Source organism: Lithobates pipiens, unplaced genomic scaffold (assembly GCF_037356315.1).
Source record: "Lithobates pipiens isolate NorthernLeopardFrog02 unplaced genomic scaffold, aLitPip1_a1.2 Scaffold_1, whole genome shotgun sequence".
In the NCBI taxonomy this organism is placed as follows: domain Eukaryota; kingdom Metazoa; phylum Chordata; class Amphibia; order Anura; family Ranidae; genus Lithobates; species Lithobates pipiens.
In genome coordinates this window covers 176800781-177089138 of record NW_027507685.1, presented here as the reverse complement: position 1 = coordinate 177089138, position 288358 = coordinate 176800781, and the positions used below count along the sequence as shown (strand labels likewise).

The 288358-nt window shown below is 42.6% G+C and overlaps 1 protein-coding gene across 1 annotated transcript; it reads left to right on the top strand.

The window, feature by feature from the left end:
* Positions 1-131463: 131463 nt before the first annotated feature.
* Positions 131464-275983, top strand: LOC143987581 (uncharacterized). The gene is made up of 25 exons (XM_077486425.1): positions 131464-133323; positions 133378-133747; positions 133814-134728; positions 135044-135691; positions 136452-137137; positions 137924-138434; positions 138577-139059; positions 139210-139281; positions 139365-139491; positions 139657-139819; positions 139867-140170; positions 140266-140511; positions 144062-144397; positions 147120-147187; positions 169663-170192; positions 170654-170727; positions 184578-185291; positions 192801-193049; positions 196907-196968; positions 228586-228633; positions 247057-247177; positions 261121-269379; positions 271722-271790; positions 274692-274768; positions 275121-275983. Exons 1-25 carry the CDS (start codon positions 131494-131496, stop codon positions 275322-275324), a joined length of 17166 nt encoding a protein of 5721 aa, XP_077342551.1. The 5' UTR covers positions 131464-131493; the 3' UTR covers positions 275325-275983.
* Positions 275984-288358: the final 12375 nt, after the last annotated feature.

The following is a 288358-nucleotide window of genomic DNA, read 5'->3' as shown; positions in this document are numbered from 1 at the left end:
TGTGGAACAAGTAGGTTGTGACTGATTAGCAGACTGTACGTCCGTCCCTATACCGATGAAGGACTGCTGCAGTATAGGGCAGCGGTCAGCAGTAGTGCACCTCAACCCTATGTATTGTGGACCTATACCAGTCCTTATAGAATGGCAGACTGTACCTCACTCAACCCTATGTACTGTAGAACCCTAGACAGACAAAGTTACCAGTCCTTATAAGGACCTTTGTGGAACAAGTAGGTTGTGACTGATTAGCAGACTGTACGTCAGTCCCTATACTGATGAAGGACTGCTGCAGTATAGGGCAGCGGTCAGCAGTTGTGCACCTCAACCCTATGTATTGTGGACCTATACCAGTCCTTACAGAATAGCAGACTGTACCTCACTCAACCCTATGTACTGTAGCACCCTAGACAGACCAAGTTACCAGTCCTTATAAGGACCTTTGTGGAACAAGTAGGTTGTGACTGATTAGCAGACTGTACGTCAGTCCCTATACCGATGAAGGACTGCTGCAGTATAGGGCAGCGGTCAGCAGTAGTGCACCTCAACCCTATGTATTGTGGACCTATACCAGTCCATATAGAATGGCAGACTGTACCTCACTCAACCCTATATACTGTAGTACCCTATACCTTACCAGTCCTTATAAGGACCTTTGTGGAACAAGTAGGTTGTGACTGATTAGCAGACTGTACGTCAGTCCCTATACCGATGAAGGACTGCTGCAGTATAGGGCAGCGGTCAGCAGTAGTGCACCTCAATCCTATGTATTGTGGACCTATACCAGTCCTTATAGAATGGCAGACTGTACCTCACTCAACCCTATGTACTGTAGCACCCTAGACAGATCAAGTTACCAGTCCTTATAAGGACCTTTGTGGAACAAGTAGGTTGTGACTGATTAGCAGACTGTACGTCAGTCCCTATACCGATGAAGGACTGCTGCAGTATAGGGCAGCGGTCAGCAGTAGTGCACCTCAACCCTATGTATTGTGGACCTATACCAGTCCTTATAGAATGGCAGACTGTACCTCACTCAACCCTATATACTGTAGTACCCTATACCTTACCAGTCCTTATAAGGACCTTTGTGGAACAAGTAGGTTGTGACTGATTAGCAGACTGTACGTCAGTCCCTATACCGATGAAGGACTGCTGCAGTATAGGGCAGCGGTGAGCAGTAGTGCACCTCAACCCTATGTATTGTGGACCTATACCAGTCCATATAGAATGGCAGACTGTACCTCACTCAACCCTATGTACTGTAGTACCCTATACCTTACCAGTCCTTATAAGGACCTTTGTGGAACAAGTAGGTTGTGACTGATTAGCAGACTGTACGTCAGTCCCTATACCGATGAAGGACTGCTGCAGTATAGGTCAGCGGTCAGCAGTAGTGCACCTCAACCCTATGTATTGTGGACCTATACCAGTCCTTATAGAATAGCAGACTGTACCTCACTCAACCCTATGTACTATAGCACCCTACACCAGGTTATTACCAGTCCTTATAAAGGACCTTTGTGGAACAAGTAGGTTGTGAATGATTAACAGACTGCAGCAGAAAGGCAGAAGTCAAGTATAATATTCTTTCTATATTTGGAAGAAAGAATATTATACGTGTACAAGCCTATTACCATACCACTGATACCAGTCCTGAAAAGAACCTTTGTGGACCTAATATAGTAACAGCTACTGATTAAACTTACCCTCACTTTTCTACGCTTTATAATCACATTGTTGTTATTTTATGCCTTCACCTGCCTTTTACTTCTAGGACACACCACGGGTCCCAGTATCTTCCTGGTTGGTATGGTTATATCCGTTTTTTGTATGTATATTATGGGTATCTTAAGCTTTCACTGTTTTCTACACGATGGCTTTGAGGGTACTGACTTATAATGTTAAGGGCCTGAACTCAATCCATAAGCGCTGGTTGGCTTTGAAGGAGTTCAAGTCCTCAAACGCAGATGTGGTCCTAGTCCAGGAGACCCACTTTCGCCCAGGGGGATCTCTTAAATTTGCGGCCAAACATTTTCCGGTCTCTTTTATGGCCTCTGACCCCTCTGGTAAAGCAGGGGTGGCAGTACTGATTAAAAAGACATGCCCGCTACGGGTTAAGTCCTCATTTATTGATCCACAGGGCAGATACATCCTCCTGGACTGTGACTACCTCTCTCGCTCTCTTACTGTTATTAATGTATATGTTCCCAACTCGGGCCAGATTCACTTCCTTACTGAGGTCTTGGACAAACTGGGCACCTATGCTCAGCCATTCATGATCCTTGGCGGGGACTTCAATATGGCCATGTCTGCTAGGAAGGATAGGCAGACCCTGTTTTCAGACAATCCCTCCTTAAAAACGGAACGTCAATCTACTGCGTTTCGCAAGCTCATTAGATCCCATAACTTTTTAGACATCTGGAGGATTAAACACCCTACGCATCGGCAATTTTCCTTCTACTCTCCCCCACACAGGATGTACTCCAGATTGGACTACATCTTTGTTACGGCGCCTCTTCTAACGTCGGCAGTGGCCTCGGAGTTGAATCCCATAACGTGGTCTGATCATGCATCGGTCCAGCTTGACCTCGCCCTCACCCTCTCTACACCTAAGACCTGCCACTGGAGATTCAACGAGTTTCTCCTCCGTGATCCAGCTACAGAAGCCCATTTATCCCACGGTCTAGCCGAATTTTTTCAACTTAACGAGGGGTCGGTGCGGGACGTGTCCACCCTTTGGGAGGCCCACAAGGCCGTTTTTAGAGGATTGTGTATCTCGGCTGGCTCCCGCCTCAAGCGAGACTCGGCTGCGCAGAGACTAGATCTCCTTTCGCAACTCCAAAAAGCTGAAGCTCTGCTTTTGTCCTCCCCATCGGTGCCACGTCTTCGCACAGTGACCTCTATCCGCGAACGGTTAAAATCCTTAGATATGCACAAGTGCTCTAAAGCTCTGCTTTGGGCTAAACAGAGGTTCTATGAATTTGCCAACAAGCCTCATAGGATGTTGGTGAACAAGCTAAAGCCCCGTCCATTTCACTCCTATCCTGATCTCCTGCTACAGTCGGACGGCACTCCGACTTACTGCCCCTTGACGATGTCTAAAGTATTTGGTGCCTTTTACAAAAAATTATATAACTGCCTAGCTTCAGACCCTAACCATGTGTTTTCCCAAGATAGCTTTGATGATTTCTGCGCTTCCTTGAAATTACCAGTGCTGTCTTCCCCACAAGTAGATACCCTGAATACCCCTGTTACGCCAGAGGAATTGGCTGCGGTTGTAAAAGACCTCCCGTCCCATAAGTCCCCGGGCCCCGACGGGCTTCCTTATGTTTATTATAAGACTTTTCTCCCGACGCTGAGCCCTCACCTGCTTAATCTCTTTACCTCCCTACAGAAGGGCATTATACCGCATTCTCAGTTTCTACATGCACACATCACAGTTATCCCGAAACCGGGTAAATCCCCTACCCTACCAGATAATTACAGACCCATAGCCTTACTTAACTCCGACTATAAAATTTTCACCAAAATCTTGGCCAATAGGCTTTCCCTATTGATCCCTGCTCTGGTTCACAACGACCAGGTGGGATTTGTACTGGGCAGACGGGCTGGGGATAACACCAGGCGTACCATCGACCTCATAGATTTACTCGATAAAACGACTCGCCCAGCTATCGTTTTGAGTTTAGACGCACAAAAAGCCTTTGACAGGCTGGGATGACCATACATGTTTGCTACACTACAGCGTTTTGGCCTTTCTGGTTCTTTCCTGTCAGCCCTGCAAGCCTTATACTCATTCCCTACATCCCAAGTCCAATTGGCGTCTTACAGATCCCCGCTCTTCACACATAGTAATGGTACCAGACAGGGATGCCCCCTATCCCCCTTGTTGTTTATACTATGTCTAGAACCCTTGGCTGCAGCTATACGGGAGGATTCAGACATAAGTGGAATTTCCCTCAGACTGAAAGAATACAAGCTGTCTCTTTTTGCAGACGACATACTCCTCACCCTGACGAAGCCTCTAACCTCTCTTCCCAAACTTCACGCTCTTTTAGATTCATTTGGTAGACTCTCGGGTTATAGGGTTAATACGACTAAAACCGAAGCGCTCCCTATTCATATCCCCCCCACACTTCAAGCTTCCTTGGAATCCACATACCCCTATCGTTGGTGCCCCATTTCCCTCAAATACCTCGGCATTAACCTGACCGCCAAGTACAGCTCCCTTTATGAAGCTAACTATATATCTTTAATAGCGGAAACGCACGGACTGCTCAGAAGTTGGTCGTCGTGTCCCCTATCTCTTCTGGGCAGGATTAACGTATTGAAAATGGCCATACTCCCTAAGTTTTTATATCTTTTTGAAACATTACCAGTTGCTATCTCTATGCCTCAGCTTAGGAATATTCAGAGAGCCTTTGCTAAATTTATATGGGGGAACAAATTGCATAGGATAGCCCAAACAGTGGTTTTTGCCCCACGGTCCCATGGAGGACTGGGAGCCCCCGATATAGTGAAGTACTACTATGCAGCACACCTTCAGGCGGCTGTCTCCTGGTCATCGTATTTTGCTACCAGTAGATGGTCAGAGATAGAAATGGATGTGGTCACTCCTGTCCATCCCTGCTCCATGCTGTGGTCTGATCTGACCTCCTCTATGGCTCAGATTAGGCGCATATGCCTTGGACCGATGCTTTTTACTCTCTCCATATGGAAACAATGTCACAAGCGGTTCTCTCTCTCTTCTCCATGCTCACCCCTGCTGAATGTCATTTTTAATCCAGATATGCCTGACAGCCTCTCGGTGAAGAATATGTTTCCTTGGTATAGGTCTGGCGTTTTCCAACTTCGCCACCTGGTACATCCGGTATCTCATAAACTCCTATCCTTTCCTGAGCTTCAGGATAAATATGACATTCCAGAGCGACTCTTTTTTTCATACATTCAATTTAAACATTATTTTCACTCCAGATCTCCTGCCCTGACTTTGGCTAATCCTAACACCTTTGAAACTTTGTGCTCCCAAGGTCCTTGCCAGAAAGGACTTATATCCTCTATATATAGTATCCTCCACAATTCAACCTCACCCACCACGGAAACACATCTCTACATGAGGAGATGGGCTACAATTTTACCGTCCCCCCTAACCATTTCTCAATGGCAGGACATTTGGACTTCTACTTCCAAAGTCTCCAGATGTGTGGAGCAGAGAGAGACGGCCTATAAGATACTAATGTTTTGGTATAAGACCCCTGAAATGTTGCATAAATATGATCATTCCATATCTAAACTGTGTTGGAGATGCCTCAGAGATGAGGGCACCCATTACCATATTTTTTGGAGCTGCCCTTTGATTATACCTTTTTGGTCTATGGTCCAAACTCTACTACAATCTGTTTTAGAGGTAGATATCCCGTTAGACCCTAAACACTATTTGTTAGGCCTACCTATCGCGGAGCTCTCCAAGCCCGCCAAGAAGCTGACAGCCTATATTCTCCTAGCTGCCAAGAGAGTGATCCCGGCTCTTTGGCTGTCCCCCTCCCCTCTGTCTCAGCCGCAGCTAATTGCTGCCATTGCGTACATACGCAGGATGGAACGTATGACTGCACTGGTACAAGACTCTCTACCTAAGTTTTCTAAAATATGGGACAGGTGGGACAATTCCACGTTCAACCCTGAGACGACACCTTAATTTATGGCCTTTTATTCTCAGAAATGTTTTTCTCGGGTTTGAACTGGGGATTCATACTCCACGTCCCCCCCGCAAATATCAATACATCTTTTGGTCTATTTACATATCCTACTTGGCAGATTCGTGGTGTGTCCTTTCCCCCTTACCCTTTTGACATGCTGTATTAAACTGTTAACGTTTTATACCCCGCCTGCGGCGGTTTTCTTTGTTACTGTTACATTGTCAATTTTGATTATTTGTATCGAAATGTACAAATCTGTCTGTTGTACAAAAACCTTTTTCTCAATAAATATATATTTAAAAAAAAAAAAAAAAAAAAAAAAAAAAAAACTTACCCTCACTGCCTCACACACTGCTTCCTGCCTGTCCCTATATAAACTGACAAAACAGAGGCTACTGGAACAATAACTGGAATAGCACTTTTGTGGACCTGATAGTAACAGCTAATGACTAAACTGACTGTCCCTACAGCAGACACACCGTTCTGTCCCTTTCTCTAAACTGACAAAAGACGCTCAGGCTGCTGCAACAATCAGTAGCACAGAAAACCTATATACACCTAACACCTATACCAGTCCTGAAAAGAACTTTTGTGTACCAAATAGCTAGCGATTTGGGTCACTGCAATCTCTCCCTGCTCCACACAGCAACCTCTCCCTATAGTGACAGAAGAAAGAATGTAAAATGTCTGCCGGATCGTGTGTATTTATAAGTTAGGGGGAATGTCCAAGTGTCCATGTGCTGTAATGTCTCAATTGGCTGTCCTATACCCCATGATGGATGTGTCATCATAGGTCAAAGTTCTTTTACACAGTAAACACGGAAGTCCGCCGGGCGAACGGCGGCAGTAGTCCGCCGATCGGGTGAATCGCGAACAGCCGAAATTCGCGGCCCAAAACGACCGCCGGGCGAATCGTTCGGCCATCACTATTGTCAATACACTCTAAATGAGTGGTTTCTGCTCACCCTTTAAAGGGGTTATCTGCTCTGGCAATGAGAAGCTGTCTAGCCATACCAGGTGAAACAGCCCATTTTCTGAATTTCCGGATGGACATGATTGCATAAAAACTGCTTTGTTCAAGCAACCAAGGATAAAGATGACGACACCTAACAGATTGTCACATTCATTGAGCCTGTGGTCAATACACTCTAAAGGAGTGTTTCCACTCACCCTGTAAAAGGTTTACTGAGCAGTCTCCAAGCCTTCCCAGGCAAACAAGCTGCTTCAGATTCTTCCAAAGAGAAGACAGATGAACATGACTGCAAGAATGTTGCCTTGTTCAAACAACCAAGGATAAAGATGACAAAGACACCTAACTGGTTGTCAAATTCAATAAGCATATGGTCAATACACTCTAAAGGAGTCGTTTCCACTCACTCTGTGAAGGGGTCATATATGGTGCCAATGAGTAGTCTCAGGACATCCTCAGGCAAATTAACCCTTGTCAGCTTCTTCCCAAGTAGAGGTGAATGAACATGTGATTCCTACTTTATTTAGGCAGGCTGTGATTAAGATGATGGTTACCAAGTTGTCACAATTAAGCATATAGTCAAGACACTCTAAATGAATTGCTGAAAACATCTTCTGCAAGGGCCATCTATTCTGGCAATGTACAATCTTCTATTCAGGGCCTTCTTAAGCCTATCAATCCTCCTCAGTCTTTTTTGAACAGGAAGATGAGGATGACCTTTGTCCAGATTGGTAAGGTTGATGAAATGCCTTTAAATAGAAGTGAAGCTTTGGAAGTTTTTTTTAAGTACCTCCAGAGGACAGCTTGACAATTCCCTTATGTTGGATGAATCAAGTGCTTATTCTACAAGATTGGTGTATGTTGTCACAGCAGGATGGCAAAGTTATGCCCTTTTGAACTGAAATATGTCCAGGGGTTGGGATCATAACCCTGGACAGTGTTTGTCCCTTGTGGGATTGGCCATATACATGACCTTACCATCAGAAGATGTTGGGGCCTTCAAGGACAAACAATATCACTACATTTTTTCTTGATCATAGAAGGTCAAGCCTAAATTTAATAGTGGTCAGTTTGGCTTCCTACCTCAAGATGAATGTCTGCTGAGTTAAAGGAGACCAAAAAACTCAAGAGTCAGTTTCCATGCTCACTCTCACTCCAGAGAGGTTAACTTCTGCATATCTGGCTGGAAGTCCAGGGAAAACTGGGAGGCCAATGCATAAATAAAGAAGACAGTAAAGAGTTCCATGTCAGGATGTTTTCTGTTATTTTGGGATCGTGCCTCCAATACATGCATTAGATGCCTTAGGGGAACTATGTGGCTCCTCTGTGAACATAGGTATGGCTTTGATGATTGATACGTGGTCCCTTAAGGCAAGCATTTTAGGCCATATTTGGAGATCTTTCATCCTTCATGTTTCAGATTGAGCCATAGAAATCACCTTCCTCCAGCAGCTCAGGTAGGGTCAGTTTAACTCTCAATCCCATTCAAATCGGGCTTCTGGACCAGTGGTCTAAACTTATGGTTGAAGAAACGAAATTGTCTGCAATGCCATTCCCTTCTGATGACCTAGTGGCTGGTGGTACAGTCAAAGTACTAGGGGAGCCCTACTTCAAGAGCAATGGGTTCAGGGCCAATGGTCTTTTTCAAGGGTCCAAGATGGTGTCCAACCTCCTGGAATTGAGAGCAGCATTTCAGGCTCTTAGCTTTCAGTCACCTCATCCGGGTTAAGCCTGTCCTGGTAAAGTTGGACAGCACAACAACTGTTGCCTACATCTGGAAAAAAGGCTCAGTCTCTCCCTTTTGAAGGTGGCTTCTCTAATTATTTAATCTCAAGAGATGCATAAAGAGAAGTAAGGTAACTGAGGCCGATTTATTAAAGGAGTTGAGAATCTTCACACAAATTTTTTTGTGAATTATTCATTTATTTATCCAATCACGTGAAAACCAGTTCTGTTTACTTCTGCATTTGCATACAACTTGGTAGCTGAAGTGAATATCCTTTCAATTTATTGTGTGAAGATCTTCAATCTTCAAAAATGACATGGACCATAAGGTGAGTACATGGATTGAAAACTGGCTACAAGGGCGAGTTTAGAGGGTGGTGATACATGGGGAGTCCTTTGAATAGTCAGGGGGGGGTAGTGGGGTCCTCCAGGGTTCTGTGCTGGGACCAATCCTATTTAATTTGTTCATAAACGACCTGGAGGATGGAGTAAACAGTTCAATCTCTGTATTTGCGGGCAATACTAAGCTAAGCAGGGCAATAACTTCTCCGCAGGATGTGGAAACCTTGCAAAAAGATCAGAAAAAATTAATGGGGTGGGCAACTACATGGCAAATGAGGTTCAATGTAGAAAAATTTAAAATAATGCATTTGGGTGGCAAAAATAGGAATGCAATCTATACACTGGGGGGAGAACTTCTTGGGGAATCTAAGATGGAAAAGGACCTGGGGGTCCTAGTAGATGATAGGCTCAGCAATGGCATGAAATGCCAAGCTGCTGCTAACAAAGCAAACTAATATTGGCATGCATTAAAAAGGGATCAACTTCAGAGATAAAGCAATAATTTTCCCGCTCTACAAGACTCTGGTCTGGCCGCACCTGGAATATGCTGTCCAGTTCTGGGCACCAGTACTCAGGAAAGATGTACTGGAAATGAAGCGAGTACAAAGAAGGGCAACAAAGCTGATAAAGGATCTGTAGGATATTTGTTATGAGGAAAGGTTGCGAGCACTGAACTTATTCTTTCTGGAGAAGAGACACTTGAGAGGGGATATGATTTCAATATACAAATACCATACTGGTGACTCCACAATAGGGATAAAACTTTTTCGCAAAAGGGAGTTTAACAAGAATTGTGGCCACTCATTAAAACGAAGAAAAGAGGTTTAACCTTAAACTACGTAGAGGGTTCTTTACTGTAAGAGCGGCAAGGATGTGGAATTCCCTTCCACAGGCGGTGGTCTCAGCGAGGAGCATTGATAGCTTCTTGAAACTATTAGATAAGCACCTGAACAACCACAACATACAGGGATATACAATGTAATACTGACATATAATCACACACATAAGTTGGACTTGATGGACTTGTGTCTTTTTTCAACCTCACCTACTATGTAATTCCTTTCATAAACCAGCTACAATTTTATTATCACCTATATGGCATTTTTCTTTCCAAAGGTTTTAAGAGAAACATTTAATTGTCCATAGAAAATTCCATAACAGAATCAGAAGGAGGATCTAATACAAGGGCCACAATGAGCAGAGCAGGCGTTTGAAAGGTCCATGTCTACTCTACATATGCCCATAAATACAGTGTGATTTTAGTAATAAACTTACCTTTAATAACAGTCTTTCATTCAGGTATTGCAGGCTGTTGCTGTCCCAGGCAGATGCATTTGGCCACTCCATCACTCATCATTCCACCTGTGACAGGAAGCAACGTTTTATGCGGCTCTGCTCTGCAGACGCTTGCTTCCTCTACCGCCAGCTTCATTCAAAACACTGGTGCTCTGGGATGGCAGGTCGGCAACCCGCCATCCCAGAACATGAGGCTCTGCGGGCCATATCTGGCTCCTGGGCCACTGGTTGGGCACCCCTGATCTAATGCATAGTCTAAACCCGAAATGAAACAGCCACATCTAAGGACTGGTAAGCAGAAATATATTAAATTTTTATAGATACACTTCTATGCCCAGCCAAAAGCATTAATAGAAAAAATTAAAAAAGCATATACAGAATAGCTATGCAATACATGCATGTTACTCCATGTTTTAGCCCTTTAACCACTTAACAACCGGCCCATAGCCGATTAACAGCTTCAGGGAGGTTGTTTAACTCTGAGAGGCCCTTAATTAATGGCCTCCCAGAATTCTGCTCTCGCGCGCCCCCTGGGGCGCGCACTCGAGAGCATCCGTGACCGCTGGGTCCACAGGACCTGGCGCATCACGGATCACGGTGAAGGAGATGAAATGACGGAGAGATCACTTGTAAACAAGATCGGTACAGCGGAGGGGGAAGAGATCGGTGTCAGCAGCACTGTGGGCTGCATCTGCAGTGCCCACATCGCTGCTCACTGAATTTAACCCCTCAATTCCCTGCCAGTACTCTGCAATACCCTGCCAATACACTGCAATACCCAATACCCTGCCAATACTCTGCAATACCCTGCCAATACTCTGCAATTCCCTGCCAATACTCTGCAATACCCTGTCAATACCATGCCAATACTCTGCAATTCCCTGCCAATACTCTGCAATACCCTGCCAATACTCTGCAATACCCTGCCAATACTCTGCAATAAGCAATACCCTACAAATACTCTGCAATACCCTGAAAAATACTCTGCAGTACGCAATACCCTAAAAATACTCTGCAATACCCTGCCAATACTCTGCAATACCCTGCCAATACTGTGCAATACCCTGCCAATACTCTGCAATACCCTGCCAATACTCTGCAATACCCGCAATACCCTGCCAATAATCTGAAATACTCTGCCATACCCTGTCAATACCCTGCCAAAACCCTGAAATACCCAATACCCTGCCAATACTCTTCCAATACTCTGCCAATACTCTGCAATACCCTGCAATACCCAATACCCTGCCAATACTCTGCCAATACTCTGCCAATACCCTGCCAATACTCTGCAATACCCTGCCATTTAAAAAAAAAACATTTTTATTTCAGGCTTCCCAGCCTAGTGGTGAGATGTGGGGTCTTATTGACCCCATATCTCACTGTAAAGAGGACCTGTCATGCCATATTCCTATTACAAGGGATGTTTACATTCCTTGTAATAGGAATAAAAGTGATCAAAAAATGTATTTTTGGGGAAAAAAATGTCAAACTAAAATAAATAAAGTAAAATGAACAATAAAAAAGAAAAACATTTTTTAAAGCGCCCCTGTCCCCATGAGCTCGGATGCAAAAGCGAACGCATACGTAAGTCCCGCCCACATATGAAAACTGTGTTTAAACCACACATATGAGGTATCGCTGCGAACATTAGAGTGACAGCAATCATTTTGGCCGTAGAACTCCTCTGTAACTCAAAACATGTAACCAGTAAAAAAATGTAAAGCGTCGCCTATGGGGATTTTTAAGTAGCGACGTTTTGGCGCCATTCCACGAGCGTGTGCAATTTTGAAGGGTGACATGTTAGGTATCTATTTACTCGGCGTAACTTCATTTTTCACATTATACAAAAACATTGGGCTACCTTTACTGTTTTGTTTTTTTTAAAGCACAAAACTGTTTTTTTTTTTAAACGTTTTCGAAAAATTGCTGCGCAAATAACGTGCGTGATAAAAAGTTGCAATGACCACCATTGTATTCTCTAGGGTCTTTGCTAAAAAAACATATATAATGTTTTGGGGTTCTATGTAATTTTATAGCAAATAAATGAGGATTTTTACATGTAGGGGAGAAATGTCAGAATTGGCCTGGGTGCTCCAGAATGCCTGATGGTGCTCCCTGCATGTTGGGCCTCTGTATGTGGCCACGCTGTGTAAAAGTCTCACACATGTGGTATCGCCGTACTCAGAAGTAATAGTAGAATGTGTTTTTGGGTGTAATTTGTGGTATGCATATGCTGTGTGTGAGAAATAACCTGATAATATGACAATTTTGTGAAAAAAAAAAGGAAAACAAATCTTGATTTTGCAAAGAATTGTAGGAAAAAATGACAACTTCAAAAACCTCACCATGCCTCTTACTAAATACCTTGGAATGTCTTCTTTCCAAAAGGGGTAATTTGGGGGCTATTTGTACTTTTCTGGCATGTTAGGGTCTCAAGAAATGAGATAGGCCGTCAGTACTTCGGGTGTGATCAATTTTCAGATATTGGCACCATAGCTTGTGGACTCTATAACTTTAACAAAAAACAAATAATATCCATCAATTTGTACTTATTTTTACCAAAGATATGTAGTAGTATAAATTTTTGACAAAATTTATGAAGAAAAATTACTAATCTGCTAAATTTTATAACAGAAACGAAGAAAAATTCATTTTTTTTACAGAATTTTTGGCCTTTTTTCTTTTATAGCAAAAAAAAAAAAAAACCCAGCGGTGATTAAATACCACCAAAAGAAAGCTCTATTTGTGTGAAAAAAAGAACAAAAATGTCATATGGGTACAGTGTTGCATGACTGAGTAATTGTCATTCAAAATGTGAGAGCACCGAAAGCTGAAAATAGGTGTGGTTATTAAGGGCGTTTTAAGTGCCCAGTGGTCAAGTGGTTAAACACCCTACAAGTAGAAAAATATACCAGCTGACCTGCCAAAAATAATCTCAACTTGTAATTTCCTGTTGCTAAATTCCACAGGAATGATGACAAACTATGGTACTGAAAAATCGGGGGGGCGTGTCCAGCCGCGGACGAGTGCGGACGTACAGAGGCAGAGCTCCGGGAAGACGATTGCTATCCGCCGCCATCCGGAGCCCGTACAACGCGGACAAACGTCCATCCCGCACGGGGCTACTGCAGTGGCCATCGTACGACACCTCGCTGGGTCATTTGGCAGCCGGGAACGGTCTCGGGGCTGCAGGACGCCGCGAGGCTTAGAGACGGACGGGCGCCATCTTAGGGCCTATGGGCAGGCCGCATCACGCCACACGCCACCAACGACTACCGGGGCTTCCGTAGTCCATCCCCGCAGGTCCGCGATCCGCCAGCTAAAGGGGGATACAGATCAGACGTGGATTGTTGCCGACGGGCCCCTCTCTACACCCGGGGCGGCGTGGATGAAGTAGGCCACAGAGCGGCAGTGGACTCCCATCTTGGGGCCTATGAACCGGCCGTTCCGTGCTGCCCTCCACCGCCGGGCACCAGATCTACAGGCATCTCCTCACACAAGCAGACCCTGAGCACCCGACGACCGCTGTTGAGGAGTCCCAGGATGCAGCCAGGACCCGCGGAAATGCCAGCCACGACTTGGGCCTTCAACCTGGGCACACAGTGAGTACTACAGAGCCCATCTCACCCCCCCCCACCCTCACAGCCAACGTTGCCCAGCACCCGGTTCCCCCTGTCATCCCTTCCTGCAAGCCCTGGGTCACTTGGGGAACAGGAGCCGCCAGTGGGACAACAAGAGCCAGCAGGCCTATTGACAGAATACCAGCGGCCATATTGCTACACCCTGACTGCTTTTTCCACTTCTAAACCTACCTGCAATAGACTGACCTGGCTGTCCGGGACACAAAAGTACACCTGTAAGGATTGTACATAGGATACACCCCCCTCAATCGCTAGTCTGCCACATATTTTCGGAGCTAGCAATAGGGGCAGCGGCCTGGTGTATAGCCTATATGCTATTGATGTGAAACAACCCTGGTGACCTGGGGACCTGAGAAGTGAAAACGGATCATCTTGACTATGTCAACGCACTCACGGAGAAGTACACATACCCATACCCTGCGCTCTCTGGGGACCCCACAGAGCAAATCATCATCCGCAAACCTAAGCAAATTTAAATACTCGGGCAGCGGTAAACATACCAAAAAGACGCCCCCACAGGACAACGGTATCATAGAAGACATGGAGGACGACGAGGTCTCTCTACCTGCCTCTGAAGACTCTACTGCTGGTGCCAATAAGACTGACCACCTGCTCACCTATGCGGCCATGACTGACATTGCGGCCAACATTAAAAGCTCCTTCACAGCTGCAATAACGGACATTAAAACCGAAATTCTGCGCCTAACGGAACAACTGGCAATAACCGATCGTGCAGGGAAGAGAAGAGACAGAGCCCTGATAAGATTGGATGACATCGCAGCCACACATTCCCAACACCTGATTGACATGAATCGACAAATTGAAGATTTAAACAATCGAGGACGCAGAAACAACATCAGAATTAGAGGAGTACCTGAGACTGTCCCCCAAGAACAAATTAAGCCGACTCTCACAGCCATATTCAATACCCTCATGGAAAGGCCGGAACAATCCCCTATTGATTTTGACAGGGCGCATAGGGCCCTCAGGCCTAGGGCACAAGATGGAAACCCCCCGAGGGACATCATCTGCTGTTTACCCAACTACTGCCTGAAGGAAGACATTCTTCAAAAGGCCAGGGCCAGAGATCGGATTGTACATGAAGACGCTGTGATCCAACTCTTCCAGGATCTGTCGCCAATTACGCTCAAAAACAGGAGAGCCCTGAAGCCACTCCTGGAAGTACTACGACACAAAGGAATTAGTTATAGATGGAAGTTCCCGTTCGCGCTTCAAGCAAACTTCCTGGGGAAACAACACTTACTCAAAGTACCAGGGGATCTCAACAAATTTTGTGATGAGCTTCAGATTGACACCGTAGAGCTCCCAGAGTGGTATGCCGAGTTCCGCCCACCCCCAGAAGTGAACAATCCGCAATTCTCGCCGGGACCGTCACATACGCAGTCGCCCTACCAACCTGGTAGACACCGCAGGAACCCGGACAGGAACAGTTTCGAGCCTCCGTACCCCTCCAGAAATGCCAGAAGCCCAAGAGGGAGAGACGCAAGGGACTACTGACCTGATGGGGCTGCTCATAAGTTCTGTCCCTGCTACCTGTGTTCTGTTGCCACCCATTGAACATTGGGGCCGCCCGATTGCCTACGGACGACGTGCACAATATTAACGTGAACGCTACACTCATGTGTAAATTACACACAGTATACCACTGGTCAGAGTGACTTACGACCGCACCTGGTCTTCTGCTTCCAACTGAACTGTAAGTACTAAATGCCACACCCGCTGCTGCCTCTCCGGTACAGTCTGGTAAGGTACGCACTTGACCCGGACAACCGGGTTCCTCTTACAGCTTCCTGAATTTTGTGCGGGACACTCTGACCCTGCCATAGCGGAGACTTAAGATGCATACACGGGACTGTAGCTGAACCGTACTAAGTATATATCTCGGGCCTATACTCCTTGTCAATAGGTTCAATGGGTTCGTTGGTTTGTTAAAGGGTTAAACTATTTACTGTTTGTTGTTACATACCGGGTTGCAGAATGTTATGATACCATTTTAGGCTGGCAGATGAGCATGTTTCAACCACCTTTGACCTGAATTGCTCTTGCCTGAGCTTGTTATTTTTTGCCTTTTTTTTTTTTTTTAAGGTCCATTACCTTAGACGATTTTGTACGTTCTTCATGGTTATGCACTGTTGATAGAGGGTTTTTTCTTAACATTAACGGTTAAATTGGGCAATGTCCATATGCAGTGTCATTACCCCAAGCGATACCCCCTGCGGCTAATACTTCTCACCAAATTAGCCTTACATCTGATCCCAGACATCCTAATCTCAAGGGGGGAACCCCCCCCAGCCTGAACTTTTAGGTCCTCAGGTCCCACCGGACCTTCTCATAGGGTTAACTATTTCTAGTACCACACTGCGCTGCTACACAGCGCAACTTATACCACTACCTGCTATTACACCTCCCGCTACCCCCAGCAGGGGAAGTACCACCGTACTTTGGAACGAGCCAGACATCGGTCTGACCCATTCCACAGGGTGGGCAGATTGATCTGCCCCACCAAACCACCCTACCCGTTCCATCCCCCCCCCCTACTTACCCTTACTCCCTATTTACATAGCCACCCCCTCGCTCCTACACTACCCATACCCGCTTACACCTCACGATAACAGTGGGTCCGGATCATATTGACTGACTACTTTGTCTCCTCAAAACATATCACTCTAGAATTTAGAAAAAGAAGCTGACTCAGTGGAGGACTATGTACATGCAAGACTCTTTTGTCTGTGCTACCAGACTCGTTAGCCCTATGGGAATATAAAGCCCATTCCTACTCTGTATGAAAGTGGCTAGGAGGATATCTTCCCTGTCCATCCTGGATACCGTGATCTATTCATGGCAGCTCCTGATCCCTAAATATGGGTTCAGGCTTTCTAATGTGGATCCTATCAGTATACATGTAAACTGCTATTTGAAGCACCTCCCTGCAAGCATCTACAGCCTGGATGTCTCCCTTCCTATTTTCCATTGAGGCTCTTCACACTTTTTTGCAATACGTGATCATTTTGATTTAGTTGTGTGAATACACAGTAGTATTACACTTGTCAATGATACTCAAAGCTCCTGAAGAAACTCGTCTATGAGTGAAACATGTCGAGCATCTTACTACATTGACTGAGTTCACTATAGATTCTTCCTGATCTTAATGTATTGTATGGATATATATATGTATTTATTGTGCTGTTTTAGCAAAAATTTGATATTTTTTGTATAATAATTTTTTTTTTGAAAAAATCATTTTTCTTTTAAAAAAAAAATCCTTTTGAGTGATTGCTATTTGACCTTTGTCAATATATGTAATGTTTGATACCGTTAAAAGTCCCGTTGAGGTTAGTTACCTCCCCCCTTGCTTCTTTTTCTAAATTCAATTTTTGGGATGTGGTATCATTTTGTTTGGTTGGCTTCTCTTCATTTTCTAATTTTATATCACTCTAGAAGTCGTGCCTTCACCATGGCATACGCTTTCCTGGGGAAAGCTCCTACCATTCTCTCCCATAATGTGAACGGTCTAAACGTGCCCGAAAAGAGGTCTAAACTATTGAGGGAACTTAAAAAAGCCCGACCTTCAGTTGTCTTCCTACAAGAAACTCATTTTAAAAGCAGTAATATTCCTAGGCTCACTGACAACGCCTTTACCACAGTATATCACACCACCAACTCCCTGGCCAAAACTAAAGGAGTATCCATACTCTTCCACAAAGATGCTCCCTTTGTGCTGAAGCAACAATTGGCAGACCCCGAGGGGCGATTCCTATTCCTCAAAGGCTCATGGGAAGGGTCCCCTATAACCTTTGCTAATGTTTACTTCCCAAATACCTCCCATATATCTTTCTGCAACAAAATCGTAGAGGAACTCAAATGGTTTGCAGAAGGATGTATCCTTCTTGGAGGAGATTTTAATGTCCCCCTAGCACCCCTAAAAGATACTTCCACTGGACACACGCAAGTGCCGTATAGAACACTCAAAAGAATAAAAGCCCTCCTGCAATCACCAACACTAGTGGATACATGGAGATCCATGCACCCCACAGGCAGGGACTATTCCTTTTTCTCCGCACCACACAAAAAATACTCGAGAATAGATATGATATTCATTTCAGAAAGGGACCTTGGTAACCTGCTCTCAGCGGAAATAGGCATTATAGCCCTCTCCGACCATGCACCTACGGCGGTTACACTGCAGCTAAAAGCGCCACGCAAGGGGGCGTGGCCGGCGCGTGACTGAGATGGCTGCGTGAGGAGATTGCTCTCCGTCTGAACGGCTTCTGAAGCGGCATTTCAGCGACCCCAATCCGTTCTTTTTGCTTCTGACAACTTGGGGGAACGTCCGCTCTACCTCCCGGAGATGTCGCTCAAACGAAAGGACAGTCGGCTTCCCCGAAAACTGACGGCGTATATGTATCAGCCGTCCGCGCGGAAGAACCAAGATGGCGCCGAACCGAATCTACAATCTCCACAGGCTGAGGCCGCATCCCGTTCGAATGAAGGAGGCGCTTATCACATCGCTTCGGAACCGATGGTAAGCAAACCGGGACACTCTCTTTCTCCCCCGGGAACTCCCACAGCCCACAGCCCAGCTAAGGCCAAAATGCGCCTGGATGACACGGAACAGGCCCAGGGCAGGGTTCAGATCAGTGGGATGCCTCAGGCCTACCCTCAGCTGCACCACCAGCCTGACGCCATAGCAGCATTTCCTACTACTGGACAGGCTGTAATAGACTCTACCTTAAAAGACATGCTCATGTCTCTGAGGAGCTCTTTGCAATCTGACATGCTCTCCCTCATGCATAGTTTTGGCCATAAGTTAGGAGCAATGGATGACAGAATCACACACGTGGAGGCTACTGTAAGTGACATTACGGGCACAGTGAACGATGTTATTGACACTCAGGAAGCACAATCTCAGGAAATTGTTTGGATAAAAGACAAAATGGCGGATTTAGAGGACAGAGCCAGACGTAATAACTTTAAAATTAGAGGGATCCCAGAATCTGTCCAAAATACTGAGCTACCTGCCTTTGCTAAAGGTCTTATCAAAACGGTGCTTCCTGAGGCAAAAAATATTGAGCTGGTCATAGATCGCATTCACAGACTACCTAAACCTGCGTTCTTACCAGATGCAATACCTAGAGATGTCATATTGAGGGTGCACTTCTATCACATCAAGGAACAGTTTATGCACAAAATGAGGGGAATGGAATCATTACCAGACCCGTACTCCCGTCTCCAAATTTATGCTGACCTTTCACAGCACACCCTAAGCAGACGGAGACAATTAAACACAATAACTAAAGCTCTCCGTAATCATCAGCTTCAATACCAATGGATAGCACCTGCTAAACTATCCATTCATCGTGAAGGGAGAAAACACGTAGTAACGTCTCTGCAACAAGGTTTGCACCTACTACAAAGATGGGACATCATCCCTGCTGCCCCAGATGCAGCACCCATGGACCAAAGTAACACAGGCTCTCTTTCAACCCAACCTCTGCCCCCAAGGAGCCAGAAAAATGCCTCCCACTAGTTATGTGGTTTGGGGCCAGGATTCACAATTGCCGTTTGGCGTTGCCATCTATTCACACCCGGTCTTAAGACTCGTTACCCCTATTTAGTGTTTCTACGCGCGGAGGCGCTGAGGTAACTCCTCACTAGAAACACTTGTTACAGTTTACGGTCATCTACCAAGCAGCATTCCGAATCATATTATTCCACTGCTATTGTTATTTTTTGGACCGCTGAGTTTCGTTTGTACCTTTTTGTACTTTTTCATTTTTGGTTTTTGTTCTTTCCCTACGCTCTTACCCTCCCCCTCTTTCCTACTTCCCCTCCTGCATCTCTGCCTCACACAGCGCTTTGAGAGCCTCGACCTACTTGCCTAACAACTGAACCATATCTCATTGCTCACTGAAGTCCCAGTCGCCTCTAGCCCTACGCTCTCTCAAGTAATACCTTTCTCCTCTTTTTGACGTACCTGCTCTACATATGCCTATTACCATTGTCACAATTAATGCGAAGGGACTAAATCACCCTGCGAAGAGAAGATCCTTGTGGGCACTAGCCAAGCATACCAAATGTGAAATTCTATGTGCACAGGAAACACATTTCCAACAGAGTAATCCCCCTACATGCACCAACAGAGACTTCAACACTATTTTCACAGCCAATGCAATTAAAAAACAGAAAGGGGTGCTTATTGCTTTTAAAAATTCTTTAGCGTTTCAACTGGTTCAATGCACCAAGGACCCTGAAGGCCGGTATATTATTCTATCCTGTATCATCAATGGGGCTCCTTATACTTTTGTCAATGTCTACGCGCCCAATACTCATCAATCTCGTTTCTTACGAAAACTACATAAAAAAGTAGAAGCAGAAAAACAAGGCACTACAATATGGTGTGGAGACTTTAACAGCACCCCTGATCCTGATCTAGATTCATCCTTCCAGCCCAGGAGAAGCAGGCTGGCACTGAATCCTCTACTGAATAAGCTACGTCTTCTGGACGTTTGGAGATGTCAACATGCAGACGAAAGGGACTATACGTACTTCTCCCCAGGTCATAACTCTTATTCCCGCATCGACCTCTTTTTGACAGATTCCAGGACCCTTCAAACCGTATCCTCCTCCAACATACACCTGATCACATGGTCCGATCATTCCCCTGTCAGCATTACCGTGGAAGACCATATCAAGCATTCTGCAGCGTACCTCTGGAGAATGAATACAAGAATTCTACAATCTGAACCCTATGCGCAAACACTGAAAAACGAATTAGAAGCATTCTTTGTCCACAACAAAGACTCTGTTGCAGATCCCCATATTCTATGGGCCTCGCATAAAGCATACAGTGGTGTGAAAAAGTGTTTGCCCCCTTCCTCATTTCCTGTTCCTTTGCATGTTTGTCACACTTAAGTGTTTCGGAACATCAAACCAATTTAAACAATAGTCAAGGACAACACAAGTAAACACAAAATGCAATTTGTAAATGAAGGTGTTTATTATTAAAGGTGAAAAAAAATCCAAACCATCATGGCCCTGTGTGAAAAAGTGATTGCCCCCTAAACCTAATAACTGGTTGGGCCACCCTTAGCAGCAACAACTGCAACCAAGCATTTGCGATAACGTGCAATGAGGCTTTTACAGCGTCCTGGAGGAATTTTGGCCCACTCATCTTTGCAGAATTGTCCTAATTCAGTTACATTAGAGGGTTTTCGAGCATGAACGGCCTTTTTAAGGTCATACCACAACATCTCAATTGGATTCAGGTCAGGACTTTGGCTAGGCCACTCCAAAGTCTTCATTTTGTTTTTCTTCAGCCATTCGGTGGTGGACTTGCTGGTGTGTTTAGGATCATTGTCCTGCTGCAGAACCCAAGTTCGTTTCAGCTTGAGTACACGAACAGATGGTCGGACATTCTCCTTCAGGATCTCTTGGTAGACAGCAGAATTCATAGTTCTTTTTATCACGGCAAGTCTTCCAGGTCCTGAAGCAGCAAAACAGCCCCAGACCATCACACTACCACCACCATATTTTACTGTTGGTATAATGTTCTTTTTATGAAATGCAGTGTTCCTTCTACGCCAGATATACTTGGACACACACCTTCCAAAGAGTTCCACTTTTGTCTCATCGGTCCACAGAATGTTGTCCCAAAAGTCTTGGGGATCATCAAGATGTGTTGTGGAGAAATTGAGACGAGCTTTGATGTTCTTTTTGCTCAGCAGAGTTTTTCTCCTTGGAACTCTGCCATGCAGGCCATTTTTGCCCAGTCTTTTCCTGATGTTGGAGGCATGAACGCTGACCTTAACTGAGGCAAGTGAGGCCTGCAGTTCCTTGGACGTTGTTGTGGGGTCTTTTGTGACCTCTTGGATGAGTCGTCGCTGCGCTCTTGGGGTAATTTTGGGCGGCCGGCCACTCCTGGGAAGGTTCACCACTGTTCCATGTCTTCGCCATTTGTGGATAATGGCTCTCACTGTGGTTCGCAGGATTCCCAAAGCTTTGGAAATGGCTTTATAACCCTTTCCAGACTGATAGATCTCAATTACTTTCTTTCTCAATTGTTCCTGAATTTCTTTGGGTCTCGGCATGATGTGTAGCTTTTAAGGATCTTCTGGTGGACCTTACTGTGTCAAGCAGCTCCTATTTAAGTGATGCCTTGATTGTGAACAGGTGTGGCAATAATCAGGCCTGGGTGTGGCTAGAGAAATTGAACTCAGGTGTGGACAACCACAGTTATAGTATGTTTTAACAAGGGGGGCAATCACTTTTTCACACAGGGCCATGATGGTTTGGATTTTTTTTCACCTTTAATAATAAACACCTTCATTTACAAATTGCATTTTGTGTTTACTTGTGTTGTCCTTGACTATTGTTTAAATTGGTTTGATGTTCCGAAACACTTAAGTGTGACAAACATGCAAAGGAACAGGAAATGAGGAAGGGGGCAAACACTTTTTCACACCACTGTATATGCGGGGACTCTTTATACAACTTGGAGCTAGAGATAACAGGCGAAGGAGGCAGCAGATGGACGCACTTCTCATGCGCATTCAAAATACTGATTTGCTCAATAAATCCCATCCCACCCAAGTACTCAAATCAGAATTAATTTCATTACGATTAGAACTTAGGGCTCTTCTTTTAGAAAAACATGACCATATTCAGCGAAGACACAAAATGAATTTTTACGCTGCAGGTAATAAATCTGGCAAATTACTCTCCCACCAGATTAAGGGACCTCTCACTAGACGTCCCATTCCTTATATCCATCATCCTGACTCTAACTCTAAATTACAAAACCCACAAGATATCGCTAATGCCTTTAGCGCTTATTATGGCAAACTATATAATTTTAAGAACGCTCCTGATCTAGCCCAACCCACCCCCGCACAGATACAAACATTCTTAGATTCTGTGAAACTCCCTAGCCTAACTTCACAACAACTGGAGGAATTAAACATCCCTTTCACACAAAAAGAAATTCAATCTGCCATATTAACGTTACCCAATGGTAAAACGCCCGGCCCTGACGGTTTTGTGGGAGAATATTATAAGCAATTCAGCTCCATTCTCACTGAGCACATGACACCGCTGTTCAACTCTGCTGCCTCCTCTGCCTCCTTTCCTCAAGAGATGCTTAGAGCATTAATAGTGACTATACCGAAGCCAGGGAAGGAACCAAACTTAACTCAAAACTTCCGCCCTATTTCATTATTGAATCACGATGTGAAACTTTATGCTAAAGTTATAGCTAAACGATTGATCGACGTCTTGCCAATGTTGATTCATCCTGACCAGTCTGGATTTATTAAAGGGCGCCAAACCTCAGATGCTACACGACGGATGATCAATCTTATCCATCACGTGGTGGCCCATCGAACGCCTTCTCTGCTTCTGTCATTGGATGCGGAGAAGGCGTTCGATAGGGTCCACTGGCATTACTTAAAATTGACCCTAGAGAAATTTGGATTTCAGTACCATATTCTCTCAGCCATCCTAGCCCTTTATTCTACTCCCTCGGCCCAAGTTTACTGCTCGTCCATGTTATCGATGCCATTTCAAATTTTCAACGGCACTCGCCAAGGCTGCCCCTTGTCGCCCCTGATCTTTGACCTACTGATCGAACCCCTGGCTGCTAAAATTAGGTCCCACCCCACCATTTTTGGTATCAACATTGGCAACACAGATCACAAAATCAGCCTCTTTGCTGATGATGTTATTTTCTCTTTGACACATCCTACGGTTTCCCTGGCCTCGGTACAACAAACACTTGATGAATTCAGTCTTGTTTCTTATTACAAAGTGAATATTTCTAAATCCTATGTCCTCCCCCTGTTCATACCGGAATGCCAATCTCTGTTCCTGAAGAACCAGTATCAATATACGTGGTCTACAGACTCTCTGAGTTACTTAGGTATCACTCTTACTTCTCACCCTAAAAATCTATTCAAAACCAACTTCGTCCCTTTTCTTAATAAACTATCACTAGAACTAGATAAAATGTCTAGATTGATGCTCACAAGTTCGGGTAGATTAGCAGCGTTTAAAATGATTCATCTTCCTCAACTCTTGTATTTATTTAGAGCACTCCCGATCCCCATACCTTCATCCTTCCACACGCAAATTCAATCACTCCTCAGAAGATTTGTGTGGCAAGGAAAAAGGGTTAGAATAGCACACCACTCCCTAATAAAACACAAACAGGTAGGAGGCATGGGATATATTAATATTAGAGACTATTACAATGCAGCTATACTGGCCCAAATTAGAGCCTGGTTCAATCCTGATCCTTCCAATCAGTGGAGTTCCATAGAATCCTGCCAAATACCTGGTAGCAATCTGGGATTGTGGCTCCTCTCAGCGCCTAAATTGAAGGCAACTTGTACTCACCTTTCCCCATCTATAGTAGCATCAGTGTTAGCATTCAAATACTTGATTACCCACACAAAATCAAACATCACCAACTGTAAAATTCCCCTTCCAATAGATATTATTGGACTACTGATCTCCGATCTGCGTCTCCATTCTTGGAAAACCAATGGGATTACACATGTAGCAGACCTTTATGATTCTGGACTCCTCAAACCCTTTACGTCTCTCCAACAGGAATTTAATCTTTCCCCTCGCGATTACTTTAAATACTTTCAAATCACTCACTGCCTATTACAAAATCCCCATCTACATGTGAGTATTCCAAAAACAACTTGGCAATACATATCGGGTAAGGTTGTTACAGCTAAGGGTATCTCTTTGTTCTATACCACACTTAATGATAAAATGATCTTCGCTAAACTACCCCCTCTGGTGAAATGGGAACTTGAAACTGGAATTTCTTACTCACCACAACAATGGTCGCTCGCCATAAAAGCTGTCTATTCTGCGACCAAGTCGGCCAATCTTTGGGAACTCACTTATAAAATTAATCTCAGATGGTACCTTACCCCAAACCTTCTACATAAATATTTTGAGAACGCAAATTCTGCCTGCTGGAGGTGCTGTGGCCTCCCAGGAACCCTCTATCATACCTTCTGGTCCTGCCCTAAACTGGTTCCCTTTTGGGCAGCCATTTTCAATCTTATATCGGCAGTCACCCACATTGTTACCCCACTTGATCCAGCTCTAGCTTTATTCAACATTGGCATCGAACAATTCCCACATGATCTTAGATGCATAGTAACACACATCTGCTTAGCAGCAAAATTGACTTTGACCCGAAATTGGAAATCCCTTGATGCACCTTCCTGTGCTGAAGTTGTGAGAACAACACATCTACACGGAATGTATGAACGCATGTACGCCACTGCTGAGGGCCACCTGCCCAAAACCATAAAACTGTGGGAAGCTTGGTTACAATGGTTTGACAAATCCCATCCCCTACTCATCTAATACTCCTACTCCAGTATGGGCTCACTAAATTGCTCTCTTACTACTTCATCTTTCACCTCCCCAAACCCTTCCTCCTTTCCATCCACCCTCTCCCCCCCTCTCCCCCCCCAAATTGTTTTTGTTTTTGTTTATGCTTTAGGACTTCTCACCTGCTACCATACTCATACTCTAATACGCCCACCACTTACCCGGTTCCAGGTATTCATATGATAACTATTGTTTGCTCTTGCATTTGCTGCATCCCAACTAAGTTGAGCATTATACATGTTTTTGTTTTTGTTTGTCTTTTTCTTTAAAGTTGGTCACATTTGACCCATAATGCTTGTCTGCATTCTCGGGGAAAACCTTCATATTGAGTTTTCATTATTATGATGCTCTGAAGCTGATCCTTGCTCCGGTACACAGCAAGATCCCATTTGGGGTGTCTGGTGGGATGATATTCCCTGAGTATTGATATTCATTCTCCTTTTTGTCATAATTGTACATTACAAACAACCCTGTATTATTTTGTACAGTTTCTGGACACACGGTGTATTACTTTACTACTGACTGTACTATTGTTATCTCGCTTATCTTTTCTTTTGTTCCTTTGTTTCTTGTACTACTACAACTTTTAATAAAAACTATTGAACGTAAAAGCGCCACGCAAGTCTGTATTTAACTGGAGACTGAACTCCAACCTCCTCACTGATCCAATTATAAAAGAGGACATCCTACACGCCATCAACACCTATTTTGTTCACAACATTGACACTGACACAACCCCTCTGAATAATTGGGAGGCACACAAATCTGTAATTAGAGGCAAACTTATTAAATGGGGTGCCAGGAAAAAGAGGGAAAGGGAAAATGAAATTAATAATCTCTCCCAGCAAATAGCAAACCTTGAATTGCAACACAAACAATCCCAATCACTCAAAGTAGAAAATCAATTAACTCAACACAGGACCGCCCTAAGACTCCTGTTAGACATGAAACTTAAACGCTCCCTGTTTTTTAAGAAAAGCATTTTTTACGAACACGGTGACAAGAGTGGTAAACAATTAGCCAAAGCTCTAAAAGACGCCACGCTGGCGAACCATATCCACGCGTTGAAAGATAGGAAAGGCACTTTGAAACACAACCCGGAGGAAATAGCACGTATATTCCATACCTATTATTCTGAACTGTATAAACTTCCAGCCCAACACAAATCACCTCACCTTACACACACGAAACGGGATAACATACATGATTTTCTACGGAATAGCGGACTTCCATCACTGACAGTAGAGGATACAAACGCACTTGAGGACCCCATAACTGCCACTGAAATCTCAAACGCGATTGCAGACCTGAAAGCAGGGAAGAGCCCCGGATCCGACGGCTTCACATCACAATATTATAAAACTTACACCACTGCCCTAATAAAGCCCCTCCGTTCAGCCTTTAATTTCTTAGCAAAAAACCAACACGACTCCCAATCCTTCCTCATGGCGCATATAGCTGTGATTCCCAAGCCCAACAGAGAACACACAGACTGCGCAAACTTTCGACCCATCTCACTCCTTAACATAGACCTAAAACTCCTAGCCAAAATCCTAGCCAATAGACTAAAACCCCTTTTAGCGAACATAATCGGCCCTGAACAAGTGGGGTTCATGCCGGGGAGGGAGGCCCGTGACAACACCATTAAGGCCTTGAACTTGATACATTTTGCGCGCAAATCCGGCACCAAGGGCATGCTGCTCTCTACCGATGCCGAGAAGGCCTTTGATAGGGTCTCCTGGGAGTACATGATGGCTACATGCTCGCACATTGGCCTTGGGGGAAACATGTTGTCATGGATCTCAGCTCTCTATCGGAACCCCCAAGCCAAAATCAAAATTAGCAATATTTTCTCAGAACCTATATCCATCCATAACGGTACACGCCAAGGCTGCCCCTTGTCACCCCTTCTCTTTATTCTGACCCTGGAGCCTTTAATTAGAACTATTAACCTAAACACGGACATACAGGGATTTACATTAAAGGATAGAGAATATAAAATTGCTGCTTATGCTGATGACCTCCTATTCTTTCTCACCAACCCCCATATCTCGATACCCAACCTACACAAAGTATTTCAAACCTTTGGGTACATATCCAACTTTAAAATAAACCAGTCTAAATCGGAAGCCCTAAATCTCACCCTACCACAGAACCTCCTCGAAAATCTACAAACCAATCACCCCTATAAATGGGAACGGGGCGCCCTTAAGTATTTGGGTATAAATTTATCCAGCGACATTGAAAAATTATATGATGCAAACTATAAACCCCTACTTGCCACGATTAAAAGAGACCTCCTTAAGTGGAATGCAAAAATGTTTTCCTGGTTTGGGAGGGCCGCCATATTAAAGATGGCGGTACTCCCTAAACTTCTGTATGTATTTAACGCCCTACCAATTAAAATCCCAGAACTCTTCTTTAAAACATTAAACCAAATTCAGAGGCGATTTTTGTGGGCTGATAAGAAACCTAGAATCCAATTCCTACATTTAACACTGGCTAAAAGAGATGGGGGTATAGGAGTGCCCGACTTCAAAAAGTACCACCAGGCTACCCATGTCACAAGAGTAATAGACTGGCATTGCCATGGCCTGAATAAGGATTGGGTTCAAATAGAAAACAATTTGGCAAAACGTGGCACCCTCTACCTCCCATGGTCGCTTTATTCCAGACAGCCCAAACTTATAGATCACCCACTAATTGAAACAACAATAAAGATCTGGCAAACACTGGTAAAGTCACAAAAGATCGCAACAAACCCAGGTCCCCTGACGCCACTCGCGAATAACCCCAAATTCATCCCTGGCCTGCACCACAACCTACCACAAGACTTTCTAGTGCACACTTGTATATCAGGTACACAAGTTAAGTCATTCGAAACTTTGACCGAGGAGGTGGGGGAGCTGTTTCCTGGAAGTTGGTTCTACATCCAATTAAAGGATTTCCTGGTAAATAACAAATACAAAAATCAATTTCGCCTCCCATTGACTCAGATTGAGAATATATGTCTACAGAGATCACCAATAACGAACACCACGTCCCTTGCATACTCATTGCTAATTCAAGCGTCACAAGCTGACAAAAACAAATTCAAAACAAAGTGGGAACGTGATCTCCAGACAAACATATCTGAGGAGCAATGGAATAAGGCATGCGTGCTGGCACACAAGTGCTCCTTAAGCTCCAAATACCAGGAAATATCCTACAAAATTTTAGCTCAATGGTATATTACGCCACAACAAACCAGGAGATGGTCTCCCTCCACCTCAGACATGTGCTGGAGATGTAAAACTCACAAGGGTACCTTCTTGCACATATGGTGGGAGTGCCCGCTAATACAAACCTATTGGGATGCAATCAAATCCTGGATAAAACACATAACAGAAACTCGCCTAGAATTGAACGCGGCCATATGCTTGATCAATCTGGTCCCCACCAATTTAAGCCACTACAAAAAATCATTGTCCAGACACTTACTCACGGCCGCTAAAACACTGATACCAATCCCTTGGAAAACAACCAAAACACTGAGCATTACAGACTGGTTAGACAGAGTGCAATATATCTACAAGATGGAGGAGATCGTGGCTACCAAACATGAAAATAGCACGAACTTTATCAAAACATGGCAACCATGGCTGATCTTCACACTCTCCCCTGAATTCCACACGCTTAGAGATTAAACTCTTCAGCATCTTTTGACCCTCATCATGGGAGCAAAGCTTAAGCCGACATAGAACCTTTCTAATTAACGGAGTTATGAATGATAGCAATGGGCTGATCACACCCCACACCCCCTCTCCTTGCCCCCTACCTCCCCCCCCCCCACACCCTCCACACCGTTCTCACCTGTCCCCAAACATCATACGCTACTTTGCGTCTTCAATTGTGTTCTTACTCCAACTTAGCCGCTAACCGACTCTAAACACAGTGGAGATGTACTTATATGTTATATTGTTTACAGATTGATTGCAATGATATTTGTATTCAGACTTTGACTGTAAACCTGATCTTATTTTCAATAAAATCTTTGATTGTGAAAAAAAAAAAAAAAAAAAATCTCCATAGGCAACACTTTAAAATGTTTTAAAGGTTTCTGATTTAGAGTTACAGAGGAGTTCTAGTGCTAGAATTATTGCTCTCGCTCTATAAAGTTGGAGACAATACCTAATGTGTGGTTTGTACACCGTTTACATATGCGGGGGTCAATTACGCCTGTGTGCAAGGGATGGGGTGCTTTAAAAAAAAAATTCTCATTTAGTTTACTTTTTATATTTACACTGTTCCACTGTTTAAGTCTAAGAGGCGGAAGTGATGTCAGGTCCTCCAGCTTCTACATTAGCTAAAACAGTTGCAGAAGGCAATCTCTAAGCAACCAAAGTTAGAAAATGTTGATGAGGTAGGTCTTAAATGGATTTTCCTGGTACCTTCATGGCAGCATACACATGGTTGGTTACCCTGCCCCCAACCAACCCACATGACTAATTTAACTCTATAAATAAAGAGTCAGGCCCCCCCATGCGCCATTCTTTCTTCTGTCCTCAAACCTACAGGATTGTGGATCAAGTATACAGCCCTTACCATACCACTATGTTGGTACACAATTGCAGGTTCATACTCCCCTGTATATGGAGTTTCAATACTTATGCTGCTAAAGGTGCCAATAAGTTTGGGAACCCATTTTTCTGTGGATCTTTTTGGGGGTTTAGGAACCCAGGCATTCCCTCTGGGAGTCTGCACATATTCTGCTCCTGGTTTGAGACAGCCCCTTCTTGTCTGGGCTTTCCTCAGTTTCATGCTTCCCTAGCTGGTTCTGCCTAGCAGTCACTCACTCTGTGTATGTCTCGGCACGTCGCGCACCTCTTCTGTGTTTGTTTTAATTCCTGCAGAGGCGGAGCCGCATCACAGGGGGTGTGACATCACAGGCACAGTAGCCCCGTGAAGCCATCGGTGGCCATCTTGGTACACCCTGGCCATAAGCTGGCTATATAAGGGAGCTATGTGCCTTCATTATGGCAGAGGGTCTCAGTGGGAAGACATCTCCTGGCAGTTTCGTGCTATGACAGGATGGAGCCAGCCCAAGGTATTTAATTAAACTATGAAATGTTTATTTCCAATTATATATATTATATGTATATATATATATATATATATATATATATATATATTATATGTATATATATATATATATATATATATATATATATATATATATATATATATATATATATACAGTGGTGTGAAAAAGTGTTTGCCCCCTTCCTCATTTCCTGTTTATTTGCATGTTTGTCACACTTAAGTGTTTCGGAACATCAAACCAATTTAAACAATAGTCAAGGACAACACAAGTAAACACAAAATGCAATTTGTAAATGAAGGTGTTTATTATTAAAGGTGAAAAAAAATCCAAACCATCATGGCCCTGTGTGAAAAAGTGATTGCCCCCCTTGTTAAAACATACTATAACTGTGGTTGTCCACACCTGAGTTCAATTTCTCTAGCCACACCCAGGCCTGATTATTGCCACACCTGTTCACAATCAAGGCATCACTTAAATAGGAGCTGCTTGACACAGTAAGGTCCACCAGAAGATCCTTAAAAGCTACACATCATGCCGAGACCCAAAGAAATTCACGAACAATTGAGAAAGAAAGTAATTGAGATCTATCAGTCTGGAAAGGGTTATAAAGCCATTTCCAAAGCTTTGGGAATCCAGCGAACCACAGTGAGAGCCATTATCCACAAATGGCGAAGACATGGAACAGTGGTGAACCTTCCCAGGAGTGGCCGGCCGCCCAAAATTCCCCCAAGAGCGCAGCGACGACTCATCCAAGAGGTCACAAAAGACCCCACAACAACGTCCAAGGAACTGCAGGCCTCACTTGCCTCAGTTAAGGTCAGCGTTCATGCCTCCACCATCAGGAAAAGACTGGGCAAAAATGGCCTGCATGGCAGAGTTCCAAGGAGAAAACCACTGCTGAGCAAAAAGAACATCAAAGCTCGTCTCAATTTATCCACAACACATCTTGATGATCCCCAAGACTTTTGGGACAACATTCTGTGGACCGATGAGACAAAAGTGGAACTCTTTGGAAGGTGTGTGTCCAAGTATATCTGGCGTAGAAGGAACACTGCATTTCATAAAAAGAACATTATACCAACAGTAAAATATGGTGGTGGTAGTGTGATGGTCTGGGGCTGTTTTGCTGCTTCAGGACCTGGAAGACTTGCCGTGATAAAAGGAACTATGAATTCTGCTGTCTACCAAGAGATCCTGAAGGAGAATGTCCGACCATCTGTTCGTGTACTCAAGCTGAAACGAACTTGGGTTCTGCAGCAGGACAATGATCCTAAACACACCAGCAAGTCCACCACCGAATGGCTGAAGAAAAACAAAATGAAGACTTTGGAGTGGCCTAGCCAAAGTCCTGACCTGAATCCTATTGAGATGTTGTGGTATGACCTTAAAAAGGCCGTTCATGCTCCAAAACCCTCTAATGTAACTGAATTAGGACAATTCTGCAAAGATGAGTGGGCCAAAATTCCTCCAGGACGCTGTAAAAGCCTCATTGCACGTTATCGCAAACGCTTGGTTGCAGTTGTTGCTGCTAAGGGTGGCCCAACCAGTTATTAGGTTTAGGGGGCAGTCACTTTTTCACACAGGGCCTTGATGGTTTGGATTTTTTTTCACCTTTAATAATAAACACCTTCATTTACAAATTGCATTTTGTGTTTACTTGTGTTGTCCTTGACTATTGTTTAAATTGGTTTGATGTTCCGAAACACTTAAGTGTGACAAACATGCAATGGAACAGGAAATGAGGAAGGGGGCAAACACTTTTTCACACCACTGTATATATATATATATAAAAAATATTAAAATACACACAGATATATATATATATATATATATATATATATATATATATATATATATATATATATATATATATATATATATATATATATATATATATATATATATATATATATATATATATAAAATAATAAATGAATTAATATAAAAAGTATATTTTTAAAAAAAATATATGTTTTTTTCCTTTTTTGGTTTCTCTTTGACAGCCACCTCTCGCAGTTCAGTATCACAAAAAGATCCTCAACACACCACTAGGTAAGGTACTGCAACTCCAGGCAAGAGCATTCAGGCATCTTTTTCAGGAAAAATAATGGTTTCCTGTCTTTTTTCTTCTTACATCCCGCAACGTCAGTCATCCCACAGAAATTTGCTGGATAGGAGGTCCAAGGGTCACAGTACCTTTAGAAGGGAGCATTCTTCTTCAACCCATGGATCTCATAGCCACAGATCTACTAGAGGAACTGCCTCTCTTCACCACTCCACCCACCCCAGAGACAAGACCTGCTGGGTTTGCACTAGAGAAGCACTCCCAGAGAGATTGGTCTGTAAGGCATGTTTTCTGGAAGCAGCAGGAGCCAAAAAAAGGAAAAACAAGAGTCCTTGATGTTATGAAAAAAATAATAAAGGTCTCGATCCAAGAATTGGCTTCATCCCAGGATTTGGCAACTCTATCAACAAGTGAGTTTTCTGCAGAAGCCCTGGTTCAGCAAACAAACGCTGGTGTCAGTTCGGATGAAGAAAAAGACGCAATAGACGAGCATTGTTCCTCGTTTGACTTTGGTTTAATTGAGCCGTTCGTAGTCGCAGTAAAGGATGCAATCCAATGGGTGGAAGCCCCAGAAACTCCTGCCAAATCTAGGAAGTACTTTCCTCATTTAAAGAAAAAGGCACCAACCTTCCCACTTATGGAAGAGATAAGGGAAGTAGTTATAGAGGAATGGCAGAAGATTGAAAAAAGGCCAGTTGCCTTTAACCACTTTCATAAGTTATACCCCCTTTTGGACTCAGATACTTAGCTATTTGATTATTTACCTTCAGTAGACACCTTTATTATAAGATTGGCAAGAAATATCACTCTGCCCTTAGAGGATGCAGTTTTCTTTAAGGACGTACTCGATCGCAAGATTGACGCAGACCTCAAGAAAGCTTATCAGGCGGCTGGTGGGGCCTGTAAGCCAGCGGTGACCCTAACTTCGGTTTCCAGAGCGACAAAGGCTTGCAGTACAGCCAGAGGATTGGATGGTCTCTATTGACCTCAGAGACGCACACCTTCATATTCCAATTCATCATGATTTTCAGCCCTCCTTACGGTTAAAAGTCTGGCAGCTCAGCTATACACCCCTTCAATCACCTGGTATACCACAATAATGTACACCCCTTGCATGTATTCCGATATATGCAGGTGTCTCATGCATTTAAAGCCCAAATATTACTCGACACGCAAATAGTGCAATTCGATCTGGAGAGGGTCACAAGGTATGAATGCACCAGGAAGCCGACTTCGGTTCTCTATATGCACCTCCTTAGGGTCTCCTCTCCAGATCTGTCAAAGCTCCGTCAAAGATGGACACATGACACCCCGGGTCTGGACTCTGAGGACTAGGAGGACATGTGGGACTTCCCCTTCAAAATCCCGGTCTCACGTCTCATACAATACAAAATACTACACTGGGCATATATTACCCTGTATAAATTGCATAAAATGAGAACCTCCCTGTCCTCGGAATGTTGGAGGTGTACTGGGGACCCGGGCAACTTCATACACATCTTCTGGTCCTGCCCAACAATTAAAAACTACTGGTCACAGGTTCTATCTGTAATATAAGAAGTGGTGGGAATAGACATAGCCCCAACCCCGCGGATATGCCTTCTAGGCTTAGTAGAAGAATTAGCCCCCAGGATAGCGGAGGGAACTCTGATAGTACTCCTGATTTTCTATGCCAGGAAAATGATCACTCACTGCTGGAAAAAGCATGCCCCGCCATCAATATTGTTATGGAAAGCACATGTCAAAGTACTACCACTCTATAAGGAAACCTACCAAAATAGAGGATGCCCCAAAAAATACGAGAGAGTGTGGGCCAAATGGCTGGCAGAGGCCTCCACGGCATCCACAAACTGAGCATGTAAATAATACCACTCTACGGGTGGATGCGATTTTGCTGCATTGGGTGATTGGTTTTTTTTTTTTTTATTCTTCCTTTTTTTTTGTATTGTAGCCTCTGATATGGGTTTATTTGATTTTTTTTTTTTTTTTTTTTTGATTTCTATTATAGTCCCTTGAGACTCAACTGAATGATTTGGTCCTCAGATATCTCAATTGAGCGGGAGCCAATCCAGCACTAAGTTGTTTGTTTGTTCGTTCTTGTGGACGTGCTACAGCTGTATATCAATAATAATGGAAGCAGCCCAATTGCCGGCTGGCACTGACCCCTGCGTGGGTCTAGTCCCAATGCTGTGGCATGTTTACTGTTAACTGTTAATTGTCTGTTTGTATGTCTTATACTCAATAAAAAGATTTTCAAAAAAATAATAAAAAATTACTCCTGTGGGTTGGTTGGGGGCGGGGTAACCAACCATGTGTATGCTGCCATGTATAGGCACCAGGAAAGGAAAATTACGATAAGGTAAGTATTCAATTTTCCATTATTTCCACCCTGGGACATGCATTTAGCTATAACACTTATTTGACACTTATGCTGGCAATGCACTATACCAAAAATCAGGCGAACCCAATTATGAAAAACGAACCATCGGCCTTGAGCGCAAACGATGGTGCCATCATGTAATGACCGATAAATCATTCAGTGGACATAAATAAATACATTTTATGTTCTTTTTTTACATATACCTAGTATAGACAGGTTGGACGGGAAACACATTAACCTTTCAATTATTGATTTTGTGCCCATTAACTGTCTGAAAAAAAGGAACAAACAGTCTAATGACCGAATTTCGGCCGATTTTTCGTATAGTGTATGGCGAGCATTAGGCCTTTTTGCAAATGCATGTCTTAAAGCATGACCTTGGCACCAAGTCAAACTTTTCAGATCCTTTCTACCAAATCTGCCTGAGCAAAGCAAGTAGAAGAAGATGTCCCAGGTGATCTTCAAGTGTTTGGTTGATCCCCACAAATGAAACATAAATGGTGGCTCTCCAGCAGACCACGTGGCCTAATTGATAAGGCGTCTGACTTCAGATCAGAAGATCAAGGGTGCAAGTCCCATTGTGGTTGTTTTCTATGCTGCTTTCCAGCTCCTGTGACCTTTAATTGCAAATTCTTGCTCTTTTTAACTTAAAGCGCAACTTTACCCATAACAACTTGCTTCTCGCTGGAGGCTGCCATTTTGCTGAAGCCCAGAGCCCCCAAACAGCAGCAAATCATAAAGTGGAGCTAAACCAATTGTTTTAACAGTTTCAACAGTCCTTGATTAATAACTGTCACATTTGCTTGTGTTCTCAACCAAACTGTCAAACCATCAAATGGCTGGTATCATAACTGATCACATGTGCAGCACCATGGTCGTTGCAGTTTAAACAGAAGCAGCTTCATTGGATGTAAAGGATATGAGGATTTATTTGCGCTTTAAGGCTGTCAGTAGATCAGCCTCTCCAAACTTCCCAAATATGCCTAAAATGGGAGAGCAACTGGGTATGTGCAGAGCAGGGAATTACTAGATTTTAAAGTGTATGGACACTTATTTTTTATGTTTTACATAACTATACAGGCAAAACAGGCTAACCTGAAGTGATCTAGCAGGACTTAATTTTCTGACTAAAGTTGCACTTGAAATGACAGATTTAACAGCATGGCTTAGCAGAGTTTTCAGAACAATTCAATCTTTTTGTAGGATCTGCAACGTTTTGGATTTTTTTTTGTCAGTGACACGGTAGCAAGAAAACACAGTGGAAGTGGTCATTCTAGTTCAAGCTATATATGTAAATCTTTGGTCAAAAGTGGGGTTTGAACCCACAGATCCATCTGAAGACCAAAACACCCTCACCATGTGAAAAAACAGCTCTTGAAAACTGGTGTCTTAGATCACTCAGCCATCCCGACTAGAGATGAGCCAAGAACCCCCTCCCCCGGTTTGGTTCATACCAGAATTTGCGAACAGACCGATAGTTCGCGCAAACTTTTGAACCCCGTTAAAGCCTATGGGACTCGAATATGAGAAATCAAAAGTGCAGATTTTAAAGGCCAAGTTATTGTCCTAAAAAGGATTTGGGGACCATGGTCCTGCCCCAGGGTACATGTATTAATGCACAAAAAAAGTTTTAAAAACGGCTCCTGAAAGCAGCTCCGTTTCTTTGAGGAGCAGTGATTTTAATTATGCTTAACGGCTTCCCGACTGGCGCACGACAATGTACGTCGGCAGAATGGCATGGGCAGGCACATGGGCATACAGGTAAGTCCCGTTAAATGTGCCGCCGTGCCATCACCCCGTGAGTCTGATTGCAGGTCCCGCGGGGATACCCGCGATCGTCTCACAGGGAAGAAAAACGGGGAGAGGCTAAAGTAAACAAGCATCTCCCCAGTCTGCCTAGCAACAGTGACACCTTCCTGTGATTGGAGCAGAGATCAGTGATGTGTAAAACACAGCCAGGTCCCCCACAGTTAGCAACACGCCCCTAGGACACACTTAACCCCTACACTGCCACCTCCTGGTTAACCCCTTCACTGCCAGCATCATTTACACAGGAATCAGTGCATTTGTATAGCACTGATTGCTGTATAAATGACAATGGTTCCAAACATGTGTTAAAAATGTCTGATGTGTCTGCCATAATGTCTGCCATAATGTCGCAGTCATAATAAAAATCGCTGATCGCCCCCATTACTGGTAAAAAAAAAAATATTAATAAAAATGCCATAAAACGATCCCCTATTTTTTAAACGCTATAACGTTTGCGCAAAACATTCAATAATTTACCAAAAATATGTAGAAGAATACACATCAGCCTAAACTGAGGAAAAAAATAGTTTTTTTATACATTTTTGAGGGATATTTATTATAGCAAAAAGTAAAAAATAACTAGAGTATCTGTGAGGGGTTGCAGTGTTGTTGATGTATAGAATACCTTTGCGCCAACCAACCAAACAAAGAAACAGGAAACTGCTGCGTACACTAGAAAAGAGCTTTGCCTACTCTTTAAGTTTTGTCAATTATAAGTAATAGTGTCGCGCAGTATAAGTCAAGATAGAAATAGAAAGGGAGAAAAGGGGAAGAGAAAGGAAGGGACAGGATGGGGGGGGGGGGGGGGGGGAAGTAAACCAGGAGGTAGGTAACAGAACTATAGATAAAAGGTGATGGAAGAGAACTATATAAATGGATATGGATTTAATATAAAAGTACCTTTTAACTTATACGTTGCATAATGAGCTAGGTAAATAAATAGTAATAGCAATCATAGGCCAATATCTGGACAACAGAAATCTATATATGTTCACTCTAGTGATAGTAAACACAACTGTGCAAAAAATGCAATATAGCATACCAAGTGAATAAATAAATAAATAGCAATCATAGGTCAATATCTAGACAACAGGAATCAATATGCGTTCACTCTGGTGATAGTAAACGCAACTGTGCAAAAATGAAATATAGCATGCCAAGTGAGTGTGCAAAATGAAAAACAAATCTGAATGAATCAGATAAATGAACTAAAGAGAAAAAAAAAGTTATATATATATATAAAGCATGGACTACTAGTTCATACAGTGCATAACCTTGTGCAAAAACTGCTAGCAGCAAAAAAATAGTGCATAACTCTGTGTAAACATTGCAAGTGGCAAAAAAAGGGGGGGGGGGGAGTAAAGTGCTAATAATGCAAATTAATAAGTCCTGGAATATTGAAAAAATAGACGTGCAAAAATCTGCAAAATAAGAGTTCTTTGTTTCAAACTCAAGTGTTGGTGTTATCATGCAAACACATAAGTGCAGTGGTTGTTTCTTTCTTTTATCCAATAGGTGAGAGGATGTGCCCTTACCTCACGGCTGTGAGGTTACAGCCTTATTATAGTATAGGTGTATATATCCTATCGCTCCAGTTCTGAGACCTTAGAATGGGTATACCTCACAAAATATAGAGATGATAATCCATAGTGTAGTATTTCAGCAAAACCTATTTTTATTAAGGTATAACATCAGGGTACTCACATTATGATGTGAAGTGTTGTGGCACCAGCACCAGTGCCTAAGGCTTAATTTTTCAGCCCCTGTTTAACAGGGACATGTAATTACAATTTGTGATGTCACAACACTGTAAGGCCTCACAATTACTCTTGGTGGGCGCAGGAACGGGCCCTGCTGTGAAATATTAGATCAAGAATTGTAATTACATGCCCTTATTAAACAGGGGCCGGAAAATTGAGTCTTAGGCACTGGTGCTGGTGCCACAACACTGCAACCCCTCACAGATACTCTAGTTGGAGTGCAGGAATGAGCCCTGCTGCAAAGTATTGCATCAACAATTTTAATTACACATCCCTGTTAAACAGGGGCTGAAAAATTGGGCCTTAGCCACTGGTGCTGGTGCAACAACACTGCAACCCCTCACAGATACTCTAGTTGGAGCGCAGGAATGAGCCCTGCTGCAAAGTATTGCATCAAAAATTGTAATTACATGCCCTTGTAAACAGGGGCAGAAAAATTGTGCCTTAGCCACTGGTGGCGGTGCCCAGAACCAAAAATGTTCTTACAAGCTATCAGCATGAAAATTGAGGAGGAAGAGGATAGACACTCAGCATAACAGGATAGTCACTCAGCACCAGCATAGGCAGTCTCGAAGGGGTCTCGCATTAAAAAAAAAATATTCAGTTACATCAGCATCAGGTGTTTGGAAGACTGATTCATTTTTATGAAGGTCAGGTGAGCGACCGATTCGGTGGACAGGCGCACCCTCTGATCGGTTACAAAGCCTCCAGCAGCACTGAATGTGCATTCCGAAAGAACCCTGGATGCAGGACAGGCCAGTAGCTCAATTGCATACTGTCAGAAACCATGAATCAGACTGAGACAGAAGTACAATTAAATCACACTTGTTTATTAATAAAAATAAAAAGGCAAATAGAAAAAGCGTAGTCAAGCATAGCCAGAGTCCAGTAACCAGATCGGGTAGTCAGCCAGGCCAGAAGTCAGGGATCCAAGTAGAGCAACAGCAAGCAGGATAAGTGTCATGGTTATGCAGTGAACTTCCTGTGTTTGCTTATCTTCCCTCATGTCTTCAGACTAAGAGGTCAGCCACTTCCACCTGGTGGTTTTTATAACCTCTCCTCTAAGCATGGCTCCACCCCAGGGCCCTATCAGGGAGCCCTATATTAACCTGTGCACTGCAGGCCATCAGTGCTGATAAACCATTGTGTATTCCTTTGTGTGTTAGCTTCCTGTTTCCTGCCGTGTGCTCTGCTTCTGTTTCCCGTTACCGACTTTGGCGTGTCTTGACTATCCCTGTTTGCCTGTGATCCTGACCTTTTGGCGTGTACCCGACTATTCTTGTCTGCTTGTGGCCCCGACCTTGGCTTTGTCCCTCACCATCCCTATCCTCCTGTTGCCTACTGTGGGTGTGAGATGGGGGACGCTGGGGGTCGCGACCTGGAGCCAGTTGCAGCCAAGTCTATCCTTACCACTAGAGGCGCTGGTGAACACCTGCTGGCTCTTAGACTCCGCGCCCCAGGGAATCTTACGCTCTAACCCCAGTGGGATCTGTCCCCCGTCTTCAGCAGTCAGCCGTAGGGTCCACAACCTTGCGGTGCACTCCTGATCCCTACGGTGTGCACCTGTCACCTCGCCTCAAGGTGACCTGACAATAAGGAGCCAAAAGGTGATGTCAGCAAGCCAGTCTTTAACCACTTGCCGACCGCCGCACGCCGATGTACGTCTTATTTTTGAAGAGGGATATCTCGGTAACGGCAGCAGCTGCTGCCACAACTGAGATATCCATCTCTTCAGGCGGCGGTCGGCTGTACGATAACGGTGGTCTCCGCGGCGGATTCACTGCGAGATCACCGCTATTGGCGGCGGGAGAGGATTCACCCCCCCTCCCGCCGCCCTCCCGCACCTTCCGCCGCTTACCGGAGCCGTCGGTAGCGGCGGAGGCGATCGGGTCCTCTTCCTAGCTGGGTATAGAGACAAGTGAGGCTAAGATGACCCCCACTCGTATCTATACCATAGGAGGGTGGAAGCGACGTCAAAACGTCACTTCCGCCCATACCTCTTAAAGGTATATTTTTTTTAAATGTCATTTTTTCTTTTTTTTTTTTTTGTTGCATTTTAGCCCAAATATGAGATCTGAGGACTTTTTGACCCCAGATCTCATATTTAAGAGGACCTGTCATGCTTTTTTCTATTACAAGGGATGTTTACATTCCTTGTAATAGGAATAAAACTGATCCATTTTTTTTTTTTTTTTTAAACAGTGTAAAAATAAATAAAATCAATTAAAATAAATAATAAAAAAAAAGTTTTTTAAAAACACCCCGTCACGACGAGCTTGCGCACAGAAGCGAGCGCATACGTGAGTAGCACCCGCATATGAAAACGGTGGTCAAACCACACATGTGAAGTATCGCCGCGATCGGTAGAGCGAGAGCAATAATTCTAGCCCTAGACCTCCTCTGTAACCTGTAGAATTTTTAAAATGTCGCTTATGGAGATTTTTGAGGCTAAAAGTTTGACCCCATTCCACAAGCGGGCGCAATTTTGAAGCGTGACATGTTGGGTTTCAGTTTACTCGGCGTACCATTATCTTTCACAATATAAAAAAAATTGGGCTCATTTTACTGTTGTCTTATTTTTTTATTCAAAAACGTGAATTTTTTCCAAAAAAAGTGCGCTTGTAAGACCGCTGCGCAAATACGGTGTGAAAAAAAGTATTTCAATGACTGCCATTTTATTCTCTAGGGTGTTAGAAAAAAACAATATAAAATGTTTGGGGGTTCTAAGTAATTTTCTAGCAAAAAAAACTGTTTTAAACATGTAAACACCAAGTCTGAAAAAGAGGCCTTGTCCTTAAGTGGTTAAACAAACCGCAGGAGATGGTTTCTAGTGATGTGACCAAGGCGAAGGCAGAGGTGAAGTGAGCTGGAAGGCTTTAAGTAGGCAGGTCAGATGAGCATCATCAGGAACAGCTGGTAACTGTGGAGAGAGAAGAGAGCTGGCAATTAGCCGACAGCTGAGCGGCCAGCCCAGAAAAGGAAGGGCTAAGCTAGCCCTGACACATACTGTGCAAGCTCTTTCCAATGATCCATCCTCAAGATCCAGTAACCCAGAGGATTTTTGGTGGGAAAAGTGTCCAAGTTTGATCTTGCCCCTAGGTATTCCTGCACCATGTAAATCAGACGATGGCAATGGTTGCTGGAACCGATCATACCTTGGGGCTGCAGACTAAAAAATTGTCTAAACGCATTGGTCAGACAGCCACCTTCTCCACCGCTCCTTCTCTGACTGACCGAAGCCTCAGCAACACGTTGTCCAGGACCAGGAATTTGTAACCTCCCAGGCTCTGGAAACGCATTGCACAAACCTTTCTGCAAGGCCTCCCGAAGATTTTTCATCCTCTGCTCTCTCTGCGATGGCAAGATAAGGTCCGCAACCTTACCCTTGTAATGTGGATCAAGGAGGGTTGCCAGCCAGTAATGATCCCTCTCCTTGACACCAAGGAATACGAAGAACCTTCCGCGGGCTTTACGGAAGGATCCTCTGGGTAACTAAGGACAACATGATCCGCAGCCACCTCCTCCCAGCCACGTACAAGTCCATGGGTTTCTTGGGACTGTAAATTATCTCTTCAAGACTGCTGCTGATGCTGAGTGCTAGGCTCCACCTCCATGCTGACACAATCCTCCTCCTCCTCCTCGTCCTCTTCCTGTGTGATCGGCGGGCCATTCATGAACACTGTCTGGATAAAGGGGGCCTTTGGTGTGGGTCTTTTATGTTTGCTTGCCAACGGACTGCATGGCAGGTCGACATATGTCTGGTCAAGCATGTGGTGCCCAAGCGGCTGCTGTTTTGGCCACGCAAGATACACTTCCGACATATGTTGCAAATAGCAATGGTGCAATCTGCTGCACACATCTCAAAAAAAGAAACTTATTGGAATAACGCGCAGAGACAGCAGCGCCCTGCACATGCAGAGTTCTGCAGTTTGATGCAGTCGATTGGCTGCCCTTAAGCTGGCCCCTGGAGGGCATCCTGCCTCGTTGGAGATGTGCCTCCTCCTCTCTCCTATCAGGCACCCATGTAGAGTCCATGACCTCACCATCCCCTCCCTCCTCATCACTGGAGCAAACCTGGCAGTATGCTGCAGCTGGGGGAACATGACTGCCGATTTACTGTCCTTCTTGGGCACCCCCTCTCTCTGGGCTCATGTAACTGCCTTCCTCAAGCTGGGTACCATCATCAGAGCCCTCAACTCCTGCAGCATGTACCCAACACTGTGGTCAAACAGTTCAGGGAACTCCTCAGGACATGGTGGGGCTAGGGAAGGAGTGACTGATGCCATTGAGCCGAGGGAAGAGGCCGCTTTGGCAGCTGCTTTGGCAGACAAAGTACCCTGAGCCTGGGTGTGAGAGGATGAGGAGTTTGAGGACAGCTTGGTCATCCACTCTTCTGCATGTTGTGGCTCAACATGGCCAGCTCCCGAAAAAAAGGACAAGCGCGCCCCACAGCCATGTGCTGAGGATGCACCATGTCCATGACCAGCACTGTTTTGCCTGCTTGCCCTCTTTTAGTGGCCTGTGAGCGTCTGCCTCTCCTTGGTGGCCTTCCAGACATTCTGTACAATTAGATTAGCAAAACAACGTCTGAAGTTTACTAAAAACAGTACACCAGGAAGTAAGGTGTAGGCTTGGCAGCTCAGTGAGTCACCTGCCTGGCTGAAAGTGTCTTTGAACACGCACTCAGGCAATGGCCTAGTCAGGTATAAGCTTGGCTAGACTATATATATATATATATATATATATATATATATATATATATATATATATATATATATATATATATATATATATATATATACAAGTCTCCTGCCTGGCTGAAAGTTTCTTTGAACACGCACTCAGGAATTTTTTGCTTTATATGCACTGGAGTTATACTTTAATAATTCTGTTGCCAGAGATGCTGTGAGTGCAGGGCTCACTTAGAGAGCAACTCCTAAAGTTACCACCTCATCCCTTTAAAACCAAAAACATACTTGTATTAATTACACAGGTTCTGTGGCTGAATAAGGTGGTATTTCAACTCACTTCAGGGTTGATTTACTAAAGGAAAATAGGCTGTGCACTTTGCAAATTGCAGTTGCATGCTGCACGTGAAAAAACAACACACATACAATCCAGTACTTGCGCTAGAGTCCATAGTAAGCTATAGACAGAAGTTCCAAATGTCCAAATAATTAGCCCATCATGGTAGGGGTTAAGTCTCTATGGTTTGCACAACTGTGCTGCTCTCTCATCAGCGGGACACTGGGGGCTGTAAAAACACAAAAGAGAAAGAGAGCGCACAGGCTCTTGTGCAAAACCTTTTCTTGTAATTAAAAAAATATATATTAAAATCAATACACCCACAGAGCAAAGGCTGTGCTGTACAGAAGAGCTGTTTACATTTCACAACAGAATGGACATAAGCTCATATCCTTTGGCAGGGCCATGGAAACTGTTTTGAGGTCACTGTTTTGAGAACCTGAAGAAGGAGACCACGCTCTCTGAAACACGTTGTCCTGGCAATCCCTTTTTGTATCTCATCAGCTGCTGGCCCATAAAGTCATGTGGTGGTGAGGGCAGTTCAGAGAGTTCAACTTGTTGGTGGCTGCAAGCTGATCCATACACCCGACTCCCTGCTCTGTGTTTGCTGACAACCTGGCACAGAATGCTCTCTGCTGAGGGAAACTTGTCAAAGGATTATAATGCTTGCATCTGCTCATCCTTGTGAGTGTATTGATTTTACTATTTTTATTTAAATACAATACAAGGTTTTGCACTTTTTCACTTTTGTGTTTTTACAGCATGCTGCAAGCACAGTTGCTCCAGAGCTTAATAAATGAGCAGAAGCTCTGCTGACTTCCATCATCCAATCATGTGCAAGCAAAAATGCTGTTTTTGAAATTTTCCTTGCATGGGATTTGGTACTCTTTGCAAAGTGAAGCTTTACCTCATTTACTAAGCTCGGGAGAAACTGCACTTTCCAATCTGCAGTCTATTTGCTTTTAGTAAATCAACCCCTTAGTGCCTTATAAGCCTTAAATTAGCTCCAGAACCTGTGTAATAGATATGTGTTCCCAGCGGCGGAACTATAGGGGTCGCTGCAGTCGCACTTGCGACTGGGCCCTGCCGTTCTGCCGCTGTGGGGGGGCCCAAGACCTGGCATCTCCCCTGCACCTCTGGCTGGCACTTTAGAAAGCACTGGGGGAGGTGGAAAGCGGCGATCGGCAGCTCTATGGTGCCTGTGAGCGGCAGGATCTGCCTGGGGCTTGTAGTTCCCTCTTCCCGATTGTCAGTGTATACAGTGGAGAGGAAAGGGGAGGGGCCTCTGACCGGGGCAGGTATCAGTTTCACTTTCATTGAGTCGCTCTGCTTGTACATTGTTTCTGATACATGCCCTGGTCAGAGGCTCCTCTTTTCTCCACTGTATACACTCAGTAGAGAAGAACTACAAGCCCCAGGGAGATCCCCCTGCCTGTGGACACCATAGAGTTGCCGATCGCCGCCTCCCACCTCCACCAGCCAGGTACAGGGAAACCTCTAAAAGGGGGGGGGGGGTCAGCTGTCTGGGTACCCTGAGAGCCCCCGTTACATCAGGGTCCCCAGAGAGCCTGTAAGGAAGGGGCCCTCTGGGGAGACTAATGTAAGAGGGGTTGCTCTCTGGGGACCCATATGTAAGGAAGGGGCTCTCTGGGCACCCTTATGTAAGGAGGGAGCTCTCTGGGGACCCTTATGTAAGGAGGGGGCTCTCTGGGGACCCTTATGTAAGGAGGGGGCTCTCTGGGGACCCTGATGTAAGGAGGGGGCTCTCTGGAGACTCTTATGGAAGGGGAGGCTCTCTGGGGACCCTGATGTAGGGGGAGGCTCTCTGGGGACCCTGATGTAGGGGGGAGGCTCTCTGGGGACCCTGATGTAACGGGGGCTCTCTGGGGACCCTGATGTAAGGGGAGGCTCTCTGGGGACCCTGATGTAAGGGGAGGCTCTCTGGGGACCCTGATGTAAGGAGGGGGCTCTCTGGGGACCCTGATGTAGGGGGAGGCTCTCTGGGGACCCTGATGTAGGGAGAGGCACTCTGGGGACCCTGATGTAGGGGGAGGCTCACTGGGGACCCTGATGTAGGGGGGGCTCTCTGGAGACCCTGATGTAAGGGGAGGCTCTCTGGGGACCCCTTATGGAAGGGGAGGCTCTCTGGGGACCCCTTATGGAAGGGAAGGCTCTTTTGGGACCCTAATGTAGGGGGAGGCTCTCTGGGGACCTCGATGTAGGGGGAGATTCTCTGGGGACCCTGATGTAAGGGGAGGCTCTCTGGGGACCCTGATGTAAGGGGAGGCTTTCTGGGGACCCTAATGTTGGGGGAGGCTCTCTGGGGAACCTAATGTAGAGGGAGGCTCTCTGGGGAACCTAATGTAGGGGGAGGCTCTCTGGGGAACCTAATGTAGAGGGAGGCTCTCTGGGGAACCTAATGTAGGGGGAGGCTCTCTGGGGACCCTGATGTAAGGAGGGGCTCTCTGGGGACACTGATGTAAGGGGGGCTCTCTGGGGATCCTGAAGTAAGGGGAGGCTCTCTGGGGATCCTGATGTAAGGAGGGGGTCTATGGGGACTCTGATGTAAGGGGAGGCTCTCTGGGGACCCTGATGTAAGGAGGGGCTCTCTGGGGACACTGATGTAAGGGGAGGCTCTCTGGGGACCCTAATGTAAGTAGGGAGGTTCTCTGGGGTCCCTGATGTAAGTAGGAAAGTTCTCTGGGGTACCTGATGTAAGTGGAGGATCTCTGGGGACCCTGATGTAAGTGGGGGACCCGTACTCAGATATGTAATGACATAGATATATATATAATTGTGTATGACTTTCTTTTCTTCACTGCTATGGGCTCTAGCCCGAGATCTTTTGTAGACCTAGCAACAACCTGGGTGGGGGCCCTTCATGGTTTCTTGCACCGGGGCCCTGAAGATGCTAGTTACGCCTCTGTGTGTTCCGTTTTAAAGGGATGAGGTGGCAATCATAGCAGGTCCATGATACCCTGCTCTCACCGTATGTTCTCAGTTTTTTGGGTTGAATGGTGTTTGACATCACTAAACTCTAAAGATGGGGACATCTAGTGGTGAAATGTAATTAATGCAGGGCATAGCACTGCAGAGGAGGTAATGACTGCAGCCAGAGCTACTTTTTTGTTTGTTTGTTTTGCACTGCTGAGGGACTATTACAAATGCCCAGAGTTAGGTTGGCCATATGTTAAAGCAGTATTAAACTTAAAACCAAAAATGCATTATATTGCAGCTTACAAACCATTAGATGTGGTGGCTGCACCAGTTATCATTTCTTTGTTTTTCCCTCTATTTTCAGTTTTCACCTGGTGATCTGTCCAGTAACATACCTCCTGTATTAAAATGCCTCCACTCTGGATGAATGAGAACAAGGGGTACAGCAGACAACAGCATTGTTAGTCTGGAAGGGAGGGGGGTGTCAAATGTATTAGCAGATATAAATACACTGACAAACTCCAGCTCACACTTAACAATCAGCAACAAGAAACATTTTTTTTCTCTTTTGGGATAAATATTTTACAAAAAATAAATAAAAGATGATCATTTTAAGCACCCCTGCCAGTGTTAAATGGTTTGTCTTATCCAGTTAAACTGATACATTCTGCTGGAGAGCTTTTGTTTTTGAAAAACAACAAGCTTGCTGCATGGATCACCAGATAAAAATAATATAGTCCTAAAAAGAAAACTAATGGAGCCATCACATCTAAGAATTGGTAAAGCTACAATATAATACATGTTGAACAAAATAAAATTGCTATATTCCCCCATCCACATACTCAATGTGGATGGGAAAATCCTTCCCACTGAGCTATTGGGTTCTGAAGCTATAGCCAGTGGCACTGATCGTTTGGGGAAAAACCTGACAGGCTAGTTGTACGGAAGTGGATTGGTAAATTGACTTCTGTAGAATCAGGCTGCCCATACATTGATTTAAATTTGACCTGTCCCTGATAAACCGGCCAAATGTTGATCCCTGTATGGCCTTAAGCCCCATACACACTATCAGATTTTCTGCTGATTTTTCCCTTCAGCTTTACCAAAACCATATAATATGAGGTCAAACCTTAGGAGTTTCAATTTGTATGCAATCAGGCAGGCCCTTGCACTACATGGTTTTGGTAAATCTGAAGACAAAAATCAGCAGAAAATCTGATAGTGTGTATGGGGCTTTAGGCTTTAAAGTACACCTGTCATATGTGAAATATGCCACCTCTGCCCTTTCCTTCTGAAATTTCTATTTTCCTGGTTGTCATTCTAAAATTTTGGCTTCAAAAATTTCTGGGTCACTGGCCTGGAACAAGTGTAAAGATAAATAATTCAGACATTGTTTAAACTGTCTTGCCAAAATGTCACAATTGTTGGTGTGGAAGGGGTTGTTACTGTCACTGACAATTGTCACTTTTTGTCAGCAGCCACAAAATTACTAGTGGGACATGTACATTTCTGGTGGGTGGGGGCAGGTGGTAGGTGAGAGCTGGCAGTTGAAAGGAAGTAGCAAGGGGCTGGTCTGTGTGAGAAATGTGGACAGGCATAGAATATAGCATAGCATAGAAAGACTCCTGCATAAGCAAAAGTATTTACACAAACTGCCAACTATTCCTGATTTCGAGCAATGTCCCTCTGTCCCTCTTTCCTCCTCATTTGTCCCTCATTTTGGCATGATCCATATAGTTGTGTATAAAATTTACTTTTTATGTTTAACCACTTGCTTACTGAGCACTTAAACCCCCTTCCTGTCCAGACCAATTTTCAGCTTTGTACCCAAATGACATTTTTATAATTTTTTGCCCACAAATAGAGCTTTCTTTTGATGGTATTTGACCACCTCTGCGGTTTTTATTTTTTGTTAAAAAAATTGAAAAGACCGAATTTAAAATAGGTAATTTTTCTCCTTTATTGATGTAAGCTGATCAGGCAGCAGTGATGGGCACCAATAGGTGCCAGTGATGGGCACTGATGGGTGGCAGTGATGGGCACTGATGGGTGGCAATAATGGGCACTCATTGCTTACACTGATAGGTGGCACTGATTGGCACTACTGGTGAGCATTGGTAGGTGGCACTTGTGAGCATTGATAGGTGGCACTTATGGGCATTGATAGGTGGCACTTTTGGGCACTGGCAGGTGGCAATAACAGGTGGCACTGGCAGGGGGTACTGATTGACACAGATGAGGTGCCTGAGTTCCTTCCTCTTCGGGACCGATGTCCCTTTAACATAAGCCGGTGATCAGCTTTTTTTTCTCCTCATGCTGACAGCTGATCACATGGTAAGGGACGGGACCGACTCGAATCGGTGATCACCCGAGTCTCAGGGACTCTGTGATCACAGCGTGCTCCCCACGCACCCCGCAGGGCACGCACACGGAGTGTGCACAGGGGAGGATGTCCTATGACGGCCTCCCGCAAACTGTAGCCATCATTTGGCTATGGCCCAGACCTCAAGTGGTTAAAAAAGTGTTTCCCACCAAATTCTAAATTGCTGCAATTGTAAATTTTAAAAGCTAATATAAAGGAATAGTAGTGATAAAAAAAAGCACTTGTGGATTTAATTAACTTTTTTTGGGTTAATTATCCTTTAAGGGTGTGTGGCAGGGGGTGTGTCTTATGCCTACATACATTTGATAGTAGGTGTCCCTCATTCCCATCTCAAAATGTTGGGAGGTATGTTTACATGATTTCATCTTTTGAAACTATCTCATAGATAGTTATATTGGATGATACCCGAATAAAGAGCTCTGAATAAACTGAGCTCTGTGAGCGGTGATACATTCTTGCAATTATTACAGTACACATTACTTTTACAAGTCCTTTTCAAATTATACCTTTTGCTAGGTTTACTTAAATATCCTAATATTGGCATAATTACTGTGGCTCATTCGCAAATAAAATATGAGGAAGCTTTATTCATGATTATCTAAGAATTGCTTCCCTAAATTTCCTCTAATTAAAGGTTGTTTTGAGGTTAGCTATTTACTTTATTAAACTGTGCTTGTAAAATTTGGTGACTAATGTTAATGTTCAGCCATTATTATTTGAGGCAAAAAACTTTGCAATAAGATTACTGAACAAGCCTAACTATTTAATTACAGTTGTGTGTTGTCTAGGCATGCAAGATGATCTTAAAATGTGTCTCATCTAGATACAGTCTACAAGACAAATTTGGAAAAAAATGCTAAGGCAAGAAAAGAAAAACTGCTAGACAACTTTAGGGAATATTCTGAACCTCTGATCTCGGTATTACTGCAATTACCGCAAGGAAAAAACGCACATGCATAGCTGTATATTCCTTTTTTCCAAGGATCTGCTGGCTGGTCTAACATCATTAATTCTTCCTCTTGCTGAAAGTGGCAGTGGGTGCTCTTTACTGCTTACTAACGAGCATGAAAAATCTAAAATGCTAATTTTAAAGGCTTATATGCAAGTTATTGTCATAAAAAGTGTTTGGGGACCTGGGCCCTTCCCCATTGTATCAGTGCAAAAAACAAGTTTTAAAAACTGCAGCTTTTTCAGGAGCAGTGATTTTAATAATGCTTAAAGTGAAATAATGAAAATGAAATATTCCTTTAAATATTGTGCCTGGGGGGTGACTTTAGTCTGCCTGTAAAGTAGCTAATCTTTCCTGTGTTTAGAACAGTACCGCAGCAAAATGACATTTCTAAAGAAAAAAATGTCATTTAAAACTGCTTGCGGCTGTAATGTATTGTTGGGTCCTGCCAATATACATAAAAAATCATTTTTCAGTCCATTACCAGGCCCTTTCAGTCCATTACCAGGCTAAAAAATTGCATGGGGTCCCCCCAAAATCCATACCAGGCCCTTCAGGTCTGGTATGAATATTAAGGGGAACGCTGCACCAAAATGTAAAAAAAATGCCATGGGGCCCCTAAAATCCATACCAAGCAATTCAGGCCTGGTATGGATTTTAAGGGGAACCCCAAGCCAATATTTTTTTTTTAAATGGCGTGGGGGTCCCCCCCAGAATCTATACCAGACCCTTATCTAAGCACGCAACCTGGCAGGCCGCAGGAAAAGGGGGGGGATGAGAGAGCACACCCCTACTGAACCATATCAGACCACATGCCCTCAACATGTTGATAGGGATAAGGGTCTCTTCCCCACAATCCTTGCCTGGTGGTTGTGTGGGTCTGTGGGCAGGTGGGTTATCTGATTCTGGAAGCTCCCTTTAACAAGCGAACCCCCAGATCCTGGCCCCCCATGTGAATGGGTATCAGGTACATTGTACCCATACATATTCACCAAAAAAAGTGTCAAAAAAGTAAAAATTACAGAAAACAGTTAGGGACAATTCCTTTATTAAAAAAAAATAAAAAATGTCCTGCAATGATTACAGTTCAGACAACCCGAGAGAAAAAAAAATGGAAAAACTCCAGCCGAGTGCAGCCTTTTTGCTTTGACAGCTGTTATATAGCTCAGGGCAGGGCCACTCGGTGATGTAAGTGGGTCATCCCACCCCCTTCTGATGTCACCTGACATCACATAACATCAGAGGGGGCGGTGTCACCCGTTTATGTCATGATTTTTTCAATTTTTTTCTCGATCCATCAGCGATGTGATTGAAGATGGGTGGACATTGTTTTTTTTTTTTTTTTTTTTTAATACAAACGTTTTTATTTTGTTGGTCATAAAGTAGCAGACAATATCACAAAACAGATACAATGCCGTAGTATAGGTTAACATTCTGGTACATTCCATTGCTATACAAAATAGAGAAAACAAAAGAAATTATACAGCATCGTGAGGAATAAAAGACCAAAGAAAGAACAAAAGGATAACCCGTAAGAGATCCTTCTTGACTAGCCCTAACTAGTCGTATTACCGGATAGCAGACATAAACAGCCGGGTCATCCGCATCAAATTAACTTGACTTAAAACAAATGCCAAACTATATTGCTGACTATACATATAGGAACCTGTTCAAATCGTTTTCCTGCACTGCCATAGCTCGTCTGAATACCGCTCAGTGTGTAACGGTGGTCCTCTCCAACTGGTAGCGTATATCCAGGGATCAAAGCGGTGGGAAAAGAAGACCAAGCTCAACACTGTTGGAGGCCAACTCCATCTAGACCTTAAATAACCTCTGGAGGGGGACCGTGTAGAGGCCCCACTCCAGCAGGTTCATTGTTGGTGGGCCACTTGGCCCATTTAGCAGTATCCCTGTGCATAGTATCCATAATAGTATGATGGATGCGCTCCATAAGGCGGATAGAATCCATCCTATGAAGAACCTGTGCCCAGGGAAGCAAGTGTGTACGCCAGTGTAGGGCTATCGTCCAATGAATGGCACAGAATAGAGTATGGAGTAATCTCTGGTCTGTTAGCGAAACCCCCAGGATCGGTGCAAATAACAAGCAGTGAGCGGCCGTGAGATCCATCCTATGTCCTAGGATGGCGGTCACCATGGTAGCGACCTGGTCCCAAATGGGTTGCAGTAGGGGGCAGCTCCAAAAGATATGCAGCAATGTGCCTGCTGTCGGGCAACCTCTGAAACAGAGGTCGGGGACCGAAGGTGGGGGTTAGGTACCAGCGTGTATGTAGTTTCACAACAGTGTCTTTTATGGCCATCGATTTGGAGCATCTATGCATATTCTGAAACATAGCTCGCCAGTCCTCATCCGAGAACTCCGTGGCCAGATCCGTTTCCCACAAGATCATGGCCCTGAACTTCCCCGGTTGCTGTGTTTCAATTAGGTATTTGTACAGAGTAGAGATGATACCTCTATCCCGTGAGTGGCGATAACATATAGATTCAAACTGTGCACAGACTGGAACCTGGGGGGTCCTATAGTGTGTGTGAAAAAAATGGCGAATTTGAAGAAACTTATAAAACTCCCCATGAGGTATCTCATATCGTGCACGAAGCTGCGAGAAAGAGATGAAATTGACAGTGTTATCATGCAAATCCCGCAAGGTGACCAATGAGTTCTGGACCCACCATCTGAAGGTGCCAGGAGATTCAAAAGCCAGAGGGAATCTCCTATCGCCTAGAAACGATGCCATCCGTGGCCTAGCAGGGCTTAATTTAAATTTAAGTATATAAAGAGACCATAGGTAATATGAACGGCTGACAATGGCATTAAGAGGAGCCAGATCTCCCGGCTTCAGACCCTCCTGCCACAAGAGGCCTGGGAGAAAGTACGGGCGTATGGATTGAGTTTCAAATTTGAGCCAGGGTATCCCTCCAGTGGGAGCATGCCATTGCGCCGTCTGAGCCAATCTAGCCGCCAGATAGTATAACCACATATCGGGCAATCCCAGGCCCCCCTGTGGCATAGGGCGATGCAGCATGAGTTTCCCAAACCTTGGTCTTTTGTTTTGCCAAATAAAAATGTTAATGTCCCTCTGAAGTGCAGTGAGGGATTGGCGGGGGACATAGAGGGGGAGGGCTCTGAAAAAATATAATAATTTTGGCAAAATAGACATCTTGATGGCTACCACTCTACCCATCAAAGGTATCTGAAACGTTGACCATAGTTTCAGCCATCTTCTGACCGCAATAAAGGTGGGGGGGTAATTAGCCCTATATATATCTTCCAGGGAAGGGGCCAACTGAATGCCGAGGTATTGTAATGTGCGATTAGACATGGTAATTCTGAATGAGTTTTGTAGGTTGTCTATTTCAAGAGGGGTGAAATTAATTGGTAGGGCAGAACATTTGGTTAGGTTGACACCCAACCCAGAGAACCCCTGAAAAGAGCGAAGGATCCCTAGAAGGTTAGGTATCGACATCACCGGGTTGGGCAGAAACATGAGGACATCATCCGCATAGAGGCTTATCTTATACTCCCCCTCCCCTTTTATATACCCCCCGACATCCGGACTCGCCACGACCGCCCTAGCCAAGGGCTCCAAGGCCAGGGCGAATATCAGGGGGGACAGTGGACACCCCTGACGGGTACCCCTGCCCACCGGAAAATAATCCGAAGAGTAGCCAGGCAGCCTAATCCTAGTCTGGGGGCCATGATACAGTGCCTTAAACCCATTCACAAATTCACCCGAGAAACCAAACTTAGTCAGAACCAAATCTAAATATGGCCAGAGAATACTATCAAATGCTTTGTGAATATCTAACCCCAAGATCAGGACTTTGCGAGAGAAAAGTTTTGCATCTTGGATTATATTTGTGGCCAATCTAATATTATCTGTAATTTGCCTATCAGGGATAAAACCCGTTTGTTCTGGGCCTATGAGGGAACCAATGACGGGGGCTAATCTGTTCGCTAATATTTTCCCTAAAATTTTTATGTCGTTGTTCAAAACCGAAATAGGTCTATAGTTTTGGGGTAGGGCGTGGTCCTTGTTTGGTTTGGGAATCAATGTCATATTAGCGCATAACATTTCGCCTGGTAGTTTATGTCCTTGTAACGTTTGGTTAATAAGTTTTGTCAGTCTGGGGACTAGTATCTGGGAGAACTTTTTATAATACATAGATGTATAGCCATCAGGGCTGGGTGCGGTTGAAGATTTAAGTGACTTAATGGTGGCCATAACCTCTAGGTCAGTACAGGGGGCATTTAGGGTTGCCAGCTGAGCATCTGAAAGGGAAGGGAGGGACAATGAGGACAACCATTGACCAGCAGAACGAGGGATAGGCTGCAGGGGGGGGGATAATAATTGTTGATAAAAGGATTTAAAAATGTCCAGAACCTCGCCAGGATGGGTAACCAGGTGGCCGGAATTGTTTCTCAATTTATAGACGTGTGTAGGTTGTAATGATTGGTGAAGTTTGCGGGAGAACATGCCCGAGGCTGTATTACTATGCAGGAGGAACTTGGCTTTGGACCAACGCAATGATTTTTCAGTATGTTCTGAGAGTATAGTGTCTAATTCAGCATTCTTTTGGTTGATCAATAGTAGTTTATCTGCCGAGTGTGTACTAGCATGGGCCTGATATAGTGTGCGTAAGTCCCTGGTAAGTGTTCGAATCCTTTGGAGTTTCTGTTTTTTTTTTAGTGACTGCTATTTCAATTAGATGGCCACGGATTACCGCCTTATGTGCGGTCCAGAGAACTTGGGGGGAGATGTCATCCATATCGTTAATATTAAAATAATCATCTAGATGACTTGCTATGCGGGTGTATGTTTCAGGGTCTGTTAATAAAGAGTCGTTCAACCTCCATGAGGCGACTGCGGGAGAAAGGCCGACATGGGAGGTATGAAAGGCCACCATTTGGTGATCCGACCATGGGCACGGGTGGATGGCTGCCAGTGCTGAGTTGGCTAATAGAATAGGCGAGGCAAAAACGTAATCAAGTCTAGCGTAGCTATCATGCGGATGGGAGTAATGGGTATATTCCTTTGCGCCAATGTTCAATGCCCTCCAGGTGTCAATAAGTTGCAATTTATCAAAAGATTTAGTAAGAAATTTGGGGAACGCTTTAGCATAGTGTGACGGTTTGCTCCTGTCCAGGGAAGGGCTAGCCACTAGATTAAAATCTCCACCCACGATCAAATGGGGGGAGATGTATCTATCTAGCGTGCGTAAAAATGCACTATAGAAAGCCCCTTGCGCTGTATTGGGCGCGTACAAATTAGCAATAGTTACCGCTTTGCCCTGTAGCAGTCCCTGCACAATAATAAATCTACTACCGGGATCCTTATAGACATGGGAAGGTTCAAACTGGACAGTGTTACGGATAAACACCGCAACTCCCCTGGCCCTGGACTCAAACGTGGTGCAATAGTGTAGTCTATAAGATTTATCCAAAAATTTTGGGCAGGCCCCTGAAGAGAAATGGGTCTCCTGTAATAGAATAATATCAGCCCCCATACGTTTATAACAACGAAAGGCCTTTCTGCGCTTTTGGGGGGAATTTAGACCCCTCACATTATGGGTGATAACCTGCAAACCCATAATGTCTATTTAGTACACAAGCGCAGCTGAATGTTATCTGAAAGGAGTTCGGAAGCGCACACCAGAGTCCAACGCCAGAGGAGCCACCAGCACCCCCAGCCGTGAGTGGTCCATCTGGACACCGATCCCGGCCAAAGCGCCTACAATAATTAGGGTTAATAATAGGCAGCATATTCAAATTATTAAAACTTCTAGCAGTAAAGTCAGCATGTGAACAAAAATAACAAAAAAACCATAAGGTAACAAAACTTATAACTCTCTGGGGTCGAGATAAAAAGTCCATCCCGACAAAAAAGGTGTAATCAACTAGGCCGTCCGGCCTGTACTTCCACTTGCTCCACTCACACCCCACCACCGATGTGGTTGGTGAAAAAGGTCCAAGAGGGTATAACCCTCCGCCAAATAGTGCCAGTAAAAAACAAAAATGAGAAAAACAAAAGTAAAAGAGCCCCAGTCCTATGGGGGAGCTAGAGTTGAAAATCTAGGGGATAAGGTGGAGAGTGGTGGGCAAGTTTGGAGGGGGGAAGTGAGGCGAGTCCAAAAAAAGGAATAGAAAAAGAGTACCAAAAGATAAAAAAGGGAGAGGGAGAGAGAAAAAAAAATAAAGAACATGAAATCCTCCCGGGGGACTAGGAGAATCAGGGTAGTGAATATAGCCATATCCATTCAGTGTAGTAGAAAAGGGGGCTCCCACCAGTCTGAAAACGGGGAAATGTCTCCGGTTCTAGACTTAAGGGTAAACACTAGTAACCTGCAGTCATTGCTCTGACATTGAGATGAGCCCCGTATATATTGGTGGATGGTCAAATTTCAGGCAGCGGTTGCAGTCTACGGGAACGTCTATCTCTCTGAGGCAATGGGGTGGCCCAAATGGGAGACGGGCGAGGGGTTGGAGGATGTCTCAGCATTTGTTGTCGCACGGCCCCCCCCACCCCAAAGCACCTTGTCCCCATGTTGATGAGGACAAGGGCCTCTTCCCGACAACCCTGGCCGTTGGTTGTTGGGGTCTGCGGGCGGGGGGCTTATCGGAATCCGGGAGCCCCCTTTAATAAGGGCCCCCGGATACCGGCCCCCACCCTATGTGAATGAGTATGGGGTGCAATGTACCCCTACCTATTCACCTGTAAAAAAAAGTAAAAAAAAAAACACAACACAACAGGAGTCCGGCGAGAAGACCCCCGAAGACGGAAGACCCCCGGAGCTGTGCAATAAACTATTTTAACCCTTGTGTGTTGTGTGTTGTGTTTTATTTTTACTTTTTTCCACAGGTGAATGGGTAGGGGTACATTGTACCCCATACTCATTCACATAGGGTGGGGGGCCGGTATCCGGGCCCCCTTATTAAAGGGGGCTCCCGGATTCCGATAAGCCCCCGCCCGCAGACCCCGCTTGCTCTTCCCCCCCTTTCCTGGCCGGTCGGGTAGCATGCTCGGACAAGGGTCTGATGTGGACCTAAGGGGGGACCCCCACGCTGATTTTTTCGGCGTTGGGGTTCCCCTTTAAGTCCATACCAGGTGGCGGGGCCAGCGACGTCTCCTTCGCGGGCCCCGCCTACCTGGAGACGCGCTCAAAATGAGCGGACTTTCCTCCGCGTGTGTGGGCGAGTCTGTTCATTTCAAAAGTACAGCGGATAGTCTGGCGGACTTAGTACGCCGTATTAGTCTGCTGAAAAAGTGCTGTGTATGGGCAAGTAGCCCGCTCGGAAAGTCCGCGGACAGTCCGGCGGGAAGTCCGCCGGACTAAGTCCGCCGGATAGTCTGCTACGTGTGTACACGGCATAAGTGTAAATGCTTTTATTGGAACTCAAATATCATTATTTATTGATGTTTAAATAAATGATGACCTTTAATGAATTCAGTATCATTTGATGTAAAGCACCTAAAAAATGACAAAAAACTTTTTTCCAATCTGTCTAAAATTGTGCAGTAATTCATTGGCCATTTACCCACACTTATTTCTCTTCTACTAAGGAGAATGTTTCAAGGGATGTTTCCGAAAAAAAAAATTGAGTACTGCAGCACAAGCTTTTTTTCAATTATTATTTTTACTTTTTTTTCTGGACAGTTAAAGTTTATATATGGGCAACAGTTTTTTGTTTTGTTTTATGCAAAGTAGGTAAAGGTTAAAGCCCTTGTCACATTTCCTATTGAAGAATTTCTCTTTACTTCCCCAGACATAGCAGGAAGTTAGAGGAAATCACCCAAAGTTAGGGTAATTTCCTTCTTATAAAGTTGTTCTCAGAACAGGTGTCATTTTAGGAAGATTTCACCTCTTGTTTTTAGGATATCTGTTACATTTTTGACTTTCTTATCACTTTCTTTCTCTGTGAATCTTTCCAATGAGGACACAGCCAGGAACCAAAACTTCATAAATGGTCTAAACCTTCCACACTCTTTGCAAAAGTAAAAATAAATATTGACCATATTTTTTTTTAGCAGGCGTTCTTCTTGAAAGCCCATGGAAATAAAAAAAATCCACCCTTACAGTGAGGTCCCCTGGCACTGCAGGGGTAAATGCTCTTTATGTCTAGGTGATTATAGAACAGGCTTTATCACTCCAGTTGGATCCAGTGCTCTCCTTCTTCAATTTTGGTCTATAGGTGAAGTCATCATGTACAATACAGGGACATACATTTTATAATGTAAGTTTAGGAGGCTGTAGTGCAACGGTGGCTGGTTACAGCTGCCAGAGCAGGCTGTAGGGGGCTCCTGCTGGAGCAAGGAGTAGGGTAAATACTTTCACCCTAATCCTTTGTCCCTAGTATGAATGATCGATTAGTCCATGCAGTGAGAAGGAGGGTCCCAGTGCAAGGATGGGTTTTTTCACTTTCATTGAATTTTTTTGTTTTGTTTTTTTTGCACTACTATATTACAATACTGCACACTATGGTTTAGAATTATACAAAAGATTTACAATATCAATCCTCAACTAAAACAATATCAGTTTCTCAAAACATCTATGTAATCAAGTTCTAGGAAACCTGGTAGCTAAAAGGGTGTGTTTCTCTGTACTCTTAAATGTTTTGGGAGTCAGATGTTCTGAATGTTGTTCAGATCATGCAGAACATCTGAAATGTATGCAAATAAGTTGCTCCATTAGAACCTAGCTTTGGAAATGCATGGAAAGTTGTCTCTGAAGTTATAGATTAGAGATTCCTGGAATGAATATTGTTAAAGAAACAAAGAAATCCTACTTATTCTTTTTTTTTTTTCTGAGCTACTTCAGCGAATTTATCTGCGAGGCGCCAATCAACTTAGCGTTCATTTTAGTTTTCCTCGTCTTAACATCACATCATTGTAGCTCGTCTTTTTAGTAAACCTTATCATTCAAAGATTTTATTCGTTTATACATTAAAAAAAAAAAAAATGCCGCCAAGTTATCCTGTGCTATCCCTTTAGATTTATCCCTTATCATCCTTCGCCCTATTTCTTCACTTTATTTTCCCCTCTCCCCCCAATCCCTCTCTTTTTCAAATTCATTATGGGTAAAAGAGAAGGAGGAAGCAACCCATATCCTACAGCAATACATCAAATGTCTGCTCTCGTTCGGGCTTCCTCTTCTCTTTGTCCCTTTATACTCTCATCTATCCCCACCCTCCCCCCTCTCTGTTCCTGGTTACTTTCCCTCAGGGTTCTGCTTTAGACCTCACTTCCACCTTTCCTTTCCCATTGTTATTCCTGCGTTATTTCCTCCACGTATCGCCATGATTTTTTAAATTTTTCCCAGAGATCCCATTTCCTGTCCCTCTCCTCTTTTATGGCTGGTTCCTCGTCTCCGCCCTCCCCACTTTCCATATGTTGTATTTCGGTTACCCGACGAATCCAATCCTGGATTTTGGGACTTTCTTTCTCTCGCCATTTTCTCGGGATAAGATTTTTTGCAGTATCAAGTAATATAGGGACTAATGATGCTTTGTATTGGTTTATTGTCTCCTCTGTCCCATGGAATAACACCATCCATGGGTCCTCTCTGACCACTTTTCCCGTTACCACCTTTATTAATTCAATTATCTTCTTCCAGTATTCTTTGATTTTGAAACAATCCCACCATATATGGCCCATACTCCCGATAGACTTACATCCTCGCCAGCACTCCGGCGATTGGTCATTTCTGAACCTAATTAATTTGTCAGGGGTGGTATACCATCTTGCTATACATTTGTAATTTGTTTCTATCAGTTTACTCCCTCCCCCCGCATAGTGAATTAATGTTAGTATTTTCTTTCTGTTTTGAGTGTTACATTGTACCCCCAATTCTTTTTCCCACTTTTTAAAGAATGCCGGTTCATCCAGTTCATCCCCCTCTGAGATTATTTTATAAATCAAACCAATATTTTTTCTTTTTTTTGTTAGTTTATCCTTCTGACATAATTGTTCAAAAGGTCTTAGTTCTTCTTTACTCCGTAAGGGATGGGGTAGCTTTAAGACAAATGTTCGTAACTGGAGGTACCGCCATTCATCAATCCTCAGTAACTCTGTGTCTTCTCTTAGTGCTTGAAAAGTGCTTAAATTATCTGCTACTAAAATGTCTTTTAGTTGTGCATTATCTTTTAGTATCCAGTTTCCCCCTATTTCTCGTTGTCCTGGTGGAAAATAATCGTTATCTTTCAAAAAAATCAACGGTGAATTATATCCCCATTTTTTTTGCGTGTGTATTTGGTCCCATAGTTTAAAAACTTGTCGTGTAATCTTGTGAGTATTTAAACCCAGTGTCCTATATTGTGGCGGATTCCAAATTATTCTTCCTAAATGTGTTTGTGAGAGCGTGTTTTCTATGCCTACCCATCTTTTATCATTTACCTCTTTCGCCCACTCTACCACCCGTGACAAAACTACTGCGTTATAGTATCTTTTTATATCCGGGGCTGCCACTCCCCCTTGTTCTTTCCCTCTCCTTAGTACCGCGTACGAGATTCTCGGTTTTTTATTTTGCCATATAAACTTCGAAATTATCTTCCTTAAATCTACAAAATAAGTCGCAGGAAGTGCGATGGGCATCATTTGAAATTTATATATTATCTTCGGGACTAAAATCATTTTTACCACATTTATCCGACCTAACCACGAAAGAGGGCTAGATGAAATTTTATTTATTTCGCTCTTAATTTCCTCTAGTAAAGGGATATAGTTTTTCAGGTATATTTTTCTTAAGGTGTTCGACAGGAGGACCCCCAAATATTTAATTTCTTTACGCCAGGGGAAGAAGAATTGTGCACGTAATCTCTCCTCTTCTTGTTTACAGATATTTATGTTTAAAACTTCTGATTTTCCAAGGTTAATTTTTAGATTAGAAATTTGTCCAAAATCTTCCAGTGTCTTTAGCAGGTTCGGGATCGTTATCCTGGGGTTTGTAATAAAGAAGAGCACATCGTCCGCATAAGCGGCTAATTTGTGCTCCTCTTCCCCTATTCTAATCCCCGTGATGTCTGGGTTATTACGGATTGCAGCCAGCAAAGGTTCAAGGGAAATCGCAAACAGCAGGGGCGACAATGGACACCCCTGTCTGGTCCCATTACCCATTTGCAGCAGGGTGGAAGATTCTCCATTGACCTTAACCGTCGCTTGTGGGTTCTTATATAATGCCTTGATCCAGTGTAACATCCTCGGGCCCACCCTCATCTCTTCTAATGTTTCTAGCATGAGTCCCCAGTCTACCCTGTCAAAGGCTTTTTCAGCGTCAATTGACAGGAATAGACCTGGGGACCCACTGTCTTTTAAAGCTTGGATGAGGAGCAATGCCCTTATTCCATTGTCCCTGACCTCTCTCTCCGGGATAAACCCGACTTGATCCGGATGTATCAGTTTTGTCATATTTCTTTTTAATCTTGCTGCTATTACTTTAGCATATAATTTTACATCTGTATTTAGCAGGGCGATCGGCCTATAATTACCACATAGTGTTTGGTCTTTCTCCTCTTTCGGGATCAAAGTGATCGCGGCCCGCAATGTTTCTCTCCCCATGTCATATTCAGTGCCTATTCCGTTGATGTATTTGCATAAATGGGGGACTAAGGATTCCTTAAATTTTTTATAATACGAGATTACGAACCCGTCTGGGCCCGGGCTTTTCCCTGAAGCTGTCTCTTTTAAGGCCTTATAGATTTCATCTTCAGTGATGGGACTCTCCATATCCTCCCTCTCCCCGTCTATCAGACGGGGTACTTTGGCTTTACGCATAAATTCTTTCATTTTCTCCTTTTGCCCTTTTCCCTGTTCCCCTTTCTTTTCCACATTATACAAGGCTTCATAGTAATGTTTGAATACTTCTGCTATTTCCCTAGAGGTGTATGCCATTTTACCATTCTTATCCTTTATTTTGTCGATAAAATGAACCCCTCTTTTACTTTTCACTTGTCTCGCTAGGTTTTTTCCTATTTTATTTTCCCCGTAATACCTTTCTCTGACTCTGCCTAAAGATGCCCTTCTAGTTTCTTCCTCATAAATATCTTTAAGTTCCTCTCTCTTATTGATCAGTCGATGAAAGATCTCTTGTTGTTGGCCCCCTTGCTTTTTATGCTCCTGTTCCAGACTGTGGACCTCTCTCATTAACTTCTCCTTTTCTTCTTTTCTTTCCTTTTTTTCCTGGTCCCTATAGAGATGAGGACACCCCTGACATAAGCCTTATGGCCCTCCCAGAGGGCGGCACCCGACACCTCCTCTATACCATTTGTCCTAAAATAAAATTCTATCTCTTTCTGTATTATTTCCGCCGTTTTCTTATCCCAAAGGAGCTCCTCGTTTAACCTCCAAGTAAAGGGGCGTCTCTGTATCCCGGGTATCCTCAACTTCATTACTACTGGAGAATGGTCTGAAAAAGTTGCTATTTCTATTTTTGTTTCCGTGACTGACTCCAATAACCTATGTTCGACCAGAATGTAGTCCAGCCTGGTATACGTCCCGTGCACTGGGGAAAAAAACATGTAGTCTTTTATTTTTTCATGCTGTATCCTCCATACATCTATCAATTGGCTTCGCCTCAACTGAAGCTTTACTTTTTTTATATTTCTCACACTCTTCCCCTTTGCACCGGACGTACTATCAGATGCTGGATCCAAACAGAAATTAAGGTCCCCTGCCACTATTACATCTCCTTTCTTGAACTCCGCTAGTCTCCCCATTATTTGTATCATATATCTCTCTGGATTTTTATTTGGGCAGTATATATTAGCTAGGGTGATCTTTCTATCTCCTATTTTCCCGTTCAAAAATAGATATCGCCCCTCTGGGTCGGTCAGCCTATCGAACACCTCATATTTAATACCCTTCTCAAACCCAATAGCCACTCCCTTAGCCCTCCTAATTGGTGAGTCTCCATAAATCCAGATTGGATAATTTTCGGAGTACAGTTTCACGTTTGTGTCTTGTGTTAAGTGCGTCTCTTGTAGAAAAATTATTTCTGCTTTATATTGTTGTAGTTCTTTTAAAAGCTTAAATCTCTTATCTGGCGAATTCAGACCCTTAACATTGTATGACACGAATTTTATCTCAGCCATCCAATCCTTCTCTGGGAGCATTTACTCTGCACCTTATGGCATACCTTAGGACCCCCCCAGGAACATTTCCCCCCCCTTACCCCCCCCCCCTCCCCCCCCATCCCTTCCTACCCTCCCCCCGCCTCCCGCCCTCCCGGCCCATTCCGGGCCTCTGCTTTGCATAGTGAGTATTACTCCTTCTGCAAGCCCAATCTCCTAGGGTATGACCTTGACTGCGTCCCCTCTCCTCCCACCTCCCCATAGGCCCCAATCCCCCTCTTTTGCCCCCAACCGCTCCTCCCCCCCCCCCGCCCCAAGATCAAAAGAACATCGGGAAAAACAGGAAAAGACAGTTATACCTCTGCTAAGTTACATACAGTTCCCCCTTCCTGTACCTCTCAGTCCCTACACCTCCCAAGGGTCTAACGGGATCAGGGGGATTGGAATTCCTATTTTGTTACAGAAGTCCTCTATTTCTTCTAGGGTTTTAAGCTTAAGCGTCCTCCCCTCCTTCTGCACTAAAAGCGCTGCCGAAAAACCCCAGCTATATTTTACGTTTGCACTTCTCAATTGGTCCAATAAAGGCTTTAGTCTTCTTCTACGTGCCAGGGTTCCCAGTGCCAGGTCCTGAAAGACCTGTAACGTTGATCCTTCATATTGAATTGGGGCTAGACCTCTGAGCTTACTCCAAATCTTAGCCTTTTATTCGTATAGCTGGAACTTTATTATTACATCCCTCGGGACCTCTTCCCTCAACCCTTGAGGTTTCCTTATTCTGAGCGCACGTTCTAGCTTTAACTCTGTCCCTTCTTCTTTTCCCAGTAAGGGATTAAATATCTTTCCAATTTTTGTACCCAGTTCTTCTCCCTGTTGCTCTGGTAATGATCTAATTCTCAGGTTTTGTCTTCGATTTTGATTTTCCTGTTCCTCCATCTTATATCGGATCTCTCTATACGCTTCCTGTGAATTCTTTACTTGTGTTTTTAAGTCCAGTATTTCCCTGGCCTGTCTTCCTGTTTGTTCCTCCATTTCCTCCACTCGCTTCAATAAGTGCCCCATGTCCTTCCTTACAGTTAAGATCTCCGCTTTAATTATGTTTTCTAATTTCAGGAACATTTCCTGCATTTCCCCCTTTGTGGGTATCTGAGAGGAGCTCCCTTCTTGCCTTCTTCCACTCTCCTGATCTACCTCTTCTCCAGAGGAGTCTCCCCTTGCCCCCTCCGGTTTTCCAACCTCCTTCCTCCGCTCTCTCACCCCTCTTTGATTTCCCTCGAGACCCGGGTTTTTTTGACTTGTTTCTTTTAAATATTTTTGAATTGAACTAGAGTTCAAACTCTCCCTTGAGTTTTTGGGCTCGTTCGTTCTAGGGTTTTTTCCCTTCATGTTCTCCTTTATCTTTCTTTTCCCCAGGATTTCCCAGGGTCCTCCTTCCAAGAGATTCTCTTATTGGGGGTTTCTCTTGTACTGTTACCACGCTACCTCTAATTTTTAAACTTCAAAGATCGTAATTAAGGTAGCTTACATAAATACAGGCACTGTCCTTTTAATTACTTTTGTTCCACCTTTGCGGTATGATTAGACCACCATGTCGGGGAGAAGGATTACAAAGACCTCAGCCCAGTGTACTTTAAGCCCGGGTTCCTGAGTCCCAACTTTAGTTTGCAAACAAATACCTCCTTCTCTCTTCCGGTTCTCTGTGTTTTTTCTTGTTTTGGCAGTTCCTGCCCTGGAATTTTCTCTTATACTATCACTACCACACTTCAGGTTTGCAGGCTTTATCTACCATATTTTCTATAGCTCCCATATGGAAATGAACTGTGAAATATGGTACCGTCCCTTTAATTCACTTCTGCAAACCGTAGGAAAGAGAGAGAGAGGAGGGAAGATACTGAAGCAACCAGACACAGTTGGGACAAAAACAAAACACAATTTCAGACAAATGCAAAGATCCAAACCCTCGTGTGTTTACACCTCTGTCTCCTGGGAACGGGATCTGTATTACCAGGGTTGCCACTTCTTCCCTTACAGGCTTCAGCAATATCACTTCTCTTGTCTCATAACACTGTCCGTCTGATACTGCATTTATCTGCCAGCACGTTCAGTCACATCTACAACATAAGCCAAGAGGAAAGATCTGACCTTGTATCCCCTCCTCTGTGTCCTCACAGGAGACCGGGGATCGTTGAGGGTTCACGGGGGTTCCGGGGGAGGCACCGCTACCTCCAGGAGAAAATCCTACCTCCCGTCTGCCTTGATCCTGTTCCCCGATCTTGCCGCTCGTGCCGCTACTCACTTTAAACACTCCCGCCCTGCTCACACCAAAGCGGGAGGTTGTTCGGGCAGGACAGCCACTGATCTATTGCTCGCCGTAAACGGGGCTCGAGGGGGGGGGCGGGGCTGAAGGTCAGCGCGGCTGCTCGTTCCTCACGCCGGAGCAGAGCACCCTCTCACTGTGCTCACCTCCGGCTTACTCCTCGAGACCTCCACCATCTCCCACGAGGACGCCGCAGTCAGGCCCCTCCCCTCACCTCTCTCACATCCACATCCTCTGATTGCGGAATGTACTTATTCTTTTTTAAACGTAGACTTGCAGAGTATTGCCAGCAATGGTCTCCATAGCTAACAGCAAAGATCCAGACCCAAATTATTTAGTAAGGGGTCACCTCCACCAAAAAACTTCATATTTCTCTTTCTGTGGGGTGATTAGTTATCCCCACAGGAATTCCTAGCCCTGAAAGCTACAGAGCCTGGCAATCTTCTTTCTAAAACACTATCAGAGGCTTAGACCTCTAAGCCTCTGATTGCATGCATCAAAACATACTAGGGAGAATACAACTGGGGGAATCCATAGTGGAGAAGCATCTGGAGGAATTGGTAGATCATAAGCTGAATAATAGCGTACAATGCAAAGCTGCGATTTCCAAAGCAAGCAAAGTCCTTTCTTGTATTAAGAGCGGCATGGACTCCAGAGAGAGAGAGAGAAATATAATTTGCCTCTGTACAAATCATTAGTAAGACCTCATCTGGGATATGCAGTACAGTTTTGGGCACCAGTTCACAAAAAGGATATCAGGAAACTGGAGAAAATGCAGAGAAGGGCAACCAAAATGATAAAAGGCATGGAGGAGCTCAGCTATGAGGAAAGATTAGAGCAACTGAATTTATTCTCTCTGGAGAAGAGGAGATTAAAGGGGTTATGATTAACATGTTCAAATACACAAGGAGTCCATAAATTGAACGTGGTGTTGAGTTATTAATTTTAAGGTATTTACAGAGGGCGCGCTTTACGTCTACAGGAAAACAGATTTCATCCCCAAATACAGAAAGGTTTCTTCACAGTAAGAGCTGTGAAAATGTGGAATAGACTCCCTCCAGATGTGGATAAAAAGAATTCCTGGATGGCCGCACATCAAAAAAGGCATCTTTATTGGCAAACAATTAAAATTCAAGTACAGTCACCTCATACAAATAGGGAAAACAGGACAAATACTAACGCGTTTCATGCCCCATCATGGTGCTTATTCATAGCTAAAGAAAAGAAGCGTGTTCATGGGTATATATAGAAGCATTTAGACAACCCTATAGGCTAAACGACCAATCAAAAAGAGCAGTCTCAATCCCATGAAAATAGTACCCTCAGCAAAATGGAACACACCTGAGCAACAAAAAGATGGCTAACACTTGTACTTGTCAGCCATGCTCAGTGTGTGAATCCGTAATCCCACAGGTAGAAAAACAATATAAACACTCAAACAATCCTGGATCTAGTACAAAATGACCGCTTCAATATCAAAAGTATCTTATCGGACATTATCTGCTGAAAAAATTGCCACAACTATGCATACTTCACTATCGTTATTGGAACTATATAAAAATGAACAAATAATAGCATAATCCATGCATATTGTCATGACACCTGTAAATTTGAACAGATCCAAAAAATGTGCTAATGAACAGAGATGAGCTTTACGTTCAAGTCGAACTCATGTTCGACTCGAACATTGACTGTTTGCCAGTTCGCCATAAAGCGAACAATTTTGGGTGTTCGCGGTAAATTCTAAAGCCGCGGAACACCCTTTGAAAGTCTATGGGAGAAATCAAAAGTTCTTATTTTAAAGGGTTATATGTAGAGATGGCCTTGCGGTTCGCCCCTCAGTCAGTTTGCTGCGAACTTTGCACTTTCGCTATTCACCGAATCGGCGAACATATGGTGCTATTTGCGGCCACCATATTCTTTTACATTGTAAAGAACTTTGACCCATGACACATTCATCATGTGGTACAGGACAACCAATTGAGACATTTCAGCACATGGACATTTCCCCTACCTTATAAATAGACCTGATCTGGCTGCCATTTCACATTCTGTCTTTTGTCAGTGTAGGGAGAGGTTGCTGTGTGGAGCAGGAACAGACTGTAGTGACACAAATCACTAGCTATTAGGTCCCCAAAAGTCCTTTTAAGGACTGGTATAGACGTACTATTGTTTGGTGTGCAGTATATATACACTTCTAATATAGAAAGTATATTATAGTGCATTTGTATTGTGCAGCATTGTGACTGTTGAATGGTACTGCAGCGATACTACAACTACAAAGAGTGACAAACGCAATTAGAAAAGTATTACAACTGGTGTAATAGACCAGTGGCCCCCTAAAAGGACAGATTGAGGCTGGGTGTTATATACCTTCTTTCACATATACTGCGCTTCTCTAGAGACTTTTGTCACAGGGTCATTTAAAAAATGACAGGCAGAGGAAGAGGCAGGCCCTTCCACAGGGATGGTAGGGGTAGGGCAGGAGCACCAGGCCGGAGTCAAAGTGGGAAGTTGCAGAAGGTGCATTCGATTACATCAAAGGACGCACCAGACTTGGTTGAGTGGCTCACTCAGCCTTACTCTTCTGCACCTTCCTTAGCCTCTCTATCTGCACCCTCTTCACTCTCTGCTGTGTGCACCCCCAAAGACACTACCACCAACACCACCACCACCATATACCCTCCGCTTGAGTCACAGGAATTATTTTCCGATCCATCACAAGACATTTCCGATGCGCAGCCATTCTTGGCATTGGATCAGGAAGAGGAGGTAGCAACAACCGGCACTCAGCAGACTGATGACAGTACCCAGATCAGCCCAAGGAGGTTGGTCCCAGCTATTGCTGACTTCGATGATGACGTGTCTATGGATGTCACGTGGGTGCCCACAAGAGAGGAAGAGGAGGGGAGTTCAGAGGGAGAGATGGACCAGCAGAAAGGGAGGAGATGCAGGCCGAACTTACATTGCACAGGAGGGACAAGCCAGACTGCTAATGTATCAGGAGCGAGCCATCAACCATGTACGGTCACATTTGGTGCTCCCAGGATGCCGGCACATGGCTTTGCAGTGTGGGCTTTTGTTAACGTGTCCGCTGCTGACAATAGTGTTGCCATTTGCAGTCTTTGCAGTCAACACATAAGTCGCGGTAAGCCCAACACTCACCTAGGGACGACCACCTTAAGAAGGCACATGAACTCCTATCACGAGCCCAGTGGGAGCAACGCCTTTAGAACCCACAAAGCCACACTCCAGGCTCTAACTGTCCAGCCTCTTCTACTTCTCCTTCTCCTCTCTCCTCACAATTGTCCTCCACTCCACCTTCCATCATGCCGTCCTGCCATTTTTCTGGAAAAAGGCAGGCTTCCGTGGGCCAAATGTTCGCGCGTAAAAAAATGATGACGCTGGATAACCCTCTTGCCCAACGGTTGACCGCTGGCTTGTCGGAACTGATAGCCCACCAACTACTGCCATATAAACTGGTGGACTCAGAGGCCTTTTGAAAATGTGTGGCCATTGGAACACCACAATAGAACGTCCCAGGAAGGAAATATTTCTTGCAAAAGCTATATGGCCATGTTCACACAGTGTCGGTGCCAAGATACATCTGACCACAGACACGTGGACTAGCAAACACGGGCAGAGAAGGTATAAAACTTTCACTGCCCACTGGCTGAACCTTCTGATGGCCGTCAAGCATGTAATCCGTGGCACCCGTGTAGATTTGGTTTTACCACCACTAATTGCATGCAGGCCTGCCTCTTCTTCCTCTCCTCCTCGGCTGACTCCTCCTTTTCCGCTGCTACCGTCTCTTCCGCTGCACCCCCCAAGATCCCCAGAACCTATTCGACATGCCAGGTGAGACGTTGCCAATCTGTGCTGCGTCTGTTGTGCCTGGAAGCCAAGAGCCACACTGGCCCTGTACTCCTTTCAGCTTTGGCTTCACAGGCAGATCAGTGGCTAACACCGCTCATTTTGACAGTTGGTAAAGTGGTGTGCGACAGCGGTGCCAATCTGGTGAGCGTGTTGAAACAGGGCAAAATTAGACACGTGACATGCACGGTACACGTCTTGAACTTGGTCGTGCAGCGATTCGTTGTGAAATACCCTGGGGTCCAGGACGTTTTGCGGCAGGCAAGGAATATCTCGGCCCATTTCAGAAAATATTACACAGCCATGGCTTGCCTTGCTGACATTCATCAGAGACACAATCCGCCCATCAGACATCTTATTTGTGACTGCCCCACGCGATGGAACTCAACCTGGTATATGCTTGATAGGCTGCTCCAGCAGAAACGTGCAGTTAACGACTACCTGTACGAACTCTGCGGCAGGACAGGTTCTGGGGAGCTTGTTTTTTTTTCACCACGCCAGTGGCTGCTCATGTGTGATGCATGCAGACTTCTGCGGCCATTTGACCATCAATGACATTGTACCTTACGCCTTCTTTATGGAGCATGCGTGTCATTGAAGTCGCAATGCTGGATGAATTCCCAGGGGGGGCTAATCCATCTGAGACAAGTCAACAACAGGAGTCTGAAGAGGAATCAGAGGAGGATGGTGCCGGGGCGGATGAGAAGGAGCAAGAAGAGCATGCTTTAACCTTTCTGGGATCCCTGTTGTTGTCCGTGGATGGGGGGAGGAGAACAAGGACGACATTATCCTGGATGATGAGCAGGAGCCAGGCTATGACACCGCTTCCAGTTTAGTGCAAATGGGGGCCTTCATGCTCCAGTGTTTTAAGAGAGACCCCCGTATAAAAAGCATAAATGGCAAGGACCAGTACTGGGTGGCAATGTACTTAGACCCCCTGTACAAACAAAAAATGACAGAAATGTTACCAGCATCACAGGGGGCTGTTAGAATGGAGCACTTCCAGGCCTTGCTTAGAGAAATGCTGCATTCTGCTTTTGCGTGCGCTGGAAGAGGAATTTCCACTCCCAGTTGGGGGTACCAATCCAACAGCACCTGCAAGAAGAGGGCAGTTTGAAGATGTGTTGGTCACTTCTGATATGAGATCATTCTTTCAGCTGACCCATCGACAGCTGTCATCTGGATCCAGCATCAGTGAACGCCTAGACCGATAGGTGTCTGACTACATCGGGTTAACGGCCGATGTGGACACTCTGAGAAGTGGTGATACCCTGGACTACTGGGTGGGCAGGCTTGCCCCTCATCCAGTGTCCTGTCCGAAAGGATGTTCAGCGCAGCAAGGGGGATCGTGACTGATCGCGCACTCTCCTAGCTCATGACAGTGTTGACTACCTCACATTTCTAAAAATTAATGAGGCATGGATCTTGGAGGAATTCAACACATGTGACCAGTAGACCATGTTTGAGTCAAATTCCTCATGACAAGCCACAAATATCCACCACCACCCACAACAATTTATGATCCCTGTCTTAGGTAAATACAGCGGCATTAAAGGCCTTTTATGTCTGTTGAATGCCTAATTTTTGGGGCCTGTAATGGCCGAAATGTATTTATCCTGTGAATGCCTAATGTACCTCCAGCCACAGAATACAAAGTTCTTTCATGTCAGATGAACGCCTGTTGGCTAATTTTTGGGCCCCATACTGGCTGACACTTACTTCTTTATCCAGGCTGTGAATGCCTAATTTTTCAGATTGGAATTGAAAATCAATGGGTCTTTAAACGTTTCGCTAAATTGTGGAGCAGATGCGGACCCATTTTACAGACGTGTGAATGGACCCTATGTGTATTTGACATGTATTTACCGGCTGCTCTAAGCTCTGGATGGGGATCCGCCTCATGAACCGTACCAGGCCACATGCCCTCAACATTGGGAGGGTGCTTTCAGGTAACCCCTCAAAGCACCTTGTCCCCATGTTGATGGGGAGAAGGGCCTCATCCCCACAACCCTTGCCCGGTGGTTGTGAGGGTCTGCAGGTGGGGGCTTATCGGAAACTGGAATCCCCACGTTTAACAAGGGAACCCCCAGATCCCGGCCCCCTCTGTGTGAATTGGTAATGGGGTACAAATGTACCCCTACTATTTCACAAAAAAAGTGACAAAAAGGTTAAAAAAGACAAGAGATGGTTTTTGACAAGTCCATGTTCTTGTTCCTCCAGCTTCTTCTTCTCCATCTTCTTCTTCATCTTCTTCATCCTCTTCCTCCACTCTTCTCATCCTTCTTCCTCCGCTCTTCTCATCCCGCATCTTGCTCCAGCTTTTTCTCCACGCTGTCCGCATGATTCGCCTCTGGGGGAGTCTTCAGCCCTGTGATGCTTTGATTCTTCTAAAAATTCTTAAATAATGGAGGGTGGGACCTGCCAGTACTTCCCTATGGCTTTCCCCATGTTGTCAGAGGGGGCGGGTGGATTTTTGGGGGGGACCCCACGCAATTTTTAAAAAAAATGTTGGTGTGGGATTCCCCTTAAAATCCATACCAGATCTGAAGGGTCTGGTATGGATTTTGAGTTGGACCTTCACGCCATTTAAAAAAAAAAATTGGCACAGGGTTCCCCTTAATATCCATACAAGACCTGAAGGATGCATTTTTAATTTTGGTTCGGGGTTCCCCTGTGGGGAAATCCCCATGCCGTTTTTATCAATGAACTTTTATGTGTATTGCGGACAGACAATTCATTGTAGCCGTGAGTAGTTTTAAATTACTTTTTTTCCTTTAGAAATGTAATTTTGCTGTCAGACTGTTCTAAACACAGGAAATCACTGCTCCCAAAAAAAACTTCTGTTTTTAAAACTTTTTTTTGCATTGATACATGTCCCCTGGGGCAGAACCCATGTCCACAAACACTTTTCATGACAATACCATGCATATAAGCCTTTAAAATTATCACTTTTGATTATTCATGTTCATGTCCCATAGACTTTAACGGTGTTCGAACAAATTTTTTGCCTGTTCGCATGTTCTGGTGCGAACCGAACGGGGGGGGGGGGGGGGTGTTTGGGTCATCCCTACTGATGAAATCCATATAATAAATTGAATTAAACATATGTAAATATATATATCATAATTTCATAATTGAATATGATATAAATACAAGCACCCAAAAGGAAAAGCTAGTGCTCTCCCCACTAGGCATATTACACATACCAAAAATTCCATATAACAAATGGAAAACAAAAAGGTTTTTACGTAGAACCATAAAAACATAAAGAAGGACTCTGAGGAAATCAAGTAATACAGTTATGCCATGTTTTGCATACACAATGATAGCACAATAAGTGGAGAACTACAAACTATAAATAAAACCTTCTGAGAAATCTGAAGAGGAATTTTGATAATAATGATAAGAGTAGTAATCATAATTAAAGTAATCAAAGTGTTTGGCAATTTATTATATGGATTTCATTAGCACATTTTTTGGAACTGTTCAAATTTACAGGTTTCATGACAATATGCATGGATGCTATATATATGTTATTATTTGTTCATTTTTATATGGTTCCTATAACGATAGTGAAGTATGCATAGTTGTGGCAATTTTTTCAGCAAATAATGTCCGATAAGATACTTTTGATATTGAAGCTGTAATTTTGTACTAGATCCAGGATTGTTTTAGTATTTATCATATTTTTCTATCTGTGGGATTGTGGATTCACACACTGAGCATGACGGACAAGTACAAGTTTTAGCTACCCTTTTGTTGCTCAGGTGTGTTCCATTTTTCTAAGGGTGCTATTTTGAAGCGTGCTCATGGGATTGAGACTGCTCTTTTTGATTGGTCATTTAGCCTATAGGGTTGTCTAAATGCTTCTATATATACCCATGAACATGCTTATTTTCTTTAGCTATGAATAAGCGCCATAATAGGGTGTGAAACGCATTAACTATTTGTCCTGTTTTCCCTATTTTTATGAGGTGACTGTACTTGGATTTTAATTGTTTGCCAATAAAGATGCCTTTTTTGATGTGCGGCCATCCAGGAATTATTTTTCTCCTGAATCTTGAGAAGAGCCACCTGTGAGTTCCATTAGGGTGAGCACTTTATTGTGGATCTGGGAGGTTGGAGCGGTAATCTCTGTGTCTATTATCCCTCCAGATGTGGTTCTGGCCAGCTCAGTAGATTGCTTTAAAAAAGGCCTGGATTCTTTCCTAAATTACATAATATAACTGGGTACTAACATTTATAGGTAAAGTTGATCCAGGGAAAATCTGATTGCCTCTTGGGAGATCGAGTAGGAATGTTTTGCACTGCTGTATCAAACTGGATCATGCTTTGCTGGGCGTTTTCGCCTTCTACTGGATCAACTGTGGGTATAGGGTTGTGTATATGGGATTGTATGATTTTTTTATTTTTTATTGGTTGAACTAGATGGACTTGTGTCTTTTTTCAGCCTGACTAACTATGTAACTATGTAGACTTGTCAGGCAGTGAAGAGTTAGACCTCCTGATCAAATGGTTTGGAAACGAGTCAGCCGAACATCCCAGGCAAATCAGGGCCATAAGTATAAACTACTCAGACACTGGCCTTAAAATGACCTAGGATTGACTTGACAAATATTATGACTCAGCAGAAGCAATGGAAAATGCACTATTCAAAGGACTTGATAACTTTGCTATGATTCCTAACCAGGCTAATCGGAAACTCAGGCAACTAAGTGACTTACCGTATATACTCGAGTATAGGTCGATCCGAATATAAGCCGAGGCCCCTAATTTACCACAAAAAACTGGGAGAACTTATTGACTCGAGTATAAGCCGGGGGTGGGAAATGCAGCAGCTACTGTAAGTGGCAAAGAGGGTCAACAATGCCCATCTGCAGCTGCATGTCTCACTGTGTCTATTGCATGCCTCCCTGTGTCCTGTGCAGATCTGCCTACCTCACTGTGTCCTGTGTATACCTCCCTGTGTCCTGTGCAGATCTGCCTACCTCACTGTGTCCTGCGTATACCTCCCTGTGTCCTGTGCAGATCTGCCTACCTCACTGTGTCCTGTGTATGCCTCCCTGTGTCCTGTGCAGATCTGCCTACCTCACTGTGTCCTGCATATACCTCCCTGTGTCCTGTGAAGATCTGCCTACCTCACTGTGTCCTGTGTATACCTCCCTGTGTCCATTGCAGCCTTCCTGTGCTAATCTTCATCCTTTGTGTCCTGTGCATGCCTCCGTGTGCCCATCTGCAGCCACCAATCAGCGTGTCATAAAAACATACGGCGGCCATTCCAGTATTCAAAAGCCGCGCCTCCTCTTCGTCTGTGATAGGCAGAACACTCAATTTCCCTGCAGTCAGTTTTCAGCCTATCACGGACATCTCCTCATCCTCGTCTGAGGTATGAGGATGAGGGGATGTCCGTGATAGGCTGAAAACTGACTGCTGGGAAATTGAGTGTTCTGCCTATCAGAGGAGGAGGAGGCGTGGCTTTTAAATACTGGAATGGCTGCTGTATGTTTTTATGACACGCTGGCCACCGTCTGTCTACATGACATGCCTGATCAGGTAGGCAGACGGCGGTGACTCGAGTATAAGCCGAGGGGGGCACTTTCAGCCTAAAAAAAAGGGCTGAAAATCTCGGCTTATACTCGAGTATATACGGTACTAATGGAACTTCAGGTAGCCAAAGCTGAAGAGAACTTCCCTTTCTTGTCAACCCCAATTTACAAAAGTAGTGGATTACACATGGCTCCAAATATTAAAAGGCAGGACAATGTTCCATTCCATCCTTTCTCTGTTTTTGTGGCCTTTGGAAGCCAGCAAGCTAGAAAAATGAACGATCCTAGTTTTGACTTCACATGTCATGTGCTGCTGAAAAACGATTGTGACTCCTCCAGATTCCTTTCACAGGTCTGCCAGCTCCTCTAATTTAGAGATGGAGGTAAACATTGCAATTAGTGTCCTTTGTACAGGAAGTCACATTCTTTTCTAAAGTGCGGAGCATTCAGAGAGAAGTCTACAGAGGATCGCAAAGCCTGCCTGAAGGAGAACAACATCTGCTAGTGTTGCCAAGGATTGTAAGGTCAGCGTAAAATTCACAGAATATCACAGCTCAGATCATAACACAGCTTTACACCCAGAGCCAGCCTGGCAGAAGAACTGGCAATTCTGCCCATATTCATTCACGCCTATGGAGAACCTCTGTATGCATCGTGAATCGGCGTTCGCATCGTGAACCGGCGAACAGGCATACACACATATGAATGGCATTACAAATGCTGGTGCCAACTGGCCTATTTAAACCTGCTCCTGAGAGCATGATGTTGCTGAATTATCGTCAGCTCTCTTGTGTTCTCTGTGCCTCTGTATCCCTGATTCTTGGACTTTCTGTTACTGACCCGGCTTACCTTTACCCTGCTTCCTGATATCCTGGTTTGACCTCTAGCTTGTACTTTTGACTCTGCTCCTGCTTGCTTTCCAGTGTTTGACCCCGACTCCGCCTCTCTTATCTCCCGTGTATGACCCCGGCCTTTTCTAGTTCCCGCTGCTTGACTAATCCACCATATATAACCTTTGGCCTTGCTACAGATTTCCTCTCTATCAAGCACCTCAGCACACCTGCTCTTCAAGCGCTTCCAGTCTGCTACAGCCATCTCCTGGTGATCAGCTCTTTGACTACAGCAGCATCTGGCAAACCGTGCTTCTTTGGGCACCTCACTCCCTTTATCATCTCTAGGGGTGACACAGCCCCATGGACTTTACAATGTACCAACAGCACTAGTGAGCATGGCAGGGAGGAGGAACACAAAGCTACAACTACACCAGAGATCACCCCACAATGCACAGAGGTCTGCAAAGGAATCATAGGTAGCAGGTTCTTCTTCAAAATCTGTCTAGTCAGAGTTTACTCAACAGGCCAAAAGAAAGAAGCCATTAAGCTCTATGCAATTTTTGATGATCAAAGTAACAAGTCTTTAGCCAGCTCAGCCTTCTTTGACATATTCATTATTAAAGGTTCCAACATTTCCTACTCCTTAAGAACGTGTGACAGAATAGTTGAGATGGCGGGGAGGAAGGCATCCGGCTACCTAGTTGAGTCTAATGATGGACAAAAATTCCTGTCCTTACCAACTCTTATTGAATGCAGTCAGATCCTTAATCGCAGATTTAAAATTCACACACCATATGCAGCAGCTCATCACCCACATTTAAAATGCATAGCACACTTGATACCAGAACTTGATCCTTAGGCTCAGATAGTCCTACTCCTACTCCTTGGGAGAGATATCTTGCAAGTCCATAAAGTGAGAGCTCAAATGAATGGTCCCCACAATGCTCCCTATGTCCAGAACTTAGACCTAGGATGGGTCATTATAGGAGATGTTTGACTGGGAAACATGAATAAATATCTCTGTTAACAGTATGCTTACAAGTACATTAGAGAACAGACGTCCCTCCCTTTTCCAGCCATGCCACAACCACTTCCTCATAAAGGAATTGCCATACATTACTCACTTGCCTTGTCCCTTCATAGTCCCCTATAGTGACCAAGACTGTTTAGGGTGCAGTGTATTACAAAGAACAAAAGAGGACAATGTCTATTGAGGACAAACTCCTCACCGATTGGTGACGTCACATGGGGTAGTACAGGCAGACAGCAGTTAGCCTTCATCGCAACTGAAATTTAAAAAAAATATTTTTTCGGTTCCAGCGTTGGCGGCGGGCATTGTGATTGATGATGCATTTATATCAGGGGACTTTTTTATTTTATTTTTAATAAAGGAATTGTCAAAAACTGTATGTTTTTATTTATTTTTTACACTTTTTTGGTGAATAGGTAGGGGTACAATTTACCTCATTTTCCTTTAGTACCATGTACTCCATACTCATTCAAATAGGGGCAGGGGGTGAGATCTGGGGGCCCCCTTGTTAAAGACCCCCACAATCACAGCCCAGGGTTGTCAGGAAGAGGCCCTTATTATCATCAACATGGACACAAGGTGCTTTGGGGTGGGAGGGCAGAAACCCTCCTACCCCAAGGAACCCCCATGTTGAGGGCATTGCTCATCCTTTCATAACCTGCCAGGCTGCATACCCATATAAGGATCTGGTATGGATTTTGTGGACCCCACACCCTTTTTTATTTTTTTAAATTTTGGTTCCCCTTGGTTCCCTTTGGTTCCCCTTAACATCTATTCCAGACCCAAAGGGCCTAGTATGGATTGGGGGGACCCCCACACCATTTTTCTTAACATTTTTGTATTGCCAGCAATGGTATCGTATTGCTGGGAATTTTAATTTCTTTTTTTTCTTTATATATGTCCATTTTGCTGCAGCGGGTTCTCTACATGGTACAGATGGGCCACTTTACAGGTAGACTAAGGGGACTCCACCAGGCACTATATTTAAAGGATTTTTTTTTATTTGTTTCCATTTTAAGCATCATTAAAATCACTGCTCCTGTAAAATTAATATTTAAAAAAAATGCATTGATACATGACGCCCAGTGCAGTACCCCCATACCCTTTGTATGGCCAATAACTTGCATATAAGCCTTCCGAATGGGGACTTTTGCTTTTTCAAGTTCTGGTCCCATAGCCTTTAATAGATTTTGCGTCTTGGGTCCGAATTTTTGACATGTTCAGGAGCTCTGGTGCGAACTGAACAGTGGGGTGTTCGGCCCAAATCTAATGATTTGTACAAGGGCAAAATAATCTCTCTCTCTCTCCCACTGGAATCTATACAAGAAAGTAGTAGTTTAAAAACTGCAGCTTGCCATTGCATGCTATTATTTTTTTTTTGTCAATAAATTTTTATTGTTTTATAAAGGATATACAAAGGCAAGTGGTACAGGACATGTTGACTTTTACAGTTGTAATTAACAGTCGATGCAATAGAGGGAGGGAAGAGGGGAGAGGGAAAGAAAGGGTAGGGAAGAAAAAAAAAGAAACAAAGAGAAACAAGAAAAAAAACGAGAAAGAAATGGATAAGTAGGTGGTTACACAAACAGTAATGCAAATACTGGTTACTACACAGAATATATCTTATCAGGATTAAGATCTAGTTCACAGAATTCTTATACTTGTTGGTCCAAATTTTCCATTGCACACAGGGAAAATAAAGATATACAAGGGATTAAAATTAGAGATAAGGAGTATAAATTGGCAGTATACGCTGATGATTTATTACTTTATATAACAAATCCTATTATAACAATCCCTAATATAATAAAAGAACTTGATAAATTTGGGGAATTAAGTAACTTCAAGGTAAATTACGAAAAATCTGAAATGATGAATATTACTTTAGAAGATAAAATGCAATCACTTTTACAAAAAGATTTTCCGTTTAAATGGCAGAAAGAGATGATTAAATATTTGGGCATCATGATTCCGAAGGATCTGAAGCAGATACAAGAACTCAATCATAATGTGATTATACGCAAAGTAATAAAACAATTGCAAAAATATGAAAGAATAACACAATCATGGTTAGGGAGAATAAATATAGTAAAAATGGAATTATTACCAAAGGTCTTATATGTATTCCAAACGCTACCCATTGCTTTATCTAAGAGGATAATGATGGATTTAAGGAAGGCTATAAATAGTTTTATATGGACAAAAAAAACCTCCCGAATAAAAAGAGAAACATTAACTAGAACAAAAGAAAATGGAGGTTTGGCTTTACCTGATTTTTTAAAATATATGCAAGCGGCATCATTGATTAGAATTATAAATTGGCAACATGACAGTAAAAATAAACAATGGGTAATGCTGGAAGAGGATATTGCAGGTATACAGTTAAAATTCCTGCCATGGATAAGACCTGAACTAAGGGAGAAAAAAAAGGAACTACCAATTTTTGTGAGAGCTACTTTAAAAATATGGGATGCGGTGCTCAAAAAAGGAAAGCTATCCTCCAGGACTGGACCCTTGTCCCCATTGATATCTAACCCAGAATTTAAGCCAGCAATGGAAAGTGTTAGCTATTTGAAATGGAATAAGATGGAGAATATAAGACTGATCCAGATCCTGGTGGATGGTAATATGCCTAGTTTAAGCGATCTTGGATTAGAAATAAAAAAACACTGGTTGCAATATCACCAACTAGAAACATTTATTGAAACCAATATAAACTTAATAAATAGACCATTAACTAAATTTGAGCAGATAATATTAAAGGAGCAGAACCATAAAAATAAACTATCTAAAATATACGAATCACTGTTACCCACAGGAGATATTAGAGACTTAATAGGAATAAAAAAGTGGGAAGAAGAGTTAGGAGAGATAATTGTAGAAGAAGAATGGAAAAAAATATTAGGAATAATACACAAAACCACAACGGCATTAAAACATCAAGAACGAAACTATAAAGTAACAATGAGATGGTATTGGAGTCCAGTGGCACTAAAAATAATTAATAAAGGCAACACAGATAAATGCTGGAGATGTGGGATAGAAAAAGGGACAATGGAGCATATTTGGTATAGTTGTAAGAAAGTAAAAAATTTCTGGTTAAGGATTTTTGAGATATATCAAAAAGTGACTGGAAAAAGACTGACTCCAGACGTGAAGATAGCATTATTTTCTCTTACGTCAGATACAGTACACAATATGAAACAGGGGATAATACAACATATGACAACAGCAGCTAGAACAATAATAGCACGTAAATGGAAAGAAACTATGAGTCCAACAATAGGAGAATGGATATGTGAAATGAACGAAATATGCTTTATGGAAAAACAAATAAGAGTAGAAGGATATATAAATAATCAACTACCAATTGTATGGAAACAATGGGAAGAGTTTAGGTCCTCTAGTGGAATGAGGGAATACTTATAATGTGGGGTGGGGGAGGGGGAGGGGAGAGAGAGGATAGGAGGGGGGAAATGGGATATTAGAGGGAGGGGGGATAGATAGGGAGGGGGGGAAGGAGGGAAAGATGTTAAGAAGAGAGGGGGGGGGGTTTCCTTTTTTTTTTTTTTTTTTCTTTTTTATTATTATTTTTGAGTGTATGGGGATATGTTAGGAAATGTATTATATATTGAGAGAGTTTTTTATGTATGATGTAGTAAATGTACCAGAATGTATTATGGATAATTTTGAAAAAGAATAATAAAGAGAAAATTTGAAACACAAATTTTCCATTGCTTATCAAATAGATCGCACTTCAATGTATTTATAGCAAGAGCACGCTCTATAGTGTGGTGTTGGTTCACTCTTCTAATTAGGTCAGAGATGTTTACCGTCATGGCAGTTTTCCAATGTTGTAATATCATGGATCTAGCAGAAAGAAGGATGTTGGAAATAACAATCCGCATATCATGTGGAAATTGTTCAATACCCATATGTAAAATCCCTAGGGATGGATTGGGGCGAGTGACAATACCCGTGAGCGATGTTATTAGTTGGAACACTTGGTTCCAGTAACTAACCAAATTGGGGCACTCCCAAAACATGGGTAGTAGATGTCCTAGCTGTCCACAATTTCTCCAACATGTACTTTGGGCAGATGGAGAAAATGTTGCCAGTCTACACGGTGTGTATTGCCACCTGTTAATAATTCTAATGGTCATTGCCCAATGATTAATAGAACGGGAGGCTTTTTGGATTTCCCGAAATGTAGTTGTCCACTGATCATCTGTAAATGTTTTCCCTAAATCCGCCTCCCCTTTATCAATCGATTTTGTTTTCACAAAGGATTGTTTATCATGTAGAAGGGAGTAGAAAAGCGAAATGCCTTTCCTGGTGGGGCGTTCGCGAGTTAAGAAGTTCCATGCACTGGATGGCATTGTTATAGTAGGGGGAGGGTTACGTTTTAGAAAATGTGCCACTTGGATACATGTAAACTGGTATTTGTTGGGGAGATCGTATTGAGCCATAATCTGTGTGCTGGAAAGAGCTGTACCATTAGACAATAGGTCTTGGATGGTATGGATACCGTGGTTGGGGAACTGTTTTAGGGACAGCATAGGGATTTTATGCTTGAGCAGGCTAAGCGGAAATTTGTAATCCACAGCATTTTGAGATTTATGGGTATGATGTAGGAAGAACCTCCATGCCTGTAGGGAGGCTATGAGGGTGGGAGCCATGGAATGGAGAGCCCAGGGTTTCCAGACATCACTCACGAGTAGTGCCACTAGATCTGGCATTGGGGCCATATGCCTTTCCAGCTCAACCCAAGGTGGTGAATCTATAGTTTTGAACCAGTGTTGGAGTTGGTCCAGTCTAGATGCCCACAAATAATCATAAACGTCAATTAGTCCTACTCCACCTACACGGTTATTCGGGATCAGGTTACTAGGAGAGCAACAAGCTTTTTTACCATTCCATATGAATTTCCACAGAGTAGTAGACAAGGTCTTAAGGAAATGGGTTGGGATAGGTATAGGTATGGATCTGAACATATACAATATGAGAGGAAGAACTAACATCTTACACGCTGCCAGTCTACCCATCCAGGAAAGTTCAGTCTTGGCTATGCATTTAAGCGTTTCATCTATCTTTAGAAGCAGTGGCTTTATGTTGACAGAGACTAGGGTTTTCGTGGAATTGGTGATTTTTATACCTAAGTAGGGTATGCTATCCTCTTTCCATACATACGGAAGGGTGGTTTGAAGTTGAAGTTTGATACGTTTGTCAATTCCTAAATCTAGAATCAATGATTTAGCGAAATTAACTTTATAGTACGAAATCTCACCAAAGTTTTTCAAAGTTTCATGGACTAAGGGGAGAGATCTGGATGGGTTTGTCAGCATCAGGACAACGTAATCAGCAAACAAATTAATAACGTGGTTACGAGATCCTAACACGTGTCCAGTAATATCGGCCTGGGATCTAATGGCCTCCGCCAGAGGTTCTATCATAAGGTTAAAAATGGTTGGGGATAGTGGACACCCCTGACGGGTGCCATTAGAAATAGGGAACGGTGTGGAAAGCATTCCAGCTGTTAAGACTTGGGCGGATGGGTTGGAATATAAAGCCAACATTGCGTTGGAGATGAGACCGTGAAAGCCACATTTTTTGAGAACTTCTTTCATATAACACCACTCCACCCTATCAAACGCCTTCTCTGCGTCTATGGAGAGCAGCAGAGAAGGAGTTTTAGTTAAATTAGCATAATGAACAATGTTAATAATACGTCTCGTAGCATCAGAAGTTTGTCTCCCCCTGATAAAGCCCATCTGGTCGCTTTTAATTAAGGAAGGCATAAACTCTGACAGTCTAAGGGCGATAATTTTGGCGTAGATCTTTATATCCGTGTTTAGGAGAGAAATAGGTCTAAAATTACTAGGGGTAGTGGGATCTTTGCCAGGTTTGGGTATGGGGGTCACGTATGCTTTTAACATTTCATTTGGAAAGGATGCCGAGTGTGCTGCCCGTGTGAACATCTTTTGGAGATATGGGGAAAGAATAGTGGAAAAGGTTTTAAAATATTCATTATTTAGTCCATCAGGACTGGGGGATTTCCCATGAGGGAGTGAAGTAATGACTGATGTTATTTCATGGCTTGTGAACGGTGAATTCAGCAATTCAAGCTGTGGTTCGGAGAGTTTAGGGAGATCTAAATCTTTGAGGAAATGCTGTATTTTGGGAACAGTGGGTTGAGGAGTGTGGGGGTCGGTGCTAAGGTTGTAAAGCTCACTGTAATATTGTGCAAAGTGGTTTGCGATTTCCTGAGGATTGATGATTTTATGAAGGGATGTAGGGTGTATCAGGTGGGAAATCCTAGTTTTGGTGCGTATTGCTCTAATCCTATTGGCAAGATATTTGCCTGCTCTATTTGCACAGGCATAGGTACGTAACTTCAAGCGTCTAAGGTAGAAATCATAGTTTTGGGCCAAGTGATCTCTCAATTTTTCTCTAAGTGAGGTTATTTGAGTAGTCCGCTGGTGAGAGGGAGATGCTTTATTGAGGGTTTCTAAATTGTGGATATCGGAAGTAATGGAGTCTATAGTTGCAGTATACTTCTTTTTAGCTCTAGCTCCTAGCTGGATAAGGATGCCTCTAATAAACGCTTTGTGGGCGTTCCAGAGTGTGAAGGGACTCTCTACTGAATGTTCATTTTGTTGGAAATATGTTTTAAGGTTTTGAGAAATCAGTTCCCTGGTACCAGGGTCCTGTAGTAATCTAACACTGCAGCGCCAGATGGGTGACGAGGAGGAGACACCCTTCTCATGAATAGAAAGCGATATGGCAGAATGGTCAGACCACGTAATATCATATATCTCAGAGGATGAAACATTTTGTAAGGTCCATTGATCTGATAAAAAGAAGTCTATTCTGGAATAAGACCCATGTACATGGGAGAAGAAGGTAAAGTCTTTCTCGTTGCCATGTGTGCATCTCCATACGTCGTTCAGTTTTTCAGAATGTAGGACCTTATTTAGGCAGGTGTTGTTGTTACGTTTGACATTAGAAGTGTCAAGTTGTGGGTCGACAATGAGGTTAAAATCGCCACCAATAATGAGACTACCGTATTGGATAGGTTGTATTTTACGGATTAGTCTATTCAAAAACCTAATCTGTCGGGTGTTTGGGGCGTATAAGGATACAATGGTGTACGGTTTAGAGTTAATATCACCCTGGAGAATAATATAGCGACCATTGTCGGCTGTGATGGATTTCTTGAGATGGAAGGAGACCGTGTCACGGATGGCAAGAAGGACACCTCCGCTTTTTTTATTCGGGTTATTTGCCAGGAATATATGTGGGTAGTTTTTGTGTGTACATTTGGGATGGTTGTCCTGTTGAAAATGAGTTTCCTGTACACATAAAATATCCGCCTTTAGTTTCTGAGCTTCGGTCCACAGCGAGTAGCATTTCACGGGGTGGTTGAGGCCTCTGGCATTAATGGAAACAAAAGTAATGGTCATATTTCAGGTGGGAAAAAATGTGCAGGTGTACTCACAGTGTCCTTCGAGAATTATTAGAGTCATCTGATCTCCATGAGATTGACAAAAGAGATGCTGCCATGGTATTTAGAAATGTAGCAGGACAGGAGATGAAGGGTCCATCATGTGTAGGTCCAGTGCTAATGGAACAAAGGGTGTAACCACAAAAATAAACAATAACATATAGAATAATAAAAATAGAATCATATAAGCGATCCATATGCAAACAAAGTTGCAAAAATGACAAATGTCAGGGGTAAGAACAAGGAGAGATGAAGAACTCCTTGTGCCCAGGGAGAGAACATATTTGTCAACGGTGTGTGATTATTTACTGCCATCAGTGACATTTTTGGGGGCTCGTCTGTGCGAAACTACTTGCCACTCATCCGGAATAGGGCGTAGTTGTGTTGCAGGTGATTCCAGAGGGCTTTGTTGTGGAAGTATGCCCCATTGACGCAAGAGTGCGATACCTTCAGCTAAAGTGGTAACTGTGTGCGTGGTACCATCATATGAGATGGACAATTTTGCTGGGTAACGCCATTTGTGTGGTATATTGTGGTTGCGCAGGGCCTTAGTGATGGTCGCTAAGTTTCGGCGCAATTGCAGAGTATGCCTTGATAGGTCAGGGAGGAGGATCAATTCAGCATATTGAGATAGGTTGTTGCCCCGAGTACGAAACGCAGTCATAATTTGTTCCTTGATATGATAGTAATGCATCTTGAGCAAAACATCCCGAGGGGTACCTTCAGGGAGAAATGCTGGCTTGGGGATTCTGTGAATCCTGTCAATGGTCAGTTCTTGAGGAGATAATGTAGGGATAATGGTGGAGAATAGCGTGTGTACATACTGCAGTAATTGGTTTGGAGGTATGGCTTCAGGAACACCTCTGATTTTAATATTGCACCTCCTAGAGCGGTCCTCGAGGTCTGCAACTTTACTCTTTAGCCATGCTATCTCTTCATCATGGGACTTGTGGGCCTCTACTAAAGTATTGAAGGAAGTTGTGCATTCCCCCATGTTGCGCTCCACTTGATCCACTCTATTACCTAGGGCCAATACTTCCCTATGGCAGTTAGTGATTTCTACAGTGAGGTCAGCTTGTATGGAGGCTTTGAGTGACATCAGCATCTCCTTAAGGACTGTATCTGAGACCGGTCGATCGGATGTGGGGTAGGCCGCAATCAGGTCGGATGCCGGTGGATGTATAGCATGGCCTACAGGAGCAGATCCGCTTACCTCCATGTCACGGTCCGCTCGGTTTACGTCTGGAGAAGATATCCGTTGCCTTTGTTTGGCTGGGCTTCTAGTCGTTGGGCTATTCGTCCCCGAGGAGGAATCGCTGAGGGAAGTCGTTCGGAGGTGAGGTTGTTGCGAGGCCTGTTCCTGAGTTTCAGTCACGCACGATCCGGCGCCATTTTGGGTGATTCCGCGCGCTTTGAAAAGGTTCGGAAGTTTCCGCGGCGGTTGTTGATTCTTTCTATTTTTTGGCATCTTCGGTAGAAGCGAAGGTGTCTACACTGCGTTGTAGATAGGTTTATGTGGAAATATGTCACCAATGGAGTTGCTATAGGGTTGTTCTCTCCGGTGGTCGAACTGAGCTCTCAGCTCAAGCGTCCATCTTAGCGCTCGGTCGCCACGCCCCCCCCCATCGCATGCTATTATTAAAGAGGAAGTAAACTTCCATCTTTAAATTTTACCTATAGGTAGTGTAAATATCTCCTAAACGTGCACTGTTTAGTAGATATATACTGTACATGCAGCCACTGAAATCACTAGCGCATGCACTCTGCAGCGGTTACCACGTGCATGGGAGTGACGTCATCGCGGCTATAGCCAGTCACAGAGCCGGAGTCCGCGAATCCCAAAAGCAAGATGGGTGAAGATGGAAGCTGTCTCCAGCGATGACGTTGTATCGCTGGAAGGCTTCATTTTGGGGTAAGTGTCACATAATGTGCTAGTATGTGATGCATACTAGCCAAAATGCCTTTGCCTTGCAGGTAAGAAAAAAAAAAACCTGCAGCGATTTACAACCACTTTAAGTCTATGATCTACCAGAACACCTAGATACTTTTCCACAACTGACTTCCGTACTCGTTCTCCCCCTAGTGTGTATGATACATGTATGTTTTCTAGCCCCCAAGTGCACAACTTTACATTTATCAACTACTTGCTGACCAGCCACTCTCAATTTTACTGTGGCAGTTCGGCTTGTTCCCACAAATCGCCATGGCTGTATGTCTGTCCATTCTACACCTATAGCAGGCACACATGTGCGCCCACTGCATGACGGGGGAGCTGATGCATGTGGCCGGTGGCTGCGATGTCCGCCGGCCACCCGCTATTGCTCCACAGAGAGCCAGAACAGGGATCTGTCAATGTAAACAAACAGATCTCCATTCTGACATGCGAGTAGAGAGAGATTGTCTGTTCCTAGAGATCAGGAACAGTGGCCTCTCTCCTCCTCCAGTCAGTCCCCTCCCCACACAGTTAGAAACACCTCTCAGGGAACACATTTAACCCCTTGATCACCACTAATGTTAACCCCTTCCCTGCCAGTGTCATTTATACAGTAGTCGGTGCAGCTTTATAGCACTGATCACTGTATAAATATCACTGGTCCCAAAAAAGTGTCAAAAGTGTCCAATGTGTCCACCGCAATGTTGCAGTCCTGCTAAAAATCGTGATCACAGCCATTACTAGTAAAAAAAAAATTATAATAAAAATGCAATAAATCTATTCCCAATTTTGTAGACTCTATAACTTTTGCTCAAACCAATCAATATATGCTTAGTGCGTTTTTTTGTTTTTTTACCAAAAATATGTAGAAGAATACATATTGGCCTAAACTGATGAAGAAATTTTTTTGGGATATTTATTATAGCAAAAAGTAAAAAATATTGTTAGTAAAAAAGTAAAAAAAAAATGCTGGCCTTTTTTTGTTTATAGTGCAAAAAAAAAACAAAAAAACGCAGAGGTGATTAAATACCATTAAAATAAAGCTCTATTTGTGGGAAAAAAAGGACATCAAATTTGTTTGGCTAAAGAGTCGCACGACCACGCAATTGTCAGTTAAAAATACGCAGTGCCATATCGCAAAAAATGGCCTGGTCTTTAGGCCAGGTTCACACCGTAGTGATGCGGGAACGCCGCAAATCCACGGCTTTTTCCCCCAACGCATGCCTCCCGACGGCAGTTCACACTGCCCTATGCACTGCTGGGAGTGTCAATGAAATCTTAATGACACCCCCAGATCAGTATGCATATCACAGTGCGATCTGCAAACTCGGACAGGAATCGGATCGCATGGTGTGAACACCCATGCTATCCGATTCTGCTGCGGACCAAAAAAAGGGTCCTGTGCGAGTTTGCGGCGGGTGCGATGCGAATTCAGCCATACTATCTGTATGGCTGAACTCGCATCACACAGAGATCGGATGTGATTTGCACTGCAGTGCGGTGTGAATCACATCCAGGTCTCCCACCCGCAGCGGTGTGAACCCAGCCTAAAGGGGGAAAATCTTCCGGTCCTTAAGTAGTTAAACATCATTTGCCACACTGCTGCTACCTTTATTGAGGTCGGCCTGTAAGTTGGAGACATTTTGTAAGGATATAATTTATTACACAGCTTGGTGTCATCCGAAAAGACTGAAATGGTACTTTTAACCTATATCATTTGTAAATATGCCTGTCAGCTCGTTTTCTATTCATTTACAAACTGAATATTCTAATCCTGCAGACTTTAATTTACTTTAATTTATTAGCCACCCACAGGTGAAGAACTTTGTCAAACACTTGGGAAAAAATCCAAGTATACTATACTGCCAGCCCTACCTTTGTCTAAGTTTATGCTTACTTCCTCAAAAAAAAAAAAAAAAAACTGTGTCTGACAGCTTCTGTCTTTCATAAATCCATGCTGTCGATTGCTTAAAATATTATTTTCTAGCAAAAACATCTCTATCTTGCTGACTACAAAAGTTAAACTAATTGGTCTGTAGTTACTTAGTGAAGACTTTGATTCCTATGTAAATATGGGCACTACATTGGTCATATGTCAATCCAGTGGTACCATGTCAGTCATTAAAGAGTCTATGAAAAATAATAGAAACAATGGGTTAGATATTAGACATGTGCATGGCGATAAAATTTGTTTCATTTCGTTTTGTTTCAAATCGTTAATCTAGTTATTTTGTTTAGTTATTTTGTTTAGTTAAATTCAGTTGATTCGTTCAATTCATATTCGTTAATTGGAATTCAAATTTTCTTTGCGTTTTTTGCTTTTTTTTTTTTCAAATCGATAAATTTTGAGTTGGTCTAATCGAAAACTTTAGATTTTTTTTTTTTTTGATTAGATTGTGAACAAACAAAAGAAAAATCTTCATCAAATGATTACAATAACTCTTTAAATCACCATTGGCTTAACTAAAACAGCATTTTTTCAAAATGGTACTCTAACACACACAGTCTTTGATTTCAGCAATATGTGTACAGTTAGAATTAGACGGGAGTTCAATGTAAAATTAGTCTGAATTTAGTTTTGTTATTGTAATTGGTATTCAGATATATCCAAATCTCTGAATAATGAAAAATTGGTCAGAATATATATATTCAGAATGAAACAAACCGCACATGTCTACAAGACGTTTTTCACACTGCAGTGCAGCTAAAGCGCCAATAGTTTCTGCAGTGCTTTAGCAGCATTTTAGCGGCAGTGGATGCTAGTGGGGTGGACTTTTTAAGGTTACGTGACATGACCTTAAAAGAAAGGAAAAAAATAGTTGTGGAGCATTTTTAATATTCTTTGGAAGCGTTGCCCATTCATTTTAATGAGCAGGGGTGTTTTGGGAGTGCACCCAAGCCTCTCCAAAGATGCTGCTTGCAGGGCTTTTCCTAATATCCCGCAAGCGCACCGCCCGAGTGTGAAAGATGCTTTTTAGAGGCTATTTCTAGCGCTAAAATGCCTGAAAGCTGCCTCGGTGTGGAGGGGGTCTTAAATATAACAAAGTTCTGGTTTTTCAGGACTCTTGGATGTAAATCATCTGGTTCAGGTGCTTTATCCACCTTTATTTGGTCTACATTATGATCATTGTTCTGCTGTGTGAATATTATGCCCATTAAGGACTTGAGCCTTGTCATTTTCCTTTGTATACATAAAGCTGAAGAAGATATTTAATAAATTTGCCGTCTCTATGTCCCCAGCAACAACAATAAATTATCTAGTAAGAAGAAAAATTGCAGCTCAAAAGCTCCAGGCCTGTTGAAGACATCCGCCCTATACAATCTTGTAGGTGCTGGCTCTGCTCAAATTAGGAAGGAATGAAAAATCCTGGACGGCCGCACACTGCTGAAGGCATCTTTATTGAAAGATTAAAATCAAAATCAAAATTAAAAGTCATATCTTATGCTTAAAAAACAGGGGAGAACAGCTAACACGTTTTACATGACAACTTCAAAAACTCAACATGCCTCTTACCAAATACGTTTGACTGTCTACTTCCCAAAAAGGGGTCATTTGGGGTATTTGTACTGCCCTGACAAGTTAGGGCCTTATTACATGAGATAGGCGATCAGTACATAAAGAGTGATTACTTTTCAAATATACAGTGCCTTGAAAAATTATTCATACCTCTTGACATTTTCCACATTATGTCATGTTACAACCAAAAACATAAATGTATTTTATTGGGATTTTATGTGATAGACCAACACAAAGTGGCACATAATTGTGAACTGGAAAGAAAATGATAAATGGTTTTCAAGCTTTTTTACAAATCAATATTTAAAAAGTGTGGCTTGCATTTGTATTGAGCCCCCTTTACTATGATACCCTTAACTAAAATGTAGGGGAACCAATTGCCTTCAGAAGTCACCTAATTAGTAAATAGAGTCCACCTGTGTGTAATTTAATCTCAATATAAATATGGCTATTCTGTGAAGCACAATTTATTAGAGAACCTTAGTGAACAAACAGCATCATGAAGGCCAAGGAACACACTAGGCAGGTCAGGAATAAAGTTGTGGAGTTGTATAAAACAGGATTCGGTTATAAAAAAATAATCGAAAGCTTTGAACATACTGTGGACCACTTGATTAATGGAAAGAGTATGGCACAACTGCAAACCTACTAAGACTTGGGCACCCACCTTAACTGACAGACCAGGCAAGGAGAGCATTCATCAGAGAGGCAGTCAAGAGGCCCATGGTAACTCTGGAGGAGCTGCAGAGATCTGCAGTTCAGCTGGGGGAATCTGTCCATAGGACAACTATTAGTCATGCACAAATCTGGCCTTTATGGAAGAGTGGCAAGAAAAAAGCCATTGTTGAAAGAAAGCCATAAAAAGTCTTGTTTGCAGTTTGCGAAAAGCCATGTGGGGGGGGGGGGCACAGCAAACGTGTGGAAGTGGGTGTTCTGTCAGATGAGACCACAATTTAACTTTTTGGCCTAAAAGCAAAACACTACTAATTCCGCGTACACACTACCAGACTTTCCGGCAGACTAGGTCCGATGGGATCAGTCCGTTGGACAATCCGATTGCGTGTGGGATAGTCTGATCGTTTTTCGTTATAAAAATCCGACAGACCTAGAAATAAAACATGTTTCAAATCTGTCCGATGGACTCAATCCCTATTGGGAAAACCGTTTGTCTGTATGCTGGTCCGATACACCAAATACGATGCAAGGGAAGCTACTGGCTATTGAACTTCCTTTTTTAGTCCTGTTTACGTCATCGAGTTCAAAACGAACAGAGTTTCAAACGGACTTAGTCCGTTTGTGTGTGGCCAAGTCCGTTGGTTCGGAAGTCCGTCAGAACTCCACTAAAAAGTCAGTCGGGAAGACCGTCGGACCTAGTCTGCCGTAAAGTCCGGTCGTATGTGTACGCGGCATAACACTGCACATCACTCTGAACACACCATCTTCACCATGAAACATGGTGGTGGCAACATCATGTGGGGATGCTTTTCTTCAGCAGGGAAAGGGAAGCTGGTTAGAGTTGATGGGGAGATACTGAAAAATACTGAAAGGTGACTGTCACTTACCTAGGTATGCACAGTGGCAGAGCTGATAATTTTTATTTTTTTTATTTTTTTATTTTTTTTATATTTTTTATTGTTTTTTTTCTCTGCTCTCTCCCTGGTAGGGGGGGGGGGGGGTCTGGACGGCTGGACGGCAGGGTTTGGGGGAATATATTTAACATGATGGAGTATATTATGAGATAGATCCATGTTTGTGTTGAATGTTTTGTGTATTATGAATGTGCATGTATATGCCTATGTATATTTTTATATGGTCTTAAAACGGAATGTTTTTGTTTTTATGTGTATAAAAACTTAATAAAAATAATTAAAACAAAAAAATTTTTATTTAATAGTTTACATCTGTGTACTGTGTTTTGTAACAGTTAAGAAAGATAGCCGTTTAAGAGGGTTAAAAAAAGTATTCCCTATAGATTTATAGATTAGAAAAAAATTAATTAATTACTTCATGTGCCCTTATATAAGTAAAATATCATAAACCCAATATTCGTGAAAATTTGTGAATCAAAAAAAGAATATATTCAAAAAGAAATTAAAAAAAAAAATATATATATATATATATATATATAAATACAGTGCCTTGCGAAAGTATTCTGCCCCCTTGAACTTTTCAACCTTTTGCCACATTTCAGGCTTCTAACATAAAGATATAAAATTTAAATTTTTTGTGAAGAATCACCAACAAGTGGGACACAATTGTGAAGTGGAACAAAATCTATTGGATATTTTAAACTTTTTTAGCAAATAAAAAACTGCGTGCAAAATTATTCGGCCCCTTTACTTTCAGTGCAGCAAACTCACTCTAGAAGTTCAGCGAGGATCTCTGAATGATCCAATGTTGTCCTAAATGACTGATGGTGATAAATAGAATCCACCTGTGTGTAATCAAGTCTCTGTATAAATGCACCTTCTCTGTGATAGTCTCAGGGTTCCGTTGAAAGCGCAGAGAGCATCATGAAGACCAAGGAACACACCAGGCAGGTCCGTAATACTGTTGTGGAGAAGTTTAAAGCTGGATTTGGATACAAAAAGATTTCCCAAGCTTTAAACATCCCAAGGAGCACTGTGCAAGCGATCATTTTGAAATGGAAGGAGTATCAGACCACTGCAAATCTACCAAGACCTGGCCGTCCCTCTAAACTTTCAGCTCAGACAAGGAGAAGACTGATCAGAGATGCAGCCAAGAGGCCCATGAGCACTCTGAATGAACTGCAGAGAACTACAGCTGAGGTGGGAGAGTCTGTCCATAGGACAACAATCAGTCGTACACTGCACAAATCTGGCCTTTATGGAAGAGTGGCAAGAAGAAAGCCATTTCTCAAAGATATCCATAAAAAGTCTTGTCTAAAGTTTGCCACAAGCCACCTGGGAGACACACCAAACATGTGGAAGAAGATGTTCTGGTCAGATGAAACTAAAATCGAACTTTTTGCCCACAATGCAAAACGATATGTTTGGCGTAAAAGCAACACAGCTCATCACCCTCAACACACCATACCCACTGTCAAACATGGTGGTGGCAGCATCATGGTTTGGGCCTGCTTTTCTTCAGCAGGGACAGGGAAGATGGTTAAAATTGAGGGGAAGATGGATGCAGCCAAATACAGGACCATTCTGGATTAAAACCTGTTGGAGTCTGCAAAAGACCTGAAACTGGGATGGAGATTTATCTTCCAACAAGACAATGATCCCAAACATACAGCAAAATCTACAAAGGAATGGTTCACAAATAAACGTATCCAGGTGTTAGAATGGCCAGGTCAAAGTCCAGACCTGAATCCAATCGAGAATCTGTGGAAAGAGCTGAAAACTGCTGTACACAAACACTCTCCATCCAACCTCACTGAGCTCGAGCTGTTTTGCAAGGAAGAATGGGCAAGAATTTCAGTCTCTCGATGTGCAAAACTGATAGAGACATACCCCAAGCGACTTGCAGCTGTAATTGCAGCAAAAGGTGGCTCTACAAAGTATTAACGCAAGGGGGCCAAATAATTTTGCACACCCCACTTTTCATTTTTTTATTAGTTAAAAAAGTTTCAAAAATCCAATAGATTTCGTTCCACTTCACAATTGTGTCCCACTTGTTGGTGATTCTTCACAAAAAATAAAAATGTTATATCTTTATGTTTGAAGCCTGAAATGTGGCAAAAGGTTGAAAAGTTCAAGGGGGCCGAATACTTTCGCAAGGCACGGTATATATATATATATATATATATATATATATATATATATATATATATATATATATATATATATATATATATATATATATATATAAAATAAAATAAAAATATATATTTTGTGTGAAATTGTGAAATTAAATACAATTCCTTCAATACAGTCCAAAACTGAGTGAAGAGTTTTTTCCGTGAGTAATCCACAGCTCCTATTTGCTCCTGTGTGATTCTTACGTCAACAACAAAATTCACCCTTTGTGCCACCACCACCTGGCGAAATGGCCACTCCCCAGATACTGATAAATGCTCGCCTTTGGTTCATTAAACGGATAACCACTCCTTACAAACGATCAGTCTCCAAATGATAAACCACTAGATATTCAAGCTCATAAGAAAACATGTAGAACCATCATAGTGTAGTATTTCTCAACTCATTTATTAAACAAATAATTAAAAGCAGATTGCACTCACATACTGCGGTGTCAAATGAGCCAGCCATGTGTGCAGGGTTTGCTTAGACCAACATATATTTCCCTGTGGGTTTCCTCTGTGTTACATGTACTCCAGGTCTCAGTCCCTCGCCGCAGGCATCCAAGTTGTACAAAGTCCCAGCAGCCTCAACGTGTTTCACAATTCCTCTTGTGTAGTCAGGGAGCTGCTGGGTCCCTGCCCCCCCCCCCCCGTTATATTTATACCCCTGCCGTACCTATTGTGTGTGCAGTGCAGCCTTTTCTCACTTTTTTTAATTAAATATATTATGAGATATTCAGGTTTTCATTTTTATTTTTATTTGAATAAATATATCATGTGATATTTATGCAATGATGTGAAAGTTTATCCAGCTATGTGCACGGGTAAACTGAACCACTGGAAATAGCTATAGTGAACAATACATATGGATTGCAACCTCCTTGTATTATAAATATTAAAGTAAGGAAGTTAGTCCTTGGGTGGGGATAAGGTATAATATGAAGTGGGCTAATTATATATATATATATATATATATATATATATATATATATATATATATATATATATATATTTTAAGCACAGGGGTGGGTATGATTTCTATTGGCAAAGAGACCTGTTTATTGTGACTGGCTAGTAGTTTGAATGGTGGACCTGCAGCTTCCAGAATTTAGATGGCGGATATGCCATTTCGGGTGGCTTCCTGATGACGCAAGAGGAATTGTGAAACGCGTAGAGGCTGCTGGGACTTTGTGCAACTTGGATGTCTGCGGTGAGGGACTTAGACCTGGAGCACATGTAACCCACAAGGAAATATATTTTGGTCTCAGCAAACCCTGCACACATGGCACCGCAGTATGTGAGTGCAATCTGTTTTTAATTATTTTTTTAATAAATGAGTTGAGAAATACTAAACTATGATGGTTCTACATGTTTTCTTATGTTTTCTTATGAGCTTGAATATCCAGTGGTTTATCATTTGGAGATTGATCATTTGTAAGGAGTGGTTATCCGTTTAATGAACCAAAGGCGAGCATTGATCAGTATCTGGTGAGTGGCCATTTCACAAGGTGGTGGTGGCACAAAGGGTGAACTTTGTTGTGGACGTAAGAATCACACAGGAGCAAATAGGAGCTGTGGATTACTCATGGAAAAAACTCTTCACTCAGTTTTGGACTATTTAATTTCACAATTTCACACAAAATATATTTTTATATATTTTTTTATTTATATATATATATATATATATATATATATATATATATATATTGTAGCAGAGCATCCCAGAGAGAGCCAGGAAAAGTCCTGTTCGGGGTTTATACGTCTCCCAGACTCTTCTCGTACACATTCAGAAATCTGTGATCCATGATCCAGTTCGGGTCTTAGTCCTCTTCCCCAGGCTAATTTAAGCTCACCTGAGCAGACAGCCTTGTCTCTCTGCCTGGGACATACACACAAAGTTGGTCTGTGAAGAGAGTAAGGTTGGTAAAAGCTGTTAAACAGTTTTTGTAGAGACTGACAAGCATTAGGCTTGTTCAGCCTGGTAGTGAGGGCCTGCAGGTTGTATAGTTAGAGCCGAGACACGGCTAGGATTTGTGTTTTGCTATTTTGTTCTTTATTTTGTTTTCTGGAACACTGTACAGCACCTGTATTTGGACTTGTATATAACACAAATAAACACAGCACTGTTTGTCACTTCATCTCTGGATTTGGTATCTGTGCCTGAGAAACTGCTCATCCCAGGGAGCTTTATACCTGCTACCTGTCCCCCAGGTTATTTGCTTTTTCATTCACAAATTGTCATAAATATTGGGTTTATGATTTTTTTACTTAGAGTATAAGGGCACGTGAAGTAATTAATAGATTTTTTTTGGTAAGTATTATATTTTTTTCTGGTAAATAATAAATCAGCACTGGTGGTATTATCATATTTTATAATTTCATATTTTTGTATACCTATAATGTGTTGGAGCACAGTGGGAAGGAAGTATAGCCATTTAATTATTTAAATATGTATTGGTAGTTAGCGCAGTCCACATTTTGTTGTAAAATCTTTACCCAAACTAAGTTTTTTTTGACTGCAGCACACCCATATATAATACATATCTGTGTCCTGGTACCTTTATTTTTTCTCTATGGGAATGTTTGACCATTTTTCCAGAAGCGAATTTGTGAGGTCAGGCACGATGTGGACAAGAAGGTCTGGCTCGCAGTCCCTGCTCTAATTCATCCTAAAGGTTTTCTGCCGGGTTGAGGTCAGGACTTTGTCCAAGTTCCTACACCCGAAACACACTCATTCATGTCTTTATGGCCCTTGCTGTGCACCATCCCAAAACTGTTCCCACAAAGTTGGAAGCATGACATTTTCCAAAATGTCTTGGCGTGCTGACACCTAAGAGCTCCCCTCACTGGAAGTAAGGGGCCAAGCCCAACCCCTGAAAAAATAACCCCACACCATAATCCCCCCCTCCATCAAATTATTTTGGACCATTGCACAAAGCAAAGTCCATAAAGACAAGGATGAGTGTGTTTGAGGAAATCACTGCCCTGACCTCAACCCAATAGAACACCATTGGGATGAATTAGAGCAGAGACTGCGAGCCAGGTCTTCTCGTCCACATCAGTGCCTGACCTCACAAATGTGCTTCTAGAAGAACGGTCAAACATTCCCATAGAAACACTCCTAAACCTTGTGAACAGCCTTCCCAGAAGAGTTGAAGCTGTTATAGCTGCAAAGGGTGGGCCAACTCAATATTGAACCATACAGGCTAAGACTGGGATGCCATTAAAGTTCATGTGCTTGTAAAGTCCCAATACTTTTGGTCATATAGTGTATTTTCCTGCTCACCTAGAATCCAGCTTTAATTAAATTGATTATTTTGATAATGTAGATGCTTGTATGAACCACAACACATCTTATTAAGTTTTAGAATTAAACTGTAATATCTACATACTAAACACAGTTATGCTAACAACATAGAAGTTAGAATGTTAAGCTGTCATGTAATTGCAGCATGTGAACTTTGGTGAACAGACTTTAGCAATGTATAACTCTAATTAGTCATCTAATTCTGCCTAGGGAGGAAGCATGCATGAATGGATTATCAAAAATTAATAAAGAAATTAATAATCATTAAAAATATTTCCGAAAGGTAATTTTAGTAAATGTATTGCCAACTGTTTTGCTTGTTGTTTATAAAACCCCATTTCTAGTTTAAGCCACGGACCTCCCCTGCGTCGGGACAATCTATCTAACATCGTAATGTACAGTTATCTTAAAGAGATACTGTAACATTAAAAAAACTATAAATCAAAGCATATGCTTGTAGAAAAGACTGTAAATACTTACCTTTCCTGCTGCCTGGACCACTCAGTGGAGCTCTGTTGCATACATTAGGTTATCCAAGGGCAATTATTCAGATCTTAGGATATCAGGACTAGACATGTGCAGAGTAAAATATTTTGTTTTAGTCCGAATTAAATTTGTTTTTATTTATTTTGTTTTTCGTTCAAAAATTGCATTCGTCCGAAAATCCACATGAATTACGGTCGAATCTGTCTTTGAAGGCTTATGGTGTCTGTCGAATGTATAAAGAAGATTCGACAGAGCTAGTATATAGCATACTTCGTGTGAACTTTAGAACCCTATTAAAGTCTATGGGACTCCAACGTTTAAAATCTAAAGTGCTAAGTTTAAAGGCTAATATGCAAGTTACTGTCCTAAAAAGTGTTTGGGGACCCCGGTCCTGCCCCAGGGGACATGTATCAATGCAAAAAAAAGTTTTAAAAACGGCCGTTTTTTCGGGAGCTGTGATTTTAATAATGATTAAAGTGAAACAATAAAAGTGTAATATTCCTTTAAATTTCATGGGGGGGGGGGTGTCTATAGTATGCCTGTGAAGGGGCGCATGTTTCTGGTGCTTAGAACTGTCCCTGCACAAAGTGTCATTTATGCAGGAAAAAAAGTCTTTTAAAATCACTCGCAGCTATTATGAATTGTCGACTCTGTAATGCAGAGAACACTCATTGAAAGTCATTGATAAAAATAAATAAATAAAAAAAGCATGGGGGCCCCCCAAATTCAATTACCAGGCCCTTCAGGTCTGGTATGGATCTTAAGGGGAACCCCGTGTCAAATTTGAAAAAAAATTGACGTGAGGTCCCCCTAAAAATCCATACCAGACCCTTTATCCGAGCACGCAACCTGGCAGGCCGCAGGAAAAGAGGGGGGACGAGAGAGCGCCCCCCCCTCCCTCCTGAACCATACCAGGCCACATGCCCTCAACATTGGGAGGATGCTTTGGGGGTCTGCGACCCCTCAAAGCACCTTGTCCCCATGTTAATGTGGAGAAGGGCCTCATCCCCACAACCCTGGCCGGTGGTTGTGGGGGTCTGTGGGTGGGGGGTTTATCAGAATCTGGAAGCCCCTTTAACAAGGGGACCCCCATATCCCGGCCCCCCCTGTTTGAAATGGTAATAGGGTACAAAAGTACCCCTACCATTTCACAAAGAAAGTGTAAAAAATAGTTAAATAAGACAAACACACTTTTGAAAAATTCCTTTATTAAAAATAAAAAAGAATAAAAAAAAAGATTCCAGCGGTAATAATCCACTCTTGCTATCCAGCGACGGACGATCATCTCTCCGGGGTCTGATCCAGCGCAGCGAATCCATCCATCTTCTGTCTCCAGGAGGAGACACTGCGGGATCCCGGTGGCCTGACGTTTGTTATATGCGGAGGGCGGGGCCACCCGTCACCTGACCCCGTCCCCTCTGATGCAAGGGGAAACTGGGGGCTTCCCCGTGACGTATGGGTGACCCCGCCCTCCTCTGATGTAACGGAAACCTGCCTGTGTTACCTCAGAGGGGGGCGGGGTCACCCATACGTCACGGGGAAGCCCGGGTTTCCCCTTTGCGTCAGAGGGGGCGGGGTCTGGTGACGGGTGGCCCCGCCCTCCGCATATAACAAAAGCCAGGCCGCCGGGATCCCACAGTGTCTCCTCCGTGGAGACAGAAGATGGAGGGATTCGCTGAGCTGATTCAGATCAGCCATCACTGGACCCCGGAGAGATGATCATCCGTCGCTGGATAGCAAGAGTGGATTACCACCGCTGGAATCTTTTTTTTTTATTTTTTTTATTTTTAATAAAGGAATTTTTCAAAAGTGTTTGTCTTATTTAACTATTTTTTACACTTTCTTTGTGAAATGGTAGGGGTACTTTTGTACCCCCTTACCATTTCAAACAGGGGGGGGCGGGATCTGGGGGTCCCCATGTTAAAGGGGCTTCCAGATTCTAATAAGCCCCCTGCCCGCAGACCCCCACAACCACCGGCCAGGGTTGTGGGGATGAAGCCCTTCTCCACATCAACATGGGGACAAGGTGCTTTGAGGGGTCACAGCCCCCCAAAGCATCCTCCCAATGTTGAGGGCATGTGGCCTGGTATGGTTCAGGAGGGAGGGGGGGCCGCTCTCTCCCCCCCTCTTTTCCTGCGGCCTGCCAGGTTGTGTGCTCGGATAAAGGGTCTGGTATGGATTTTTAGGGGGACCCCTACGTAAAAAAAAAATCTTAATTTGACGCAGGGTTCCCCCTAATATCCATACCAGACCTGAAGGGCCTGGTAATTGAATTTGGGGGACCCCCACGCTTTTTTATTTATTTATTTTTTCATCAATGACTTTCAATGAGTGTTCTCTGTATTACGGAGCCGACAATTCATTATAGCTGCGAGTGATTTTAAAGGACTTTTTTTCCTGCATAAATGACACTTTGTGCAGGGACAGTTCTAAGCACCAGAAACATGCGCCCCTTCACAGGCATACTATAGACGGGGTGTCTATAGTATGCCCCCCCCCCCACGAAATTTAAAGGAATATTACACTTTTATTGTTTCACTTTAATCATTATTAAAATCACTGCTCCCAAAAAAACGTTAGTTTTTAAAACTTTTTTTTGCATTGATACATGTCCCCTGGGGCAGGACCCGGGTCCCCAAACACTTTTTAGGACAGTAACTTGCAGAATCTTTTCTCTCTGTCAAATCTTCTTTTTTCTCTGTCGAATATTTTTTCTATATAATCTTGGACTAATAGAGGTAAGGTTAGGCACATTCGACCACAGGTTCTATAGACACAGATTGTTATTGTCAGAGTCATGTCGAATCTCCTATTCTATACTGTTGTAACAACGAAAACTAAAATAAAGCATTTATTTATGTCGGATCTTTTGTTTTTCGGATTCTGTGCTTTCGTTATCGTTTGTCAAAACGAAAACGAAAATAGCTGAAATTCGGACAAAAATGCATTCGGACGAAAACGAATGCACATGTCTAATCAGGACCACCTAAATAAATGTAGGACCATTCCAGATCTATCTGACTGCCTCCTCCACACTCTCTATTCTACCAATTGTACATATTTTAAAACTCCTAAATGACATTACTTTCCTCCATGATTTTCTTTTTTTTTTATGTTTGGCTTAAAACCTCTTTTAATGGTAATTGTTCTGGCTTTGTTCCACTGAGGAGAAATTTGTCAAGTTCTTATTCCCACAGCACCCTTTAATTATTACATCTCCTTTCATAGCTAACTATTAAGGAGACCTCAGAACATTACTGTAATCCTCAAGTAGTAAAGCAAGATCTATGTTTTTTCTCATAAATCTTCAGTTTATGATAATTACCGGGAACCTGGTTATAAACGTCTGTCTCATTGGTATAAAGTTCCTGCTGGCTTCTGCAAATTCCTTGCTAATACACCAGTTACACTGGGCATATGGAATAGTAGAAGATGGAACAATTTTGTGCATTTTCTGATTTCGTTTTATAATTCAGAGCATTATATCATATTGTATAATATACAGAATTATTAAAAAGGGACACATCACTGTTTTCACCTAATTGTTACTACGCTATCCCCCCTCAATCAGAGCTATATGTTAGTAATTAATAAATGGTGTTGCGCTCCAGCTAAATAAATCTAATTAAACTAAAATAAACTAACATGTACTCAAGTACCAACCAAACAAAAATAAAATAAAGTAAAATGTGGAACTGTATATTTAAATAAGCTCAGACAATGTGCATAAATTCCAAAGTGCAATACCACAGATCAGATTGTGCACTTAACATAAAAAACTTGACATAGAAAACTTGGTAAAAAAAACTTGGTATAAAATATCTTCTATTGATGATAGTGAGATAGTGTTGAGTGCACACATATATAAATGATATGGTACGGAAAAAAAAAAAAAAAAAAAAAAAAAAAATGTGTCGTTATACAAGTGTAATACAAATCAAAAATTGCACAAAATGCTAATAGTCCATGTGCAGTGTACCATGTGTATGAACAAAATACTAATAGTCCATAAACAGTGAAATGTGTTTTTGAACAAAAGCTCCAAAAAAATATATAAGGTGAACTACAATTATACAGAGAGCATGTCCATTTGGTGGTAAAATATGTCCATTTAGTGATAAACAAAGCAGTATCCTGCGTGCTCCAAAAACAAGAATTGAATCCCACCAGTGCTCCTATGCGTATTGTATCCTCACACTAGGTGCAGTAATTACCTTACCTTACTGCTGTAAGGTAAACAGCATTTCCAAAGTAACGCTTGTTGTCCAGTAATGCAGGTACAATAGGTGATGTAATCCTAGACTCTCATTCACCGTGGGCACGTTGTAGCATGCAGGAAAAACAAGGGGAACACTCCAATGGTGAAGTACGTCTTCACAATTTATTGGGTATAAAACAAAGATATAGGTACTCACATTTAAAACAATAATAAAAAGCACAGCTAAACGAACGCGTGTCACGCTCGTGCTTCCGGACGTCACTTCCGGTGTCCTTACTGGCCAATTGTGTTCCTACGCGTATCGTCAAATGACTTCATCAGAGCTATATGTTACCATGATTTGCAAAACTACCCCCATACGGGATGTGGTTAGGTTAAACTAGATGTAAACCTCAACTGAATTACATTTTTTTTTGTCAATTTTCCATGATGTCTAAAACATTTTTTTTTGTCCTTTGTTGTATCTCTGGACAGGGTACAACAATGACAACAGTGGACTATATCTGCATAACGTTTGTAGAAATGGCCACTTGCAGTCTCCATCAGAAGCTAATGTGACAGGAAGACAACACTCAAGAGAGCAATGGGAAGAGAGGTACAGAGCATTGTCACCCCATATCTGATAGGGTCTGAACAAGGACCTTCAAGGTAAGTTCTCAAGGTATAATTTTAACCACTTCAATACAGTGCAGTTACACCCCCTTCCTGACCAGACCAATTTTCAGCTTTCAGCGCTCTCACACTTTGAATGACAATTACTCAGTCATCCAACACTGTATCCATATGAAACTTGCGTCCTTTTTTTCACACAAATAGAGCTTTCTTTTAGTGGTATTTAATCACTAGTGGGTTTTTTTATTTTTTGTGCTATAAATAAAATAAAACATAAATTTTGTGAAAAAAATGCCTTTTTCTTCGTTTCTGTCATAAATTTTTGCTAATTAGCAATTTTTCTTCATAAATTTTGGCCAAAATTTATACTGCTACATATCTTTGGTAAAAATAACCCACATTAGTATATATTATTTGGTCTTTGTGAAAGTTATAGAGTCTACAATCTATGGTGCCAATCACTGAAAATTGATCACTTCTGATCAGGCCTTCAGTACATCAGGTGTACCTAATTTCTTGAGACTCTAACTAGTCAGGAAAGTAAAAATACCCCCCAAATGACCCCTTTTTACAAAGTAGACATCCCAAGGTATTAAGTAAGTAGCATGGTGAGTTTTTTTAAGTTGTAATTTTTTCCCACAATTCTTTGCAAAATGAAGATTTTTTATTACTTTTTATATTTTTTTTACTAAATTGTCATATTATTAGGTTATTTCTCACACACAGCATATGCATACAACAAATTACACCCCAAAATACATTCTGCTACTCTTCCCGAGTACGGTGATACCACATGTGTGAGACTTTTACACAGCCTGGCCACATACAGAGCACCAATATTGATGTAGTACCTTCAGACGTTCTACGAGCAAAAATGACGCATCTCATTTCTCAACCACCTATTACACTTTTGAAGTCCCTGGAGTACCAGGACAATGGAATTTCCCATAAAATGACCCCATTTTGGAAAGCAAACACCCCAACGTATAATCTGTGAGGCATAATGAGTCTTTTAAATGGTTAATTTTTTTCCAGAAGTTTTTGGAATATGTGGAAAAAAATTAAAACGCATTTTTTTTTTTACACAAAATTGTCAATTTATAAGATATTTCTAACACATAACATGTATATAGCAAAAATTACACCCCAAAATACATTCTGCTACTCCTCCCGAGTATGGTGATACCACATGTGTAGGACTTTTACACAGCCTGGCCACATAGAGAGGCCGAACATTGAAGTAGTACGTTCAGGCGTTCTAGGAGCATAAATCACACATCTCATTTCATTCCTACCCATCACACTTTTGAAGGTCCTGGAGCACCAGGACAGTGAAATTACCCACAAAATAACCCCATTTTGGAAAGTAAACACCCCAACGTATATTCTATGAGACATGGGCTGCAAATAGGTACTCGGGTACTCTGATGGGCTAGAGATAGGTACTCGGGTACTCTGATGGCCTGGTGACAGGTACTCGGGTACTCTGATGGCCTGGTGACAGGTACTCGGGTACTCTGATGGCCTGGTGACAGGTACTCGGGTACTCTGATGGCCTGGTGACAGGTACTCGGGTACTCTGATGGCATGGTGACAGGTACTCGGGTACTCTGATGGCCTGGTGACAGATACTCGGGTACTCTGATGGCCTGGTGACAGGTACTCGGGTACTCTGATGGCCTGGTGACAAGTACTCGGGTACTCTGATGGCCTGGTGACAAGTACTCAGGTACTCTGATGGCCTGGTGACAAGTACTCAGGTACTCTGATGGCCTGGTGACAAGTACTCAGGTACTCTGATGGCCTGGTGACAGGTACTCTGATGGTTTGGTGACTGGTATTTGGGTACTCTGAAGGGCGGTGACAGGTACTCATATGGACTGTGACAGGTACTCGGGTACTCATATGGACTGTGACAGGTACTCGGTACTCTAATGGACTGTGACAGGTACTCGGTACTCTAATGGACTGTGACAGGTACTCGGGTACTCTGATGGCCTGGTGACAGGTACTCGGGTACTCTGATGGCCTGGTGACAGGTACTCGGGTACTCTGATGGCCTGGTGACAGGTACTCGGGTACTCTGATGGCCTGGTGACAGGTACTCGGGTACTCTGATGGCCTGGTGACAGGTACTCGGGTACTCTGATGGCCTGGTGACAAGTACTCGGGTACTCTGATGGCCTGGTGACAGGTACTCGGGTACTCTGATGGCCTGGTGACAGGTACTCGGGTACTCTGATGGCCTGGTGACAAGTACTCAGATACTCTGATGTCCTGGTGACAAGTACTCAGGTACTCTGATGGCCTGGTGACAAGTACTCAGGTACTCTGATGGCCTGGTGACAAGTACTCAGGTACTCTGATGGCCTGGTGACAGGTACTCTGATGGTTTGGTGACTGGTATTTGGGTACTCTGAAAGGCGGTGACAGGTACTCATATGGACTGTGACAGGTACTCGGGTACTCTGATGGCCTGGTGACAGGTACTCGGGTACTCTGATGGCCTGGTGACAGGTACTTGGGTACTCTGATGGCCTGGTGACAGGTACTCGGGTACTCTGATGGCCTGGTGACAAGTACTCGGGTACTCTGATGGCCTGGTGACAGGTACTCGGGTACTCTGATGGCCTGGTGACAGGTACTCGGGTACTCTGATGGCCTGGGGACAAGTACTCAGGTACTCTGATGGCCTGGTGACAAGTACTCAGGTACTCTGATGGCCTGGTGACAGGTACTCTGATGGTTTGGTGACTGGTATTTGGGTACTCTGAAAGGCGGTGACAGGTACTCATATGGACTGTGACAGGTACTCGGGTACTCTGATGGCCTGGTGACAGGTACTCGGGTACTCTGATGGCCTGGTGACAGGTACTCGGGTACTCTGATGGCCTGGTGACAGGTACTCGGGTACTCTGATGGCCTGGTGACAGGTACTCGGGTACTCTGATGGCCTGGTGACAGGTACTCGGGTACTCTGATGGCCTGGTGACAAGTACTCGGGTACTCTGATAACCTGGTGACAGGTACTCGGGTACTCTGATGGCCTGGTGACAGGTACTCGGGTACTCTGATGGCCTGGTGACAAGTACTCAGGTACTCTGATGGCCTGGTGACAAGTACTCAGGTACTCTGATGGCCTGGTGACAAGTACTCAGGTACTCTGATGGCCTGGTGACAAGTACTCAGGTACTCTGATGGCCTGGTGACAGGTACTCTGATGGTTTGGTGACTGGTATTTGGGTACTCTGAAAGGCGGTGACAGGTACTCATATGGACTGTGACAGGTACTCGGGTACTCTGATGGCCTGGTGACAGGTACTCGGGTACTCTGATGGCCTGGTGACAGGTACTTGGGTACTCTGATGGCCTGGTGACAGGTACTCGGGTACTCTGATGGCCTGGTGACAAGTACTCGGGTACTCTGATGGCCTGGTGACAGGTACTCGGGTACTCTGATGGCCTGGTGACAGGTACTCGGGTACTCTGATGGCCTGGTGACAAGTACTCAGGTACTCTGATGGCCTGGTGACAAGTACTCAGGTACTCTGATGGCCTGGTGACAGGTACTCTGATGGTTTGGTGACTGGTATTTGGGTACTCTGAAAGGCGGTGACAGGTACTCATATGGACTGTGACAGGTACTCGGGTACTCTGATGGCCTGGTGACAGGTACTCGGGTACTCTGATGGCCTGGTGACAGGTACTCGGGTACTCTGATGGCCTGGTGACAGGTACTCGGGTACTCTGATGGCCTGGTGACAGGTACTCGGGTACTCTGATGGAAAATTGCGTACATATGATCACACCAAAGTCCGATCGTCAAGAACGCGGTGACGTACAACACGTACGACGGGACTAGAAAAAGGAAGTTCTATAGCCAGTAACCAATAGCTTCCGTCTCGTACTTGCTTCAGAGCATGGACCGTTTTTGATCTGTCACACCAAAAGTCCGATCGTCAAGAACGCGGTGACCTACAACACGTACGACGGGACTAGAAAAAGGAAGTTCTATAGCCAGTAACCAATAGCTTCCGTCTCGTACTTGCTTCAGAGCATGGACCGTTTTTGGTCTGTCACACCAAAGTCCGATCGTCAAGAACGCGGTGACCTACAACACGTACGACGGGACTAGAAAAAGGAAGTTCTATAGCCAGTAACCGTCTCGTACTTGCTTCAGACCATGCACCGTTTTTGGTCTGTCGGAATAGCATACAGACGAGCGGTTTTTCTGATAGGAATGGGTTCCATCGGAAATATTTAAAACATGTTCTATTTCTAGGTCCATCAGAATTAAAAAAAAAAAAAAAGTCAGATGGGGCCCACACACGATCGGAATATACGATGAAAAGATTCCATCTGACTTTTTCTGTTGGACATTCCACTCGTGTGTACACGGCATAACTGTCAAAATGGCTGTCCAAATGACAGAAAATTCCTTTTTCAGAAACTTTTATATTCCTAGCTGTTCTTCTTATATCTGCAGCTTAAAAATAAAATTGATTCTGACAACACTTTGGCTTTTCAATAATTGTTTTTGGAATAAATGATTTGTCATTTTAGAGCATGCTTGCAAAAATAAAGGTGCTAAATAAATATAAAAACCTGAGTTTGGGTTAACCTTGGGTTATGCAGGGATTATTTTTGAGTGTTTAACAAAAGAGACATGATATTAGATACTTGAAGGATCAGATCATCTGACAGATTACGATCAAACCCATGGGCTGACAAACAAAATACACACTGGTTGAAACAAGAAAAATCTGACACCTAAGCAGTTACCACGTGGGGAACAGGCAGTTTAGCTTTGCAAAAAAAAAATAATTATAAAGATATACAAAACACTGGAAAATACACCTCCACCCAGCACCACATTAAAATCATGACTACGCTGTCATAAGAAAATTGACAAACAAAATCCTAGAAAGCACAAGCCCTTTTTTAGTGTCATGTTGTCAGAATTACAGCTGATGTCCGCTGATCTCAGAGTTTAGTCATATGGGCTTATTTATAGTAATTCCCAAAATGGGGTGTTTGCGGGACATACTGTATACAGTCGAACAAGCATTACAAATAATGATTACGACTGATTTCAGATAGCTGACAACTATTGGTTTCCAAAATTTTTAATAAATAAATCATTCCAAATCATTGTAGTTTTCTCATGCAAACACATAATACATGCATATCAATGAAAGGCCAGTTTAGCCAATCCATGTCTTTCGTGGTCACTGGAAATTGGATGGTTCAAGTGGAACAGAATTTTTAGTACAAAAGAAATATACTTTTTCTCCTCCTCACCTGCCTGTCTGCACTGTACACTGATCTGTGGAATTGCGGCACCTTCTACATACATGGGAGTGACATCATCACAGCCCAGCCAATTAAAATTACCAAAGATCAGAACCTGGAAGAAAACCAACTGAAGATAAAAGCAGCCAGTGGAGGTGAGTGTAGTTCAGCTTGGAAGCCCAATTGAAGCTTCAACCAAAATGGTTAAATATATAATCAGAATGCAAAGAGAGCATTAGCAAAAGATACATATCTCACCCTTTTTTTGCCAATGGCTACTAAAACCCAGCAGAAAAATGCTTTCCCCACAGTACAGTATAGCGAGGACTTCCAGGCGCTGTGTTGGAGCAACAGTCTGCAGTGATGTGATAAACCAGATAAACTGCTCCCATGTGAAAGCAATGGTCTATCTGTGGTCCAACACACCCCAGTCTTAAGCCCCATAACATGGACCAAGTGATAATAGATGGGTGAATCTGCACTATGGACAGAGATTAGGGTGTTTGTGAGGCTGCTGCCTCTACTGTGACTGCTACTGAAGTAGGGTCAGAGATAGCTATAGTATTGGCTGCTTGTACCAGTTTGTACCTTGTGGAAAATTGTGTGCAAAAAAGTGAATGTACTTCAAAAACCTTATATATACAATATATCTAGAGCTGATATAGTAAATAAACAGTGTCTCCAATCATATACAGTATCTCACAAAAGTGAGTACACCCCTCACATTTTTGAAAATATTTTATTATATCTTTTCATGTGACAACACTGAGAAATTACACTTTGCTACAATGTAAAGTAGTGAGTGTACAACTTTGTATAGTATAACAGTGTAAATTTACTGTCCCCTCAAAATAACTCAATACACAGCAATTCATGTCTAAACCTCTGACAACAAAAGTTAGTACACCCCTAAGTGATAATATCCAAATTGGGCCCAAAGCTTCAATATTTTGTGTCGCCACCATTATTTTCCAGCACTGCCTTAACCCTTTTGGCCATGGAGTTCCCCAGAGCTTCACAGGTTGCCACTGGAGTCCTCTTTCACTCCTCCATGACAACATCACGGAGCTGGTGGATGTTAGAGACCTTGCGCTCCTTCATCTTCCGTTTGATGATGCCCAGCAGATGCTCAATAGGGTTTAGGTCTAGAGACATGCTTGGCCAGTCCATCACTTTTACCCTCACCTGCTTTAGCAAGGCAGTGGTCGTTTTGGAGGTGTGTTTGGGGTCTTTATCATGTTGGAATACTGCCCTGCTGCCCAGTCTCCAAAGGGAGGGGATTATGCTGTGCTTCAATATGTTACTGTACATGTTGGCATTCATGGTTCCCTCAAAGAACTGTAGCTTCCCAGTATCAGCAGCACTCATGCAGCCCCAGACTATGACACTCCCACCACCATGCTTGACTGTAGGCAAGACACACGTTTTTTTACTCCTCACCTGGTTGCCACCACACATGCTTGACTCCATTGGAACCAAATAAGTTTATCTTGGTCTCATCAGACCACAGGACAAGGTTCCAGTAATCCATGTCCTTATTCTGCTTGTCTGTAGTAAACTGTGGGCTTTCTTGTGCATCATCTTTAGAAGAGGTTTCCTTCTGGTATGACAGCCATGCAGACCAATTTTATGCAGTATCAGTCTGAGCACTGACAGGATGAGCCCCTACCCCTTCAACCTGTGCAGCAATGCTGGCAGCACTCATACATCTATTTCCCAAAGACAACCTCTGGATATGATGCTGAGCATGTGCACCCAACTTCTTTGGTCGACCATGGCGAGGCCTGTTCTGAGTGAAACCTGTCCTGTTAAACCACTGTATGGTCTTGGTCACCGTGCTGCAGCTCAGTTTCAGGGTCTTGGAAATCTTCATGTAGCCTAGACCATCTTTATGTAGAGCAATAATTTTTTTTTAGATCCTAAGAGAGTTCTTTGCCATGAAGTGCCATGTTGAACTTCCAGTGAACAGTATGAGAGAGCGATAACACCAAATTTAACACACCATTCACACCTGAGACCTTGTAACACTAATGAAAAGAAAGAAAGCCCCAGGGGGTTGGATTTTAAAGGCACTACCAAAGATAATGAAAGTAAAATAATAATTTTAATTTATTATAGAAAAATATTTGAAATATAGAACATGGTCATGAATACGGAGGAATCAAGATATGCAAAATGAAGATACAGACTCCTATACCCAACCCAATGCTTTTCAGAGATGAGTGTTGTCTACTTCATCAGGGGTTAAAAGGAAATATATAATCTATAAAATTTAAATACAAAAAAGCAATAGCCATGAAGAGGTCATAAGTACTGGTAACTTACATCTTGTTCAATTGCATATACATTTATTTTAAAAGAAGGACACTGTCACATGGAGTCTTCCGATCATCCTGCCCACATTATATCTGCTTGCAGTAAACCTCTATAATAGAGGTATCGCCAGCCCAAAGCATATAATGATCATAAAGTGATATATGGACTATGCCCCAGATCGATAGAAAAAGGGTTTTTGTCCCTGATTGTAGTGAAGCCACATGTACTACAGGATGGGAATCCTGGGGAAAAAAGCACATAATGTAATAAAAAGATGTATGAATAAAAATCAAAAAAGTAAGGTAAAAAGTATGAACATGCATCCATGAGCATCAAAAGAATATAATCTGGTCAGACATACCTAGAATGTGAGGTCACATCAAAAACCGGCAGCCAGGCTCAGGAGGACAGAAAAATCAGGAGATGCTGTAGAGTGATCCAATGAACAAAATCACGGTTGTCATTTAGACAATATAAAGCCCCAAAAAAGAGAATACTGAATGTCACTAGCCGCCCCTAAGAGTGGAGTATTTGAACTGCAATGACACTAGAACAGAGATCAGTAAGACCTCCATGGTACTCACTGTGATGTATTTAATCTCTTGTCAGCGTCTCCGGATATGTCTCCCTGGTCGCCATGCTTGTCTGTCTGTGAAGCCTGAGTTTACGTGTATTGGAGTCAGCCACACCGCCCACCGAATAGGTGTCAGCTGTGTGCGGCCGGAAATCACCAAGGACTCCATAAAGACCCCCTGAGTCACGCTCACGCCTGCACCTCATTTTAAAATGAATGTGGATGTCCTCATGTATATGCAATTGAACAAGATGTAAGTTACCAAAACGTATGGCCTCTTCATGGCTTTTCATTATTGGATAACTTATTGTTAAATATTTGTGTTTGACTTTTATAGATTATATATTTCCTTTTAACCCCTGATGAAGGAGACAACACTCATCTTCAAAACGCATTGGGCATAGAAATCTGTATCTTCATTTTGCATATCTTGATGCCTCACTATTCATGACCATGTTCAATATTTCATATATTTTTCTATAATAAATTAATATCTTTTTTTTTTTTACTTTCATTGTCTTTGGTAGTGCCTTTAAAATCCCAACCCCGGGCCTTTCTTTCTTTCTTTCTTTTTTTGTTCTTCATGGGATGTGGCACACTTTTGAAATCCTATACATCAAAATTCTTTTGTCATTGTAACACGAATCAGTCACATGACACTGGGGAGGTAAAAATGGCTAATTGGGCCCAATGTGGACATTTTCACTTAGGGGTGGACTCACTTTTGTTGCCAGCGGTTTAGACATTAATGGCTGTGTGTTGAGCTATTTTGAGTTATTTTGAGTGGACAGCACATTTACACTGTTATACAAGCTGTACACTCACTACTTTACATTGTAGCAAAGTGTCATTTCTTCAGTGTTGTCACATGAAAATATATAATAAATTATTTACAAAAATGTGAGGGGTGTACTCACGTTCGTGAGATATTGTACATAATTCATTCATATTTTTGCGCAAATTACATTTGTAAAGAGATCAGTGCTGCATACAATAAGTTCAATAATCCTTTGTTAATTCAACCAAAATACATGTGAGCATGTAACTAGTCCTTTTTATAGTTCTATTGAACAAAAGCTTGATCTGGTGTAGCAGGAAAAACCATGCTGTGCGCCCGATGTCTCCACTCGTGTTGTCCCTCTTATTGCTCCACTCACCAGAAATCTCTTCCCATATAGGGGTAACCCACATTCACAGCCCCTCCTGGCTGTATATAGATATCCAGATCACCAGCTAAAACTACCTGAAAATATCCAGGTCCACAGAAAAGCTGCCTCTCCTCTCATTTGTATCGACTGCCCCGGCAATCTCACATACTCTATATATGGAAATTTTTATGAGTTTACTTTTACCATTACAAATTATAAATACCACTGAAATTTTCATCATGTACATTTCCAAAAAGTGCAACTTTATTTTTTTCATTTTAGAAGTTTTAAATCTAATTACATCTTTAGATATTGTAAAAATCCTGCCACTTGAACCATCAGATGGAGACTTTCTATTCTCTGGTGACTGTGCTCTTCATTCTGCTGTGAAGTCACTGCAGCATTGTTACACTTGCTGCTGCTGCAGCTGCTTGGTTTTCTGTAGCAGTAATAGCCCAATCAGTGAAAAGCCATGCCTAGCTCTGCCCACAGCCCTTATATTGAAAGCATATTGTTCTATTTGCGGGAGGTTAAGGAAATTCTGTAAAAGCCTTGAATTACCACTCCCCCAATCCTATCAGAGAATGTCTGTTAGGCAGCTGGCTCAGAGAAATGTGCATGCATATGCGCATACTTCCGCACAAACATTAGCCATGCATGATTGCATACAGTGTCACATGTACGTGGGTGTGCAAATCCAAAATCAGCATTGGCACCAGACAGGCTATTTAAGGGATGCTCTAACTTAGTGTTAGTGGCTGACAGGTCTTCATGTGTACACTTGTATTCTGATTTGTGTCCTGTATCTGATTTCTCCTACCAACGCAGCTCAATACTGACCTGATCTTGGATTCTGCTTCTGCTGTTGCTTACCGGTTCCTGACCTCAGCTTTATTCACAACACTAATTTGGCTTATGATTATGCATCTCACTACCCACTCGCTGACCCTGGCCATGGCTTTTTTCTACAACTTGGCATTGCGCTATTATTCACTTCCTACTCTGACTGCATCTCGTATCAGCTCCAGTTATCTCTATGTGTTCCTGTTGCAGGCCCAGGGAGAGTAGCTGATTCCTCTTGTAGTGCTGATTTTCCTAACCAGTTATTCTGCTGGATCTTCCAAATCTGCATTTCCAGTCCAAAATTCTGTCATCAACATCTACTTGCATTTGTGTTCCTCCTGTCCCTTGGCATGGTCCATCAAGAGTGCCTGGGCCAGAGGTACAAGAGAGGTCAACCTTGTCATTTCAGTCTCCTATCAGGTTTGTGACACATCCTCTCTAACGTTGTCTAGCAAGAGTGCAAGAGAAATCCAGCTTCTCAGCTGCATTTACCATAAAAAAGACAAATTATATATCTTTGAAGACATTTAACAGTTTGCCTCAAAGATGCATTTTATTTTTATTTTGAATGTAAAATCAGTGAATGGATTAGATGGACTTTACCATACCAGTATGTGGAATGTGACAGGAATAAGCACTTGAGGAAAATGAATCTGAACAGAATGTACAAACAACAGAAAGATGTGGAGTAAAAAAATCTTAATAACTTAATTGTACACAGCAGAGAAACGTGCATTACCACTCCCTACACAGACACACGTTCTTTCAGTCGCTGCCAATTGTTCGGCAGCATCAAAGGAACAGTAAAAGCTTGTAAAAATTAGTTTGCAGCAGAAAGTATATTACATTGTAAATCCCACAGTGGCTGCTTACTAGCTCATAAAAATAGATTTGTACTTACTGTATCTATTTGAAAAAAAAAAGAAAGAAAGTTCAGCAAAAGAATTTCCAATAATTGATTTCCTCTCCCATTATAATAATGGGTTTGACTACTATTATTAACCACTTCAGCCCCGGAAGAATTTACCCCCTTCCTGACCACAGCACTTTTTGCGATTTGGCACTGCGCCGCTTTAACTGACAATTGAGCGGTCATGCGATATGGCTTCCAAACAAAATTGTTCTTTTTTTTTCCCACAAATAGAGCTTTCTTTTGGTGGTATTTGATCATCTCTGAGGTTTTTATTTTTTGCAAAATAAACCAAAAAATAGTGACAATTTTGAAAAAAAAGCATGATTTTTTACTTTTTGCTATATAAAATATCCCCCAAAAATATTTAAAAAAAATTTTTCCTCAGTTTAGGCCAATACATATTCTTCTACATATTTTTGACCAACAGAATCACAATAAGCGTTTATTAAATAAGAAAGGTAGTGGTGCGCTGTACGTTGGAGGGGTATATCTATCGGTAAGGGCAATGTACTGAATCCACAGTTAGGGGGTATAAATAAAGGTTTAAAAAAATTAATACAGATATAATAGAAATACGTGCCTGTGTGGCATATTAAACAATAATACTAATTGCTGCTAATATATAATCTAGAACATAGATACATAAAATAGTAAAAAAAAACAAACAAATAAACAATATAAATTCCAAAGTGCAGCGTGTTGCGATCACAAAAATCGCATAAAGTGCAGGTGCTCTACTGTGATGCGCATAGGCAAACCTTCAAGTATAGACAGTAATAAGGTGTTGTTTACATTAGCATCTCCCTGTTCTCTTTCACCATAAGACGATCGCGCTCACACGCCCGCAAGCTGCCTCTTAAAGGGCAACATACAGGTACGTTAATCTGCCAGTACATGCCCTTCTGCCGCAGTATATCTGCGTGAGGCGGTCCGGAAGTGGTTAAATGAATGTCACCTGTACAATAGCTGTGAAATGTTCTAAAAAAAGTCATTCAATGGATTACCTTATGGCAAATACATTCACAAAAGAGTAAAAAAAAAAGAAAAAAGCTTTTAGTTATTTAAAAAAATCAGTGTCAGAACTAAAATGTAATGAACATAACATTGCCAAATATAGCTCTATAATAAAATAGATTTACACTTGTGTGAATATCACAGATTTAAAGTGTGTGTCATCCCTAACAACTTAACAAATTCCCAAATCTTCTTTGCCCCCCTTTACTCTGTTAACTAGAGCACTGAAGTTTTTTTTTTTACCACTTACCGACCGTCCACAGCACATTTACCTCATTTGACGTTAAATACTGTTCTTATGGCAGCAACTAGCTGCCATTACCCCTGTATTGTTTTGTACTGTGGGTGATTCTCTTTCACATAAAAGTGGTCCCAGCGGTGGATTCGCCATGGGATCACTTTTAGAGGCAGTGGGGAAGTGCCCCCCCCCCCCTCCTGGTAATTTCCGAGCTTACTGGAGCCGTTTGTAAGCCCGGAGCCAATATGATCACATTGATGCCTGGACAGGAAGTCGAGTGAAGGCAAGATAGCCCCCATTCAGCTCTATGGCCTTGGAGGATCGGAGCTGCGTCTGTCGTCACTTCCACCTCACGGGCTTAAAGGACTGTTTTTTTTTTGTTAAAAGTAAAATATCATATTTTTTTGGTTTTTAAGGGTAAATGAGAGATCTAGGGTCTTTTTGACCCTGAATCTCTTCATAAAGAGGACCTATCATGCTTATTTCTATTACAAGGTATGTTTACATTCCATATTTTTACATTTTGTGTGAAGATTCTCAACTCCTTTAATAAATCGGCCTCAGTTACCTCGCTTTTCTTTATGCATCTCTTGAGATTAAATAATTGTGCTATTTGAAAACTGATATACTGTATGTTCTTATAAACATTTTTTTTTTTTACATTTAAAGTAAACCATTTGGGGTGGAAATGTGGCAGCTACCACTGCTTATTAATTTAACCTTAGTTGAAGGTTCTAGGGCTGTCATACTGGCCATGGCTTCTTCTTTTCCTCGTCAGTCAATGACCTTGAACAAGCATTGGTACTGCTAGATTTTTCTCACCCTGCATAGAACTATTTCACTTAAAGAGGGAGTTCCGCCGTTTTTTTTTTTTTTAAAAGCCAGCAGCTGTAAATACTGCAGCTGCTGACTTTTAGAATAAGGACACTTACCCGCCCAACGCGCCCGCGATGTCGGCACCCAAAGCAGATCTCTCGATCGTCTCGCCACCATCTTAGGTATGGGAATCAGGAAGTGGAGCCTTGCGGCTTCATTTCCCGGTACCCCTACTGCGCATGCGTGAGTCGCGCTGCGCAATAAGGATGGTCCCCGCTGTCTCTGGGATCCGTTTGTTTCCCAGCAGACAGCGGGGGACCTGCAGAAAGGGGCATAGATTCTGCGGAAAGGGGCGTAGATTCTGCAGTTATCTATGCCGGAAGTGGGTGCAGATACCTGTACTGTACAGGTACCTGCACCCCCCTCCCCCCTGAAAGGTGCCAATTGTGGCGCCAGAGGGGGGGAGGGTTCCAATGAGCGGAAGCTCCACTTTAGGGTGGAGCTCCGCTTTAATGACAACATAAAGTAAAAGCATGTATCTATGTATTAAAACAAAGTTTTAAAGAAAAACATTTGCATTCTTTTAACATATTATGATAAAAAGTTTATTTAAAACGTGCAAAATTACTAACATACACACTAATCTCTGATTCTGTTGTCCTCAACACAACACCCAGAATACTCAATCTTATGTGCCTGTAGTCACTCCTCATTCTGCCAATTAGCCTGAATTTCATATTTACATTATGTGTCATAACTCCTGCACTGTAGCTATTCTAGCTAATTGTTTAAGGAGAAAATTAAAAAAATTACACTGATGGTATCTGTTTGTCACTACTGAACAATGTCATGGATGGGTTGTCCTAAGTTCAATTGACTTAAAACCCCTGCACCGTACATTATTATACAGTTGTTTTGTGGATGCTTGTTTGGATATTTTATTGGCACTGACAGAATAGAATCCTGCACAATATGGGGACTTCAAAGTCTCTGTTATTGACTTTGTGTCTGCTACTCTTGGCCATGGTTCCCCGTACAGGTAAGTTATTAACATACTGTATGTTATACTGATGGTTCTGCTTTTACCTCTTAGTGATTCTATAATGACTTTTTTCAAAAAACATTGTTGATTCCTTTGCCAAAAGAAACTTTAAAAATATATGCACATTTATTACCTAAAAAATGCTTTTATAGTGTATATTAGCTTAAACAAAAGCTTGTATAAAAGTACAATATGAGAATGAAGACAAATTTTCTAAATGTTAAAATTTAATGACTAGATGACATTAGAATGGTGATAATTAGCTTGTGGTTCATGCAAAAACAACCATTACACTACAGATTCTATTTTTCATAAAACAATATTAAATGCTAATTTGGGACAACATATCCACTAAAATTGAATATATTTGAAAAACAAAAAGACCTCTAGCTTTTCATTGTCATTTTTAAAATACATACACATGGAGATCTTTAGTTCTTAGATTGAAAGTAATCCATTCAACAAAATATTTTTCTCCACCAACCCACAAATATGCTTCTTCTTTTGAGAAGCGCCCCATAGACAATGAACTGCAGTGGCTTATATCTAAATGCATGCCACAGGGTGGAAATAATCAATTTAAGACCTACCTCATCAACATTTTCTAATTTTGGTTGCTTCGGGATTGCCTTCTGTAACTGTTTTAGCCCATGTAAAAGCTGTCTTACAAGTCCATCAAAACATCTAAACCTGTTTATGAAGGATTTGTACAACAAACTTTAAAATTTTACAGCCAAAGGTTTTGATGTGTGTGTCACACATCTCATATTTGCCCATTTAATAGATACATTTCCGTGAAACCATCAAGATTACAATACAATTTAAATCATTTGATAGATGACCTACATGTATAGGTTTGATTGTTTAAATGAAATCCATCCATCTTGGTAAAAATAATAACAACAATGACATACACTTTAAGTAATGCGTCATCCATATTATCAGAATTGCTATCATATTTTATTGTAAAACAACAGGACAATCTGCTAGGTTTTTTATGTGTCTCAATGCTGTTTATACATATATTTAAAAAGGTCATGGATAATATTTAACATTTAAAAACAGATTGTATGACCATATAATATGTATAGTTTATCTACATTTTAGGTAGCGCTAAGGCTCCTCCGCATATACACACCCAATGTCCTATGTACATATATTACAAGGGCCAATAAAAAAAGTAATACTTGTTTAAAAACAATGCTAAGATTGTCAGCATGTGCACAAAGTAAAGTGAGTTTTTTTTTTTCTTATATTATTATGAACATAAGTCAAAACAAGCATTAGCATATGCAATATCGCTTATGGTACAAAAATCATGCATGACTTTTCTTTAGGTACCATTTCCAAGGTGTCTGAAAGTATTTGAGGTTTGGCTTGTTGTGGCTTTATAGCTTTCATCGCACCATTGGACATCACCAAAACCTTGCCCTGATAGTGAGCTTTGTTAAAGAAACCAGATTTTTAGAAACATAGAGTGATGACAGAAAAGGACCAAGTGGTCCATCAAGTCTGGTCTTTTTATTCAGATTTAAATTTACATTTTTTTATGATGATAGGTCTATGGATATACACATATATATAATTTTATACTTTAAATGTCAGTGCTCCTTTTTAATTGCAGTCTGGCTTCAAATAGAAGAGTTTAGGCCATTTAATTTGCCCATTAATTGAAAAGAAGCAAGAAGGGTACTTTTTAATAGTTTATTTGCCAATCATCCATGTCTTATTACAGACAATCCAACTTCCAGTAATTTCTAATCTGTGTGATTTGTGCTCTCCACTTAATAGAATCATCAAATTGTTAAAATGTATCACACACAATTACACCCTGTTCTACCAGTTCAGATAAATTTTTCAGTTACCGTAATTAAAATGTAGGAGATAAAGTAAATGATGCAAAAGGTAGATTTTTTCTTAATAAAGGCAGATTGATTTAGTTTGGCTGAACACATTTCATTTGCGACTGGTGCATGTTATTTCTATGGACTAATGGGTGATTTTTTTTCACAGAGAGACAATATTTAATTAGATTTTGAATCTTATTCACTACTGTATATATAAAACATATATACTGTTAATCTTTCCTAAGCAAGGCATGGGGAGCTACAGGAAGTTTTACTCTAAAAAACATCTAAATCCCTCAACTTCATACAAATTGGGCAGTGACAAAATCATTTAATAGTATAGTTTGTGAACTTCTTTTTGCACAGTACCACTGAAAATTTTTCGATAAAAAAATTAAAATGTCAAAACAAAGTGTACAAACACACTGCGATACTACAATCCCCCATTCCCTGTGCCCCTCCCATCCTTATAGACCCAATTAGTCCCAAAATATTCAAAATATAGACTTCTGGTATGTGGTTCATAGCAATTGGCTAGCATCATAACAGCATGTGAGCACTTAAAGGCAACTAATAGAAACAAGACAGGTTTTACTTAAAAATTAATGTGTATTATCTGAGAGACAAATGACACAAATATTGTTCAGAGGCTGTATGTATTTGTAAGCTGCTTGGTTGGCCCACAATATAAAAGGGTCTTAGCTTTAAATAAAGAGTATACTTTTTGAGAGACAACAGCCACAAATACTGCAAAATGGCTGGACAGTGTAGGTCCAGATGGTTGCAGAAAAATGAAAACATTATAATTATCCATAATTCTGGTGGTCTGCGCCAAAGTTTATCCAAACTCTCTATAATGGAAAAAAATAGAAAGGGAAAATAACCCAATTAATAGAAAAAAGTATTATAGCTAAAGTCTTGACAAATGAATAGTGTGTTATCAATCAGTTGTTTTGGACAAAGATTTGTCATGAAAATGATTTTTGGGAGTACAGATTTGTGTACACCAGTGGTTCTCAACCCTGTTCCCAAGTACCCCCAACAGGCCATCCCCAGCAGCCCAAAACTCAAGCATAGATTGCTAACGTAGATGTAAACCCATCCACCAAAATCTCATACAAACTTTAATATGAAAATATCGCTTAGCCTATTTCTATTTTAATCACCAGCTTTAATGAAAATAGTATCTGGAGATACTGATATAAAGGTCCTTGTTTGGGCACTTTGTGTTATGAAGTAATAACATTCTGCCCCTCTCTCGCTACAGTGTCCTGTTAATCACCCAATCACATACTCTTGCAGGGAATTTGACTTTGAGAGATAGATGCTTTCATTAGAGTGGACTTTTCATTTTTTGTAAAAGGTCTGCTTTAAAATGGGTCTGCGAAAAACAATTACCAGAACTTATTAGGAAGCATGACCTGTGAAAAAACACATACAGCCTATAATCAGGGTCGCGCATGTGGACAAGGACAGGCTGTAGGGTGCTACAAAATATCAACAGCATTAAAGCGGAGTTCCACACATTTAAAAGTCAGCAGCTACAAAAAGTGTAACCAGGCAACCTTCTGGGACCTGTGATGTGTCCCAGAAGATTGCAGGGAGGGAGGGGGAGAGGTGAACTTACGCTCCAGGAGAGCGAAAACTTGGTACCCACACCCCCCAAAAAAATGTTTTGGGTGGAACTCCACTTTAAGATGTAACAAAGGATAAAAGAACTAAAAATCCTTCAATCCCCTAACCCAAAGCACTCCATGATGCAAATACCTACTAAACAATCAGTAAGGGTTTTCATCTCCTTTAAGAAACCTGCCAATGCACACAAGCCGAACCCTAATGTCTACTTTCTCTATCACAGCTAAAGCACATTGTCAGTATGGTTGCTGTTACCTCTACCTAATCCTTTTTATAGCGAAGGGACTTGCTTATCCAAAGCCCCATTATTGGGGCATCTGACCTGTATTCAAAGGCCGAACAGTGCATCATGGTTATTATGGCGGATTTCTGCATTAGTTCCAGACACTACAAACCCATGGTAGCAGCAAACCTGAACCTCATCCCTTGTGATAAATAATTCATGTAACAATTATTATTGCTTGAGTGTTGTTTAATAATAGCTTGGTGACTCTGTCTAGGAAGAGAATGATATTTTCTGGTTTGAAAAAAATATTGCAAAATATACTTTTACTGACCGAAGAATAATTTACTTCTGTTTTTTGTGATTTATATACATAAAATACTAAATACTTTTTTTTTTTTTACACTTTCCAGGTGCCCAATTCACAGGTATGTAATTTTTAAGCATAATTATTTATATATAAAAATTATATACAATATAATTACATGTTCAGTGATTATGACATTCTGTTACATGTTTTTCTTTTAAATAAAAATCTTTTTTTTTAAATAAAACCATTACATCTCATGGTCTATGTAACATAGAAGGCAACTGTAAATTTAATTATAAAAAGTGTCTACTTCCCTATAGCAACCCTTCAATGTTTAATTATTTCTAGTGTAGAAGGTGGAGGAAAATGTAGTTGCTGTGGGAAAAAATAATTGTAATTTGTTCTAAATCTGCTGAGCCCTGGAGGAAGCTTGGCTCTGTAATTCCTGCAGATCTTACACTATTTAAAGGTTAACCCTAAATGACAAAGTTGGTAAAGCACAACAGGTAATAGTAACCTTTCAAGCAGCATGTTTTTCCTATGCTCAGTAATGCTTGTGCAAAATAAATTAACAATTGTGCCATAGTTCTGTATTGACTGGGAGATTAAAGAGTAGTTTGGGGTTTTACTATCGTAAGATACCCATACTTATTATTATCACAATTCTTAACAGTTTATCAAATTTTTCTGTAAATTGGTCTTAAAGCCCAATTTTGTCCTAAACTTTTTTTTTTGGATCAAGCAGGCCATGGCTAAATTTACCATTAAAGGAGAAGTAGAATTAAGGCTCTTTTGGCCCTACTTTTCCTTTGGGTCACAGGAATGCAGTTGGTTCTGCACGCCTGTGACCATGATCCAGCCGACAGCAGGCTAAAGTCCATTGACAGCAGGCTAAAGACATCACTCAGCTGATTCTGACTCTGGATCAATCCCAACTTTAATGTTGGAATCCACCCAAATGTCTGAGGGGCAGCTGGCTCAGCCTCTCAGCACACTGCTCCCACCCTCTCCACAGCCTGGCACACCGGTGAGGGCTGGAGGGGCAAATCAGAAATCCAGAGACCAATATGCATCCGCTCTCTGCTCACTGAAGACCAATAACTGAATGATCAGTGGTCTTTGATCGCTCAGTTCTCAGTCTTAGAGGTGGTCGGGGACAGATGCAGCATCAAATGCTAAATCCACCTCGGTGAGTATGTAGGTTTGTTTTTTTTATATGTCCACACTTCTGTGTTAGTGAGATTTTCAGACTGATTATAAATGTTATTTAAGGGATTAATCAATTAAAAATTTTCAGCATGCTCCCTAGCAGGAAGAACCACACTAAATATTATAATTTTGTCAGAAATACTTTCTTGTACTTTACTTCACTGTTGCATTCAGAAACCCCCTATTAAAACATTTAAAAGTAGAGCTCTGTCCATTGTGTAAAGCAAAATATTACATGTATAAGATAGTCATTTCAAAATTATTATGTACATTTATTATATCCAACAGCTTCAAAATGTCGCTTAAATCAGCTTTGCATAAGATCGATTGCTGTGTACTCCACAGGCCTAACAAAAGATATGTAGTGCATAACTCTGCAGTGTTATAGCTTTTATACTAATTAGTTCACATATTTCTATGCCTTTGTTTTTTTTACCTTAATGCGTTCTCTGCATTAAGGTAAAAATCCTTCCATGGTCAGCTCCCCTCCTTCCTCCCCCAAATACCTACCTGTGGCTAATCTCGCTCCAGCTCTGTGCTCAAGAGCAGTATTGCTGTTAGCTTTCCTCATAGAACATGGAGGCAGTAGGCCATTGGCTTATGCTGCTGTCAATAAAATCCTGTGAGGAGGAAGCAGGGGGCAGGACCAAGCTTGGATTTTGGGATGGGCCAAACTAACCCCTGTTGGGTTCGCACCAGAACTTTTAAACACTGCAAAAGTTCAGACCTGAATAACAAACCCCATTAAAGTCAATGGGACCCAAATGTCAAAAATGTCCATTTTGAAGGCTTATATGCAGGTAATTGGGCATACAATGGCTATAGGGGTCTGGGTTTTTTGTGAAGCAATGATTCTTTTTTTTTTTAATGAAAGCATAAAAATGAAAAATTCCTTCCAATATAGTGCCAGGGAGGTCCCCTTAGTCTACCTGTAAAGTGGCAGAATCTTTACCATGTCTAGAATCTGCTGCAGCAATAATTGCATTTATAAAGTCAAAAAAATTACATTTTCCCTTCAAGCTGTCTTTATTTTGCTCAGCAACAGCTGGAGAGCCAGTGTATATGATGAGGCCACAATGTAGTGCACTAGGAACAAGATTAGAGAATTTTTGGATACATTCTGGGGTCACTTTGACTTTGGATTGAGGTAACGGGTGCAAAAAATAGGTCTTTGGGTGTCAGTGGTGCCTTCCCACCGTAACCCTATAAAGGTAATCTTGATGAAAGCAAGAATTGGCCTTGCTGTAAAAAATTGCAATGATATGCACCTGTCAAACAGGTGCTGAAAAATTAATCTTTGGGTGTTAATTGTGGCCTATAACAAAAACATTCCTCCAGATTAAATTATTGAACACCCTCAAAGCTAGGCAGTCTCGAAGTGCTGCAGAGATTCCACATCCCAAAAAGACTTAAACAGTGATATTGGCATCAGGGGCTTCATAGCTGGTAATCCAGGACAAATTCATTTTATAAAAGTCAAACGGTCGACGGAGTCTGTGGACAGATGTGTTCTTTGATCAATATCGAAACCTCCTGCAGCACTGCATGCCCGTTCTGAAAGCACATTGAATGCAGGGTAGTCCAACAACTCAATAGCATACTGGGCAAGTTATGGCCAGAGGTCTATTCTCATGACCCAGTAAGTCAGTGGATCGTCAGCTGGAAAGCTCTCCATCAATGTTTTGGCCCCGAGGTAATCGTCCACCATGTGATGCAGATGCTACCAAAGGGATGTGGCAGCTGACAGCCTCACTTAGGTGGGTGCCTTCTCCAACGCTCCTCTCTTGACCAAGAGACTCGAAACAATATTTTTCACCACACTGTAACCTACTGGAGTCAGAAAAAACATTCAATAAAATCCTCTTTAATGTGTCTTAAAGAGATTTTATCTTCTGCACTCTCTGTGGGGACCTTTCCCTTAAAACAGTGGTTAAGGAGGGTTGCTAACCAGTAATCATCCTTCTCCTTTATGCCACATATTCTTGGGTCCTTCCACAGGCTTTGAAGCATGAGGTTGCCCATGCGCCTCAAATTTGCCAAGACTTGAGAAGCAGACTCCGGTGGGTCACTCAGGATGACAGCATCTGGAACTTCCTCCTCCCAGCCATGTACTACTGCCAAGGGTCCTGGAGTTGGAAAGCCATCGCTTACAGATTGACGCATGTATTACTCTTCTTCAAAGCCTATGAAAGTGCCAGAATCCTCATTCTCATCGTCCTCCCCTCTCTCCTCCTGTGTGTTCTGTGACATAGGCATGATGGTGCCTGGATAAAGTGGGCCTTGAGAGGAAAGGAAGTCCTCCTTTTCCTCCTGCTGCTCTGACTCCAGTGCTCTGTCTATAATGCCACGCAGAGTGTGCTCCAGCAGGAACACAACAGGGATGGTGACAATACAGTGCATGCATCCTTAATGATCAGCCATTGGCGCGGGGAAAAAAAGCTGAGGCGGCCTGAGCCTGTCGTCATGCTGCACTGGCACAGATACTCGTTGATGGCCCTCTGCTGCATGTATAGCTGCTACAGCATTCCCAAAGTTGAGTTCCACCTGGTGGGCATGTCACAAGTCAAGCAGTTTACAGGCAGGTGGAATTCCCACTGAATTTCAGACACCCGAGCACTGGCTGTGTATGACCGCCTGAAATGGTTACAGACTCTTCTGGAGTTGGCCGGGTCATAACAGTTGCAGAATGGGATGGAATAGGGTGGCTGCTCTCTACTCTTTGTTGATGTTGGCCTCCTTGGGGTTGTGCTGCCTCATCTTCAGTTTCCTCCTCTGCTCTATCTGGCACCCAAGTCGTATCAGTGACCTCCTCATCATCATCATCATCTCCATCTCCTCCATCTTCATCATTGCCACTGGAGAGAACCTGGCAATACAGTGCGGCTTGGGGAACATGAATGCCAATTTGTCTACCATCCTCCCTCTCTCTAGGCTCATGTTCCTGTCATCCTCAACCTCAGAACCAAAATCTGAATTCAGTAATGGCTGGGCATCATCAAGGAGCAAGTGACTGACGCTGTGGTCAAATAATTCAGCTTACTCCTCAATGGCTGTTGGGGCTATGGTAGGAATAGATGTGGACAAGGAGGCAGGTTTATCCACTCTGGCAACTGCAGGGGACTGCATACTTGTCTCTACTTGCATGACAGAGGATGAGGAGGATGAGGAAGGTTTAGTAAGCCAATCCACCACCTCCTCTGCACACTGTGGCTGGATAGCATGGGCAAACTCACTAAACAGAGGAAATGATGCCCTGCCTGAGAAGGACTGACCACCATGTCCACCTTTGCCTGTGGACGCATTTGGTGCTGGCCCCCTTAAAGTGCCAAGGGAATGTCTGCCTCTTCTTGTCCTCTCAGACATTATTGAGAGGGAGGGGGCAGTGCTTATAAGCAGGGGTAAAGAAGAAGTTCAATGTATGTAGATGCACTTTAATCAATGTAAAAAGGTGTTTGGTGCACTTTAATTTAAGTACTCACACTACACAGACAAACTTCACAGATAAACTATAATCTATAACATACTGCAATATAATGCACCAAACATACAGTGATGCACAGAACTATATGGTGTTAAACTGGCAGTAACGCACACAAAACAATGTGGTGTTAAATTGGCAGTTACGCATGCAAAACTATACGCTAAACTGGCAGTAATCCACACAGAACTATATGGAGTTAAACTGGTAGTAATCCATGAAAACTATATGGCGTTAAACTGACAGTAACGCACAAAAAATGAAATCACGTTAAACTGGCAGTAACGCACGCAAAACTATATGGCGTTAAACTGACAATAATGCACACAGAACTATATGGCGTTAAACTGGCAGTAATGCACAAAACTATATAGCGTTAAACTGGCAGTAATGCACACAAAACTACATGGGGTTAAACTGGCAGTAACACATGCAAAACGATATGACATAAAACTGGCAGTAACGCACACAGAACTATATGGCGTTAAACTGGCAGTAATGTACACAGAACTATGTGGCGTTTAACTTGCAGTAATGCACGCAAAATTATATGGCGTTAAACTGGCAATAACGCACACAGAAGTAAATGGCTTTAAACTAGCAGTAACACACACAGAAGTCTCAGATTTCTATGGGGAACTGTCTAAGTCATGACAGAGCTTAGACAGTGGAGGGATGGAGAGGTTGCCGGGGAAAATAGAACTACCCGCTCTCTTGGAGAATGACAGGAATATGCTTGATTCTCCAATAGAGTTGGAGGAACTGACACGGGCAGTAGCGGGTATGTCCAACGGTAAATCCTCCGGCCCTGATGGGCTGCCATTGGAAATTTACAAACAGTTGAGGGGGGTTTGCTCCCAGAACTCCTAAAGACATTTAGATGGGTAACCGAGGGGGGGAGGCTGCCACTATCTATGTTGGAAGCCACCATTACAGTTTTACAGAAGGAGGGGAAGGACCCTTTGGAAGCATCCGCGTACAGACCAATATCCTTACTGTGTTCTGATATTAAAATAGTGGCATCCAGGTTGAACAAATGCATATCAAAACTCATTCATGAGGACCAATCAGTGTTTGTCCCGGGAAGCTCTACTAGCGTCAATATAAGAAGGGTCTATACAAGTGATGGCGAACCTTGGCCCCCCAGATGTTTTGGAACTACATTTCCCATGATGCTCCACTACACTGCAGAGTGCGTGAGCATCATGGGAAATGTAGTTCCAAAACATCTGGAGTTCCAAGGTTCACCATCACTGGTCTATACGAGCCTCCAGGTCCCGACAGAGGTCGCTGACTCAAGAGCTGTCTTGTCCTTGAATACAGCCAAGGCATTTGATAGCCTCGAGCGGGGCTACCTCGGGGGGGGGGGGGGTCCTCGAAAAGTTTGGATTTGGCGAGCAATTTATTCAACTGCTAAAAATTCTATATAAACATCCAAGCGCAAAGTTAAAAATCAATAATGAGTACTCAGAAAGGATCTCGCTGGAGAGAGGGACGAGACAGGGGTGTCTGTGTAAAGTTAGGTCTTCAACGGTGTTGCATGGATTCCAAAGGAAGTGTGGGGAGGAGAGGATAGCTCTGTACGCGGATGATGTCCTGTTCTTTTTGGGAGATAATGAAGGATCATTAATCGAGGTAATGCGTATAGTGGAGGAGTTTGGTAAATTTTCGGGATTGGTTATTAACTGGGAGAAGTCATCCCTTATGCCAGTTGATTTACCAATTAACACCATTCCAATAGGAATACCCCAGTTAAAAATAGTAGACAAAAGGAAATATCTTGGGATAGTGCTGTCAAAGGACCTGAACCAATACATTGCTGACAACTTAGTCTCCCTACTTCAAAAATGTAAACAGAAATGTGAAATCTGGAGCAGGCTTCCTTTATCAGTGGCCGGACAGGCCAATCTGATTAAAATGATCTGGATGCCACAATTGCTTTATTTGCTTCACAATTCCCCAATTTTAATTGGGGAAAAATGGTTTTAAAAAATACAAACTCTCTTAATTAGAATTAGAATTAATTTGGAAGAAAGGTATGTCTAGGTTTAGTTTAAAATCTATGCAAAGCCCAATAAGTGAGAGAGGCCTAGCCATCCCCCAACTGTATATTTACTATTTGGCTGCCCAGTTGCAACATCTAGGGGGATGCGCTATAGCGGGAGGGGGGAAGGTGAGCAATAATTTTCTGTTTATGGACTCCCCACACAGTTCTATAGTAGAGGCACTAGAGGCAGGTTCTTTGGACTGTAGGCGACCAACCTCAAAATTGATGACAAAAATATGGCAAACAACTAAGAGAATAATGGGGTATAAGGGAGTAACTGAATATTCACCTATTTGGAAAAACAAAAATCTGCAAGAACTCCTCAACGTAGAAAAGAACAAGGAATGGGAAAAACATGGAGTATGCCAGGTAACCCAACTTTACGAGGGGAATAGCTTAAAATCATTTACAGAACTGAGACAAGAATACGAGAAGATACCAAATAAGCTGTTTTATAGTTACTTACAGATAAGACACGCTTTGAGTAAACAGTTTAACAACAGTACCCTGGATCAGTGCGAGATTCCCCTTCTTCAGAGAGTAATTAAAGCTGACTCTAAAAAGGGATTGATATCAATGGTGTATTCGCAAATAATGGAAAAAAAAATAAGAATGAAAGTCTGCTTAAAAAAAAAAATATGATGGGAAGAGGATATGGGAGAAATAACAGCAGAGCAATGGGCAAGGATTTGAGAGCTCGGACCATTAGTATCGGTTTCCCCTTCGCAAAAAGTATCTCACCTGTTCCTTCTATATAGAGTTTATTATACACCTTAGAAAATGCACGTTTGGCCGCTGCTTAGATGACAAGTGTCCCAGATGTACTGAGACGGGAGACCTTATGTTTTGGAGATGCCCAAAGTTGCATTGATATTGGACCATGATAGTAAAAATAATTAATATTACATTTAGGGTGAATCTTGATTTGGAACCCAGAACATGTGTATTGGGCCATGTCAGAAAAGAGGCTGGACCAACATGTGCATGTGATAGCGGTAGTAAGAAGCCTGTATCAGGCAAGAAAATTAGTGGCACAAAAATGGCAATCACTGACTCCCCAAACCCCGGAAGACTGGGAGAAAACTATGAACAAAGTAGTATGGTTAGAAAAAGCAACCTTAATTAAACAAGGAAACTATGGCAAGTTTATTAAAATATGGAACCCTTGGTTGCAAAAAATGAATGCCTCTAGTTAAGTGATAACCCCTAAGCCCTTGTACACACGGTCAGAGAATCTGTCGTAATGAGTCTTATCGGACCGTGTCGTCAGATAATCCGACTGTGTGTGATATGCATCGGACTGATTCCGTCCGAATCTCCGTCCGACCCAATTTTCCAACATGTTGGAAATATTTCCCGACCAACTGGGCCGGACGGACCTAATCCGATCATGTGTAGAGCATTTTCATCGGACCAAGTGCCACGCATGCTCAGATCAAATTCCTACATCAAAGCTATTGGCTACTAGCTTGAATGTAGTCCCATCGTAACGAAATTACGTCATCACGAAAGATCGGATTTTTCGCCAACTTGGCCCGACCGTGTGTATGCAACAGTTTCGGACACAATCCGTCGGACTAAATCCGACGGGCAAAATCCGACGGATTTGGTTGCCAAAATCTCCGACCGTGTGTACAGGGGCTTAGTAGTACATAAATAGGGAGGTTAAAATAGTGAATATATAGTATAATGAAAATTAATATGGGAGGGAAGGGTGGGAGGAATGTCGGGGGGGGGGGGGGGGGATAATAGGAAAATCAGTGAAATGTTGTCTATTTGATTGGTTGATGATATTGATAAATGTAAGATTTTATTGTATGTGGTTTTGAACAAAGTGGATTTTGGAAAAAATAAAAATAAAGGAGTAAAAAAAAAACAGGACACATCCCTCAATCTCCTTCTCTGCAGCCTCAGCTGCAGAGAATGAATGGACAGGATTATCTCTGTATAAGGCTTCCTTTTCAGTCACAACTGAAGCATAGTAAACTCAGTTTACTATGACACAGTTACAGTATGATTGAACAAAGTCAGTGATTGGAACTGATTACTGACTCTGTCTTTTCAGACAAGAAAGGTGTCGGTAAATTTACCAACCCCCTCCCTGTTCTCCATCCTGACACATTCCCCGCAGATTAGGGGAAATCAGCAGAGCTGCAGGGGATGAGGTGGGAGCTGCAGGGGATGGGGGGGCTGGAAGAGAGAATAGGGGCCACAAGGCAACAGAAAGAAGAGGGATAGGAGGGGCAGTGGGGCTGCATATACTGTAGAGGAATTGATCCCCTCCATGTTCCTCCTTCAGCCGCTGAATGCCTGCGGGAGAGAGAGGGGAAGAAGCGGGCATTCAACTGTGCAGGAGTAACATGGAGTGGATCAGTTCCTTTATATGCCACCCCACCCCCCTCCTATCCAGGTATACAGGGGAAATGCACAATTTCCCTGAAGGATGGGGCCGAGTTGCAATTGTGACCCCCATACTTATGCCCCTGCACAGATCTCTGATTTGTTCTGCCAGCTAAACCAATGTGCTTGGTCGGAAGGTAAAGGAGCCATTGTGTGTTCCCCTTATCTGTTCATATCCTCTTGGCTGTGCACACAAAGACCTCTATCCAGTGCTTAGTAAATAGGCCAATAGGCAAGCTTGTCTTTTAAAAAAAAAAACATGATTCCCGGTCTTATGGGTACATCATTACGACGCAAATACCCTTCTTTTTACATTTGTTGGTCCACTGATTCTCAAAGTTTCTGCAAAGTTGAGTAAAGCGGAAAAATAGCATTGGACCAGAAAGGTTATCTTATTGCTTTGTTATCTTAAAATGGTTGTAAAGTTTTTTGTTTTTTTAAATAACAAACATGTCATATTTACCTGTGGGGTTCCTGATCCTGAGCCGGGCTGTATGCATCTATTGCGACACACAATGCGGCTCAGCCCAGCCACCTGCTCCCTCCTCACAGGATTTGATTGACAACAGCAGGAGCCAATGGCTCCCGCTGCTGCCTTCATGTCCAATGAGAAGATAGAGAGAGCCCTGGATGGAGATCTGGCTCAGGTAAGTATTTGGGGGGTTGGGGGAGCGCTGACCATAGAAAGTGTTTTCCCTTAATGCAGAGAATGCATTAAAACCTTCAGGCTTTACAACCACTTAAAAGTATTGATGTTGATATAAATAATCTGGTTCCGGGGAAGCAGAGGATTTCCATGATCTCCTTGGCTTTTAGTATTATCAGTGGCAGCCAGTCCATAAGGGGCGCAGAGGCTCCGCCCCCCCATCTACAAGCAAGGCGTCAGACACATGGATTTCAAGGGGGTTTCTTTTTTTTTGGAAGCACATAATAAGAGCCTGAGGCTCTAATTGGCTTCAAAAAAAGGGTGGGCTCAGGGCGCAGGGCACTTTGCCCTGAGCCCACCCAGTTGTGTGACTTTAGTGAATTAATATTCGCTATTGTCTTCCTGATTCTCCTTCCCAGCCAATCAGGAAGTGGGTCCTGAGACCCGATTGGCCTTAGTCTTAGTACCCCTGGCCAATCGGGTCTCAGGACCCAATTCCTGTTCAGTCGGGAGGAGAAGCAACATCTGTTAGGCCAGGAGGAGAAGCCCAGCTCTTCCCTCAGCTGGAGCGAAGAGCAGTAGTCCTACCCCTTGGTCTCGATTGTCATCATCTCCTAAGGTAAGGTCGCCTTCCCGTCCAGTTTGATGCCCCCCCCCCCCCCCAAATATTGAGCATTAGCTACCACTGAGTATAATGAAACAAAGATGGAAACTGAAGCACCATACCACAGGTACAAAAAAGTCCTCTTTATCGGGGCTTAATTATAGACAAAGTGAATGGACCTTTAATAGTATTTCTTCCAGTGGGATTACAAGCACAGGCCTTGAAAGGGGTGTTTTTGAACCCTCCAAAATATGTCTGATCTTTTTGTCCCTCTGAATTTAATTGGAATAGAGTCATATCTGAACCTCTTAGCCATGGCATGCCACTTAAATTCTGGGCAGCTCACAACCCGCGACACTCAATGCGGGTAGGAGCATGCTGTGCATGTGCTCCAATTTTCTTTTAACAGAGAAGTGAAGTATACAGTCAGCTACGGCTGAAGAAGTGTATAGAGGCGTACAGATGGCACTGGCAGTATACATAATAAGGGCCAAATGGGGGCAACATTTTGTAGGGCTCCCTGGAGGCATTTTATAGCGAACGTGTTTTTATTTATTTGAGGATACAAATACTTGGCAGTGTCTAGTTTTTCCAGTATACCAAATGCTGGTTACATGGAAATAATCTGCATTTTGAAGCAGATCTTCTGGCCAAGTTTGGCCTTGTTCAAGGATTTTCTCACCACTGTCAGTGAGAGATGGTAAAATGAATAGTATTTTGGTGGGACATGATAGACATGTGCCTTTTAACCTACTCAACCTGCAGAGAATAAATATTGAATGTTATGAGATTCATGTTATTTTCATTTCAAAACTTTTTATTATTTAAACATGTTCTTCAGCTCAAACTAATTCTACTATAATTATTACAGTTGCCCAAACAACTACTGGAGCTACCAATACAGCATCTACTGAAGCTACTACTACAATAACTACTGATACTAATACTACTACTACTACTTCTACTGCAGCGCCAGTTACTACCTCTGCAGCTCCTACTACCACTGAAACACCAACTACTACTGTTGCTCCTCTGACAGGAGTGTCAGTCAGTACTGAACCTCCTACTACTACAATGCTGCCAACTACCACACAGCAAACTACTACTTTGGCCCCAACAATTACTACTGACTCCTCAACAACCACACCAAGTTCTAATACTACTACAGCATCAACTACTACTGTTGCTCCTACTACTACTGCAGTGTCAACCAGTACCGAACTTCCTACTACTACAATACTGCCAACTACTGTTGCTACTACTACTACTTCTACTGCAGCGCCAGTTACTACCTCTGCAGCTCCTATTACCACTGAAACACCAACTACTACTGTTGCTCCTCTGACAGGAGTGTCAGTCAGTACTGAACCTCCTACTACTACAATGCTGCCAACTACCACACAGCAAACTACTACTTTGGCCCCAACAATTACTACTGACTCCTCAACAACCACACCAAGTTCTACTACTACTACAGCATCAACTACTACTGTTGCTCCTACTACTACTGCAGTGTCAACCAGTACCGAACTTCCTACTACTACAATACTGCCAACTACTGTTGCTACTACTACTACTTCTACTGCAGCGCCAGTTACTACCTCTGCAGCTCCTACTACCACTGAAACACCAACTACTACTGTTGCTCCTCTGACAGGAGTGTCAGTCAGTACTGAACCTCCTACTACTACAATGCTGCCAACTACCACACAGCAAACTACTACTTTGGCCCCAACAATTACTACTGACTCCTCAACAACCACACCAAGTTCTACTACTACTACAGCATCAACTACTACTGTTGCTCCTACTACTACTGCAGTGTCAACCAGTACCGAACTTCCTACTACTACAATACTGCCAACTACTGTTGCTACTACTACTACTTCTACTGCAGCGCCAGTTACTACCTCTGCAGCTCCTACTACCACTGAAACACCAACTACTACTGTTGCTCCTCTGACAGGAGTGTCAGTCAGTACTGAACCTCCTACTACTACAATGCTGCCAACTACCACACAGCAAACTACTACTTTGGCCCCAACAATTACTACTGACTCCTCAACAACCACACCAAGTTCTACTACTACTACAGCATCAACTACTACTGTTGCTCCTACTACTACTGCAGTGTCAACCAGTACCGAACTTCCTACTACTACAATACTGCCAACTACTGTTGCTACTACTACTACTTCTACTGCAGCGCCAGTTACTACCTCTGCAGCTCCTACTACCACTGAAACACCAACTACTACTGTTGCTCCTCTGACAGGAGTGTCAGTCAGTACTGAACCTCCTACTACTACAATGCTGCCAACTACCACACAGCAAACTACTACTTTGGCCCCAACAATTACTACTGACTCCTCAACAACCACACCAAGTTCTACTACTACTACAGCATCAACTACTACTGTTGCTCCTACTACTACTGCAGTGTCAACCAGTACCGAACTTCCTACTACTACAATACTGCCAACTACTGTTGCTACTACTACTACTACTTCTACTGCAGCGCCAGTTACTACCTCTGCAGCTCCTACTACCACTGAAACACCAACTACTACTGTTGCTCCTCTGACAGGAGTGTCAGTCAGTACTGAACCTCCTACTACTACAATGCTGCCAACTACCACACAGCAAACTACTACTTTGGCCCCAACAATTACTACTGACTCCTCAACAACCACACCAAGTTCTACTACTACTACAGCATCAACTACTACTGTTGCTCCTACTATTACTGCAGTATCAACCAGTACCGAACCTCTTACTACTACAATACTGCCAACTACTGTTGCTACTACTACTACTACTTCTACTGCAGCGCCAGTTACTACCTCTGCAGCTCCTACTACCACTGAAACACCAACCACTACTGTTGCTCCTACTACTGCAGTGTCAGCCAGTACTGGACTTTCTACTACTACAACGCTGCCAACTACCACACAGCAAACTACTACTTTGGCCCCAACAATTACTACTGACTCCTCAACAACCACACCAAGTTCTACTACTACTACAGCATCAACTACTACTGTTGCTCCTACTACTACTGCAGTGTCAACCAGTACCGAACCTCTTACTACTACAATACTGCCAACTACTGTTGCTACTACTACTACTACTTCTACTACAGCGCCAGTTACTACCTCTGCAGCTCCTACTACCACTGAAACACCAACTACTACTGTTGCTCCTACTACTGCAGTGTCAGTCAGTACTGGACCTTCTACTACTACAATGCTGCCAACTACCACACAGCAAACTACTACTTTGGCCCCAACAATTACTACTGACTCCTCAACAACCACACCAATTTCTACTACTACTACAGCATCAACTACTACTGTTGCTCCTACTACTACTGCAGTGTCAACCAGTACGGAACCTCCTACTACTACAATACTGCCAACTACTGTTGCTACTACTACTTCTACTGTAGCGCCAGTTACTACCTCTGCAGCTCCTACTACCACTGAAACACCAACTACTACTGTTGCTCCTACTACTGCAGTGTCAGCCAGTACTGGACCTTCTACTACTACAATGCTGCCAACTTCCACACAGCAAACTACTACTACTACAGCATCAACTACTACTGTTGCTCTTACTACTACTGCAATGTCAACCAGTACTGAAATACTCACTTCTACACTACCAGTAACTACCACACAACAAACTACTTCTGTGACTTCAGCCACTACTGCAGTGTCAACTACTACTGAAGCCTTGACTACTACAAAAGCTCCTGCTACTACTACAATACCAACTTCTACTACTATTTCAACTACTCCTTCAACAGTCACTACAGCAGTGTCTACTACATCACAAACCAATACTGTAGCCCCAACTACTACAGCAAATCCCACTACTACTGCAGTTTCAACAACTACTCAAGCCCTAACTACTACTACAACATTGCCAACTACCACTATAACTGGTATTACTAATCCTTTGGCTTCATCTACTACTTCTACTCCCACTACAACTTTAGCACCAACTACTTCTGCAGGTACAACTTCTACTGCATCAACTAATTCTGCAACAGCTACAACAACAGAAACTCCAATCAGTACTACTACTTCAACAACCACTACATCAACTACTACTGAATCTCCAACTACTACTGCAGTTCCCTCTTCCACAACAGTATTAACCACGACTGTTGTCCCTACCACTACTGCAATACCAACCACCACTGAAGGCCTAACTACTACAACATCACCAACTACTTTAACTATTACCACTACTCCTTTGGCTTCATCTGCTACTTCTAACCCCACTACAACATCAGCACCAACAACTACTGCAGGAACAACTTCTGTTGCTTTAACTACTTCTGCAAATGCTGCAACTACATCAACTCCACTTAGTACTACAACTTCAACAATCACTACAGCATCTACTACAGCCCCCACTACTACTGCAAATCCCATATCCAGTACATTAGTAACTACTACCACTGTCCCTACTACTACTGCAGTTTCAACGACCACTGAAGCCCTAACCACTACAACATCACCAACTACTTCTATAACTGCTGCTACCACTCCTTTTACTTCAACTACTTCAACTGCTAGGACCCCCACTTCAGCTACAACTACTACTGCAGGTATAACATCTGCTGCTTTACCTATTTTTGCAGCATCTATAACAACAGCAACTCCAATTATTGCTACAACCTCATCAACCACTACATTAACTACTACTGCAGTTCCTATTGCCACAACAGTACTAACTACTGCTGTTCCAACTACTACCAAAGTGCCAACCATCTCTGAAGCTCTCACTACTATAACACCACCAACTACCACTATAATTCTTACTACTACTCCTTCAGTTTCATTTACTACTTCTGCTCTTACTACCACTTCAGCACCAACTACCACTTCATAAACAACTTCTGCTGTTTTAACTACTTCTGCAGCTTCTACAACTACAGCAGGTCCAACTAGTACTACAATTTCAACAACCACTACAGCAGTATCTACTACAATAAAAACTAGTCCTGCAGGTCCAACTACTACAGCAAATCCCACTACCACCACATTAGTAAATACTACTCTTGTCCCTACTACAACAGTACCTTCTACTACTGTATCCACCACTGCAATGCTGACCACCATTGAAGCCCTTACTACGTTAACATCACCAACTAGCACTAAAACTGCTACTACCACTCCTTTGGCCTCATCTACTACTTATGCTCCCACTACTGCTTCCACACAATCTACTAGTGCAGGTACGATTTCTGCTGCTTTAACTTCTTCTACAGCTACTACAACCACAACAACCCCAATTACTACTTCAACATTAACAACCACTACAGCAGCATCTACTGCAAGACAAACTAGTACTGCAGCCCCAACTATTACTGTTAATTCCACTTCCACTACATCAGTAACTATTAATGTAGTCACTATTACTACTGCAGTGCCAACCACCACTAAAACCGTAAGCACAACAACATCACCGACTACCACTATAACTGCTACTACCACTCCTTTAACTTCAACTTCTTCTGCTGCTTCGATGACCACTAGACATAAGCATTCGTTTTCGTTCCAAACTTCGGGTATTTTCGTTATTGTTTTAACAACCGATAACGAAAGTGCAGAATCCAAAAACGAAAAGATCCGACATAAACAAATGCTTTATTTTCGTTTTTTTGTGACAACAGTTCGATATAGATAGGAGATTCGACATGATACTGACAATAACAATCTGTGTCTATCTAACCTGTGGTCGAATAGACATACATAGAGAGAAAAGATTTGACATAGAAAGAAAAGATTCCACATAGAATGAAAAGATTCGACATTATAGAGACAATAGCAAAAAAGGTTGAATATGCCTAACCTAACTCTATTAGTCCAAGATTACTCGACATAGAGAGAAAAGATTTGACATGAAGATTAGACGAAGCAGTCGCCGCAAGTGGACATTTATGGTAAAATTCTCCGCCCATAGGCTATAGAAGAATTCTAATGTTGGTTGACTAGTAATAATAATTAATAAATATAATTATTACTAGTGTCATACAACATTAGAATTCTACTATAGCTTGTAGGCGGAACATTCGACCGGAAATGTACGATTGCATCGTCGTACAGTTTAGCTGCTCCGTCGAATCTTCTTAGAACATTCGACAGACACCATAAGCCTTCTATGACAGATTCAACCTTAATTATTTTGGATTTTCAGACAAATGCATTTTTTAACGAAACAAAATAAATAAAAACTAATTTCGGGAGTAACTAAAATTTATTTTTCGGACAAAAATTAAATTCCGAAACAAAATATTTAATTGTGCACATGTTTAATGACCACTACAGCTCCAACTATTACTGCAGATACATCTTCTACTTCAACTACTTCTGCAGCAGATACCACAATGGCAACTCCAATTAGTACTACATCTACAACTTCATCAAGTACTATTGTAGCCCCCGACACTACCACAACAGTACTTACCACTGCTGTACCCACTACTGTAATGCCAATTAACACTGAAACCCCTACTAACACAACATCACCAACTACTATTTTAACTGCTACTACCACTAAGTTGGCTTCATCTACTATTTCTGCTCCCACTATCACTTCAGGAAATACAGGGACAACTTCTGCTATTTTAACTCCTTTAGCAACTTCTACAACTATAGAAACCCCAATTAGTACTGCACCAACAACCACTACTGCAGCACAAACTAATACTGCAGCCCCAGATACTACTACAAATCCCACTTCTGTAATGTCAACCACCATTGAAGCCCTTACTACTACAACCTCAGCAACTACCAATATAATTACTACTACCACTCTTTCAACTTCATCTACTACTTCTACTCCCACTACTGCTTCAACCCCAACTACCACTCCAGGTACAACTTCTGCTTCAACTACTTCTGCAACAGCTACATCAGCAGTTCCACTTACTTCAAAAACCACTACATTGACTATTGCTGCAGTACCCACTACCACAGCAGAATTTCTTATTACTGTACCCACTACTGCAATGGCAATCACCAGTGAAGCCATTACTACTACAACATCACCAACTACCACTATACCTGCTACTACCACTCCTTTGTTTTAATTCACTACTTCTGATCTCACTACTACTTCAGGAACTAGAAGTACAACTTCTGCTATTTTAAAGCGGGATTCCGCTGCTGTTTTTTTTTTTTTTACCTGTGTGACTGGTGGGCGATTCCTACGGTGTCTTTGCAGTCACGATCGGCGTCTTTTTAACCCCCCGCGTGACGATTTCATTGCTAAGGAAAACTTTTAAAAAAGCAGTCCGGCGGTTTCCATTTCCACTGTGGGCGTTTGAAGCCCACAGGCGTTTACTTCCTGGATGCGATGATGCTGAGCTCCCAGCATCCACCGCTCCATCTCGCACATGCTCATTGAGTGTCCTCTTTGCCCTTCCTCTTGCCTCGTGTGCTATAGTGGTAATGGCAGATAGAGCTGCCTGCCCACTTTCAAAATGGCAATTTCGGACATGCCCTCGTCACGTGACCGGCGTCCTCCTTCCGAAATCTCACGAGATTTCGGCATGACTGTGTCCCCCACTGATTCCTGGGAAATAGCTAAAAAAGTTCCCAGGGACCATTGCGAAGCCGATAAACACGCCTACTCCCACGGGAGGAGAGCCCGGAAGTCAGCATAAACATTAAAAATAAAAGGTAAATACTGCATATTATTTTATTTCAATGGTCATACCTGCATCTATGTTCCAAAGCCATTTGAATAAGATGAACTTGCAATTTTCTGTACAAAACCGCTTTAACTTCTTCTGCAGCTGCTACAAACCCCTATAGCAGTATCTACTGCAGCACAAAGTAGTACTGTTGCCTCTACTACTACTGTAAATCCCACTAATGCAGTGTCAACCACAACTAAAGCCCTTACTAATACTACAACATCACTAACTACCATTATAACTCCTACTACTACTCCTTCAACTTCATCTGCTACTTCTGCTCTCACTACCACTTCAGCCCCAACTACTACTGCAGGAACAACTTCTGTTCCTTCAAGTACTTCTGCAATAGCTACAACAGCAACCCCAATTAGTACTACAATTTCAAATACCACTACACCAACTACTGCTGCAGTTCTAACTACGACTACAGTACCCACTACCACAACAGCACTTAGCACTTCTATACCCATTACTGCAGTGTCAACCACTGCTAAAGCCTTTACTAATACAACATCACCAATTGCCACTATAACTGCTACTACCACTTTTTCAATTTCATCTATTACTTTTGTCTCCACTATTGTTTCAGAACCAACTACTACTGAAGGTACAACTTCTGTTGCTTTAAGTTCTTTTGCCAACTACAGCAGCCTCTACTGCAGCACAGAGTAGTACAGCAGTTCCAACCTCTGCTTTAAATCCAGCTTCCACTACATTACATACTAATTCAACATCAATTACTTTTGCAGGTACAATTTCTTTAACTTCTTCTGTGACTGCTTCATCTACAGTAACCCCATTTAGCACCACAATATTAACAAACACTACAGCAGCATCTAACGCAACACAAGGTAGTACTCCAGCCCCAACTACTACTGAAAATTTCATTACCACTACATTAGTAACTTTTGTTGTCTCTACTACTTCTGCAGTACTAACCAACAATGAAGTCCTAAGCACTACAACATCACCAACTACCACTATAACTGCTACTACTACTTTTTTTATTTCATCTACTTCTGTTGCTTCAACCACCACTACATCACCAACTATTACTGCAGGTGAAACTTCTACTGCTTTAGCTACTTTTACAACAGTTACAGCAACTCCAATTAGTACTACAATTTTAACAACCACTACATCAATTACTACTGCAGCTTTAGCTACTACCTTAGCCCCAACCACTACCACAACAGTACTTATTGCTACTGTACCCACTACTGCAATGACAAGCAACAATGAAACCCTCACTACTACAACATCAGCTACAACCATTACTGCTACCACTCTTTTGGCTTAATCTAGTACTTCTGCTCCCACTTGCACTTCAACACCAACTACTACTTAATGTACAACTTCTGCTGTTTCAACTTCTTCTGTAGCTTCTACAACTACAGCAAGCACAATTAGTACAACATCAACAACCACTACCTCAGCATCTACTGCAGCAAAAAGTAGTACTGCAGCCCAACTACTGCTGAAAAAACAACTTTCACAGCATTAGTAACTACTAATTCTGTCCCTACTATTACTACAGGGTCAACCACCACTGAAACCCTAACCACTACAACTTCACCAACTATGACTGTAACTGCTACTACCATTCCTTTGACTCCATACTGCTTCTGCTCCCACTACCACTTCAGCACCAACTACTACTGCAGGTGCAAATTCTGTTACTTTACCTTCATCTGCAGCTGCTACAACTGAAGTAATCCCAATAAGTACTACAACTTGAACTTCAACACCCAGTAGAGCAGCATCTACTGCAGCTCAAAGTAGAAACTGCAACACAAAGTAGAAACTGCAGCCCCAACTACTTCTAAAAGTATCACTTCCACCACATTAGTAACCACTGCTGTTGCTCCTACTACTACTGTAGTGTCAACCAGCACTAAAGCCCTAACCAGTACAACATTGCAAACTACCACTATCATTTCTGCTTCCACTTCTTTGACTTCCACTAACTACTACAGTTGCTTTGGCCACAGCGTCAGCACCAAATAACACTGCAAGTACAACTTCTGCTGCTTCTGTAGCAGCTACAACAACAGCAACTCCAATTAGTACTGCAACTTCAACACAAGTACATCAACTACTTCAATACTGCAGTGCCAATCACTATCACAGCAGTACTTAGTACTACTGTACCCAATACTGCAATGCCAACCATCACTGAAGCCCTTACTACTAAAACATCACCAACTACAACTAACACTGCTTTTACCCCTTCTTTGGCTTCATCTATTATTTCTGCTCCCACTTCAGCACCAACTACAACTGCAGATATAACTGCTGCTTTAACTTCTTCCGTAGCTGCTACAACTACAGCAAACACAATTAGTACCACAACATCATCACTACAGCAGTGTCTAACACATCACAACGTAGTAGTGCATCCCCAACTATTACTGAAAACCCCACTTTCACAACATTAGTAACTACTACTGTTGCCACCACTACTTATGCAGTGCTAACCACCACTAAAGCCTTAAAAGCTACAATATTCCAAACTGGAAATATTACTGCTACTACTACTCCTTTGATTTCACCTACTGCATCTGCTCAGACCACCACTACAGTATCAACAACTACTGTAGGTACAGCTTCTGCTGCTTCAACTACTTCTGCAATAGCTACAATAGCAACTCCATTTAGTACTACACTTAACAATAATTATAGCGGTGACTACTTCCACACCAATTAGTAGTGAAGACCCAACTACTACTTCAAATCCCATCATCACTACATACTACATTACTACTTCCGTTGGCTCTACTTCTATTGCAATTGCAATTTGAAAGCACCAATGTGTGAATGGCAAATTGCAGGACTCGCATTTGAGATGCCATTCATTTTGAATGACACCTCAAATTGTGGCGAGGGTCTGTGGCGATTGTCGTGCATCACGGGAAGCATGTCACCCCAAAAAAAGTTCAGAAGCTACCATATTTATCGGCGTATAACATGCGTCCCAATTTAAGAGGGAAGTTTCAGGGAAAAAAGTTTTGTGAGCCCACCTGCAGCCTGTTGTGTGCCCAATTTCAGCCTGTTGTGTGCCCATCTGCAGCCTGTTGTGTGCCCATCTGCCCCCTCAATGCAGCTCACCATATCTCGGATTAAATCACCAAGCCGTCATCTGTTTCCTCGCTCTCAATCGGCAGTCACATACACAGTCCCACCTCCGTCATCGGCATTGGACCAGCTCCTATGATACACAGGAAACTGGTCCATTGCCGGTGGCGGAGGCAGGACTGTGTGTCTAAGAGCCGAGTGGAGAGGAGATGATGGCTTGATGATTTCTGGCAGCACTCGTCCCACTCCTTCCCCTGCGACATACGCTATTGGTGTATAACTTGCACCCGCGATTTCCCCCCTATTGTCAGGGGAAAAAAGTGCATGTTATTTATCGATAAATATGGTACTTTTGGGTAACATGCTTCCCGTGATGCGCATTGCTGTAAATGTAAATTGTGATATACAATCACTGCAGACCCACGTCGTGATTTGAGGTGTCATTCCCACATTAGCGTTTCCAAATCTCGGGCAGATTCAAAATGCTGAAGTGTGAATGCATCCTTAAACCAAAAGAATGAGTGCCAGACCATATTTATAAAGAGTCCAAAAAAGTTTGAATGATTCACACAAGGCAGTCAACGTGTTTCAGAGGCAAAATGCATCCCCACTTCATCAGTGCTCAGTAATGTCTGCAAATGTTTAAAAGAGAAGTATGGGCAAAGCTTTCTTGGTCATAGTTCTTTTCTGCGTCACAGGAGTGCACTCATTTTTGCTCCCCTGTGACTCAGAATCAGCCTGCTGTCTGCTAACATCACAGAGCCACTCCAGGCTTTCAAAGGATCATGACCATATTGTTAGGATCCACACAGATGCCTAATAGACAGCCAGCTTAACCTCTCAGTGTGCTGCAGAGAGTCACAGCCAGCTGTTCCCACTCCCACCCAAGTCTGATGCTGCCAGTCACTGTTCTCTACCCCAGGAAGACCAAAAACTGAGCAATCAGTGGTCATATAATTGCTCACTTCTCAGGCTTACAGCAGGCGAGGGACAGCTCCAGCATTAGACTGATTCTGCACTATGATGGTGAGTAAGTACAGTATGTTTATTTTTTTTACAAGTCCATGCTTTTCCTTTAAAAAAAACTCAGGGAAGTAGATGCTAGAGGAATCCTAAACTTACTGTTTGCAAAGAAATCAGATGGGGCATAATTGTGTCCCATCTGATTCTATTGCAATCAGTGGGTTTATTATTTCTCAGACATCTTGAGCCCTGATGAAGGGGAAGTGGGCTTTGCCCCCGAAATGCATTGGCTGTCATGTGAATTATTGAAATTGTTTTGGGCTCCTTTATGAATTTGGTCTGGCACTCCTTTATTTGGTTTAAGCTCTGAGATATGCTTCTGGGTACCCATTGGAGGGTAGTCCTGGTTGCATGTGAGCCCACTAATCAGAGCCAGTGAACTTTTCAAATAATTGGCATTCCTTTCCTTCACTATGTCTATCAGTAGTTATTGATACAGTGCCAGCACATCTTAGATGTATTTCCTGAAACCTTCATACTCTTGCCATTACTGATGCACCAGTTATAACTACAACTTAAAGCGGAGTTCCGTCTATTTTTTTTTTTTCTTATGTCAGCAGCTACAAATACTGCAGCTGCTGACTTTTAAAATAAGGACCCTTACTTGTCCAGGGCGCACCAGCGATGTCGGCACCTGAAGCCGACCCATCCCTCGGCTCTTGGGCGGAGGCGCTGCCATCTTCAGTAAGTTCCCTACTGCACATGTGGGACACATGCTGCGCATTCCCACTGGTCCCTGCTGTCTTCTGGGACCTGTGTGTCTCCCAGAAGACAGTGGGGGGGGGGGAGAGAAGGCGACACCGCTTTAAATACAATTTCTTGCAGCTTCTCTTGCATTCAATAAGTTACTAGCTAGTTCTACACATTCAACATGTTCTGCAGTTTCAGGGGCTAGTAATGCACAAACTACTTTGACAGTGCCTACATTTGCAGCTTTTACAACCTCTGGAAAATGGAGTTCATTATTACCAGTATAGCACACTCTACTTCTAGAGTTCATGTGTTTTCAATTACATTGGGAGCTTCTACTACTCCAGCAAGTGACACAACTCAAAAACAAAAATGAGAGTACAAAGTACAAATTATCACTATGGTTCTCATTATGCACATTCTACTCTAATTCATTTATTACTGATATATTTCCTTCTATAACTAGCCCAGCTGCTGCTATGACAAAAACATAAATGATTGAATTAAAGTATAACAAAACCCAAGAACAGAAAATTTAATATATTGCAGCTTACTGGTCCTTAGATGTAGTGTCTGCATTTGTTTCAATTTTTCAGGCTAATAACATTTTCTACAAGTACAGAGAAATACCTGTTGACCATGTGTCCTTGTGTCTTTTTGTGTGCTGAATTGTGCCTCAAACAATGTTATCAGCCTTCCTGATAATCTTTTATGGACTGCAATACACCTTCTCCTAGATGGTGCTTGTAGTCCAAATCAGTAGAACAGCCTAAGGGGACAATGATGCTCCTTGAAAAATACAGTAGAGTAAGTAAGCATTGTTCCCCTAAGACAGGAAGTGTGCAACTGGTAGGATTCCCAGGTAAAAATAACAGAAACAAAGGGTCTAAAAAATAAATACTACCATCACATTTAGAGATTGTAAGAGCAGGTTCCCCATATCCCCTCCAACTCCTCAAATGGATGTATGTCATCGCAAAAAAAAAAAAATCTAAAAAAAATACCCTTTTTTAGTCACCTAAAACCATGGTTGTTCTAGTGCAGAGTCTTCTCTCCTCTTCTGTTAACAAGAGGAGGGGTCATTTTCTGGGTCTCTACATCACTGTTTGTGTGATGTAGATACTTTCTATTGGTTGCCCAGAGGCTGGGTCTTCTTGGGATCCAGAAGAGGAGTCTGCAGCAGTGACATCAGTGCCAGAGGACTGTTAGGGATCAGCTGGCATGGGCACAACTGTAGTGCTGGCTTAGTGGTTTCTCATATCTTGGAGCAGCACCAGTGAGGGATCCAAATAGTGGGTTTAGGTGAGTAGATCTCCTTCAAAAGGTAAGTAAAAAAACCCTGCAGGATAGGTTAGTCTGGTGGGATGGGGTCTTAATCTTTACCTGACAAATAGTTTTAAGATGCAATTTATTACATTTTTAGTTATTTGTTTAAATTCTTAATAGCCATCAACAGCGCTTTAACACTTATATCTGCAAGGATGAATTATCAGTTACCCAAAATTCCAACTTTTACAGCAACACCATCTAATATTGTCACTACCGTTGTACTTCTCACTGCTAATTGCTATGTATGTTCGACTTTGGCTAACACTTCTTTTTCTGCAGTAGGTGTATCATCTACAACATCCACAAGCTCTGGAGCTTCCTCTACTACAGCAACCACAACCACTGCATCTACTACAACTACAGCTACAACTTCTGGAACCACCAGTACTACAACTACGTCTCCTACCAGCGGGCAAGCAAATGCATCTGATGTATTATCTGACAATGTACAATGTAAGCAATTCCTCTACCATAATATTAATTTGTGAATGGCTTATCCCAAATACACATCAAACAGGGGCGGACTAACCAGGGACAGTATGTAAAAATCTGTGTTTTTTTTTTACATCTGTCTCTGAAATGTCCCTTACCGACATCCTCTTGGTCTAAAAATCCTGAGATTATAGCTGCCCCACCTCTCTGGTACCTTCTCAGCTAATAGAGACATCTCTGTGTATACTGTGTGATGGTATACTGTGTGATGGTATACTGTGTGGCCCCATAATCTGATTGCCTGGGGGCCCCATAATCTCCTATTGCCCGGGGCCCCATGAGTTGTCAGTTCGCCCCTGACATCAAAGTAATAATTTCTACAAGTCAGTTGGGGATTTCTATTCAGCAGATAAGTCAAACAAAAGGTAGTCAATATTTCCTACTGCACAGGTACCATATATTTTATTTTACTTTTTTTGAAGTGGAACTCGAGTGAAAACTTTTTTCTAGTCCAGAAAGGAGTAGGTATTAGTTGGAACTTATCAGTGGTTTTTAATGTTGTCGTGTCACCAGTAGGAAGAATCACTTTCACCGTTGAGGGAGATTCTAAAGCAAATGTAGAATTAAAAATTAGCACCTCTTACTAGTAAAGGAATCTTGTTGCTATGTTCATTGAACTATAATACTTACCATATAGTAACTGTAAAGGGAATGTGTATTGGTTTTATACATATTTTGTCTCTATATTTATTATGGTCTTTCTTAAGGTGGGTGGAGTTTTAAGCACATTGTCACATGATTATCACTAGCTATTTGCCCTATTTTTGATAGAAATACTAATGTTTGTAAAATTCACATTTATACACACAGGCAATAAAATTGCTGCAGTCACCCATCCCTTTTTAAATAGCTCATTGGGAGATTTTAGTGAGAGTCTACCTGCCGGAAAGAATATGATTATTTTTTTTACTATCTCTTTAGCTAGTCCATAGTGCTTTGGGCATGTAAAAATGTTCAGGCTTAAAAAAAAACAGACCCTTATTTAACCACTTAAGCCCCGGACCAATTTGCAGTCAAAGGACCAGGCCCCTTTTTGCGATTCAGCACTGCGTCGCTTTAACTGACATTTGCACGTTCGTGCAACGTGGCTCCCAAACAAAATTGGCATCCTTTTTTTCCCACAAATAGAGCCTTCTTTTGATGGTATTTGATCACCTCTGCGGTTTTTATTTTTTGCGCTATAAACAAAAATAGAGCAACAATTTAGAAAAAAATGCTATATTTTTTACTTTTCGCTATAATAAATATCCCCAAAAAATATATAAAATAAAGTTTTTTCCTCAGTTTAGGCTGATACGTATTCTTATACATATTTTTGGTAAAAAAAATTACAATTAGCGATTATTGATTGGTTTGCGCAAAAGTTATAGCGTTTACAAAATAGGGGATAGTTTTATAGCATTTTTATAATTTTTTTTTTTTTACTAGTAATGGCGATGATCAGCGATTGTTATTGTGACTTCGACATTATGGCGGACACATCGGACATTTTTGACACATTTTTGGGACCATTGTCTTTTATACAGCAATCAGTGCTATTTAAATGTAAATGACACTGGCAGTGAAGGAGTTAACCACTAGGGGGCAGTGTAGGGGTTATGTATGATGTGATGTGTTTTTTTATTGTAGGGGGGCGTGGCCTGGCTTGTGATGTCACTTATCGTCCTTTCCTATAAAAGGGAACAGATGATCTGTGACAGCCACGCAGGGAAGCACGGGGAAAGGTTTGTTTACACAGACCTCTCCTCGTTCTTCAGCTCTGTGACCCGATCGGGGGACACCAGCGGCAATTGGGTCCGCTGTTCCCGCGGCCACGGTCATGGAGCACAGGCTGGGCACTTAAAGAATCACGTACCGGTACATGATTGTGCCCAGCCGTGCCATTCTGCCGACGTATATCAACGTGAGGCGGTCCTTAAGTGGTTAAAGTTCAATTCCAATTATGACCCCTTTGATCTCTGAGTTAGTGGCCTGTTGAGACCCTGATCTCATTCCACTCCTATTCGTGGCTCTAAAATACATGTGAAGTTTGTTAAACCTCTACACTTTTTCGGTGATTTCAGGTGGCTCGAAATAGAGGTGAGAATTTGTCATCCTGGAAATAGTATGGGCATGGGGTATTGAGGGAAGTGGAAAAGAAGAAAGGTAACAGGGCTCTCTGCAGGGACAACTCAATCCATACACCAGGTCCACTCACAGGTGCCGAGGCTCAATGTGTTCCAACACACTCCAATGCAACAGTAGTAAGAAGAGCCGGCAACACTGTAATCCTTGAAGTGTCATTTATTGGTACATCAGAGTGACATTAAAACAATAAAGCTGATGCGCTTTGGCAATAGCCTTAGTCGTAGTTGCTACGACTTTTTTTTTACTGTCACTCTGATGTACCAATAAACGCCACTTCGAGGATTACAGTGTTGCCGGCTCTTCTTACTACTGTATTGAGGGAAGTCTCGTCCATTACTTTCCACCATCCCCAGGAAATTCTGGGACTTTCAATCCCCCTACCCTCATTCACATATCAACATATATGAGTATTTTGTAATTGAGGGATTTCTACACTTCATCCTATAAACAATGCTCTCGGTCGCTGTCAGATCTGTATAAAAACGTTACTCATATGTAGACTGATGACCTCCTGGAGGAAACCTAAGCTTTAAACTATTCTTATTCTTTCTTACAGTACCACGTTGGGCAATTATCTTGTTTGGTTTACTGGCTGCCGGAATGATGCTGGGATTACTTCTTGGGGTAAATATTTAATTAAATACCTTTGGGAAAATCAGGTTTGATTAAGAATTTAGAGAAAAGTTCAACCTCATAGAAATATATACTTTTGTATTTGAGGGTTTCTTTGCTGTCCAAACAGCAGGCTGGAGACAGAAGAGCAACACCACTGTATTCCTTTACACTAAAACAGGAAGTCACGTCTCCCTTATGCCTGTGCTGTCTGGTTGAGGTTTATAAATGACAAATTTGGCTGGATAGAATTACACATCATTTTGTCAGATTCATATATTCTATATGTAATTCTTCTGTGTAATTAGTAGCTTGTGCTTGGAGGTCAGATTTAAAGCAAACCTGTGCCTGACCCAATGCCCCAACTAGGTCTTCCTTTTAGCCCTTGTACACACGGTCGGAGATTCCGACAACCAAATCCGTCAGATTTTATCCATCGGATTTTTTCCGAAACTGTTGCATACACACGGTCGGACAAAGTTGTCGGAAAATCCGACGTGACTACGTTCACGCTAGTAGCCAATAGCTTTGGTGTAAGAATTTGATCTGAGCATGCATGGCACTTTGTCCGATCGGAATTCTCTACACATGATCGGAGTATGTCCGATCGGAGCATTATGTCGGAAAATATTTCGGGCAAGTTGGAAAAGTTGGTCCGACGGAAACAGTCCGATGCAGACCACACACAGTCGGAATATCCGACAAAATGCTCCGATCGGACACATTCAGATGGAATCTCCGACCGTGTGTACAAGGGCTTAGACTGCATACACACCATCCACTCCTATGAGTATACTATACTAATATGGCCTTAAGCAGACTAATGTACTAAAGTACTTTTCGAAAGTGCAACTTGCAATACCTATTTGTATTTAAGAAATCAACCCCTTTGTTAGCAGCTTTCTTTGTTCTCAGCTTAAGCTGCCTCTCTATCTGTAGTGGAAGAAATATAAAAGTGTAGGGCCTTATATATAAACTAAATGTAAACTCATACTTTTGAAATTACTACAAGCAAATTTCATTTTCATGTGGAATATTTAGCGGGTAGTCCACTCAAAACTATTTTAGCAGCTGGTAGATGCTGAAGAATTAAACCACTTGACAAATTCTGATGTCTCTCAGGGACATTATGAGGGGTTCCCAATATGCCTGTTGGGATGGATTTTTTTCCTTGCTTACTTATTTACTTTATAGTATGGTGAATGCACCAGGGGTAATAAAGATGTAAATATAGGTGGGAACACACTAATATCCCAGGTAGACAGGAGCAAAGTCTATAATTAGGAAGGAAGGTAGGCCTCACTGTTGAATCATCTAGATATATAAAAAATACAAAGATTGACTCAGCCCACAAGACTTTACATGTTACTTAACCACTTAAGCCCCAGACCATATTGCAGGCCAAAGACCAGAGCACTTTTTGTAATTCGGCACTGCGTCACCCCTGTGGTTTTTATTTTTTGCGCTATAAACAAAAAAAGAGCGACAATTTTGAAAACAAAACGCATTATTTTTTACATTATACTATAATAAAGATAGCACGGTGGCAAATTTAAAGGGACGTACCTGTACGGCCATTTGCCTGTCCATGCCATTCTGCTGGCAAGTGGTTAAAGTGTTTGTTCACCTAAAAAAAATTGATCCTGTTCCCTTAACCACTTAAGTACCGCCCCATGCACATATACTGCAACAGAGTGGCCCTTAAGCGCAAAATCACGAACCTGTACGTGATTTCTTTCTAGGGCTCTAGCTTTGATCGGGTCTTACTGCCGCGATGGCCGCCGGATCCGTTGATCGTTCACAGGAGAGGCAGAATGGAGCACACTTAACCCTTTGATCGCCCCTGATGTTAATCCCTTTCCTGTCAGTGTCATTTATACAGTGACAGTGCATTTTCTTAGCACTTATCACTGTATTGGTGTCACTGGCACCCAAAAAATGTCACTTAGTGTCAGATTTGTCCACCGCAAAAAACAATAAAAAAAATAAAAAGTCCATAAATCTATCCCATAGTTTGTAGACACTGTAAACTAACTTTAGCTAACTTTTGCACAAACCAATCAATATTTGCTTATTGGTTGTTTTACCAAAAACATGTAGCAGAACACATATTGGCCTAAATTGATGAAGAAATACAATTTTTGACACTTTTTTTTCTTGAATATGTATTATAGCAGAAAGTAAAAAATATTGTTTTTTTTCCAAAATTGTCGGTCTTTTTTTCTGTATAGCGCAAAAAATAAAAACCGAAGAGGCAATAAAATATCACTAAATGAAAGCTGTATTTGTGGAAAAAAAAATAACATCAACAATGGGTACAGCATTGCATGACCATGCAATTGTCAGTTAAAGCAACACAGTACAGTATCGCACAAAATGCCTGGTCAGGAAGGGGGTTGAAGTGGTTAAAGCATGTTATACAGCACAATGCTTGTGCTGTGTAATTTGGCCCCCTGTAACACCTGAAATACCTGGTTGATCCTGCCAGTTTCTGCCCCTCCCCCCATAAATGGACCACAGGATAATTTCATGGCTGCTGAGCCAAAACGCCAGGGTCAGTTTACGCGCCTCCATCATCTGCTGCTATCTGCAGCCCTCCTGTCTCTCCTGTGTCGTCTCTTCCCCCCTCCCCTCCCTGCCTGTCAGCTCTCACTAGCACTGCTCTGCTCTCCTCCCCACTGCTACAGAACTATGTTATCTTTATGCATCCCCTCTGTTAGATAACAACCTGTGTTCTAGTGCCTGTGCTTTATAAAAAAAAAAAAAGATTTCTACCTGTTTTCAAAGGGCATCCCAGCGCTCACGCGGCTCTCTCCTTTTCTCCTCTTGGCCTCCCTGGCTGACGTCAGCGGGTGTTCTCGGCCCCTCCCGTTGGAGCTGTCAGATGAGGAGAGGAAAGAGTCACATGAGCGCCGCGAGGCGCTGTGATAACAGGTAGAAATCAGTTTTTTTTAATAAAGCACAGGCACTAGGACACAGGTTGTTATCTAACAAAGGGGATAGTATAAAGATCAGATAGTGGCTTAACACCAACCACTTTAAGTATCCATTTTAAGAGAAAGACTCTTTAAACCATAAGCCTTAGAAATGCAGCACGATTTGATGATAAGTCATTTACTATTTACTTATTTCAGTACCAAAGTTAAAAATCTATACTTTATTTTTATACAGCTTGCGGGTTGTGCTCATTATGTGATATACAGAGTGGGGAGCTTCCCAAGCTACTCTACACACTATGGACGGTGGAGTCCTTCAAATCAACTAACAGACCCAGAAGGGGGAGTAATACAACGGGAAAGAATTTGCTTTCCAAGATCAGAAGTCCAAAGAGATGAACTTGAGATGTGTGAAAGACCAAATCAGTTTGCCTAGACCACAAAGCACCCACCAACAATGCAGTTATGTTTCTTAGAAGATATTCATTCGTAAATCCATAAACCTCTCCATTGCAGACACAACCTTGTCTAGAGTACTGACATCCTATGGATTGGTAAAGATGAAATTTTCACCCCGATTCAATGTCTTCTGCAGGTTCAGATCTTTCTTGCAATATTGATGCTCTCATATAGAACAGGGCCATTAAGTCTACTACTTTGCTTCCCGTTGACTTGTTACAAAGAAAGGGCAGCTACTGGGGTGATTTACTAAAACTGGAGAGTGTAAAATCTGGTGCAGCTGTTAATGGTAGTCAATCAGCTTCTTTTTCAACTTCTTCAGTTAAGCTTTGACAAAAAAAAAAAAAAAACGGAAGCTGATTGATTTCTATGCAGAGCTGCACCAGATTTTTCACTCTCCAGTTTTAATAAATCAAGCCCTGTCTGCATGAACAATTGTCCAATCTGAAAAGAATCATACTGTTCATAAATTACAATTAGCTTGAGTCCTGAAAGTGTATGTTTATCTGTAAATCAGACAGACCTACAGTAGATAGTAATATAATATATAAGTGAATATAAAAATTGGTTCATTATTAAGTCTTGTGATTCCATACCCTTCATTATTAACAGCTGAGGGAAATCCAGAGAAAATGAATACTGGGAACTTTACAGTTTTAAATGCATGGAGCTTAGGGGAATAATTATGGAATGATAAACTTTAAAAGGTCTACATACATATTTTTCTGGAGTTCAACAAGTGTATTCACTTTAAAGCGGAGCTCCACCCTAAAGTGCAACTTCCACTCATCGGAACCTTCCCCCCCTCCGGTGCCACAATTGGCACCTTTCAGGGGGAGGGGGGTGCAGATACCTGTATAATACAGGTATCTGCACCCACTTCCAGGCATAGATAGCCGCAGATTCTGTGGCTATTATGCCACTTCCTGCGGGGCCCCCACTGTCCGCTGGGAAACACACTGATCCCAGAGACAGCAGGGACCGTCCTTATTGTGCTTTATGACTCGCGCATGCGCAGTAGGGAACTGGGAAGTGAAGCCGCAAGGCTTCACTTTTTGATTCCCATACCGAAGATGACAGTGGCATTACCCAAGTGCCGATCGAGAGACAACATCACAGGCGCGCTGGACGGGTAAGTGTCCATATTTTAAAAGTCAGCAGCTGCAGTATTTGTAGCTGCTGACTTTTAAAAAGAAAAAAACAGCGGAACTCCCGCTTTAAGATGTGAATTTGAATGTGGAAGTTGTTTGGACAAGTTTACGTTTAAAAGCTATTATTTGAAATACAGTCCAGTGTAATGCACTTACCCAGAACAAGCATGTAGCAAGTGAAGTTGTAACTTCTAGTTTGCATACTAGTTTGAGGTCTGTGACTTTGGAAAATGAATCAATGGATCAGTGGCTTATAGCATAACCATGCAGTCAAATGCATTGCAATTTAATTATGCGTAAATATTTCTATGTTAAATGTGTTTATATTTATTAGACTTATTAGAAGCGACAAATTTATAAAGCAGTTTATATAGCCGACATACCACAGTAGGTCCAATGTATTGCAAATAAATTCTGCTGAATTATTTATATGCTAAATGTGTTCATATTTATTAAACTAAGGGGTCTACTTATAAAGCAGTTGTATGTCCTAACTACCGTCACTAGTTTTTTATACTCCCGCACATGTATAAAGCATTGCTGTGTGTTTGTTGGATGCAAGGACTCTGAAGCAAGTGAAGCCTCACTCATTATAATAAATGAAAAAAGTGACATGTTATACCACCTATCAGCGTATGTTCTTCATATAAATAAATGTATTTATTTAGAAAATGTATTTATTTCATTTATAAATAAAACATAAAATTCTTTGTGAAGTATTTGCAGCGATGTTCTGCAGTTTGTGGAGTGGACATACTCCAATGCCTTTTTAAATAAGATCCCTTAATGTAGTATTATGTAAATAGCCAGATTCCTAACAAAAGAAGGATTTTATTTTCTCAACATAATTAGTATATTTATTATATACATCTGTCTATTGCTTTATATTAAAAAAGTACATTGGTAAATTATGTGTTTTGTGGTTTGTAATAAAGATGCCAAATGAACCTTTCTGTTGTTGAATGTACAGTCTATTATCTGGTCAATTCTGTTATAATTTGATAGTGTTTGAAAGCTGAACCCCATACATAGACGTGCGTGGGGGGTGTGCCAGGTGTGCCCCCACACCCTTATCACTCTGTGTCGTGTAGATTACCACTTCTGCCCTGGTCCCACCCGGTGCGAGCAAGCCACTGCAGTGCTACTGGATTCCCTCCTCTCCTCTCCCCCCGGCTGCTGTGGGGGATGTTTCAGGACGGAGAGTGTGGGAAGGGGCTAATCAAGATGCACAAAGCACTTCCCATTCATTCACTGTCCAGTGCAGCTGAGGCAGCAAAGAAAGGCATGTGGGTTTAAGCTTTGGGGTGCACACCCTAATGCAATAGAATACGCACATATCTGAACCCATATTAATATAAAAAAAAAGGATCATTACATTTTTTATTTTTTTTATATGCAGCTAGCAATCCCAGTTGTAATACTCTGCAAATCTTGACTGTAGAGTGCATGATTACCTTGAGCGAGGGAGCGTCAGTACTATAAGCCTTTCAGGCTTTACATTGCATAGTACGTATGTACTATGAAAGGTAGTGCTTCTTGAGAGTAGGACAGAACAGATTACTGACCTTTCCTTGTCTAATCACAGGCTATGATCAATCCTAGACCAGGCTGTATTGCTCAATTGCAGTGTAGCACTCAGAGAAGGCTCAACAAGGAAAATACAGTTACTGTTGGGTTTTACATTTTTCGCAAAAAAAAATGAAAAAGAGCGAAAATTTAGCAAAAAAATATATATAAAAATGATATAAAATTTTGAAAACAAGTCATTTTTCTTCTTCATTGATGTTTGCTGATGAGGCAGCACCGATGGACACTGATGGGCATTAATAAGCTGCACTGATGGGCACTGATAGGCTGCACAGATAGGCACTAATAAGGCAGCACTGATGAGCACTGATAGGTGGCACTGGTGGGCAATGATGAGGCGACACTGGTGGGCACTGAGAGGTGGCACTGAGGGGTGGCAGTGATAGGTGGCACTGATGGGTGACAATGATGGGCACTGATAGGTGGCACTGATGGGCACTGGTAGGCGACACTGATAGGCGGCACTGATAGGTGGCATTGATGATGAGGCACTGATGGGCACTGGTTGGCAGCACTGATGGTTACTGATAGGTGGCACTGGTGGGCATTGATAGGTGGCTCTGGTGGGGACTGGTAGGTGGCACAGGTGGCACTGATATGCACCTGTAAGTGGCTCTCCATGTTCTGGACTGATGCCCCTCTGTCAGAATCCAGTGATTGGCTTTTTTTCACCCTCATGCTGACAGCGTGAGGAAAACAAAAACCGATTACCTACCGATATTCTGTTTACATCATTGGCTGACAGCTGATTGCGTGGTAAGGGGCCAGGATCTGGATACTCCAATCTGTGATCAGCCGAGTCTCATTGTCTATGTGATCACAGAGCAAGCCGCACACGCCCTGCAGGGGGCACGCAGGCAGCTAATGCATAGGAGAATCTCTGTTGACGCCCTCCCAGCAATTAAGGCCCGTGCTGTAACCATCATTCGGCTATAAAGCGGGCGGGAGGTGGTTAATTAAGCTTCAACAATATGGCCCATGGTGTGTACACAAGTCTGTCAGACAAAATTCCAAAGTACAAAAACGCATTGCTCGGAAGCAGAAGCGGTTGGTCTTGTAAACTAGTGTTTGTAATGGCGAATTAACATTTGTGGCGCGCCAAATTATGAAATCTCCAAATGCAGTGCACAATTCTCTTCTTCTTTAATGGGATAATAATGAAGCTGCTTTGCTAATGATACTGATGGAGTTATTGCAAACAAATTTTCATAGTGATATCAAGAATAATATTATTATGTTTTTTTATTTTTATTTGGGCAAGTTACCACAACACCATTATCCCATAGTTTATAAGATCAAAGATACTATGTTGTGTCCCTTGTCAATTTTACATTACATTTTTTTAAATGTAACTGCCTACTCCCAAACTGTCATTTGAAGTAAAACAAATAGCCAAGTATTATTCTACACAATTTTTTAATGTGCATTAAAAAAAAAAAAATAGACATGCTATCTGCCAATAGAACTTAACCAAAAAGTGCATTCTATGCATCCAAAAATATAGCAAATATACCAAATCAAATCATTATTCAATCAAAAAAATAAATAATGTCAAAGCAATAACTCCAAGGCCAATAATAAATAGACATGTGCATTCACTTTCGTCTGAATGCATTTTCGTCCGAATTTCGGGTATTTTCGTTATCGTTTTAACAAACGAACGTGCAGAATCTGAAAACCGAAAGATCTGACATAAACAAATGCTTTATTTGCGTTTTCAGTTCGATATAGATGGGAGATTCGACATGACGCTGACAATAGCGATCTGTGTCCATCGAACCTGTGGTCGAATGTGCCTAACCTTAGCTCGTTAGTCCAAGATTATTCTACATAGAGAGAAAAGATTCAACACAGAGAGAAAAGATTCCACATTATAGAGACGATAGCAAAAAAGGTCGAATGTGCCTAACCTAACTCTATTAGCCCAAGATTTTTTGACATAGAGAGAAAAGATTCGACATGAAGAAGCAGTCGCTGCGAGTGGAAATTAATGGTAAAATGCTCCGCCCATAGGCTATAGAAGAATTCTAATGTTGGTTGACTAGTAATAATAATTAATAAATATAATTATTACTAGTGTCATACAACATTAGAATTCTACTTATAGCTTGTAGGTGGAACATTCGTCCGGAAATGTACTATTGCGGAGGCGTACAGTTTAGCTGCTCCGTCGATTCTTCTTAGAACATTCAACAGACACCATAAGCCTTCAATGACAGATTCAACCTTAATTATTTCAAATTTTTGGAGGAATGCATTGTTTAACAAAATGAAATAAGTAAAAACTAAATTCGGGAGTAACTAATTAAATATATTTTTCGTCCAAAAACGAAATTCCAAAACAAAATATGTCAGTGTGCACATGTCTAATAATAAATAATACGTTATCTCCTCCAATTCCACAACATGTCTGACATGGGACACCAACATAATTGTATCTTTGATCTTAAAAACTATGGGCTAATAGTGTTGTGGTAACTTGCCCAAATAAAAAAATAAAAAAAGCATAATAATAATATTATTCTTGATATCACTAGAAAAAAAAAATCCTTTGAAAATTCCTTTGCAATAACTCCATCAGTATCACCAGCAAAGCAGCTTCATTATTATCCCATTAAATAAGAAGAGAATTGTGCGCTGCATTTAGAGATTTCATAATTTGCCACGTCACGAATGTTAATTCTCCATTACAAACGCTAGTTTACAAGACCGACTGCTTCTGCTTCCGAGCATGCGCGTTTGTACTTCAGACTTTTGTCCGACGGAATTGTGTACACATGATCGGAAAATCCGACAACACACATTTGTCCGTAGAAAATTTGAAGACATGCTAGCCAAAATAATGTCAAAGCAATAACTCCAAGGCCAATAATAAATAGCATGTTATCTCCTCCGATTCAGCACCATGTCTGACAAGGGAGACCAGCGCTAAATGAAAAGCTATAAATGAAAAACGCGAAAAGAAAAGTGCGAATCAACACTCACCAAACTTCTACTAACACGAAATTATCAGAAGGAGCCCACAGGGTGGCACTAAAGAGCTGAAAGACCAGCGCTGGTTGACGAACAGCCGTTCAGAAACAAACTCAAAAGTGCAAAATGAAAAGCGCAAATCAACATTCATCAAACTACTAACACAAAATGTACAGAAGGAGCCCAAAGGGTGGTGCTAAAGAGCTGAAAAACCACATAGTACGTCTAGTGTTATGTTGGCGGAAAGTCCGATCGCGTGTATGAGGCATAAGACAACAAAGAATCCTGTTACATAAATATATAACCACTGCTGTCTATCAAGGTATATTTCTGAAATGAGAATGACGGCGTGTCAGCTGTCTGTATACGCATAATAAAAGAGAAGAAATATTTTACCATTTACAGTCCCTCCTGTTTGTTCGGAGAGGTGTGAACTAAAATGAAAACATAAGTCAGCATAAAAAAACGATTTAATCTGTTTAGATAGATGGTGCACAAATGAGTACATCAATCTCTGGGCTGAGTCAGGGGAAGGATTTGTGATCGATAAACACAGCGGGTTGCTAGGAGAAATCCTTAACATGGAATTAAACCTCTGCATTAAAAAATGTAAAACATGGCCCCTGGGAGCTTTACACTATAATGTGCTGGTATGCACAGCATATAATCACATTATGGCAGATTTACCTGACAAGCGATCCCCCGTCATAGCTCTCAGCAATACTTTCATCTTTTTCTGGGCTTCCTTCCAGGTTTGGACTCTTCGACCACTTGATTCACTAAGCTGCAATGTTGTCGCTCCCACCCATGCATGCATGTTGGACTCATAACATCACAGCACATAACAGTGACATAAATGTACGCTGAGCTGAGCATGCATGGCTCAGTGTTCATAAACACTAAAAGTCAGGGAGGAGAGTTTATGACAGAACAGACAAAAACGTGTTTCTTCTGTCATAAAAATCCTACCCATGTGCATTTTTTTATTTTTTAGGTTTAATTCCGCCTTAAAGCAGTATTAAACCCAAAGGCAAACATTTATTATATTGCAGCTTACCAATTAGTTGTGATGGCTGTATTAGTTTCCCTTTCTAGACTTTCTTTCTTCTATTTTTTTGGCATGAGCAGCTTCTGTTAGTATACACAGGGAGAACACTGCAGGTGAAGGTAATGCCATGTACACACGATCAGACTATCCGGCGGACTTAGTCTGGCGGACAAACCGCCGGAAAGTCCGGCAAATTTCCAAACAAGCGGACCTGCCCACACACTGGACTTTTCCGGCGGACCACTATCCGGCGTACTTTTGAAATGAACGGACTTGCCCACACACAGAGGAAAGTCCGTTCATTTTGAACGTGGCTCCAGGTAGCCGGGCCTTTGGCGGCGAGATTGACACATCGCTGGCCCCGTCACCTGGTATGGACTTAAAGGGGAAGCCCTACGCCGAAAAAACGGTGTGGGGGTCCCCCCCAAGGTCCATATAAGACCCTTATCTGAGCATGCAACCCGGCCGGTCAGGAAAGGGGTGGGGACAAGCGAGTGCCCCCCCGAGTCGTACCAGGCCGCATGCCCTCAACATGGGGGGTGCTTTGGGGAAGGGGGGGCCGCGCAGCCCCCCCACCCAAAAGTACCTTGTCCCCATGTTGATGAGGACAAGGTCCTCTTCCCGACAAAACCTGGCCGTTGGTTGTGGGGGTCTGCGGGCGGGGGGCTTATCGGAATCCGGGAGCCCCCTTTAATAAGGGGGCCCCAGATACCGGCCCCCCACCCTATGTGAATGAGTATGGGGTACAATGTACCCCTACCCATTCACCTGTGAAAAAAATGTAAATAAAACACAACCCACAAGGGTTAAAAATAATTTGTTGCACAGTCCCGGGGGTCTTCTTTCGTCTTGGGGTCTTCTTGCCGGATTCCTCCACTATCTTCTGCTAGTTCTTTTACTAGCGGAGGAGCTCGGCTTTCTTATTTGTTGCCGCCCCTCTTCGGGGGTCTTGTCCCCCTCTTCGGTTCTTCTTGCTGGGCCTCTGCGCCTTCTTCCAGCTCTTTTACAAGCGACTATCGCCGCCGCCTTCTCTTCTTCTGGTTCTTCTTCCTTCCAGAGGATGCTGGGACTGTGAAATCATAATGGGTGGGGACATCACCCAGTGACCCCACCCATTGTCCCTATATAAGTCACCGCGCAACACGTCCCTGTCATTACGGCCAGAGACAGCGACGAGTCAACATCTCAAGAAGAGAAGAAGAGAAGAACAGAAGGCGGCGAAGACAGCGACGAAGACAGCGGCGACAGAAAACCGGGCCACCGTCAGTAAAAGAGCTGGAAGAAGGCGTGAAGGCCCGGCAAGAAGAATCGAAGAGGGGGACAAGACCCCCCAAGTCGGAAGCAGACGGCAGCGGTGATGAAGAAGAAAGCCGGGCTCCTCCCCTAGTAAAAAAGCTAGTAAAAGAGCAGAAGATAGCAGAGGAGTCCAGCGAGAAGATCACCCCAAGATGGAAAAAGACCCTCCGAAGCTGTGCAATAAATTGTTTTTAACCCTTGTGTGTTGTGTTTTATTAAAAAAAAAAATTCACAGGTGAATGGGTATCAGTACATTGTACCCCATACTCATTCACATAGGGTGGGGGGCCAGAGCCTGTTCTATAGGACTTATATAAATGTATACAAAGGGCGAAGGGTGTTATATCTATTGATGTGGGATATGGGGTTTTTCCTCCTCATCTTTAACATTTAACTTCTAATCCTTCCCCATACATGAAAGTTACTGGGTAATTAACAATGTACCCATTAGGGGTTTAATTAATCATATTACCTTTTTGATTAAAGGTAATATTGTATTTACAATTATAATTATTCATAATAACATATAGTACTAAATATATGGTAAAATTAATATGTACCGTAAGTGGGTCGAGTCCCTCTAAATTTAGAAATATGCCAAATTTCCGGATATTTAAAATTACACAATTCCCCATCACAGCTTTACAGGGTAATATCTGATTCTTGACGGACATTCTTACAGCAGAGTGTAATTATTGTATTATATAAAATGACCAGTAGATGGCGGGTCTGTCCAAGTTACATGGGAAACATAGAGCTGATGGACATGGCTGTAAAATTAGGGATATTAGGGTGCTTCCCAAAGTGCTGGGCATTATGTAATATAATATTTTTACAATATTGTTTCCTGGTTCTTCTGTCCATATTATTATATCTCCTTTTTCTATTTCCGTTTATTCTATTTTTAGATTGTATGTTGGTCCTAATTGCCTATCGTAGAGCATTGTGTTTGCTTTGAAGGTATGACGCCGTTCATATCTCCGTGGTAATAAGTCATCCAATTGAAAGGAGGGGGCGTGCTTGTCTTTATAGATGTCAGAGTATGGTGGCGTGGCATCGTTGCTGAAGACCTCCATGACGAAATGCGTACAACGTAGTCACGCACACCACGTCACTTCCGGTCCGCTGAGTACGTGGAACGCAGTTGGAACGCATGCCGTTACTCCGCGATTTCTCCGCTAGAGACGGTGACGTATCATATAGCGCTTACGGCGCGGGAGCGTTTTTTTCATTGCAAACAGAATGCTCTATTAATGCATATATGCTTATGATTTTCCAACCTGAGCCGTCTGCATGGATTTGGCCACCGGGTACATATACAACTGAGCTCAAATTATTATGTATACAATGAGCTTTATTTAATTATATGCAGTGGTCATATATTTTCTTGCTTTTGATATCTTATGCCAGGTTTGGGACTACATATATATGTTTTGTGAAGAACTTTATACATATATATATTTTTAATGAATTTTTCATTCATTTTTTATGAATTTTTCATTTTAATTTTTATTTTTATTTTGTTTTTTTGGATCTGTGATCAATATATATTTTCTGGCATTCCAATTATTAAATTTTTTAAAAAAAATATATGCTTTGGCGTTGAAAATAAATATACAAATGTGACGGACTGGGGTTTATATGGTCACAAAACAGACACCCCAAAGCAAAGTACATATTCATTTTTTTTTATATTTCTAAACATCTCCCTTCTATTCTATTAATAACCAGTAGATGGCAGAGAAGGTACACAAACAGAGTCTATATAAGGCCACACACCATGTGACTGTAAATTAAACTACTTCCAGCCATAAAGCCAGTGGTCATATCTCATGCTGTTTGTGTGATTCTTTGCAGGTATGTACTCTAAATTGTTCCTAATCTGTATTAACCTGTCATAGAAAGATTCCTAAACATCTTGAGCAGATGCAGAAAAAGTCTCAGCAGATTTTATGCTATAGTTTTGCTGTAATTAGAAGTTTAGAACAGCATGTGTCAGAAACAAGTGAAAAGTGCCTAAGAACATGAAAATACTGCATTCGTCAGAACAAATGTCTATGATAAACACTAAACCTTTCGAAATAGGTATATTTAAACCTGATTTATTGGAAATTGCATAGATTTATAGAAGCACATGTTTTCTGTTATTTAATATAGAAAAAAACCTATTGTATGTAAAGCTTATGTATTGCATCATACAGACATGCAATGTGCACCATCAGGTGGTTAAAAAAAGAGTACCACCATGATAATATTTGTATTAAAGCAATGCATTGCTAGTATGATTATTGCACAGTTAAAATGTACCAGAGAGATAAAGATAATTATCTATAACACTGAATAACAGGGATATATATGTTATTAAATTTAGTAATGTTCATTGTTATAACTACGTTTTAAAATACTTTAGTTAAAATCTGTATTATATATATTGTTAATGGTTATAAACATGTGACTATAAAAATTTAAAAGATGTATTGTTATGTAAAAATTAAACTACTTCCAGCCATAAAGTCAGTGGTCATATCTCATGCTGTTTGTGTGATTCTTTGCAGTCCACGCCAAGCTGATCACCTTATCTCATCGCGTCTACAATCATCGGCTCTCTTAATTCACATTTTGAGGCCGGTAACATTTTGGGGGCTCGTGTGCCGGGATTCGTTGTGTTACCAGTGAGAAGGAAGCGCGAGACAAGCGTGAGCCTGCTACAGAGCTACAAGGAGAGTCGTGAAAGTCGCCTGCCTTGTGAGTGCAAGTCTTCAGATTGCAACAGAGATGGCGTCTCCTCGTCGTGCGCTGATGTGGGATATCCGGAAACAAATTAATCTGCTTAATGAAGAACAGCTGCATAGCCTCGCTATTACGCTGGAAGATGAAAGAGACGTGGACGTTCCATTAGTGACTGGTACCAACGAAATGGAACTTGTTGAATTTATTGAAGACTACTTGAGAAGTGATCAGCTGGAAAAGTTGGAAGATCAAGGTATGTCTTACCTACTCATCATCCAAGACAAGATCAATGAACTAAAACTTAACAAGGAAAGTACACCAACTGTGGACATTGCAACCGCTGCAAAAAAAATAAGTAGTGGAACTGCAAGGACTGAACAGGTATCGGAGGTGGTGAGATTAACTGATGTTGTTGCTTTATTGCCACGTAGAGAATTTAAAATGCATGGTGGTGTAATTTCAGATCATGGTTCGGACATGAGTTACAGTAGCGTGTGCAGACAAATTGACGAGGGTCTAACAGAAAAATTCCCTGAATCTGAAATTATACGCACAGTGTTGAGAATAATCAAACCTGGTAATTTTAAAGATATGTTGACTGACAAAGATGATCTTACTGTTGCTGAATTGAAAAGGTTTTTGAAGTCACATATGAGAGAACGAAGTGGTAATGAGTTATTTCAGGACCTTAGCAATGCTACCCAGCAAGAAAGAGAAACAGCACAACAATTTGTTTACAGGCTAGTGGGGTTAAAACAAAAAGTTCTGTCTACATCACAACATGATAGGCAAGAGCTTAGCTATGACAAAAAACTGGTGCAAGGCATATTCCTTCATACACTGTATCAGGGACTAAATGAGAAAAATTCTAATGTTAGATGAGATATCAAGCCTTACGTGTCTGATTTGACAGTAACGGATGACTTTATCATAGAGCAGGTCACCAGATCAGTTGATGAGGAAACAGAAAGGCAGAGACGCTTAAACAGTGCACCTAAACATAAACCTCTTACTGTTCATTCATCCCAGACACCAGGGAATAGCGAAAAAGACACCTTCCAAAAGGGAGTTGAGGGAGATGCTAGAGTAAATCACACTGCATTAATGGAACTAACAACACAGGTCTCTGCTCTCACAAAGAACCTGGAAAAGATGATGAAGCTAACTCCTATTGTTGGAAACCAAATGACTAAGCCACTAACCAATGTTCAAGTTCCAGATACAACTCACTGCAAGCCCAGGTGTGATGATTGCATTAAACGAGAGAGTCAGAACTGCTACCATTGTTTCTACTGTGGTTGGACAGGGCACAGAGCGGTTGATTGCTTGAAGAAAAGAAGGCAGTCGGGAAACGACAGACGGTCACTGGGAAAGGGACAACCAGTGACCACCTCAAATGATCTGTCCCATGCTAAGGTAAACAGGGTATTCACCCACCGGTCAACTAGAACACTCCCAAAAGAGAATGGATCCTCCAAACAACACGTAGCACAATTAATTGGAGGAAAATGCCTACTGTCATGTCAGATGAATGGTGTACCGGTTGACATGTTGATGGATACAGGAGCTCAGGTCAGCATTGTCGGGAAGGCATGGTTAGAAAAGTTTCTACCCAGCGTCTCCATTAGGCACATACAAGATTTACTTTGTGATGACAACTTATCCATTACAGCTGCAAATGGTTCTCTCATTCCATTCATCGGATGGATTGAAGTCTGCCTGGAATTCAAAAGTAGTGGACATTGAAACTCAGCCATTTATGTGCCAATGCTGGTGAGTGACTGCTGTAATGACAATCCAATTCTTGGGTTTAATGTTATCGAAGAATTGATCAGAGAAAACCGTGACCGACCAAACAGCACCCAAAACCTGACTATCTTGCTGAGTGAAGCTATGAAAGTAAGACAGAGTGTAGCGAATAACATTGTCAATGCTGTCAGTCAAGCAACTGACCCAGGAGAAATATTCGATAGTCGTATGGTCAAAGTGGGGAAGAAGGGACTCCAGATTAAAGGAGGCGAGCTCTGTGAAGTCAAATGCAGAATTAGAGCGTGGCCGAAAGGAGGAATCATGCCATTTGAACCACTTCCCGAATATCCAGTCGAGGAAAGACTTGAACTATTTCCTTCAGTGGTAGATGTGCCAAATGGGTTCTCTAAACTGGTGAAGATACCTATACTGAACCGTGCTCAACATGACATCTACCTTCCACCCAGAACAGTATTGGGTACCATCTCTCCAGCAGCTGAGATTCTACCATTGTCTCCAAACAAAGACGATGGAAAGGGAATTGACCAGAAGAAAAGGGTGTTTCATGTAAACCAGTTGAATCAAGTGGACACGAGGAATCAGCTACCCATTAACAAATCTGTTAAGTGGCACCCACCTGTCAATTTGGAAGATCTCTCAGAAGAAGAACAGGAGATAGCGAGACAAATGTTATATGATGAATCAGATGTCTTTGCTCGAGATGAGGGAGACATAGGATGCATCCCTAACCTGAAACTGAGGATAAATCTGAAAGATGAAACTCCTGTCCAGAAACGCTACAATTCGATACCGAAACCCCTATACAAAGAAGTGAAAGAATATATCCAAAACCTTCTTGACCGAGGTTGGGTAACAAAATCTTCTTCCGCATACTCATCACCAGTTGTTTGTGTTCGAAAGAAGGACAGTAGCCTACGACTATGTGTTGACTTTAGGGAGTTAAACCGAAAGACTATCCCAGATAGACATCCACTACCCAGAATACAAGATCTGCTGGATAGCTTAGGAGGATTTACGTGGTTCTCAATCCTGGACCAGGGTAGTGCGTATCATCAAGGCTTTGTGCATGAAGATTCCAGACATCTGACGGCTTTCAGCACCCCCTGGGGACTCCTGGAGTGGAACCGTATTCCATTTGGATTAACGAATGCCCCAGCAGCTTTTCAGAGATGCATGGAGAATGTATTAGAGGGCATCAGAGACAAATGTTGTTCTCCATACTTGGATGACGTACTTTGCTACTCCAAAACTTTTCAGGAGCATGTCAATGATATTAGGCAAGTGCTTAGTCGAATGCGGGAGCATGGTATCAAACTTAGACCGAAGAAGTGTGAACTCTTTAAACGACAGATTCGATACCTTGGACGAATGGTGTCAGAAGAAGGCATAAAAATTGACCCAAAAGATCTTGAAGCGGTATTACATTTGAAAAGGAAAGAACCAAAAACAGTGGGAGGAGTCAGATCTTTGTTAGGATTCCTGAGCTACTACAGGTCCTTCATTCAAGATTTCTCTCGACTTGCTAAACCACTGTATGAACTTTTGCAGAACACTGAGAAAGAATCTGCTACGTCCATCCCCAAAAACAATCGGAGGGAATCTACAAAGAAAAACGGGAACAAAGCACAAGTGCCATCTAAAACACTAATTCAATGGACACCCAAACATCAAGCTGTAGTATCCAGACTGGTGGACATGCTAACCAATCCACCAATTCTAGCATACCCTGATTTTGATTTACCCTTCGTCTTACACACTGATGCTTCCAATGAAGGCCTAGGTGCTGTACTATACCAACGACAAGGAGAAAAACTTTGTGTTATTGGGTTTGGCTCCAGAACATTGACTCCAGCAGAGCGCAATTACCATCTTCACTCTGGTAAACTTGAGTTTTTAGCACTCAAGTGGGCAGTCTGTGACAAATTCAGAGATTACTTGTACTACGCTCCAACATTCACTGTTTACACAGACAACAACCCATTGACATATGTATTGAGTACTGCCAGACTGAATGCTGTGGGTCATCGCTGGGTTGGCGAGTTGGCTGATTTCCACTTCGATATCAAGTACAGGCCAGGTAAACAGAATGCAGACGCAGATACACTGTCACGATTTCCGGTGGAACTCACGAAGAATCTGAGTGAGTACACAGAGCTTGTACCATCTGAGGTTGTGTCAGCTATGTGGCAAGGGAGCAAAGCTGTTGACGAAGAAGAGGCATTATGGGTGGCTTCATTGACTCTTCACTCAGAAAGTGATGTGGCCGAAGAATTGCTGAAAGGACAGACAATCTGCCCAATGACTCAGGAGAATATCAGAGCATTACAACAAGACGATACCAACATTAGAGAAGTGGTCTGGCTTAAGGAGAACGACTGGATTCCAAACCACAAAGAAAAGGAGAGTATGACCAGCAAAACAAGACGTTTGATACATGAATGGAATAAACTCAGAGTCGATGAAGGAATCCTCTACCGACACTCTGGAACCCGAAAACAGCTAGTTCTACCAGAAAAGTTAAAACCATTGGTCTTAAGAAATCTTCATGATGACATGGGTCACATTTCTACTGACAAGGTGAACGATTTTACTGGCCATTTATGCAAAAAGACATTGATGAATATGTGCTGAAGAAGTGCAGCTGCATCAAACAAAAGCGCCCAAATATTACCGAAAGAGCACCTATGGGTTCGATTACTACAAGTTCACCTTTGGAGTTAGTATCCATTGATTATCTTCACTTGGAGAAAAGCAAAGGAGGATATGAGTATATACTTGTAATAGTTGACCATTTCACACGCTTTGCACAAGCGTATCCAACTAAGAACAAATCTGGAAAAACGGCGGCAGAAAAGATCTTTCAAGATTTCATACCACGTTTTGGCTATCCAGAGAAACTCCACCATGACCAAGGAAGAGAATTTGAAAACAACTTATTTCAGACATTGCAACGATTGGCAGGGATTTCTCATTCAAGAACTACTCCATACCATCCACAGGGTAACCCAGTGGAGAGACTGAACCATACTTTGTTACAGATGCTTCGCACCTTAGAAGAAGAGAAAAAGTCAGATTGGAAAGAACATCTTCCACATATGGTTCATGCATACAATTGCACCAGGCATGAAGCCACAGGATACTCGCCATTCTTTCTATTGTATGGAAGATCTCCTCGTTTGCCAATTGACCTAATGCTCAACCTAAATTTGAAAAAGGAATCAGAAAGTCAACCAACATTTACTCAGAAATGGGCATCTAGAATGCAAGAAGCTTACAAAATCGCATCTGAGAATAGCAAAAAATCATCCGCTAAAGGGAAGAAGTACTATGACAAAAAGATAAAAGGAGCACCTCTTCAACCGGGTGATCGGGTCTTAGTACGAAGTCTCTCTGAAAGAGGAGGACCTGGTAAACTTCGTTCATACTGGGAAGAATCAGTACACAAAGTGGTAGAAAGAATCAAGGATGGGCCTGTGTACAAAATTCAGCCTGAAAGTGGTAAAAAGACTATTCGAGTACTGCACAGAAATCTTTTACTACCAGTAAATGACCTACCAATTGAAGAACACATTCCAAGAGTACCGATGAAACAAAGACAATCAAGTAACAGAAAGGATACCAGAATGGATGTGGACCAGGAGGAGGAATGTTCAGATGAAGAAAAATGGTATTATCCTTATATACCAGAGACTACAGAAAGTCATGATTGTGTTGTGTCTCAACCAAACTCTCAAAACGTACAGAAAATCCCATTGAGAGTTTCTGCTGAAGAGTTCTATCCTACAACTACCACACCCAATCTTGAACAAGAACAAAATGATGGAACAGTAGTTGGCGACCAAATCTGGGCTACAGACATGGTGGGACTAGACACTGCAGAATTACCCTCATTAAGTCAAGACTTACCTGTGAACCAAGATATGCAAATGGAGAATGATGTTGATGGAGAAGACTCAACTCCTGTCAGAAGATCTACCAGACAAGCTAAGCCTAAAGAGATCTTTACATATGACACACTAGGTCAGCCAAGATACATACCAAATCAGATTCACACCATACAAACTCACACAATGCTAGCTACTCCCAGGACATGCCAGGTAGTTAACGTAGCTCCTTGGTGGCAACAAGTACCTATTTGGGTTACTTAAATCACTAAATAGTGTTCAGATACCATTTGAGTTTAATGTCGGGAGCCATTAACTGAAGGAGGGGAGAGTGTGACGGACTGGGGTTTATATGGTCACAAAACAGACACCCCAAAGCAAAGTACATATTCATTTTTTTTTTTTATATTTCTAAACATCTCCCTTCTATTCTATTAATAACCAGTAGATGGCAGAGAAGGTACACAAACAGAGTCTATATAAGGCCACACACCATGTGACTGTAAATTAAACTACTTCCAGCCATAAAGCCAGTGGTCATATCTCATGCTGTTTGTGTGATTCTTTGCAGGTATGTACTCTAAATTGTTCCTAATCTGTATTAACCTGTCATAGAAAGATTCCTAAACATCTTGAGCAGATGCAGAAAAAGTCTCAGCAGATTTTATGCTATAGTTTTGCTGTAATTAGAAGTTTAGAACAGCATGTGTCAGAAACAAGTGGAAAGTGCATAAGAACATGAAAATACTGCATTCGTCAGAACAAATGTCTATGATAAACACTAAACCTTTCGAAATAGGTATATTTAAACCTGATTTATTGGAAATTGCATAGATTTATAGAAGCACATGTTTTCTGTTATTTAATATAGAAAAAAACCTATTGTATGTAAAGCTTATGTATTGCATCATACAGACATGCAATGTGCACCATCAAGTGGTTAAAAAAGAGTACCACCATGATAATATTTGTATTAAAGCAATGCATTGCTAGTATGATTATTGCACAGTTAAAATGTACCAGAGAGATAAAGATAATTATCTATAACACTGAATAACAGGGATATATATGTTATTAAATTTAGTAATGTTCATTGTTATAACTACGTTTTAAAATACTTTAGTTAAAATCTGTATTATATATATTGTTAATGGTTATAAACATGTGACTATAAAAATGTAAAAGATGTATTGTTATGTAAAAATTAAACTACTTCCAGCCATAAAGTCAGTGGTCATATCTCATGCTGTTTGTGTGATTCTTTGCAGTCCACGCCAAGCTGATCACCTTATCTCATCACGTCTACAATCATCGGCTCTCTTAATTCACATTTTGAGGCCGGTAACAGAAACCTACATATATAAAAGAACTTTTTTTGGGGACTGTCTGCCGAAATGTTTACCCTATGGTGATGAACATACTGCGCTATGAGGATTGCTCTTTTTTCCTTCTGAGGAAATTCCTGTTTGCTGATTACCTACTGAAAAGAGGCACCATCTGTTTGCCAACCACATAATAAGGAGGCGTAGGGATTCGAGACAGGACGTATACGGTGGATATATTACAGGCTCGCAACCCCTTAGGGGGATAGGAATCTGGTGAGTGGGGATCCAAAAGGGGCACGAGCACAGAAGTCACTGGATTTATGCAAACACAAAAATCACCATTTTAGAAGCTTCTGGAATATTTATGAGACATTTATAGAACTTTTTATGCACAGTTCTGCACTGTACTTTTCTGTTTTTTTTTCTCGCTGTGTATCCTAGTAAAGCTCACAACCCTTTCCCATGTGATTATTGTGGGTGGTTGTTGAGTATAAACAACAAATTACGGATACCTGTATTATAAATATTGGTGTAGTTTTCCTTGTATCATCTATATATATATATATATATATATATATATATATATATATGTTTTTTTATTTATTTTTTATTTTTTTGGCAAGGTTTTTTGTTTAACATCTTTTTTCTACTATATATATTTTTTTTTTCTGTTATTTTTTTATTGCACAAAATAGTTTTTTGCATGTACTGCACTTTAGCATTTAAAGGATATTGTATCATATATATATTTTTTAAATTTTTGGAGTTGGTATTCTATTGGCACTTAATAGTGTGTGGATTTCATTCAGATCCTTTATATTAGAAGGATATATCTAATACGGTAACTATTGGCTTACTATCTACTAACGTATCTTGCAACTAATAATTTTTCTTGGTTTTATATATATATTTTTAAGTTATTTCACATATTATCACTTGTATTGGAAGGGTACACATTTGAAGCTTATTATCCACTCTCAGGTAAATCATATATTTTTGCACACCTCACAGATGAGGGCTATATAGGGAGATGGGCAGCACTATCATATTAGGATTAAAAGTTTTTTCTGTAAGGCTTTTTCCTGTATAATTGATCCGTACTCCCTCCCTCTTCTTATGCTGGGTGTTATTTTCCTCTAACATTATAGAGTGCATAAGACTGGCATAGGGGGCTGTGGATAATTAAAATCAATTTCTGCTTTTATACTGGTATGGTAATTGGGAAGCACAACCGGTTACTATATTGTAGATAAGGTAATTAGTTTCATAGGTAGCGCCATAAACCCTACAACTAGATTACAAACAGCACTGCCTTAGTTCCCTAATAGGAGGTGAGGTCTTTTGAGGGAGGCAGCAACCTACAAAGAGTTGTTGCTGCTGTTAAGGCTCCTGGTACTCAAGGACTTGCTTTCAGAGAAAAAGATGATCGTTTTTGTTCCACACACAATGGAAACTACATGATGATGTTTGAATTGCTTTCAGAATTTGACCCGTTTATAGCTGAAAACATTACCCTTTATGGCAATGCAGGATCTTACCTCTCATTTGCTACCTGTGAGACTTTCATTCAGCTTATGGCTGATACAGTTACAAAGCAGATAGTTAAGGAGGAAAAGGCAGTGAAATATTATTCTATCATTGTCGATTCAACACCTGATAGCGCCAGCATGGATCAGCTGGCCTTCGTCTTAAGGTATGTCAAGGAAGATGGCTTACCCATTGAACGAATTCTACAATTCATTCCAAATCCTGGACATAACTCGGAAAAACTGGCTGAAGTGGTCCTTACCACTCTTAAGTCATATGATCTTGACATTGCCAACTGTCCTGGTCAATCATACGATAATGCAAGCAATATGTCATTATAGAGGATTGCAAGCCAGAATTCTGGAAAGAAACCCACTTGCTGTTTATGTTCCATGCTCTGCACACTCTTTAAATCTAGTAGAAAAGCATGCTGCTGAGAGTTGCACTGAAGACTGCTCATTCTTTTGTCTCTTACAATACTTTTAAATTTTTTTTACTGCTTCTACTCACATATGGGAGATTTTACAAGAACAGTTATCATCTGTGCCCAATACTCTATGGTTAAAGAGATTATCTGACACATGGTGGGCAGCCAGGGAAGATGCTTATCGGAGCTTAAATCGGAATTGGACTCAAGTAGTCCAAGCCTTAACAACAATTAAGGAAAATGTGGGGTACTACTCTAGAAAGATTTGTCGCAATTAGCAAAAAACGCTAAAGAATTGACATTGATGGTGGAATTGTATTGGAGCTGTATGAGTCCCTGATCCAGTTTTTTTTTCATGACATCAGAGAACTGTTCATGACTTATGAAGCCACAGCAATGGGAAAATCAACTGTCAAGGACTATGAGATCAAGAGGAAAGGTATGCAATTAAGGAAAAGTACAGAAACTTCCAGCAAGACAGGCAGAGGAAGCTCAAGAAAATTTCCGATAAACACATTGTATGTCATTTGTGACAATATGGTTGCTGAGCTTGAATGAAGAAAAACTGCCTATGGCTCTTTCTTTGAAAAATTTAAATTCATTACAGACCTATCAAAAAATTAACCATCAGCAATATCACAGCATGCAAATAACCTTTGTAATGTCTACAGAAAAGACTTGGAACAAGAGTGTTTTGTTGATGAGTACCTTCACTTCCATTCATACCTCATAAGTTATTCTGCAGAACATACCTATATTCTAGCTATGTCCCAGATGATAAGAGAGAGAGGATTGCAAAGTATTTATCCAAACGTGGACATTGTTCTAATAGGGATGAGGTCCATGTTCGTTATGGACCGTACGCGTCAAATTCGTGCGGCGCTCATGGCCCACAATGCACTGTGCCATCGCAGTGCATTACTGGCTCATGATTGGCCAAGCATGCACTGTGACCCCGCATGCTTGGCCAATCACAGAGCCGACAGCGAGGAGAGCCATGATTGTCCACAGGCAGGATGCCTTTGGCCAATCATAGCTCAGGCTGTGTAGTACACGGCGGCCTTGTGTAGTGTGTTGGCGTCTGTAGGAGTTAGTGGGTGTTCTGTATACCTTCAACACAGTATACACCGTTCGTTATCGGCCAATTTTGCGTTCTTGCTCTTCTGTAGTTGGTGTTGTCTGCGTGCCCTGACCGTAGTATACACTGTTATATCCACCTATATAGCTAGCTATATTGCTCTTTTTTAATAGAGCTTGCATTCAGTTGTAGGAGATTGTGCGTGCTGTCTGCGTGCCCTGACCGCAGTATACACCGTTACAAAACTTAGGTCTTTCCTTTTTTTTTTATATGGATATGAGGTTCCCCTTAATATCCGTACAAGACCCAAAGGGGCTGGTAATGGGCGGGGGGCTACCCACGCCATTTTCTCAATGATTTTCATCCATCTTGCCGGAACCAGATATTACATTAAAACCGCAAGCAGTTTGAAATGACTTTTTTTCCGTTAAATGTCATTTTTTAGCGCGGGACTGTTCTAAACACGGGAAACACGTGGCACTTCACAGGCATACTATAGACACCCCCCAGGCACGATATTTAAAGGAATATTTCACTTTTTTTTCACTTTAATCGTCATTAAAATCAGTGCTCGCGCCAAAGCGGCCATTTTTAAAAACATTTTAGCCATTGACCCATGTCCCCTGGGGCAGGAGCCAGGTCCTCAAACCCTTTTTAGGACAGTATCTTGCATATTATCCATTAAAATTAGCACTTTTTATTTCGAACTTTCGAGTCCCATAGACTTCAATGGGGTTCTAACGTTCGTACGAATTTGCGGTCCGTTCGAAAGTTCTGGTACGAACTGAACCGGGGGGTGTTCGGCTCATCCCTAACTGCTAAGCTGAGTGTTCTTTTTTCAACTGTGAAGTGCGTGAAAAATTACTTACAATCCAGAATGGGAGAGGAGAACTGCCTGGCTGTGTTGGCAATTAAGTCTGAACTCACAAAATCTTTGGACTATGATGAGATTATCAACAGCTTTGCCACACAGAGAGTTTGGAGAAAGTCACTTTAGTTTTTACAAGTTTGAATTAGATATTCCAAATAAAATCTTCAGTTTAACATTCAACAGTTTGCACTTATTTAAGTTAGAAGTGTTTATAGCATTATCTGTTCGGCTATGAAGAAGGGGAGGGCCCTCAAAAGCACACAGACATCTAATAGGAAGAGGTGGAGCCTAAAGAGAAAGGGGTGGGGTTTACAGATGAAGGGTTGAATCTTAAGCAGGAAAGGGTGGGGCAGATTTACATAGGGAGGGGCGCCTGATTTCAGTCCCCTCTAGGGCAGGACAAAACCAAAATACACCACTACTCCCACTGCCTATAAAAGTGATCTGGTGGCGAACCAGACTGAAAAGAAGATACTGGGGTTATGCAGCTGCTGCCATAACCCCGGTATTTAATATGAATGTAGTAATGTACATTTACAGTTAGGTTTGTCAGCAAGTAGTACCCTTCTTAAAGTGGTTTTAAACTTCAATCTTTGACTTGTACCTATAGGGAAGCCTATAATAAGGCTTCCCTATAGGTTAGGCTGACCTGATGTCCCCGATTTCCAGGAACAGTCCCAGGATTGAGCCCTCTGTCCCCGGATTTGTCCCCAGATTGCAGGGGCGGCGGGGGGGGGGAAAGGCCTGGCATCTCCCCTGCACCTCTGCCTGTCAGTTCACAATGCAGTGTGGGAGGTGGGAGGCGGTGATCAGCAGCTCTGTGGTGGTCACGGACAGTGGGATCTCCCTAGGGCTAGCTGTTCTCTTCCTGGGTCTGTACAGTGGAGAGGGGAGAGGCCTCTGACCCTAGCAGGTATCAGTTTCACTCTTCAGTTTACAAGTGATTGACTCTGCTTGTACAGTCTTGCTGTTACCTGCTCAGGACAGAGGCCCATCCCCTCTCCACTGTATAGACTCAAGAAGAGAACTACTAGCCCCAGGGAGATCCTGCCATCCGCAGACACTACAGAGCTGCCAATCGCCCCCCCCCCCCCCCCACATCCCCCCCACTGCATTGTGAACTGCAACAGAAGTAATCTGAGGTGTAGGGGGAGATACTGACAGCCTGTCATCAACATTTATTAGTGAGTAACCATGGGGTGAATGTGTGGGAGGAGGGGGTACAGAGATGTGCTGGGTTTGGATGGTGGAGTGGGTACATAGCACAGATGTGTTTTTCACACTCGCTCGCTCTTTCACACTGGTGGACTGATCAGGTCCCCCTGTCATTTTTTCAGGGAGACCCGGTCAGACCATCCATTGCCCTCTGTAGAGTGGTAGATGTCAGCGGACCTGTGTCCATTAACACCCGCCACCATCCGATCCGGTCCACTAAAAACAGACAAAAGGGAGATCCATTCCCCATCCGTCTGGCGAATCATATTGGATGGTGCGTTTCCATCCGAAAGCCACATAGAGAGCAGCGTGCTGTGTCCATGTCTGCTCTACATCAGTGGACCAGACACAGACATGTCATCTGTTTGCATCCGTCACACAAGTCCCACCTCCTGGTTTTCTCCTTTGACAGACAGCACACTTGTCCAATGCCAGGGCATGTGTGCTGTCTATCATAGGTAGGAGCCGTCCAGGAGGCAGGACTTGTTTGATGGTCCGGCAAATCAAATTAAAGTTGACACAGTGGGAGACGCCAGCCTCACACCTCCCCTCCCAGTGTGTGGCACCTTTGGGCAGACCCCCCCCCACCTCAATACCCGCCCAGGATCTGTGTGATGATCTGGCCATTTTCGGCAGAACTCCTGAAACTGTGAAATCTGTGGAATGTGTCCAACCTTACATCAGAAGTGATACCTTCTCAACTATGTGTAATATATAACGCACAAACCTGTCATGTACATCGCATACAAAATAAATGAGTCACTACTTTCTGGTTCTGTTTACTACACGTGAAAAGAAAGTAATTACATCTGAAACATAATGGTTAAGCACTTAAACCATGTGACTGATAGTCAAAATGTATTCAAATTAACCACAGATGAATTGGGAAACTATACAGGGTACACTCAATTTCCTAAAAATGTTCCCAATCCCTTCATATGAGGAAGCTTTTCAATGTTTTGTAGATTGTTGTACAAATTTGAAGTTATGAATTTTACTGTATTAGGCATGTTTTATGCAATATACAACGTAAACCTGATTTTTTTAAAGGGTTCGTCAATTCAAAAGTGATATTTTAGTTGTAAGGGGAACCTGTAGTAGGGTGACTGCTTATTTTAGGTATACAGACAACAGAAATCTTTTTCAATAGAGTCTCATTCAGTTTCTGTCCAATGCTGAGTTTTGGGTGTTCCAACCAATCTTGTACTGCCCCTTTTTTCTTGTATTCTAAAGGTCTAAAATAAAATCTTTGTATTAAGAAAGGTGGTGTAAAAGGTTTTAATTTGCAAATAACGAAATTCAGATTGGGGAAGCTCATATGAACTACATATATCTGGAAAGGGTAAAATTGATGAAATTAATTGCTTTGACAAACCTTTCAGTTTTTGAAAACATTTGCTTTAAAGATCCACATTGTAGGGAAATGATCTCAACACATTATTCCCAATTGTTCAATAAACCAGATGCATCCCCACCCTCATATGACCCAAATGGAAGAATGATTTGGGTCATACTATTGATACAGTAGAACTGTCCGAAATATGGTCAATCATGAATCGTCTTCACAAAATGTAACAGCAGTAAAGAGTACTTACACGTTGGTACTTAGTTCCGCTAGAATTTCAAAATATGTTCCTGAATATTCGGCTTCTTGTTTCCGTGGCTGTTCTGAGCTGGGCACATATTTTCATATTTCGTGCAAATGACCAGTGGTTCAAGAATTTTGGAAATATATTTTTAGGCTTGCCTCAGGTATGTTTGAAAGAACTATTTCTCCAAACCCGGCTTCAGCCCTTCTAAACCTAAGGCAGGAATTTATACAAAGTAAACAGTTTAAATTATTAATAAGGCTCTTTACAGCCACTAAACAAACTATAGCTAAAGCTTGGAAAATGCCTACCCTGAATATAGCCGAAAACCAAACATAGAATGAACCAATCTCTGTTACATGCAAACATTTCCAAAGATTTAGATAAAAGCTGTTTAACTAAGCTTAACAGACTATGGAAACCATGCATTAAACACTGTTTACCACCAGACTTCGAAGATCAAGTACTTTTACCATCGTTATATTGTGTAGATATACAATTACCCTCTGGGAGTAACCTACCTTTTGGGGACTCCCTGTCTCCTTTTCCTCCTACCTGTTTTCGCTCTCCTTATTATTGAGAACACCCCTCCTTCTCCATACTACATTTTTCATTTCAGGTAAAAGCCAATAAAGTAAGTTGACATACCATAATAATATGCCGATAATGGACCCACATCGACGGTAGATTAATCATAATATTTTCCTATTTAATGTATTCCAGTCATACTAGCGATCATACATAAAATTGAAATATAAGGTAGGCTTTTGCTTAGATAAGATTAGTATTTATCTACTGCATGGTTATGTTTTGTTTCCATCTTTAACTATACAATTTTATGGTGTCATTTATGACAAGTAATATACTTTCCTGTAATATGATTATCTTAATGTAACATTGAAAAACTTTTCTCTTCATACATTTTATTCAATGTTTTCTGACAATAAAATACTTGAACAAGAAAAAAAAATGAACAGGCAGAATACACCCTCAAGCTCTCTGTCAAATGCCTCTCGCAGCTATCACTCTCCTCTCCCCGGATCTACCTGTGCAGAGATGGATAACGCAAGGCATCCGGACTATTGGAGATTTATTTCAAGACAATCAGCTTCTCTCCTTTCACCAACTTACCAATAGATTCCTCCTCCCTCACAAAGATTTCTATATATACTTGAGAGTACGTCACATCCTCGCCTCAATCCCAACTTCCACCTGCAACTCCACTAAAGGCATCATCCAGCTTCTTTGCTCGCCCAACAACAAGGCCCGTGGCATCTCCTGCTTCTATGCCCTCCTGGCCCAGCAGTCTCAACCTGAAAGCCCTCCGGCAATTACTCACTGGGAGGCCAAACTGAACATTTATCTTCCACCATCAGACTGGTATCGGGCAATTCACTTAACAGCTAGGTACTCAAGAAATGTGTCCCACCGGGAGACTGTACTTAAAATTTTGTACAATTGGTACTATACGCCTGTAAAACTAGCCCGCATCTTCCCTGCTCACTCCAGCAAATGTTGGAGAAACTGCAATACAGACGGGCATACACTACATGTTTGGTGGGGATGTCCCTTCATAAAACTTTTCTGGACGGACATCACCAATTTCATACATGGGATAACCGGTTTGTCTCGTGTCATCACCGCGCAGATGGCCTTATTTGGCCTTGACATTTCGGTCTGGCCTCCACATTTCCACCCTATTGTCACACAAATCCTCATAGCAGCCCGGCTAGCTATAACCCGTCAATGGAAGCAACCCAATGCTCCCAATATCAGCAATGTCACTGAAATTTTAAATGAACACCTGCTGATGGAACACCTCTTTGCAAAATCGCAAATGTCCCTGAAAAAATTCCACTGCCATTGGAAGCCCTGGCTCTCTGACCCCAGGGCTAAACCCTGCACCTGATTTAGAATGTAATCTTTACCCCCCGGTTATTACCTCCATGTTGGGGTAATCTTACTGATCTACTCTTCCCTAGAATACCCTGACCCCACTGCGATGTGAATGACACGATGATAGACAACACAGCTTACTAATTATATACTAATCTCGATCCCCTACTGGTATCCATCCCTCTTACTTCTTCCTTCCTCCCCCTGTCCTTCCCTTCCCCCCTCCAGCTCCCTTCCTTCTTGGGGAACTGGAATATTCCCTCGACTCTATGCACTTGCTCGAGCGTTATGCTCTTTGTTACTGTTGCTTATGGAAATTGTATCTCACTTATGTTTTGTCTGTAATCCCTTTTTTTTTTTTTTCTCTTCTTCTTATGTCCTACTTTGTATTTCACTCATCATTTTCAATAAAGCTATTTGAAAAAAAAAAAAAAAAATGAAATCCAGCATATCTTATTTACTAAGCTCAATGAACATTTGTTTTGCAAAGTAAACAGGCTCTAAATTTACCCCACTGAGTTTTTACAGCAGTGACTTATTCTTTATCAGTGTGCTGCGTCCGAGGGTTTTGTCAAACACATGAAGCATCTAATATCAAACTTCATGTTCTGTACTGTTACTTTAGCTGACTCATAGGGCTTCAGGAGTCTTTTTCCATATGTTAAATGTTTATCTGTAAAACTTTCTCTCTTTTCTCGCTATATAGATATATATACAGTATCTCACAAAAGTCAGTACACCCCTCACATTTTTGTAAATATTTATTATATCTTTTAATGTGACAAAACTGAAGAAATTACACTTTGTTACAATGTAAAGTAGTGAGTGTACAGATTGTATAACAGTGTAACTTTGCTGCCCCCTCAAAATAACTCAACACACAGCAATTGATGTCTAAACCGCTGACAACAAAACTGAGTACACCCCTAAGTGAAAATTATCCATTTTTCCTCCCCGGTGTCATATGACTTGTTAGTGATACAAGGTCTCAGGTGTGAATGGGGGGCAGGTGTGTTAACCACTTCAGCCCTGGACCATCTGACTGGCCAAAGACCAGAGCACTTTTTGCAATTCGGCACTGCGTTGTTTTAACTGATAATTGCGCAGTCGTGCGACGTGACTCACATACAAAACTGATGTCCTTTTTTTCCAACAAATATAGCTTTTATTTGGTGTTATTTGATCACCTCACCTGCGATATAAATTAAAAAATAGCGACAATTTTGAAAAAAAATGCATTATTTTTTACTTTTTGCTATAATAAATACCCTCAGAAAATATATAAAAAATTTTTTTTTTTCCTCAGTTTAGGCCGATATGTATTCTTCTACATGTTTTTGGTAAAAAAAAATTGCAATAAGTGTTTATTGATTGGTTTGCGCAAAAGTTATAGCGTTTACAAAATAGGGGATAGTTCTATGGCATTTTTATTGATAATTTTTTTGTTACTAGTAATGACAGTGATCAGCGATTTTTATTGTGACTGCAATATTATGGCGGACACATTGGACAATTTTGATGTGATTTTGGGACCTTTCACATTTATATATTTATTTCAAACTAATCAACAGAATATATTATAGTTACCCTTTCTCAAAATGGCTGTTGGCTTAAAATGGTCATTACCAGAGTTTCCAAAGATTGCTAACTTTCCAAAATGGTGTCTTGCTATGTTAGAGCTACGTCTTGGTGTCACTGAGGTGTCAGATGATGAGGCGTGATTGTGGGTGTATATCTGATGGAGTCTCTCTGGATGGATGGATCTCTGTATCGATGGATCTGTGTCTCTATGGTGTTCCTCAACTTGTCCTATATTCAGTTCTGCTCAAGCTCATAAAAATGTTACTAACCCTAGTACAGAAGGTGGAAACTTCTTTTTCATATTGGACCTTGCCTTGTGCACTGGTCCAAATCATTTGATGGAGGGGGATTATGGTGTGGGGTTGCTTTTCAGTGGTTGGACTTGGCTCCTTAGTTCCAGTGAAGGGAACTCTTAAGGCGTCAGCATATCAGGTCATTTTGGACAATTTCAAGCTCCCAACTTTGTGTGAACAGTTTGGGGATGGCCCCTTCCTATTCCAACATGACTGCACACCAGTGATCAAAGCAAGGTCCATAAAAACATGGATGAGCGAGTTTGGGGTGGAGGAACTTGACTGTCCTGCACAGAATCCTGACCTCAACCCGATAGACACCTTTGGGTTGAATTAAAGTGGAGATTGAGAGCCAGGCCTTTTCGTCCAACATCAGTGCCTGATTTCACACATGCAGTTCTGGAAGAATGGTCAAACATTCCCATAGACATACTCCTAAACCTTGTGGACAGCCTTCCCAGAATTGTTGAAGCTGTTATAGCTGCAAAGGGTGGGCCAACTCAATATTGAACTCCAAAAACTAATGCCGCGTACACACAAGCGGACTTTTCGACGGACTAGGTCCGACGGTCTTTCCGACAGACTTTTGGCGGAGTTCCAACGGACTTTCCAAATGAACAGACTTGGCCACACACAATCACACCAAAGTCCGACAGATTCGAACGTGATGACGTACGACTGAACTAGAATAAGGAAGTTCATAGCCAGTAGCCAATAGTTGCCCTAGCGATTTTTGTCTGTCAGACTAGCATACACACAAGTGGATTTCTCGATAAGAACTGGGTCCGGTGGAGTTTTGGCGAAAAAATTTGAAACATGTTCTATTTCTAAAGTCCGTCATATTTTTGCACAGCAAAGGTCCAATGGAGCCCACACACGATCGAATTGTCCGCCGGATTCGTTTTGTCGGACCTTTGCTGTCAAAGTCCACTCGTGGGTGTGTTGTCTCGCTGTGTGTTCCAGGAGAGGGTACTTACGGTGCTGAAGTCACGTGGTTCTGGGTTCTGGTCCAGAAGTAACTTCTGACTCCATGGTCCTGGTCCTCCTGACCAGCCCCCTGGGGCCCTCACGGCCTGGGGTGTGGATTCATCCATTTCCGAGTCGCCGAACTAGCTAGTCCGAGGCACAGTAACTGGAAGGAGGATTCTAAAGTGGTTCGGTGCCGTCTCAGGTTTTGGAGAGGCCCAGCAACTCGTCATGCAACCAGGGGAGGACTCTTCGGAAGAGGGCCATGCACGAGGCTGGCTGCTCGGTAAGAGCCTGGATGCTGAGCTGTATGGACACTAATTGAATCCACATTTTCTACGGTATTGCTGGACCGGCTGCAAGATACTGGTACCGTAAGAAGGTTCCTATTTTCATCCTTCGGTTTCAACTAAGTTCCTGTGAGAGACTTACTGTGTTCATCTAAAAGTTTGCAACCAAGTCTGTGGCTGCTAAGTCCATAAACCAGGATATATCCGACAGTGGAAATATCCAGTTGCGAGTGGCTATTCCCTGGATTACCAGAGAGACATTTATTAAGTGTCAGCAGTTTCCAAAGTACCTGAGCTTCCATGCCTATACCCTCTATTCCCAACTGAGAGACTGTGTTTCTGTTCAACATTTTAAGCAAATAAAAATTCCTAAAGGAATTCAACACTCTGGCTGGGGAGAACAGACATCGGACTGAGTGGCAATGCATGGAGCAGGAGAGGGGTACTCTGAGGAGCCGGCTGAGGACATAGGTCATGCAGGGAATGCACAACTAAAGAGCTGCCAGTGCGATAGTCGAGCATGGAGCTCTCCAATCACCCGTGTGCATGGTGCACTGGTACCCCTAGCTGCCTATGCTGCTGCCAGCCATATGTAGAGGGGGCTGCATGGGCCCCCTGCATCGCAGGGCCCGGTTGCGGTCGCGACTGCTGCATCCCCTATAGTTATGCCCCTGGCTCTGGCTGTTTATTTAGGGTCATTGTCCTGCTGAAAGGTGAACCTCTACCCCAGTCTAAAATCTTTTGCAGACTCTAACAGGTTTTCTTTTGCCCTGTATTTGACTCCATCCATCTTCCCATCAACTCTGACCAGCTTCCTTGTCCCTGCTGAAGAAAACCATCCCCACAACATGATGCTTCAACCGCCTTATTTTACAGTGGGATAGTGTGTTAGGGTAATGTACAGCGTTGGTTTTCCGCCAATCATAGTGTTTTGCGTTTTAATTTTGGTCACATCTGATCAGAGCGCCTTCTTCCACATGTTTGCTGCGTGCCCCACACAGCTTCTTGCAAACTACAAACAGGACTTCTTAGGCCGTGTACACACGGGCGGACTGTTCGTCCAACTTTGTCCGCTGAACAGTGTTTGGGCGGACAGTCCGCTCGTGTGTGGGCTTTCAGCGGACAGTTTCAGCGGACAGTTTGACGGACAAGGTTTTTCGGAAATTCCGTAAAACTGTCCGCTGAAACCTTGTTTCAGCGAACAGTCCGCTCGTGTGTAGGCTTGTTCGTCAAACAAAGTTGCGCGCATGCTCAGAAAGGATTTTCACGCCGAAAGCTATAATGCAGTGTATAGGACGTCGTATTTTTCGTCCCGTCGTACGTGCCGTTCACGTCATCGCGCACGGTTTCAGCAAACTGTTCGTCCGTCGTGTGTGGCCATGTCCGTCCATGCTAAGTTTGAGCGGACTGTTTGCCGAAACTGTTGGACGGACAAAGTTGGGCGAACAGTCCGCGCGTGTGTACGCGGCCTTATGGCTTTCTTTCAACAATGGCTTTCTTCTAGCCACTCTTCCATAAAGGCCAGATTTGTGGAGTGTACAACTAATAGTCATGTGGACAGATTCTCCCACCTGAGCTGTGAAATCTCTGCAGCTCCTCCGGAGTTGCCATGGGCTTCTTGGCTGCTTCTCTGATTAATGCTCTCCTTGCCCAGCCTGTCAATTTAGGTGGATGGCCATGTCTTGGTAGGTTTCCAGTTCTGCCACATCTTTACATTTTTGGATGATGGAGTGCTCCGTGAGCTGTTTAAAGCTTGGAATATTTTTTTCGTAACTTAACCCTGTTTTAAACTTTCCCACAACTTTACTCCTGACTTGTCTGGTGTGTTCCTTGGCCTTCATAGTGGTGTTTGTTCACTAAGGTTCTCTGACAAACCTCTGAGGGATTCACAGAACAGCTGTATTTATACTGAGATTAAATTACACACAGGTGGACTCTATTTACTAATTAGGTGACTTCTGAAGGCAATTGGTTCCACTAGATTTTAGTTAGGGGTATCATAGTAAAGGGGGTTGAATACAAATGCATGTCCCACATTTCAGATATTTAATTGTAAAAAATGTTAAAAACCATTTATAATTTTCCTTCCACTTCACAATTATGTGTCACTTTGTGTTGGTCTATCACATAATATCCCAATAAAATACATTTACGTTTTTGGTTGTAACATGACAAAATTTGGAAAATTTCAAGAGGTATAATACCTTTTCAAGGCACTGTATATAGACATGTGCGATTCGTTTCGTACGAATCGCAAATTCGTACGAATTTTCAAAAATTCGTACGTTCGGGAGGATCCGAAATACGAATTGCCGTGCGTCCAAATTCTGTACGGAATACGAACTTTTGTTTAGGAATTCCGGATTTATTATTACTTGCAAAAGACTTCTGTAATAGAAGTCAATGTACATTGCCTGAAGACATCAGTGAAGGACTTTCCGTCTCTGGGCAGGCTGCCAAGAAGAGATCAAAGTGATACAATGTTTCTTCTTCAATGGGCTGAACTCCGTGTGTAGAAGTTCTCAGTTCAACCATTTAAAGACTAAATCTTTTCTGACACTTGTTGCTTACAAGTAAAAATCCAGTATTTTCTGCTAGAAAATCACTCAGAAGCCCAAAAAATTATATATATTTTTTTAGCAGCACAGTGGCCAAGACCATACAGTGGTTTAACAAGACTCAGAACAGGCCTCGCCATGGTCGACTAAAGAAGTTGAGTGCACGTGCTCATCGTCATATCCAGAGGTTGTCTTTGGGAAATAGACATATGAGTGCTGCCAGCATTGCTGCAGAGGTTGAAGGGATGGGGTGTCAGCCTGTCAGTGCTCAGACCATACTCTGCACACTGAATCAAATTGGTCTGCATGGCTGCTGTCCCAGAAGGAAGCATCTTCTAAATATGATGCAAAAGAAAGCCCACAGACAGTTTGCTGAAGACAAGCAGACTAAGGGCATTGATTACTGGAACCATGTCCTGTGGTGTGATGAGACAAAGATAAACTTATTTGGTTCAGATGGAGTCAAGTGTGTGTGGTGGAAACCAGGTGAGTACAAAGATAAGTGTGTCTTGCTTACAATGGTGATGGTCATGGTCTGGGGCTGCATGAGTGCTGCCAGCACTGGGGAGTTACAGTTCATTGAGGGAACCATGAATGCCAACATGTACTGTGACATACTGAAGCAGAGCATGATCCCCTCCCTTCGGAGGCTGGGCCGCAGGGAAATATTCCAACATGATAATGACCCCAAACACACCTCCAAGACAACCACTGCCTTGCTAAAACTGAGGGTAAAGGTGATAGACTGGCCGAGCATGTCTCCAGACCTAAACCCTACTGAGCAACTGTGGGGAATCCTCAAACAGAAGGTAATGAGCACAAGGTCTCTAACATCCACCAGCTCCATGATGTTGTCATGGAGGAGTGGAAGAGGACTCCAGTGGCAATGTGTGAAACTCTGGTGGACTCCATGCCCAAGAGGGTTAAGGCAGTGCTGGAAAATATTTACAAAAATGTGAGGGGTGTATTCACTTTTGTGAGATTTTGTAATATATATATATATATATATATATATATATATATATATATATATATATATATATATATATATAATATTATAATCTATAGGTGTCACTATTGGTTTTGCTACCTGTTGTTAAAAAAATAAACGTGACTAAGCATTCCTAAACTTAATACATTGCTGAAACTGATGACTGCAACAATAATTATGGGACTAATGTAATAATTATGTATTACTATAGAAAATTCTTGGTGTCCAAACCAACCAATCACTTCCCAACTGTTATTCCTTTAGTTCTCTCCGTCCGGATCTGCACATTAAACTAAGATTCTGATTAGCTGCTGTGGATAACAAGAAATTTAGACAAACAATTCATAAATCAAACTCAGTTTTCTGTTTTAGCAAAGTCTGAATTGGGACAATAATCATATTTCATGGTGTTCATAGGTCAATCAAATTGATGCTCTGGAAAAGGTTGAGTTTAAACACAATATTGTTTGAATCCATGGGATGACTGCTTAGGGACATTGTCTTTGGATATAATCTTGGCACAAAAATGAAATTGCACTACAATGGCTTAAAGGCATTCTTTTAATTAAGGTAAAAAAGCCTTTGTGCTGCAGCACATCCCCAGACACCCCCCCTCCTTTTTTTTCTTACCTGAGTCTGATCGTTCCAGCATTTGTTTCAGAATAAGATGAACTTCAGAGACAAAAAAAGACATCTTGACATTTTAAAAAATTATGGCACAAAGGCTCAGAGAAAATGTTGAACGCCTGCAACGATTGCAGAGATACCACAGAGCTGCTTGAAGATGCAGGGACATGGCAGATAGGGAGCAGCAGGAAAGAGAGCGTGAAAGAATAATGCAAGAGCATGATATCTTGACAACCTACAAAGGGAGCCTGAAATAGAAATAGAAAGATAGAAGTTGGAACGTGAATGAATAGAGCAAGAGCGTCTAGAAAGAGAGCATATTCAAATTGAGCAGGAAAGGCGAAAAGAACCTACAGTATGCACATTGCACGTGAAAGGGAGGAACTGAGGCAACAACAAGAGCAGCTTCGCTTTGAGCAGGAGAAGAGAAATGCTTTGAAACAACCTTGTGATGTTGATCAGAGGAGAGATGATCCTTTTTGGAATGAGAACAAGAAGATGGCAATGGATACAGATTCTCGATTCAGCCAAGGATCTGACTACAACCGTCAGCAGAATAGGTTCAATGACTTTGACCACGGAAAGCGTGGTCGGTATCTAGAATCTTCATCTGCATCATCTTTTGACAGACATGAGAAATTTGTACCACCAGAAGGCAAAAAGGGTTTTAACAAGAACTTGGTGATTCAAGATGAAATGATACAGTGCAAACTCGAAATTAACCACAAGACACAGACAAGAGAGATCGGGGTGAAACCAGTGGGTATGAAAAAAAGAGCAGGTGGAAACGGACCTGAAGGCCAAAGCCATGAACAAGACAGAATGAGTAATCTATATATGCAGCATGGCCACCACCAGAGAGACCCTCCAGAAAACCCACCATGCTCAGCTAGCTGGAAAGAAGGAGGAATGCCTCCAAATAAGCGGGATACAAGGCTGGGTAGAGATGGCCCTGGCCATTCTTCTAGAGGTGGCCATGGCAGTCGTGGAGGAAAATCTGGCTACAATGGGAGAGATGGTGACCAGCCAGTCATGGCAGTGGATCGTGGTAGTGGACAACATTAAAATGAGGGCAGACACATGGCCCCAGGTAGGGATAATACAGGGCTAAGAAAGGAATGGCATGGTCCAAATCCACAAGGGAATGGATTTGACAACAGAAGAATGCCAGATGGTCGCAGTGGAGGCATGATGTCTTCTCATTACAGTATATAATCACACACTCTGTGGACCTGATGGACTTGTGTCTTTTTTCAACCTCACCTACCATGTAACTATGTGTAACAAGAGAAGAAGATTTAACAGATTAAAAGTTGAAAAAATGACTGAAGGTCCGCTGTAAAGTGATTGTAAAGACTTATTTTTTAAAAATAAAAATAACAAACATGTTATACTTACCTGCTCTGTTGCAGTGGTTTTACACAGGACAGCCCATATTCACCTCTTCTAGGGCCCCTCTTCAGCTCTCCTTGCCCCTTCCTTCCTTTGAATGCCCCTACAGCAAATAGCTTGCTATGGGGGGCACCTGAGGCAAGCCACAGCTCCGAGTGTCCACTCAAACATGGAGTTGCTGTTCGGCCCTGCTCCCTCTTTCTTCTCATTGTATAACTGACTTTGATTGACAGAAGCAGAAGCCAATGGCACCACTGCTGTGTCTTAGCCAACGAGGAGTCGAGTCCCGGATGGCCTAGGCAGTCGTGGACATTGCTGGATCAACAGGGTAATCGGGTAAGCATTGGGGGAAGGGGGGCTGAGAGGGCTGCTGTACACAGAAGGCTTTTTATCTTAATGCATAGAATGCATTAAGATAAAAAACAGTCTGACTTTACAACCCCTTTAAGTGATCTGTTGGTCATGAAGAGTTTTTACTCCCAGCCCAGCCCTGCCTCTCCTCACTGGTAATTTAATCTCACCTGGAACCTGCAGCCAGTGCTCTCAGCCTGTGGGTCAAACAAGTCCTGTCTGGAAGAGCTGCAAGTTTGGCAAAAACAAAGCTGTGTATGTGAAAGCGTGTGTAGTTATTCCCCAGATACGGCTATGCTTTTGTTTTGTGGTTATTTTCCTGTTTATTTCCTGGAACACTGTACAGCACCTGCGAACAAGCCTAAAACATACCTCCCAACTGCCCCAGATTTTTCGGGACCATCCCGGATTTTGATTTAAGTCCCAGTGTCCCGGCAAGGAGCCAAGTGCCGAACGTTCCAGCACTTGGCTCCATTGAAATTCCTGGCAGGGGCGCGGGCACCAGCGCAGCTTTTTCCCCCACACTTCTCTGTGATTCCACCTCCCCCCACCATGACTGGCACTGGCTCTGTGTCCCAGAAGCAGACTGACCAATCAGGTGCTGCCCTGGTCAAACATGGAGTCAGGTGACAGCAGGTGCAGGGAGCGGGGAGCAGGACAGTTCCCAGCTCCAGGAGGTGGCAGGGACGAAGAGCAGCGAGAGTGTGTCCAGTGTAACAATTAGCCTGGAGGGAAAAGAGCTCCGAAGACCTGCCAGGACCCATGGACAGGCTTACCAGAGGATGAGTGGACAGGCTGACTGAAGGACGGGCGGAGAGGAAGTGCAGGCAGCCAGGGCCAGCACCAAACAGGTCCTCTGGATGGAGCAGCTCGGACATGACCTTCTGTGACCCAGCTTTTAGAACGGGTTCCACTGCATGGAAGGTACTGTACTCTGTCTCACACACACCAGCTTCCCACAGACAGCAACTGCAGACTGGGACATGGGGCACAGGAGGGACTGCAGGGGCTGGGGTCTCTCTCACTTCCCTCTGCCCTACATCACCCCCCTCTCCTTCCCCTCCCCCACCCTTCCCCTCTCCCTCCTCCTTCCCCTCTTCCCCCTCCTTCCCCTCTTCCCCCCTCTCCTTCCCCTCTGCCCCCCTTCTTCACCCTACCCCATCTTTCCCCTCGCCCCACTCTCCCCCCCTCCCCTCTTCCCCCTCCTTCCCCTCTTCCTCCCCTCCTTCACCTCTGCCCCCCTTTCTCTCTCCTCCCTCCTTCCCTCAGACTGAGGACAGTGTACCCAGAGCTAGTCTGTCCCTGGTTTTGTCCCCAGATTGCAGGGGCAGAGCTAGGTGCAGGGCCAAACCTGGGTGGGTAGTGAGGCAGAAAAGGGTGCTGAAGCCAGTGGCATACCAACAGGGGGCGGTCTGCCCTGATTCTACACACTTGTGGGGGTGTCAGGCTGGCGACAGCTTTAATTTGAATCGCCGGGTGCCTGCTGTCCCACAAGTCCCATCTCTTGGTTTGACTCCTTGGATAGACAGCAAATTTGTCCAATGTTGAGACATGTGCTGTCTATCATAGGTAGGAGCCAATCCAGAATGTGGGACTTGTATGATGGCGGGCATCTGGCAATTCAAATTAAAGCTGTCACAGTGGGTGTCGCTGAGCTGTGTGATGATCTGACTGGCTCTCCTCTTTCTTTCTTCTCACTGATCCTCTGCACTGGTGAGGCTGCATAGATTGGCAATTGTGAGGCTGTATAGATGAGCACTGGTGAGGCTGCATTAGATGGGCACTGGTGAGGCTGTATTGATGGGCACTGGTGAGGCTGCATAGATAGGCACTGGTATAGCTACCTTGCTGGGCACTGGTGAGGCTACCTTGCTGGGCACTGGTCAGGCTTCATAGATGGGTACTGGTCAGAGTACATAAATGGGCACTGGTCAGGCTGCATTGATGGGCAATGGTGAGGCTGCATTTCTTGTCACTGGTCAGGCTGCATTTCTGGGCACTGGTCAGGTTGCATAGATGGGCATTGGTCAGGCTGCATTGATGGGCACTGATCAGGTTGCATAGATGGGCACTGGTCAGACTGCATTGATGGGCACTGGTCAGGCTGCATTGAAAGCCATTCGTGAGGTTGCATAGATGAGCACTGATCAGGCTGCATTGATGGGCACTGGTCAGGCTGAATTGATAGGCACTGGTCAGGTTGCATAGATGAGCACTTATCAGGCTGCATTAATGGTCATTGGTCAAGCTGCATAGATGGGCACTGGGGAGGCTGCATAGATGGGCAATGGTGAGGCTGCATAGATGGGCACTAGTGAGGCTGCATAGATGGGCACTAGTGAGGTTGCATATATGGGCAATGGTCAAGCTGCATTGATGGGCACTAGTCAGGTTGCAATAATGGGCAGTGGTCAAGCTGCATAGATGGGCACTGGTGAGGTTGCATAGATGTACAATGGTCAGGTTGCATTAATGGGCACTAGTCAGGCTGCATAGATGGACACTGGTCAGGCTGAATTGATGGGCACTGGTGAGGCTGCATTGATGGACACCGTTGAGACTGCATAGATGGGCATTGGTCAGGCTGCATTTATGAGCACTGATCAGGCTGCATTGCTGGGCACTGGTCAGGCTGCATTGCTGGGCACTGGTCAAGCTGCATACATGGGCACTGATGAGGCTGCATTAATGGGCACTGATCAGGCTGCATAGATGGGCACTAATCAGGCTGCATAGATGGGCAATGGCTAGGCTGCATAGATGGGCACTGGTCAGGCTGCATAGATGGGCACAGCTAATCTGTGCATTCTTTATGTAGCGTACTCCTTAGCCATGCATTCTTTATACAGTGCACTCCTCAGCCCTACATTCTTTATGTATCACACTCCTGAACTCTGCACTGTTTTTTCTCTATCTTATCTTCATAACATTTGGTTGTCATATTCTAAGACGTCTCTTTTTTTTTATCGCATGGACGAAAATGTGAGAACTAACGTATATATCATACAATCATTCCATAAACACATACCACATACACTGCCTATATAATTTTAGGAAAATATGCTTATGAAATAGTTCACCATTTGCCAATAAAAAAAAAAAATATGTCCCCGGATTTCATTGAAAAAAATCTGGTCACCTTATCCTAAGCCCCGCCCCACCTCCCAGCATCACAAACCTTTTAAAGGGCTAGGAAGCACCGGCAGATAGGTCAAGAGGTTAAGTTAAATGGGAGTATGCTAGAACCTCTGTCAGTTTGTTTTGAAACAAGCAGAACCATTACAGAAAGGAAAAAAGCATGTGCCTTTTTCCATTTTAGCAAAAAGCTAATATAAAAGTTGTGAGTATATATACATTTTAAATGCAACAGCAGATATATATATATATATATATATATATATATATATTTATATATATATATATACAAATGATAATGAAGTCTAGGTAAGTTCATTGTTACTTTGTAGTTCATCTTCATTAAAGTTTATACCTGTTAATGTACTGGATGCCCAAAAGAATATGTTAGTCTTGTCAGCATGTGTCAAATAATTTAACCATAACACTATGGCTAATTTGCATAACTAAATCATTTTATATTTATATTTTATATTTTTAATGACATTGGGGTCAATTCACTAACCTTTATGCATGCAATGAGGTTATCATGTTTCTCATTTGCATAAATTATCGCATGCAGTAAACGAAGTCCAATTCACAGAATAAAAAAACAATTAAGCGGTATTTACCAAAAAAGCATGCGATAATTACCCCAAGGGTTTTGCTGGCCGCATCACATGAGGTATTTAATAAGAAACAATTTCAGGATCAGTGGCCCCAGGCAATTTTTTGACAAGTAGCTGGTTGCCAAGCAACGGGTGGGCAAGCTAGTCGCCACATCCTTAACAGGAGATGACTCATCAGCTGTCAGCGGGCTCCCCGCTAACAGCTGATTGTAAAAAAAAGCCGACAATGAAAAAGTATGAAAAAAAAAACAGCGTGGGGTCCCCCCATGCATACCAAGCCCTTTGGGTCTGGTATGGATTTTAAGGGGAACCCCATGTCAAAATGTGCCCCAAAATCCATACCAGACCCTTATCCAAGCATGTAGCCCAGCAGGCAAAGAATGGGGGAGGGGACAAGCGAGCGCCCCCCAAACCATACCAGGCCACATGCCCTCAACATGGGGGGTGAGTGCTTTGCCCACCCACCCCAAAGCACCTTGTCCCCATGTTGATGGGGACAAGGGCTTAATCTCCAAAACCATGGCCGGTGGTTGTGGGGGTCTGTGAGCGGTGGGCTTATGCAAATCTGGAAGCCCCCTTCCACAAGGGGGACCCCCAGATACCAGCCCCCCTATTTGAATGAGTTTGGTTGTACCCATACCCATTCACCAAAAAAGTGTCAAAAAGTAAGAAAAACCCAGAGGCGGTTTTTGACAAATGCTTTACAAATGTATTCTATTTATGTATCTATTGTCAATCACGACACCCACGCACCGTCGGAACCCAAGAACAAAAAAAAAAAGCTCGGTTCTCGAGGATGGCTGCCAATCGAATGCCTCCTTCACCATTCTATCGTCAGTTCAACAACAGCTCATTACAGGCAGGAACTCTCGGTCCCTTCGCAAAGCAACACATAAGGAGTGAGCAGTATATCACATCACTTTTTGGTTCCCTGTTGCCACTGATCCTGGTTCCACTACTTGCAGAAATTGCCAGCCTGCCTGGCTGCCAACAGCCGCACCTGGCTACTTTCCTCTTCCCAGTCCTTCTGACTGAAATATATATGGAGATTCCCCAGGGCAAGCTTTGATGAAGACTTGATGAAGACTTGGTTCTGTCTTCAAGAGAGCCCTGTTCAGCTGGCAGTCTCTCCCCTTGTCTACCCCTGCATTGTGCTGATCTGCTCACTGTCTCACCTTGCTTTCTCCATTACCTATCTGGCTTCAATCCCTCCAACGGGATTGGTTAAGGACCCATAAATATGCAGAACAGCCCATTCTCACCTCCACCCACTAGTTCCAGAATGTTCTCCAATTTTCCAGATACCAGGGGAAGGCTCCAGAGGGCTGTCTGTATGAATTATGTTGGCCTGGTGTCTAGTAACCCTGATCCAGATTCAATGGTACAGGATCCCCATAACCCCTCACAAAATCTTTCCATCACAATGGTCCATGTGTAGCAAGGTTCCAGGCCTCCTCTAGTCTAATGAGAACCTTTAGAGCCAAGAACTGCTGATATCCTTCCATGTAGAGTGGGTTGTAAGGCAAGCTAGATGCCTGGGTGCCAGACACTTCTTTTTATTTTATTTATCTTAAACAGAACTTTGGGATAGAGTGTTAAGGCCTGGACACCCTTTGGTAGTTGCAATGTTAACTGGCAGACTCTGAGACTTCTATAGGAAGACAGCCATGCAGGTAAAGGCATCCAGTAAGACGCCAGATATGCATGTGTGGGAATGCTGTCTCCTATGGCAACAGTCTTTAACAGTTTCTAACACAAGGTTTAACAGTTCCGTCACTTCCACTACAATCACTTCTTGTAGTTCTTCAACCCACTGAGCTCCCAGTCTCTCTCTCACTAGACTAGATAATTCACTGCCACTGAATCCCTTGAGCTCTTCCAATCTTCACTGTAGTATCTTTCTCAAGCATCGGCCCCTGCTGGGTCCCTAGCTTGGCATTCCAGATATTTATCAAGTTTCACCCCACTGGCCTGCTTGGTCCCTGGCTTGACACACAAGGCTTTTCTGTAAGCACCACCTCTGCTGGCTGGGCCCCTGGCTTGACACCTGCTGAAGTTTCCCAATTCTTCACCATCGCTGTTGGTGAGAATTCTGCTCTGGTACTTGCTTCAGCTACTCACTGTGGTCCCTGGTAATAAGGCAGATGGTCCCTTAGTGGCACCAGCTTCCCCTCTACCTCCGACTATGACAGGTTCTCCAGCTGGCAGAACAGGGATCATCTGAGAAAAAAATTATTGGTAGGGGGCACTGGTGGGCACTGGCAGATGAAACTGGTGGGCACAGATGAGTTATCGGCTCTCCCTGTTCAGGACTGATATCCCTTTGACAGAAGCCGATTACCGATCTTTTGTTTACATCACGTGGTCAGCTGTCATTGGCTGACAGCTGATAATGTGGTAAGGGGCGAAATCGGTTGTTAGAATATAATTGACTTGCTTATGTATGTAATCATATATTCTAGATATGGATAAAGTAAAATATATATATATATATTTACATATATTTATGTAAAAGTCTGTTTGAAGCTTCAAATACATTTCTTGGGAAAAGCAGTTCTATGTACATCTCACATATGGCTGTAATTTAGAGTGAGCACCCAGTAGGGGCATTCTTTTGATTTAATTAATTAATTGTGTGTATATATACACTACTGTTTAGTATAGTTAGTGCATATATGTACTTACTAGCACTTAGGTATTTTAATTAGTTTATTTATTTTTATATCTTGGCACCTAGTCATTTTTATTCAACTTATTTGTTTATTCATATATATATTTATTTTGATTATTTATTTGGAGCGCAACACCACCTATCAATTTAGTATTATACACATTTAGGGGAGGGTTAGCACCCCTGCCGGTGTTTTTGCTGCAACCATAGTCTCTATTCTGCTTTAGGCTACTTATTGTGGCGCGAGAATATTTTACATTAATATGTGTGTTACATGTTCAATGAATTCTTACAAGCTAATATATCAAAATACAAAAGTCAAAATTTACTTTTAAGAAATTCAACAAACAGGTTAGGAATTTGATTAAGTTGATTAAAGTTTATGATACAATGATATCAGGAGTTCCTCAAAAGACAAAAGGGAAAACAGAGACTCAGGTATGTTTGTCTGAGCGGATAGATGATTTGCAGAGTGCAATTCAAATAAAGGATAATAAGTTGTCTGAGTTACAGAATAATGTAAAGTTTAAAACAGAGTCAAGCAAGAATTTTGAGATTAATCTTAATGCAGACTCTATGAATGTTAATGCAGATTCTATGCAGAAGTCTTTTGTACAAGATATCAAGGTTGATGACCAAGAACGGAAAGGTTTGTTTAACCACTTGGGACCCGCGCTATAGCCGAATGACGGCTACAGCACGGATCTCCTTTTCCGGGACTACGTCTATTGAGTCCCGTGCATGAGCGGCCTGCGCGCCCCCCTCGGGAGCGCGCACGGCGCGCTCTGTGATCGGTGAGTCTATGAGACTCGCCTGATCACCGTTTAGAGCAAGGGGTCGATCCAATGACAGCTGATCATGTGATATAACGGAGCCGGCAATCGGCTATTATTCCTGTCAGCTGTCAGCGCGAGGAGAAAAAAAAAGCCGATCACCGGTCCCGATCACGGCCAGCCCTGCCAGTGCCCACCTGCCCCCTGCCAGTGCCCACCTGCCCCCTCATCAATAAAGATCAATAAAGATGATAAAAAAATAAGTGCCCCCCGTCAGTGCCACCCAGCAGTGCCCATAGTGCCACCCAGCAGTGCCCACAGTGCCACCCAGCAGTGCCACCCAGCAGTGCCCACAGTGCCACCCAGCAGTGCCCATAATCTGCCTCAACAAAGGTGCTGCACCCCAGTGCCACGTATCCGTGCCCATCAGTGCCCAGCAGTGCCACCTATCAGAGCCACCTATCAGTGCCACCTATCAGTGCCCATCAGTCCCATCTATCAGTGGTACCTATCAGTGCCCCTTAGTGCCACCCATCTGTGCCACCCATCCGTGCCATCTTATCTGTGCCCATCTTTGCCCATCAGTGCCGCCTTATCTGTGCCCATCGATGCCGCCTTTTCTGTGCCTATTAGTGCCGCCTTAACTATGCCTATCAGTGCCCACCAGTGCAGCCTATCAGTGCCCACCAATGCAGCCTATCAGTGCCCACCAATGCAGCCTATCAGTGCCCACCAGTGCAGCCTATCAGTGCTGCCTCATCAGCGCACTTCAATGAAGGAGAAAAATGACCTGTTTGCAAAATTTTATAACAAACTATTAAACATGATTTATTTATTTTTTGCATCTTTTTTTGTTTGTTTAGCAAAAAATAAAACTCCCAGCTGTAATTAAATACCACTAAAAGAAAGCTCTATTTGTGGGAAAAAAATGATAAAAATTTCATTTGGGTACAGTGTTGTATGCCCGCGCAATTGTCATTCAAAGTGCATCAGCGCTGAAAGCTGAAAATTGGTCTGGGACTGAGGGGGGTTTAAGTGCCCAGTAAGCAAGTGGTTAAACCCAAATTATCTTTGGTACCAGTTAAGCGGTCCATAGAAAAATATTACCAGGAACATGAAGTTTTGCTTAAAACAAAAATATTGAATAAAGCTGCAGCATGTAGACTCAGTTCAGACAAACAAAGAGAAAATGGCATTCAAAAGAGTTGCCACGTGTAACCAGAGATGATGAGATACACGTCACAGGCGGAGCTAAAGTTTCAGAGCAGACAGGAAATGTTATTCCCATACATAGTACACAAAGGAAATCTTTGAAAGTAGAAAATACAGAACATATTTCTGAGCAATTTATTCTTTCTTCTTCAAACAATAGTTTGATTGATTTGTCTTATGCCTCAGAAGTCAAACAGATCAGTACATTGACTGTTAATGACAGTTCAATCAATATGACAAACAATGATGAAAATGAGAGGGATGGATTACTTCCATCACCATCAGGATTTAGGGAAAAAGGTTCTGAGTCACCTCCAACGTTAAAATATGTGACTTCACTTTTAATAGATGAAAGTGGAAGGCCATGGTTGCATGGTTTATTAAATGGTAAGAATACTAAATGGTTAATAGATTTAGGATCTGAACTCAGTTTAACTAAACACAAATTTCTATGAATATTGATTCTCCAAAATGTCATTTTAATTGATTTCAATGGAAAAGAAAATACAGTTGCAGTTAAAGTTTCTGATGGGAATTTCGAGATTCCCAGAATTTTGAAAACGAATATAGACATATGGTGTTGCCAAAATACAGAGAATATTTTAGGCAAGGATGTGATTAGTAAATTCGATTGGATTATTGATTTAAGTAATTCTACTATATGGAAAGATTCATCTAGGCCCAAATCTATGTTAATATGTACAGTAATGTTGGAAGTATTTGTACAGCAGTCGCTGACATGGCTGCAGATTTTAATTGGCCACACACAGGAACCAATCTTGAATTGGAACAATCAGGCAAGGATGTGATTAGTAAATTTGATTGGATTATTGATTTAAGTAATTCTACTATATGGAAAGATTCATCTAGGCCCAAATCTATGTTAATATGTACAGTAATGTTTGTACAGCAGTCGCTGACATGTCTGCAGATTTTAATTGGCCACACACAGGAACCAATCTTGAATTGGAACAATCAGGCAAGGATGTGATTAGTAAATTCGATTGGATTATTGATTTAAGTAATTCTACTATATGGAAAGATTCATCTAGGCCCAAATCTATGTTAATATGTACAGTAATGTTTGTACAGCAGTCGCTGACATGTCTGCAGATTTTAATTGGCCACACACAGGAACCAATCTTGAATTGGAACAATCGGTTAGAGAACATAAAAGTCTTTGGAGTCAGACCAAAATGGATACAGGTTTGTTTAAAGATATTGAGATAAAAATTGAGGGAAGAGAACCAAAGCCCCAAATTCAAAATAAGCTGTCGCAAGAATCAATAGGTCCTGTTTTTGAGAATTTGAACAATCATTTTTACAGCAAGGAATATTAAAGAAGGCACAATCAATGGTAAATAATTGTATTCGGCCTATCAAGAATGCTGATGATTTGTATATTTTATCAGTTGATGTAAGATCACTGAATAAATGCATTACAAATAATAAACTTATTGTTCCTAATTTAAATTTAATGTCACAAATGGATGCCAAGGCCAAAGTATTTTCAGTACTGGAAATAGCCAATAGGCATTTTTCAGTACCATTGACAAAAAGCTGTCATTAAATACTTGCTTTCAGCTTTGATAAAGAAACTTATGCATTCACTAGAATAATTCCAGGATTGGATATCAGTGACGGCTTAGTACATGAGTGCTTGGAGAAGGTTTTATCAAAATTTTTCTAAACCAAAACGTATTTTCGAGCATGTGGACAAAATTTTACGGTCTACACAAAATACAGAGGAACATGTCACTCTGTTGATGGAGTTATTTACTTTGTTACAAACAGCAGGGTTGAAATTGAATACAGAGTCAGTTCAGTTAATGAAAAATAAAGTTAATTTTCTTCATATGCAAATTATTCAGGGACAGAGACAGTTATCACAGGAAAAAGTTAGAAACATTTCTGCTATTCCAATTCCAACATCTTACAAGGCATTATATACATTTTTGAGTGAAGTAAATTTTATAGGAATATGATGATAAAGTTAAATCATTAATGGATTTCTGGAAACAAAAAGATGTTGTGTTTGATCAATGGACTCAAACCCAGACAAATGCCTTTGAAATGTTGAAAAAAGATTTGCAGAATGCTGCCTCATTGCATACAATTGAAAATGGAATGTCTACACCTGTTCTAATGTCTACTAAGATATCTGAGAATTTCAAATGAGTGATTTTGTCTCAGGTAAAAGATGGTGAACCGGAAATAATAGTTTTTTTTTCTCCAGAGGTTTGACAAATTTGGAAAAGACTTTTGACACAAATATGAAGCAATTGTTAAGTGTTTATTTTGCAGTCAAAGTAACAGAAAAGATTGTGAGATCTAGTAGGATCATATTACAGACACCTTATCTGTCATTAAAAATTGTTTTAAAGAAAATTCATTCAGGAGAATTACATGAAGAATATTGCCCATTTATTAAAACTTTACAATCTAAACCCATACAGGTAGATGTGATACCAGAATATTCACAGTTAAATGTATTCAGAAAGCCTTTAAATTGTATTGTTAGAGCAAGTGCTGAGAGATGCTTTGAGCCAGGATTTGTTAATGCTATTAAGAATTTTCCAACAGGTATGTATTACCCAAAGAATGGTTATGCTATTCAGCAAAAATTCTACAGAAAATGCTGAATTGGAAAATGCTAGAAGTACAGTACAGCACGCATTACTCTGAAATATTAAAGCAGCAAAGTGACTCAATATATAGTTTTGCTTCGGTCGTCTAGGGTTGATTTAAAACCTTTTCTTTGGTTTGTGAAAACAAGGTTTTATATCATGACAAAAAAAGAGAAATTGCGTCCTGTTATAGTTATAGTTTAAATACACAGAATAATAAATGAAGGGGTATTGGTCAGTTTAAGACAAATAGAGCAAAGTAAGGTAATTAGAAATGTTATTATTCAAATATATTTTGTATGTCATAATAAAATATTAGAATTTTGGTATGTAAAATGAATAAATAAATGAAGGTATATTTCGCATTTATTAAAATTCTCAATGATGATACTGCATTCCTTTTTAGAATCTGACTTGTAAGTCACCAAAAGAAAGAAATGTAATATTTCTAGACCTTCCAGATGAAAACAAAATCTTGAAGTTTAAGAATATCAGTTCTGGGAGAAGAATTGACAGAAGAGATTCATTCGTTATAATTATTGTTGTCTTTCTATGTTCAATAAAGTTTTTCCAACTTTACAGGAGTGCAGGAAGAAGAAGAAAATAAACTCTCAAGAAAACCTCTGGTGGTTTAATGCAAAATTGCATTACACCACTAGTTTAAGCCTAGTTTAAGCCTGTTCACAACTGCAGCCTAAATGAAGGGGAGGCATCGTCCCCAAAATACGCTGGATTTATCTGTCATCTGTGAACTGTCACTACCATTAAACTCCTGAAAATATAACTTCCGGTTTCTGGTGCCGCATGGAGTAGCTGCTCCTCTCCTCAGCTCCTGCAGCACGACCCAAATCGGCATTAAAAACCAGCCCCAACCACCCACAGCCCCCTCTAGGTGACATCCGCCTATCCATGGACCATGGAGAAAACGGGTTCCTGCACACAAACGGCCCAGACGGCACCACCGGCCCAGTCGCAGATCGAGGCCCCGGTCTCAGCCTACACAGAGCCTCCTGCTGACACACAGACAGTGAAAATGGAGGTAAGCGGCTGCTCTGCCTCTCACTCCTCGTCACATGCCTCCTCTGCACATCCCCAATCTCTGCATGTCTCCTCTGCACAAGCCTGCTCTCCACAGGCCTTCTCCCCACATGCCACCTTCCCAAAGCACACTGGGTACAACAGCACGGAGTGCATAGCACAGGTTGTGGCAGCTCTCCTATCCTATGATAGCTGCTTCTGTGGAGAAAGCAGTAAATGCAGGGATGAAGAAAATCAAGTCCAGACTGAACTATTTAGAGCACCCCTTGTCTAGTGTGGAAGAGGAGCTATACCAGGCACAGGCCATGGAACAAGCTCAGGACAAGACCAATCAATATATCATCCAAAAACTGGACAATTTAGAAAATAGGTCCAAAAAAATAAAATAATTAAAAATCTTAACCCTATAGTTAAGGCCATGGGAAAGGGAAAATACAAGGGCAGTGGAGGGGGTGAACGGGCCCTCCTCTTGTTATTACTCAATCTCGAAGTATCTATTTAAGTCCCGGACGTTTTACTAATTAGTTCAATAATTTTACCATAATTTAGTTTACCATATCCCTTTCAAACAGGGCTCGTCCCTCATCCGAAAAAATATACCTGTTCCAAGAAGTCCATGTCTTATTATAGCTTTCTTTTTTGGTGATGTTTAGTAAGAATTAAATCTTCCATTTTCTTCATTTCCTCCACCTTTTTAAACCACATGCCTACCGTTGGCGCTTTGGTAGATTTCCAGCCTAGGGGAATGCATGCCTTTGCTGCGTCAAGAAGATGGCAAAGGACTGACTTATTATAAGTTTTATTAGGGATATTAGATACATGAAGCAAGAAAAAGCAAGAAGAAAGTCTACTTTCGGTAAATTTTTTAATTATTTGTTGGACCGTCTTCCAATAATCTTCTAATTTTGGGCATAGCCAGAAGACATGAAGAATTGTTCCTCTATCTTCCTGGCATCTCCAACATCGATCCGATAGAGAGGAATATATCTTTTGCAGTTTTACTGGGGTCTGATACCATCTAGTGAGGATTTTGTAGTTTGTCTCTTGTATCTTAGTGCACATAGAAGATCCCTGCGTAAGGCTAAGAATGTTTTGCTGTTGACGAGCTGTAAACTTATATCCGAAATCTGTCTCCCATGCGCTAAGGCATGGGAGCTGATAATCCTCCCCTGGCATGTTTAGTAACTGATAGGTAACTGATAGCATATGAGGTAAGGAACCCTCCTCTGTGCAATATGTCTCATACCTAGTAAGATTCTGACTAAAACTGTTCAGCGGAGGTAACGAGTGGAAAAAAATTAGTTAATTGTAGGGCTCTCCAATGGTCCAATTTAAAAAGACCTGTTGTATCCATTAGTTCTGATATCGCTGGCCACTTATTATTAGCCATAAAATGTGATACCTGAAAGCCACCATTTTGCCTTAATGAGTAGAAAACTGGGTCCCGAACTCCTGGAAGGAATGCAGGATTCCCCAAAATCAATACAAAGAAGAGTAAATTGGTGTAAGAGAATATTTAGTGAAAAGTTTTGAACATATCCGCACTGTCAACCCCACTATTGGATGGTTCTTTATGTTGTTTAACATTGATGAATTACACCAAGGTGCTCTAGTAAGTAGAATCTTACTCTGAGCTTGTTCCAGTTTTGGCCATAGTTTAGTTATTTGGTGGCAATTCCAGTCAAAGAGCCTAGTTAAATGAATTGCTTGATGATATTTCTGTATGTCGGGTGCTCCCAGTCCACCATTTGGGAGTGAAAGTTGCTGTCTGTACAATCTCGGTCCTGTATGGGCCCAGATGAACGCAGAAAACATTGCTGTCACTTGATCAAAATATTTAGAGGGGCTGTATATTGGTAATGCCTGAAGAAGATAAAGGAATTTTGGAAGGATGCACATCTTAAGGATGTTGCACCTCCCAAACCAGGAATGCATTCCCATGTGCCATTTCTTAAGTAGTTCCCTTGTGTCTTAACAGAGGTGGAAAGTTTAACTTAAATACTTGAGATATACTGGGGGAGGGGATTAGTGTCGCTAAATACCTCAACGCTATTGTTGTCCATTTAAATTTAAAACTAGTTTGGAGATTTATCAACTGAGAATGACTTATGTCCACCTCCATAGCCTCTGACTTATTAAAGTAAATTTTTTAATTTGATAGGGTGCCATATCTGTGAAATTCACGCAGGAGGATCGGTAGTGAAATCGCAGGGTTTGTGAGTGAAAACATCACACCGTCTGCATATTGGACACGTGCATTTGTTTTCGTCGGAATGCATTTTCATCCGAATTTCAGGTATTTTCGTTATCGTTTTGACAAACGATAACGCAAGCACAGAATCCGAAAAACGAAAGATCCGACATAAATAAATGCTTTATTTTCGTTTTCGTTTTGACACAGTTCGATACAAATAGGAGATTGGATGTGACTCTGACAATAACAATCTGTGTCTATTGAACTTGTATCATAACAGTCCATCTATTCACACAGGGGCAACACGACTTCCAGCACGACTTTGGGAGGCAACTTGGACACGACTTGAGTGTGAATCACTTTTTTGGTGAAATGGTAGGGGTACTTTTGTACCCCCTTACCATTTCACAGAGGGGGGAGGCCGGGATCTGGGGGTCCCTTTGTTAAAAGGGGGCTTCCAGATTCCAATAAGCCCCCCGCCCCCCCGTCCTCATCAACATGGGGACAAGGTGCTTTTGAGGGGCTACCTCAAAGCACCCTCCCAATGTTGAGAGCATGTGGCCTGGTACGGTTCAGGAGGGGGGGTTCTCTCTCGCCCCCCCCTTTTCCTGCGGCCTGCCAGGTTGCATGCTTGGATAAGGGTCTGGTATGGATTTTGAGGGGGACCCCGCGCCAAAAAAAAATATTTCCCTTAAAATCCATGCCAGACCTGAAGGGCAATGTATAATTGCAGCATCATAAGTAAGTTTCGCTGCTCCATCGAATCTTCTTTAAACATTCGACAGATACCATACACATTCAATGACAGATTCGACCTTATTTCATTTGGATTTTCGGACGAATGCAATCTTTTAACGAAAAACTAAATAAATAAAAACGAATTTCGGGAGTAACTAAATAAATGTATTTTTCGGCGCGAAAACGAAATTCCGAAATGAAATATTTCAGTCTGCACATGTCTGCCACATATGCAGATACCTTCTGTTGGGTGTCCCCTATCTTCACTCCACCTATATCCTGGTTTGACCGGATCGTACAGTGAAGAGGCTCTAGTGACAAGGCAAATAGGAATGGCGATAGGGGGCAACCTTGTTTTGTGCTTTTCTTAATCAAGAAGGGCTCCGACAACATTCCATTGGCTCTTACACGAGCTGAAGGTTCCGAGTATAATGTACATTTACGACTGAACATGACGTCTCCAATCCCTATATATCTCAGAAGTTCAGAACCGTCTTCATGAACTGCCAGTCAACCCTATCAAAGGCCTTTTCTGCATCAGTTCCTAGAAATATACAGGGGATATGCTTCTCGTTTACCACATGCAGAAGATTTAATACTTTAGTTGTATTATCTCTAGCTTCACGAGTAGGCACAAATTCCACCTGATCCAAATGAATCATAGTAGCAATGTGCTTTTGAATTCTGGTGGTTATAATTTTCGTAAATAATTTAAGGTCAGTATTAAGCAGTGAGATTGGTCTATAGCTGCTACATGAGGTAGGATTTCCCCTCTTTAGGTATTACTGTGATAAATGCCGTAAGTGTATCGCATTGGAATGTTGTGTCGAGTCCTAGTCCATTAAAGAACTTCTGTATGTGTTTACCAAGAGATGTTAACAAAATCTTGTAATTTGCACAGTGGAACGGGTCCACCGTATGGGGTCTTTTAACACTGAACGCAAAACACCTCGGCCAATAATCACCAAATATCTGAACTACTCCGATAAGGCCCTTATCCTACAAAAATTCAGACAAACCTGCTCCCTCTAAATTGATGGAATAAGGGTCCTGATATTTGCTGACTACTCCATTGAGGTCTCAAAGAAACGGAAAGTGTTTCAGCAGGTCTGCACAGAACTCTATAAACAGCAAATTAAATTCACATCCGCCTCAAGACCCCAAGTGGCGTTCAGTTATCCTTCCAAGACCCCTCTGAAGTGGAAGCCTTCTTACGGTCTCTGCATGCAGATCCACACCCCCACACCTCGTCCAAAGCTGCTCGAATCAATCGTCCCCGGGACCAAAGGAGCCTGCAAAAAGACTCCCCTAAATGCTTCAGGCCCTCGGCCCTGGATCAGCATCGTGTCACCCCTCGCTCAAAGGGGAGTCACAACCTATGTTTTGGACACTCACTCCCTCAAGGCTGCTCACAATGCAGCACCTCAGGTCTGACTCTGACTTTTGCTTATGCACCGCAACGTGACTCCATTTCTCTTCGCTTTTTTTTTTCTGCTTCCACCAGCTCTACCTGTATGTAACCACTATTCTTTTTAGGTGGCCATATATTCATTACTATGCTCTATGATATAATGTTAAGCTAACAACAGCCTTTCGTTTTTATAAAATGTGTCTAGCATACTCTATCTCCCCTCCCGGCCTCAATGTGTACAGCCTTTTCATCCTCCCCCTATGCATGACCCGAGGCAGCCATACAGAATCTTGTCTCCAGAACTGGGCTCTCATATGCCATGCTAACAGGGTCCTGTATTGGGAGTTGACATACACAGTGACCCCATGTGGAAAAAAGAGCAGTTCTCGCGTTTGAATATTTTGTTTTCTTTTCAGGTCCCCCCCAATACCTCCCCCCCTTCTCCTCTTACTACGGGGCACATGCAAACCACCAGACTCCCCGTCACTACATTCGTACCACGAGAACAATATTTCCCCTACTGATATAGCAATAACCCCACAAAACCACATGCACAGTGACAAATCTGTAACATTGGCCCACATCCTTCTCTTAACCCCCCAATATGAAAATCATTTCCTGGAACGTAAAAAGGACGCAGATCCCCTAACAAGAGAATGAAAATCGTCCGACATCTCAAAAGAATTAAAACTGACATCACCCTTCTCCAGGAATCTCACTTATTGACCCCTGATTTTCATTTTATGAAAAAGCTTTGGGTAGGCATAGTCATAGGCTCAGATGGACGTGAAGCAGGAGTTCTCCTGCTGATACACAAAAACCTCCCCTGCACAGTCCTATCCATAAAATAAGACAGCCAGGGACATTTTCTCTCAGCACATATCCAAATAGGATCCAAGGACCTAGTGATATCCAATATCTATGCTCCCAATAACCCTGGTAAACAGTTCTATAGCGAACTATCTACTTGGTTACTTAGTAATATCCTCTCCCAAACGCCTCAGGCTGAGACTCGATCCCACCATCCCCACACATTTTGCATTCCCTATGGAATCCATCCACCTCCATGAGCTATGGCGCCTCTTATACCCAGTTGACAGGGAATTCACTTTGTACTCCAACCCACATAATGTTCTCACCAGGATAGACTATTTGTTTGGCTCTGACAACCTAATCCCCATGTTATCCGATGCAGACATCCATGACATTGCTATATCAGACCATGCCCCTATAGATGTGACTATCGACAATCTTGACTTGCATTCCCACCCCAAAATTTGGCTTTTTCCCTCTTACCTCCACAACAACACTGACTTCCAGCAATTCATTGAAAAATCATGGACTGAATACTCCATGGCCAACGTACCTCACACAGATGACCCAAATCTCTTCTGGGATGCTGGCAAAGCATTCCTCAGGGGACAGATCATCTCCTATTCCACCTCCTGTAAAAGGAACACCTTAACGAAATATATATTGGCCAGCGCGCACTACATCAAGCACAACATTCCTCATACACCGTGGACTCCCCTGACGGTAGAAATAAATGGCAGGCAACAAAGAGGGCTTTTGCTACCTGGGCAGACACCCTTGAATTAACCAAAAAGGCACACTTAGATGCCACTCTCCACAAGTTCATAAATAACGCAGGCAAACTATTAGCCAGGCTTTGTAAGGGATCTTTCCGTCCGACCCATATTACCTCCTTGTGAGACACCAACAGAAACATCACAAGTCTCTCCACACATTTCTCTACTCACCAGTTCCGTCCTTATCTACCAACATCATGAAAAAAACGATCTCAAAATGTAAATGACTCTATATCAGCCATGGTGCCCCCCCTTACCAATTGAACAAAAACGTTTTATCCATTTCACCTCCCCCCCTCTAACCACCCTCCCACCTCCTGTTTGTTTTCTGACTGTACATAAAGGATAAAATCTCATTCCAAATGTGTTTAGATTCCAACTCACAGGGTTATAGATTTTAATTCTCAGAGAATGACTTCTTCAAACCTTTCCTCTGTAATCAGATTTTTTCCTGCTATTTTTTATTTTACTATGATGTCGTTTACACATTTTAAAATAGATAAATAATAATCATACTAATCATAAAATTGTGAACAACTCAATCAATTATGATTATGATTATTATTTATCCAATGTATGTTACCTGATTTATATTACTTGGTTCATCGCTGCAGTCCTATATAGACTACAATTATTTCACCTTAGCACAGTATATCACCTTTTATTGACACATTTTAAAATGAAGTAAATGCATTCATTGTAGTGGATTTGCTCCTGTATTTTTCAATCCAGAGGTTTGGGGATGGGTCAGCAATAAGTCTATATTGCTTAAAGTGGTAGTAACCCCCCCCCCCCCCCCCAAAAAAAAAAAATTGTCTCCCTGCAAATGAATTTCATAATGCATACATAATGTCATAGTGCATACTAGCACATTATCAAAGACTTACCTGAAAACGATGCCCTCCAGCAGCACGCTGTCACAGGGCTTTTATTTTCACCTTCCGGGTTCGCAGGCAGCCTCCATTTAACTGGGCAATTCACGATGAAGTTACTCCCATGCATGCACAGTGGAGTCAGGGCTGCAGCAGGGCTCTCTCTACGGGTGGTACACCATCCATTGAGACGCAGTGCGCATGTACCGGTGACAACACCAACGCTGTTAAAGTAAATATCTCCTAAGCCATTGTACACACGGTCGGACATTCAGATGGAATGTGTCCAATCGGACCGTTTTGTCGGATATTCCGACTGTGTGTGATCTACATCGGACTGTTTCCGTTGGAGTATCCGACGGACCAAGTTTTCCAACTTCTTGGTAAAATTTTCGGACAAAATGCTCAGATCAGACATACTCCGATCATGTGTGGGGAATTCCGAACAGACAAAGTGCCACGCATGCTCAGATCAAATTCCTAGACCAAAGCTATTGGCTACTAGCGTGAACGTAGTCCCGTCGTAACTAAATAACGTAATCACGTCGGATTTTCCGACAACTTTGTCCGACCGTGTGTATGCAACAGTTTATCCGACGGATTTTGTTTGGTTGTCGGAATCTCCGACCGTGTGTACAAGGGCTAAAAGGTGAGATATTTACTGTACCTACAGGTAGGTCTTTTATAGGAGAATTCTGCTATAGATCTTGTGAGTAGGGATGAGCTTCGTGTTCGAGTCGAACGTACGTTCGACTCGAACATTGGCTGTTCGTCCGTTCGGCGAAATCCGAACTCTTGGTCCGTTCGCATCAAAATTTGTGTGGCGCGCACGGCCCACAATGCACTGCGATGGCGCAGTGCATTGCTGGCTCATGATTGGCCAAGCATGCACTGTGACCCCTCATGCTTGGCCAATCGCAGCGCCAGCAGCGAGGAGAGCCATGATTGGCCACAGGCAGGATGCCTGTGGCCAATCATAGCTCAGGCTGTGTAGTGCACGCCCCACACTATATAAGGCCGCCTTTGAGGCGGCCTCGTGTAGTGTGTTGGCATCTGAAGCAGTGGGTGTTCTGTGTACCTTCAACACAGTTACACACCAATCGTTTTTGGCTGATTTCCTATCTTGCTCTTGTGTAGTGGTTATTGTCTGTGCCCTGACCGCAGTATACACCACTATATTCACCTCACCTATATAGCTAGTGATCTATCTTTAATAATAGAGCTTTCAGTCAGTAGTGTTAGGAGATAGTGCGTGCTGTCTGCGTGCTCTGTACCCAGTACATACCGCTATAATCTACCTACATAGCTGTTCTCTATTTGAGCCCAATTGCCATCTGCAGGAGTTATTGGAAGTTGTGTGTGCCTCCAGCACAGCACAGTATACATCTGTATATACCCCTTTATCTCTGCTGTTTTCTGGTTATTGTCTGCGTGCCCTGACCGCAGTATACACCGTGATATTCACCTCACCTATATAGCTAGTGGTCCATCTTTAATAATAGAGCTTGCAGTCAGTAGTGTTAGGAGATAGTGCATGCTGTATGCGTGCTCTGTACCCAGTACATACCGCTATAATCCACCTACATAGCTGTTCTCTATTTGAGCCCAATTGCCATCTGCAGGAGTTATTGGAAGTTGTGTGTGCCTCCAGCACAGCACAGTATACATCTGTATATACCCCTTTATCTCTGCTGTTTTCTGATTATTGTCTGCGTGCCCTGACCGCAGTATACACCGCGATATTCACCTCAGCCTAAGGCCCAATTTTTCTGCCCCTGTTTAACAGGGGCGTTTAAGTACAATTTTTGATGCAATGCTTTGCAGCAGGGCTAATTCCAGCAAAAAAAATAGAGTATATGGAAGAGGTTGCAGTGTGGTGGCACCAGCAGCAGTGCCTAAGGCCAAATTTTTCTGCCCCTGTTTAACAGGGACATGTAATTACAATTCTTGATATAATATTTCACAGGAGGGCCCCTTCCTGTGCCCACCCAGAGTAACGGTGAGGACTTATAGTGTTGTGGCACCAGCACCACAACCACCAAAGGTCAATTTTTCTACCACTGTTCAACAATGGCATGTAATTACAATTCTTGATATAATCGTTCACAGCAGGGCGCTCCAGCGCCCACCAAGAGTCACTTTGAGGGCTTACAATGTTGTGGCAAAACCAACACCTTGTTCCACCATTTCTGCAGAGCATATAGGGCAGGCCCCTACTTTCAAACATCCAACTTACAAACATCAGACAGCAGCAAGTGAGATGAAAAAAGATGGACGACAAAACAAATTATACAGGGGTGATCACCCTTCCCTATGTTTTCCAAAAAGCTTAAAAATAGTTTTTTTGACTGGAGCTACACTTTAAAAATGTACCGGTTGAAAATTACAAACAGATTCAACTTAACACAACAAACCTACACAGTCCCTGTCTTGTTTGCACCGCCTGTATACTGCTGTTCTGAGTATATAGGGCCTGGGGGCCACACGCATTTCCTTTTTTTAATATGGGTACAGGGTTCCCCTTAATATGCGTACAAGACCCAAATAGGCTGGTAATGGGCAGGGAGGGCTACCCATGCCATTTTTCTCAATGATTTTCAACCATATTGCAGGAACCAGAGATAACATTAAAACCGCAAGCAGTTTTAAATGGTGTTATTTCCGTTTAATGTCATTTTGTGCAGGGACTGTTCTAAACATGGGAAACACGTGGCACTTCACAGGCATACTACAGACACCCCCCAGGCACCATATTTAAAGGAATATTTCACTTTTTTTTTCACTTTAATCGTCATTAAAATCAGTGCTCCCGCCAAAACGGCCATTTTTAAAACTTTTTTTTGCATTGACCCATGTCCCCTGAGGCAGGAGTCAGGTCCCCAAACCCTTTTTAGGACAGTATCTTGCATATTAGCCGTTAAAATTAGCACTTTCCATTTCGAACGTTCGAGTCCCATAGACTTCAATGGGGTTCTAACGTTCGTAACGAACGTGGGGTCCGTTCGAAAGTTCTGGTGCGAACCGAACCGGGGGGTGTTCGGCTCATCCCTACTTGTGAGCAACTAGGATAGCGCAAATTAGCGAAAATCCTATTTTTAGCTGCTGACACTAATCATATTCCATAATGCAATGTGTAATAATATATTTAAAACATCATGTGCCACACTGAATCAAAAAGTGCATATAAATAAATCCTCCTACATCTACAATCTACAGTACATAATACGGGACATGCAAGATACACTAAACAACACAACGCATAAGTAAATGAAACAACCCAGCGTGATATTACATACATTTCTAAAATTCAAATCAAGTGTGATAGTCCAATTCATCAAATCTGTATAGTGTCCTTCCATAACAAAGTGCTGTTTCACATACAATGGATGTACAGGAAGTATTCACTCCATTCTGCAAACAAAGAAGTGTATTCACTCTCATAATTCCATGTGTGCATGCTCTTTAATGATCCTCATGCAGTCCTCTTTTCACAATCACCCAAAATTTCTCATTGGTTGTGCTCTCACCTCATATAATATGACCCCCCACTTAACTTGGGTCAAATAGCGCAGTTTGTCCTTATAGGACTAAGCAGTATCACTCCTTTATTCCTTACTAGTCCTCCAGACAATTGCTCTTAGGTGTCCTCAGCTATCCTCATACAACAGCAGTCAGATAAAGGGAAAAACACCCAATTTTTTTTATTCCCACTGTAATTTACTCACATTTGCTAGGTACTTGAAGTGCACACACTCTCGCCGCACATATGCTGCTATAGATCCATGACACTGTAATAGCCCAGCGATGTAAACATCCAGATCGGGAATAGTATGCTGTGACATCTGCCTACTTGCCCCTCCCCTACACGTTACACCACAAGGTCATGTGGCTTCTTCAGGGGGACTTCATGGCATACTGTTCCTGATCTGGATGTTTATACCAGATTAGGTGTGGAACATTATATTTTAAAAGCCTTATTATAGGCTTACCTGTAGGTATTTAAAAATGCCTTTACTACCACTTTAACTGGAGAGAGTAAGATAAAGTCACTGACGTGTGTATGCTATCCGAAAGGCGACATAAATTGCAAGACTGAACGGACATAATGATGAATCTTTTGCAGGTATAATAGTTTACAGGAAAAAAAGCATACCAGAGGTGCTGGGATTTTAATGATTAAGATGCAAGTGCATACAAAGTAGTGAGGGTAAAACAAGACTAAGACTCAGACTAAGCTGCTCAGAACAGACAGGGCTACCCTCCAATGGGTACAAAGCAGGTTACCAGAAAACAATAACCACCAATGAAAGAGCACCAGGCCAAATTATAATAGAGTTTAAATGAACTTATTGGTTTGCCCTGAAAAAAAAATCCAATGCGTCAGAAATGACACCCATTCATCATGGCTTCAGTTAAATTAGGAATCTTGAATGGTCTTAAAATAGGGCTTTCTTGTGTGAATCTATGTGTGGAAGCTGATTGCTAGACTAAGAGAATAAAGCCAAGTACACACAGGGAAAATATTGGGTGCCATTGGCTGGTTCAATAGGAACCGGCCGACCCTCGGCCCATGTGTATGGCAGCCTGTCCAACAGGGAGACATGGCTGAAAAGGAGCATGACCCAAAAACGGTCTGCCGATTGGCATCAGATCAGCACTCTCAGCCAATGGTGCTGACCAGTCTGTTCTGGCGGGGGGCACCGCCTGTCAGAACACAATATCTCAGCGGGGAGACATCACTTATTTGGTACATCAGCTCTTTTTGAGTTCTTCAGTTTTTTTTGTTAAGCCCTCTAGGTTGAACCAAAAAAAAAACTAACAGTGTGTACTAGGCTTTACTGGTCATCAGTATCTGTATGAGTGATCAACATTTTCTTCAGGATCTCTGCCAAAATGTAAAACGAGCCTGTTTGCTCGCAGTTTTGTTTTCTGAGACTTTAGTTCCGCTTTAATACATTGTGCTTCAAAAAACAAAACTTGCAATTTAGCCAAAGGTTTCATTTATCCTCCAGCTAGGTAGTTATTTTGCTATTCTTCCCCTAAATCAGCACAGAGATTTAGACACTCTTTTTTTTAACCGACAATTATTTCAACAATTCCATTTCTGCCCACTCCTCCTCAAACAGGTGAGAAGGAAGTCAATTTAATATTTTCTTGTATATTTATATGTGTGAGTTACAGTTGACACAAACTGTCACCTTAGGCTAAAGAAGACTCTGTGATAGACAATAACAACTGTGCTTTTTGTAGAAGGATTATTTTAAATGTGAAGCCTTCAAATACAAAATAAGTCTTAAACCTGTAGTTACAGTACTTATGACTTCCTCCAAATGTGATCTTTTTCTAAAAATGATTTATGCTGTCTAAAAAGAAACTACTGCTAGAAAGCTTAAAGCAAAACATATTTTTTATTTATAAAAACATTTTTAAAAAGCACAGTTAAAATACTTACCTTCAATCCTCAGTCGGTACCCACAGTACCTCTTCATTGCCAAAAGATGTTCCCTGACTTCTGGGATAAATGACACTTAGGCCGCATACACACGGGCGGACTGTTCGCCCAACTTTGTTCGTCAAACAGTTTGACAAACAGTCCGCTCAAAATTAGCATGAGCGGACTTGACCACACACGATGAACGAACAGTCCGCTGAAAGCGTGCGCGATGACGTACGTCACGTACGACGGGACTAGAAATAGGAAGTCCAAGACACAGCAAAGCACCCTTTGGGCTCCTTCTGCTGACTTTGCGTTAGTAGAAGTTTGGTTAGAGACGATTCGCGCTTTTCAGACTTCAGCTTAATTTGTCCGTTCACTGCGGCGCAGTCTACCTGTGAGGTTTATATCTGTCTTTCGGTACGCGTGGATCAGTTGTACCTGTTATTAGGTGCTTCTGGTCCGCTCGTTTCTGGGTTTCAGGTCGTTCTTCATAGGTCTGGCTGTTCTTCAGTGCGTTCAGTTGAGCTTGACTGTCCAGCCGACCGTTTCAAAGCCATGGAGAGTGGACGTACTCGGGAACGAGTTCGTGCTATATTGGGGCTTGGTGTTTTATTTGTTATGAATTGGTTTTATTTAATGACTATTTTTTTTTCCCTGTGTTTGACTCCCCAGTGTCCTTCCACGCCACAGGAATGGCAGACTGTGGCTTCCCAATTCGCTGCCCGTTGGGACTTCCCCAACTGCGGAGGGGCGATCGATGGGAAACATGTGAGGATTGTGCCCCCACCCCATTCGGGGTCCTACTATTGGAATTATAAGGGGTTCCATAGTGTGGTGCTAATGGCGGTGGTGTCGGCACAATGTGACTTTCTTTATGTGGATGTGGGGAAGAACGGCCGGATGTCTGACGGAGGAGTCTTTAGGCAGACCGAGTTCTGCCACCGTCTTCTCACTGGTGGCCTGGACTTGCCACCAGATGCCGAGAATGTGGAGGGTCTACCGTTTGTGTTTCTGGCTGATGAAGCGTTTGTTCTGAGTGAACATCTTATGAAACCCTTCCCCCAAAGGACCCTCACCCCGGAGAGGAGGGTTTTTAATTACCGGCTGGCCAGAGCAAGAAGGGTTGTGGAGAGTGCCTTTGGCATTATGGCCAGCCGGTTCCGTCTGTTACTGAAAGCCATCAACCTTGCAGAATATAAACTGAACTATGTGATTCTGTGCTGATTCTGTGCTGCTGCATTCTGCACAATTTCCTACGTAAATTTTCAGGTAACCAGTACCTGCAGCCTATTGGGCCTGAGGCCGGACTAATATTTCCAGAACTGACAGGGCTGGATCATGCCCTTCCTGGCTTAGCCACCCAAACAGCAGAGGTGCGTGACCGCTATGTCAGCTATTTTAATGGTGGGGGGCTATTCCAATGCCAGCTGAGCAATAAAAATGTATTTTTCTTGAAATATGTATTGTCTGTTCTAATTTTTAAGTTGGGTTCTTGTTTGCTTTTCACGTTGCTTGTCTCCTACATATTGTCCTAATTCAGGGATATGCAATTGGCCAACCTCCAGCTGGTGCAAAACTACAAGTCAATAATGCCTCTGGGTCTCATGCTTGTGGCTGTCAGTCTTGCTATGCTTCATGGGACTTGTAGTTCTGCAACAGCTGGATTTCCACTAATTGCATATTCCTGTCCTAGTGCATTTGTATAGCAAAGTGTTTTTTGACAATAGGAAATAAGGCCCTTTGTGACAGAAAACACAAAATGACTTCCCAAACTGGTATTGAGTATTGAAAGAAGTAGACACACACACACACATCTTTTTTTTGATTTTTTAATAGTGCACATTACAACCAGTGCCTCTTTTTTAGATATTTTTCTTTTTTGTGTTTTTTTTTTTTTGTGGTTTTTTTTTTTTTAATTTTTTTTTTTTCTTTTTTTGTAAACATAGAAATATATAGATATATCTAAAATACAATTATCACAAAAAATAAAAATAAAAGCATATTTTTAACTATTTACATAAAACAAGGGGTAAAGCCAAATTTTGAAGATACACACCAAAAATTGGTAATGTCAACATGTGCTATGTACCATCATGAGTGATCAATGGACGTGTTTGGTGTGTGCAATCCCTTCCTCTCACATACTAGAATGAGGAAGGGTTTGCAAACACCAAATGCGTCCATTGCGATCCTCTGATGGCACATAGCACATGTTGACACACCGTGTGCATCTTCAAAATTTGGCCTCTAAAAACTATGTTCTAAAAACATTAAAAACTTTTGGGCAAGGAAATGAAGAACATGATCGATTGTGTTTTAGGGAAAAGGGGCTTATTAGATTCTCCCTAAAACATCGATCATGTTCTTCATTTCCTGCCTCATAGTGTCCAGTTGTCTCTGCATGTCATCGATCTTGGCATTCCAGGCCATGATCTGCCCAATCATCCTCTGGGCACTGTCAGCCGTAAAAGGCTCCGCGGCTTGCCCTTCCACAACCAGATCATCACCTAAAAACATGTGTAGATAAAAAATTGGTTAGCATATACAGCCATTAATTGTTTACCTTAAGCTGGGTTGTCAGACACTCACTTTGTGGGGTGCGTATCTCCACCACCTCTTCCTCCTCCACATCTAGCCCTGGGCTTGGCTGCTCCAGCTCGGACACGGGGCTGGATGGCTCCATCACCGACACGGGGCTGGGAATCTCCATCACCGACACGGGGCTGGATGGCTCCATCACCGACGCAGGGCTGGGGCTAATTGCCCAATCAGGCTGACGAGGTCGGGGGGTCCTGGGCTGCTCCGCCTCTTGTCTGAGTCTTTGTTCCCCTATGAGAATGAAAAAAAAAAAAAGGATACTTTTAAGCATAGTGATATTTGAGTTCAGAAATTTGAATATGAAACATTGGTTTGAAGTGGTGTACAATTATTAGCTGGTTATTACAAGCTCCTAGTTTAATACATCATTAAAATGACATTTTTTTAGTTAGGCTGTGTTCAGACTGCTGCGATGTGCGAACGCTGCAAATCTACTGTGGTTTCACGCATCGCATGCGCAGTTTGCACTGCCCTATGTGACCTGCTGGGAGTATCAGTGTAAAGTTTTATTGACACCTCCAAATTAGTTCTCATATCACAGTGCAATCTTTAAACTCGGACAGGAATCGGACCACATGGTGTGAAGACGCATGTGATCCGATTCGGCTGTGGACTAAAAAAAGGGCCATGTACAAGTTTGGGCCGGATGCAATGCAAATTCAGGCATACTATATGTATGGCTGAAATCGCATCACACAGAGATCACATGTGATTTGCAATGCAGTGCGTTGCAAATCACATTTGATCTCGTACATTGCAGCAATGTGAACCTAGCCTTTAACCAAAATGCGATACTTTATATCTTTTGTCCAAGTTTCACAGACGGACACACTCGAATCATCCCCTGGAGTACCTGTGTGTGATTATGCCAAAAAATGTTCTATGATGTCCCAAACTACACTAAATGTTTCCCAGTCCAGATGTTGAACCAGCATTTTATCTATCTATCTATCTATCTCATTTTTTTTATTGAGTCTACATTGCACTGAATAAATTTATGAAACTTTTTTTAAAATTTATATCCTATAAACTGAGTGTGACAATTCAGTTTATCATGAACAATACAAAAAAATTAATAACTAATTAAAATCTAATCCAACACCAGATACATTTACACCATATACAAATTCATGCTATTTACGCCCACATATACGAACAACCATATGCGCTCATTACATGAACTATTAACCACACGAACAATAAAATCCGCCAAATTTACATACAATAACTACACGAACGATTACGAGTAAATCCGCCAGATTTACATACAATACCTACACGAACGATTACGATCAAAGCGCCAAATATACATAGAATACCTACACGAACGATTATGATCAAATCCGCCAAATTTATGCACAATACCTACACGAACGATTACGATAAAATCCGCCAAATTTACATACAATACCTACACGAACGATTATGTCCGACAGTCACGATAAACGCGCCGTTTACTCACTTTTTTTCAGGGCCTTTTTGATGCGATGATATTGCTCCGGCTCCCTGGACTTGATGTCGGACCATCGTTTCCGGAGCTGGTCCTTGCTTCTTCGTACCCCAAATTTGTGGAACAAAGTTGTGACGACCTCATCCAAGATGCCGCTTTTCCTGACATTGGGTTTGGGGTACGGGCCATTTTCCCCATCATAGTCCTCCCTTCTTAATATTGCCACCATCTCCACCATCTCTTCAAAGGCCATATTGGTGGCCTTATATCTCCTCCTTGCTCCGGAAGCATGGGGTCCATGGCTTTCCTCCGCGCTGCTCACGCTGCTCATTGAATTAGCGTCCGCCATTTTCACCTCTAATTCACCCACAGCGGAACGAGGGTAAAAGGGGCTGGGAAATACGGCCACAAGGAACGTCAGGGGCGGGCGACGCAGGCGGAGCCTGAACGCATGCGCAATATATAGCGTTGCCGCGAGGCCGTACGCTTGTCCGAACGGAAGCAGCGAGTGCTACACGCGACGGTAAGATAGTTATCGTTTTATTTTCGTTTAATTTAAAGCCTGCGTTAGGAATGTGTATATTGAAATTTAATATTATTGATGTTTAATTGATTTTTATGTGGGTTGGTGGTTGAGTGGGGTTGGTGTTTTGTGTGGTAGTGTGGGGGTGGAGGTGGGTGTATAGGGGGGGGGGTAGTGTGTGTGTGTGTGTGTGTGTGTGTGGGGGGGGGGGTAGTGTGTGTGTGTGTGTGTGTGTGTGTGTGTGTGTGTGGGGGGGGGGGTAGTGTGTGTGGGGGGGGGGGGTAGTGTTTGTGTGTGTGGGAGGGGTAGTGTGTGTGTGTGTGTGGGGGGGTAGTGTTTGTGTGTGTGTGGGAGGGGTAGTGTGTGTGTGGGGGGAAGTGTGTGTGTGGGGGGTAGTGTGTGTGGGGGGGGGTAGCGTGTGTGGTAGTGTGTGTCTCGCCTACATTGTCACAATATAGTGTGCATTTGGTCTGACTTTTTTTTTGGTATTTTTTTTGTTTTGTTTTTTGTTTTTCAGAAAATGCAAAGGTATACCCCAGACCCCTTTAAGGAGGAGGCCTTCCTCTCAACATTTCTGGATTTAGTTGAGTCGCACAGTAGTCTTTGGGATTCAAAACACCCCCAATATTCAAGCCGTGCTGCCCGGAAGAAGACACTGGAGACAGTTTTGACGTTTGTGAAAACCCGACTCCCCCAGGCAGACACTGACTTTGTGAACGCCAAAATTAAGAACCTGCGTAGCGTGTATAGGCGGGAGCGCATAAAGATCCTAGAGTCCCAAACATCAGGATCAGCAGCAGGTCAGGTCTATGTACCTAGGCTGTGGTATTATGACAGGCTGCGTTTCCTTGATGACACGTCAGAAGCCAGGCAGTCACTTTCCACTCTTCTGCCTACCCGTCCCTCCACCCTTCCCTCCACCTCAGGTGAGCCATCCCTGGAAGATCCAGACCCTTCCTTGCTGGACGAAGTTGATGCGCCCAGCTGGAGCCAGGTATATTTTAGTTTCTAAAGTTAGGATTGCTCAAATATTAATGATGTAAAGTTCAATGTTTGAATTGCTTCCAAATCTAGGATTTCATCACAAATTAAATTAGATAGAAGGATACAGTAGTTTACACAAATGTGGCTCAAATCTTGGTGAACTGATGGAAAAATGATGGTGTCAAAATGATAGCCTTTTCTATTTCAAGACAAATGTATTTGCAAGTGAGAACTGTAAAATTGTTAGTGATTGATGATTTCAAAATATAGACATATTTTATTTATTGATTTCTTTGTTTTTTACACAGGATGAGCTCACCCAGGAGGAGGCCGGGACCAGTGGTATGGAGGAGGAGGTTGGGACCAGCCACACACAAGAGCTAGCTGGGCCCAGCAGGAGTCGGACTGAAAGCCAGGTCCCTCCCCTCCGCCTAGCCAGCAAAAGGCCCAGGAGGATGACCCATACAGAGGAGGAGTCCTTGGCGCTTATACGCCAAGCCACACAAGTTCTGTCCAAACCACCCAATCCGGAGGAGGCCTATGGCACTTATCTGGCTAGTAAGCTACTTGAAATGGACAAACCACAGCGCAACTTGTGTGAAGCAATATTTTTTGATGCCATCCAACGGGGTCTGAAGGGTGAGCTCACACCCACCACCAAGCTTTATAACGCAGACCCTACTGCTCCTCCTCCTCCTCCTCCTCCTCCTACCACAAGTCCACCACCAGAGGCACAGCCTCCAGAGACGCGTGGAGGGAAGGCAAGACGGAAGAGTCGCAAGTGACTGCCTGGCTTCAGTCTGCTCTGAAAGAAGACGCAGGCTGTTGTAGTACCACAGTCTGGGGACATAGATCTCATCTGCTGCTGTTCCTGGTCTTTGGGATTCTAGGACCTGGTTGTGCTCCCTATTTACATGCTACACAGGTTCGGAATTTTGGTGGCCACTCACTTGATGTGTGCCTGGGGGACAAAAGGCTTCACAAATGCCAAAATTGTCTCCAGTGTTGCCTCCCTCTTGATTTAGTTTTGTTCTGAGGAAAAATAAAAATTTATTATTTCAAAAAAATATTGTATGTTTTTTTTTTTTTTTTTTTTTTTTAAATTTTGGCTTACAAAACAAAGTTTATTTGTGAGTAGGCAGATACATGTCAAAAGACTCTGGGGGTTATTTACAAAACACATGTTCATGTAAATATGCAAACTTCAAGTGCAATTTTTAAAGCACTGCAAGTGCACTTGGAAGTGCAGTCGCTGTAAATTTGAGGCTTAACATTTGAAATGAGGGGAAGCTCTGCTGATTTTGAACATGCAATCATGTGTAAGCTAAAATGCTGGTTTGGGTATCTATCTATCTATCTATCTATCTATCTATCTATCTATCTATCTATCTATCTATCTATCTATCTATCTATCTATCTATCTATCTATCTCTACTTGCATAGTCCTGCTTGGCCAAAAAAATGCAAGTCCATCTTGTTTCAAACCCCCCCCCCCCCCCCCCCCACACACAAAAAAAACAATAAAAAATATGACAATAGTAGTTCCAAAAATATATAGTAATAGATAAATTCTATTTTTTTTTTTAAGAAATAAATAAATAAATATATATATTTTTAAAGGGTTTTTTTTTTGGTTTTTTTTTAAAAATTTGAATATATTTTTTCTATAATTGGAAGATTAATCATAGGATGAGGATGAATAAAAACATGTGGTATAACTCTGTGTGAATATAAGCAGCAAAGCTACTTCACTTTTCTTGCATTACGAAGAAGAAAAGAACGGGCTATATTAAAAAACCACAAAATTAGCAGCATGACGAATATGCTAGCTTCAATACGAACACTAGTTTTACAAGACCGAGCGCTTCCGCCCTGTCCACCCTGTAAATTCTTTCTGAGCATGCGCGAGACTTAGTTTGACGAACAAGCCTACACACGAGCGGACTGTCCGCTCAAACCAAGTTTCAGCGGACAGTTTTACGGAATTTCCGAAAAACTTTGTTCGTCAGACTGTCCGCTGAAACTGTCCGCTGAAGCCCACACACAAGCGAACAGTCCCCGTGTGTGTACGCGGCCTTAGGGGTTCATTTACTAAAACTGGAAAGTGCAAAATATATTGCAGCTGTGCATAGAAACCAATCAGGTTCCAGGTTTTATTGTCAAACTTTATTGAATGAGATGAAGTTAGAAGCTGCTTGGCCACCAAGCACAGGTGCACCAGATTCTGAGTGCGCCAGTTTTAGTAAATCTACCCCCTTGTGTCCATCAGCTGGAAAGACTGATTACTATAATCTGAATGCAGGGTGTCATGGGCCCACCCTCTCAGGAGGCATCACCACCACACCCTTTTATTCACAATATACTGGTATGGGGATCCATCTTGCCAGTGCTACTCCCTGCATCAGTAAAGACCATTCCAACCACAAGAAAGGTGAAGTGGGAGAAAACCCTGCAGAGTTACATGACGAGCCTGCACACTTTAGTAAAAAGAAAGTGTATTTAAAAATATAGTAGAAAAACATGTAGCAAGACTTCTATGGAAGCAAGGAGATATGAACAGAGGAGGGAATCTTCCAAAGGGGACCGAAGTTCTGGTGACTCTAGTGACATCCCAGGATTTCCTTACTTTGAAGGGATTTCCTCTCATTTCCTGTTTAGGCTATTGGACAAGAAGTGAAGCAAAATTTCCCCTATAGAACACAGATGGTAAAAACGTCAAAGGGGTTGTAAACCCTCCCTTACTCTATCCAAAATGCAAAAAAAAAAGTTTTTCCTTTTGTTCTACTTCAAGTGTATAAATGGGATAGTAGATTTCAATTATATACTTTGGTTTTACAGTATCTCACAAAAGTGAGTACACCCCTCAAATTTTTGTAAATATTTTATTATATCTTTTCATGTGACAACACTGAAGAAATTACACTTTGCTACAATGTAAAGTAGTGAGTGTACAGCTTGTATAAGAGTGTAAATTTCCTGTCCCCATCAAAATAACTCAACACACAGCCATTAATGTCTAAACAGCTGGCAACAAAGGTTAGTACAACCCTATGTGAAAATGTCGAAATTGGGCTCAAAGTTTCAATATTTCATGTGGTCACCATTATTTTCCAGCACTGCCTTAACCCACTTGGGCATGGAGTTCCACAGAGCTTCACAGGTTGCAACTGGAGTCCTCTTCCACTCATCCATGATGACATCACTGAGCTGGTGGATGTTAAGGTCCTTGCGCTCCTCCACCTTCCGTTTGATGATGCCCCACAGATGCGGTTTAGGTCTGGAGATATGCTTGGCCAGTCCATCACCTTTACCCTCAGCATCTTTAGTAAGGCAGTGGTATCTTTTTTTTTTTTGCCACTCTGCGGTACTGCTGGTTGTAGCAACCCACTTTCCCTTTGTACCTTTATTATTCTATATACTACCTCTTGCTGAAAATATTGTCCAATCCATCCTGTTATTATTGCATATTTCCCAAAGACAACCTCTGGATATGACGCTGAGCACATGCACTTAACTTCTTTGGTCGACCATGATGAGGCCTGTTCTGAGTGGAAGCTGCCCTGTCTTTATGTAGCTCAACAATTCTTTTTTTCCGATTCTCAGAGACTTCTCAGAGCCATGAGGGGCCATGTTGAACTTCCAGTGAACAGTATGAGAGCGTGAGAGCAATAACACCAAATTTAACACACCTGCTCCCCATTGATACCTGAGACCTTGTAACATTAATGAGTCACATGACACCGTGGAGGGAAAATGGCTAGTTGGGCCCAATTTGGACATTTTCCCTTAGGGGTGTACTCACTTTTGTTGCCTGTGGTTTAGACATTAATAGCTGTGTGTTGAGTTATTTTGAGGGGGCAGCAAATATACAAGCTGCAAACAAATGACCCCTGCCCCCACCTAAAACTGGCCTTCACAGCAAGGATCACATGGAAGGCAAATGCATGAAAGACAAAAACAGAACATTCCATAGCTCAACTCACCAACCAGTCTGCCAACCGGGGTATAGTTAGCACGCATTTTCAAACGCATGCGTAAGCTGCAAGGCCTCTTCACAGCACCCTGTTTATTACTTATCTATGCAGTAGTATGATTGAATGCTATGATTAAGCACTATGCAGCATGAATTGCATAAGATATCCCATTTATAAAGCTTTGCAACCTACTAAGGGCCCATTCACACCACTGTGAATTGTTATAGACTGCAGTGCCAATCGCATTGCACCTACTGTAGCAACGCTCTGAGATGTCATTAACAATGAATGGTATTGCATCTTACCACAGTTCACTCATTAGGAGTGTCTTGCAGTAACATACAGTAAAACACATTTTATCACAACACTGTGAACAGGCTTTTAATGCAAAGTGTCCCGTGTAGTACAAAACGATCACTTACAGCACTCAGAGTTCCTCGGCCACTACACCATCTGCCTGGAATTTGCATGTTCTCCCTGTGCCTGCGTGAGTTTCCTTTGGGTATTTCGGTTTCCTCCCACACTCCAAAGACATGCTGGTAGGTTAAGTCAGATCCTGTCTATAAACTGGCCCTAGTATGTGTGTATGTGTTTGTAAGCGCATCTGGACCCTATGGAGTAAATGACTGCGCTATATCAATATTCAACTCAACTCCACTCCACTGTTGAATAATTTCAAATGATAGGCAGATGCAGCCTTTCATGGATAGGGGATAGGGGAATCCAAAGTGGAACTACAAAAACAAGGACACGAGAAGGCGCAAGCACCTAGTGCATTACCGCAAAAAAATTATTTGAGCTCAGCTCTGAGGAAGGGAGTGAGCTCCCTAAACATGTCAGCTTGGCTCTAAAGCGGGAGGCAAAGTAATATAAGATATTAAAAGGACTACCTCTTGGCAATATCTCGTTGGACAGGAGGCTAGTGGGGGTGGATATGAATGGGTCTGAATGTGTAAAAAGGGCACACAGGAGGGAATTCATCCCATTTTAGCTCATGGCTCTTGCCTGATGGTTCTGAGCCTCATAGCTCTCTTTTGCCATCCAAGCCCAGCTGACGAAACAATATTTCAAGTAAAGCATTGTGATAAGTATCTTTGATGTTCTTTTGTCATATACTCTGTATAATGTTCTTGTCACGTACCTTACAGCGGAGTCAGACTGCTGAGGGTGGCCTCTCGCACGGTTCCGGTCTCCACGCCCCTGGAGATGGGAACAGGGAGCGTGAGGACAACGAATGGGTGCAGGTGCCTGCAGGTGGAAGTTGAAGACCTTGGAAACGCTGGGTCCTCACGGGAGAAGAGGTGTAGACTGGTCACGGAGGTAGGAAGTGGAAGTTCAGCAGGTGTGCAGGAAGCACTACGTGTCTGTAACAGGCAAGGTCGGCAACTGGCGGGCAATGCGGTACAAGTACAGGAGGCAGGTGCGTAGTCAAGGACGAGCAAGGGTCTGGTAACGTGCTAGCAAATGAGGTACGGAATCAGGAAGCAAGCCAAAGTCGAAAGTCCAAGCCGAGGTCAGGGGTAGTCCAGGAGATCTTAACACGAGGTATCCAAGGAATGGGTATCAGGAACAAGGTCACAGGAACAAGGATCACAGGAACAAGGTCACAGGAACAAGGATCACAGGAGCAAGGTCACAGGAACAAGGATCACAGGAACAAGGTCACAGGAGCAACGATCAGGTCTTTCAGGAGTAGCTGAAGACGATCCAGCACTGGTGTCAGGCCAAGATCCTGTTTATATAGAGGGAAGTGAGCCAGGATTGGTGGAGGTGGCCATCCGTGCGTGACTATGTACACACGTTCAGTTTGCGCGGGTGCCTCCGTGTGTTCGGATTGGCGTACGTCTCTGACGGGGACACCGCGCATGGCGCCTGGAACGAAGGGGAACTGCTGCTATACGGGGACTGGCATACGTACGGTGAGTTCCCTGACAGTTCTTTAGTATTTTCATGTTAGAGTTTTCCTATTTTCTTGGGAAATAAATAAGACATTGTTATAATAAGCAGTGTATTTGTTTTCATAGCTAACCTTATATCATTGTGCTTATCAGAGTTTTAATAGACTAACTAACTAGGGGAATAGACAAGTTAATACATATATGCAATAAATAGAGGGAATCCATAATCACCCTTGAATATTTATTGTACTCATTACTTCATTTATATACCTGATTGATGTCTCACCTGAAAGGTTGGAACCTTGTACAGGTAATGCCAGTGGCTACACACAGGTGCATGCTCCGTTAGATAAAGGGAACAAATGCCAGTTACCAGGGCACAGTATGCCTTCACCACATGGCGCTTCAACATCTCACAGTGGTTGATAAGGACCTATTACCCTATATGCGCTGTGTATACACTGAATCGGTCATTGTACAAGTGGCTTGCTCCCAGAGATGTGCGGACAAAGGATGAGGTTCATGCAGGATGCTTATTTCTGAGGAGTAACCGGAAGAGGAGGAATGTATTCAGCACTATATTGGGGGAATAGGAACTGGGATGGGTGTTGTTAATAGAGTGGACATTGGTATCCTGAGGAACAAATTTTCAACCATAGCTTAATGAGTTGGCATCACAGCTCAGTAAGATTTTCCAAAACACGTTGCTTACACTAATCCAAAGTGGTGGTCGAATGCCTGGATGGGCTGTGCTAGTTTTGATTGTGAAAGGTGTTATCCTGCCTCATTGATCCCATATACAGAAGTGCAGACTCTGTCTGTATATTTGGTGGCATAAATGGGCTTACTGACTGGGGATTCTACCTTGTTGCCTCTGAGGCTAAATTACCCACATGTGATCAGAGAGGATGGAAGCCAGAGGCAGGTTGTTATTTCCCTGTGTGGAAGGCATGACCATGACATCCTTTGTATGCCAGGTCAATACATGGTGGTGAACGAGAAAGGTTGGAAAGATATTTCACACTGGGTTCTGGATGGAGAGATCCATGCTGGGAAGGAAGCACCTAGGTATTATTTGGGACATAGACAAGTTTGTTTCTTGATGTAATGTTAGTCATGGAACTAGGGCAGTGATGGCGAACCTTGGCACCCCAGATGTTTTGGAACTACATTTCCCATGATGCTTATGTACTCTGCAGTGTAGTTAAGCATCATGGGAAATGTAGTTCCAAAACATCTGGAGTGCCAAGGTTCGCCATCACTGAACTAGGGTGTCCTTTGAACCTAACAATAGGTAGAGGTGAATGGTATACCTTGGGCATGGTCTCTGGAATCCAGGCAGAGGGATGGAATTTTGTGGTTTGTCATTGTTTCAAGTTTATATGTGTTAAACTCGATATTTATATAGAAGGGTCTCCCATTTATCCATGCAAGTTGAGGGATGAATTGACGGTAAGGTCTCTTTGTACAAGTTAGAGGCTTTGCTGCCAATTCAGAGCCCTGAAATACCACTGACATGCCAAAATTGCGGTAGGCCGGTGGTGAACGAGAAAGGTTGGAAAGATATTTCACACTGGGTTCTGGATGGAGAGATCCATGTTGGGAAGGAAGCACCTGGGTATTATTTGGGACATAGACAATTTTGTTTCTTGATGTAATGTTAGTCATGGAACTAGGGTGTCCTTTGAACCTGACAATAGGTAGAGGTGACTGGTATACCCTGGGCATGGTCTCTGGAATCCAGGCAGAGGGAGGGAATTTTGTGGTTTGTCATTGTTTCAGGTTTATATGTGTTAAACTCGATATTTATATAGAAGGGTCTCCCATTTATCCATGCAAGTTGAGGGATGAATTGACGGTAAGGTCTCTTTGTACAAGTTAGAGGCTTTGCTGCCAATTCAGAGCCCTGAAATACCACTGACATGCCAAAATTGCGGTAGGAAAGGCCATTGTGAGCAGGCCTGCCTAATTCTGACCTGTATTAACAGTAAAGGGTTATAGGAGGTTGGGAGCGTGATGCGTAATTGGATGGGTCACATATATATGTATATATTATGGTAATGGGTTGATTTATGTTATGGTATAGTGTGACATATGTGTATTTTAGGTTAGTAATATGGGTGAGTAAGGCCCTCATCGAGACTCTGTATCTGAAAGCTGGTTAATATGTTGCTCCAAGTGTGTGCTGGTGAATGGTGAGTGAATGGACACCCCTTGCCTGTAATGCACCCCGTCGTGAAGATACCGGAAAGGATAAGACACAGTATGGTGACATGGAAGCTGTCGCGGAAGAATGATGGTGGTGTGTCACTTTGTGGCAAAGTGGCACATGTTGGCAAACACAACCTGTTAAGACCGTTATGGACTGTTCCATAGGAGACAGTTATGGACTGTTCCGTAGAAGCCGTCTAAAGAAGGGTTATATGTGCCTTTTAGGTGCAAAGCTTGCACTATATGGCATCATGTAGTCTATGTTTTTTTACCAGTTGCACTTTTGTAAGTATCCAATTTTTAGCCATTTTATTTGAGCAGATAATTTTTTGGCGGTAATGTACTAGGTGCTTGTGCCTTCCTGTCTCCGTTTTTAAAGAATCTCTTGTTTGGAGTTGTGCCCTCTTCTAGTTAGATTGCTAGATGTTGTGGAATCTTTCACTTCAGGTATAGATACTTGACACCTGTTAATCAGTGATACCAAATTCAAGGACAATATGTAGCTACATAGAGACCAGACATAATCAAGAAGGTTTGAGTCAGTTGATCTGCTTTAATTTTAAATACAATAAATGCGTATGCAAAGGTAGGTTGTGTCAAGATATAGTTTGACCAATCAAAAGTTACTAAGATCTACAGCAAGCATAGAGTTAATCGTCTTGTGATCCTGGTTTATCGAAAAGACACCATTGAAGGATGTTTATCACTTGTGGTTTTTGTATATCATTCACCAGACAGCCATCTGGTTGGTTTTCTATGAACTTTCTTTTCTACAGGTTCTCCGAATATAAATCATATGTTTCAGTAGTTATCAGAATTATGTATGCCAGTGTACATGTAAGATAAAGAAACAAGCACAAATGAATATTACTATAGTGAAGCCATTTTGTTCTAAGCTGTCATCTTGCCCCCTCATAGGTAAATTTAGTTTTGGCTCCATTGTATTGAGTGGAACAGTGATTGATTGTAGTGGTCTGTTCAGGGTTTCCTGAACTGAGAGTTTGATTTCTTCCACCTGCCTCAGAAGGAGGTTTCCAGAGCAAAAGGCACAGATATTCAATTGATGAATTTAATATTATCATGTCCCAGCTGATCTCTAGAGGGAGGTGTTCATATGTTGGTTGGGAAGCCGATAAATGTTCAGGAGGCCTTAGCAGGGGGTCCTTTCCCTCAGGGGAGGGTTCTGGTTCTTTTGGGGCTTCTATTTGCAGCTGCTAGACTGTGGACCTGGGAAAGATTGGCAGAGGATTACATTTGCTGGAGGGCACTGCACTGCACTGTCCCAGTCTGGAGAAGGATATTGTTATCTTCCTCACTGAGGATCTACCTGTGGATGCTGGGTGGCATACAGCTCCTGGAACACTGTGAGCAAAGACCTTGCTGGGGACTAAAACACATTCTATGAATGGAAGATGCATAAAAGGTTCTCATTCTCTATTCATAGATCCCTTTTAATACATGGAAGCTATAGTATGGCTTCAACAAATGGAAGAGTCGGGTTGAAAGGACGGGCAGAGTCATCAATCTTGTTGAGTGCTTGGCACAGGTCTATTGCTGGTAATAACCACCGCAGCAGTGGAGGACTTTGGTTGCGGGGTATGGGAGGGTACCAGAGGACTTTGGATTTCTACTAATACAGACAGCACCAGCACAAGGGATGTTATTTACATGTAATCTGAAGTATCCCTTGTGCTGTTTTTTCTTAACACAATTTTTTTCCCTATATGTAGGTTTGGAGTCCGTTCACATCTTGGAATTCTGAATCGTGGGCGGAACCGACACGATTCTGTCTGCTATTCGAAATAGCAGCAAATCGCGGGGTGCCTGTGCGATCCCCGTCACTTCCAATTGCACCCTAATCGCAGTGCGATTTTGCCCCGATTTGTTGGGCAACAACCCTGGTAAAATCCCACATACAGAATCGCAGGACACCTGCGATGCCAAGATGTGAACGGAGCCTTAAGAATAAATTAAAGCATTTTGAAACCCAAAAGCAAAATGTAACAGATTACAGATTATCAGTCCTTAACCACTTGGCTGGTCAGGACCTTTGTTGTTCCTCCTGCAATCCACCACTGGCCACTCTGTGGCGCGATCTGTCACTGGATGTGCCCACCGGATAGAGCCATTGACTGATCAGTGTCCTGATCCACTGCCGGTACCATTTGATCGCTCTGACCTATCACAGCAGATTACATGACAATTGTAAACAATGAACAGCTTTGATTTATGCCATTAATAGTTATATTTTATTGAAATTGTTATATTTTATTTACCTACTCTCACCAGTCAGTGTCCCTGACCAATGCCACACCAGTTATATGATTATGCTGTATTGCACTAGTGCAAGTATGTAAAAACAAAACAAAAAAAAAATTATAATCTATTTATATGTAATTTAAATTTATTCATTTTTCAAAAAAATTGTGACCAAAAATTACAACTAGGGATGGCCGAACGGTTCGCCCGGCGGTCGTTTCGACGGCGAATTTCGACTGTTCGCCGTCCGCCCGATCGCTGGACTATTGCTGCCGTTCACCCCGCGGACTTCCGTGTTTACTGTGTAAAAGAACTTTGACCTATGATGACACATCCATCATGGGGTAAAGGGCAGCCAATTGAGACATTACATGGACACTTGGACATTCCCCCTAACTTATAAATAGACCCAATCCGGCGGCCATTTTACATTCTTTCTTCTGTCACTATAGGGAGAGGTTGCTGTGTGGAGCAGGGAGAGATTGCAGTGACCCAAATCGCTAGCTATTTGGTCCACAAAAGTTGTTTTCAGGATTGGTATAGGTGTAGTTCAGGATATAGGTTTGAGGCACTGCTGTGCTACTAATGTTTGCAGCAGCCTGTCTTTTGTCAGTGTAGAGAGAGGGACAGGACGCTGTGTGCTGCAGGGACAGTCAGTTTAATCATTGGCTGTTACTATTAGGTCCACAAAAGTGCTATTCAAGTTATTGTTCCAGCAGCCTCTGTTTTGTCAGTTTAAATAGGGACAGGCAGGAAGCTGTGTGTGAGGCAGTGAGGGACAGTCAGTTTAATCAGTAGCTGTTACTATTAGGTCCACAAAGGTTCTTTTCAGGACTGGTATGGTAATAGGCTTGTACACGTATAATATTCTTTCTTCCAAATATAGAAAGAATATTATACTTGACTGCTGCCCTTCTGCCTTATAAGGACTGGTAAGGTATAGGGTACTACAGTACATAGGGTTGAGTGAGGTACAGTCTGCTATTCCTTAAGGACTGGTATAGGTCCACAATACATAGGGTTGAGGTGCACTACTGCTGACTGCTGCCCTTCTGCTGCAATAGTCCTATATCAGTATAGGGACTGAGGTACAGTCTGCTAATCATTCACAACCTACTTGTTCCAGAAAGGTCCTTATAAGGACTGGTAAGGTATAGGGTACTACAGTACATAGGGTTGAGTGAGGTACAGTCTGCTATTCCGTAAGGACTGGTATAGGTCCACAATACATAGGGTTGAGGTGCACTACTGCTGACTGCTGCCCTTCTGCTGCAGTAGTCCTTTATCAGTATAGGGACTGAGGTACAGTCTGCTAATCATTCACAACCTACTTGTTCCACAAATGTCCTTATAAGGACTGGTAAGGTATAGGGTACTACAGTACATAGGGTTGAGTGAGGTACAGTCTGCTATTCCGTAAGGACTGGTATAGGTCCACAATACATAGGGTTGAGGTGCACTACTGCTGACTGCTGACCTTCTGCTGCAGTAGTCCTTTATCAGTATAGGGACAGGGAGTTTTGTCACAGGGTCATTTAAAAAAATGACAGGCAGAGGAAGAGGCAGGCCCTTCCGCAGGGGTGGTAGGGGTAGGGCAGGAGCAACAGGCTTGAGCCAAAGTGGGAAGTTGTAGAAGGTGCGTTCAATGCCTTACTCTTCTGCACCCTCCTCATCCTCTCGATCTGCACCCTCTTCTTCACTCTCTGCTATGTGCACCCCCAAAGACACCACCACCAACAACACCACCACCACCACATACCTTCCGCTTGAGTCACAGGAATTATTTTCCAATCCATATCAAGACATTTCTGATGCACAGCCACTCTTGGTATTGGATCAGGAAGAGGAGGTAGCAACAACCGCCACTCAGCAGTCTGATGAAAGTACCCAGATCAGCCCAAGGAGGAGGTTGGTCCCCGGTGTTGCTGCCTACTCCGAGATCTCTACTTATAGCGGTGGGGAAGGTGACGTCAATGATGACGTGTCTAGTGATGTCACGTGGGTGCCCACAAGAGAGGAAGAGGAGGGGAGTTCAGAGGGAGATATGGACCAGCAGATAGGGAGGAGAAGCAGGAATAACTTACATTGCACAGGAGGGACAAAGCAGACTGCAAATGTATCAGGAGCGAGTCATCGACCATGTACGGTCACATCTGGCGCTCCCAGGACACCGGCACATGGCTCCGCAGTGTGGGCTTTTTTTAACGTGTCCACTGCTGAAATAGCGTTGCCATCTGCAATCTTTGCAGTCAAGGCATTAGTTGCGGTAAGCCCAACACTCACCTAGGGACGACCGCCTTAAGAAGGCACATGAGCAGCCATCACCGAGCCCAGTGGGAGCAACGGAACACACAAAGCCACACTCCAGGCTCTCACCGTCCAGCCTCGTCTTCTACTTCTCCTTCTCCTTCTCCTCTCTCCTCACAATTGTCCTCCACTCCACCTTCCATCACGCCAAGCTCACGTTTTTAGCTTTGCCATCTGCAATCTTTGCAGTCAAGGCATTAGTTGCGGTAAGCCCAACACTCACCTAGGGACGACCACCTTAAGAAGGCACATGAGCAGCCATCACCGAGCCCAGTGGGAGCAACGGAACACACAAAGCCACACTCCAGGCTCTCACCGTCCAGCCTCGTCTTCTACTTCTCCTTCTCCTTCTCCTCTCTCCTCACAATTGTCCTCCACTCCACCTTCCATCACGCCAAGCTCACGTTTTTCTGCAAAAAGGCAGGCTTCCGTGGGCCTAATGTTCGAGCGTAAAAAAATGATGACACCGGATAACCCTCTTGCCCAACGGTTGACGGTTGGCTTGTCAGAATTCATAGCCCGCCAACTACTGCCATATAAACTGGTGGACTCGGAGGCCTTTCGCAAATTTGTGGCCATTGGAATACCACAATGGAAGGTCCAGGAAGGAAGTATTTCTCACAGAAGGGCATCCCAGAGCTATATGGCCATGTTCAGCGGCAAGTGAATGTATCTCTGGCACACAGTGTCGGTGCCAAGATACATCTGACCACAGACACGTGGTCTAGCAAACACGGGCAGGGAAGGTATATCACTTTTACTGCCCACTGGGTGAACCTTCTGACGGCCGTCAAGCATGTAACCCTTGGCACCCGTGTAGATTTGGTTTTACCGCCACGGATTGCATGCAGGCCTGGCTCTTCTTCTCCTCCTCCTCCCTCTCCTCCTCGGCTGACTCCTCCTTTTCCGCTGCTAGCGTCTCTTCCGCTGCGCCGCCCAAGCTCCCCAGAACCTAATCGACATGCCAGGTGAGACGTTGCCATGCCGTGCTGCGTCTGTTGTGCCTGGAAGCAAAGAGCCACACTTGCCCGGCACTCCTTTCAGCTTTGCGTTAACAGGCAGATCAGTGGCTAACACCGCTCAATTTGACAGTTGGTAAAGTGGTGTGTGACAACGGTGCCAATCTGCTTAGCGCATTGAAACAGGGCAAAATGGCGCATGTGCCATGCATGGCACACGTCTTAAACTTGGTCGTGCAGCGATTCGTTGTCAAATACCCTGGGGTCCAGGACATCTTGCGGCAGGCAAGGAAAATCTCGGCCCATTTCAGAAGATCTTACACGGCCATGGCTCGCCTTGCTGACATTCAGCGGTGACAAAATCTGCAGGTCAGACATCTTATTTGCGATTGCCCGACGCGATGGAACTCAACCTTCTATATGCTTGATGGGCTGCTCCAGCAGAAACGTGCAGTTAACGTCTACCTGTATGAACTCTGTGGCAGAACAGGTTCTGGGGAGCTGGGGTTTTTTTTCACCACGCCATTGGCTGCTCATGCGTGACGCATGCAGACTTCTGCGGCCATTTGAGGAGATCACCAAACTGGTCAGTCGCAGCCATGGTGCCATCAGTGACATGGTACCTTATGCCTTCTTTATGGAGTGTGCATTGCGTCGTGTCATTGATCAAGCTGTGGAGGAGCAGGAGCGGGAAGATGAGGAAGTTGCAATGCTGGATGAATTCCCAGGGGGGGCTACTCTATCTGAGACAAGTGAACAACAGGAGTCTGAAGAGTAGTCAGAGGAGGATGGTTCCGCGGCGGATGAGGAGGAGCAAGAAGAGCATGCTTTAAACCTTTCTGGGATCCCTGTTGTTGTGCGTGGATGGGGAGAGGAGAATGAAGAGGACGACATTATCCTGGATGATGAGCAGGAGCCAGGCCACCACACCGCTTCCAGTTTAGTGCAAATGGGGGCCTTCATGCTCCAGTGTTTTAACAGGGGCCCCCGTATAAAAAGCATGAGGGTCAAGGACCAGTACTGGCAACGTACTTAGACCCCCGGTACAAACACAAAATGGCGGAAATGTTACCGCAGTCACAGAGGGCTGTCAGAATGGAGCACTTCCAGGTCTTGCTTCGCGAAATGCTGCATTCTACTTTTGCGTGCGCTGGCAGAGGAGCAATTCCCACTCCCAGAGAAGGAGTTGCGGGTAACAATCCAACAGCGCCTACAAGAAGAGGCCGGTTTGAAGATGTGTTGGTGACTTCTGATATGAGGTCATTCTTTCAGCCGACCCATCAACAGGTGTCATCCGGATCCAGCATCAGGGAACGCCTAGACCGCCAGGTGTCCGACCACATCGGGTTAACGGCCGTTGTGGACGCTCTGAGGAGTGATGAACCCCTGGACTACTGGGTGGGCAGGCTTGACCTCTGGCCAGAGCTTGCCCAATTTGCAATTGAACTGTTGGCTTGCCCCTCGTCATGTGTCCTGTCAGAAAAGACGTTCAGCGCAGCAGGGGGGATCATGACCGATAAGTGTACTCGCCTAGCTCACGACAGTGTTAACTACCTCACATTTCTAAAAATGAATGAGGCATGGATCTCGGAGGAATTCAACACATGTGACCAGTAGACCATGTATATGTCTATAAACAATTTTTTTAATCGAGCACACAGACCTTCTTTCTTCATTCGGCTCACTTCCTTGTCCAAAAAAAGCACACCGTACTATATACCCGTACCCTCCTGTTTGAAGAGGTTGAGCGGTGTCATATTTCTACTGGGGCTGCTTATTATGAGGGGCTCCCACCATCCCTGTGCTGTGCTGACTTCCTCCTGGGGCTGTACCACTGCTGTGCATATTATAAGGGGCTCCCACCATCCCTGTGCTATGCTCATTATGAGGGGCTCCCACCATCCCTGTGCTGTGCTGACTTCCTCCTGGGGCTGTACCTCTGCTGTGAATATTATGAGGGGCTCCCACCATCCCTGTGCTATGCTCATTATGATGGGCTCCCACCATCCCTGTGCTGTGCTGACTTCCTCCTGGGGCTGCTTATTATGAGGGGCTCCCACCATCCCTGTGCTGTGCTAACTTCCTCCTGGGGCTGCTTATTACGAGGGGCTCCCACCATCCCTGTGCTGTGCTGACTTCCTCCTGGGGCTGTACCTCTACTGTGCATATTATGAGGGGCTCCCACCATCCCTGTGCTATGCTCATTATGAGGTGCTCCCACCATCCCTGTGCTATGCTGACTTCCTCCTGGGGCTGCTTATGGTGCAGGTGTCAGTGCTGTATATCACGGTGCTGGTGTCAGTGCTGTATATCACTGTGCTGGTGTGAGTGCTTTATGTCATGCTGCTGATGTCAGTGCTCTCTATCACGGTGCTGGTGTCAGTGCTGTATATCACGGTGCTGGTGTCAGATCACTCTATCACGGCGCAGGTGTCATTGCTTTATGTCACGCTGCTGATGTCAGTGCTCTCTATCACGGTGCTGGTGTCAGATCACTCTATCACGGTGCAGGTGTCATTGCTGTATGTCACGCTGCTGATGTCAGTGCTGTATATCACGGTGCTGGTGTCAGTGCTGTATATCACGGTGCTGGTGTCAGTGCTTTATGTCACGCTGCTAATGTCAGTGCTGTATATCACGGTGCTGGTGTCAGTGCTGTATATCACGGTGCTGGTGTCAGTGCTTTATGTCACGCTGCTGATGTCAGTGCTCTCTATCATGGTGCTAGTGTCAGATCACTCTATCACGGTGCAGGTGTCATTGCTGTATGTCACGCTGCTGATGTCAGTGCTCTCTATCACGGTGCTAGTGTCAGTGCTGTATATCATGGTGCTGGTGTCAGTGCTTTATGTCACGCTGCTGATGTCAGTGCTCTCTATCACGGTGCTGGTGTCAATCACTCTATCACGGTGCAGGTGTCATTGCTCTATGTCGCGCTGCTGATGTCAGTGCTCTCTATCACGGTGCTGGTGTCAGATGACTCTATCACGGTTCAGGTGTCATTGCTGTATGTCACACTGCTGGTGATCATCTCCTGCACCCTCTTTTTTGTCTACCTTGACCTTCCCTCTCCTCCATTGCCTTCATGCGCTCCACAGTCCTGAATTGTCAGAACAATTTCACATATAAAAAAAGAATGCTTGTAGTTGTCGATCCCAGATTCACCTCATACATGTGTTATGTCATTGGCCATGTGGTGGGACTATGTTTGCACAGCTAGTAATTATTTTGTGGCTGCAAATTTGACCTGTAGGTTTGCAAAGTTTGCCTCCCATTGAAGTCAATGGGGCCCGCCGCGAACGTTACGGTTTGGGAACTATCGGCCGCGTTCGCGGTCTGCGTACGCGAAACGTCCCGTCGGAAGTTCGTCCATCACTAATTACAACTTCAAAAAACTCACCATGCCTCTTACCAAATACCTGGGACTGTCTACTTTCTAAAAAGGGGTCATTTGGGAGTATTTGTACTGTCCTGGCATTTTTTCAAGAAATGGCTGTCAGTACATCAAGATTGATCAACATTCATACATATATATACATATATATATATATATACATATATATATATATATATATATATATATATATATATATATATATATATATATATATATATATATATATATACCATCTTTTGTAGACTCTTTAACTTTCCTGCAGACTAATACAGTTCAGCCTAAATTTTTGAAGAACAACTATTTCTTTGCAAAAACAGGGAAAATGTGTGTTTTTAATCAAAATTTGTGGTCTTTTTTAATTTATCTTGCAAGACATAAAAAACCCAGTTGTGATTAAATACCACCAAAAGAAAGCTATTTGTGTGAAAGAAAATGCTAAAAGTTTCATATGGGTACAGTGTTGCATGACCGCACAATGAAGCTGAAAATGAGCCCGGGCAGGAAGGGGGGTGAAAGTGCTCGGTATTAAAGTGGTTAAATTTAGTGACTTCATTGGTTTTATTTATTTTTTAATACAGTTTTTTCCTTTATTTTGACCTAGTGATCCTGCCAGTAGATCTGTTAGTTTTTAACAGACCAGTCTGGCAAAAGTGGTCAGCAGAGAGTTGGGACAAGCCATTTATCGCTGAGAGTTCTTATAATGGTCATATTTTATTCATTCATTTAAACCCTAAATCCCAAAAGAAAAAGAAAACTGTGGCTGTTAATTAGAGTTCAGCTTTAAATATGTAAGTCAAATTGCTTTAAATTTGCTAGTACATCTAACGCTACCCTCTGCAAAGGTTGGCAATGCTGCTTTCCAAAGGTGTCTCTGTTGCTTCTCCATCCAGTGGAGCCATAGTAAGAAAGTAATTGTGTTACTGGCCAGATTATCAGGTGAAAAAAAAAGAAAAAAAAAAGTCCAAAAAGAAAAGGGTATGAAGCCAATACATTTAGAGACTTGTAAGCTGCAATATATACATTTTTGTTTTGGAGGTTAGATACACTTAAATTATTATTATTTTTTTTTTAAATAACTGCAAAATTGTTATCATATTTAGGATCTTATTCAATCTCTGTATTCCAGTTAGCTTGACGGTGCTGGATTTTATAGGCAAATGAAACTTGGATGCACACCATGGGAGACAATGGGGTTGATTTACTAAAACTGGAGAGTGCAAAATATGGTGCAAATGTGTATAGTAGCCAATCCGCTTCTAACTTCAGCCCGTTTAAATAAACTTTGGCAAAAATAAAAACAAAATGGAAGCTGATTGGCTTCTTAAATAAAAATGGGGTGATTTTTGTATTGAAATTATAAATATGTATTTTATATCCTCTGATGAAGTCTCCTACAAAATGCATTAGGGCATGACCACATGATCACAGTCTGATGTTATTAGAGGATATCACACACTTTTGGATGTTTTTATCTTTGTAAGTGCAATGGATTAAGTGGGTTCTATCAATTAAAATGATCATAACAGTATCACGCTATGTGAGTGTCTCTTTCATTGTGGCGAGTTGATATAGATGAAGAGTTTGACCTTCAACAGACCGCGAGATAAAGAGATATGATCGTATAAGGCTCAGCTTTTACTGTGAGTCTTTACTCATTATGGGGCGGGGGGGGGGGCTTATCACCACAAGGTGTGGTGACGGGAACTGGGATTATTACAAAAATCTCTTGCCATTTAACCCAGATTGTGAACAGGCTCACAGCTTTCATACTCATGGAGTTTCAAAGAAGGACTTTTTTTATATGTTTATGTTTTATATGTTGATCTGAATGTCGATCGATTAGCGCTGCTAATGTTTGTATTTGCCTTTTGGAAGTTCAAGCATATGTATGTAGTTATAAATATGTATTATCTTATCTGTTCCTATAATTAGCTAGTCTTATACCGCTCTAGTGATATTAATGGTGATGATACAATAACAATGTTAGCTATAAAAATAAACACAATGCTTAAAGAAGCAAAGGTCTCATTTATTACCAAAGAAAGTAGAAATACTAACATAGAACACTAAAAGAATAATACAGAGCATATAAAATAAAAGAACGGGTATGATACGTTACACAAGCCTTATTCAGGGTTCTGTAACATCCTCCAGGAAGTATGGACCCCTGGCAGGCAATATGGATCTGTGTAACTATATTGTGCCTTCCAACAGTTTCTATGCAGAGCTGGATCAGATTTTTCAAGCTCCACTTTTAGTAAATCAACACCAATGCTTTCTTCAGTTATACAAGATATATGAACTGACATGTACATGACACAAAACTCCTGAGTCACTACTGTCTGTTTACAACACAAAAGAAGAAAGTAATGAAAGTTCAAACACAATGGCTAAGCTCTTAAAGCAGGTTATTGACAGTAAAAATAATAACACCCAGATTTGTGTAATCTTTAACGTGGGAGATCGCAAATCATTAGTATAATTTCATTTGTTTATAATGAACATATAGCAGCTTTGTATATATGTTTTATTACTTAATCTATTGTTAATGGACTAAAAAAAAAAATTTATTTAGATAAATATGAAATATTGCATATGTATAATTTGTATTTTGCTTTATAATCATTAGATGGAGCTTTTGGCTTCTTTTCATGCCTGTTGTTTACAGATTTCAAATGTGCAAGATACATTTTGTACAAGCAGTCTGAGCAGTGCTAATGTATACGCAATGGTGTTTATTTAGTAAAACTATAGAGAGCTAGAGTGCAGCTGTGCATGGTAGTAGGGATGAGCCTGATGTTTGAGTTGAACGTAACTGAACTGAACAGCAAACAATATGCAGAGTTTGCAGCAAATTCGAAAGCTGCCGGAACTCTGTAGGACACGAACATGAATAATTAAAAGTGCTTGTGTGTCCTGCCAAGTTTTTTTCCTGTTCGCAAGTCCTGCTGCAAACCAAACAGGAGGGTGTTCGGCTCATCCCTATATGGTAGCTTCTAATTTCAGCTTGTTCAGTTAAGCTTTGAAGCTGATTGGTTTCTATGCAGCGCTATATCTGATTTTGCACTGTCCAGTTTTAGTAAATCCACCCCAATGTGGTTGATGTGGTTGATTTGGTTGATGGGGTTGAGTAGAGCACGTCCACTTTGCAAAGTGAATTATTACTTATCTTAGTAAATGAAGTAATCTTAACCACCTGTCGACCAGCCACTGTATAAATACGGCAGCAGGTCGGCTTACATCAGGATCTCCAGAGAGCCTCCCCTTACATTATAGTCCCATGAGTGCCTCCCCTTACATCAGGGTCCCCAGAGAGCCTCCCTACATACATCAATGTCCCCAGAGAGTCTCCCTATTTACATCAGGGTCCCCAGATCCCCCCTCATTACATCAGGGTCCCCAGAGCCCCCCTAATTACATCAGGGTCCCTAGAGAGCCCCTTTCTTACATCAGGGCCCTGAGAGCCTCCCTTACATCAGGGTCCCCAGAGAGCCCCCATTACATCAGGGTCCCCAGAGCCCCCCTCCTTACATCAGAGTCCACAGAGACACAGAGAGCACCGCTTACATCAGGGTCCCCAGAAAGCCATCTTTACATCAGGGTCCCCAGAGAGCACCCCTTACATCAGGGTCCCCAGAGAGCCTTCCTACTTACATCAGGGTCTCCAGAGCCCCCCTCCTTACACCAGGGTACCCAGAGCCCCACTAGTTACATCAGGGTCCCCAGAGCCCTCCTCATTACATCAGGGCTCCCAGAGCCCCCTCCTTACATCAAGGTCCCCAGAGAGCCCCCCCTTTACATCAGGGTCCTCAGAGAGCCTCCCCTACATCAAGGTCCCCAGAGAGTCTCCCTACTTACATCAGAGTCATCAGAACCCCCCTCATTACATCAGGGTCCCCAGAGCCCCCCTTACATCAAGGTGGCCAGAGCCCCCCTCATTACATCAAGGTCCCCAGAGCCCCTCCTTACATCAGGGTCCCCAGAGCCCCCTCCTTACATCAGGGGTCTCCAGAGCCCCCTTCATTACATCAGGGTCCCCAGGGCCTCTCTCCTTACTTCAGGGTCCCCAAAGAGTCCCCCTTTACATCAGGGTCCCTAGAGAGACTCCCCCTTACACCAGAGTCCCCAGAGCCTCCTTGTTACATTAGGGTCCCCAGACAGCCCCTTCCTTATGTTAGGGTCCCCAGAGAGCCCCTTTACATCAGGGTCCCCAGAGCCCCCCTCATTACATCAAGGTCCACAGAGAGCCCCCATTAAATCAGGGTCCCCAGAGAGCCCCCTTACATCAGGGTCCTCAGAGAGCCCCCCTTACATCAGGGCCCCCAGAGAGCCCCCTTACATCATGATCCCCAGAGATCCCCCTTTACATCAGGGTCCCCAGAGAGCCCCCCCTTGCATCAGGGTCCCCAGAGCCCTCCTTGTTACATCAGGGTTCCCAGAGAGCCCCTTCCTTATGTGAGGGTCAACAGAGAGCCCCCTTACATCATGGTCCCCAGAGCCCCCCTCGTTACATCAGGATCCCAGAGAGCCCTTCATTACATCAGGGTCCCCAGAGAGTCCCCTTACATCTGGGTCCCCAGAGAGCCCCCTTACATTAGGGTCCTCAGAGAGCCTCCCTTACATCAGGGTCCCCAGAGAGCCCCCTTTACATCAGGGTCCCCAGAGAGCCACCCCCCTTGCATCAGGGTCCCCAGAGCCCTCCTTGTTACATCAGGGTCCACAGAGAGCCCCCATTACATCAGGGTCCCCAGAGAGCCCCCCTTGCATCAGGGTCCTCAGAGAGCTCCCCTTACATCATGGTCCCCAGAGAGCCCCCATTACATCAGGGTCCCCAGAGAGCCCCCTTTACATCAGGGTCCCCAGAGAGCCACCCCCCTTGCATCAGGGTCCCCAGAGCCCTCCTTGTTACATCAGGGTCCCCAGAGAGCCCCTTCCTTATGTTAGGGTCCCCAGAGAGCCCCCTTACATCATGGTCCCCAGAGCCCCCCTCATTACATCAGGGTCCCAGAGAGCCCTTCATTACATCGGGGTCCCCAGAGAGCCCCCTTTACATCAGGGTCCCCAGAGAGCCACCCCCCTTGCATCAGGGTCCCCAGAGCCCTCCTTGTTACATCAGGGTCCCCAGAGAGCCCCTTCCTTATGTTAGGGTCCCCAGAGAGCCCCCTTACATCATGGTCCCCAGAGCCCCCCTCATTACATCAGGGTCCCAGAGAGCCCTTCATTACATCAGGGTCCCCAGAGAGCCCCCTTACATCGGGGTCCCCAGAGAGCCCCCTTACATTAGGGTTCCCAGAGAGCCCCTTTACATCAGGGTCCCCAGAGAGCCTCCCCCTTACATCATGGTCCCCAAAACCCCCTCATTACATCAGGGTCCCCAGAGAGCCCATTCCTTATGTTAGGGTCCTCAGAGAGCCCCCTTACATCAGGGTCCCCAGAATCCTCCTCATTACATCAGGGTCCCCAGAGAGCCCCCCTTACATCAGGGTCCCCAGAGAGCCAGCATCTGGCTGGTCTCTGCTGTGCACCTCCAACCCCCAGCACATTTCTGTACCCCCCTGCTTTCACCCCATGGTCACTCACCCGAATGTTGATGGCAATCTGTGGTCAGCATCTCCTCCTGCACCTAAGATTATTAATGTTGCAGTTTAGTATGCAGTGGGGGAGGTGGCTCCCCCACTGCATACTAATCGATAGGCAGCTCTATGGTGCCTGTGGGACCTCCCTGGGGCTAGTAGTTCTCTTCCTGAGTGTATACAGTGGAGAGGGGAGGGGCCTCTGACTGGGGCATATATCAGCAAGAGTGCACAAGCAGAGTGACTCCCTTGTACACTGAAGAGTGAAGCCGATACCTGCTAGGGTCAGAGGCCTCTCCCCTCTCCACTGTATACACTCAGGAAGAGAACTACTAGCCCCAGGGAGATCCTGCGGGAATCATAGAGCTGCCGATTGTCCCCTCCCACCTCCCCCCCACTGCATACTAAACTGACAGTCATAGGTGCAGGGGGTGATGCTGCCCCCTCTCCCCATAGGGGCAGAATGTCAGGGCTGTCACTGCTGCACCTGGTAAGAGACGCTAAGCTATGGGCCCCAGATTCTGGGCTATGGCCCCAGAAGCCACCCCCTAGCGACCCCACTGGTTATGGGGGCAATGCTTCTTTTATCATTGTCAGTGTGTAATATATATTACTTAGATTAGTTCCATACTATTGAATTGTACCATGCCTTTGTTTCAATAAAGTAACATTCTGTTTGTTAAAAAAAGCTACATGTAAAAGCCGACACAAACACAAACAACCTCCTCTGTAAACTGCATCACTACTCTACCCACCAGCTCCTATATTTACAGATCCTACGTGTGTGATGTGCACAGTGCCCACAAAAGTTTGGCAGCAAATTAGAGGAAAAAATGGAAAGTAATCTTGAAGGAAATAGAGAATAGTGGCAAGTTTAATACTGCTTTAAATACTATTGTTAACAAACACATTTATTAGGCTGATAGGCAGAAGAAGCATTTGTTCTCTATGATGATGGACAAACCGGTGTCCTAGTAGCAAAATTTTCCTGATGGACTGGTTATAAACTCACTTACTGTAAGTTCTGATATATAAAGAGACGTATTACATACTTGACTGAGATGTTTTATGCACAGTTTGAAAAGGGTGTGTAAGTGTAACTTTTATTAGGATTGTAAAAGTTTCAGTTTATGAAAGGAATTTGGCACTCATAATTACGTCCATAATGAATGTGCTGGGTGACATAGTCTTAATCTATATTTTACCACATATCTGGTTGTTAACTTTAGGTTTCTATGTAAATAATAAGAAAACAATGCTCCAGGGACAAAATATTGTTTGCTAAGAGATCGAATTAGCTTTTGTCGGTAGGAAGGAACTACAACAGCTACCAACAATAATAATAAAAAACAAACAAACTGGTTTATTTTTCACTGTTGCCACCCAAGTTTTACACAACTTTAACTCAGGTTTTTTTTGCCCGAAAGTTCAGTTGGAAAATGTGTAAATCTTGGGTAAGAGTTGTGTAAATCTTGGCTGAAAACATTAATAAAAAAGATCGCTAAGCCCTTGTACACACGGTCGGACATTCCGACAACCAAATCCGTCGGATTTTGTCCGAAACTGTTGCATACACACGGTCGGACAAAGTTGTCGGAAAATCCGATCTTTCAGAACGTGATGATGTAATTTCGTTACGTTGGGACTACGTTCACGCTAGTAGCCAATAGCTTTGATGTAGGAATTTGATCTGAGCATGCATGGCACTTTGTCCCATCGGAATTCTCTACACATGATCGGAGTATGTCCGATCGGAGCAGTTTGTCGGAAAATATTTCCGGCAAGTTGGAAAATGTGGTCCAACGGAAACAGTCCGATGCATACCACACACAGTCGGAATATCCAACAAAACGCTCCGATCGGACACATTCCGACGGAATCTCAAACCATGTGTACAAGGGCTAAGAGTGTACTGGCATTATGAAGTTTGTAGACCTCTTTATTAAAAAATAAAATTTCAACTCAAAAGTATGAGATGAGGTTTGGAATTATCATTACCATTGTAAATTCTTTCTTATTTGTTGTATTATTGTATTTTAACCAGTTCCAATCCAGGCCAATTCTTAAATTTCTACATAAATATGATTTGTTTTGCTAGAAAATGAACCCCCAAACATTATATATATATATATATATATATATATATATATATATATATATATATATATATATATATTAGCAGAGACCCTAGAGAATAAAAAGGCAGTCGTTGCAATTTCTTAATGCCATGCAGTATTTGTGGGGCTATTTTTCAAACTCAACTTTTGGGGGGAAAAAAAGATGACGTTACGCTGTGTAAATAGATACTGAACATGTCACACGCATTTGGAATGGTGCCAAATTACGGTACTTAACCACTTTCTGACCAGACACCATCATTTTGGTGCGGCAGGTCGGTACGATCCCACGAACCGTCGTAGCTATATATCGGCTCGCCGGATTTGGATAGCAGGGGCACGCATACACCCACTGCAGTGCTGGAGTGCTGATGCTCGTAGCTGGCCACGAGTGATCGCGAGTGCGAGAGGCAGAACAGGGACATGTGTGTATAAACACACAAATTCCTGTTCTGTTCTGTGAGGAGAGACAGATTGTGTCTTCCAAATAGCTAAGAACCATGATCTGTCATTTCCTCTAGGTCATTCCCCTCCCCCTTCAGTTAGAAACACACAGGGAACACAGTTAACCCCTTGATCACCCCTAGTGTTAACCCCTTCCCTGCCAGTGACATTTTTACAGTAATCAGTGCATTTTATAGCACTGATCGCTGTATAAATTTCAATGGTCCCAAAAATTTGTAAAAAATGTCCGATGTGTCTGCCAAAATGTCAAAGTCCCGATAAAAATCGCAGATCACTGCCATTACTAGTAAACAAAATAATAATAATAAAATGCTTTAAATCTATCCCCTATTTTATAGACGGTATAACTTTTGCGCAAACCAATCAATATACGCTTGTCAGTTAAAGCGACACAGTGCCGAATCACAAAAAATGGCCCGGTCATTCAGCAGCCAATTCTCCTGGGGCTGAAGGGGTTAAAAATCTTCATAGGCAACGCTTTAAAAAATGTACAGGTTACCAGTTTAGAGTTACAGAGGAGGCCTAGTGCTATAATTATTGCTCTTGCAATAACGTATGCCACAATATCTCACATGCCTGGTGCAAACATACACCTACATATGCATTAACTTGAGAACAGAGCATGAGGAGACAGGGGCACTTTAACCACTTGCCGATCGGGCCATAGCCAAAAGACATCTACAGCGTGGTTGGCATATTCTGGGAGGGACGTCCTCCCAGAATGTTGCTCTTGCACGCCCCCTGGGGCACACTCGCGGAAATATCCATGACCGCCGGGTCCAGAAGACCTGACGCATCACAGATCATGGTAAATGGCCGCTAGTAGCGGCCGTTTACCTCGTGATCGCTCCGTCAAATGACGGAGCGATCACTTGTAAACAAACCTCACTGTGCCAATCTGTACAGTGCGAGGGGAAAGGGGGAAAGATTTGTAGCAGTGTTGTGGGCTGGATCTGTAGTGCCCACAGCGCTGCTCAGTGCCAATACTGCAATACTCTGCCCATACTCATGCCATACTCCCCAATACTCCACCAATATTCCACCAATATTCTGCCAATACTCTACCAATACTCTGCCATTACTCTGCAATAAATTTTAACAGAAACAAAGATTTTTGTAATTTTTTTTTTACTGAATTTTCAGTATTTTTTGATTTATAGCGCAAAAAATAAAAAACCCAGCAGTGATGAAATACCAATAAATAAATGAAGTTGTGCTACGAAATAGTTTCTTAAAAAATAAAATAAATACTTAAAAAGGAGGAATTTGCTAAAGAAATTACTAAAGGGTTAAAGCTGCCTGTGCCTAGATCCTCCTCCCTTAAGTAAAAGGAGGAGTTAGAAGATAGAGAATTAAAGATAAGCTATGGCGCTAAAACCCTGTGCTTGTGCAACTCTGTGCATACAAATATGTGCTTTGGATGTGACCATGCTAGTAAAATGTTGCTTATCTGGATCTATATCTATATGCTGGTGCTACCGTGCTATGCAGTGTTGCATATGTATTCCACTAGTGTTACAGATATCACATACATAGAAATTAAAAAAAAAATATTACAATTGCGCAAAAATACTGTATAAAGGTACAAATCAATTGTTCTCAACAGTCCTTCAAAGAATTGTGCAACAACGTGTGCAAAATTGCAAAAGATTTGTGCAAAAATTGTGCAAAAAATGTTAGTCCCAAAGAGCGTCCCTCAATATAAGAGAAGATTTTTTTCAAATCGCATTCAGAAGTAACTAGAAAATCGCATATTACAGTACTTCAAGGGATGTTGGTAAAATAAGGTGACTAGTGCAAGGAAGACAATATAGAGGGAAAACACTCCTCCCCGGTGCGCCACTCAGTGCTGTGAGGATATGATTGTGCTCACCAAGCACCCTCATAGGGTTAACCGAGCCTTCACGGTATAAGCCACTGTGCTGCTGTTTAGCCACTGCTGCTGGTGCGCTGGGGGAATGTTCACTCTTCACTTCCAAATACAGTGGTGTGAAAAAGTGTTTGCCCCCTTCCTCATTTCCTGTTCCTTTGCATGTTTGTCACACTTAAGTGTTTCGGAACATCAAACCAATTTAAACAATAGTCAAGGACAACACAAGTAAACACAAAATGCAATTTGTAAATGAAGGTGTTTATTATTAAAGGTGAAAAAAAATCCAAACCATCATGGCCCTGTGTGAAAAAGTGATTGCCCCCCTTGTTAAAACATACTATAACTGTGGTTGTCCACACCTGAGTTCAATTTCTATAGCCACACCCAGGCCTGATTATTGCCACACCTGTTCACAATCAAGGCATCACTTAAATAGGAGCTGCTTGACACAGTAAGGTCCACCAGAAGATCCTTAAAAGCTACACATCATGCCGAGACCCAAAGAAATTCAGGAACAATTGAGAAAGAAAGTAATTGAGATCTATCAGTCTGGAAAGGGTTATAAATTCATTTCCAAAGCTTTGGGAATCCAGCGAACCACAGTGAGAGCCATTATCCACAAATGGCGAAGACACGGAACAGTGGTGAACCTTCCCAGGAGTGGCCGGCCGCCCAAAATTACCCCAAGAGCGCAGCGACGACTCATCCAAGAGGTCACAAAAGACCCACAACAACGTCCAAGGAACTGCAGGCCTCACTTGCCTCAGTTAAGGTCAGCGTTCATGCCTCCACCATCAGGAAAAGACTGGGCAAAAATGGCCTGCATGGCAGAGTTCCAAGGAGAAAACCACTGCTGAGCAAAAAGAACATCAAAGCTCGCCTCAATTTCTCCACAACACACCTTGATGATCCCCAAGACTTTTGGGACAACATTCTGTGGACCGATGAGACAAAAGTGGAACTTTTGGAAGGTGTGTGTCCAAGTATATCTGGCGTAGAAGGAACACTGCATTTCATAAAAAGAACATTATACCAACAGTAAAATAGGGTGGTGGTAGTGTGATGGTCTGGGGCTGTTTTGCTGCTTCAGGACCTGGAAGACTTGCCGTGATAAAAGGAACTATGAATTCTGCTGTCTACCAAGAGATCCTGAAGGAGAATGTCCGACCATCTGTTCGTGTACTCAAGCTGAAACAAACTTGGGTTCTGCAGCAGGACAATGATCCTAAACACACCAGCAAGTCCACCACCGAATGGCTGAAGAAAAACAAAATGAAGACTTTGGAGTGGCCTAGCCAAAGTCCTGACCTGAATCCTATTGAGATGTTGTGGTATGACCTTAAAAAGGCCGTTCATGCTCGAAAACCATCTAATGTAACTGAATTAGGACAATTCTGCAAAGATGAGTGGGGCAAAATTCCTCCAGGACGCTGTAAAAGCCTCATTGCACGTTATCGCAAACGCTTGGTTGCAGTTGTTGCTGCTAAGGGTGGCCCAACCAGTTATTAGGTTTAGGGGGCAATCACTTTTTCACACAGGGCCATGATGGTTTGGATTTTTTTTTCACCTTTAATAATAAACACCTTCATTTACAAATTGCATTTTGTGTTTACTTGTGTTGTCCTTGACTATTGTTTAAATTGGTTTGATGTTCCGAAACACTTAAGTGTGACAAACATGCAAAGGAACAGGAAATGAGGAAGGGGGCAAACACTTTTTCACACCACTGTATACTCCGTGGTTATATGCATGGGGGGGAGAGAAAAGCATATCCATGGTGCAAATACGTTTTTTTAAAACATCTTTATTCCATTATAAGGAAGGAAAGTCTTAATGCATCAGCATACCAAGACATTTTAGACAATTTCATGCTCCCAACTTTGTTGGAACAGTTTGGGAAAGACCCATTCCTGTTCCAACATGACTGCACACCAGTGTACAAAGCAAGGTCCATAAAGACATGGATGAGCGAGTTTGGGGTGGAGGAACTTGACTGGCGTGCACAGAATCCTGATCTCAAACTTCAGGGATGAATTTGAGCGGAGACTGTGAGCCAGGCCTTCTTGTCCAAAATCAGTGCCTGACCTCACAAATGCGCTTCTATAAGAATGGTCAAACATTGCCATAGACACACTTCTAAACCTTGTGGACAGCCTTCCAAAAAGAGTTGTAGCTGTTATAGGTGCAAAGGGTGGGCCAACTCTATATTGAACCCTACATACTAAGACAACAATGCCATTAAAGTAAATTTGCGTGTAAAGGCAGGTGTTCCAATACTTTTGATAATATAGTGTATGCTCGCTGGTTAGAAAATAAAGCCCATCCTTTTGTCACTGCATATATGGGTTACGCAGTCAGCAAGAGGTTAACAACTATTGACAGCAGGAAGCTGTGATTTATAATAGTGGCAGTAATACCACTAATATACATAACATTCTATTCTTGCTGAAGATATAAATGTGAAGCCAATAGCCAAGCTTTGATCTGAACTTATGTTCGGCCTGAACCTTAAGCCCACCCCTAGTTGCTAGAATGCAGGTGACCGGGGACCACACAGCATCATTGTTTGTTATCAGGGCTTTTTTCTAGTTGGAACTTGGTGGAACTCAGTTCCACCACCTCTGGCTCAGGTCCTCTGCTCTCTGCTCACCACTATCACTTGTAAACACAGAAGTCCGGTTTCTGTGTTTAAAAGTGACAGATTCTCAACGGCTCCCATAGATCTCATCTTCTGAATGGTTCCCACTGAGTACAGAATGCCGGAGAGGTGGACTAGAGCCGGCTGAGCACTTCAACTTAATATGGCAACAAAAGTAAGCTGGAAGATGGTAGAGCTTTTAAGGAAGGGGAAGAATATGAGGGGCAGTAGAGGGGGTTGCATGCAGAGGTCAGAGCTGAAGAGGGGTGAAAGTGAGATATGGATGGGGAATGCAGAGGTTAGCAGCTGTGGAAGAAGGCTGAATCCTTAAACTGTGTGTAGTGCTTCCCTGAACTCTGCATTCTGTATGTAGTGCAACATTGAACTCTGCACTCTGTTACCCCCCCCCCCCCCACTCTGCACTCCTGGTATTTATTGCCCCTTTAAGACCCTCCCACTGTTAATGAAATTTGACCACACCCACTATTTGATCAAGTTTGGGGGGGGGGGTGGGGGATTGGGGGAGTGGCTCATGGTTGAGTTCCTGCACCTGCACCTGAGAAAAAAAAGCCCTGGTTGTTATTGGGTAGGCAATGGCAACTAATAATGGGGAGGGGGGGGGACTTGTGTGGTAAGTTGTCATTTAGTAGCAGTAGCATTACCACCACTAAACAAATGACTTCCAACTGCAGACATCTGGTCAGTGGTCAGTTATTTTGCCCATTTGGAGAAAAGCTTGGGTTTAAATCGAACTCAGGATCCACCAGAACCCAACGCTCATCCCGATCACAGACAGAAGATAGGATGAAAAAAAAAACTGGTGTGATTTGCGCATGCTGAAGCAACAGCTTCACATAATTGTCTAATAGACAATATATAAAAGCAAAATAGTAAAAGATATAAAGCAGCTTAAAATTATCTAAATTTTAAACAGTCTGTAAAAATATAAACATGCAGAAAAAGTGTTGCACTGCCTTTTTTCCAACATCGGAATATTATTCATTCAATGCGTTCTTATTCTATATTTTGCTTATTTGCTGCAGCTTTGAAAATTTTGTTTTTTTCCGGCCACCCAAACATACAATGACATTTTCTACTCATTAATCAATCTCAATAGGTCTGTAAATATTATTTTTTTCTAAAATTGTCATTTAGTTTCTGAGCGCAAGGCATATGTATCTACCGTATAGCCCAACATTTGTGACAGCAGAAGACACACCCAACCTCTCCCATTGAATAGTTTCTAAAATGCCAGAGCCATCTCCCTATGTCCTTCACGTCATGTTTTAAATTGAATTCACGCACTTATTTGTGTAAAATCACATTTTTATATGATGCATCAGAAGTCCCAGTTCACAGATTGTTCTATTATTTTAAATAATTAATGAAATATTCAGTGAAGCGCCCAAAAGAAGTATCACAGGGTGTCACCAGTGAACAGTGACACAAATGGGTTGTCACAGCCCAAATACACCTGACATTAAAACCCCCCCTGTGTTGATCGTTCCTTATTTTTATATTTTTACATCTGTATTGTAGTTATTGCTTGTGGATATCTCATTTATACTGAAGAAAGATTTGGGAAACATCATGGGGACTTTAAAACTTTTTCTTTTAAAGAGAAGTTTACTTTTTTTAACCCTGTTCTTCAACACTGCAGGTAAGCCATGAGAATATATAATTATATAAACTTTAACTAGGGCCATGATAAACATAATTTCACTGAATATATTAATGCAGTTAGATGCTTTATAATGAATTATGGTAGCCTACTTAGCAGTATAATATTATTAATAATAATAAATAAAAAAACAAGAATTTTATAAACATTTCTAATACTATTGCTACTGCTACTACTAATTATTATAAAAACAACAATAATAAAAATAACAACAACAAAAATAATGGTAATAATAGTAGTAGTAGTATTAGTAATCTTAATAAAAAAGTAAAAAAAAGTAATAATAACAACAATAATAAAAAATATAAAAAATAATAATTGTTTATGAAGGAATTGTATAAATTAATATTACTATTAATTATAACAACAAGAATTAAAAAAAAAATTGTAGTAGTAGTAATAATAATAACATAACAAAAGTAATAATAATAAAAATAATATTAATCGTTTATTAAGGAATGATGTATTGTTATTACTATTATCATTTTTATAGTTTTTTTTTTTTTTTTTTACTCTGCTAGCATGAAAAAATATATAATTCCAGGGACATATTTATTTAGGCAGTGAATGTGAAATTCTAACATTCACAGGGGGTTTATCTTCCCCTTTAATTTAAAACATCCACCGGAAAACAAATAACCTGCAATAAATATTTGGTGACTGTCACATTCAATGTTTTCTAATAGCCAAAGTATGATATGCGAAGGGTATATGGGGCTTTTTAGGCATAATATTAATGTGAAACAACAATGCACTGGGGGTGGACCACTGCGGCTGGTCCTGAGCCCAAAAAAGGGCTGCCATCATTTCACTGCTGTGTGTGTATGTGTATGAGACCTGTCCCTAGGTCCTTATGTGCATGCCCTTCTCCACATGCTGGTCCAGGTGTTTTCTGGGTCCACAGACTTGATTGTACCTGTAATTAGTTGATAAGTATTTAGCTTGTCTCTATACAGTATATCAACATGACTGTGTCTCTCATGAAGATTTCTTCATGGATCTAACCACATAGGATTTACATTGAAAGCAGGAAGGATTCCCTCATTCACACCAAATGTGTGGATGGGAGAATCGTTTTTTTTTTTTGGTCCCAAAAATGTGTGAAAAGTGTCTGATCTGTCTGCTGCAATCTCACAGTCCTGCTTAAAATCGCAGATCGCCGCTATTACTAGTAAGAAAAAAATAACAAAAATTCCATAAATCTACCCTCTATTTTGTAGACACTATAACTTTTGCGCAAACCGATCAATATATGCTTATTGCAATTTCTTTTCCAAAATATGTAGAAGAATACATATCAGCCTAAACTGATTTTTTTTTTTTGGAGATTTGTTATAGCAAAAAGTGAAAAATATTGTTTTTTTTTTCAAAATTGGCACAGAAAATAAAAACCGCAAAGACCACCAAAAGAAAGCTCTATTTGTGGGAAAAAAGGGCATACATTTTATTTTTATTTTCGTGACCATTGTCCCCAGTACAGAAAGTGATGGGAAATATTAAATTTTTTAAATTGTCACCGGAATAGAAGATGTTCCAATAGGTAAATCTGTTTTGGTGACAATTGTCTAAAGCCCCATACACACTAAAGCCCCATACACACTATCAGATTTTCTGCTGATTTTTTCCTTCAGATTTACCAAAACCATATAATATGAGGTCAAACCTTAGGGGTTTCAATTTGTATGCAATCAGGCAGGTCCTTGCACTACATGGCTTTGGTAAATCTGAAGTAAAAAATCAGCAGAAAATCCAGGGGATATTTTCTCACCATATTCTTTTCCATTGTGCCTGTGGAACAGGAAGTAAAAGGAAATGTCACAGATGGGACACAGACAACGGCAAAAAAAAATAAAAAAAAATTTAAACCAAAAAAAAAACAAAAAAAATATCAGATCCATTCTTTGCTCTTTTTAAAACTTCAAAAAATTTTTTTTTACTTTAAAGCATTAAAATGTATGTTACCTGCAAAATGTATATTTAACTTCTTGCCGCCCGCCATATAGCAAAATAACGGTGGCAAAGTGGTTGTAATATCCTGACCGGACGTCATATGACGTGATCAGGATATTAAGCCGCTGCGCGCCCCCGGGGGTGCGTATCGCGGCGATCGTTGTTGCGGGGTGTCAGTTTGACACCCTGCAACTACGATCTCGGTAAAGAGACTCTTTACCACATGATCAGACGTGTCCAATCACAGTGTAAATAGGAAGAGCCGGTAATTGGCTTTTCCTCACTCCTCCAGTAGAGGAGAGCCGATCGGCTGCTCCTCTGACAGGGGGGTCTGTGCTGATTGATTATCAGCACAGCCGCCCTCGAGGATGCCCACACTGGACCACCAGGGACGCCACTAGACCACAGGAGATATCCAGCACCAGGTATGCCCCCTAGACCACCATGGATGCCAGCCAGTGCCCATAATGAATGCCAATCAGTGCCCATAATGGATGCCAATCAGTGCCCACAATGGACATCACTGATTGGCATCCATCCCTACAAAACTTTAAATTACAATGCCGCCTATTAGTGCCCATCCATGCCGCCTATCAGTGTCCATCCTAGCCACCTATCAGTGCCCATCCTAGCTGCCTATCAGTGCCCACCCATGCCCATCCGTGCCGCCTATCCATGCCCATCCATGCCGCCTATCCATGTCCATCCATGCCGCCTATCCATGCCCATCCGTGCCGCCTATCCATGCTGCCCATCCATGCCAATCCGTGCCACCTATCCATGACAATCCGTGCCACCTATCAGTGCCTATTTGTGCCACCTATCAGTGTCTATCTGCGTCCCATATCAGTGCTACCTATCAGTGCCGCCTATCAGTGCCACTTCATTGGTGCCACCTCATCGGTGCTACCTTATCAGTGCCGTCACTGCAGTCCCGTCAGTGCCCATCAGTGAAGGAGAAAACGTTCTTATTTACAAAGTTTTGTAACTGAAACAAAAAAAACATTTTTTTTTTCAAAATTTTCAGCCTTTTTTTATTTGTTTAGCAAAAAATAAAAATCCCAGAGGCGATCAAATACCACCAAAAGAAAGCTCTATTTGTGGGAACAAAATTATAAAAATTTAGTTTGGGTACAGTGTAGCATGACCGCGCAATTGTCATTCAAAGTGCGACAGCTATGAAAGCTCAAAATTGGTCTGGGCAGGAAGGTGTATAAGTGCCCTGTATTGAAGTGGTTAAGTTATACATTCCTTTAGTAATAAACGATCTTGTACATGTTGCTTCATCTTGCACAACAAACACATTTAGCAAATACCTGGTGATCTTGTCGGTCTACTTTTTTTTTTTTTTTTTTAATCTGAAAAGCTCTGTGCCAGTATGGTCAGTTTACATCTCTGAGTCTGCTGATCTGAACTACACTGTGTCAATTTGCATTGTGCCTATAGTCCCCTGCCTAGTAAACTTTGCTGCTATGCCCCCCAACTAACCCTGCTCTGCTTGATTGGTAGTAGACATGTGCATTCGTTTTCACCAGAATGCATTTTCGTCTGAATTTCGAATATTTTCGCTATCGTTTTAACAAAGGATAACGAACGTGCAGAATCCAAAAACCAAAAGATCCAACATTAACAACTGCTTTATTTTCATTTTCGTTGTGACATTGCAACAGTTCGATATACATAGAGAGAAAAGATTTGACATAGAGAGAAAAGGTTTGACATTATATAGACAATAACAAAAAAGTTCAAATGTGCCTAACCTAACTCTATTAGTCCAAGATTATTCAACATAGAGAGAAAAGATTCAACATGAAGATTTGACGAAGCAGTCGCCGCGAGTGGACATTTATGGTCAAATGCTCCGTCCATAGGCTATAGAAGAATTCTAATGTTGGTTGACTAGTAATAATAATTAATAATAATATATAATAATTATTACTAGTGTCATACAACGTTAGAATTCTACTATAGCTTGTAGGTGGAACATTCGATTGGAAATGTACGATTGCATCGTCGTACAGTTAGCTGCTCCGTCAAATCTTCTTAGAGCATTCGACAGACACCATAAGCCTTCAATGACAGATCTGACCTTAATTATTTTGGATTTTTGGACAAATGCATTTAGCAAAATGAAATAAATAAAAATGAATTTCTGGAGTAACCAAATAAATGTATTTTTCATACAAAAACTACATTCCGAAACAAAATATTTCAGTGTGCAGCTAATTGGTAGCAGCTTCCCCTACTGTCCTACACATTATTCCGCTGCCTATCCAGCAATGCAGACACTCGGAAAGATGGAAGGGAGGCAATGCAGTCATGTGACCACAGACATCAAAACTAAGAATAAGGAAATAAAGTTAAAGGAGTAGTCCAGCCTAAGCTTGTTTGGCTGGGCTTCTCCTATGGGTCACAGGAGTGCAATTCGCTTTGCACTCCTGTAACCCGTTTTTGGCAGAGAGCGGTCTGAAGTCGTCTCTCTGCTGACATCATAGGAATCAGGCCAGGTACCGCGTCATCCCAACAATAAAGTCTGGATCTGCCAGGTGCCTGGACTGACACCCATCTCAGCTCCAGCAAGTGTGTTGGGGATGGGGGGGGGGGGTAGAGTGGAGAGCCGCTGACTGACAGTCAGTAGCTCTCTGCTCAGGAGCTGTGAGAACAGCTCAATTCAATTGTTCAATTGTTGGGTTCTCAGTGCAGAGGCGCAGTGGGGCAGATGCAGCTTCGAACCGATGCTGAATCCACCTAAGTAAATATGATTCTGGTAAAACAAAACATACTACTCTTGTAAAGGCTACAACTTTTTAAATTAAAATTACAAATATGTTATATTTACTTGCTCTGTGCAATGATTTTGCACAAAGTGGCTCCGGACTTCCTCTTCTGGAATCCCGCAATGGCAGTCCAGGCTACTCTTCTCTCTGTGCACCCATAGAAAGCCTGTGACTATAGGAGCACATCTGTAGGACCGTGCCCAAGCTGAGCTGTGTGCATCTATTGACCCACGCAGTGAAGCTCAACCCCCCTCCCCCCAAGGTCCTCACAGAATTTGACTGACAGTTCCTGCTGCTGTGCCTAAGTCCCTCTGAGAATATGAAGAGAGGGGAAAGAAGACCTGCAACCAGGACAGAGATGCATAAAAAACAGGCTCAGGGTAAGTATGTAGAGGGAGAGCAATCAGGGCCGCTGATAGGCCAGTACAACTGGCCCTGCTGTACCGGGCCTGACCAGCAGGGGGGCCCGGGCAACCTGAACTGCAAAATTGTATGTTTAAAAAAAAAAGTTCCTCCTCCACCTATCAGTGCCCTACAACCTCCCCCCCCCAGCGCCCCCCTCCGCAACTGAAGAGGAGACAGTGCCGTGCCTCGGATTCGCAGCCCACACAGAGAGAGCCCGAGGCACTGGCAGTGGGCGGCATTGCAGGGGGGAGGTGCGAGCAGCACCCGAGTGGAGTGAAACCTGTCGGCTCAGTGATCCGGTACCCGGCGCAATAATCCCCTTCTCTCTGTGGTCAGGTCGCGTGGCCGTTCTGATCAGTCTCGGCAGCGGCTGTCACTCACAGCCGAGCAGAGTGAAGCCGCCTCCCCCTCCTCCATGCACAGCACTGTGTAGACATAAAGGAGGAGGGGGAGGCGGCTTCACTCTGTGCGGCTGTGAGTGACAGCCGCTGCCGAGACTGATCAGAACGGTGCGACGTGAGTCACGCGACCACAGAGAGAAGGGGATTATTGCGCCGGGTCCTGGATCACTGAGCCGACAGATGTCACTCCACTCGGGTGCTGCTCGCACCTCCCCCCTGCAATGCTGCTGCCTTGGGATCGAGGTACATTATGGGTCCTTAGGGGAGTCTGTGCACTGTAGGGGGGTTCTTTACTGTGGGGGGGTCTGCACTGTGGGGGGTCCTACACTGTAGGGGGGTCCTGCACTGTAGGGGGGTCCTGCACTGTAGGGGGTCCTGCACTGTAGAAGGGGTCCTGCACTGTAGGGGGTCCTGCACTGTAGGGGGGTCTTGCACTGTAGAAGGGGTCCTGCACTGTAGGGGGATCTGCACTGTAGGGGGATGGGTCTGTACTGTAGGGGAAGATTCAGCACTGTAGGGGGGTCTGTACTGTAGGTGAGGATTCTGCACTGTAGGGGAGTCTGTACTGTAGGGGAGTCTGTACTGTAGGGGGGTCTGCGCTGTAGGGTGGAGGGGCCTGTACTGTAGGAGGGTCTGCACTGTAGGGGAGGATTCTGTACTGTAGGGAGGTCTACACTGTAGATGAGGGTCTGTATGGTAGGGAGGGGGGTCTGCACTGTAGGGGGTCTGTGTAACATGCAGGAGGTCCAGAGCTGTGAGGGGCTGTGTAATGTAAAGGGGTGCAGAGGTGCAGGGTGCTGTGTAATGTAAAGGGGTCCAGAGGTACAAGGGCTGTGTAATGTAAAGGGGTCAGGAGGTTCAGGGTGCTGTGTTATGTAAAGGGGTCCAGAGGTACAAGAGTTGTGTAATGTAAAGGGGTCCAGAGGTGCAGGCTGCTGTGTAATGTAAAGGAGTCCAGAGGTGCAGGCTGCTGTGTAATGTAAAGAGGTCCTTAGGCGCAAGGTCCTGTGTAATGTAAAGGGGTCCAGAGGTGCAGGGTGCTGTGTAATGTAAAGAGGTCCTTAGGCGCAAGGTCCTGTGTAATGTAAAGGGGTCCAGAGGTGCAGGGTGCTGTGTAATGTAAAGAGGTCCTTAGGCGCAAGGTCCTGTGTAATGTAAAGGGGTCCAGAGGTGCAGGGTGCTGTGTAATGTAAAGAGGTCCTTAGGCGCAAGGTCTTGTGTAATGTAAAGGGGTCCAGAGGTGCAGGGTGCTGTGTAATGTAAACAGGTCCTTAGGCGCAAGGTCCTGTGTAATGTATATATGGGGGGGTGCCAGATATAGGATCCGCCCCGGGTGCCAAATGCTCTAGATATGCCCCTGCCCACTCAGCCCCCCCCCCCCCCTTGTTCGGTAAAGTTTTTTTTTTTTTAAATGTGCTATGCGCTTATTGCGCTGTGTTCATTCCAGTATGCGGCTGCAGGGGAGGGACTCTTTTCTGTAATTCGGGCGTGGAAGAATACGTCTTCTGCACCCGCTCCGCACACCGCACAAGTCCCGGCCAGCATATAATGGTGTTGCGGAGTGATATTCCCAATTCTCTCTCTCTCTCTCCGAGTGACAAGAACTTAGTAGCAGAGTGAGAGGCGACTCAGGCGAGCAGAGAGAGCAGGGGTCGGGCGAATCGTTCGAGTCGAGATCTTGTGGACAATTACAGGTGACAAGGTGAGGTGTATGCTTGCTTGGGGGGGGGGGGGGGCTTGAAGTTCAACATCTGCAAATGCAATACATACCCTGCCAATACCCTGCCAATACCCAATACTCTGCAATACATACCCTGCCAATACCCTGCAATACTTACCCTGCCAATACCCTGCCAATACTCTGCAATACATACCCCGCCAATACTCTGCAATACATACCCCGCCAATACTCTGCAATACATACCCCGCCAATACTCTGCAATACATACCCCGCCAATTGTTTCAAGGCAGGGTCTGGGAGGGGCAATGGGTGGGGCCAGGGGTGGGGCTGAAGGAGGGACCAGGGGCGGGGGCCAGGGTGGAGCTGAAGGGGGCACCATCAGATAGGCTGTACGGGGCCCCATGATTTCTATCAGCGGCCCTGAGAGCAATAGTTAAATGGGTGTTATTTACCTAAATGCAGGGAATTTATTATGGTAAAAAAAAGACCCATGCTTTAAAAACTCTTTAAAAGATTAAAAAATATATTACAACTGTAGAAAGTTATGCTTTTACAGATTGATTTACAGCTACTTTACATACACTTTAATTATGAGTTATATGCTGTTTTATTCAGAACAGGATGGCGCATATAATTAATTTGAAATCATTTTCTCGTAGGTGCCCAGACAATCAGTGTAGCAGGTAAATAATAAAAAGGTCTCAGGTACTTGATGATGCATGTTCATGTGATCAATCTTCACACCTATGTTTTTTAAAGACAAGCTCTAGTATTCTACACCTGGCTGATATCGTAAAAAATATTTTTCTTCTATTTTTGGCAGACGTCTCAGCTGCACCTAAACTTGCTCTACCAAGTGTACATCTACTTAGCCGGTCACACCTGTACACCTCTACTTGCTGCCATAGCAGCAACATACGTCTTGTATTTATAGAACATCAACATATTATGTTGGAGTTTGTTTAGACTTCTCATGCCTTCACGCCTTCTCCTTTGCCCAGAGGAGGATACAGAATGTTCCCATTATTATTTAAAATGTCATTAAACCCACATCATTAAAAACGATTAATAAATGTTGTATTGCATGTTGTTCATACTCACTCAGTCACTATGAGATTTGTTTTCTTTATTCTGCAAATAAAAGCTGGTTGATTTTGTTACTCTCTTTCTCCCCCTCCTGTCCATGTCCCCGCTATAGTTGGGGATTTTTCAGAGCTGTGTTGACAGCTAATGCACATGCTCAGTTTTCAGTGTGTTTCTATGCTGAGCATTCCTTCCCTGATCACATCTGAGCAGCACATGTGACTCTAGAATCGCACATGTGGGCGTATACACAGAAGTAAATGATAGCCCACTCCCACCCTCCCCCTCCACGCCCACTAACCATCTAAACGCAGTGGGCGTGGTTAGTCAAATTTCACGAACAGTAGGAGGGTCTTAAAGCAGCATTAAATACCAGGATTGCATTACATACAGAGTGCAGAGTTCAGGGGGGGTTACACACTGTCACTTGTAAACATAGAAACCATACTTCTGTGTTTACAAGTAATTGTGCTGAGATAACTCCCTAGGAGAAGCGCTCTCCCAAGGGGTTACCTTGCGGGCGTGCTCCCAAGTCCAGCATTTGCATCCATAGACACGAATACCCGACTCAGCCCTGCCCCCGGCGCTTGCATCATTAGATTTGATTGACAACAGTGGGAGCCAATGGCTGCACTGCTATCAATCTATCCAATCAAGAGCCGGGACCTCGTGGAGAGGGGGAGAGCACGTCTCCAGCAACAGAAATACGGGGCTCAGGTAAACAAAATGGAGGGCTGGGGGGCGGTTACTGTTTTTGTTTTCACTCTAATGCAGAGGATGCATTAAGGTGAAAAAAACATGAGGGTTTACAACCCCTTTAAGGACTGCCCCACATACATAGACTGCGGCATGGCAGCCCTTAAGTGCAAAATCACATACCTGTATGTGATTCCTCTCTTCGGCTCTGGGGCACGTCGCGCCCCATCAGAGCCCCGCTCCCACTGTGTTCAATCACAGCGGGAGCCAATCAAGTCATTCATAAATGAGGAAGAACAGCGGTCTGCCTATGTAAAAAAGGCAGACCCATTCTGTGAAGGAGGAAGATGGAGATCTTGTGTTTCTGAAAAGCATCTCTGTTTTCCTCCAGTAACAGCATTCCCCTGCCTAGGAGCACACTTAACCATTTGATCACCCCTGATGTTAACCCCATTCCCTGCCAGTGTCATTTAGACAGTGAGAGTGCATTTTTGTAGCACTAACTGTATTGGTGTCACTGGTCCCCAAAAAGTGTCACTTAGTGTCATATTTGTCCGCCGCAATGTCACAGTCCTGCTAAAAATTGCTGATCGCTGCCATTACTAGTAAATCAATACAACAATTAAAAGTCCATAGATTTATCCCATACTTTGTAGATGCTATAACTTTTGCGCAAACCAATCATGCTTATTGGGATTTTTTTTTTACCAAAAATACGTAGCAGAATATATATTGGCCTAAACTGATGAAGAAATTAGATTTTTTTAAATTTTTTTATTGGATATGTTTTATAGCAGAAAGTAAAAAATATAGTTTTTTTCAAAATTGTCAGTGTCTTTTTGTTTATAGCGCAAAAAATAAAAACCGCAGAGGTGATCAAATACCACCAAAAGAAAGTTCCATTTGTGGGAAAAAAAAAGGACATCAATTTTATTTGGGTACAGTGTCACACGACTGTGCAATTATCAGTTAAAGCAACGCAGTGCAGTATTGCAAAAAATGGCCTGATCATTAAGGGGGTAAAACCCTCTGGAGCTGAAGTGGTTAAATACCACCAAAAGAAAGCTCAAGTTGTGTGAGTGATAAAAATGTAGTTTGGTTGTAGCATTGCATGACTGCACAATTGTCATTTAAAGTACGACAGTGGTGAAAGCTGAAAATTGGCCTGGGCAGGAAAGGGGTAAAAGTGCAAAGTATTGAAGTGGTTAAGCTGGTTTGGAAAAGGAGAACTTTTTGTGGAGTCACTTACAGATGTGATTGATAGTTTTTGACTGTTGATCTAGCTACACCACACCCTTATAATTTGCAGCAGGATGTACATTTGGAGAACAAACCATTCTGGCATGTACTTGGAATTTCAATCGCCGACAAAGTGCTAATTAATATCTGGAACTAATGTGTAGTTCTTTTGCTCTGGGTTACAAATCTGTGGCAGCCTGCATATCCTCTATTTATGCACAAATATTGTTTTTTGGAAAAAACTTTGAGAATCGTCAAAATGTTTGTGTAGTACATACAAAACTAACGGCATGTAAAATATTGAAAACAGCATTACAGACCAATGTAGTCTAAAATAGCTTTGTCTAGATAAAAAAGTGAAAAAACATTGTCCAGAAAAAAGAATGTCCAGTTAAAATTAAAACAAATATATTCAATTTTCTAGGCATACAATTCTTATTGATTATAAGTACATAAGTTTATTATTCTGTGCCATATTTATAGGGAAAAAAAAGTGGTTTTATGTTGTTGTATCACGGTCATGTGATAGTTTAATCCCTTTCAAGCCGACAATACGCAAATATGCAGCCTCGGTTTAAAGGGGTTGTACCGGGGCAATGCCTGCAGCTGCACGCATCACCCCGGTACAGTTTTTTTAGAGCCGGCGGTTGGCTTTCTTGCAGCTAAGAAGCCACCCAGCTGTTATCCCAAGAAGCGGGAGGGCATGTCCCCCCTCATCCCCCCTCCCGCCACCTTCTACGGCTCGCCCAGGCTTTCCCATCTGACCAGGAGCCTGAGCGGCCAGCCGGCACGTCTGGCGGCTGGCCAGAGAACCAAACAAAGTCAGAATCGGCTTCAATCGGGTCTCAGATCTAGTAACCCAGAAGTGATGTTATGACATCACTTCCGGTTTACAGAAGACTTAAAGACGCCAACAGGAGCCGACAGTCACGGCACGGGCCGTGTAGAGACGTCACGATCGTGCCCTTACTTCAGTGCGCATATGACGTCAGCGAAAGCGTATATGGCAAATATCTCCTAAACAGTGCAGGTTTGGGAGATGTTAAAAAAAAGGCGCTATTTACAAAAAAAAAAGTTGCAATTCAATACGTTATGCGACGCCAAACAGAAATAAGAAACAAAAGTGAAGCTGCGCTAAAAAAAACACAATAAACCCCCAAACCAATTAAATAGAGCCAATCATATAGCAATATTAACCTCCCTGGTGGTATAATTCAGTCTGGATTTAGGTGCTGAAAGCGGTACAATTATTTTGCATGGAAATTTGGCATTTTATATTGTAGTCCTGTAATTCTTAGGAATAACTCTCTTAAATCTGTTCAAACCAGAGTCTAGCAGACATCCCGGGTATGATAAAGTTTATAATATAATAAAGAATAATAAAAAATTATTCAATAATGTAATCAAATCCTAAAACACTGAAAAAGGGACACTTTTTGGTTGCTATGGACAATCTCCAAATTTCAGGCAGAAAAAACTGTATTTATAATATAAAAGTGCACGCAGGGCACTGCACAGACCACTAGAGACAAAGGGGGTGTGTAATTTTTTAATACAGTACTGTAATCTGTAAGATTACAGTGCTGTGTGTGTTTTGTGTGTTTTTGCTTTTTTGAATTTGCTGCCGTTCTCCGCTCCCGTGCGCCGTAACGCCGCAGGGAACGGAGCTCGGCGGCATTCGGCACTGTGAATCGAGCGCAGGACAACTTGATCACACAGCGTGGAGGACATCGCTGGATCCAGGGGACAAGGTAAGTAACCTCTCCCTGTGTCCTCCCCTGCATCCAGAGATGCGATCCCGAGTCTGGCTCGGGGTTACCGCTCCTGTCAGTAAAATCCCAACCCGAGCCAGACTCGGGATTACCGCTAGGGGGGTTAAACAGTGAAGGCCATTCTAAATTAAGAAGGCAAAAATACCACAGTGTTATTAACATGTGAATCAAACATACAAATAACTTGTTCACACAAGTGAAATAAACAAATTATTAATTAGCATGCATGTATGTAAAAAATAAAATAAAAAATATATAAATCCTAGTGAAAGGAACAAAAGAGGAGTCCATATAAATATGTATCCAATAAAAACTACTAAGTAGACCGTGCACAATGTGTAGACTTGATCCCGGAGAGAAAATTTGAATCAAACACCCCAGAAGCATGCAGTGAATAGGATGAGCACTGATAGGCAGGACTAATGGGCACCGTTAGGTGGCACTGGTGGGCACTGATAGGCAGCACTGGTGGGCACTGATAGGTGGCACGGATAGGCAGTGCTGATGGGCACTGATGAGCATTGATGGGTGCCACTGGTGGGCGACACTGATGGGTATTGATCAACAGCAGTGATGGGCATTGATGGGCAGCACTGATAGGCGGCACTGATGGGAATTGATCGACAACAGCGATGGGCATTGATGGGCAGCACTGATAGGTGGCACTGATAGCCAGCAATGACTGGCATCGCTAATGGGCACTGGTTGGCGGCACTTGTGGGCAGTGGTGGGCCACTGCTCTTTGCAGAGATTGAGGTCACGCCATGTCCTGGCAACACGGTGCCGCTGCTATTGTTGTGCTGCATGCCCCTGTGGGCATGCAAGAGCGGCCATTCTGGGACGCCATCATCTGACGAGAACCAGAGCCACATCGCCCTGCCGTCATTTGACCATGGGCGGGCGGCAACTAGTTATTGCTGTGGTAAGTTATTTTGGGGGGACAGCAAATTTACACTGTTATACAAGCTGTACACTCACTATTTTACATTGTAGCAAAGTGTAATTTTTCTTCATTGTTGTCAAATAAAAATATATAATAAAATATTTACAAAAATGTGAGGGGTGTACTCAGTTTTGTGAGATAATATATATGTATATATATATATATATATATATATATATATATATATATATATATACACTAATCATCTAATTAACAGAAAGGCATGTGGAGGGTGTGAATCAATGTTATACATGATCAAAATGTGCGTTAAGTGCACACTATACCCCAATGTATCACACAACTTTTTGTAGCACAGTGCTAATGCTACTGAAATTTTTACAAGGTAATATTCAGGTTTAAACAGGCATTTACTTCACAGAGTGTGGATTTTTATCTTTCACAGATAGTAAGGAATATATTTAACAAATTTTTTTTGTGCCAGGAGTTCAACTTTAAATATAGGGTTTTATTTACTAAAACCGAAGAGTTAAAATCTGGTGCAGCTGTGCGTGGTAATCAGCATCTAACTTCAGTTCGTTCACTTAAGCTTTGACAAACAAAACCTGGAAGCTGATTGGTTTCTTTGCAGAGCTGCACCAGATTTTGAGCTTTCTGGTTTAATTAAATCAACCCTAAAGTGTAGTTGTTAAAATATTAAATACAGCTCATTTATGAAGTAACTTTAGATAGGTCATTTATAGTTAAACTGGCCATACATTATCCAATTTTCTTGTACAATTTCCTTTAGATTTACCTTCAACTACCGGTATGTAGTACAAGGACCTGCCTGATTGCATACAAATTTAAAGTGCTTAGGTTTGACCTCATATTATATGGTTTTGGTAAATCTAAAGGAAAATTGTACAATACTATTGTATGATATATGGCCAGTCTTAGTTTAATTTTACACATGAAGTATAATAAATTATAATTATAAAGAAGCTTTATCACATCTGTGATATTTTTCTTTCCCAGCCAATACCAGTGTTCCTATTCCAGAAACAAGTACTACAATAACTTCCAGTACAACAGGTTCCATTACCAGTAAAACAGCTAGTTCTACGACTGCACCAACAGTGCCTAGTTCAACAGGCTCTTCAGGTAGCACAACAACACCGACCAGCCCTGGAACTACTACTATAGTTATATCAACAACAACAGGGTCTACAACGTGGCCAACATCTACTACCTCAAGTTTAATTTCTCCAACAACATTTACAACAACAGGATCCCTCACTACTGGCATGACATCTGGCCTAACATCTACAACAACACAGGTCATTTCAACTTTTTCCCCAGCTGGTACAACTCCCACTAGTACTGAAACTACTACTTTAACAACATCCACAACAACAAGCTCATCAATTCCAACAACTTCCACAACAGCCGGTAACACCACTACAACATCTAGCTCAACATCTGCAGAAAATACAGTTAGTTCAACTGTTTCCCCAACTAGTACAACCCACATAAGTGCTGAGACTACCACCTTAACACTATTAACTACACTGGGCTCTTCTACTTCGACAACTTCCAGTACAACAGGATCCATTACCAGTGAAACAACTAGATCAACAATTGCAACAACACTGCTTAGTTCAACAGATTCTTCAGGTAGTACAACACCCACCAGCCCTGGAACTACTACTGTCATTTTTTCAACTACAGCAGGGTCTACAACTTTGCCAACATCTACTACTTCAAGTCCTTCTACTCCAATAATCTCCACAACAGCAGTTTCCCTCACCACTGGCATTACATCAAGTCCAACATCTTCAACAACACAGCTTATTTCAACTGTTTCCCCAACTAGTACAACTCCCACTAATACTGAAACTGCTACTTTTACAGCATCCACAATAACAACCTCATCAACTGGTACAATTTCCACAAAACCTGCTATCACCACCACCACCACAACATCTAGTTCAACATCTGCAACAACACTGCTTAGTCCAACTGTTTCCCCAATTAGTACAACCCCTAACGGTGCTGAGACTACAACTTTAACATCACCAACTACAGTGGAGTCTACTACTTCAACAACCTCCACAACAACAGGATCCCTCACTGCTGGCCCAACATCTGCAACAACACAGCTTATGTCTACTGTTTCCCCAACTAGTACAACTCCTGCTAGTACTGAAACTATTACTTTAACAACACCCATGATAACAAGCTCATCAACTCCTACAACTTCCACAACACCTGCTATTACCACCACAACATCTAATTTAACATCTGCAACACTACTTAGTTCGACTGTTTTGCCAACTAATACAACTCCTAACAGTGCTGAGACTACCACTTTATTGCCATCAACTACACTGGAGTCTACAACTTCAATGACTTCCAGTGCAACAGGATCCATTAAAACAACTAGTTCAACAATTGCAACATCAGTGTTTAGTTCAACAGATTCTTCAGTTAGTACAACAACACCCACCAGCCCTGGAACTTCTACTATTTTTTCAATGACATCAGGGTCTACAACTTTGCCAATATCTACTACTTCAATTCCTTCTATTCCAACAATCTACACAATAGGGTCCCTTACCACTGGCATAACATCTAGTCCAACACTGCTTAGTTCAACTGTTTACCCAGCTAGTACAATGCCGAATAGTGCTGGGACTACCACTTTATTACCATCAACTACACTGGAGTCTACTACTTCACCAACTTCCAGTACAACAGGATCCATTACCAGTGAAACAACTAGTTCAACAACTGCAACAACACTGTCTAGTTCAATGGGCTCTTCAGGTAGTACAACAACATCCACTAGTCCTGGAACTACTACTGTAATTATATCAACTACACCGGGACCTACAACTTTGCCAACACCTACTACCTCAAGTCCTACTTCTACAACAACCTCCATAACAACAGAATCCCTCACTACTGGCATAACATCTGGTCAGACTTCAGCAACAACACTGCTTAGTTCAACTGTTTCCCCAACTAGTACAACTCATAATAGTGCTGGGACTACAACTTTATTACCATCAACTACACTGGTGTCTACTACTTCACCAATTTCCAGTACAACAGGATCCATTACCAGTGAAACAACTAGTTCAACAACTGCAACAACACTGTCTAGTTCAACAGGCTCTTCCGGTAGTACAACACTCACCAGTCCTGGGACTACTACTGGAATTATATCAACTACAACAGGGTCTACAACTTTGCCAACATCTACTGCCTCAAGTCCTACTTCTTCAACAGCCTCCACAACAACAGGATCCCTCACTACTGGCATAACATCTGGTCCGACATCAGCAACAATACTGTTTAGTTCAACTGTTTCCCCAACTAGTACAACTCCTAATAGTGCTGGGGCTACCACTTTAATTCCATCAACTACACTGGAGTCTACTATGTCACCAACTTCCAGTACAACAGGATCCATTACCAGTGAAACAACTAGCTCAACAATTGTATCAACAATGCTTAGTTCAACAGATTCTTCAGTTAGTACAACACCATCCACTACTCCTGCAACTACTACTGTAACTATATCAACTACAACAGAGTCTGCAACTTTTCCAACATATACTACCTCAACTCCTACTTCTCCAACACCCTCCACAACAACAGGGTCCCTCACTACTGGCATGACATCTGGTCTGACATCAGCAACAACACTGCTTAGTTCAACTGTTTCCCCAACTGGTACAACTTCTAGTAGTGCTGGGACTACTACTTTAATGTCATCAACTACACTGGAGTATACTACTCCACCAACTTCCAGTACAACAGGATCCATTACCAGTGAAACAACTAGTTCAACAACTGCAACAACACTGTCTAGTTCAACAGGCTCTTCCGGTAGTACAACACTCACCAGTCCTGGGACTACTACTGCAATTATATCAACTACAACAGGGTCTACAACTTTGCCAACATCTACTACCTCAAGTCCTACTTCTCCAACAGCCTCCACAACAACAGGATCCCTCACTACTGGCATAACATCTGGTTCGACATCAGCAACAATACTGTTTAGTTCAACTGTTTCCCCAACTAGTATAACTCCTAATAGTGCTGGGGCTACCACTTTAATGCCATCAACTACACTGGAGTCTACTTTGTCACCAACTTCCAGTACAACAAGATCCATTACCAGTGAAACAACTAGCTCAACAATTGTAACAACAATGCTTAGTTCAACAGATTCTTCAGTTAGTACAACACCATCCACTAGTCCTGCAACTACTACTGTAACTATATCAACTACAACAGAGTCTACAACTTTTCCAACATCTACTACCTCAACTCCTACTTCTCCAACACCCTCCACAACAATAGGGTCCCTCACTACTGGCATAACATCTGGTCTGACATCAGCAACAACACTGCTTAGTTCAACTGTTTCCCCAACTGGTACAACTTCTAGTAGTGCTGGGACTACTACTTTAATGTCATCAACTACACTGGAGTCTACTACTTCACCAACTTCCAGTACAACAGGATCCATTACCAGTGAAACAACTAGTTCAACAACTGCAACAACACTGTCTAGGTCAACAGGCTCTTCAGGTAGTACAACAACATCCACTAGTCCTGGAACTACTACTGTAATGATATCAACTACAACGGGACCTACAACTTTGCCAACATCTACTACCTCAAGTCCTACTTCTCCAACAACCTCCATAACAACAGGATCCCTCACTACTGGCATAACATCTGGTCAGACTTCAGCAACAACACTGCTTAGTTCAACTTTTTCCCCAACAACTCATAATAGTGCTGAGACTACAACTTTATTACCATCAACTACACATGTGTCTACTACTTTACCAATTTCCAGTACAACAGGATCTATTACCAGTGAAACAATTAGTTCAACAACTGCAACAACACTGTCTAGTTCAACAGGCTCTTCCGGTAGTACAACTCTCATTAGTCCTGGGACTACTACTGAAATTTTATCATCTACAACGGGACCTACAACTTTGCCAACATCTACTAGCTCAAGTCCTATTTCTCAAACAACCTCCACAACAACAGGATCCCTCACTACTGGCAAAACATCTGGTCAGACTTCAGCAGCAACACTGTTTAGTTCAACTTTTTCTCCAGCTAATACAACTCCTAATAGTGCTGGGACTACAGCTTTATTACCATCAACTACACTGGAGTCTACTACTCCACCAACTTCCAATACAACAAGATCCATTACTAGTGAAACAACTAGTTCAACAACTGCAATAACACTGTCTAGTTCAACAGGCTCTTCAGGTAGTACAAGAACACCTACTAATCCTGGAACTACTACTGTAATTCAATCAACTACAATGGGGTCTACAACTTTGCCAACATCTACTACCTCAAGTCCTATTTCTCCAACAACCTCCACAATAAGAGGATCCCTCACTACTGGCATAACATCCGGTCCTACATCAGCAACAACACTGCTTAGTTCAACGGTTTCCCCATCTAGTACAACTCCTAATAGTGCTGGGACTACAAATTTAATGGCATCAACTACATCAGAGTCTCCTACTTCACCAACTTCCAGTACAACAGGATCTGTTACCAGTGAAACAACTAGCAAAACAATTACAACAACAATGCTTAGCTCAACAGATTCTTCAGTTCGTACAATAACACCCACCAGCCCTGGAACTTCTAGTATTATTTTTTCAATGATAACAGGTTCGACAACTTTGCCAACATCTACTACCTCAATTCCTTTGACTCCAACAACCTTCACAACAACAGGTTTCTTCACCACTGGCATAACATCTGGTCCAACATCTTCAACAACACAGCTTATTTCAACTGTTTCTCCAACTAGTACAACTCTCACTAGTACTGAAACTGCTACTTTTACAACACCCACAATAACAAGCTCATCAACTCCTACAACTTCCACAACACCCGTTAACACCATCACAATGTCTAGTTCAACATCTGCAACAACACTGCTTAGTTCAAATGTTTCCCTAAATAGTACAACTCCCACTAGTACTGAAACTTCTACTTTTACAATATCCACAACAACAAGCTTATCAACTCCTACAACTTCCATATTACACACTGAGACCACCACAACATCTAGTTTAACATCTGCAACAACACTGCTTAGCTCAATTGTTTCCCCAACTAGTACAACTCCTAGTAGTGCCGAGACTACCACTTTAACAACAGCAGTGACGCCGGGGTCTACTACTTCAACAACTTACAGTACAACAGCATCCATTGCCAGAGAAACAGCTAGTTTAACAACTGCAATAACACTACCTAGTTCAACAGGCTCTTCAAGTAGTACAACAACACCCACTAGTCCTGGAAGCACTACTATAATGTTATCAACTACAACAGGGTCTACAACTTTGCCAATATCTACTACTTCAGGTACTACTACTCCAACAATCTCAACCACAACAAGGCCTATCAGCAGTGAAACTACTACTACTTCAGCATCTACAACAGCTAGCACTTCAATACCCACTACTACTACTACTACTGGATCTCCTACTTTTACATCATCCAATACAACAGATTCAACTATTTCCACAAATCACACTACAATAGAACCCATTACCATCAGCACATCTGTTTCAACATTTCCATCACCAATGCAAAGTTTTACGGTTTCATCAACTAGTGTAACCCCCAATGATGCTGGACTTAGTACTTTAGCAACATCCACTCCATTAGAGTATACTACTTCATCATCTTCCACAACAGGACCCATTACCAGGGAAACAGCTAGTTCAATGGCAACAACACTGCTTAGTTCAACTGCCTCTTCGGGTAATTCAACATCACCTACTAGTTCTGGAACTTTCCCATTGATTTTATCAAGTACTACTGGATCTACAACTTTGTCAACATCTACTACCTTAAGTCCTACTTCTCCATCAAGTTCCAATACAACAGGATCCATTACCAGTGAAACAGCTGGTTCAATTACTGCAACAACACTGCCTAGTTCAACAGGCACTTCAGGTACAACATCCACTAATTTCAAAACTACCACATCCATTTCATCAATTAAACCATGGTCTACTACTTTGCCAACATCTACTGCCTCAAATTCTACTTCTTCAACAAGTTCCACCACAACAGCATCTAACACCAGCGAAACAACCATTGTTGCAAGGTCTACATCATCTAGTTCCTCAACACCTACTAATATAGAAACTAATACTTTAACAACCTCCATTAAAGCATCCTCAACCTCTCAGATAACCTCCAAAACAACAGGATCCATCACCACTGGCATAACACCTAATTCAACACCTGCAGCAACAATGCTTAGTTCAACTATTTCCCCACCTAGTACAACTCCCACTAATGCTGAAACTACCACTTTAACAATGTCAACTATAGTGGGGTCTACGACTTCAACAACTTCCAATACAACCGGTTCAATTACCAGTAAAACACTGAATGCAACAGCTACAATAACAGTGCCCAGTTTAACTGGTTTCTCAATTAGTACATCACTGCCCACTAGTACTGAAACTTCTACTGTAACCTCATCCACAACAAAAGGGTCTACCATTTTAACAATGTCTACTTCCCCAGACTCTACTACTACAACAAGTTTAACCACAGAAGGATCCATTATCAATGATACAACCACCATTTCAGTGACTGCACCAACTAGTGTGTCACTATCTGCTAATATGGGAACTAGTACTTTAACAACATTTAATACAATAGGCTCAACTGTTCCAACAACGTCCACTACAGCAGATTATTTTACCACTGCAACAGTATCAACTAGTAAAACTGGCTCCTCAGTTAATACAAAAGCATTTACTAGTGCTGAATCTTCTGCTCTAACCTCATCACCTGTATCCCCTGCATCTTTTATTTTACCAGCATCTACTTCTTCAACCATTTCTGCTGCAACAGAATCTATCACCAGTGAAACACGCACTTCAGCCACTACAACAGCTATCATGCCAATACCTACTGGTGCTGAAACTATTTCAACAACATCCACAATTACAGGCGCAATCACAACTTCATCAAATACAACATTTACTGATCTTAGTTTTACTAGAACATTCATAGGTTCTCCTTCTGCATTAGTCACCAGTGATTCTGGCAGTAGCTCTACCACTGCCACTACTAATAGCATTGAAACTACAGTTACTGTATTAAATGGGACAACTGCTAAAGTATCTAGTACTACTGGATCAGTAGCTAATGGAAGCACATTTAATACTTCCTTAGTTACATTACCAGCTGGTACTATCACAAACAGCACTGTGTCAACATTGTCAGCTGGTACAGTAACACCAAGTATGACAACTACTATTGGAAGCTCAAGTGCCACTGCAATGATTACTACTGCTATACTGGGAAATAATACCTCTGCCAGCATTACTTTTACTTCCCTATCCCCTGTTACCCAGGAGATAATAAGTAATAGAACAAATTCAAGTCCCACTGCAAACATTAATAGCACTACTGCTTCTTCATCATCCATTGAGACTACAGTTAAGTCCACTTTTGCTACAAATGCTACTGCATCAACAACTGCAGAAAGTACACTCATTGCTTCTATAGTAACACCCATTGGAGCTGGGGTCAATAGCAAAACCACTACTTCTTCTGAAACAAAAGCTACTGAAAACAATGCTACTTCCATTTCACTTACAGTATCTTCTATTCCTACGGCTCTTTTTAGACCATCTGCTGCAGGAGAGTCCACGGTCACTGGAACCATGACCAGTGTTGTTACATTGTTAGAGTCCAATACTACTACAACTCACCCTAGTTCTACTTATTCTACAACATTAGCTGCTATGGGGGCCACAATAGATACTTCTAATAGAACAGGTCCTTCTAATGGAGCTACCACTGTACCTGGGAACACGAACTCTAGCAGTACAGACTCTGTCTCTACTGGGACTATAATAAGTACTTCCCTCATAACAGAACCATCTTCCACTGGAATCAACAACATCGCTACTGCTAGTGGTATCAACTCTGTTACCCACATTTCTACCACTACTGGGTCCTCCATTACAAATGTTTCAACAGGACCTGTTTTCATTGGAAGTACAAACTCTACATCCAACAGTGCTATAATAACAATGACTATTCAGGCTACTGTTAGCACAAGCACTGGAACAAACAACAATAGCAACTATACTACTGGTGGTGTTCAACCTACTGGAACTATTGCTTCTGTATCCATGACAGGAAATACTAACACAGCAACCATTTCTGGCACAGGCTTATCTGCAACAACCAGCGGTAAGCTTTTATGATATAGAATTTTTTTTAAATTAACCTTTTATATATATCCCCTTTGAAAGTATTTACCCATGTGTATACAGTATACCCTTGGAATGTTTTACCCATTTGTAGAAAAACTGTATTTCATTTGGGCCTCGCTTTGGCATTTTGCATTTATATACAGTACATGATTGGTTGACCTGATTGAATAACTTTAAATTATGTTATAAATGAATTAATTTATACTGCTTTGTCAAGTTTAACATTGGATGTAAAACTGCTACTTTTATTAGCATTACAACCATAACCACACAATATTAGTTTAACATTTGAAGCTATTGGATTTATTCGATGCTGCTTTTCATCTAGGGAAAGTTAGAAATACAATAGGTAAACAAAATCTATTGCATACTGGTCGAGGAATCCACATTGGGATAGATTGCAAAACTAATTGTAAAGATTGCATTTTTTCCCACTTACCTGGCCAGTAAGGATGAGCCGAACACCCCCCCGGTTCGGTTCGCACCAGAACCTGCGAACGGACCTAAACTTCGTGTGAACTTTAGAACCCTATTAAAGTATATGGGACTCGACCATTAAAAATCTAAAGTGCTAATTTTAAAGGCTAATATGCAAGTTACTGTCCTAAAAAATGTTTGAGGACCCGGGTCCTGCCCCAGGGGACATGTATCAATGCAAAAAAAAGTTTTAAAAACTGAAGTTTTTTCAGGAGCACTGATTTTAATAATGATTAGTGAAACAATAAAAGTGTAATATTCCTTTAAATTTCGTACCTGGGGGGTGTCTATAGTATGCCTGTGAAGGGGCGCATGTTTCCCATGCTTAGAACTGTCCCTGCACAAAGTGTCATTTCTGCAGAAAAAAAAGGCATTTTAAATCACTCGCGGCTATAATGAATTGTCGGCTCCCGTAATACAGAGAACACTCATTTAAAGTCATTGATAAAAAAAAAGCGTGGGGTTCCCCCAAATTCAATTACCAGGCCCTTCAGGTTTGCTATAGATATTAAGGGGAACCCCGCGTCAAATTTAAAAAAAATTCACGTGGGGTTCCCCCTAAATATCCATACCAGACCCTTCAGGTCTGGTATGGATATTAAGGGGAACCCTGCGTTAATTTTTGTTTTAAAAATTGACGTGGTGGTCCCCCTAAAAATCCATACCAGACCTTTTATCCGAGCACGCAACCTGGCAGGCCACAGTACCAGGCCACATGCCCTCAACATTGGGAGGATGCTTTGGGGGTCTGTGACCCCTCAAAGCACCATGTCCCCATGTTGATGGGGACAAGGGCCTCATCCCCACAACCCTGGCCGGTGGTTGTGGGGGTCTGCGGGCGGGGGCTTATCAGAATCTGGAAGCCTCCTTTAACAAGGTGACCCCCAGTTCCTGGCCCCGCTGTTTGAAATGGTAAGGGGGTACAAAAGTACCCTTACCATTTCACAAAGAAAGTATAAAAAATAGTTAAATAAGACAAACACACTTTTGAAAAATTCCTTTATTAAAAAGAAAAAAAGAAAAAAAAAGATTCCAGCGGTGGTAATCCACTCTTGCTATCCAGCGACGGATGATCATCTCTCCGGGGTCCAGCGATGGCTGATCTGATCCAACGCAGTGCATCCATCCATCTTCTGTCTCCACGGAGGAGACACTGCAGGATCCCGGTGGCCTGACGTTTGTTATATGCGGAGGGTGGGGTCACCCGTCACCTGACCCTGCCCCCCTCTGACGCGATTGGGGAAGCCAGGCTTCCCCAATGATGTGGGGGTGACCCTGCCCCCCTCTGATGTAACGTAAACTTGCGTTATATCAGAGGGGGCCGGGGTCACCCATACCTGAAGACTTGAAGGGCCTGGTAATTGAATTTGGGGGAACCCCACGCTTTTTTTTTTATCAATGACTTTCAATGAGTGTTCTCTGTATTACAGGAGCCTACAATTCATTTTTCATACACTTTTATTGTTTCACTTTAATCATTATTAAAATCACTGCTCCCGAAAAAACGGCCGTTTTTAAAACTTTGTTTGCATTGATCCATGTCCCCTGGGGAAGGTCCCAGGTCCCCAAACACTTTTTAGGACAGTAACTTGCATATTAGCCTTTAAAATTAGAACTTTAGATTTCTCCCATAGACTTGTATAGGGTGTTCCGCGGCTTTTCGGATTTGCCGCAAACACCCCAAATTGTTCACTGTTCGCTGAACAGACAATGTTCGAGTCGAACATGAGTTTGACTTGATCTCGAAGCTTATCCCTACTGGCCAATATTTTGAAAAGGTCAGATACTATAGAGTTGATAATGAATGTTCTAAACAAATATTCTTTAACTTGTGTCTTTCAGGACCAGATGGAGATAACATTACTCAAACTACTTTGATATCCACCACTATCAACTCTGATGAGTCAGAAAGTAAGCATTTTGTCACAGTATAACTCCTTTTGAGGAGGAAGAGGGGGGTAACATAAGATGAACATCTTTTGGCAGTTTATATCTTCTTTCTTGATTCGATCTTCACTTCTTTGGAAGACTGGGATTTTTCTCAAATGCTCTCTTTACAGTGTCTATACTTGCCTTGGGCTTGCAAGTAGGACCCTTCTTCCAAGAACACCTTTTCCTCAGGCAGTGCCTGCTGGTACAGTGGCACCAAGTAGCATAATCAATATTGGAAGGTCAAATGCCACTGGGATGATTACAACTACTATGGTCTTTAAATACTTTTCAACAACTTTAATGCAGGACATGAGGCGGGCAGGGAAATGGGGAATGCCCAATATCGACATCCAGGATCCAATAACTTCTAAGGTTCACAATCTCTGAGTGTAGTTAAGTGATGGCAAACTGCCATCACTGAATAACTGATGTTCTTGAGTAGCTAAGTTACAGTTCTCTAAATGCAGTTTCAGGCATATACAGTGGTGTGAAAAAGTGTTTGCCCCCTTCCTCATTTCCTGTTCCTTTGCATGTTTGTCACACGTAAGTGTTTCGGAACATCAAACCAATTTAAACAATAGTCAAGGACAACACAAGTAAACACAAAATGCAATTTGTAAATGAAGGTGTTTATTATTAAAGGTGAAAAAAAATCCAAATCATCATGGCCCTGTGTGAAAAAGTGATTGCCCCCCTTGTTAAAACATACTATAACTGTGGTTGTCCACACCTGAGTTCAATTTCTCTAGCCACACCCAGGCCTGATTATTGCCACACCTGTTCACAATCAAGGCATCACTTAAATAGGAGCTGCTTGACACAGTAAGGTCCACCAGAAGATCCTTAAAAGCTACACATCATGCCGAGACCCAAAGAAATTCAGGAACAATTGAGAAAGAAAGTAATTGAGATCTATCAGTCTGGAAAGGGTTATAAAGCCATTTCCAAAGCTTTGGGAATCCAGCGAACCACAGTGAGAGCCATTATCCACAAATGGCGAAGACATGGAACAGTGGTGAACCTTCCCAGGAGTGGCCGGCCGCCCAAAATTACCCCAAGAGCGCAGCGACGACTCATCCAAGAGGTCACAAAAGACCCCACAACAACGTCCAAGGAACTGCAGGCCTCACTTGCCTCAGTTAAGGTCAGTGTTCATGCCTCCACCATCAGGAAAAGACTGGGCAAAAATGGCCTGCATGGCAGAGTTCCAAGGAGAAAACCACTGCTGAGCAAAAAGAACATCAAAGCTCGTCTCAATTTCTCCACAACACATCTTGATGATCCCCAAGACTTTTGGGACAACATTCTGTGGACCGATGAGACAAAAGTGGAACTCTTTGGAAGGTGTGTGTCCAAGTATATCTGGCGTAGAAGGAACACTGCATTTCATAAAAAGAACATTATACCAACAGTAAAATATGGTGGTGGTAGTGTGATGGTCTGGGGCTGTTTTGCTGCTTCAGGACCTGGAAGACTTGCCGTGATAAAAGGAACTATGAATTCTGCTGTCTACCAAGAGATCCTGAAGGAGAATGTCCGACCATCTGTTCGTGTACTCAAGCTGAAACGAACTTGGGTTCTGCAGCAGGACAATGATCCTAAACACACCAGCAAGTCCACCACCGAAAGGCTGAAGAAAAACAAAATTAAGACTTAGGAGTGGCCTAGCCAAAGTCCTGACCTGAATCCTATTAAGATGTTGTGGTATGACCTTAAAAAGGCCGTTCATGCTCGAAAACCCTCTAATGTAACTGAATTAGGACAATTCTGCAAAGATGAGTGGGCCAAAATTCCTCCAGGACGCTGTAAAAGCCTCATTGCACGTTATCGCAAACGCTTGGTTGCAGTTGTTGCTGCTAAGGGTGGCCCAACCAGTTATTAGGTTTAGGGGGCAATCACTTTTTCACACAGGGCCATGATGGTTTTGATTTTTTTTCACCTTTAATAATAAACACCTTCATTTACAAATTGCATTTTGTGTTTACTTGTGTTGTCCTTGACTATTGTTTAAATTGGTTTGATGTTCCGAAACACTTAAGTGTGACAAACATGCAAAGGAACAGGAAATGAGGAAGGGGGCAAACACTTTTTCACACCACTGTAAGCTCCAGATACACAGTCTTGGGCTTCACAACACAACCCCCCCCCCCCCCCCCATAACTAAGGTAAGGATCCTCTCCCTATGGAGAAGCCTTCAAATCTCATCCAAGACAGGGCTCAGGTTTTTCTAGAGACCGCTTTAATCCACTCAAACTCACCAGTGGTTGGCAAGCTAACAAGACAGACAGAATTCTCTGTATCCCACCTCTGTCACAGTACCTTGGAGCCTTTTCAAGCAAACCCGGCAGATAATGTAATACAGAAAGTCCTTGAGCACAGTATTCTCTGACATTACAAAACATCAAAATAACACTCAAATAAAGTACAGCTTAGGAACACATCATAATAACGCATACAAAGCCTGTAATATTGTACTAGTTTATGTGTAAGCTTATATTCTTATCTTTTATTACTTTCCTTTATTTATTCTCTTGAGGTGGGGGTTGTGACAGGGTCACTTTTTGTTTATTGGCAATTACCTCCCTTTTGTTATTGGAAGGCTGTAATATTTTGTGTTATACCATATGAATCCTGCCAATGTATTTACCATGTTAAGATGTGCATTGATAATGGAGTAGATGTATGATCACTTTTTCTTAGCAACTAAAGGAAATAGCAAGGTTTTTTGCATTTTTTTATTTTTATTTTTTTACAAAATGTGTTTTTGGTTTTGCCTCTGTTAAAGATACTTCTAAATATTTCTCATTATGACATGAATCCCCCAACACGTTCTCAAAAATAATTATACATATTAAAATATTCTTATATTTTCTATTTCAGTTACATACTGGGAAATAATACTTTTTGGATTGATGTCGATCCTAGGCATGGGCCTGCTCATATGTTTATTATGTTGGGTAAGTAGGCATTTCCATTAAGCAAATACCTTAGCTTCCATCCAATGAAAATGAATGAACAAAGTGACAGGTTCTCTTATTAAACCATACCCCGGCCCAATGATATTTAACTTTGCCCCACCCTCCAACTGTCCCACTTGTCTTGTGGGTCTCAGCCCTGCTCATGCTCTGTGTTAGAGCAACCACAAGGCTAGTGTCTTCTCCTCTTCCCCATGTGACAGTGCTGGGGCCAACAATTGGCTACACAAGCACTGGATTGGCAAATGGCAAATTCCCTTTCTGCAATTTAATTTACAGTACATTCTACCAATGTATGATTCACTCATTATTTCCTTCACACTTTGTTTTACAGATTTTAGCATGCTGCCGTACTCCTCGATATCCAATTACAAGGTATCCCAGTTACAGAACACATTATGGCTGGTATAATTTTCCAAGACTTTCTGAAGCTACAGATGCTGAGAAAGGGATAAAAGGACAACAGGATCAAAGGCCGACAGTCTCACGGGCAGTATACCATCCTCCATGGCCTTCCAGTGCTGGCATTCATAAGTGATGTACGATATTTAATAGCTGAGACACTGAGACTGAAGAATATTTATTATATTTTATATTATATGTAATTTTATAATGTTTAAAATGGTGTACAAAAGAGGGGAAAAAATAAATCTGTTATCGAATGAAATGTGGAATATTTTTGGTTTTAAGGGATTCCAGGGTTTGTGGCTAAGCCACAATATAAAATAATATAGGTAATACAAATACTACCTTCTATGGGAAAATAGTGACCTTTGTATCACTTTTCTACTAATAATTTTCCCTAATATTATGGATAGATGTCCACTCTATAGGCATGTCAATAGATCTGTGGGCCTTGGTGTCATGGTTGATCCATGCATTCTAAAACTATTTGTTTATCTTTCTAAACTATTTGGTATTTGACCATAGAACATAATACTGTAATTGTCAAGGTTAGTCTGTGTTCTTGTGGAAGCTTAGATGTTCATACACAGGGAGATTTTGTGCAGTACCCTGAGAAGACATTTCAATTTATCTCTGCAAATATATTGTAGGTTCTTTTTTTGTACATGCTTGCAGTTTTCTAGGTAATTCATGCTTGTAAATATAGATTTTATTGTTACTGACCTCAGGCTTAGTTTTTATGTATAATTTATTCACACTTTATTATTTATCTACCTTATTTGCACTAATTATATGTAGAGTTTAGTATTTTCATTTTTTTTTTTTGCTTAGATTTTTTTTTTATTTGTGTATTTTTATGTTGCTGTATGCAGAGATCAGCTATTCGCTTCTGATATATATTGCCCATAGCAGTTGCACTCTTAAATTATATTTAGGCATGAGATATTCATGGTAATGTCAATCACATGCTTGCATTTTATGTCTCTTGGGAACCCAAGTGGTGAGAATCCACAATAATCCCCTTCTCTGGGCAACTTTAATTTAAAAAAGAATCATGATGTCCCTTTCTCATCAATGGGCTTTCTATAATGTACAATAAATAACTCAAGAATCTAATAGCATGCTAATGACAATTTTGCTGTAGCATGGGTGGGCATGTGCACTACTGTAAGAAAACATCTACATCAAAGTTTCTATGAGCTAAAAGGAGCCTTAGGCCAAATCGTGACCCTCCAACCACCATCAGTTTTGGGTTCTCAAGGAAGAACATAGGAGGAACAATAAAATTCATCCTGAACAGAAACTAGTTCAGTGAGATATCCAATTAAAATTGAAGGCCAACTGAGAAAAAAATTACTGATCAGACCTAAGTCCAGTATGGCAACTCTCTGACAACATTCAAAGCATTTGGATAATTTCCTCTGTTTACCCTTCAGGTATATCCTGCATCTAACTTTATACAAAGGCTGGAATTCTCCCACATACTTATATGGATACAAAACATGTTAGATGGTGAAAAAAAATTGCAGAGCTAGCATGGAACATTATTATAGAAATGAGTAATGCAAATGCACAAGAAAAAAACTCTTCCATTTTAATATGAAACTTTTATGTTGCATTTTTAAGGCCAAAACTCAAACCTGTATCAGACATCAAGTTTTCCTAAATAATCAATGCTTTGCAGAATTGAGGAGTTGGCTCCAAAAGTTGAAGATTGCCAGCCAATACACAATGATTTGTCTATGCAAATACAGTACTTATACATATTGGGAATATTGGCTTTTGGCAAAGAATAAATTAATGAAATGGCTGAATAGATTGTAGTATTTATTTTACATTGGTATGATTAAAGGAATTTTACTAATGTGTCAATGTCGATAGCAATTTGTAAGATATTGTAATTTTGTACATTTGTTAAAACGTTTGTATTTATTACAATGTATATTAGAAAAAAAAAATATTAATAGTGTTATTACCATTAAAACATACATGCTGGACTCCATTGGTCATCTTTAATCATTTTTATTCTACCGTATATTGAAATTTGGAAGATTATCAGTTTTTTTTAATTGCAGATTAAAACCTTTTTCAATCAGTCTTTAAAAAGTTTTAAATATGAATTTAAACATTACAATATTCAATTTTTAGGCCTCATGCACACGAGACGCAGTTAAACGCGCGTTCAGATGCAGTTGGACAGTTTTTTCAACTGCACCTGAACTCATTCAATGTTATCCTATGTGTCCATGCACACAGTCTCGTTTTTTTCCGTTTATATGCAGTTGCGTTTAATCTCGTTTTTCCAGAAGCAAAAAAATGCGTTCAGAAACAAAAATTTCTGCGTTTCAGACGCAAAACGCGGCAAAACGCGGTAAAACGCGGCAAAACGCCGCTACCGCGTTTAGCCGCGTTTGCGTTTATATGTGTTTTTAAAGGTGACCTTTTTTTTTACATTAAAAATCTCAAAAATGATTGCAAATGATGAAAAACCATTAGAAAAATATTTTAAACAATTGCAATTGCAAGTGGACAATCCACAACTTGTGGCAAGTGACGTGGCAAGTGGACAATCCACAACTTGTGGCAAGTGACATGGCAGGTGGCAAGTGATGTGGCAAGTGGACAATCCACAACTTGTGGCAAGTGACGTGGCAGGAGAAGTGGCAAGTGACGTGGAAAGTGGACAATAGACAACTTGTGGCAGGTGACGTGGCAAGTGACCTGGCAGGTGACGCGGCAAGTGACTTGGCAGGTGACGTGGCAAGTGGAAAATCAACAACTTGTGGCAGGTGACTGGCATGTGACGTGGCAAGTGGACAATCCATAACTTGTGGCAGGTGACGTGGCAAGTGACGTGGCAAGTGGACAATCCACTTGTGGCAGGGGATGTGGCAAGTGACGTGGCAAGTGGACAATCCACTTGTGGCAGGTGATGTGGCAAGTGACGTGGCGAGTGGACAATCCACAACTTGTGTCAGGTGACGTGGCAAGTGGACAATCCACAACTTGTGGCAGGTGATGGGGCAAGTGATGTGGCAAGTGGACAATCCACTTGTGGCAGGGGATGTGGCAAGTGACGTGGCGAGTGGACAATCCACAACTTGTGTCAGGTGACGTGGCAAGTGGACAATCCACAACTTGTGGCAGGTGATGTGGCAAGTGATGTGGCAAGTGGACAATCCACTTGTGGCAGGTGACGTGGCAGGGGACGTGGCAAGGGACGTGGCAAGTGGACAATCCACAACTTGTGGCAGGTGATGTGGCTGGTGACGTGGCAAGTGGACAATCCACATCTTGTGGCAGGTGATGTGGCAGGTGACGTGGAAAGTGGTGTGGCAAGTGGACAATCCACAACTTGTGGCAGATGGCATGGCAGGTGACGTGGAAAGTGGACAATCCACATCTTGTGGCAAGTGACGTGGCAGGTGATGTGGCAAGTGACGTGGCAAGTGGACAATCCACAACTTGTGGCAGGTGACGTGGCAGGTGATGTGGCAAGTGATGTGGCAGGTGATGTGACAAGTGGACAATCCACATCTTGTAGCAAGTGACGTGGCAGCTGACGTGGCAAGTGACGTGGCAGGTGACGTGGCAAGTGACATGGCAAGTGGACAATCCACATCTTGTGGCAAGTGACGTGGCAGCTGACGTGGCAAGTGACATGGCAAGTGGACAATCCACATCTCGTGGCAAGTGACGTGGCAGGTGATGTGGCAGGTGATGTGGCAAGTGATGTGGCAAGTGACGTGGCAAGTGGACAATCCACAACTTGTGGCAGGTGACGTGGCAGGTGATGTGACAAGTGACGTGGCAGCTGACGTGGCAAGTGACGTGGCAAGTGGACAATCCAAAACTTGTGGCAGGTGACGTGGCAAGTGACGTGGCAGGTGACGTGGCAAGTGGACAATCCACAGCTTGTGGCAAGTGACGTGGCAAGTGGACAATCCACAACTTGTGGCAGGTGACGTGGCAGGTGACGTGGCAAGTGAACAATCCACAACTTGTGGCAGGTGATGTGGCAAGTGATGTGGCAAGTGGACAATCCACTTGTGGCAGGTGACGTGGCAGGGGACGTGGCAAGGGACGTGGCAAGTGGACAATCCACAACTTGTGGCAGGTGATGTGACTGGTGACGAGGCAAGTGGACAATCCACAGCTTGTGGCAGGTGGCATGGCAGATGACGTGGAAAGTGGACAATTCACATCTCGTGGCAAGTGACGTAGCAGGTGATGTGGCAAGTGACGTGGCAAGTGGACAATCCACAATTTGTGGCAGGTGACGTGGCAGGTGATGTGGCAAGTGGACAATCCCCAACTTGTGGCAAGTGACGTGGCAAGTGGACAATCCACAACTTGTGGCAGGTGCCGTGGCAAGTGACACGGCAAATGCAAGTGTACAACTGCTCTCTATGCTGCTGCTGCTCTCTCTGATCAAAATAGCAGAAATAGTTAAAAAAAATGCTTTGAAAGCTTGGGGAGGGTCTACATGATGTTATCTTTATAAACGCGTTTAAACGCAAACGCGTCTAAACGCGTCTAAACGCGGCATGCAAACGCGGCAAAACGCGCGTTTCTAAACGCGCGTTTCAGCTTTTTTTTAACAGAGGTTTCATCTGCGTCTCGTGTGCATGAGGCCTTAGTCTTTTAACAGTCACATTTTAAAAATAGAAGTGAAAGTGGAAATGACGTAATAATACACAGAGGCAAAGCATGCAGCAGGCTGGGTTCACATACAGTATGTGCGACTGTGGTTCTCAACATGGCGTCCCTGTACACCGGTTCAGGTGCGAATCAGGTCTGAATTTTTGCCCAAATTCGTACCTGAACTGCACCCAAAGATGCACAGGATCCTTTTGGAATGTGGACCGCGGCTGCCCCGGACCTGTGTGAACCGGCTCCATTGCGAGCCAGGAACACTCACCTGTCATGCGAATTGGATTCGGGGAGAACCACATCCAATTTGCACATATGTCGACCCAGCCTAAAGCCCAACTCTAGATTTCCAGTGTGCCAGATATGTGACCCCTTGCTGTCTTGGAAGTATCTTTTTTTCATTAGCTTTATTGACATTTTACAGGACAATAGTTGTGAATGTCGGAAGGAAATTTTACATTCAGTTACAGTACAAAAAAAAAGAATACAGTTACAGTATCACAAATTTCTGCATATATATATTGACACAATGATGGTTCAAAGATATGCAGTAGGAATGAAATGTCCTATTTTTACATTTTCTCATATGCTCCAAACCAGTGTTATCAAGAACATTGCAAAAAATAAAGTTATCTGATGGAAACCATGGTATAGAGTCATGTCTGCTTATTTACCTAGAGGGAGGGCAACTTCCAAATCACACTGAACTTTGGCTGTTTGAGCATTTGTCCAAACATTAGACCTTTTGCTTGTTCACTGGAAGACATACATATATAGCAGCAATATTTCTACTGCTACTATATAGGAGAGCTTCCTTATGATGGAAGTATCCCTGCTCTTATCTCTTATGATGCATAAGAGATAAGAGCAGGGATACCTCCAACAAATGTGTGTTTCAGTTGTCAAAAAACATATTTTGTTGTAAAGTATATTGTGTTTGAAGGTTATAAAACAATTTAAGAGTGTCCTTGTCAATTATTTAAATCAATTAATAACATGATATTTTCTCTGGAGCAGGAGTCCCTAACTCCCAGCCCGTGTACCCGTGCTAGTCCGTGACCTGATAAGGGCCATGGCATGGGGTTGGCGACAGGCGAGAAAGTCTTGTTCTGCATTGGCGGCCACTTGCATTGCTGCCTGGGCTCTGCCTCTTGTCTTGTCATTGGTGGGAGCCATGTTGTGAGGCTACTATCTTCATAGCAGGAAATGAGAGACAGGTGATGAAATGAAGCCCCACCCCTTGTTAATCAGTGTTAGATTGGAGAGATATAGGGTAACTTTTCAACAAATATAGAAGAATTGAAATTCAAATCATTGTAATAAGATAGACCCACCCATACAGATACTGGCAATTTGATTCTTCTAAGATATTTCGATTTCCTAAAGATGTGAAACACCCCTTTACCCGAATAGGGCATTGAGGGACCAGAATTTGTGAAGGGGGGTTATCCAACAGTAAAAGTCTGGATTTACTAGCCACACTGGGATGGATGTGCTCTCATGCCTAACATTGTCAGGAAAACAGGGGGGACTGCCAGGAACACCAGGTATTTCACACAAAGGAAGAAATATAAAGAGAACCGGATATTTTTTTTAACACAAATGCATGGTACAACAAACACATATCAGAAATATGAAATGTTGGGTTAATATATTATTTAATTTATAGACCAGAGTATTGACTAAAGTCTTGAATCACTTCCATAGTATTGTGGTATTGTCCTCAAGATAACAACATAAAATCAGCATATACATTTTTCCTCTAGAACCCCATATCAAAACATGTACAGTATATCTTTATTATTTCTAATTAAATATTAAAAGGGTCAATTGAAATAGTGGGGATGGAAACAAGCACTCCTACCTGTTGCCCCTTTTATGCAAATCATTTATGTAAACCATCTTAAACGTTAACCACCAGGAGATCTTCAGATGAAGAGATTGCTACACCACTATCTTGCAGACTAAATGTAGAACCAAAGTAGTCTATCTGATTCCAAAAACGTATCGAAAATTAAGTAGCCTGTAGGTATTGAGTTAAGGTGGAAAATGATACTGTTCCTTTGAAGTGATACATAACAGAGTTGAAGTTTACTAATTCATGTAGGATATGATTGGGAGATTTTAACAGGTCATGTGAAGTTTTAGGGGTTTCTATGAACCTAAATTGCTGCTGTTCATTTGCAATAGTCACAAGAAAATTACCTGAGCATTCACCTTTCTCATAATAAACAGCCCTAGTGTTAGGGTCCAGGTGTGGAAGCCCGACTTGTAGGAGGAGACCTCTCTTACAACGCTGGTTCAGGAGCCGCTGGAATGGAGACAGCGGTCTCGAGAGCACAGTGGGTAGGAGTGCCTGCTGGATAGGACCGCTGGAGCTGGTAGTAGAGCGGAGGATCCTCTGGAAAGGCTGAGCGACTGGAGGTTGCTGGAAGGCTGAGAAATGCAGACAGTAGCTTCAGAAGCCGAGCACTGAACAGGCAGAAGGCTGGAGCAGAGTCAGACGGTCCGGGTCAAGGTAAGTAGGCAGGTGGCAACAGGAGGCAAGAGGTGTCGGTAAAACTGGCAGAGGTCGGCAACGGAATCGTAGGCAGGAGAGGTAGCGAGGTCAGGCAGGCCGGATCGGGTTCGGAGAAGGCAGAGAAGTCAAACAAGCCGGGTCGGTAACGATAGCAGGTAATCAGGTTCAGAATCAGGTATTCAGGCACACAGGAGCTGAGACGAAACAGCGCCGCACCGGCGCGCTTGAGGAACCTTTAAACGTTCAGTGGCGGGAAGTAGCGCACGAACGCCACTCACGACCACGCGAACGAGCGCGCGCACGAACGCCACTCACGACCGTGCATACTAACGTGTAAACGAATGCGCACGCGAACGCGTACACGAATGCGCAGGAAACACGCGCCGACGCCTGTGTGAACGCAGCTGTGCCTGTCTATTGCTGGTAAGTTCCTGACACCTAGAAAAAGAAGTTCCTGAGTGGCATCCCACATGGCCTGAAGAGGGCAAGGGCCCTGCTTGGCACCATCTCATTTCTTTGTAGACAACAAGCTTGTATTTTACTTATGGGTCAATTCTGGAAATTCCTCCCAAAAGTTTTTTTATTTTATACTCTATACAATCTTTGTTTTACAAATAAGCATATATAGATGACAAATGATTACCAAAACACTATGGATTAGCTAAATAAATAACACAGCAAAAGCTGCCTGCTGGAAAAATGCAACCAGAACTAATGTGATTTTTGTATAAAAGTAATACAATCTTGTAGATTGTTAGATATTTTATTTTGCTCAGGAAATCCTGCAGTAAGCACAACTTAGATGCCTCAGCTTTGGCTTCACCTTCAAACCTCCACAGTTGATCTAGAGCAGGGGTGCCCAACCAGTGGCCCTCTGAGCCCTCTGATGTGTCCCGCGGCCTTCTGCTCTGGGATGGCAGGTTGGCAAGTCCAGATTGTGGGTTGCTGACCCATCATCCCAAAGCAAGAGTGTTGTGAGTGAAGCCGGCGGTAGAGGAAGCAAGTGGTTGAGGGGCAGAGCATCATAAGCTGACCTGAATGGAAGACTGTTATTAAAGGTAAGTTTATTACTAAAATCAGTGTGTATATGGGCATATCTGGGCTGCTTTCAAACTGATCCGCAGGTGCAGCGCAGAACACCTGCAGGTTACCTGCACTGAGCCATAGACTTCTGCTATTACCTGCGGATTTGGTGCACTTCAGAAAGTGCACCACCACTGCAGGATGTAATAGAAGTCTATGGCAAAGTACAGCTAAGCCACAGGTGCACTGCGCTGCACCCTCAGTGTGGGTAAACTACAGAGCGTCAGTGTGAAAGCAGCCTTAGGTCAGTTCCAACACGATCAGAACCTCCGTTCACCTCTAGTGAACCACAGATGTAAACGGACTTGTGGCCATTTACACCCACCTACCTCCAATCCGATTTTAAAAAAAATACAGAAGGGGAGGGGGTCCGTCCCCTTTCATCTGAGCAGATCTGAGGGCCCATAGAGTTGAGCGGGCTGTGTCTGTGTCAGCTCTGCATATATACGGAGTGCACTTGGACCTGTCATCCACCCACTCATTGTGGCCCGTGACTAGTTACCAATTTGCTTAAGTGGCCCTCGCTCTTCAAAAGGTTAGGCACCCCTGATCTAGAGGAAGGAAAATAAAAAAAAACATTAAAGCATGACCCAATAGCCTCCAGTGGGGGAAAACAATCCTTCCTGATCCCCAGAGGGTTATTCACTGCATTCCTAATGTAAAGTAAAGAAAAAAAAACTGAGAAATGGAATTGTATAGTGACAGTTTTAGGTTGGTAGAGCTGCAATCTCTTTTAAAAAACTCTTGTCCCCAAAAGGTATTGGAAACCAGTCAACATCTACCTAAAACAGAAATAATAATTTTAAGTGGACTGACCATTTATACACTACTCCTGTCTGAGTATAAAAATATGGACACAGACAGAAGAAACCTTTGTTTTCCTATACATCCTGGGCAGTCAGTGCCTCTTTCACTTGAGCTACATTCTTGTCTCTCTGAGAAAGTAGAACTTTCATAAGCCACTCAATGCACAATTCATACAATTATCTGCATGACATCAACATGTTTATCCTAGCAAAGTCTGACACTCATAGAGCCACTTCTTCTACTCCTTGACATTTTAAAGGATGTATTAAGTGCTCTGGAGTCGGCTGTTGAAAACAGGTGGGGCTGGAATGTAACAACGTTGCTTGTTGTACGGCTCTTGTCAACCTTTTTCATTATTTATAAACATGGATTCTGACATCAAATATAGATTTTACATGTATAGCCCAGTATTGTATTTATAGTATATCTAGCTTTTGCATCTTAACAAGGATGAACCTACGTTTCGGTCTAAATATAATTGTGGACCAAACTCAGCTTCAGTATGACCAGCCTACCCATAGATGGACTAAAATTCAGCCAGTAGCTGCTGAACTGGATAAACGTTGGTCCCTTTATGGTGGGCTTTAAAATAGGTTAAGAATCTGATATAGATGAATCATAGGTGGGCACAGCCTATTGCATTAGGGAGTGCATCCCAAAGCTCAAACATACATGACCTCAGCTGCACTGGACAGTGAATAAATAGGAAGTGCTCTGTGCTGAAGGCTTCCTTTTCTTTCACAAACTGAAGCATAACAAAAACAGTTTACTATGCTTCAGCTATGATTAAACACAGTGAGCGAGTGTGTTCATTTAGAAAAGGAAAGGGGTGGTAAATATTGATTAGCCCCTTCCCCCACTCTCCATCCTGGAACATCCCCCGCAGCAGCTGGGGAGAAAGGATGGAAGCCAACAGCATTGCGATGGGGGGGGGGGGGCAACACGAGGGGGCAGGCAGCAGGAAGAATTGACACCACACAGAGTAATTAGGGTATGCCCAGGCAATCTTGGCACACCCCTTACACACAGCTATGAGATGAATGGAATCCTCAACTGCTTTGTTAATAAACAGAATGAAGAATCAGCAGAAATAAATGAAAAGAGATGCTTCAATAATGTGCAGTGATACTCAAATAATATAATGTGTTGTAAAGATACCATGAATATTCCAAAAATACATATCTGCACGTAACCATAAATAAATCTTAAATCAGTCCATGACAAATTCCTCCAAAACTATTCAATGATCAACATCTGGAATCAGTCTAACTGAATAAACCAACTTTTATATATATGAAGTGTAATTGACCCCCCCCCCCCCCCCAACACATTTGAATAGAACCATTACTTTCTTAGATGTTGTCATTTTCTACAGTTGTGGTAGATGGCAGACTTACAATACTGTTAACCACTTGCCTACAGGGCACTTACACCCCCTTCCTACCCAATCCATTTTCAGCTTTCAGTTTGAATGACATGTCATACTACACTGTACTCAAACAATTTTTTTTATCATTTTCTTCACACAAATAGAGCTTTCTTTTGATGGTATTTAATTACTGCTGAGTCTTATTTTTTACAAAAAGAAAGACCAAACATTTTAGAAAAAAAAAATGTTTTTACTTTTCTTTTCTTTTCTGTCAGTAGATTTTGTAACTAAGTCATTTTTCACCTTCACTGATGTACAATGATAGGCTGAACTGGTGGGCATTGATGAGGTGGCACTTACGGGCACTAATGAGGCGCCACTTATAGGCACTGATGAGGAGGCACTAATATGCTGCACTTATGGGCACTGATATGTGGCACTGATGAGCACTGTTAGGTGGCACTGATGGGCACTAATAGGGGACACTGATAGACGGAACTGGTGGGCATGGATAGGGGGCATGGATAGGTGGTACTTATGGGCACTGATGGGTGACACTGATGGGCATTGAACAGAAGAGATGGGCATTGATGGGCAGCACTGGTTGCTGGTTGGCACCACTAATGGGCTCTGATTGGTGGCACTTGTGAGCAGTGGTGGGCACTGCTTGCTGCCACTGGTGGGCACTGATTGGTCACACTGTATTGCTATATTGTAATCAGGGAACTGATGATCAGTGCCTTGATTACATTTCTAGATGTACCCCTGTGTGGAGATGCCGGTGATCGGCTCTACTCGTCACACACTCTGTCTGTGTAAGGAGAGGAGAGCTGATTACCGGCATCTCCCTATTTACATGTGACAAACTGTAATTGGACACAGCCGGTCACATGGTTAAAGAGTCGTGGATGCGGCTCTTTACAGAGATCGGGGGGTTACCTTGAAGGCACACTCCTGAGTCCAGCATTTGTCGTCTTTATCCACCAAATGCAGGATTTGGTCCCGTCCCCCAGCACCCGCATCATTGGATTTGATTGACAGCAGCAGGAGCCAATGCCTGTGCTGCTATCAATCTATCCAATCCAGAGCTGGGAGCCCATGGAGAGAGAGACAGTGCATCCCCGATGACTGAATGAAGTGGTTCAGGTAGGTAACACAGTGGGGCTAGGGGGCTGGTGACTGACAGGTGTTTTTTCACCTTAATGCATCCTAAAATATGCTAACCTTTGCAACCCCTTTAAGAACTGTCAGGGCTAGGCCCAGCCCTTCCTTCTCTGAGCTGGCCACTCAGCTGTTAGCTAATTGCCAGCTCCTATCTCTCCACAGTGACTCACCTGTAGATGATCCTTCTCGTCAGTCTCCCTACTTAAGCCATCCAGTCCAGATGATCTCTGCCTTCACCTTGGTCACATCGCTAGAGACACTCTCCTGTGTCCCGCCTTGGTCACATCACTAGAGACGCTCTCCTTTGTTCCTGTTAAAGACTTGCTTGGATGACATTCCTTCCAGCTCCCTGACATTTCAGCTCGTCTGACTATCCGTTCCGTTTCCTGAAATCTGGCTTTGTTTTGACTATGTTTACTCTGTTTCCCTTTTTATTATTATTAAACAAGTGTGATTTAACTGTACTTCTGTCTCCGTCTGATTGATGGTTTCTGACAAGAACAATGTGTGGAGGGGAAAACAGTTTGAAATATATAGAACCAAGAGGAGATCTGATATTCCAGCTCTTATAAACGTGTAATACTGAAAGGGTCATATACATACTTCAGTGCCCCTGAGGCCTACAATATTTTGTTGTTTCATTCAGCGTGGCACATTTTGTTATATATTCATTAGATATTTCAAGTACTGCAGCTGTCTTTATTGCTTTACATATTGTGGGCAAGTGTGAGGGATTTACTGTATACAGTTTTCAGTAAGATGTTTCACCGCTCATTTTAGTTGCTTCCTCATGATGCCAAAAATTATCTTACATATCTTACTGTTGCTAAACAAGCACATGTACATGTAGCTATTATTATGTAGTGCTATCCTTGGAGGAGGCGCTGGATTGTTTGGGTTCTTCTGCCTTACTCCAATGATGATCTGCCCTGTACTTGGACTCAAGTGGCACTGTAAGGAAAGGGTCCGTCCGCTGGTAAGATCCATCATTTGGCATGCAGTACTGGCGTCCACCAGCGGATGGATCCTGGCAGTATGGAGCAGACAACACTTTCTGTGCTCAGCTGTTACATGAGGACAATTACTGCAGTCTTATAAATACTTGGCAAGCCCACACATGCTTGCCTTGGTATGGCTCTCTCCATGTGCCCTGACCTTGTTGCCTGTACTCTGATCCTGCATCTGACCCAACCTGATCTCTCCTGATCCCGATCCCATCCTGGACCTGTCCCTTCTGTCTCCTGTTTGCCTGGGATCCCTGCTCTGCAGCCCATCCATCCGTCCTCTCCCTCTGGTTCCTCATCCTTACCCATCTACTGATCCCCCTGTGTATGACCTCGGCCTAGCTTTTGTTTACGATTCTGGTATTTCCCATTCATTGTATATATTATTTGTTGCTTGTGGTTTGTGGTTGGTAGTGCACTGTTTGTTTTCACTTTCTTGTCACTTATTAAAATAAACACTATTATTATTTCACCTACATGTGTTTTGGGTATCCTCTGTGCAGTCCACACAGTCTGGTCTACTAAATCCCTGATAGACACCAATAAACCTGGAACCTTTGAAATAG

What these genes read in the sequence shown, in the direction of transcription:
- LOC143987581 (XM_077486425.1), top strand. Translation starts at nt 131,494, where the DNA reads ATGCTGCCAACTACCACACAGCAAACTACTACTTTGGCCCCAACAATT. An exon ending in ACCCACTACTGCAATGACAA is followed by an intron (nt 139,060 to 139,209) that starts GCAACAATGAAA and finishes CTTCTTCTGTAG; the next exon opens with CTTCTACAACTACAGCAAGC. An exon ending in AATTGTCCTCCACTCCACCT is followed by an intron (nt 228,634 to 247,056) that starts TCCATCACGCCA and finishes TCTGTATTGTAG; the next exon opens with TTATTGCTTGTGGATATCTC.